Source organism: Sturnus vulgaris, chromosome 13, assembly GCF_052056855.1.
Source record: "Sturnus vulgaris isolate bStuVul1 chromosome 13, bStuVul1.hap1, whole genome shotgun sequence".
Taxonomy (NCBI): Eukaryota; Metazoa; Chordata; class Aves; order Passeriformes; family Sturnidae; genus Sturnus; species Sturnus vulgaris.
In genome coordinates, this window is record NC_142255.1 from 5155251 (window position 1) to 5387509 (window position 232259).

Sequence of the window (232259 nt, forward strand, 5' to 3'; positions counted from 1 at the left end):
TGTGGCTCTGAGAGTGCAGCTTCTGTGCTGGCTAAGCTGACAGACAAGATGTGGGAGCAGGGATGTGTTGGCCTGTTAACAGAGTTCTGTGGATATTGGTGTTGTATCTGCTGGTGGGGATCAGCTCCCAGCTGCTCCCAGGGGAAGGACAAACTTCTTTCTCTTTAGCCATGAGAAACAAATTTTACTTCTGTGAAGTTACTCCTTTCAGAAGAACACTGCTGCTCAGGGTAGGGGTTTTCCTCACTACTGCCATTTGCATGCTGGTTGTTTGCATTTAGAACTTGCAGTTTAGGAGTTTTTCAAGGTGGTGGGGGGTTTTGTTGAGATTTTTTTTCTCCTAATTTTTATGCTCACAAGCTGAAGGCATTTGATAGTCTTTCCCCTTTCAATCCCCTAGTAGTGTCTGTCACGGAATCATTTTTAATGGTAACTTTTTGATGCAAAGAAGAGCAAACTGCTGCATCTTTTTGGGTTGTGTAGTTAAAGGTGCTAACCTGGATCAATTTTTAAAACCATATCTATGCATTGAACTGCAAAAGAAAACATCAGGTTAACTAATTACTGTCAGAAAAGCAAAGACCACACGGCTTGTTCTATGACATGCAAATTCAGTTTTCACTGAGCTGTTCTGTGATTTGATGATTATTATCTAATAGCATATTTTTTGTGACCCTGTAGTCTGTTCTGCATTGTTGGAGTGGGAGCTGAGAGTATGTACCGAACAACATTCTCAGCTACCCAACACTTTGGGTTTTCCTTAATGCCAGAGATTTTTTTGCTAACTTACAGAAAAACTGCTTTTTCTTTATTTAACAAATTATCAAGTGAGAAATGTGTGACTGAGTTAGGAAAGAGTAAATGCAGATACACAAACTGGTGATGAGCTGTGGACACTACCAGATCCTGCCTGTGCAGGAATTTTTCAAATTCTCTCTTTGTTCAATAGCCATATCAAACATCAGTGCTATCATGCTTTTGCAGAAAACTTTGAACCCCTAGAAAGCATCATTTTATCTTGGGCAACAATGAAAGAGGAGGAGGGACATGTTTGGAGTGATGGTGTTTGTCTTCCCAAGTCACCTGTGACAGGACCCAGCTTTCCTGGGGATGGCTGAACCAGTGCCCAGCCAAGGGAAGCACTGAATTGATTCCTTGTCTTGCTTTGCCTGTGTGCATGGCTTTTGCTTTTCCTATTAAACTCTATCTCTTCCCATGAGTTTTCCAGCTTTTCCCCTCTGATTCTCTGCCCCATCCAGCTGGTGGGGGAGTGAGCAAGTGGCTGTGTGGGGCTGGGCTGCTGGTGGGGGTTAAACCTTGATACTGGCCAGTGAAATGTCTGGAGGACACTAGGTAATTCTGTCACTGATTCAACTAAAATGACCAAGTTACAGCATGGACAATAATAGAGTTAAGGGCTTGCTTCTAGACCAGAGTTTAACTAATGCTGCTTGTTCTGAACTGTCATCTAGAACTTCAGGTAGGATCCATCAATAATATTATTATATATTACATTTTTGCCAGGCATTTTTACCTGCAGGGATACAAAATAAGGTTTTTTTCAGTACAGAAAGCTTAAATGGGTACAACTCCTCCTGTCTCATCCCAAACAGGGCTGAATTTTAATCAAAAGACAGTTCTGCATGAAGCTGGATTGAAAAACGCAGTTAATAGATTAATGGCCTCAGCAGGAGAGTAGCTGCAGTCATCTCCCTGAGTTAGTTTGTGTTCTCTGGGTTGGCAGCATTCATTTGAATCCCTCCCTTTGTGCTGTGCTTACCTCCTCTGCTGGCTGCACTGTCCAGCTGCGGTTTCCTGTGGCAGGTCCTCTACTGGAGAGCACTGTCAGAAGCACTGCCAGAAAAAGGCCATTTGTTCTGTCCCCTCACACCTTTCCATAGCAATGCCATGTTCTTTTCCAGCACATCAATTAGAAGTCATTCTGGTCAGCACCCATGCTCACACTCGGCTCATTAGGTCTTAATAACACTGTGCAAACATTAACTAATTAATCTCTCCAGAAGAGATGGAAGGGTAGGTGGAAGTTTTCACTGTCAGCAAGGCAGTGTTTCTCAGGTGCTGCTCTCTGTCAGTGCCTCTTGACTTAGTCCCTGCTGTCTGGGTGGCTGATCAGGCACATTGGTTGCACGGAGCCTGGTTAATCACCTGGGGCAGCTGCCTGCTTTCCCTATCACCCTTTTGTTCCTCCAGTGAAATGGGATTATTCAAGTACTGTTTTAAAACCTATTGGGCTGTGAATTTCCAGTGCGGCAAGAATAACTGTCCAAAATTGCGAGGCTTTTGTTTGAAAGGCAGTGAGTTTGAATCTAGCCCTTCTTTCACATGCAGCACTGTCCTTAGAGGCCCTGGTCTCCCACCCTCAGGGAAGGGGTTCAGCCCAATTTGGGAGCACCAATACAAGTGCATGTACTGCTCATCCAGAGAGGGCCCCCTGCAAGAGCCCCGGGAAAGTTTTCCAGCTGTGGACACACATCAGTTAAACCTTGCTGCTCTGCAGCGCCTGCATTTTATTTTTATTCTGGAGGCAAAGCAGATTCTTGGGGGTTTTGTTGCTTCTTGTTTTTGTCCTACGTGTCATTGTGTTAATCAGAAAGCATCAGCTCCCAGGTAAGCACTGACAGGTTCTTGAAAGAGCTTTCAAAGTTCTGCTAGTGCTGTGAGTTTTTGCACTTGAGTGAGTAAGATTTTCCTCACCTTGTAAAAGGGAAGTAGCACATTCAGTGGTGAACTTTGCAAATAACAGAGCCAAATGCCGAGGGGCAGCTGCACCTTTAGGTACCTTTATCCTGGAGCAGACCTAGAGGAGAAAACAATGAAAGTCTCACTTATCTGTTTATCTAGCTTGCAGCAGTCTGATGCCTTCTGCCACCTTTACTGATAATGGTTCCTTTGAAGTTGAATTAAAGTGTGAATTTATGGTTTTGTAAAGCCTAGATTCCAGAACAGGTCGTAAATTACCTTGTTAGACAAAGGCTTCTGGGGAACAATATTGCCTTACAGTCCCTCCCTGTGTCATTATCCTGATGCATTTCTAGCATGGCAAATAATTGACCAGAATGATATGCTGACCAGTTCTCCAGCCTAGCTTTGAAAGTTGTTTGTGTAAACTCTTCTAGCAAGAATAGCAAATTAGATACCTATAGCAAATTCTCATCATTACTCTTAAAATGAGTCTCAGGTCCGGGTGACCGTCAATATTCTGAAGCCAAAGAAAATGAGAATCTTTATTTGCTTGAAGTAACATTTGTTTAATTTGCTGCTGTTTCTTCCTAAAAATAAAAGCATTTTGAAATGCCAAATGCCTTTTGCAGACCTTCTCAGGATATGAGAGTAAACAGTGGAAGAGGCAGGAGAAGTAGTGAATATATTTCAGATATGCACGAGTGGGCCTGCTTAGGGAGAGCAGAGACCTGATCTGCTCCTCAGTGAAGCTCCAAGGCAGGTAGCAAGGCATTCCACAGTCAAGAGGTCTGTTTGAAATTGATGGTTGTCCTTGATACTCTTCTGCTTTTCCTGAACTCAAGCAAGCAAAAAGGGAGTTTGCATTCAGAGTGTAAAGCAGGTGGGGTTTTTGTATTAAGGAGGAATGCTTAAAATAATTTATCCTCTATATTTTGATGTTACAGGGAAGTGTCTCTAACAAAACAAAAACACATAACTAACTAACAAACAAACAAAAACAAACAAAAAAACAACAACCACCAAACCCCCACAATTCCTTTCCTTAGAAAACAATGACTTCTGTGGTGGAGGGAGACAGAAAACTGTCATCATCATTATGACTGTGGGATTTTTACCATGGCTGTCTTATTCCTGCTCTGGTCTGTGAGCCAGCTTTCTCAGGAAGACCTTATTCCTTATGATTTATCACTTTTAAAAGTTGCCATTATATAGGCATTTTTTAAAGTCCCCTTTAGATATGTAATTATGATTTCACTACCTCAAAAAATAATTTGGCTCCTGTCTGCTTCACTAGAGAATTCCAGAGCTCAAAAACAGACACAGAGACCCGTGGCCTTTTGAGTACTTGCATTTCATTCTTCTATGATCTGAACTTCCCTGGGCACTTGTGGTTCTACATGAAATTGTTAAATATACTTGGATGCACTCATCTGTAGCATGGAACAGAGGGATTCTTTCAAGAGAAAATTAAACTGCAACATCTCCTGATCATAGTATTTTTATGTTAAATTTATTTAGCTTACATTTATATATATATCTATAATTATTTGTAAATATTTATAGTTAGCTATTAAAACAAATTGATTCAATTATGTTCCTGTCTTAGGCCAAACAGAATTTAGGATGACCTTGCAATTCAGATGGGATTTGGGGTTTTCTTTGTTTTCTGAAGTGCCCAATGCTCACTCTGCAAAGAGCCAGAGAGTGGGCACACTGGAATCCTCTGTTTAGGTAGTGTGCAAGGATTGTATAAAAATTCACAAGTGCCTTGTAACCAAAGTTTGCTCTCTTCCCTCTCTTCCTTGATTCTGCAGCACTGGCAGGATTCTCTTGTCATCTGCTGCTAAAAAGTGACCAAAAAAACTTGGTTGGAAATTATACTTAGTTCATCTGTGATAACATGTTTAATTTTTCTGGTCCATTTTTCCTTCTCTATTGACTTGGTCCCTGTAAATGGTGACTGCACTAAACTGAGGGCTACTACCCTCGTTTCTGGCTGGCATCTTGGTGAGCTGTTACTAAGCAAGAAATGGCTGAGACTTGTCTGGGCAGCTCTTCTTACTGAGGGTTGAAAAGGAACTGTGATGTGAAAGGAAAAGCAAATAGACAAATAATGGAGTAATTGCTAATACAGACCTACTAGGACGTGTGAAAACACTTTGTACAGATGTCCCCAAAAATTCCTATTATTCTCACTCACTGGCTAAATAGGTGGCTGTCCAGCATAAAAATCTTTTAAAGCCTTTCCCAGTCATTGCATTGGATTGCTCCTGTGCCAGCCCCTTTTATGTCCCAGAACAAGGTATGTTTTGATGTATGACACACAGTAAGAGATTTGGAAAAAAATAGATTGCATCAATTCCCTTTGACAGTCTGGTTTCTGTCCACTCCATATAGATTTTGACAGATAATTAGCAGGGCAGATACAGTACATTTGAGGAGCAAAGGCTCTTATAACCCGTGGACAGCTAGTTTGCCATAAAAGCCAGATTATGCTGTTAAAAGAAACTGCAAAAAGTTAGATTGCTAGAACTTTTACACTTCTGAAAAGAGATCATAGAAAAAGGTTGAATTGGCTTTAAGGCAGGACCTAATAAATGGCTATGCAGTTGTGCAGTGTGTGGGATGAAGTGGTAACCTTTTTATTTTATCTAAGAAAAGACTGACTATTCAGAAGCAGCGCAGGACATTGTTGACATTAGAACAATTAGGAGAGGGTGACACAATTGAAATGCAAAGCACTAGTAAACCTTGTATTGAAGTGTTTGTTTCCTTCAGCGAAGCTTAAAAGATTCTTACATTCTGGACCTGTGGAATCATTTGCTGTTAGCTTTTATCTTGAATGAATTTTCTTAATTTACTTTCTTTTTTGTCTGACACTAATATTGTGATCTGTGGTAGACAAAATACAGAGCACAAATACTGCAATTCACAATCCTGAGTCAACAAATTTCTGTCTTTAGAGACTGTCTTCAGTGAGAGACACAAGTATGGAACCTTTGCTGAATGCCAGTAACTGGAGCCCAGCTGCTGTGGTCACCTCAAGCAATCAGCAGAGTCACTTCGTCTCTGCAGGGCTTTCTTGTAATATCAGAGACAGTGTTTCAGGAGGGAGTGGTTTTATTTTTCATGTTTCTCCTGCATCCAGAGGAAAGCCTACATTCACAAAGCAGGTTGTCCTGTTACTCACATAAATGTAGTAGGTCTTAGTTTGTACCATGTTTGGGGGAAAAGTGGTGGCATATTTTCAGTGAAAGACTTCTGGAAATAACTTAAGTCCTCTAGGATGACATTAACAGTAAAATGCAATTGTGCCAAATTGAAACTCAGATTTTTCAAATGATTGTGATATGGAAGTGTGATTCCTAAAAATTTTGTATAGATTTTATTTTTATTTTGTGACTTAAAAGGCAAATATTTTAGAGTAGTTAAATATGGATTTTGTTAATTTAAATTTGATAAAGGATTTTTAAAATCTGATCTATTCTAGCAATTATTTAAAAGTTAAGAAAAATTGGTGATTGGTGCTTGCACTCTTTGTGCTGCAAGTCCAAAGAACTGTTGCACAAACACAGACTGAGCAGTTACAAGAAGAGAGGGAAAGACTAAAATTATTGAAACGGAATGTGCCAGGGAATGCAAGCGATTGTGCTCACTCCTTTAATTGGGGCACAGCATTGTTGATTAGTCAGAGCAGAGGAGAATCAGATCTCTGAGCTAATATTTTGCTCAATTAAGTTCAAGCTCCAGACAGGCCTATCTAGAAAATGCCCCAGTAACTGCAACCTACTTCAAGGTGGGGAGCCAGGATTAACTGAAGTTCAGCAAGCATTTTAAAGGGTCCATCAGGGAGCTGTACAGAAGCTGTGCTTCTGTGTTGTGTTCGTGTCAATGAGTAGTTAAAGTTTTTACCATAAAATTATTGTTCTTCAAATTTACTGTGTGCTAATGAGAGGCTTAATTTTTTTTCTGAGTGCTGCTGCATTGTTTGAGCTTGCAGATGACTGCAGGTATTAAGAAGGTAAAACTGAGGTCATGTCAAGTGTTATTGCTGTTTGACATCATTTTTGCTAGAGAGTTAGGGAACTTCTAATATGCCATCCCAATTTTTGTATGATGAATTGTCAGTAATAATGAGACTGAATGGCGGACCATGTAGCCTTGTCAATACATGCCAGACACATATAGTTTGTTTTATTACAGATATAGGCTTTGATCTTTCTTATGTTTGAAGACTTGATTAGGCCCATCTTGTTAAAGACATAGCACATGAAAGCTGGGAATTGGTTCCTTTAATAGCAAAGCTCTTGAGAAAGAGCTCCTCAAATTAAAGAGTAGAAAACACCTCCTAAGGGCTGTGTAAACCTTCCCACACTCAGCATGAAATGTATTTGCAGATGTTTCTGTGTCAGAAGAGTGTTTCTTCCCCAGTCTCTCAGTGGTGCTCAGAAATCTGGATTTGGCTGCTGAAGAGTTGTTTCCTGAGGCCACCTGCACACACCTGCCTGTGTCCTGAAGGACAAGGAGGTTCTGTGTGCTCTGGGTGCTGGTGCAGGGGGTGGGCACGGGCTGGCAAAACAGATTGGATCAGAGTCTTAATAGGTAATAGAAAAATATTGTTGTACATACTTTCCCCTTAAGTCTCTATTAGTGTGTATGACTTGAGTTCAAAACTTTTTGGCCAGTCACAGTCACTTGGTCACAGTTATCTCTGCTAGGAAACGAGTAATGAAGCTCATAGTGTTTCTCCTCTGTGAGTGTATTCCATCCTGGCAAAACATAGGCAAGATGTTACTGATGAGTACTGAACAGCAGGCCACATTAAGATATAGCCTGATACTGTTCCCAAATATTCCATTTATTTAATGTTAAATAAAATTTAACATTTCCTTTTTTGGTCCAGGCCCTTTCAGAATGAGACAGAAATATATTTACACATAGAATAAGAAATAATGATTAGCTTGAAAATACAATTTCTGTATTTTAAAAAAAGGCTTTATTATCACACTTTCATATTGTTACTTTTCCTGTTGCTTGGTTACCGGGTCATAGAGAAAACTACATTTTGAAGAGAATGTAAGTTAATTATCAGCTATTCCTAAATCAGCAATTAAAATCTCACCTCCAGATTTTCTATATATTTTACATTCTGTAAGTAGAAGCAGAAAGGAATAAAATATTTTATTCCTGCTCCCCACCCTGCCAGGAAAGTGGGCACAATGTAATGGTCACCCTTGCCTGAAGCAGTTCTTCCAGTACTCTTGGATAAACATTTTCTAGCAGCTGCTTGTGAAATAGTTTTAGAATGGCGTTCTGTGGAAGTAGTCAAAAGCTCCTGCCTCACTCATTCTCCAAGTCACGTTTGTGTGTTCTGTGGTGGTGACAATCATTTTAAAATCAGGTGAAGTCTGTGTCTCAGTCATGGTAACTCGTATCTTATCATTCAGCAACAATTTTGTGGTACTTCTGACCCTCTAGTTACTTGGTTCTAGCAAATGACCTTCAACTTGACTGAAGCACCCAGGTCTTGCTCTTTATTAAATCAATTTATGTGGAGCCCAAGTCTACACACCCGGCTGGTGGCTGGTGGCAGCTCTTGTGCAGGACGAGCAGCTCTTGGGGCAGGGGCCTCCCTCTCACCCAGGGGAGGGCTCATCCTGACCCAGCAGGATGAGAGAGCCTGGGCATTGCTCTGCATCCACCAGTGGGTCTGACACTGCTGCAGCTTCCATCACTGATGGCCGTACTTTGAATGAGAGGGAAACAATTACATCATGTTGTGTGTTTTGCTGTATAGGATGCTGTGTAGATTTATTTATTTTAATAGTGCAATCTGTGCTGTCCACTAGTTTAGATAGAGAGAAGTTTTAACTGGAAGACTTCGGATTTGATTACAAAGTTCAGGTTATATCTTTAATCCCATGTCTGTTAATCCTACTTCTTAAATTATTAGCCTTTCACACACAACTCCTATGGAAATTAGAGCAAGCATTTAATTATTTTCCTTGGACAAGAGGAAACACTTGGTTCCTCCACAGGAAGTACAAAGTGGTTGAAGCACCTGTGTGAAGAATAGATAGTCAAGGAAAAGAAATAAAGAAGCAAATCATCTTTTGATTTTAATCACTGAATCACTACCCAAAAAAAAAAACATTTTAAGTATCCACTGGAAAATCCTAAAGCATTTAAAACTTGCTGGGAGTCTTCATTGTTTTGAAAATGAAAGAAATCCTCTTGAAAATTTTGTGTTTATGAAAATTTAATTTAGACAGAGCAATTTGTCACTAGCTAAATACTCATTAAAACTTTAGTATACACCCACGTGTAAATTCAGTTAGTCTCCACTTGCCTTGGAGCTCTGGGCATTTCATTGCAACTTGTCTTCTTTTATAAGGCTGATGAGATTGGAGCAGTTCAGTTGCTTGCAGGACTCCTGACTGATGATGCCAGCTGTTTGGGAAAGTCTCTGATGCTGTAGTTATAAGGTTTTTAAGGGTCTCTTTTCCTCTGGCCTTGGGGGCAGGGGTTTAGCTTTCAGTGTGCATTGAGTGGAGAGTTGCAACATTTGAACCCTCATGTTAGACACGGACTGATTTGTAGAGAGCTTTTATTTGTAGTTTTGCATTGAGGACAATTTGCTTACCAAGGGCAGTGATTTATGGGAAATAACTGTATATTGTACTAGGTGGCATTTTGCTGTGGATGTTCTGTGGTTTGTGGGGAATTTCTGTTTTCCTATTAGAATCAGCAGTGAGGGATGTAGTAAAAGGGAAAGAAGCAGGCTTAGTGTAAACTGTGTGTTTGAATAAATGTTTGCCCACAGGAGCACAAATACTTCTTACTTTTCTGGTCTAATTTTTTTTATATATTAAAAACTCAGGGTCTTCCTGCATCATTAGTTTTATATCTATTTACAAATAATAAAAATCTCCATTTGAAAGAGGTTTGTGGTAATGAATTTTGAATACCATGTTATTCTTTTTAATAAACAGGAATATGAAAGCTCTTGAAGTAAGACACTGCAATCACTGCATAATTACAGTGGAGGAGCTGCCCTCCTACACACCCTCCAGCCTAGGTAGGACCCAGATTCCAGAACCTTGCTGACTATTCCTTTGGTAAAGGCATGCAAAGTATTAGGTATGTCACTTCATCAGTTTGGATTGCTAGCCTAGGGTTGTTTAAAAGCAGGTACTAAGAATAAGTGCATCAGTTAAATACTCTGTGATGAGGGTGATTTATGACGGGAGGCTTGAGCAAAAAAATGAAAATTATCTCAATTCAGATGAACAAAAGGTGGCTGTAATTAAGCATATATTAAACACAAGCACTACAGACTCTTAGCCACTGACTTGGTGTTTACTGTCTTCCACTGGCACTATTCTGCACTGGCTGCTTGTATTAAATCCACACAAAGGGGCACATTCTGTGTTCCTACCTGGTTTTTCATAATGATCAAGCTGGAATGACCTTTAAAAAGCCAGATAATATTTTATTTACCTTTTTTCTCCCATTTACTGCTAAATGTTAATGAAGGGAAGAGATTCAAATCCTTGCAAATAAAACATTTTAATTGACTTAAGTGTAACTATAAGAGTAAATTGGCTACTTTATATGGAAAAGCTTTTCGGTATTGTTGAAAGACTTGTACATCTGCCCATAGACTCAGAAATTAGAAGCAGACATTTCCTTTGTTTGCAATGACAGGGCCTTTGAGAATGTTTTGAGGATCGATTTCCCCAAGACTGGCTGCTGTAACTAGTGCTGGTCGAGAGTACCCCGAGATATCCCCACTTAGGCCCTTGTTGCTTACTTCCAGTATTAACCAGCTGCAGTCAGTCCTAACAATAGTTACAGTGGCCAAGATTTCTACTCCACCTTGTCAGGCTACCTGTTCATTTAGGTAAAGCTAAATATCTATCCTCTATTGTCTAGCAGTGCTGTCCAGCAATGTTGCTGAGTTTGGCCTGGTATTTCTAGTCTGAACTTACTTGCATCAGTACTTTAAGAAAAAAGGAGCATTTTATTGCTGTATTCCTGTTAAATGGAAGCAGATCAAAACTCTCATTCTCTTCCTAGGAAATTTCCTCCAAGCAACTGGGTGCTAAAGTTCCCATCCCTCCGTGTGGGCTGGGGGATTCTCCTCACAGCTGCAGTAACCCTTTTGCCCTGTGTGTTAAGAGGATGGGAGGAATTGGGTGGAGGAGTTAGGAGGTTTAATGTTGCCTTCTAAAGCAGAGCTGCCTGAATGCAGTGGTGCTGAGAGCATGCTCCACTCTGTGAGCAGCCTTGTCCAAATTTGCCTAAGAACCAAATGGAAAAGAACAGTGGTGAGACCCTGTCTTTATGGCAGTGCAGGAGCAGAGTTGCTGCCACAGTCACAGCAGCAGCCAGTCTTCCTTGACAGACCTTTCCAGGTGAACAAGCTCTGTGAGACTCACAACGTTTGCTCTTTGAGTCTTGGGGATCCTGGGGCTGTATCAGACTTTTCTGTCTTAGAAAGAATGAGCTGCTTGGAACAAACCTCTAGAGATACATATAGGAATATTTCTCATTCTTTTTCCGTGTTCAGACTTGGGAGCAGGAAGGCAGTTCAGAATTGGTGTTGCTGAGGTTACCCTGAACATGGGGCAGTCTCACAGTTAAACAGAGCCTGTGTGGATTGATACTTGACTGTGCAATTGCACACTTAGGTGTTCAAAGTAGCAATATGCTGACTCTGGAAATAGAAGACCAAATCAATTTTTAATTTTTGACCCTTTTTAGTTTTGCATTAACCAAAAGCAAAACCTCTACTGATAAAGGCATAACCAAGTCCTTGGAAGTACAGAATCATTTAGGTGGGAAAAGACCTCTGAGATCAAGTCCAAGCTTTAACGGAGCACTGACAACCCGCCATAAAATCATGTTCCTCAGTGCCACCCTACACATCTTTGCAGTGTCTCCAGGGATGGGGACTCCATCTGGGCACTCCAATCTACTCTGCTCCCTGGGCAGCCTTTTATAGTGCTTGACTGTGCTTTCCATTATGAAATTTTCCCTAAAATTCAACCTAAAGCTGCCCTTGCACAACTTGAGTTCATTTCCTTTCTTCCTGGTACTTGGGAGAAGAAGCCAACCCTCACCTGGCTCCACCCTCCTTTCAGGAGTTGCAGAGTGATAAGATCCCCCTCAAGCCTCCTTCTCCCCAGATGTAACACTCTCAGCTCCCTCAGCTCCTCCTCATCAGACTTGTGTTCCAGACCCTTCCCAGCTCCACTGCCTCCCTCTGGACATGCTCCAGCACCTCACTATCCTTCTTCTCATGAGTGGCCCAGAACTGGGCACAGAACTGGTGTGGCCTCAGCAGTGCCCAGTGTTGAGGGACAATCATTGATGCCAGCTGGCTCCTGCTTCCTTCCAACAGCACTTCCAGTTCCATGGGGCTCCCTGCCAGTCAAGTCAGCCAGGTGAATTGTCATTCCTCACATGGGGCACCATTCGTGGGGAATGAGGGACACAGACCATGATGTGCAAGCAAAGCCTGTTTATTGCACTAATCACTCATATGTAGAGTTCTCTAAGTTCTGTAGAGCATTTTCCACTCGGACCCCTTGGCCCCTGTTCCTGTAGTAATGCAATCTTTTTGGTTATCAAATCCTCGTTACATTCTCTTGTGTTAGCAATGTCCTTGTTACATCTTCTCTTGCCAGAGCAGTCCGAGTGACCAGACATGATGTCTTCACTTTTGTTCTTGCCTTGAGTTCATCTCCCCCACATCTTCCACTGTATCAGGGCCAAGAGGTCAGTGGCACTGCCCAGCTCAGCTTCTGTATCTGATCTTCCACATGCTGGTCTTGTCCCACCATTGCTGGTGCAGGCCAGGTGACATTGCCCTTCTTGGCACACACCCACCAAGGGCACACACATATCTTTAAATACTGAGCTCCAAGACTAGCAGTTGTGTAGCAAAGCAAGTCTTAGACACAGACTTCCAAAACAAGGCTTGAAATGTGTCATTTGACATGGACAGGTAAACACAGGAAAACTGTTTTTCTAATTTTGCACTGAGAACTGTTGTTAGACAAGTAAAACTGTTTGATCCCGATACTGACTGAGCTGAACATAGAGGGAGTTTATTCCTGAATTATTCTGGGCCTGCTGTAACCCAGAGCCACCTCTTCCAACAGCTTTGATTTATGGCTTGTTATTAGAGAAGAATTGGCATAAAGAGATAGGATCATCTTTTGTCTTTGTGTCACACAGCCCAAAGGTCCAGGAACCAGCAAAATTCAGACTGGGGTTTTGCACTCCTTACACAACTTCAGGTAGTGGAAGAATTTGCCCTTAGAAGAATTTGCTGCCAGCATGTGAGATGTTTCCACAGACTGTGTGTGGCTCAGAAGCAGAATCTGTGCTCAGCCTCATTTCCTTCATTCTTTCACTGCAACAGTGCTGTGTTTGCTACGCCGCACTGACTGCTCTGAATGGCATCAAAGCTTTGCTACACTTGTGGGTTGTGCCTTTTTCTCTTTCTTCCTTCTTCAAAATTGTCACAAAAAAGTAGCACAGCATATGGGAGGAGAGGAGGGGTTGACTTTACCAGTACATAAGGTGGATATTCTAATTTTAGTTTTCATAGAGAGCTTTTTTGAGTAGAGTGGGAGTTCTCTACAGGTTAGACAAATCTTTTTGTGGTTATTTTCCAGGAAATCTGATAGTTCATTTAAGATGAACATAAAATTCTGTTCCTGACTTAGTAGTTTGATTTTATTAATATTGATAGACTGTTGAATTATTTTTATTCTAATCATTGCACATTATTATTAAAATAAATAATCTTAGATTTATTAGAAATCAGATCTAACTTATTAATTCAAATTCAGTTACAAGCTGATTGTATAAGGAACTTAATTTCTACTGTCCTCAAAATTGTCACGTACCCGAGCATATTGCCAAAAGTAGAATTCCAAACTTCTCTTTATTGACTTGGTATATTTTAATTTTAGAAATCCAGCAACCTGGCTTGTTTAGGAAATGATTAGTGACACAATCCAAAACCTAATTATCCTTCTTTCTACTCAGGACTTCTCTGCCTTCTGGTGTAAGGACTTCTCTGTATTTCCTTGCTTTGTGTGTCCTGGGCTGAAGTCTGCAAGCTCTTTTGGGAAGCTGAGTCTTCTGAGTAGATCACATCTGGTTACATGTAGCTCAGAAATTCTAGTAACAACCTTCACTGACCTGAACCTAGGTAGCAATTCGGAAGAGGTTCCCTCAATAAAATGTTTTCCTGTTTATGAAAATTCTTCCAAAATATTCTAAATACAAATCCCTTCAAAGAAGAAGCCTTTATATATTAATAAAAATTATCCTTTTGAAAGCTCAGGGATATTCAAATTTATCTAGACCTGTCTGATACATATGAGTTACCACTTTTGTCACCACACTTTGCCCATGTCCTGCCAGGAGCAGCCTGGTGAACACAGAGCTCTCTGACATCTTGCAAAAAAAAAAACAAAAAACCAAACCATTTTGTGAGTTTGGGAATTGTATTCCGCAGAAAATAGCACTAATGATCCAGCAAGCAACATGTTTGGTCAAAGCTTTGTAGTCTCTGAGGAACCTTTGAATATGACAGCAGGCTGAACTATCATTGCAAGTGATTTAGAGAAGCTTGGGGGATTGGATGTTTTCTGTTTGCTGTGTGCAGCTATTACAAAAATAAAATCTGGCAAAAGACTGGATTTCTCAGGATTTGTTCTGTAAATCAAACCAAAATCAGATGGAATCCTTAGAACAAAGGCAGATGTATTTTGCATTTGAATATAAAACCTATCAAGTGGGTGGTGGGCAGAGAATGGGTAAATAAATACAAAACCTCTTAAGGGTTTCTTTCTGGGTTGGTTTCAAGAATGTCCCACAAAACAGGTTTTCGTGGTTGTATGGGGCAGTGTGATGCTATTCAACTTTCTTTCCTTTCTTTAGAAATTCTGAATAAACTGTTGAAAACAGCTTCTGGGCTTTTACTGAAATAGTTTCCAGAGATGAGGAAAATGAGAGAATACATATACAATCTTAGACAAATGATCTGCTCATATATTGAAGCCTGGATTGTAAAATGACTGCTGTGCCTTCCAGTGAATGAATATTCAGTGCTTCCCTGCTGGGTTGGCTTTTCCTATTTGAACCAGCTACAGCTCTGCACTGTGATTCACTTGTTACCAAATTAAACTCTTTACACACGTGGGAGATCCAACTTTATAAAGTCAAATTTTTGAAGTGGTTTCTGGTCAGCCACTGTGCGTGTCACAATCTTCATAACACACTGAATTAAGTTTAAAATATCATCCGTGTGTGTTGTTTTCTCCTGGCTGTTGAGCAGCCCTTCTGTACATCATGCATTTTTCTGTTGACACTACATATCACTTAGCAACCCAGTGAAAGGCCCTATATGCATTGATTGCACACAATTGTCTTTATGGGGTGGAAGCGTTAAGTGAATAAACCCCCACAGGTGACCAGACGGTCATTCCTCTCATGTTGATAATCTGTTTACATCAAAATATTGTTTACTCAGCTCTCTGATCTTCAAGAATCTACACAAAGCTGAAAGAATACAGTTAACTCCCCACACTCTGACACACAACTATGAGCTGTATTTACATTCTCAGAGATGGAAAGATTAAGAGGAGAAGGATTGTTTTGTCTTTAACTTAGCTCTCCCAAATAAACCATTATAATGCATTTGACAGTTAACCACAGATGATAATGCAATCTTTACGCTGGGTTCCCATCATGAGGGAGAAGTTACTAGGCTGTCACTACCCTATCAAGGGAGAATCTTTCCTGCAGTCTTGCTGCTGTCTTTCCTGCTTTCCTCTTTGTAAGCGCTGTTATCAAATTACCTTTGGAGAAGTGTGATTGTTTACACTCATTTTTCTATACAGGGGCAATAGCTGAGCTTTTAAAATGAGCTACAGTGTTCTCTCCAGACATTTGTCCTCGACATAAAGTAGTCCAAAAAAGACAAAAATAGTTTTCAAATCCCTAGTTTTTGTGTATTTTTTTCCTTCAGTTTTATTAGGCTTATTATATCTTTATTAATTACTGGGTGGGGGGATGGAGAGGAGAGTGTGCTGAATTGGAGAGAGACATTTCCATTGTTTTGTTTGTTTATTGACAAAGATGTAGCTTCTAATGTAAGCAGATTTTTTTTTTTTAATGAAGGCTTCGGGAATGCAACAGTTTATATCACAGAGAGAAAAGATCAGAAAAAATCAGCGCTTTTGAACCTTTTTTGCCAATTTAGGCAATTCTGAAAAATTTGAATGAGAAATCCTCCCTTTTGAGAAGATTTCAAAAATGCATGCCCTGAAGTAGTGAAGCAATAGGAAAATTGCAGTCTCCTACTGTAAATTTTTCCTTTTTTTTTTTTGTTGTTGTTGTTATTTGCAAAGGTCACACTGTAACATCTGTTAAAAATACAGTAAGTGTAATTGAATTAAGGGAGTTAGTTACATCTGTATTTTCTGTTGGGTTTTTTCCAAGTAGTTAAATTTTATAGTCACACTTCCCATAAACCTATTCTTTTAAAGACTCTGGAGAAACATGATAAGGACTTTAACAGGGCTCTGGAAATCCCTGTTATACCACATAGTAACTGCACTGGCAGCACAGTTTGATTTTTGAGCTTGTAAAATGACAGCTGGACCACACATAGGTATGTGTGTTACTGCAGTGTGTGTTTTTTGAAGTCAGTTTAAATCAATCTTTGCTGAGTCTGATGGATAAATGATCTGGATTTTCATTGTGTTGCCCATCTAGCTCCCATTGAAGTCCATGCAGTCCTGGTGTACTGAAAATTCCTATTGAATCAAATTGGTCTTTGGTGAAGCACATGGAGATATGGCAGTGATTAATTTGGCACATCAGCTTCAGTAGAATGTCTCAGGTGAGGAAGGCAGTGGGAATTTGTCCCAGTGATGAGATTTCCTTGCCTGCAGTGAGAGCCAGGCTGAGCTGGGCATGGCTCAGCCCTGTTCTGGGATGAGGCACAGGATCAGGTGTGTGACTGCTCTGGAATACACAGCACAGGGTGATGGGCAGTGGAGGTGCCTACAATCAATTTCTCTCTTAATGATATTTGGATAAAGCTAGTTTTCATAAGCTGGAAGATCAAGCTGATAAATTAATTTTTGGTAGAATCACCTAAAAACTCTATATTTCTGTACATTATCTAGAAAGGTGATTACTGATCCTTAGTTCTGCAGCTGAATGAGTGGCTGCTTCTATAAACATTTCACTGCTACAAGTAAGATTTTTCACAGTATTAACTTTAACAACATGGGTGTTTGCTATGGAATAAAACCTTAAATTGATGTTCTGCCATTTTGCCAGTTGAAACAAGGGAGAAAAAATGAAGCTAAGATTATGATAGCTTTTGTGGTAATATTGTCTTCTGATACAGGCAGTTTTTGATAATTAAATGTGAGCCAGAAGAAAATAACTACTATTTTTTCTTAGGATATCTTCCACCTTTACAGCATGGTGAGTTTTGTGTATTTCTTCATTAATTTTGTAATAAACCCAGTTACTTTTAAGTATCCTGTATTGCCTTCAGATATGTCTTGGGTTTTTTTCTGAAATCAAATTTACTACAAAATGTTGACCTCACATCTCAAAAACTGTTGATTTCATAGGTATGCACTTGAAAATGCTAGGAGCAACTTAGAAAAACCTAGGTTTTTTTCTGTCTTCAAGAAAACTAATTTGTATTTCTTTGTATTGAAAAGAAGCCAGACTTAGAGCCTTGTTTTCATGTGTTCAAAAGTTTGGTTGCTCAAGCCAAACGTTTCCAAGGCTTTTAAAATAAAAATATTAATTAGTAAACAGCATTTCTTCCTTAAAGAGGCAGTTTTTAGCTGTAGGTGATGTCGTTTGCCATTCCATTCTACTCTGTTCAGTCACTGTTCCTAAAATCTTTAAATGGGGGTGGGTTGGGGTGGAGGGAGGCTTGACAAAATTTAAAGACTAAACTGTTCATAATGCAGGTATGTGGTAAAAGAGCAGTAATGAAGTTGCTGAACCTCACTCTGGATTGTGCTTCTTGTGCTTTATCATAAACCCTCTCTCAACCTATATCTTAGTTTGTCTCCATATTTTTTCCATTCTGACAAAATTCCAGGCCTTCTAAGTCTAATGATGTTGACATATTCAAATGGTACAGAGAAGAATGTGAACTGAGCCCCTCCTTTTAGCTAAATGTTATCTGCTTAGACTAATATTGCAATTGCCACCCACTGACATAATTTGTTTCACAGTCACAGCCTGGCAGCATGAATCAAATGTTGACATTCTAATTTCATGCACACATGGGTGTTTGGCTGAGCAGGCCTCAGCCTCTGAGCCATTCACACCATACCTGTGTAAATCAGGGAGACAAGGTCTTTTCACAGCTGCCCATAGGGAAGTTCCTACCTTCCAGCAAAGTCTGGGGCTGAAATAATCTGCACAGCCCTGCCCTCTGCCCAGGAGCTCACATTGCTGTCACTGTACTAGGAGCTCGACAGGCGTGTTTACCAGAAAACTAGCAATTAGTTGTTTTGTTTTGGTTTTTTAAAATTCAGTGTGTTTAACAGATTTTTTCTCATAATTCCCATATTAAATAGATGGGTTTATTCTCAAAACTGTTTAACTATTTCTGTCTAACTGGCTTAAAGTTGAGAGATGTCACAATTTTACTTCTGGGGACTGATGTCCATTAATGACTGTTGCAAAGACGTTTCACCAAAGTCCTCACTCCAAGCAGCCACCGCTGGAGCTGAAATGAAATTAATCTTCTATATGTGCCTAACCTTTGAGCACACTGACCAGAGAGAAAACTACAGCCAGATTCAGACACTCACCTGCCAGACACTGGTCAGAGGCCATAAGGCTCAAATATTCTTCTCCTTCCCATCTCATAACTCTGTCCCTGGGAGTAGTGCAAGGCTGTCATCCTGAGGAGGGAGAGGGGATGTGGCGTGGCTGGGCTTGAGCTGCCTTTGCCATAGGAAGGGGGAGATGTGCAGCTGGCACAGGGTGCGAGGTGAGCAGTGGAGATGGCCAGGGAAGGGCTGCTCCTGACAGGGACTGCTGCCTCCCATGGCCTCAGTCCTCTGCCCCAGCAAAAACCCCCTGGCTTCTTGTGGCTCTTGCATGGCCAGAGTGGGGACAGCCCTGGCTGTGCCGTGGAATGGACAACTTTGCCAGTAGCTTTCTCTGAAGAGAATTGCTTCCCATTTCAGTTAGTGTCAAGTGCAATCCTGAGGCTTCTTGGGATAATCATGGCAAAGTCAACCTCAGAAATCTAGCTTTTCACTACAAATACAGTAAAATCTTGCAAGTGTGAACACTGGATTTTTCTGTCTCCATTTTGTAGTTTTGTTTCAGTTCCATGCAAAGTGCAGTTAATTGTGGTGAAAGAGCAGATTTATTTTGCTTTGAAGAAAGTCTTTTGTTTTTCTTGAAAGGCACACAAAAGTCACAGCAAAGCCAAAAGAATGGCTTTGAATAGTTATTCACAGATCTAGAGGCACTCTCCAATGGCACATGGCAGTAACATTCTCAGAGCTCCATAGTGGAATTGCTGAGAAGGATGCCAACGAGTTGCCGTGGGGCTTGGTGGCACCTGATCGTTGAACAGAACAAACTGTTGAACGTAAAAATACCTATCTGCTGCTTTCCTGCTGTTGTGTGAGTTTGGGAGCTCTGAAAGATCTGGATTTTTATCAAATACTGATGAGAATAATAGGTAGTCATGAGCCATGTGACATTCCACTGTTTCAATTCATTGTGGTCCAGAACTGACTGTGGCTGTGATCCAGTGCTTCAGCTTTGGCATCCCTGGATCTGACAGGAGTGCCATGGCTGAACTGTGTGGGGACAGTAACATGTACAGATCTCTGGAAGGATTCCAGACTCTGCATGCACAGCCCATTAATGGACTGTCTGCACTGAGCTGGAAGACAGGACCTAGCTGGCATGGGCAGTACTGCAGCAGTGGAAAGCAAAGAGATTTCAGCTAAGACACTTGGACGAGTCCTTGTGTCTGAGATGTGCCAGATCTTTAAAGTTCGTTCAGCATAAAAAGGAACTTGGGAGGTTTTTAGTCCAGAAGAATGACCCTCAGTAAACTATACAGAAGCAAATTTATTTCCCTCAGAAAGATGGGGGGCTGAGAAAACCCTACCAGTATCAGATGTGCATTTTCAGGGACGTGAACATTTCAGACTGGAAGCCTGCTGAAGCAATATTGAAACAATTATATTAAAGCTAGCAGAACCAATTATCGAGACTTGATGTTGCTCACCCACACGAGAAACGCTGGGCAAATCTTCACTCATCCTCAAAGAATAACCTTGAGGGGCATCCCCACATAAGGGAGGAATCTCCACATACTCTCCAAAATGGGATATGTTAGAAGACCCTGCCATTAAAATTGGGACTGGGCTTTGATAGTATGACGTGATCAATTGCAAGTCTGCAGGCTGGCTCTGTCAGCTCAGCACCTTTAGTTAAGTTGTCAGTAGTAATACTTGTAGGTTCCTTTTATCGGGAAATTTATTTTTTTTTTACCTCAGAATGTTTAATTTTGGGATTGATGAGTCAGGCTGACTTCTGCATTCTTCAACACCAAAAGCAGCATGACAGCCCCTGCTCCAATCACCACTGAGTGCTTTGCTAATCAGATGTTGTTTAAGTTATCTTACCTCACTCTCAGCAAAACATCCTGCTACAAGTTTGAAGATTCTACCAAGATTTGCTATTAGCAGTTAGAGGAAAATAATCATTTGCTAGAAAAAGGAAAATTGAATGTGGATGGTGCAATAGGTCTGCTTGATAAATTCTTATATTCTTTATCAGCTTTCTGTCATTGTATTTCAGACTGTGGGCATGTTGGATGCTTTTATGACACCTAGAATTTCCTGATGTCCTTGCATTCGCATGTATTTAATGTAAGACAAAAGACCCCACAGGTTAATATTGTTGATACTCTCCAAGACAATGTGTCAGCATTTGTATTTCTCCCAGGAGGCATTATGAGGTTTTTTGGACTCCCTGTGGTCTCCCCCGTGCTTTGCAAGAGCCCTCTGGCTTGCCCTCAGCTCTTCCTTTTCCCAAATAAAGAAACAAGATGTGGACACACTCTACATGCCAGCAGGCAGGACTGGAGCTGAGATTCATTACTGCCAAGCTGCTCTCTTCCTGCCCGTTCAGGACTGGCAGGTGTCTGTGCCTGGACCTGCTCACTTGACCTTGGCCTTGCAGGAGATTTTATCCACTGGCTACTAAGCAAAAAATAGTCAGGATTTATTTTGATTTGATTTTGTTTTTCTTTCTCAGTGTTTTATTTATTTGTTTGTTTGTTTTCAGACATCTGTTTAGTCCAGAAGGAGAGAGCTGGAGGGGAGAATTTTTTGGTTTGGATATTTTTATATAATGAGAACCTGGCAGTGGAGCTATATAAGCATCTCACAGAGAAGAAGCCTGATCAGCTGGCATTTGGCTGTGTAGCTCCTGATGCTGGCTGGTGTCTTACCAAATTGCAACCAAAATAATGATGAGGGAGTTTTAGATTGAACTTTAAAATTCCTTGAGAAAACCAAACTGTAACTTGGAGCTTTTCTGCCGGCTTATCTAAGGTAAACAGAGGGAAAAGAGGGTTAAATTCTGTGCTGTGTAGTGATATTGCTGTGCAGGCACAAGCAGAGCTCAGCAGGAACACTGGCTCTAGAGGAGCCTGTGGGGGCCTGGGGATGGCTCTGGCTGTCACTGTGTCCCTTGTGAGGAAGCCCAGGGCCAGAGAGATGCAGACACACACACCAAGAGTAGGGTTAGAGCAAATGAAGCCTCAGAGTTGATTAAAGCATTTCAAATCTCTGCAAAGGTTTCTTTATTCCATCAGGTCAAACATATAGTGTCTGGATTAGAGAACATTATCAGCTGGGCCAGCCTCCTAAATCAATTAGGACTTGAAGGGCTTAGTAGCACATTTAGAGGGGCTTAATGATAAATTCTGTCTTGTTATTTCACTGAAGTGGCAGTAGCTAATGTGAGAGTAACTAAGGTGGTGTCTGTGAGAAAAGGCAAAAGCACCAGAAAGCAGTGGAAAAGAAGGTAGAGAAAATTATAAAAACATAAAAATATGTCTGACAATAAAAACACACAGTGATACTATTTGCCCATCTCATTCATGAAAGCTTATGTCACTAGAAGCAATTTGAGTATCATCTATTTGCCTCAACTTCTTTAGAATTTGGATAAGAATATAATCACCTCCCTTCATGGAATGCTAGGTGGACTGTTTTATTGTGGGAGACAGTTTGTGCCATGACTGAAATGAAAAATCCTTGCTATTGCTATAGAAAGCTCCATGTGACTGTGCCTCACTTGTCAGGAGCAGAAGCCAGGCCTTGTTTGCAGGTCATGTTTGCTGAGTTGTGAGCTGCTAAGGGCAGGTTTACAGTGATGGGAAGTGATAAATGCCCTTGGAAGGCTCGTTGGCTCAGCCAGCATCCACACTGCAGCTCTATTTTTGGGCTTTAGCTGAGTCACAGAGAGCCAGCTCAAATGCATCTGGGCTGATCCCCCAAAACTTTGGGTGCCAAGGTTAGCACTGGCAGAACCATCTCCAGTGTCTATAGCCTAAGTCCAGCAAGCTGGTCATTTCCTAATGCTGATACATCTCTTACAGAAATAGAGACTGTCTCAGCCTGGCAAGGATGTACATAGGAACTATTACAAAAATTAAAATGTCACAAGGTTTTTAAAAAGTGTCTGGATCTCAGCATGAATCACATGGAGATTATAGTAGAGGAAAAGTGAGTGTATGACACAGGGCTATGTTTGGCACTGCCCTTTATGCCAGTGGGCTTGCATATTTTATTAACCATGCCCACCTTGAGGGTGGTTTATGCAAGGATTTGTGTTCTCAAGTGCCTGGGGGTGAACTTACTACATCCTTTCTAATCCTTTTTTCTTACATGTGTAAGACTCCTCAAGACCTTCTTGTGCACTAAAATAGGCTGGTGCTGATTCCTTTCCAAGTAGCATGAAGCCCAAACCCCCCAAATATCCACATGGAAATGTAGTTCTGGTGTAGTTAAGAGTATGAGTGCAAATATTTCTAAAAGGAGATTCCTGAGATTTGAGCAAGTTCACATGCCTTGGATAGTGGCAAAGCATGTCCTTGGAGAGCCAGATCACTGTGACTTGTGGCATTGTGTTTCTTAACTGAAACTTAATTCTTCTTATAAAGGTAACTCATAGCAATTTCACAGGTGCTTTTTAAGGAAGGAGTAACACGGCTTCTTCCCCCTCCTCCCAACTCTAGCCAAATAAATCTTTCAGTAAAAGTAACTCCATCTCTCCTTTTATGTAGTTTCCTGTTGGGAGAATATCTTTCATTTTCATGTGTGCTTTGAGTGTAGTACTTATATTTAAGATGGGAAACAAAAATTTCAAGCAAGGCATTAAAAACCCCCTCCTTCTGGATTCTATCCATTTGTCTTCCCTTTGTCCTTAATCTTGATTTGCCCTGTAGGTTAGTCTTATCATAAAGACAGTATGAATGACTGTCTCAGCGCCTTTCCTCATTAATGCTGCAGGAAATTGATGAGTAGATCTCTGGAACTGTGGATTTTTTTGGCAAGAATTATAGCCCCTATTTATTTTGGAGGGACCCATGTGGCTTTCTAAGTAAATATATGTTAAAATTTTCCCCCAAAATAAACAGTACTAGTAATTGCTTGATATATGAAATTGACATTTTGGCTTTGTGATTTGCTATGATTTGTAAAAATCTAATTTCCTCCTTGGAAAGATGCTATTGAAAAATTGTAAGTAAATTAAAATCAGTGGTTTATTCAGAAGGTGAGTAATAGACTCTGTTTTAATATATCAATATTTATTCTGCAGCTTCTCAGGTCTGCCCAGATATGTGCCATCTAATGTTAAATGTGTGCTGGCTGTGATATTACCTTTGTTGGTAATTGAAATGGATAAAGATTGATGTAAGTGTCTTGCATGCTCACTCCAGCCAAGATTTGTAAATAGCATTGCTTCAGATACTAAAAGAGCATTACAGGAGTTTCACTCTGAGCATCATATTCATATACTCTGTTTACTGACTTGCTGATAGGCACTTCAATAAGTGTACTTCAATTCTAAAAAATCAGAGGATGAAGTATAATTTTATAAGTTTAATGAAGCTGTGTCTGTTAAATCTCTGCCTTGAAAGAATCTGTTGGATAAGTACTATATTCATAGCTGCTTCTATTTGTGCATCCTTTTCTAATTAAAATTAAAAATAGAGTCCAAGAAAGAGAAGTAAATGGCTTCGTGCACTGCTTTTGACTTGCTGAGGTGCCCAGTGAATGGACACTGATAAAGCTTCAGAAATGTGCCACATTATTAAAAGTCATGGCACTGAGCTGGATGGCAGAGCTGTGGGGAGGAGAAGAGCATGGCCAGTTCTTTAAAAGAGCCTTATGCTCTTTAAAGGACACAAGGCACCTCAGAAAAACAAGCATTCCAACAAAAATAGGTCGAAAACAACTAAGTTAATGCAACTATTGTGATTTTTCAGGAATAAATCTGGCTGCAAAGCTAAAAACAATAAAAACCCTTTAATAATAAAATTAATAAAATCTGTCATAATTTTATGTCTTGCAGTTCATAATAGGGTTCAACAGCATAATTATATCTATGCCAATGAATCATAGAAAACCTTTTCCTCTGCTTTTGTTCTGTAGTTGATGATTTTCCCGACTGAAAGTAGTTAGTTGCTTCCCCAGAACCTGAATGTCTCACCAGTTGGCTTTGGATCATACTCTGAGTTTGGGGATTGCTCAGTAATATCCAATTCAAATGATCTTCTTTTACTGTATGGAAATACAAGAAAGTTGATTTAAATTTGTCTTTAGTTTTAATTGTATTTTATGAAATTGTAAAATCTGCAGTGTGAACCTCAGCTCTAGTGAAATTAATTTCTCTCTGTAATGCCGTGATCTCTGCATAATTTGATGGCTTGAGCAGGACTCCAGTTTAACAGCAGCAAATTAGACTCTTCTTTATAAAATTTGCTTGCTCACTGACCTCTTTTTTTTTTCCCAAGACCAATTTTCACAAATGTACTTCCAAGGAAGTACACTTGAAAATTTTCACATCTTGGAAAAATAAATATGGGATAATTATTCTACAATGCATTTGTATCTCTTGGTCACTACTTAGTCTTAGCAATGTGAGTTTTGTTAGGTGATGGTTATTGGTTTTAGAAGTTAGACTCTTCTGTGTTTTGGTTTCTTTTTTGTGTGGCAAAAATTCATGCAATTGAATTTATACAAGCATGTGCATTTGTGACTGAGAACTGTTTTCTTCCACCATTTTGTCCTAATTAAAATTTAGTTAGTCTGAGTTATCTGAATGTTGACAGAAAAGAGGATAAAAGCACAAATAATACATTAATTTGCAGTAATTCTCTAGCTGGCAGTTCTCTATTACTACATATTCCAGAAGACTTGAAAAAAACCTTTATATACACAGATTTCTGCAGATTATTTTGTCAGTGATTACGGGACCAAGCCTTAACTGAGAGATATTGGCAGAAGCTAAAGGATTCCCTTGTGAACAGAGTATTCTGATCCAAAGGAAAGTAGATTTCTGTTGACTCTAAGAGTTCATTTTAATCCACATAGATTCAATTTTCTTAAGAGCAAAATATAAGCTGTCTTTTGCCAGCACTTTCAGTAAGATTGAGACCTGGCCTGCCATACTGGTGTACAGGACAACTCTCATTAATTCTTCTTCTTACTGGGAGTGTGTGAGTGGGAGATACTTAAACCAAAGCTTGGATTGTTATTTAAGGCCATGGAGTGTGATTCCTAAAAAGAGCTAATCCTATGCACAAAGTTTGCATGTGGCTATTGATGCAAATAAATGAGAGGAAGCAAATAAGGATCATTTGGTGACACAAACTCCAAAATAAACATTTGATTTGTATCATACCTGCATTTTGGAGTGAAAAACCTGCTGCAGATAATTACTCAAGAAGTCAACTCCAAAAAAAAGGCATCTGGAGGTTATTGCATGATCTACTATACTAAATCTCCCACTTTTCTGTCCAGGAAAAAAGGTAACATGAGGACAGGATAGTGCACAAAGACCTAGATTCACTTCCAGCTGCAGAATTCCTGTGTTACCTCAGACTAATGCCTGTAGCCTTTGTGCTGTTCTGCAACAGGCAGCAAAAATCAAATGTAAGTTCAAAGAAAAGAAAACACATTCAGCATTAGGCCTAATCCAAACCCTATGTACTTCAAGGACTTTCTCCACTCAGGCTGCAAAAGATATGACCAAATCCAGCAGAGATTTTTCTTGAATGCTGGACATAGGAAGATGTCTTAGTGTGGGTAGAGACTAAGGGGAAATGTGAAAGCAAACAAGTCAAACATGTTGACAAGACAAAGGCAGTTGGGGGAAATAATCTACCTGTGTAACAGAACTTTCTGCATCTAAGTGAAATTTGTATTTCAGGCACATTAATTCAACTGGGCTTTGACAAGGGTGAACATTTCTTATGCTTTCCAGTTAGGGACAGATCACATCCAGCCCTTCTGCACCAGGCAAAAGAAGTAGCACACAGAGTGTTTTTCAGGCCTTTCCGTTTAAAATCTTGCAGAGCCCTGCTGCTTTACTTCTGCCTTCTGTCACCCCACAAAGTCTTTCCACTCCACCAACCGACCCCTGTGCCTTAAAGCTGAACTTGTGCTGTGAGTCAGTACAGATGTGGAGGTGGTTCCTGTGGTGCCCCTAGCCCACCTTAAGCCATGTAGCATACAGCTTGTCCTGAGCCAGCTTAACTGGCTGTTGGCTGAAAGAGGATCTGTAGCTGAAAAGGTCTTTGGTCAAGCTTGTGTCCTTGCTCTTACCAGAAGACTCTGTGGCCTTCTTTACCAGCACTAGACTATGTAATTCCTCTGCTGGAGTGACAAATGTGGCATCTGATCGTCTTGCCAGCCTCATATCTCTTCCCCCAAACACTGAGAGCCTGTTATCACAAATCTGCCTGACACCTCTGGCTTTGCTCATACAGAGCAGGACTCTGTGACAGGAGCTCATTGGAGCTCAGGACTTGAACTTCATGGCCCTGGGGCTTAGCAGGGATGTCACTCATGAATAGCATCTCCAGTACAGTAATTTATATGTAGGGGGGCAGATTCACTCTGCTGTGTGGAAGAGAGACTTCCAGAGGCTCAATGCTCAGTACACAGTAGCAAGGTTAGTGAAGTTTTCAGTTGCAATAGCAGCTCAAGGCACCACCTATGGATCCTCTTGTGGGCACCTCAGTGATGATGGCACATGGGGGCTCACTGAACTGAATCCTACTGAGAAGAGATCAGAACTGGGTGTGTGGTGGTGGTTTGGGGTTTTGGTCACGTTGTATTGTTGATTTAGTTTGCAGTGAGGCTGTGTCACTGACAGGGAGTCAGGAATTGGAATAAGTAGGTAGTGTAAAGGCAGTAGGTCAGGGTGCCATGGAAGCCACTGACTTTGGATTGTGAATTTATACTTTGAGAATTGATGTTTTGGAAACTTTTGCTACATTTTCTCCTTGGTGAAAATTTTCAGAGGAGCCTTCCTTCAAGTCATATCCTTGCAAACTACACATATGTGATAAGTATACTCTGTTCTGGTAGCTGATGGGAACTAGAGACATTTACTGGATTCCTTCCTTAAGAAAAAAACCTTTCATCCTACTGGGTAGGCAGCATTTTATGAAGAAAATTTAAGAAATTAATTAACCATAATAAAATTTCACCTCTTTAACCTTAGCTCTTGAGCAAACCTGAGCTAAATAAACATCTGACCATTCAATCTCTTCCACTTAAGGTTAACTTGAGTTTATTATTCAGACTACTGCCCTTGTGTATTAGGCAAAGCATAAATTATGCATACTAATTACCTTGGATGGGGCATGACTTTAATGAATTCTTTTAATTAAACTGCAACACAGTGGTTTTGTAGAGGATGGTCTATATTTCATCCTTAAACTATGTAACCTTCATCTTTGTCTGGAGAGATCACACATTTGAGTTGGTTTAATTCACTTAAGTAGTAAATACAAAGAACAACCTACCCTCACTATCACTGGGAAATTTGAAAAATGTTCATGTTCCATTGCAGCACTAAGAAATGAGATTCTTCAATGAAAAGCTCTGATTCTGTCGGGAAGGCAAGGGCCAACACACAGGGAAAGGATAGGCATTCTTGAAGGAATGAAGCTAAAGAGTGGTGTAGTATTGGTAATTTCCAAAACAAACACAAGTAAATCATTTCCTAGGACTTCTCATTTACTTGGCATTTTATATTAGTGGTAAAAGAGCAGAATTATCCGAGTCCCCTGTATGTTCTTTCTAAGTGGCTTTGTCTTCTCAAAAATTATCAGGGCACAATAATTCAGTTACACTGTTCCCTGCAAAGGATTTGTCCACAGTGACAGCACCAGTAGCTTACTGGCAGGAATAGCAGCAGAGACTAAATGATACATTTGATTCTGATTCTTAAAAGCAAAGCACATATGTGCCCTTTCTCTTTTGCCTTTTGCTGGAGTTTACTATTTTGTTCTTGTTTACCTGATCTTGGCAGTTTTGAGGTCTCTGTGGCTTCCGAGAATCCAAAGAAAGAAACTGTCCATTGGATGTGCTTCAGCTGCCAGACAAGTAACTGCTGGGTTAAAAAGAAGGGTTGTGGCTGACAGGAGTGTATTTAAGAAGGAAAATAGCAAAGGTTGCCTGTCTTGACATCTCTCCCATCTATCCAGGCCACCCTCCTTCACAGTCCATATAACAGCAAGGTGTGCTCCTGGCCAGTCAAGCTGGCACATTTGTGTCCTCCTCTTTCCCCATGGATCCAACGTGGTATCCTGCCCATTTCTTCACAGCTCCCTGTTTGGTTGTTTGCTGCTTGTGCACTGGTCAAAGTGCCCATCCACACAAGTAAATGGGAATTTTCTGTTTTAAATTCACTGTTTGTAGATTGTTCCATCCCTCTGATGCTGGTCCTTTGGTCCCACCCTTATTGTTTCTTTGGTGTTGGTTTCATTGTTGTTTTGTTTGAAAGGAATATCTGTCCCATACAGCTATTACTGTGGTTATCTCCTATCACAGAAACCACTTTCAGTGATACAGGAAAAGACTTGGTAAAGGCCCTTGCAACCCAAACCATACTATAATTCCATACTATAATTCCATAGCAATAGGAATAATTATGCTCCTATGTATCCAGTGCATCCAAACTATTTTATGTGTTGGCACACTATTTAATCTAAGGTATGATATGAAGAGAAATTAACAGCATATTGTATATGTGGCATCAGTCTAACTTTTAAGATTTGTTTAAATATTTGGTGCTTGACTCTGTTCTTAGTTTTTTTCTGAGGTCTTCTGTGGCAACACCTGAATTTCACGTTTTATAATAGAAAGCAAAGTCTTCAGTTACAGTGAAAATGAATTAAAAGGCTTGTGTTCATAGTGTGTGATTGTTTTATTCCGTGTAGAAAGAGCCAGATTTTAGAAAGTTGAAGACTTGCTGGCATGCAAATGTTGCATCTCTATCTCCTGTTTGGGGAATGAATTTTAATATGCACTTTGGAACAGATTTAATCTCATCTGCAGTACCTTGGGTGAATCTGCAGTTTAGGCTTTGCTCCTCATTGCAGCAATTCCTGTGTGATTTGAGTCGTTCCTTGATGCCATTGTTTGCCATGGGCTTGTCTTCCTCTAGGTGCCTGCAGGCTGTGCTCTTATATAGCATATGTTTTGACAAGCCATCTGCTTTCAATAGGTTTCCCAAGCGCCTGCCTTCTCACAGCCTGTCTTTTTGGCAGCCACCAGTGCCTACAAACCCTTTGCCTGTCATTCTCCATGGGTCAGAGATTCTTATTTTAATATGGAAGCATTAACACTTGGGATAAGTAAAGAAGCAGCTTACAGAACCGATGGGACTTTATTGGTGTAGGGAAGGGGACTGAAACCCAGAGGACTCAGCCCAGCTCCCGTGAATGCCCCTGTCTGACACTCAGAGGTGAATAAAATGGGTTTAGCTGCCTTCTGGCTGGGCACAGTGCCACACCAGAAGGTTCTCAGCACCAGCAACCAAGACCCCATGCACAGCATGTGTATCAAAGGTATTTGAAAATAGCTCAGAGGAGTGGATTCAACAGCTGTGTATCTTACACTTGCACATCTCATCATTAGAGAACTTGCTCACCACTCCTGCAGCTTTTAAAACCCCCACAAAAGAACAGAATTAGCAGAATCGAGAAAATAGCAACCCAACTGTTTACCATCCCTCTAATTGTCATGGGGAATCAGCTAAAAGGTTTTACTGCTAGGTGACAAAATGGGTACTGAGCAAATCCAAAGATCAGGATCTATAAGCAGAAATAAAAAGGCATTCTTAGATACAAAGTTATTTAGAGATAATAAAAGATTGACTTCAGCCATTTTTGCATATCTTCAGCAGTTTGTATGGGGAAATAGTACTGGGGGAATCTTCCTCTCCTTTCTCTATTACAACATGATAAAATTACATTAATTAGTGGTGTTTAAGTGAGTTGGAAGCATAGAAATGCTACTCACATCTGCCTGTTGTAACATATCCTAAAACAGTGCTGTAGTTTGGATCATCCCGTACCCTGAATATACACTTGGGCATATCCTCTGGATGAAAGAGACAATTTTGCATTCTTCTTGTTTAAATTTTTAAATTTCTAACCCTCTTCTGACCATAAATTAGTTAGGCTATTCTTTGACTTGCACTGATATAGTAAGAAGATTCATGTGAAGATGAGACCGGTTGTCATATCAGTTTCTACTTTGCCTGTAGTGAGAAATAAAACTAAATTTTAAAACGCCTTCTCCCCACCTCTCCCTTCTTGCCAGAGAGGGGAACCTCACTCCTGGTTTCACTAAGGATACTGAATATCTACACTAGATTATTTACAAGGAAGTCTACTTGAGATTAATTTGGGGTAAACAGAAACACTAGATGGTAATAACACCATCAATCACTTGCTGTTTCACAACCATTTTCAAGCAATACCATTAGATTTCTTTTTAAGACATAGAGCAAGTTTTCCAGAGCTCCTGGCTGCCAGACTAAGTAACTCCCCCAAGTGCATCTTTTCTTGACTGATCACTTGTATTGAAGAGCATCAGGAACAAATATGAGAGCTATGAATTAGCTTGGAAGGACTGAATTTTAAATGTTACATTTCAGTGATTATTGTTTGCTCATTACAACCAAAAATAGTTTATGGAAATGAAAAACTCTTTGGTATTTTATTACAGTCTAAAGAAAATTAAGATTTAAGGAAAATGCATGCTTGGCAGGCAGAAGGGCGTTTGCAATGGGTGATATGAACAGAGCCTGGAATACTCTGACATTGTATGCTTTGTTTAGGTTGTACCAGCATGCCAAATCTGTCTGCAGTTTTTCCAGCAGAAAGCAACATATAAAGCAAGTCTCATTTTAAAAAGTCAAGTGAAGATCCTGTGAATTACTTTCTGTGTTTAAATGCCTGTAGCAAGACAGAATTTAATTTCAAAAGGAATCTGCAAAAGCATAGGGATCATTTCATTTTGTAACACTTGAAGGTGCAGGGAGTAAGTACATAATGTTGACTATTATTTTATTCAGGTTCTAAGTTCTACACTAATTAATTTGCAAGACAAAGCTGTAAATAGAAACTAGATTTTCTTTTGATCCAAATACATAACCAAGAAAATTTTGAATTGCATTGGAACAGGTTAGCATTTCATGCAATTCATTGAAACTCTTCCATGTCTCCTCAAATTACCATTCTTCTGTAGGTATATGGCAATTCCAAGTCAGCTGTCACAATAAAGGCTGGTTTGTGAGTTACAATCATCTTAACTGTGTACTTCTACCCGGGGCAGCTACTCATGGAGTTTTATTGATTTCTTTCAGGCCTGCCCCACTGCAGGTAAAAGATTCTTTACAGCAAGGGGACTAAGAACCAGTGTGTGTGGCAGCAGTTTTACACCTAATTCTCTCATTTAGTCTGACTTATCTTCCTGAATCATCTGTTTCTTGTATATGACTGAAGAAAAACCTGCAGTACCCTTACAATCAAGCTCTATTAATTTTCATAAGGTAGAATCTCGTTCTGATATCATTAGTATGTGGTATGTGAACCTGTAGTGACATGATGGCAGTTCAAATGCTTTCACAAGCTGAGGCTGCAAAAGCCACTTTCTCACTGGTGCAATTGCAGACGCTGAATTTGGTGACCAGACTGAAGTGCTTCCCAACAGTTGTGTGTTCTTGTGTATTGAGCTCCTTGTTTTAAAGGGGCTGTGACCCTTTTAAAGATAATGTGTAATCCTGCTGGAAATTTCAATAAGACCAGTCAGGTGCTTAGAGTGAGACAAGCAATTCATTCAGTGTTTCACTGAACTAAGGAGCAAAATGTTTGAATAATGCTGCTGGGCCAAGATGTGACTTACACATACAGAGGTGCAGGCCTGGTGATGTGTTGCAGCAGACCCACTGATATACTTGGGAAAAACAGGGAAGTTTGAAGGTTATTAAGACTGGGTCTATAGTTTTCATAAATTAATTAGTCATAGAGATGTATATTGATTACTCTTTTGTTGTTGTTGTTGTTAGTCAAGGTTTTTTCCACACTGGACCATGAAAATTTAGCTTGCAGTGGATTTTGTTATTGTATTCTCTTTAAATCTCTATTCTTAGTTGAAGTAAATAAACCAACAAGGTAAAGAGAGCTGATAGCTACTCCATCTGTATTATGGCACACAATGATGGCTAGAAGCTAAAGGTTTGATATATAGATCTATTTTTTTATTGCCAGCCCCTGCCCCTGAAGAAAGTATTAAAATTTCCAGATGAGTAACCAAACAATAAATAGATGAGACAGTTGCTGTGAATATCTGATTTTTTGCATAATAATGAGATATTGCTGGATAATATGCTTTGCAGTCCACAGTTTGTCTACATTATCATTTTGATTGGACAAATGCATTAGAAAGATATACAAGTAAAGCTGTGCCAGGTCTTCTATTTTAAATTGATTCCATGTGAGAGTTCAGTTAAATTTCTAGGACATCTTAAAAATAAAACAAATCCTAGGAATATCCCTGCACATGCCCACAGAGACATTCCTTTGCACACATCCTCACATACAAAATATACAGCCAGCATCTGGCCTTACAATTTCTTGTGTGCAGCAGAAATATTGTGTGCAAACTGCAAGTTCTTTCTCAGGCCAGTTAGCTTAGAATTAGGAGCATTTTCAGTGAGCATCTTCTCTCCTGCCTGGCAAAAGGCTCATAGAAACCTAAGAGGGTCTGTATGAGGGGGTGTTTCAGCTCACTGCAGTACCTTGTTCCATCCCAGAACAGGCCAAAGCAAAGGAGGCTTTGGGCTCAGTCCCAAATGGTGGATAGATAAATTTCTCATTGGTTTCACTGTGGAAAGAAAGCTGAAGTTGAGACGTGATGATCTTCATGAAGGGCTCAACTGAGTGTGACATTTAGTACCATTTGGGTGCAATTTTGATGGGGGATACTGTGCCAGTTGAACTCCCTGACAAGTTTCTTATAGTTGCACATAAGGGCACTGCTGGCAGCACTAAAGCAGCATCTCAGTCACAGCTCTCATTGCTGGGAGATGCCCAGCAATACTGCCAATATCAGTGTCTTGGTCAAAGCTGGTTTTCACTTAGGAAGATGATTGACAATGTTCAACTAAGCCATTTTAAAAAGTTATTCCAGAATTTCTTTTAAAGTTTTATTGAGAAACATGGAATCTGAGTTTAGTTTTCACTATATAAACAAACAAAACAACCAACAAAATAAACAAAAAGGGTATATAGGTTTTTTTAACAGTTATCTATTTTCTGCACTTGACCTTGCCATTGGACAGGAAGATGTGTAAGCCCAAGCTTCAAGAAGAGTTTCTTCTGGTATGCAGAATTCCACCTCCTGTTGTTGGTCTGGTTTAAGTCTGAGCCCTCTAAATCCTGAAGGGTTATCACATTCTTCCTTTTTCCTATATTCTTCTTAGATCTTCCAGTCTTCTCCAAGTCTACCCACAAATGTTTGCTTTCTCCAGGTTTTGAGAGAGCAGGTCCTGTGTTCCTTGCACCTGGTGACTGCAGTAAGAGTCCTTGCTGTGCAAACAGTGACAAACGTGGCTGCCACAGGGTTTCAGACCAGTGAAACATTGGCAATTCAGCTGCAAACATCTGGTTCAACACAGGACTTGACTTGGCTCTGTCTTCCCTTTTTTTTTGCATCTGTTTGTGTCTGCATGTGTATACCAGATAAGAAATCTACACACTTAAAAAACAATGGTAAATAAATAAGCAAGCCCAGAAAATATGACTTAGATATGTCCTAAAAGCACTTATAGCATCACCTTTCCTCAGCAGTAGAGATGGAAACCACTGCTAAATTAAAGGAATTTACACAGCTACTGTACTGCAGCTCTGCTAGGACATGTATGATTCAGTTTACAGAAGGACATTTCTGATTTCTTGATGGTCCCCCAATACCAGATTTATGTAGCAGTAGTTTCTGACCCTGTTTCTTCACCAGAGCATACTCACTGTATTGAGAAATAATGCAGGATTTTCCAAGAGTTTAAAATATCTCTCAGCATTTCTGTCATTATGGATGCACAGCCATCAGTGTTGTACCCAGGAGCCATTCAACCACAAAAAAGTGGAGCCAGGTTTTGGCCTAGTTACTCATTTCTGCTGGTGACGTGTCCCACATCACGAGTGACACTTGGCATATGTCCTGGTTCACTTTCTCATGATCCCTCATACTGTAACCAACAAACAGGAATTCTGTGGCTTCTTTTTCCTCAGTCATGCAGGTCCAACCCATATTTCCAAAACACAGAGTCAAATTAAACCTGTAAAGAATAGGCTATTTTCATCTACACCATGACATTCCCTGTCCTGGCAGAATGCCAGCTTACTGCATTTGACCTCAGAAACAAGATGCATCGTGCTCCTACTATGCTGTTGGAATTATGCAACTGACCAATTAATTATATTTTAAATATTATAATATGGTTAATGGGCAGCAAACTTGGTGAAGTCATCAGGCTAAGTGTACTGCAGGTGCAACATCTTTTTTCACTGGAATTTGATTCATTCACAAAATTATTTTTCTATTCAAAGCAACAGTCATGCTTCCTTTGTCCATAGATAATTAAATGAGCTTTCCAATTTATTCATGTATTTTAATTTACATAGGATATAGACCAAAAAACCCTTTCTGCTTACCCAGAGAGAAGACATAAAATACGTAGATAAATCTAAGTGGCAGCCAGGGCACAATAAGAGCAATTCTGGCTGGTGAGGGCACTGTTGCTGTAGGTCAGAGCCTGGCCCTGGCTGGCTCAGCAGTGGGACTCAGGGCTGGAACAAACTGAGTGCTCCCAGAGGGCTTTCTGTCTTCTTTTCTGGGGTCACAAGAAAGTGCAGGTCTGAGATATACTGTGTTTTATACTGTCTTCACTTGCATCTTCTTTAACTGAGTTTTCTAGGGTACAGGCAGGTATTCAGAGTGAGTTTCTCCCCTTTATTTAACTTCTTCTAGGTGCTGATCTTTGTACAGGCCCTCTGTGATAAGAGGATTTCATCCAAAGCTCATCAGCTCTGTGCTGTGTTCTGAGCCTGAGGCTTCTTGCAGCTCAGGTTCACATTTTTCAGAGGTTACTTATGTTCAAAGTTTTAGATACTTCTGTGATTCCTCCTACCACAGGATTCAAATCATTCACAAACATTTGTGCACACAGTCGCACAGTATTATTTTGAGTTTGGCAAATGGCACTGGATTCTTTATGGAGAAGAGTCACAAAGGGGCCCAACAAAAAATATTTGCAGCAAAGAATATACAGGTCATGTGTCAGAAATACCAGCTACAAAGATATTTAGATACTGGAGCATTGTAGGGTGTTGTAAACCCTTTGCAAGTTTGGAGAAGAGAATATACAAGTACAAGGCAGTCTTTTTCAGGAAAACAATTGTATGGACAGGCTGGATCAGTGGGCTGAGGCCAACTGTGTGAGGTCCAGCAAGGCCCAGGGCTCACACCAAGCCCTGCAGTGCCACAGGCTGGGGTAGAGGGCTGGAAAGCTGCAAAGAGCCCTGGGGGTGCTGATCAACAGCAGCTGAACACGGGCCAGGTGTGCCCAGGTGGCCAAGAAGGCCAATGGCACCTGGCCTGGACCGGCCATGGTGTGTCCAGCAGGACCCACCATTGAGTGCTGTGTCCAGTTCTGGGCCTCTCATGAAAACAAGGACTCTGAGATGTTGGAGCATGTCCAGAGAAGGGTGGCACTCCCTAGAATCCAGGGGAAGGTCTGCATCACAAGTCCTGTGAGGAGTAGCTGAGGGAGTTGGGCAGTTTAGCCTGGAGAAAAGGAGGTTCAGGGGGTACCTTTTGTTCTCTACAAATCCCTGACAGGAGGTTGTAGCCAGCTGGGGATTGGCCTCATCTCCCAAGTAACAGGGGACAGGATGAAGGGAAATGGACTCAAGTTGTGCCAGGGGAGATTTAGCTTGGATATTAGGAAAAATTTCTTCATGGAGGGCATTGCCAAGCACCGGAATAGGCTCCTCAGGGGAAGTGGTGGAGTCAAAATTCCTGGAGACATTGAAAGATGTGTAGGTGTGGCACTGAGGGACATGGTTTAGAGGTGGGCTTACCTCTAATATCTCTAAGATCTTAGAGATATTTTCCAACCTAAATGATTCTGCAGTGTCCTGAAATTCTGTCTGCTCTCATACGTTTTTCCAAGCGAGAACCTATAGGCACTTTGGGAGTCCATGAATGAGTTGGAGTATTAACCTACTTTTCCTAAGTTCTGGGAAGGATATTTCTGTATTGATTGTCCTGTCTCTGAACCACAAAAGCCAGAGATGTGGTAGCTGTGAGCAGACACATTTTAGTCAACACAGCTGGGCCTTGGGCTCCCCAGCAGCCAGTCCTGCTCAGGCTCTGGGATCACACATGTTACAATACCCACTGTATCCACACCTGGGGCAATGCTCCAGTTGGTGACTTCAGGGACTGTGTGTGTGGACTGATTTATGATCCTCAAGTGTGTTGTCTAGTAGCTCTTTTTTTTTTCCCCAAACAAGGAAATTCAGCTTCAAACATATCTGTCTTATAAGTAGTTTAAACTTTACACTCGAGTTATTTTCTTCTCCTTCCCCAAGCTCATAATTTAAGGGGAAAACCATCAAAAATAAGTACATAACATAGCAGAATACAAACCCTTAAAAACTAGCAGAACCTTCAGTCTCTGCTTGTTTTCTTTTATGGTATTTTGTTTTATTAATAAGGCTGCTTCTGTATTCATGACAAAATAAGAAAGCTATTTCCAATGAAACAGATAAGTCTTTGTTAGACATCAAATATAACTAATATTTGATGTCATAAATATTCATGACTTTCATGTCTTCAGATACTTTAGAGTCAATTCCAAACATTTTTGTTTTGATTCACTCTTATTTATTTTTTCACACTGAACTGGTAGAAGGCATTTCCCCCTGTTTTTACATGGAAAATGTATCAAGTTCTGCAGCCTTCTTTTCTCTTTGAATTAAGATGTTGTTCAATGTATTTACATGGCTGTATCTGTACAGCCAGGCAGAATTAGCAGTTAGGGTCATGTAACAGAAATGCAGATATGATGGCCACAAGTCCAGCTGCCAGTTAGAGCAGATCCTGGGATTTCCTGGTAAAAGAGAAGGGATTGAAAGAGGCAGGCCTTTACCTGGAAACATTCAAGAAACCACATTTTCCGTGAGCATAGCACACAGCACAACCTGTTGTTTGACATCTGTTTTTTTTGCCAGTTCTCCTCAGGTACTGAACAATAACTGGGATCTCAGCAACAATAAATTAATATTTGTTCTTCCTTAAAAGTAGGAGATTCCTCTTTCTGAGTGGAATAGTTCTGTCTCGAATCACAAATGTACAGACTCAGGTTTAGGCCACAAATTCAAATTTTCATGTCCTATAAATAAATAAAAATAATGTTACCAGTTAAATGAGTGTGGATGCAGAGAGCAGAGTCTCCCAGAGATTAGATATGTGAACCTGACATACCTATAACAATTGGGGACCAAGTAAAAATATCCATCCACACGTGCAGGAGAGATGATTCTTTGCCTGTGGAGGGTTGGTCTATACTCAGACCAAAGGAAAAAAAAGATGCAAGCCTGTGATGGGAAATGTAGGAAAACAGTACATTTTAAAAAAAATTTAAATCATACCTTAAAAAAAGTCTGAATGCTTCTAGAGAATGAAGGAAATAAATCCCATGTTCTTTCCAAGCCTGTGGAACATCATAGCTGTTGTAAATAGGCCAGTCCCAAAGAGAGCACACATGTTCCAAATGGGAGATTATTTGCTGCACCATTTTAGCATGCTTGATTTATCAGTAATTAAGGGAAAGTTGACAGGGATTTTGAGCAAAATAATTCAGTGTTTCATAAGCCCAAGATTTGGCATAAAAAAATCTTTTACTTATGCTATATTCATATGGTGAGAACATAGCCAAGTTGTTAGCATTAATGAAATCCATCCTAATTCCTCTTTGTAAGATACAGCATTAATCTGTTGTTGTTGAACAAGGAGTTCAAAGCAGTTAAGACAAAGACTAGGACAAGGAGAAAATACATTTGAAAACTGCATCATTCAGAGCACAAACTAGAGGCTGCACAGAATTGCTTCAGTTTGGTGATGAGATTGATGTGCTCCTTGGGTTTTTTCAAATAGTTTTGAAGGTAGAGAATATTTCCTAGGCAATCCTAGTGACTACATAGGATTTGATGGTATTAATTAAATTTGGAAGTTTTGTCTTGGTTTGCTGAGGAAATGAGGCTTATGAGACCATATTTTAAGCCTGTTCTCTCAACTCAAGGAACGTTGATTGTTTCAGCCAGCTTCAGTCAAACTTGAGAGGAGTGGAACTCCTCTTTCTACTAATTGAGTTCCTTAGTTTTTTAAAGTGTTCTCTTAAATGATTTCTTAAAATGTTGGCTAGATAGAAAAGACAGGCTCAAATTAGTCCCTGAGGGAAAGCCAGTCTGAACTCAAGCACTGTTCATTGTGTATGGGAGCAACAAGCCAGCCATGAGTGTTGCCTCCTCTGACAAGTCAGCAGGCAGCTCTGTTCTCTCTTCTCTTGTTGGGTAGGATATCATGCAGAAATAAGAGAGGAGGGCTCTTTGGGTAGGTGTAGTTTAGGGAACAAAGGCCATTATCTGTAGGGTATCAGGTAAATTTATTCCAGTGCTTACACTACAGTGTGCTTTTCAGTACTGCTGCCTTTCAGCCATCCCCACTGAGATCAGTGGGAGTTGTATTGTGGACTGAGAGAATAACAGCATAAAGAATGGAAATGTGCAATCTTCAAAAGCCTCTGCTTCCAGAGAAAGATCCCCAAGTTCCAGTACTAACACCTTTGTACAAAATTTGAATGAAATCCTTGTACTGTTCCCAAAAGGTCATGGAGAGGGCTTGTAAGAACAAATTTAAGTTTTCATTGGTCTTGGTCTGGATGCTGCCACTAGTTGAGAAAACACTTAACAGCAATATTTTATCAGATCTTTTTGAAACTGTTGATTTTTCCAATGATTTTGTGTTAATTACACAATGCCAGAAAGTGAAACATTAAATGGAAACATCCAAGAATAATCTGAATCCTTTGGTTTACACAATTGTATATGCTACTGTGCATTGCTGGCTGCCTTGCAAAGAACAAATAAATAGATGTCACCTTATTGCCCGGAGTTTTGAGCTGTCCACAAGGATTGAGAAATGTGGTTTTATTTTGAAAACAAAATTGGTGGCATTTTCATGCCCATTTACTTGAGCCTAATGGGCTTGATGCTTTCTGTGCACATAGTGGGTACTTGCATACACACCTGGGCAGAACTTTGTGCATGAATTTGTGTTTGACAGTCTTGCTCTGCACAAGTGAAATGACAGCAGCTCTGCTAGGCTGAAATAAGGAGCACACAAAGCAGGCTTTGGTAGCTTGCTATAGAGATTAGTGCTTGTTCAGTCCATTTACTCTAGTTAAAGCAGTGTATTAGGAGGGTTTGCCTCCATACAGACAATATGAGTCAATCATAATTCCATCAGAGTAAAGAGAAGGTTTAGGCAGAATGAAAAAATATTTGTAACAAAGACGTTTTCTCTTTTCAAATTAATATTTACCATTTACTAATGCAAAGAAAGGTTAGAGTACATGATATAGCATACTTGGAAGAGTGGAACATTTTCTAAGGCCCAGTGAGAGGCTGTGATTTGGAGCTTTTGAGAGATTAATCAGCCTCTCTGAAGCCTCATGCTGCTACTGTTAGGTGAATTACCTGAGCTAACACAAAACAAATGACCAAACTCACTGCCTCAAGGTCTGCCGTGTAAGGGACAAGCTTTCCTCTCATCTGACACTGTGAAGAAATGGACAGGCATGATTTGCATCCCCGACTCCAGGGAGAAAGGCTTTTACCACTGCTGTTCTGAGAGATACAAGGAATTCCACCTTATGCCAGGATAGTCCAAGGATCCAGGCTTATGTAATGATGCTTGCTGTTTATCTGCCAGATCAGTTCCCAGCTTTCCTAAGAGGTATTTCCAGAGCTCAAGTGGATGAATACTGACAGCTTCTGCTTTGTATCCTCAAAAGGATGAAGGAAAAGACAATGCTGAAAATAGTACTTAACTCTCTGCTGTTGACCTCCTACCCAACTGTGCCACATCCACATTCACAGAACCATAACCTCCCTGACTTGCATTGAGAACTAAGTAATGCATTGTTACTGACCCAAATTCATCCCATTGAGTTGCTTTGCAGCAGCATTTGACCCCAAAACTGTCCTTTTAAGCAGTATATCTTTACTTGGAAAGAAAAAAAAAAGATCAGAGTTTGATCATGGAGAAACAGTTTGGGGTTTGGCTTGTTTTATATAGTTGTAGGAACTGACAAAGGAGAATGCTCAGGAAAATAGAATAATGTCGAGGGACTTTGGATATTCTGAACGAAAGAAAAAGCAGCACTTAGATATACGCAGTCCTTATTGCAAAGGGAGGGCTAATGAGGGATTGAGAGTGCTAGATGTCTCATGTGCTTTCTTCCTTTCTGATGTTCTGGGTGGCTGTGTGATCTGATGGCTGTCAGACACTCCGTGGTCTGACAAGGCTTTACTTCTCTTTAGAAATGTATTTTGTTTTATAATTTATGCCTGTGACCAGTTAGGAGGAAAATGCTGTTCTCCGAAATACAACTCGGACACATCAATGCAGATAGAGAAAGAGGAGCACTTTGATGGAATTTGAGTGCTACAGGCAGAACTGGGTTTATTTTCCAATGGAGAGCCTTCATTTGAACATGCAATAGGTGCCCCTGGTGATTCCTGTGCAATGACTTCAAAAGAGCCTGATCTTGAGCTTATGGAAAAATCTCAGAGTAATGCCAAGCTGATAAAAAGACATATCTTTGTATATCTTCTGACAGGGGAAAAGGAAAAAAAATAATAAACCCCTAACCCAAATTCCTCAAAAGCAAGGCTCTGCAAGATGAGCCTGTGCTTTCAAAAGACTTATCCCACACCATCTCACAGTAAAGGCATTTATAATATATAAGTATATATAGGCAGTAAGAGAAATTGTAGTATCTCTTTCAGACAATGGAATTTACTATTAATTGTCCCTCCTTTTGTTCACGGAAGAAGTGAGGAAGAGAAGTAGGTAATTTCAGAGCAGTCAACCTCTGGCTGATTCCAGCTGGTGGTGTCAGTTCTGCAGATTGTGCTGGGCAGTGCTGGCTATGTGGGGGCAGAGCAGGAGTTTCACCCCTCTTGTGCCCTTGCTGCTCCTCTCTGGCCCTGCTGTCTCCCCTGTGTGGACATAACCAGTCCTATGGCTCTGATTTAGCTAAACCCTCTCTGGATTCCTCACAGGAATTCCTCTACCAGCTCTTTTAGTCATGCTTTCAGAAGAAAATCCAGTATTAGTAGGACTTTATCAAAGGTTTTACAGTGCCTGATGCTTTGCTTAACAATCCTGGAGAACTTAAATGCTGGAGAATTTCCAGTGATCTATTTGTTGTTAGAAAAAGAGTAAGGAAATCCATTTGAGGTATTACTGATGAGAAGTGGATAATGTGGTTTTGATGCAAAAGGATTTGAAAAATTCCTCACAATTGAGAAGGTAGAGTCAAAAGACAGAAAAGATAATTTCTTAAACCTTTCTAGAATTTTATCAAAAATATTTAGGACTGTGATTTTATTAATGTTCAGATAGATTAGTCCACATATTGAAAAGTACCCTAGCATCCTGAAAATGGATGATGAGCTGTCCTTCCTTCCTCCAAGGATTAAAAAAAACAAACAACTCAAACTAACAAACCGACTTTAAGAACAAACAACAAAAAACCCCCACCCAAATCTTGTTATAGGCAGAGAAGAACATGGTTTGGTCTGGGTTTGTCCCTTCTTTGGCAAGTTCTTTTGCATGTGAAGCAAAAAAATAGTCTTCTGACTTATGGTCTGAAAGCACTGGACTATCAGGTGAAGAAAAAATGACAAAGAATGTAGACATTTTCCAAAGCTTTCAGAGTTGCTCATGACCGTGCAGCATTAGGGCACCTGTGTACAGCTGCGTGTGACCTTCCATATCCAATGACTGTGACCACAAACTGAGAGAAAGATAAATTACTTACCTAATCAGAAAATCATTTGAATGCTCTGAAAATCCTTGATAGCGAAACTCTTACTCTATTTAATTCACCAGGAATTTTCTGTGGATTTTTATGCAGTTTAATTTTTACCTGAACCCCACCCTTAGTGTATTAGACATTTGCAAGCATGAATTGGGTGAGCTTGTGCTGTAAGTACAGGACTCTGTGCCTGAGAGATGAGAGAGCTCAGCAGTGATAGGACAAGCAAGAAGGGACAAGCCTCCCCTCCTGGGGTCTTGTCTGTTGAAGGAACTTCCCTGTCTTCCTCTGCCATACACAGTACTTGCCATTTTTAGGGAGGAACTACTGGTGCCAGTCTTGCAAATCCTGAATGGCTGAATATAAAGTACTTTAAAAACACATCCTTTGGCTACTGAGGAGAGCAGCTCAGGTGGTCCAGCCTGTGCCCATCCCCATGTACATTCAGGAGTATGTCTGCTTCTCTGAACCTCTGGATACACCCGACTCTTCTAGGTCTAGCAAAGATGAGGAAGCTCTAGCTGAATAAAGAAGTGAATATGACTATTAACAACTTTCTGCAGGTGTAGAAATCGTTCAAATCTGATTTCATGCATGTTAAAATTCCTCTCTCTTTCTGTTAGAGCTCTCACAGATGCAAACAAAACAGCAATTTGTAGCCAAATTACGTGTAACAGGGATCAGTCCTCTCTTGATTCTCTTCCCTGTTCTCCAGAGAACCTCCTTAACCTGAAAATTATATGAGTTAATTATGAAATTATGTTCAACAAGGACTGAAGTGCATTCAGCACCAATTGAGGAGAAACACAAACTGTTTGTGGTCTCCTTCAGCAGGTCCGTGTGGGCCTATTCCCATCCTACTGTGTGTGTTGGGCTCATGACTGGTCTGAATAGCCCAGCCCTGTGAAAAGCTAAGGAAAGGCAGGAGCACAGGGAGAGAAGACACCAGCAGTGTTTCTGTGGGGGAACTGTTCAAGCCCCATTAGACTTCAGGGAGGGATGTCCCCAAGGCACAAAGCAAAAATGTTTTAAAGACCCTGGGATGCAGAAGGCACCTTTCAGCTTCTCAGTATTCCACTCCCAGCAGCACACATCATTAAGCTGAGGTGAAAATTTGGTAGTCAGAGCCACAGAGAGAATGGCCATGCAGGAGAGAAATACAGGAGGAGGTGGGAGAGAATCTGATGGTGATATTGCCCGAGATGGTAAAAAATTGCACTTAGGTGGTGTGGAAGAGGTGGACTTGCAACTGTGTGATGGCATGATTGCCATCTGTGGCTAGCAGTGGAGAATTGTCTTCTCTTCCCTGAAATGGATGCTTTGTCCATCTTGATATTCTGCAGCAGAGTTTCCTGTGTGACCTCACCTTTAAAGCAGCTCTTTTTAGCCAGAGTTGGATGTGTTTGTGTGCTTCCATGTTCAGGTATTCCAAAAGACAGGCTCTGGTAACTTTTTGCTTGTTTCATTTGAGTTTTTATTTGTTTCATGTTTAATTTGGAACACAGTGGCTTTGCAGATAATATGAATAAATTTGCCCCCTAATTAGTAGCTTAGACTGTTAAAATATGGAACTAACATGTGGGCCTGCTCAGAAGAACAGCCTTGGGAGCAAGAGTTCCCAGATGCTCTGGCAAGAAGGGAAGTTGTACTAGAGGTTTTTGAAGTCTGAGAAGGCGCCTTAAGCTGTCAAGGCCATGGCTGGTGAGCTCACCTAGGAGTAGAAGCATGTCGGGGTTTTGGACTCAATCCCTACTTATTTATATTCTATCTAGTAGCCATTAAAGCAAGCAAGGAAGATGGAAGCTGCAAAACGCAAAGTGTCTTGATGTCATCCCTGGGAAAAATGTCTACAGGTTAGTGCTTGCAAACAAGCCCAGTACATGCAGGTGATCTGTGCTGTCTGTGGAGTTGGGGGCAGTGGCAATGCTGAGCATTTTCCTGTGGTATAAGATTAGTTTTGGCTGTAATATCTCTCTAAGGAGCTGCTCTAATTAATGCAAAATACTCTACTTAGTACTTAATTAATACTGAGGCCCTACAAAATAGTGCAAAATCAAGAGTCTTTATTTGCTAGTGCCTACAGTTGTGGTGTGAGTTAACCTGTCAGACACGTTGGAGTGACCGTGTTAGGGATATGTAAGGGAGGAGGTGGCGAGGCCCTCCTTTGGATGCTCTGCCCTGCTCTGGGTGCCTCAGTGCTGAGTGTCCCAGCAGAGACGGATGGCAGATAAGGAACCTTCACATAGAAAAGCTGCAGAAGGAAGGGCAGGGTCTCCCAGTCCCGACACAGCAGTTGGCACGCTCTGGTGCAGCCCCTGTGAACAGAGCGGCCGCGTCTCTGCTGTCCATTGCCTGCTCCTGGTGGCACAGATGAACGTGGCTGTGCTGCCATGCCCTGTGATGTGCGGCACGGGCACCGTGCCCGGCCTCGCCCGCTGGCCAGGGCAAGGCCAGCACTGGATAAAGGGGAGATTCTCCCCGCGGAGCGCGGCGGCCTCGGTGTGTCCTGAGTGTGGCACTCCCGGTGTGTGCGGTGCCCTGAGCCCTCAGTCCCGGTGTGTGCGGTGCCCTGAGCCCGCAGTCCCGGTGTGTGCGGTGCCCTGAGTGTGACAGCCCCGGTGTGTGCGGTGCCCTGAGCCCTCAGTCCCGGTGTGTGCGGTGCCCTGAGCCCGCAGTCCCGGTGTGTGCGGTGCCCTGAGTGTGACAGCCCCGGTGTGTGCGGTGCCCTGAGCCCTCAGTCCCGGTGTGTGCGGTGCCCTGAGCCCGCAGTCCCGGTGTGTGCGGTGCCCTGAGCCCGCAGTCCCGGTGTGTGCGGTGCCCTGAGCCCTCAGTCCCGGTGTGTGCGGTGCCCTGAGCCCTCAGTCCCGGTGTGTGCGGTGCCCTGAGCCCGCAGTCCCGGTGTGTGCGGTGCTCTGAGCCCGCAGCCCCGGTGTGTGCGGTGCCCTGAGCCCTCAGCCCCGGTGTCCGTAGAGCCCCGAGCCCGCAGCCCCGGAGAGCAGCCGAGCAGGAACACTCTCAGGCGTTTCGAGAAGGGGCTGAAAGGGCTTCGATCCTTAGGGCAAAGGGCGGCTCTTCCCTCTCTTCTCTTTGCAAATATAAACGTCACTTTCCAAACTGTACTGTGACTCTGCTGGAAAAATCTGGAAACCTTTTTTTTTTCTTTTTTTTTCCTCCTTTTTTTTTTTCCCCCCGTTGTTGTTGTATTGTATTTTTTTTTCCAAGCAAGGGTGCCAGTGCAACTCACCCTGTAGTGCAAAGGGACCCAGAAAGAGAGAAGATAAAATGAATTTAAATTCCAAAGGGGTTTCAGTGCTGGTTTCCTAGTCCCCGAGTCAGCAATGTGTTTGTGAAAATTCAGCCTTTTTGTCTCTCAGAAAAAAAGGGCTAAATCTACATCGGTGGCCCAGTCTAGGTTTGCTATTCTTTGCATTTTCTATTCAAGTGAATGAGAGTGAATGAAGTGGCCTGGGACCCTTTATTTGATCTACTCAATTGCATAAAGTGACAGAATTCTAATATATTTGTTTAATGCTCTTCAATGGGGCTTTCACTTTCTAGCTTGCAAATGAAGCCTCGATCTGCAAAGTTTTGTCCTTTTTTTCTTTCTACCTTTTTTTTTTTCCTGGCAGAGAGACCATATTTCATAACTTGGGCTACGGTTTGAAGTGATTTCAAGAGGAGTTTTAGACTCGAAAAGTGGGAAATAAAGAAACAGATGTGAAGTTATTGTAAATTCTTATAGTGGGCTCTGGGGCTATTGTAAACCCACTGCAGGCGGTCCAAAGCCTCTCTTTTTCATGCTGTAATTGAAACATATTAATTAGATAATTTGTTGTTAGTTTAAAAGAAACAAATACAGCCCCTCCAAGGCTTCACAGCCTCGGTTTCTTTTTGTTAACAAAAACAAAACTAAAAAAAACCCAACCAGCCCACAAAGTGACATTTATATTAAGATTCCGAGATAATTCGACACTGAAGTTGATGCAGCTGATAAGTTTTTTCTCCCTTTCCCAAGGACTACTTTTGAAAAAAGTCTGGCTCGTAAAACTCCCTCTCAGGGGTCGCCGGGGAGTTCTTTTCTCCCTACCTGGCACAAACCGCCCTTCCCTGCAAGGCGCGGTTCGAGAGAAAATAAATATTCTGCTTGAGAAAGAGCTGGCTGTCCTCAATAGAGGATTCAGTCCTGTGGGGTGGTGTCTTGTCAAATGTCGAGGGGAGAGAAAACAAAACAAGACCACAACAACAACAACCAAAAAAAAAAAAAAAAAAAAAAAAAAAAAAAAAAAAACTAAACAAAACCAAAAAACTCCACCAAAACCAAAAAAAACAAAACAAAAAAACCAAAAACCCCGCCGCTGAGAAAGGATTCACATACCATGCGCTAACATGAAACAAACCCCCGAGTCGCCCAGCCTGGCCGGGTTCTCGGGCTTACCTTGCACAGCCAGGCTCCAACCCATCCTCCGGAAGAGCTTTTGCCTGAAATGAACACTGTCTTTGCGTTAAGTACGCCTAGCTTATAATGTCTCGCTGGCAAATAAAATATAAAAAAAAAGAAAGAATCCCCCCCGACCCCCCATGAAATATCTAAACATGACGGAGAGCTCGGCCGCGGCTGATTCCCTCGGCCCCCCCACCCGGCCCCTTCCCTCCGCGCTGTTGTCTATTGCTGCTCTATTTCAGATCTGTGTTTATTGACATTGGACTTGAGCCATTAGGGAGACTTAACAAGTCAAAGCAGTAAATTCAAGCGACGCGCTGAGCTGCGTATTTGTTTGAGATCAGCATCACAACATTTGGGGAAGCGGGTGGAGATGTGCGGAGGAGCGCGGCGGCTCCGAGGGCTGAGCGCTGGGGGCCGCAGCGAGGGAGAGGGCGCGGCGGCCAGGGGGGTCCCCGGGCTTGGGCAGCCTCTGGTAATCGCAGAGATAAAGAGGGAAATGGCACTTTAAATGTACGGTGGCGAGTCACACACTCGCATTATGCAGCGAGAAACCTATTGCACCTTTTGAAAGTATTTTGCTTTGGGGTATAATCTTTTCAGATCTTTATCTCCGCCGTTACTGTATAGTTAAAAAAAAAAAAAAAAAGCTCTGGAAGTGCAGCTTCATCTTGTTAGTTGGGCTAGGATTTCATCTTTGAGGATTTGTTCTGACTGCTAGATCTTTAAAGAAAAAAGGGAAGGAGAAAAACTTCCTCGTTGTCTAAAAATGTAGGTCATCGCTTGTTTAGGAAAAGTTTGTCGAGTTATGTGTCCATTGATCTGGTGATAAGTTTTGAATGCTTTCTTTAACTGATCGTGTTGATATAATCGTGGGTTGGACTTGATGAATGAGTTCAGTTGTCCCCCATCTGACAAGCTTTAGCAGCTTCATGCATTTTAATCAGCCCAGTGATTCATGTATTTTCCACCTTTTTTCTGTGTGTGGGATCCGTTCTTTAAAAAAAAAAAAAAAATGGTCACAACTGGATTAATTGCCCTCTACATTAATCTTAAAACTTTAGCAAGGACCTTGTGGTGTGTAGTAAGGAAATGGGAATGTCACTGTGTTTATGGTCCAGAAATTCGGAGAGATCAGTCGGAGACAAAACCTCTGTAACATCATTCCCGTAGAATTTGTGAATCCTGCCACTTCATTAGAATACAATGTCATTTTCTTGCTAGTTAGCACTTCAGTATGTGGTTGTCTTGTAACTGTGCTCGCAGAGTGCCTCGTCTCCAAGGCATTTATTTACTCATTTCACTAGATGGCTTCTCTAATTTTCAACAGTTGCAGAATCCTTGTAAAATCCCTAGCATATTTGGGGAATCCTGCTAGAAAGTGCCTGGAATCCAGTTTTCTTTGTAACTACCTTGCCCTTACTTTTTGAAAGGGACTGTATATTGAATTACAGAAAAACAGGTACAATTGTGTTACACTTTGCAAACTACCTGTTTGGGAAAGTGTTGATCAATAAGGATGGAGAAATTCTAGCAGTGGTTGGACTAACTTGTGCTTGAGCAGGTTTAAACACCAGGTAAAAGGCTACGATAGCTCACTTTTTCTCAAAAAAGATTTTGCAATGCCACTTTTAAGAAATAACACCACTGGAAAAAAAAATCAATGTTCTCAGTCTTTAAAAAGTAACTAATTATTTAAATATTGTTTATGTTTGCTCTGTATTGCAGAAGCTTACAAATTTTTATACTCTTTAGAGAAAATGTAACTGGGAATAAGTAGGTGATGAGTATACATACACACAGGCATGAATGTAATATGTGTTTATATTCGGTATAAGTGTATAGGGTACAGATGAAGATGTGTGTGTTTGCATAGATGTACAGATATATAGATATAAACCCCACAGAACATGTTCTTCCTTTGCTAAACCAGTGATAACGACGATTTTATCTAAGAAGTTGTGCTATATCAATAACTATATTCATACTAACCTTGTGTGAAAAGGCTGTTCAGATGGTCTAAATATTGGAATAACACCTTCATTCCTTCATCATGAGCTAGTGTTTTTACTTTTCTCATGTAAACTCCTTAAAAAGACAAATAAGAAACTAAATCTGCATTTACATATTTTAATGAGAAAATATTATTTGGACGACTAGGTTCATAATTTAATGTAGACACTTTTTAACCTTTGTCTTAAAACACACATGCTGGGAACAAGAACACCAATATTTAAAATGCCATGCTTATTCTGTACAGGAAAAAAAAGTTGAAAAGAAATGTCCTTATAGCTTCAATAGATACTAATGCTGTTTAGAGGGGGTGTTCTTTTTTTTTTCTCTTAACTTAAGCGGTTCACAACAGAACAACAGTTCAGTTTCCAGCAAACTACCTAAAACTAGAAAGGAGTATATCAAACAAAAGTGCATTTTACACATTTTATAATCATTCATATGCACAAACATTTACAGTTTCCCTAGCCCCCTCTCTCTTGTCTGCAAAGCTCCAGCAGAAATCAGGATGACCTCCACAGTTTGTACCTGCTATTGTATTACTTTTCCACATTTTATCAATGACTTCAACAGCTTTTCTTTAAGCTATGTCGGGTCGTGTGCTTGGTAACAGGTTTATTTTAATTATAATTATGGTTGTTGTTTGTTTTTAAGCTATGAAGTAAATAGCTACAAAAATTTTAAAATAACAACAACCGAAAAAAAAAAAAGAAAAACCAACAACAAAGAAAACCTCAGCTCCCCCAACCTTGAGGTTAACCAGAAGTTAACAGACAAGTCAACTCCTCTTTCACGTGAAAACTACAGTAAACATCCACGTTACAACAGGTACTGCAAAAGGGACCTCATCTGATTTACAGTACAGACGCAAGTTCAGTATTTACATTAAAACAGGCGCTTTGTAAACATGATAGGTGTGGCGTGAGTGGCCCGGCGCGGTTCCGTTGCGTGGGTCCCGCTCCGCGCCGCCCCCGCCGCTCCCTCACCTGCGGGCCGCGGCCGCCTCGCCCCGATCCCGCTCCCGATCCCGTTCCCGCTCCCGATCTTGTTCCCGCTCCCGATCCCTCTCCGGGCCGCCCCAGCCCTCGGGGCCGCAGCGCTGCCCCGCCGAAACCCTGCCCTTGGCGGCACAACGGGACACGCACCCGCACAAAGACACCGAGTGCTTCCCGGCGTTTCCAAGATCCAAGCTTTGGCTGCTTGGAGTCTGGAAACGTCGCTGCTCTCATGCAGTGACACAGCAGCCATTCTTGTTTATGGTACTAAAGATTGGTCCTGTATAAACCCCTGCTTTTCCCCAGACAAAAGAAGGGAAAGAGGCATCGCCGAGCCAGGCTTGCCTGGTCGCCGACAAATCGAAGATGCCTGAAGTACTTTTGGAAAACTAGCGATGCAAGTGGCAGCTCCTACCGGGCGGGAGGGGGCGGGCCGGGCCGGTTCCTTTCGCCTCAAAAGAACTGAAAACAAAGTTCAGAACCAGGGGAGAAGCCGAGTGGTGAGGGAGGGCTCGGCTGAAGGGGCGAAGCGGAAAGGGAGCTCACGCGAACGGCAAACCTCAGTTTCCCGCGGGGAGTTGTCTCTGCTTTCGAGGAAAAGAGTAGAGAGGAGAGGGGAAAGACGCGGAAGGAGGGAGAGAAGGGGAGGGAGGAGAGCTCCGAGGAAACTTTGGGAGAAAGGGGAACACAGCGTCCGTGCAGGCGGCCCGGGTCAGTGTACAGCCACGGAGTGCAGGGCGGGCGCCGGGCTGGTGAGAGTCTCGCTGGGGGTGGCCGGGCTGCTTTGGCTGGTGGCCGTCTGCGAGGACGTGGGGCTGAGAGAAGGCGGCGAGTTCGAGAGAATGGTGGGGATGGGCGCGGGCAGGGCGGGCAGGGCTGGCACCGCGGCAGGGGTAGGCTTGATGGGGACGGGGATGGCCGGCAAAGTCTGCCCCCCATGGCAGAGCGGTTTGATGGGCACGCCGTAGGCGCCGTACTCGCTGCTGGCCATGGAGATGGGGGTGGCGGTGTCGATCATGCCGGAGCTGTACATGTGGGGCCAGCCCGTGCCAATGGAGCTGCCCACCGTAGTCAATTGATTGGGGAGGGGGTAGGCGGCCGGCATGGGCTGCATCGTGGAAAAGGCGAGGCCTCCGGGCATCTTATACTCTCTGGCGATGATGTTCTCAATGGCGAAGGGGTGCTTGAAGCTGGAGGGCTGGGACACCCCGAGGTTGTACGTGGACATCTGGGGCAGGTGGGTGCCGGTGGCCGCAAGGGCGCTGAGCCGCAGCTTGGCTTGCTGCTGCAGGTACTGTGCCGCGTCCGCGGGCTTGCTGGGGGCCAGGTGGTCCGACTTGACCACCTTGAAGCGCTTGCGGCGGCGCAGGAAGCTGCCGTTCTCGAACATGTCCCCGCAGCTGGGGTGCAGCGCCCAGAAGCTGCCCTTGCCCGGCTGGTCGGGGCGGCGGGGGATCTTGATGAAGCAGTCGTTGAAGGAGAGGTTGTGGCGGAGGGAGTTCTGCCAGCGCTGTGTGTTCTCCCGGTAGTAGGGGAAGCGGTCCATGATGAACTTGTAGATCTCGCTCAGGGGCAGCATCTTCTCCGGGGAGCTCTGGATCGCCATGGCGGTCAGCGAGATGTAGGAGTAGGGAGGCTTCTGATCACTGTAAGTGTTTCTGCCCGGGCGAGGCATCTTCTCTTGGCGACCCGCGGAGATCTGCAGAAGGGCAGCGACAAGGGGAGGGGGCGGGAGGAGGGGGTAGAGGGGTGAGTCCGAGAGGATTTGCACGGACACCCAGTCGGGTCAGCCGGTGGCTCTAGGGCCGGGCTGGAGAAAGAAGGGCACAGGGAAGGGGAACAGTGGATCTCAGCCCTCGGAAGGGGGGACGGTGGGGGATGGGGTGGGGGGGGTGGGAGGGCGCGGATGAGGACAGGAGAAAACAGCCCGGAGCCCTGTGCCGCCGCAGGGGGAAAAGCGATGTGCTTCTCCCAGCTCCGGCCTCCCTCAGCCTGGCCTTTCCGCAGGAGCCCGCGTCCGTAAAGTTACTCTAGTAATAACTCTGTCTTCTGGTCTCGGTGAGGAGAAGGGGACCCCATCTCGACTCCCACCCAACTCCATGCCAGCCCCTGCATAAGCTCACCTTAAAGTTGCTGGAAGTTGACAGTCCGCATCCGGGACGCAGCTGGGAGTCCGGACTCTTTCCCACCCCTCTCCTCCGGCGTGTCTCTCGTTCCTTCCGCGGCCACGGTGCTCCGGTTTAGTCCTGAGGAGGCAGCGAGCTGGCTTGGTTTTGGGAATCCTCCTGTACACCCCTCCCTTCGCCTCCGCGGGCTGAATCAGCTTCTTTTACACCACCGGCAGCTGCACTGTAGCAGAGGCTTGTTTGCTTCTCTGCAGAGGCGATGAGCTAACTAGTTGCCTCCATGTCCTTCCTCTAGCCATCTGATAGTTTTATGTGGTGACATGAGCAGAAAAGACCCCTGTAGAGGCGCTTCATTAATGTGCCACTTCTTTGCTATCATATGACAATCGCCTTGGGAGCAGGGGGAGGGGAGCAGGGAGGAGGGGGCTGGAGAGAAAGGCATAATCTGGTTTCATTTACACCTATTTACATGGACACCTTGGGCCAATGGGAATCATTTCCATTTGAAGACAAGGCGAGGGGTGAAAAGGCTCCGCCAGCGGAATTGCAGTGCGATGGTACTCGGTGACTGGGGGTGGGGGGAAGGTATGTACTAACCTCTCTGTGGACTTTGCAGGAAGCTTAGTCTGCAATTCACACTTACAAATGGAGGTACTGAGCAGTGGGATGTTTGACATGGAAATTGCTTGGCTGTGGTATTCTGTTTGTTCTGCATTGTTATCTGATTTGTATTGTTGGCTAAGGCGAGCCCACTTAAGGCGAGGCTTTTCCCCTGTAACGAGAGACTTTCCCTTTGCCAAATCCGCTCTCCCCGAGCGAAGGTTCTTTCGAGGAGCGGTAAGATCGGGGCTCCTCGGCAGCCGCCCCGGGAAGTCAGTCCCCCCCTCCCACCCCGCCCCAACCCATGCAGGACCGCTGCTCTAGTTCCGTGGACCTGTTGGTGTAAAGACGCGGGAGTTGCTCTCAATACACCAGGGCGAACGGGCTCCTGACTGTGCTGTAGCCCCGGTGTGCTCGGTAAGGAGCTGCCTCCACGCCGCTGCTCCTGCTCGCGGCACCGGGCAGTATCCGCTTGTGCGCCCTCCGGCCTCGGGGCTGGGGGGTCCCGCAGAGCTGGTCTGGGCTAATGGGTCCGTGTCAGCGGTCACTGCTAAACATCCTCATCTTGACGCCTTCTGCGAGATTTGCGCGATACGTTCGCCTGCCTGTGTGCTCCTCGGTGCGCACTTGTGTGTGTGGCAGGCAGGACGTGTAACACCCGAGTTGCGGCTCTTTCTTTCACAGTATTCCCTCCTCCCCGGGAACCAAGGCCCGATCCTGGAACCGCAGCCTAGACGAGGAACTCACTGCCAGCCGTGTGTCCTGGGGGGAGGATCAGGCCCAGAAGGTCCCAGGCTTGCCCTGGCACAGCAGAGAAGTTTGCATGATGTGTATTCCCGAGGCTGCGGTGCATCCTGCCACCCTAGAGCCAGAATTGAAGATTGTCTCGGGAGCTTCGAGCCCGGGGAGGAAGAGCCTTTGTGGTGAATACACATCAACTCCATTAACAATATTTTCGGAGTCGGTCAATAACTCACCAAAACGTAACTTAAACACGATGAATTTAGGAGATTAAACAATTTCATTAATATTGAAATGGCTGCTGAGGCTGAGCGCGCGCGCTTGAAATGCAAGCACACGTTTTTCAATATTAACAGAAGTACTTGAAAAGAAGAATAATGTCACCTTCTTAATTCAGCAAAAATAGCCGGGTTGGGGGAGGGAGAGCAGCGGCGGCTCTGTGCAGCACGGCTGCTGAGACCTCTGTGAGAGCCTTGGAGTCTTCTCGGAGGGACAGTCTCCACCAAGCAGAGGTCCCTCAAACCTGGCAGGAGCCTCAAAACGCATTTCACATCGCGACCAGCGCAGACCTCGTGTGTGTTAAACCGTGCTCCCTTCGTCCCAACCCAGCTGCCCTCGGTCCCATCTAATCCCTCTCTCTTGGGGCAGGATGTCGTTTAGAGAATAATAAGTAAATAATTGTGTTTCCAGGAATCCGAGAAACCGACCGGTCCCTCACTGCCGAGCTAACGAGCCCTTTCGAGGGGGAAGACTTGCCACACGCAGGTCTCTACCCCTTGCAGAGAGGGGCCCGGGAGTGTTTGTGCTGTTCAGAGCCCGGGAGTTGCCTTGCTCGGTTAATCGGCTCTGAGATGCTTCATCCAGCCGGGCAGGGCAGGAAGGTAGCCTCCAAAATTAGTTTTTTGGGGGGAGGTGAGGTAAGAGATGATGAGATGATAGATATTTGTTGGAGGGTAGGAAAGACAATACTCTGAAATGAGGAGAGATTCCTCCTAGCATCCTCTAACACTGGCCAAAAGGCTTCTGGTTTTGTATTGAAAGCCTCCAAATATGTGGGTGTAAGGAACACTTCCCTGCCACACACACCACACACCCAGTTCCCCCATTCCCAACTTCTAACACCCCCCAGTCTGCGTTTTGTCTTTCGGCCCAAGTTCACTCCTGGGATGCCTATCTAAAACACAGGTCAGAAAATCCACAAACTGACAAATACTTTTCTTCCTCTTTTTGCTGGTACCCTTTCTTTTTGAAGAAAGAAAAAACCAAATCAACCGCTGACGCAAAAAGGAACCTGCAAGCTGTAAAGTTAAAGAAAAGTCGACGTCTGCTGGCATTTGCTACTCCGAGTGCAAACGAGGTATGGCTGTAAGGTGCCCGATGTTTTTTTCCTTTTTAACTTTTTTCTATTGCAAAGGAATGTGTGATTGGAGGGGTAGGGCAGGCGAAGTCATCCCAGTAATTGACACCCAAAGTTTTACCTCGTGCTAAGCACGCAACAGATGATAGCCTTGGGCAGTATAGGATTTAAATGTTGTAGCATTTCCCTTTTACTTTGAAAGGCAACATTAGGGAGGAGGAGAAGGTGAAGTGAATCCAAATCCATTGTGTGGAAAAGCAAAACAAATAGACGTTTTTCTGAGGTTTAATTCAAATAAGGAGCTCAGAGGAAGTGCTCGGAAAACTGTATAAAATACACATAAGTCAATTATATCAATGTGCAAACCCAATGGAAATCTATTTCATGCAAGACCCATTCAGCCCTTGCATGGAGCCCATCATGGACCACCTTTCTGCATGGAAGGTTTGCAATAGCCCCCTTTCCCACAAGCAAGACCACACACGTTTACAGATTTGGTAATAATTTATGCTAATTTTCCTCCATAAATCCACAATTCGCCTCAGTGGCAAGCAGGGCTGTTGAGAGAGGAAAAGAAGACAGAAAAGTGACAAATACAATATTGCTTTTGAATCCTTGTGGCTGCAAGCAGGTGTGTAGCTTTGCAGAGGGGAGGAGTGGGAGAGGGGCTGTAGGGGGAAGCCAAGAAGTTTGCAAGGATAAAAAAAATCCACTCTGTGTGAGAGAATACTCACAACCTTGTTAATATTTACAAACCAGTTGGGAGAAAAGAGAAAGGAGGGGGGAAGTACCAGCTTCTTAGGGTTTCCTAGGCTGCAAAATACAATGCCAGTCTCTGAGCAAGCTTCCCCCGTTTTGGAAAGTCAACTGCAGGCTGTTGGTTGTGGCTGCATTTCGGCTAAGCCTTGCCCTCTTTTTTTTTTGTAATGGCTCTGCTTCTTCTGCTTCTCGGGGCTGAGAAGGAAGCCAAGATACTTGGGGTCTCCTGCTTTCCTGTTGTGTTTGAATTGCCGGTGCGGTTTCCCGAAGAGCTCCGGCCGCTCTGGGACCGGCGGGGCTTTGTCCCACTCCACATTCTTTACCAAATCTGCCACTTTGGCGTGAAACTGCTTAGCGCCCTTTCAAAAGGATTTCGTTCCTTTCCCAATGAGCACTAAACAAACTCCCCCTGCCTGTTAAGGCTGGACTGAGAACTGTTCCCTAAACCTGTATTCCCGATAGCTTGGGACGTGCAGTGCGCTTTGTGCCCGGGGGGACCGGGCCAGGCTGCGCCGCTCGGGACCCGAGGCTCCCGGCGCTGGGCATCGCGCTCGGCCGCCCCTGCCCTGCCACTACCGCCCGCTCGCTCCTCGCTGCTGCCACCCTCCTGAGAGCCGCCTGCCCGTACGCGCTGTCTCGGCTGCCCCGTCGGGGATTGCAAGCGCCGCCAGCCCGAGCCGGCGCTTGGCCCCGCGGCGGCGGAGTGTCCCTTGTCCCCAGCTCACGGCAGTCGGGCCTGGGCCCGGGCAGCCGTTTCGCGCTTAACCAGCGCGCAGAGAGCCCGCGCTGGGACCACCTGAATTCCTTAACCCCGAGAGGAGGCTCTTGTTCCCGCTCATGGCTCTTGGGGCTGTCCCGGAGCACCTGGTTCCTGATCGGAGCCGGTTTCCCCGGAGAGCTCTCTCCCCTCTGCCGTTGGCAGTAAATCCAGGCGCCGGTAAACGCAGCACCTCAGCCTCCCCCCCCACCCCAAACATGCCCAAGACCTCCCTAGGACGGCTCCGAGGAGTGCCAGGATTACAGCGGGTGCGTGAGCCCGCGCTGGGCACGCAGCGCTGCCCCCGCCGTGCCGCTCTCCGCGCCCCTCGTTGGCAGCGCAGCCCCCGCCTGGGCTGTCCCCTCCGCGGGGCCGCGCAGGTGCGCGCCGGGGCCGCGGGCTCGGGCAGCGCATCAGCCGTCACTCCCCAGCGTTTTGTTAAGTACTGTGCTGCTAGCGCGGATGCCAGCTTGAATCTCGACGTTATTGCCCTGAGAGCCTGTCTTTGTGGTAAACTTCCCTCGCCTTCCCGGAGGTGCTGGAGTATTTATCTACACTCTTGGGATTTGTTGTTTATTTATTTATTTGGAGAAGTATCAGGGGAGGCCTCGCAAACTTTTCCTTTTTAATCTTCCCTTTTAAACAAATGTCGCATTTCAAGCTGCCCTCTCTTCTCCTTTTCACATTGTAGGAAATATTGAAAATGCCACCTTAGTATTGAAGGGATTAACTTGCTTTTCTCCCTGCCGCTAACTCTGGTGTAAAGGGAGCAGTAGATCAACTGTATAATGTGTGCACTGTTTGGTCATTTGTACAAGCAGAACAAAGGTTGAGCTAAGCCAAATTGCATTGCACTTGTGAACCGAGTCCCAATTTGAAGTATCTTTTACAGCAGGGGGAATGAGAACAATTTCGTGTATGTCTAAAAGGGAATAACAAAGCCACTTTCTAGAGCATCTCAAAGTGAAGTAGTGAGGCGTGACATTCCCAGGGTGAGGAGGGACAAAGGCAGGGTCAGGGGGATGAAAAAGAGAATCAAACAGCCACTTTCACATGTCTGCCCTCAACTGCTGCACCTCTCCATAATAGGAAACAACTGTTGTAAAAAGGGGGATTGCTCCCATTCATTCAAAATAGCAAATGATAGCTAAACAACATTGTCAAAACTGAATCAACTTCTGTGCAGTACCACCCAGAAAAAGGTATTGTGTTTTGGTTAATAGCTGGGTGGAGCAAACTTGATTTTCCTTTTTCTTTCTTTTCTTGCTTTCTTTCTTTTCTGTCTCTCTCTCTCTCTTTTTTTTTTTTTTTTAAGACTCTTCTTTCCAGATCCATTTCATAAACTAACTTTACTTTTTATCATGAGCCGTTTTTTACAAGACTTGCTCATCTCATTCATTCTTTCTCTTACAGTCTGCTCTTGTCTTGGTGTTCTGTGCAAAACCAGAAAGCAAGAAAAATTAGGCTGAGTCCCGTTCTTGCTGCAGTCAGAACGGCGGTTCAAAATCCGAAAGCAATGTAAATCTTGAATTGAATATGCGTGTCGCCCGGCAAAACTACCTTTAAATTACTAAATTATTACTTAGCCAAACATTGCGAAATAGTTTTTATAACAATTGACGATGATTTTAAATTGCATATCCACAAGAATAATGGAGCGCACGTTACGGTTGTTTCCTCTCTTTATAAGCAAAGGTAATAACCGATGGAGGAATTCAGGCTCGGGCAAACTTTTTCCTGCATTGTGTGAAGTCTTTAACGAGCCGGGCTTTAATTAGCGTCAGAACTTTGAATGCCCGTGTTTTTCTCTCTGTTGGCGGGGGGCATGTTTGCAAACAAACCCGTAAGTTGCCTCCGCGAAGGCGCAGCGCGGTGGGGGGGTGTGTGTGACTGTGTGGGCGCCGGGGCTCTGCGCTTTCCCTTCCTGCCGCAGCGCCCCCTCCCCGCACCGCCCCCCGCCCGGCCGCCACCCACCGAGCTGCCCAGGGACCGGGAACACAATTCCCGAGCGCGGGGCTCCCCGCCCCCAATCCTCGCTGGGACGGGCCGGTCCGGGCCGGCACCGCCCGCCAGAGCCTCCCCGGCGTTCGCACCTGCGTCCCACGGGAAGCGACAGCGCTGCCTCGGCCACGCCGTGTGTGTCCGCAAAAGCAGAGGGGCTGCTCGCCCCTCCCTGGGCTGTGGGCCGGGCTCAGCGCCCACCCCGCGGCCAGGGCGATGCGCAGGGCCGGCTCGGATGTGCAGCGCTCGGGGCCCGTGCAGCGGGCCGGGAGGGCAGCACGGGACGGTGACAGGGCAGCCTGGCGGCTACGAGCGAGGCGCTCATTGCATTTCCCGAGTCCAGCGGCTTCCATCGCTCTCTTACATCTGTTGACATCCTCTGCCCGCCTCGGCTCCCGACCGCTATACTCACGACTCGAGCAAAGCTCCCGTCACCCCATCAACCCTTAGCTCTGCAGCAAAAACCATATTAACCTTCTTTAATACTTCATTCCTGGAAAAAAATCTTTGGATCTAACTTTAGAAAATATTTTCCCGCAGCGATTACTTCCCATATATTTCCCCCCGTATTTATCATCGAGAGATATGGTAGTCATGCAGCATTCAACCAGCTAAAGAGGATAGAATTTGATAGAGGATTTTTTTCCCTTTTGGAGAGCAAAGATTTTACATGGGAATAAAAGGTATTGGGAATGGCAAAGCTTTTTGAGCTCTGAGAGCGAGATGTCTGCTCTGTCATTCAGACGAGAGCCCTTTCGTATTTCTTCTACTAGGAAGTATTTTCGTCTAAGTTTGCTGTCTCTCGAGCCGCGACCTGTAAAACCTTTGCTCTGTATTTTGGGTGACGGCAGTTTCAGTCGGCACGGCCGTTTTCTGCTCAAGGTAGAATCACACTTGCAAGAAACGCCCCCGGTGGCGGGAGGGACCCGGGGCCGCCGCCGAGCCCCGCGGACCTGTTGGCAGCCCCGCGTAGAGCTGCGCGGAGCCGGGTGGAGCTGCCTGGGTAAACTGCTTGTGTATTTCACATTATCATCCCGCTATCTGCAGGCAATGTAGATTTTCTAAAGATCTAATGAATAAACAACCAGCAAGTGCTGGCGGTGTAATTTACATTGTTAATGCCTACATGTGTATAATAAATATGCATTTGTATGTCTTCAAATAAACTCTTTTTAGTTTCTAACCTGTGGTGATTTTTTTAAAAGCTGTCTTTTCCAAGAAACCAATTTTCATTTTCGTTTCCTGAGCTGGTAGGGAAGGAAAAGACCTAGCAAAGCGCTTCACATCTGCTTTTCAGTGACAGCGGGGGATGCGCGGGCCCGGGCGCTGCCTGCCCGCCGCAGCGCTTTCCGGGGCGCGCCGGGCGCAGCCACCAACCGCTCCTCCGACTCGGGATGGAGGCCACGGCCAGGCAGCGCCAGGCACTCATTTCTCTGTGCAGCTTGCCACGCTTTTAACAGCAGAACAATTTAAATGTACAATATTAGCTCACAGTATTAGTCTGGAGGTGCAAAGAACAATCCATTCAGAGACTGAGCTTCAAAGGCACCGGATTCCCCTCAAGGAAAAGTTTACAAATGTGGCTGCTCCCTCCCTCCTTCCCTGCCTCCCCCTCCTCCCCTCCCTCGCCGGAGACAAACGTTTTCCCCGAACGTTTCTGTAGAGGGCATCCCTGACCAGATTTCTCCCACCTCGCCGTGCGCAGCCCGCTCCCCCCGCTCTGAGCCGCGGTTACTCCGTGCGCGGCTCCGCCGCCCGCCAGCGGGCTCCGCGCCGCCCTCGCGGGTCACGCACTGGCAGCGGTGGTTGAAGGCGAAGCTCTCGCTTTCAGATCTTCAGGCTGAAAAGCCTGGCGCTTCTAAGCCCCTGCTGACTTCACCTTGGGAGGGATAAAGATTTTCTCCTCATTTTTCGCTACAAACCAGGTGCCACTTTCTTACACCGCTTGATGGCAAATGTCTCGTCTTCAGCGAGCTGGATCTGGCATACATTATTTTAATTAAGTCTATGGCGATTTACTTTCCTCTGAGATCCATTCCACGGTGCAATTAGGAACGTATTGGTGCTACCACATATGAATATTCAGGAGAGTGTCAATTAATTAGCAGACAGAGGAATCTCATTATGGTGCTCAAAACCCTTTTAGTGCTAAGCAGAATTAAGGGGGCATTTGCCAATGTGCTGGATTAGTGAATATTTTACTGCGCGCTCATTTAACTTCATTATCATAGCACTTACGCTGCTCTCTGATTTTATTAATTAAATTGCTCATTAATTTATCCAGAAAGGGTGATAAAAAGTTTCATGACGCCACAGCGCTCGCGTAGACGCCCCAAAGAGCGAAGTGCCGCCCTGCCGCTCCGCAGGAAAGCGTTTCCCCGGGGCCGGCGGGAGGCCGGGCAGCGGTAGCGCACCCGCCCCACTCGCGGAGTCCCGCGCCCCTCAGCCAGGTGCATTTTTATCTCCTCTCACCCCAGAGATAAGTGTAATGCGGCAATTAGTGCTGCTGCAGCAAAGGGAAAAAGGGTATCGCTGGGAATTTGAAGCGTAGACTTCGAGTTTCATCTCTTTTTCTACTTAAATCTTTTCTCAGCATCTGGGGAGCGGTAAAGCCCACGATGCGATTTACCCCTTAATCTCTGCGCAGGAAAAAAAAAGACTGCAGAAAGAAGAGGCATAATCTCATCGTTCCTGGTATTATGGACAAAATCTAATGCGATCACTTTCCGACAGAGACAGAAGCGTAACCTGAACGCTTTGCTGGGGAGGAGCGCGAGTGTTTCCCGAGGCCAGGAGCAGCCCAAGCGCAGGGCGCGCTGGCAGCGGGCTCGCAGTTTCTCAGCGCAGTCAGGAGAACTGCGAACATCAGAAGCCAGCGATCAGGATTACACTAATTTTCTAATTAGGCAATACTTCCATTCTCATAATTTTTCCAAGGAGCATTGTATTAAGAGCAGCTATTTAAAAAAAATGTCCGTGGGATATTGTGCTTTGCAAAAAACAAACAAAAATTCCCTCAGAAATGTTTAATATTAAATATTAATCGAATTTAAATTCAATAGCCGTATCTTGCGACAGTTATAGATGTGCGGGAAGCTATAGATAATCAGCCCTTGTGCATCTTCACACAGGAGGGATCGACCCGGTGTCAGCAAAGGCTCCGCAGAGGAAAGGGAGACCGATGGAAATGTGTTTTAAAAGTCACCTCCATTTCAACACCGTGCGCGGAATTTGCCCAAAAAGGTTAGAAAGACAAATATTAAATCTGCCTTCACAAAGGGAGCCGCTAAATAGATCCGAAATTAATATGCATGTAAAATTAATTAGCTGCATTTCATGACATCAAAATAAGTACCTGGGAAACAAGAACACCTTCTGGGCATTTGGCACCATATGCTAGAATTACAGTTAATTGACTAATTACATAAATTAGGCATTAATTTTACAACACATCAAGTATAAAAGATATCTCAATTAATTGTGGAGGGAGAAGGAGGAGGTTAAAGGGGAGGCTGGCGGTCCGGCCGGGCCGGGCGCTGCGGGCGGGGAGCGGGGCCGGAGCCGCCGCCAACTCGGGGCGGTCGTTAGCGCGCGGAGCCAGCCAGCCGCGCTCATTAGAATCAATTACAGAGCGCAGATTGATTAGCGCGTGTCAGGGAGCGGCGGCCCCGCCGAGACCGGCCCGGAGCCGGGAGCTGCCCAGAGCACGGTACGGCCCGGGACCAGGATGCGCCTTCTCTGCACTGACCGCTCCGTTCCGTCGAGCATCCTGCCCTCCTGCGCACCTCTAGGTATTTTTATTCTGTGAAGAAAATCAGTTCTGTGATTTTTTAGGCGCTGGGTTGGGGTGTTTTCCAGTGCAGTTAGTCAGATTTTCCTACTGCTTTGATACAGTGGGATCGAGTTTCAAATAATATTGACAATTTCAGGTAGCCAGAGCCATGGCACGCAGTTTTGGAGCCTTGGAGGTTTGAGGAAATGTTCTCTAACATCCAGCGCCTTGGGGCCTCCTCACCTGTTAGAGAGGCTACCTGACAAGATTCTTTCGTCCCCCTCAGATTAAAAGGAGTGTCCAGTTTGTACCTGACTGTACCCAAAAAGGTGCCAGACTTCTGCATTTACTATGTAGCTTTCAGTTTAAGCATGAGGGAGGCTGTGTTAAAATGCAGGAAGGATTTTTAGCTGATGGGAATAATTATATCTTTTAAGTTAAAAATGGCAAAATTCAAACCAGTGTGAGAGCCCCAGGGACAGAAAATAGCCCTGGTCATGTAGCAGGTAGTAGAAAGATTATCACACTGAAAGTATTTGGGGAGGCACCAGTAAATGGTCTCCATTTACACTGGGATTTGCTGAACATCACAAAATAAGTGAGTCCTGCTCTGCTGCTTTTGGCAAGGTGACTGGCGAAGCTGGGACTGCACCTGCCCCAGCAGAACAGGAGGCACCAGGCAGGCTGGAGGGAGGGCTGGCTTCTGCCTTTGTGGGGAAGCGTGGGGATTCTCGTTTCTTTCGCCTTACTAATATGAATAAAATTTAGCTTCCTTCCCCCTCTGTAAATAAATATTCCATAGGAATAGACCACTGTCTATGGTTGCATCAGTGACAGTGCAGCCTGACTGTTGATGGGCTAGAAAACAGATGAAACCCTGCCACACATCTATCTTTTTATTGAGACAAAATGTTCATTTTGATGTAGCGGTTTTGTGCTGTTGCCAGATGCTGAAGGTACTTGAGGGAGATGTTGACAAGTGGATAATTGTCAACAGAACTAAAACAGACATTTTGTTTACAGTTGAGCATGATTAACTGAGAGTAAATAAAACAACAGCTCTGTTCATAAAGCCTCTCAGCATCTCAAGTTCACAAGCAGGCAGCATACTCGAGAAAGGAAGGCACTGAACCTGCTCATCTCATAGGCAGGAGTCAGTAACAGAGCTCCATAAAGAGAAGAGCCCTTGCAGCTTGGGCATCACCCTCTAGGTTTCAAGCCAAGTAGTTTCCTGCTTACTTTTTCTTTCTCTTGGTTTATTTTCTTTTTTTTTCCCCTTTAATTTTGGCTTACATGGCTGGATCCACAAAGGATTAAGGATCACATACTAATCCAAAAGAAAGAGTTGTGCATCTGAATGCTGGAAATAGTTGGCTCAGGTAAAATGATGGGACAAAAGTGATCTAGAATACTTAATCAACAGTAAAACAGGAAGTGATGCAGCAGTCTTTCTTCCCACATTGTAACTTAAAGGTTGTTATAGAATATACTTTAAACCAGTAGTGACGGGCACAAATTAGTGGTGATGGTCAGTAAAATCCAGGAATACTCTGCATTTTGGTGGGTTTTGGTTTTTTGTTTGTTTGTTTGTTTTTGTTTTGTTTTTGAATTAAGATACGTTTCTATTTGTATCTCATGTACCAGTGTATATTTACCCAGACTTGTACAGAAGGTGGCATAGTTAGTATCTAAGTGGTATTCATGCTGCTCAGATTACACAGATGCTGCAACTCAGTTGGAGGGTGGAGAGGAAATAGAGTTTACCAATCCACAGTTGCCCAAATGTGGTTTTTGTGCACATATTTTTCAAAATTGTAATTTTCTCTCTTCTTTGTGCTTTGATCCACTCTGAAGCCACTTGTTGTGAATTATTCTTTCTTTAATGGACAGGAGCCCTACTATGAGACTGGTGCAGCAGCTGGTTCAACCTCCCCTGTGTGCAGCATGCTTATAAGTAAAGTTATGAGCCTGTTAATCTATATTCAAACTTCCTGCCTTGGGTGACTGGAGGCTTGAGAACAGCCTGTCTCTGTGTGTGCCTGTTGTCAGTGGGCATTCCAACAGCTCTAAGAGCTCTGCAGCTGCTTGCAGGCTGTCAGTGAGATGTGCTTGTTCCATCAGTGCTGAAGGAGGGGCAAGTTCTCTTACTGGTGACTGTCGTGTGTTTATTCTCGAATCAGTTTATTGCAGCTTTGGTTTGGGGATGGTTTTGTCTTTTGTACTAACTCTGTCCTGCTGTCATTCACTTCAGCAGTGCCCGTTTCCAAGGCATGTGAGAAGATCCCTCATACAGTCTCATGCCCACAGTTCAAAGAAGCAATTCTTGGTGGCTGTGTTCCAAACAGTCCTTGAGAGTGATTGGGTGCTACTCATCTGTTACAGCTGTATCTGCTTAGAGAGGGGGGAAGATTGCCAGAAACTGGTAAGAGTTAGCATAGCAATACACATTTATCTGTCATTTCAACATAATGTAACCTTAGGTTATTGTTTTGCACTCTGAAGGGCAGTCATGCCACCAGCCTCCTATCCAGAGGTGTCACTAGCCCCGAGGGTGCTGCCAGGACAGTGTGTGCTGTGGCTCCACCACCCTCCCTCAAGAGATGGGATGTTCCTGGCATTTCACTGGCTGCTTGCTGGCTGCTGGGCTCCTGTCCATGTGGGACCGTGGGTCTTGGAGCCATGCCTAAGGATATTTATTCTGATTGTCAATAGCTTGTCAGTTGGATTATTGATTAGTTTATACTTAGTTTACACTATCACAGCCAAGATAATTGCAGTTTTCTGCTTTGAAGCCTCCTGTATCCTTAGTATTTCCCCAGTTCCTTTGAAAACCTTTATCCTTTACTTTATCTGTGATCAAAACTTTGCTCATCCCTCATCTAGAATGTGCCTCTTCCTCTGGAGCATATGCTTGTCTAAGCTGCAGCAGTTGTTGCTTGCCTGTGCAGCTCAGAAGCGCCCCAGGATGCTCCCCAAAGGCTGCTGCACTTCAAAGGAGAAGCTGCAGGCTCAGAGCAGCCACAAAACAGGCGCTTGCGGGCCTCAAAGCCCCAGAGGTGGCTGCTGGCATGGATGTAAGAGGAAAAGCTCCTTTCAAGGAGCAGCTTTGGAGTTTCCTTCTATAGGGGAGCACTGGGCACTTCAGAGACAAGGCAGCAAGCCAGGATTCTCTATGCAGATTGTGAAGATCTTCCCAGAAGCTAGAGCAGCTGTGTGGGGAACTCCTGTGTGAGTCAAAGCACCGAGGGGGAGTGTGATGGGGAGGAGAATTGTCTCCCTGGTGGAGAGGTGAGAGCATGGTCTGTTCAGCTGTGGGCAAGCTCTCAGTCTCCAAGTTATGGCTGTCTTGTACCAATCTGAAGTCCACTGTGTTACTTGTTTGGATGGTGGTAGGTGTCAGCTCTCCAAAACAGAAGACCCTATTTTATTTGCAAGACAGAAGGGAGAAAATGGTTTCCATACTTACGTCAACTTTGTGTTTTCATTTGAATTGCTGTCAGATGGTAAAGACTTCAGAGATAATATCCTTTTGAGCCTCACTTACCTAGCACCTTTAAAGGACAAGTTTTCCATTGGAGTTACATAGCTTTCAAAGTAGACCCAAAGACAGGAGGTTCTGCTACATTTGACATCAGTGGAATCACTGTATTTTTCAAATGGTAACGAACACATGAATTGTATGTGACTTCTGACTGAAAATATGTTCAGTTTCTTTATGATCCAGACACAAGAGTTATGATGCATGGACCTATAGGAATATCTGTCAAAAGTCACCATAAATATTATTGACTCTGTAGCATCGAGCAAATCCTGAGCATGCTTCTGTCTAACTTGCCAGGGAGATGTGCCTGGATTTCTTGCTGCCCCGCCCATATAATGCCCTGGGGCATTAAGGGCATAGGCTGCAGATGGATGTAACTTTTCTCATGGTCAAAAGTTACTAGTGGATCCTGAAGGAAGACCTGCTCTGGGCACAAACCTCAAGGCATCCAATCACTTGCTGCTTCATTATCTTGAAAGACCTTGAGTTGGAGTCAAAATTGAAATAATGAGCCAGACTGATGAAGGTGAATGCATTTGCAGCTGACAAGAGTGGACACATGCTGGTAACCATCTGCTGGGATCCCTTGTAGGTAGCTGTGGAAGTGCACTTTCGTGTTTAGGCTGTGAATGCCATGTGTGTGATTTATTTTATGTGCATATGCTGCCCAACTAAATAGTTGCATGGGTATTAAAGCTATTTAAAGTTATATTTGTCTTATTATGTACCCTTTGGGAAGAGACTGTCTGATTATCCCTTAGATATTTTCTTCTGAAAAAAACAGTCTCTTTTACTGTTGAGTAAAACAGCTGAGTGAATGTTTGTACACGAAAATCCTCAGCTGCACCGTTCTGTGCTGCGTATGTAAAGTTTGTATGCATTTGCAAAGTAGAACTTTGGTTGTCATTAATGGTCAGAGATGCCATGGCACTGGTACTTCAGAAGTCAATGAAACATAAAACATTGTAACAGGATTATTAAAGAGTACTGAATGCTGGAGAATAGATGTGATACAGGAAGGGGCACAAAATTGCTTTGTGCTTAGCGTGTATAATGCAGCTTGCTCAATTTGTTCCTGGCTATTCATAGGAGAGTACATTTTCTCTTTTTAATTGCACAAGATGACAAGACCTTTTAATTAAGGTGACATCTATAGTATTCATATACTGCAAAACCCACAAATGACTAAAACTTAATAGCATCGTAAAAACTATGGTTAAAGCTTTTACCAACACTGCCATCACAGCAAAGAGTCTTAAATCAACTACGTCAGCAGTGAACTTATGCCTACACTGAGCCTACTGACTCGGAGAGCAGGAACTGATTTCTTTTCATGCAGAAATAGTGTCTTTGTGGGGGTTTTATGGCTGTAGTAAACTGGTAGTAAATGGCCCTTTTGTCTCTTCATGTGTACCTGCCCTCCCATGTCTAATTTCTGCAACCTCTGAAATATTCTGTGTCCAGTCAGAAGATACTTTTGGGGAAAAAAGATGAAACTTATCTTCTTCACTCAGAGGTTTCCTGCAGGCTTCAGTGGGACAGAAGGGCAGGGAATGAGAATATTGCATATGGAGGATGTTGGGAATCAGGCAGAGAGCGCTGGATGCCACAAGAACAGAGCAGGGAAGCCTCAGTGCTGCTCAGCTTTGATACTCACTCGAGGTTCTCACTTGAAGAACCACATCCTCCAGCTCAGAGATCACAGGATTGCAGCATGGGATGTTAATCATTTATGAGCAAAGTCCTTTTCCTTATAATGACAGCCTTACATTTGTTGGGCTGATGTTTGTAGGGGGGAGGGTCCTTCTCCATAGGATGCTATCCTGTGGCATCCCAGGAACCTCTAGAAGTGCATCCTGCTCCAGAGGTGAGTGAGGTGTGTGGCAGCTGAACAGTGGCAGTTTTTGCCTTGGTAATACTGGTAAAAATGGGAATGGTTCTTCAGTCACCTTTGTAAGGGGTTAGGCTTTTTCTTTCTTTATCTGCAGAATGTAAAGGAATATTGTGCAGATGCTTAAGGTACGGTCTTATTTTTGGCAAGAGCTTGCTGCATTTCTCTTCAACTTTGTGTGTGTAACACTTACTGCTGTGGGCTTTTGTCGGCATTTCTTTTCTCACAGAACTAGAAATTTAACAATTTGGTTTTAATCATAATGTCCTGATGTTCAAAGTTCTTTGAGTACATCTTCTATCGACTAAGAAATAAACCACTTTGTATAATCCAACATTTCCCTTGGGATTGTTCAGAAAGCAACATGATTTTTACTTTATTGCTAAAAATACTGTGTTGTTTACTAGATGAGTATTTAAATAATTTAAGGGTGCTATTCTGAAGAGAGACCTTGTTAGAGTGAAAAGTGCTTTATCATGAGAACCTCTAGCAAAAGAGAGGAGGACAGAGTAAACAGGCAGAGAAGAAGGGATGTACTGACATATAGCAAGACTAAAATTAACTGTCTTAGTCATGTCTGGCCTGATATTAGGGAATTATGTTAATCAAGTGTATTTTCTCTATGGTCAGGTTTAGAGTGAGGATTATTAATTTGTGGGTGTGGAATCAGTCATCTGGGGATTGCTCTCTGCAAAGCTTTGTGACCACTGGGGTTTTCAGTGACCAGAATCCTTGATTCTCCAATTCTCTCAATATCCCCAGTTTTTCCCCAAGGGCCCTGAAGAGCAGGAGTCAATCACCTGAGTAGGCTGAAGAGTCCACAATCTTTCCAGTGCCATTTTGTAGACTGGCATGTTTGGTGTGGATTTTATGGCACATGAAAAGCTGTGTATCCTTCTCTTCCAGCCCTTCACCCCAACCATCCACCTTCTGTTCTGTGTCCTGTTACCTGGGAAGCTGCAAAGCCTTTCTTCAGCACATGGCTGGTTCATCCAGCAGAAGGGCTGGAGCTGAGACCATCAGCATATTCTGACAGAAGTTTATGTAACTCTAAAAAGTCGAGGGATCAAAAGTAATGTAAAGCTGCTAAAGCCTTTCTTACTTGAGTCCCAAGTCACTAAAAGAACTTCAACTGGGCTTATCCAGTTCATCTGTTCAATGACTGGCAAACTTAAATTTAATCCTGGAGATGAAAACATTTGGTAAATACTGTCCTAAAAGGAGATAAGTTTTAAAATGGTCTTTGTGCATTTTCACATTGCTTAGGAGCTTCCTTTTTCTGCAGTAAGAGAAAAACAATAAAAATACAGTCAGAAACAGAAGTTTGGCTGCAAATGTGAAGATCTGAGAATTGTGGTAGGACAAGATTTGTAGGTGGGGGTTGTAAGTTAATTGGAGTCTGTGGTATCAATTAAAAATGTAGCTAAGTTTTTAGTCCCACAATAATTCCCCTATAAATGATGTGTTCTTTTTATATTTCTGTACTCAGCATATTAGTGTGTCAACACCTGGAAAATAATATTGCTCACATTATAGGAGCTTTGGAAAGTTGTCATGTTGAGGAAGAGTTGGTTTCTCTAAACCAGTTCAGTGCCAAGTGATCCAAAGAGTTTGAAAACATGAGAAAATTATATTGTTTTCTAATATTCCAGCTGATCCTGTGTGCTTGAAGCAATGCAACTTGCCACCCTAATGTTGCTTTTAGGCTCATCAGTATTTGTGGGTGTAGTCAGATTTGGTGTATGCCTGGTCCCATTCAGGATTCAGCAATGCTCCCTGGGCCATGTGTGCCTGGGTTTGTGCCTGGGTTTGTTTGGAGGTTTTGCACTGTCAGGAGCAGGGTTTGGCTGTGTTCAATGCTCCCAAACACTGTGGTAGCAGAAAGCTCTGCTGACTGTCAGCCCTTCATTGGAAGGAGGCTGGGAACAAGGCAGTTGCAGTGAGGAAAAAGGTGCTTAGATCTGGGATGAATTCCCTGACTATTTATCTCATGGAGCTTGGAGCTCAGTTTCAGGGCACGTTTCAAGGGCAGTTTATGCTCCAGGCCAGGTCTGGCAGCACTGCTGTGTGCTGCACTTCTGACCTCACTGCAAGCCCCTTGCACAGAGCCACTCTCAAATGGCCTGGAAGTGTGGGAAGATAAGTTGAAAGGATAGCACAGAAGGGAATCTCTGCTGATGAATTACAGCTGTACTGATCACTGAGGAGGGCAAACATCTGTGCCTGCCCAATGAGTTTGGTGTTTTTATAAAAGAGTGGGATAGCTGGCCACCAGTTGCAGTTCGAGTTGGAGCTTGAGACTGAGAGTCTGCTGCAGTTTGGGATGGAGTCTGCTGCAGTTTGGGATGGAGTCTGCTGCAGTTTGGGATGGAGTCTGCTGGCTGTGCTGTGAGGGGGAAGGGACAGACAAGGTAAGAAGATGCTGTGTGAGGGACAGATGGGGTTAGCCAGTCATGCAGAGAGGAGAGGAGTCAGAGCTGTGTGGAGCTGTAAGAAAAGGAGTCAGTATTGTGTGAAGCTGCCTATGAGGGAATGAGTCAGAGTTGCATGAAAAGTTTCTAATAAAGGACTGATGGTGATGCCAGTCCATCTTGGCATAATTACTGCAGTGTGGAAGTTGTGGCACAGAGCTTGGCTCGAGGACCTGTGTGCATGTTCTGTGCTCTGGCTGTGTTTCAATGAATGTGCTGCTGATCTAGACCCTGATCCTGCTGTGCAGATTCCTTAGGGACACACGTGTTCTTGAATACAGCATGTTGAATGTTAATTTATGGGAATTTTGTAAGCCAACTTTATGGATGGAGCAGTTGTAATAAGCATATTTTACAAAAAAAATAAGAAAGCTTATTTAGAGGTTTGCTGATTTGTTCTGGGCTTTTTAAAAATGATTACTGCAGATGTTACTATTTTGAGACATTTGCTTAATAGAAAGAGAAGAAAGAATGAAATAAGAGTGTTCAGTAAAGTCAACACCCTCTGAAGCTGAAAGCAGTAGCAGTACACAAGTCCTTAGATGTCAACAGTGATTAAAGGAGGGAAAAAAGTTAAATTTGTGTATTTCCCTTTCCTAAAAAGCAAATATGGATCTAAATAGAAAAATAATTTCCAGATATTTCTTGTGGAGTTCTAATGAAGTAAAGAATGAGATCAAAGGAAAACTGGAAATACAGGCTACTTCTGATGCTTGGTCCATATCTCTAAATACCAATGATTGGACAGAACCTGTCAAAAACTCAGTTTTAATTACCTGCTTCTGATCACAGGCTGTGGAAACAAGGAACTGAAAGTGATGTGTGGTGCGACCCTGTCCATTGGTGTTTGAGTTCTTAATCTCTGTGACCATGGGTACTGCTCTTTTCTGTCCTGATGTGTGCTGTCCTGCCCCTCTCATTGCCTGTTAGAGACACCATTAGGGACACAAGGGAAGGGGCAGAATGAAAAACCAGCTCTGCACATGGCACAGGGAGGGAGCCAGGGTGTAGGGAAAATACCCACAGCAAATCTGATCTCAAGGTGAGACCTTGAGGTATCTGTAATTTCTGAGAGTGAGTGAAGTCATGGTGTGTGTTCAGCACTGGGGGAAGAGCCCAAAAGCTCCTGAGAGGCTGCTCTGCTCAGCCTGGAAACTGAGACTGTCACAGATGGGCCTTGGAGCTGCTTTGCTGTGGGGAAACTTTTTGCATTCCAAGACACAGGATCACTTCCCACCTGTGCCAGAATCCTGATGATGATGAAACTGGCAGCACTGAAAACTAGATCTTATATAACTCCTATGCAGCTACTTTGTTACAATTTGGGTTTTTAAGACTTTTATTTTTTTTTTTTTTAAGTTTTATTTTAAAGGAAGAGTCACCTTAAACTTGATGAACTTTCACAGCCTGAGCAAGCAGGGGGACCATGTGGAGAGCAATGTCTCTGGGGATGTACTTTTCAGTAAGTTCACTTGAGGCAGGAGTCTTAGGTAGATTTGATTGCATTTGCTAATACAAAATCTGTCAACAGTAAAGACACCTTCGCTGTTTAATCTTCCACTAGAGGGGAAAAAAAAGAAAATCAAAATACGTTTTTCTTTCCCAGAATAGCTATCTGGCAGAAAACTTGAAAAATGTGAATCCCCTTTCTTGATACCAAGTCACTTTGTTGATGAACATTGCTCCCAGCAAAAACTGGGAATGATACCAGACAAAGGATGCCCAGCATCATTATCTGCATTATATATCAATAGTTGTGCTTCCTTGCTTATGAAGTATATAACCTTGTGTGTCCTTAAAGTGTAAAAACAAAACACGCACCACCCTAAGGACACTTGGGACTGCACTTCTAAGAAGCCAAAAGAAAGAAAAATATTTTATTAAAATATTATGAATTATTGTTAACATATATTTACATAATTTAATTCATCTCAGGAAACATCTGAAAGAATGAAATGTTACACGCATATGGTCATGAAGCTGTCCTTTAATGTCATCATTTTACTCTGCAACCCATCAGTGCACTAGATCCATATTTGAGGGGATTTGCTTATGTCTTGGTTTGAAAGACTGGTGTCTGCTAAGGAGGGCAGGAGCTTCCCTTGGAATGGAAAATGTGAACCCCCCGCCCCGAGTTATTATAATTTTGAGATTAAGGGTCTCTCAGGCAAAGATATGAGAATAGGAATAGCAGTTGTTTACTAGTGTGTGTAACAAAGCAAACAAACAACAGCAGCTGCAGCCTTGACACCAAACAGAGCAGGAGCCCAGCGACCCTGCGGGCTTGGCCTGGGTGCAGTTCCGGGCACGGCCGGCGGGGGGCGCTGGTTCAGTGCCCGCTCTCACAGGCAGGGGCGGCCCGGCCCGAGGAGCCGCGCGGGGCCGGGCCGGGCTGGGCTGGGATGAGCCGGGCCGGGCCGGGATGGGCTCCGGCAGCCGCAGCCAATTCCCTTCCCCAGGCAGCCAATTCCATTCCCCAAGCAGCGGCTCCCACTCCCTAAGCCGAGAGAGAAGCAGAGGCAGAGCAGCTCCCCCAGCCCCGTCTCTTACCAGCCCCATTCTCTCGATATCTCTGCCCCTCGGAGGGACACTCACGGATAAGAGAAGTGTGACCAGATGCCCTCCTCCCCTGAGCTTGGCCAATTCTTCTGTTTTTCATAAGTACCCAGTCGTTAGTGTTTCCTAGCAACTTATGGGGGGAAAAAAAAAATCTATAAGTAAAAGGAAAGAAACCTATCCCCCAGCATCTTATTTTATCTAATAAGGAGACAATTTATGGGGCTGTTATCCCTTAAATGGGATATTTGCCTGGTTGTCTTTGCCTAATCCTGAACTGGAAAGACAGTGCCTCTCAAAGATCCTGGTTTTTGAGTGAACAGTTTAAAATGCTACAGCTTTTGGCCTAAGCAGACTGGGTCAATGGTCTTACTTGAAAATATTGTTGTTAGTAACTGACAAGGCTTTGATATTTCTGTTACAAGCTTCTTTTCTTGAGAGTGCTTAACTTGTAATTAATTTTATTAGGTTGAATGCCACTAGGAAAGAAAATTCAGTCATCTTTAGGCTTTTTGTGTATATAAATAATTTCTGTTAAAGGCCTTGTCTTTCAAATCTGTTTCTTTTTTAGTCTGAGACAGTTTTGTAGTATTTTTGAAATTAAGTAAGAACTGCTGGCATTCTTGGTCAATTGTTCACACAATCACAATTTTAAATAGAAAACTACTAAGAATCTGATTATACTGATGGAAGTGAAGAGGGAAACAAGGCTGAGGAAAGCAATGTATTGTTAATAGTGTCTTCTAGAAAAATCAACTTATTGTAGGACTCATTATTAGAAGTAAAATCTTAGTGAATGCTGGGGCATTCAGAGGCAGAGAAGACACCATTAGGGAAACCAGTCTGTGTGTGCTGTGTACAAGTGATGAGGCTTCTGGTAAAACGTCTGTATTTAATCACAGACTTGCAAAACAATGTGTAGAAACAAAATCTTCTGTTTCAGAGCAAAAATAGGGCTAATTGTGTGGCTGCCAAACAAATCTGCTTGACAGCATGTCCATTAAAAGGGCATTATGCTGGTGAGGAAATGCACTGAGGGATCCTGGAAACTGTTTGTCAGGAAGCTGAGCTCTGTCGGGGTGACCAGATGCCTGTCAACCACACGTGCATTGTTTCCATTTCTTGTAGTTTTAATTTCTGCGTTCTGAAATCCAGGAACTCCTGCATTTCCTGACCATATCTGCTGCTTTGCCATCTCTGTTTCCCCCTCTGTCAGCAGTTGGCTACCAGACAAGCTTTAGATGGATAGCATTCACCTTACTTCAGAGTTGTTTTATGATGCTGGTTAGATGAAATAGTTCCAGCAGATACTCTCAATAAGCAAAGGCCTGTACTCTCTGCAGTTCATTGAACCCATATGGATGAGAACAGCTGCAAAGATGGGTTTGCTACCTGAGGCCAATGTTTGTGTTGCCAACCGCGACTCCAGCTTGCTGACCCTTGTATAATTCATTGCAGTTGAGGAAATGTTGCTCACACTATTCCATTTTGTGATGAATGGCATTACTTAAAACTGATAGTCTTGTAAAGCAGTGGTGACTTCCCATGTCTGACAGATGTGAACAAAGAATACAGTCAATAAATATTGCCATGTTCTAAAGGAAGATTCACTGCTTACAGTTGAGGGGGAGGAATTTCAGTGCCAAGAGAAAACAGGTGGAAAAGAGGCTGGTATAAAATTACAATTTAGGGGTTATGCTTAAGGATGGATCTTTGTGGGGATTCATGCATTGCAGGTCTCTGAATCATCCAGGTGTGGTGTTGCAGGCACATATTTCAATCTAGCATCGTGGAACAGTTACTACTTCACTGACCCTCTTACAGGAGCCAGGCAAATCATTTCAATGACCTTGCTGAGCTTAGACTTCCATGGAATTTGCCCAGAAAGGGAAGGATGCCTCAGGAAGGCCGTTTTCTACTTAGTACTATTGCTTTGGGGAATGTTTTTCATCCAGATGTTTCCTGGTGCATTTTTATTGACTTTGTTTTTTTCAAAACGGAGGTTGAGTGTTTTCTTGTTCATGTGAAAGAACACTTGACCTCTTATCCCATGTCTCTGAACTCCGTGAGAAATCCTTGTAGGCTTTGCTGTTGGCCTCTGCAGGCAGCAGCCCCAGGTTGTCATGAAACAGAGGTTAGAGCCTGCTGATTGTGTCGGTGGTAAGAAGAACAAAAAGGCAGATTCTTTGAAAGATCAGGAATATCCCTGAGTAGCCACAAAGAAAAGGGAAAGAGGAACTGAGAAGAGAGACATAGGAGTGTTTTAGCAGGTTTCTGTGAGAGACCTGGGCAGAAGTTATTATGGTCTGCGAGATGAGGATGGAGCCTGCAGATCTGAGTGGTTTGGAGGCACTACAAGGGGAGCAGGACCTGGGTTTCCATGAGAAACAAATTGAGGTTGGTGGTGGAAACAGTGAGAAAGGAGCAGATTCCTTAATGTGAACTCTTCTTTCACAGAGCTGGTGTCCCTATGCTTGGAAGGTATATGAGCAAAAATAATATCATTGATCATATTTGGGTAAGAATATACAGGGCACAAAACACCTGGTATTTGCCCACATTCACTTTGTGATAGGCATGCAGCTGTTTCAGTCTTCTGCCTAATTTCTTGCCGCTTCATGGAGTATGAAGATAAATGAGGTAGTGTTTGTATAGAATGTCATGGACTGCCCCATTAAAAGTCCTTTTGAAGTTGAGGTATGGATTAATATTTATTTCCTGTTCTTTTGTGCGGTTAACAGTGTATCAGCTGCAATACTGTGGATATTTCCCTAGAAATGCTTCATATAATTAAACTGTAACTTTTATTAATGAGGGAAAATATTTTTTCTACAAGGCCCCATTCAAAAACTACAAAAATCTTTGCTAAAAGGCTGTTAAGAAGGTGTCTGAAGTTAAGTCCATGGAGTCAAATAAGAAGAAAAGTTTAAGTATCTGTACAGGCAGTGGCTGAAAGAAAATGAAACCCAGCTAATAATGTACAGTTTTTCATTGTTAGTCTCTATAGCTTGCTACAGTGCAGAAATCAAACCATAAAGTGTGTTCAATAATGTTAAAAATTAGTGATGCTCATCTTGCCTGCGATAGAAGGAAAGGCAAAGGCCTCTCACCCACGGGCTGGGTACCAGAGCAGTGTGACCCTCTGCACTCACTTCTGAGGCTGTGCTGTTCTTCAGCCTGGCTAGGCCAGCAGGGATGCTCCTGAAGCTGCAGGTCTAATTGAAGCAGCTCTGACAAAGTAGATCAGATGTTTGTGGCCACAGAAGGTGTGTTTGCAGTTAGGTTGAGAAAAGGATTTTTGCTTTGCTTTGTTGTCACTAATGCTGCATCTACTGAAATCAAAGCTTCAGCACTGAAATGCAGTCTCAGTGATTTCTGTAGTTCTCTCGTTTCTTTACATTGTGGTGTGTAGTCACAAGGGGCTGAATTAGAGATGTTGAGGCAGCTTTTCTGGGCTTAACTTTGCAATTAAGCTGCTTTAAAAGATTTCCCAATTAAAATGTAAGTAAATAAGCCACAATAAAAGATAAAATCATGTGAAACTAAATTGATACTCATTTGGACAGTAGCAATTCTTTTAAATTTATTGTATAGATCTGCACCCCTTGAGTTTTCAGACTAGCAAAACAATGGTTATCTTTTATATTCCATTTGAACTGGTCAACACAGTAGAAGGAGAAACTTTATTATTATTACTGTCTTGGAGTTTCACAGTTGTTTGTGGCAAAGGAACATGGAGCTGAGGACTTCTGATCTGACCTCAGGTACTGTGCAGAGGTGTTCTCCAAAGATGCCCAGCTAGCAGTGGTGTGCCTCTGGATCTTCTTGCCTGTGTCACCACTTTCTGTTTGACTTCCCCAAGGTGACCTTTTCATTTTTCTTTCCTTTCTGGAACTGGCACAATAAATCTCGAAGCAATCTGGAAATCCTGGTCATTTTCCAGCGAGTGCAGTGAGCATGGGGCTGAACAGAACTTCACCTGCCTTTGGTAAGTAATTGAGACACAGCAAACCCTTCCTCCTGCGGGCAGCTGAGCCCAGAGCAGGGAGAAAAGAGATTGCACAAGTGACAGAGGAGCGAGTGAAAGAGTGAGGCTGCCTGGGGAGATGAATTGTTGGGACCAGGAGTTTCTCTACTTATCTTCCTCCCTTGTCCCAAACAAGCTGAGGATCCTGCTGCCTTTATCTGTGGCCTCGGGTAAGGGAGTGGCAGATGCCACAAGTCCCTTTGTTGGGTAGGGAGTGGTGTTTTCTCCCTGCTTTGTGGTCAGGGGTACATTCGGTTGCACCATCCTTTGGTGGTGATGGGAAGCCCGTGCTGGGAGTGTCAGGAGTTCAAGCAAGCTGCCAAAGTGTCTTTGCAGAGCCAGCGAGAAACGGGAAACTGTGATGCTCCACTTTATCTCTGCCAGAATTGACTGGGATTTCATGAGACAAAGGAAGACTTGCAGGGCTGCTTATCAAAGGCCTTCTACACACATGGAGGTGTGAGAACTTTTGAAAAGTGAGGTTACAGATGTCCTCTAAAACTGAAAGTACTGAGCAATCTAGGTAGAAAAGTCATTTACCAGATTCTCTGGAAATATCATGATATGCTCTTGTGTGTATATGAATGTGTACATAGATGTGTACAAGTATCTCTGTATTTAAATATAATGTCCCCAGATCTATTGATGTAACATCAAAGGTCACAGCTCCTCACCATGCTTATCTAGACAGAAGCAACAGCAGAAATGGATGTGAAAACCAGACCAACATAATGCCTCTAAGATAACTGAAAATCTTGTGTTTATATCTTGCATTTTGCACTTCACTTCCTCTGTCTGTTTCATCTTTTGTCATTTTGTCATGTCTCTATTCAGATGCTGAAGTCCTTAGGGAAGGCTGCATTTTCTTGGCAGTGTGACACTGCACTTTTGAAATTTAATTACTATTATGAGAAATACATAACCAATGAAATGGCATTTTCATGACTGAAGCTTCTGATACCTATCACCAAACAGAAAGAAGTCCTAGAATTCTGGATGTGCTCACAAGCATTAGAAATGCACCCACAGAACCTGTGGGAAGGACCTTACTCTGTGAGGTAATCAGTCCCTTGGAAAATAAAAGGAGGGGACTCTTCAGGGACACACCTCTGTTTGTGTGTATACAGACCCGACACCTAAACTGAGTCCTTGGCCCTCACCAATATTTTACAAATGTCTCTGTATTTGACTTGATTCACGTATTGAAGTGCATTTAAAGTGAAATATTAATAATTTGAGAACTGTATTCAGTAACATGAGTTCTTGGTATGTGACACTGACACATAGGAGATCAAGTACAGACATTGATTTTACTACATAATAATAGATACAGACTAATTGATTTATATGTTACAAAGCAATGCAGTTGCACAGTTCTGTGGTACAAAACATGACCTGGGACAGTCTGGTAGCACTATATCTAACACCAAGTAAACACAAGGAATCTGTAGGTAGCCATAAGAAACCATTTTCATTTGGAAATATAAAATTATACCTGGCACATAGCAGAGGTGTCACTGTGGCTGGAGCTGAACAAAGGAATGTCCTTTAATATAAAGTAATAAAACTTGTGATTCATTTGAAGTGCAATCTTTTTGAGTAGACCAATAAAATGACTTATCATCTTGCTGTCAATGCTGATAGAATATCTGTGTAAATGGCCATGGCTCACTGAGTGTCATTTATAATCATTCTTGGATCACTATTCAGTGGCTTTTAGGGTTTATTTTTTGGTGAATCTTAAAAATAGCAGGAAGAGAAACAGTCCCTACAAACAATTGCTAGATCATCTGGTATTCCTGGGATGGAAACAGCTTTCAGTGTTACACACTGATAGTTTCTGGCCATGTTGATTATTTGTTGAATTGGTTGAAATGGCAATTTTTGTCATAACCTTTCTAATATTTTGGCTTTTTCCACATAAAAGAAAAAAATATTTTCATTTTTTTCCAGCAATGGGATTTCAGGTCTAAGGGTAATAAATACTGGCTTGTGATGGTGATGCTGTGACCCCAATACTCACAGTGCTTCATTGGATGTGACTTTCTCCCACAATGTGTAGCAGTTTCTCTTTTTTGTCTGGCTCATAACAGAGCTCTGAGAAATGGGGACCCCCAGTGAGTGGGGGGTGACTGACACCAGACCATAGCTCAGAAAGCAGCCTGGACCAGGAGATGGCTGAGTTGTAACTCCCATGAAATTCCAAGATCTGTTTGGTGTCAGATGGGAGGAAGGTCAAGGAAAAGACTGCAGAAGGGAGTTTGGAATACAAAGTGAACAAAGGAAAACCCCCTGACTTGTGTGAGAAGAAAAAAAAGAATGTAGAAAAGGGGTATTTTGATGTGAAGAGTGAAAAAGTGGATAAGCAATGTAAGTAAATTTCCAAAGCAGATTAATAAGGATGATGATGAAAAATGATAAGGAATAAGTACAGTGCATTGAAGTTAAAAAGAAAATGAAGAAGGAGTGAATGGAGGGACAAAACTGAAAAGTGTGACAATACAACATGTAGTAGAATTACAAAGAAGAAAGGATACACTCAGCTTGTGGGTTAGAGGATTTGTGGTTAGTTGGTCTTTTTTCCCACTGAAGCTTCTTCATAAATTTATGAAAAATTGATGGTGCACTAATGATGATGGACTGGACAAAAGTTGCTCTGACATACAGACTCCTTAAGAAGCCTGATATGCACTCTGTAGACAAATTGCTCCTGAGAAAACTGTCCCTTACTGTTTTTCCCAAGTGTTACAACAAAAACCTCATGCCAGCACAAACTTGGGTTACTGGAACTCATGGATGCTCTGAAGTTCAAGTTTATTATTCATCTGGATCCTCCATCAAGATGTAGGACATGGCCTGTACCTTGAAATCTGTTTGTATGTTTGATACTACCACTGTTTGAGATTGGCCTGCTGTGCACAGAAGAGCACCAAGAAACAAATGAGAGTTGACAATGACAATAGAAATCAGGACTAAAAGTGTGACACAACTTTGCTGGTATTTAGAGACATCATTAAGTAAATCATAACTTTTCAGGGGAGAAGTGGAACTGGTAATTGAAAAATGGCTCCCAGTGCAGATGTTTTCAAGAGTCAGTAATGTGGGCCTATCTCCCACATGTTCAGGTTTGCTTTGCTTCTCATCCCTCTCTGCCCTGCCTTCACCAAGAGATGAAATGCAGTTTTCTAAGAGCAGCTGTGTATATATCTGAAAGTACGAATTTGGGCAGTTCAATTCATACCAGAGTTGCAAGGGGAGATTTTGAATTTTACATGTTAATTTCCAGAGCCAGGTGCTGACTCTAGGTAGTTTCAGTGCTAATCTCAGTGTCTTCCTGGTTTTGACATCAAATCAGTGTTGTCAATTTTCTGTCTGATAGAAACTGAAGGGAATTGAGAAATAAGTAGCTTCAACTTATTTTAAAAATATCAGTGAAAATCTTCCTGAGAATTTAGAGTCTCTGAAGACATCAAAATGACACATCTCAAGAAAAATACAGTTAATCCCACAAGAGCAGAACTAGATTTGAAATACTCTGTATTTGGTTATTGGACATTTAAATGTCCAAAAGCCAAAATTTAAATTGGCTGAGCCTGTGTTAAGCTTACTCGGACATCCTTATTCTTCCCAGGCCGTGGGTTAGTCAACAGCATGATGTAATAATCTATTTACCAAAGCCACTATTTCCATTTCCTTGGTTTTCTGGGCTCGTCCTAGAAATGTGCAGCCATAATTCAGTGTTCACTTACTGTTTCCCAGGGTATAAATGGTTACTGTACCTTGGACAATCATTGGATTAGACATGGTGCCTGAGGTTTTTCACATTTCAGTAGGAAGCTCAAGCCTTTCAGCACATGTGTCTTGTAGTATTTGGGAAAAACAACAGTTGGTATCCCAAGGGTGTGCCCTAGTCCATGGTGCTCTGGGTTCCCACTGGGCAGCTGTTGATCTCTGCTTGTGTATCTGTGAGACTGACAGCTGTTTGAGATGTTCTCTTCTGGAATAGGGGAGTTGTGGTCCCAAAGAGCCATAGGAAACAGTTCCAGGAAACAGACAACTGGGACAGATGACAGCAACAGAGGAACTCAGAAATAAATGGCAAAATGAAGTGAGAACTGCCCTCACTTTCAGCAGCCCTTAACCTGGAGCTCAGTGTGTATCACTGCATAAATCAGTCTGGGGTTAGAGCTGGGATTGGGGTCAGGCTTTCCAGAAGGTGTAAACTGAGAAATGGGTAAGAATGACACTGAGAGGAGCTGCCAAAGTATACTGAGAACAGCTGCTGGGATATTGTCCTTGGCATTAGGTAATCCAGGCACGTGGCCACATTCCTGACCTAGGCTTCAAGTTAAGGACAAGATTAAGGTGGAAGCTCTGAGAATTAAATATCCTGACCATTAAATAATTCTTATAAGGAGCTACCAAAGAAAAGTGAGGGATGCTATCAGTGTTTTGCCCGTTAGTGTTATGCACTGCTTAGGGATGCCAGGGGCATCCTGTGGCATGAATCTCAGCCCAGGTTTACAATTCCAGGAGAGAGAATGGAGTGGGAGTGCAGTAAGCAGGGACAGGGCACCTGTTGGGAGGCATGGTCCTCTGGGAGTGGGATCCCCACCACCTAAAAATCAGAGTTGCCTCTGAAAACAAGAAACAAAAAAGTGCCTTGTTCCAACCTGTGTTCTGTTTTATGTGTGTACCCGATGTAGGGAAGAGGAGTTCCCAATCTGTGTCTATTTGTCATTAAAATGTGGAATGGCCATGTACGGGGTGTGTAAAGGATGGAACCATTGTGGTTTAAACAGCAGCCAATAGCTGAGAATAATCTAAGCAAGTGAGGTTAGGGGAAAGGTATTGATTTTGTGTCATACAAATGTAGGTAGAACATCTAAGCATTAAATAATGTTCCCAGGGCACTTTTCAGTGTGCCTGGCTGAAAGTGGAAATCACAACTTATTTAATGATCTGTAGAATGCAGCATCCTTGAGGTCAATCATGTGTACTTAACCTTTAGGTTTTCCATGTTGTCTGCTTGTCCAGTTGGTTTATGAAGTGTATGCTAACATGATTGGGGATTTAAGGCAGTGATAACTTGACCTCTCGAACATTCACTGCTGTTGCATGTAGATGTTGGACAAATCCATTGTGAATTCTGCTAAGCTTTCCCTGGCACTGCCTGCAGGGACTGCTGCTACTCACTCACAGCCTTGTGCTCTGAATGCAAGTCAATAGTGTTTATGATGTGATCACTAAGATTGTTATCTTAATCCAGTTTTACTTTGCCTCCAAAATTTAAAATGAAAATTACCTTTTCTAGCCTTCAGCTTCTATCAAAGGACTTGTGCTTATTTGGTGGCACAAATAATGATTAATTTATTTTAAAGAATAAATCTGATAAGAAATAAAGGCAGAACTTCAGTTGACAGCAAGCATACCTCAGTTAAGAAGAGACTAAAGATTTTTACAAAGTGATCCTTATTAGACACTAAAATCTAATGCCACAATGAGAGTAAATGCCACAATTCTGTGGAATTTTACTTTTCTGGGAAAGCTTTAGAACATTTTTACAGGAGAGCCACAGTTAAAATATTAAGCTGGCAGTCGATAGACTGCGAGTTCTGTTTCCAGCTCTGCAAGAAGGTTCTGTGTGTGTGTGGCAAAAACTGAGTCTGTGATTCAGCAGAGCACTGAAGGATGTGCCTTCACTTCAGCAGCTGACAGTCACCTCTGTTTGCACAGAATGCATTGTCTGGGAGAGGCCGGAGTTCTTGGCTGACTAAGGGCTCACCAGTGACGGGGAGCTACAAATTTCACATGTACGTTTGCTTCTGAAGTAAACTAAAGACGGTAATTTTGTTTTTCCAGCAGAATGTCTTATTTTCCCAGCTCCAAATGGTGAGGCAGAACAGGAAGTAATGACAATGTTATCGAATTTAATCCTGATATCTAAAATATTCTATACAAGCATTGTCCTCCCCCTAATTTTTTATCAGACCATTGTCTCCCTGCATTGCTTTCTGAAAGGTTTGGATAAAAGTAATTAACATTTTAAGGTTATTTCAGAACCTGGATCAAATTAGTATGATCTCATTTTCCTATTAGTTTACCTTTTTATTTTGTTTATATTTGTGAGTCATTTAATATTTATATTTATTAGTAAGTGATTATTAGATATTATTTCAAACAAAATCTGCAGTGTAATCTGAGTGTTTGATAACTTGCTGGAAATGAGGTTATGATCCTATGAAAACTTTTGCCTGAAGCAATGACTGTTTCCATATGAGTTGTTCTGTCAATTTATTCTTGTATAGAAACAAATGAAGGATAGATCTGCAAAGTTATATTCTATGTACATAATGCTGAGTCTTTCGGGGGGGTTTCTCTCACAGGAAGACAATACTTTGCCTCAGTGACCTTTCCCCATACAAGTAATCTGTCACTGTATAATTAAATGGGAAAGTAAATAATGTTTTTATTTCTGAGCATGGACTCAGGGCACACAGTAACAAATCGGATTCAAAGAATAGCTGATGAGGGGATTTGTGGAGATACTTGATGCAAAGTTTTAAGTGCAGTACAACCAGATACCTACTCTAAATTGGCTGCCACTGTAATTAAAAGTATAAATGTTTCAAGTTGAATACATCCTATTAGTAAGATTTTAGGAAACAAAAATTTAATTTATTCACATTCGATATGGTCTGTAAATGCCACCATTATATGCTTTCCTCTGGCCTTTGATTAGCTATGGATTAATAAAACTTTTATACCTTCTTTGTCAGCCTCATTTTGAACTCTGTTTTTGCATACTGTTACTATTAAATAAATGAATTAGTGTCCAGAAATGTGTCATGCATATTACCTAGCAGCAGGAAGCATAATACAGTGGTCAGCTCCCCAGGAGCATTATAAATCCTAACACGCTCAGTAACCTGCTCGTGTGGACCTATTAAAAGCTTGATGATTTAGTGAAGCAGTATTTGTGCTTAACAATGGAATTTTAGTTAATTCAAAACAAAGTAAATCATTTCCAATTACAGTATTTGAATATTCACAGTAGCTACATAAGGATGTGCAATGCTGCCAGGAAAAAAAAAAGGCATTATAAAGGTTGACTGGAGTTTAGCGTTTTGAGTGGTTGTGGTACCTCAGCATCAAATGAACACCACTGTTTGTAAAACATATTTATTTGGCACAGCTGCTTCACTGGAGAGATAGTTTAGAATGGGAAAAACTTCTTTTTGAGAGACTGTGAAGACTTCAGTGACCAGAAAGGCTCCTGAAGGCGAGGCAGCAGCAGGAACAGGAGAGCCACCCACCGAGGGAGTATTCCAATGGAGCAGGGTTGTCAGCAGAGATTTGGGATCAATTCAATGACACTTTTTTGTATCCACACACACCTCAGCAGCACTTGCAGGGATCTAAAGCCCTTGGAGGAAGTGGGTGAGAGCAGCTGCCAAATTATCCTGGGACTCTGTAGCAGGAAAATGAGGGATTGATGGGAAGGATCAAATTCCCTGAAATGTGTTGGCAGCTTCTGTTACATGTAGCCGATGTGCTGTGTGTACGTGTGTATACACAGATGCACACAATGTTATTTATAGCGTGTGGGAGATTAGTCTGTTCCTTTTGGAAACAGGTCAATGTTTTCCAAATCTGTGTTTTCAACCCAGATTTAGAGTTGTGGCTATGCCTTAAAGTGCTGATACGCTTCAAGAAAGGTCCTGGTTTATGTTTATGAAAATATAATTTCTTAAGGCAAGTAGAAAATAGCCAAATAAACATAATATGAAAGCACAGAACTGCATAAAGAAGACTTATTAACCCTTTCTCTGCTCAGCTGACTTGCACTGTTTGGTGCAGACAAAAGGTGGGAGAGTAAGTGAAGTGCCAACCTCCGGGCAGATTTTGTATCTTAATTTATTCTCATTACTTTAAAAAAAATTATTCTGACAACGTTTTCCTTTATGAGTGACATTTGACGTCTTCAGTTATATAAACCTGTTGCTGTTAATTGAGATTACATTATTCCTACAAGTGTTTCTCTGACTCTTGCAATTTGCAGGCCTCAATTCCATTAATAATCTTTAAAATATCAGTAGTTGTTCCTTGTGGCTTATTGGTCTCAGCATAATGACTTCTATTTTAAGATGATGGCACTCATGTGATATCACCTACTTATTAAAAAGTCCTGAGGGGAGAGGCTCGGTATAGATTCATCATTAAAACCAGTGTGTTCCTACTGAAGTTTGAAATCTAAAGTATCACCCAGTATCCTCAGAAGCTCGGTTCATTTTGGCTGTTACAGTACCGGATACAGCCACGTGCTGCAGGGCGAATTAACAATCCTAGGGCTGCAGAAATAGATCCGTGGAAGATGATCTATGATTTAGAGGAATAAATCAGGACAATAAGGCATGACTGTAGGGATGTTACAGATTATAAAAACTGATGATCACTCGTTTAATAAACTGCTTATATGCCATGGACAAGTTCTGTGTAGGTTCATGCTGTGTTTTTGGTGTCTCAAAGATAAGGACTGCCACCTGATACTCAGGGTGCTCAAGGTGCTGCTGATTGCATTGCAAGTATTTGTCAACATTCGTGAAAATTGCTATGGGGGTGTGACCTCACAGGCATTCGGAAGAGTAAGATGGTCCTAATCAGCATTCAAAACAAATTCCAGGAGGTTGATAAAAGTATTTTTCCTCTATTCTTATCACCCATTTTAGGGTTTTTTTGTGGGTTTTTTTTTTTTTCGGTGGGTGTTTTGTTTTTTTAGTTTTCTCTACCCTGAAGCCATCCGCTTAAGCAGCGCAGTGGCTCGGCACAGTCTCTGTTTAGAGATGGTGCTGAGGGCAGAGAAAGGAGAGATTACTGATGTGTAATCTCTTCTACGGGATCCACGTGGTGGGACATTATTGCCTGTGTTAGCCAGGGCTGCTCTGAGCAGCCTGGAGTCGAGCGCTGCCCGCAGGAGCTTGCCCTGGAGCCACACGGCCAGGGCGTGACACCGAGCTGCCTGCGGCTCGGGGGGAAGCGCCTAACGCCCAGAGGGAATGTTCGCATGGATACAGCCCTGGTGGCCAAGGAGACATCTCATGTGTGAGAGCTTCGAGGCCTTGGTGGGAGGCAGAGAGTGAGTAACTCCGTTTGGAAGCTCGGCTGTGTGCCTGGGCAGTCATTAGGCAATTGTCTGCGCCCGTGTTGTGCTCAAAGTCGCCTGGAATCTGCTGCCAGCAATTCTGAGAGCTCCTGCAATGCTTATGAAGTAATTGTCTTTTATTCCGTGATATAAGTGGCCTGTAATGCTGTGTGCTTTCTGCAGTGTGCTCTCATTTCCTCTGATTACAAGCCGCAGACCATAAGGAAAGGGAGGAAAAGGGTGACCAGTACTGGTGTGGTGAGGGGAAGTCTGGTTGTGACTCTAACAAGAATTGCTTACTCTGTGTAGCTCTATTTTTCCTTTTTAAGTGTTATATTTATGGACCAGTCTTAATAAGTTCTCAGCATTCATGATCAGTAACATAAGTTGATGTGAATGTTAAAATTCAAATAAATTTTAAAGCTTATGTCGAGGCTTGTTTGCTCCTTCAAAACAGGAAATTAACTGGCCTGAAACCTGCTGAAGAATATACAGGATGCTTTGCAGGAATAGGTATGATCCTTTTTCATTTTAATGAAACTTTACTAACATATGGCTGAAGGAAACAAACACAAATAGGCTCACCCTGGCCAAATGCATTAAATCAAATACAGCAAGTGTGCTCATTATCCATTCATTGTTGTTTCAGAGTTATTCTTGATTGCCTAAGAAATCTTACAAATTAGAAAATCCATCAGTTGGTGCAAAACATGAATAACACATATAAATAAGAATACAGAATGCATTTCAATCCCTTAATTTCTTCCTCTTTTGAGAGCAAAGCTAAAGGACTTGCCATACAAATAAAATAAAGTAAATAGCAGTTTAGTTAAAACATGGTTGTTGTGGTCAGGGTATATAGGATTTTGGAGCCCAAGTTCAGTGTTAAAGTTCAATGAGAAGGGCTCTTTGGGTTTCTAACTACTAAACCAGCAACTTTGTCTCTACATAGTACCTGTTATTAAGCCAATATTAAGTTTGTTCTACTGAACTGAATTTTTTAAGAATATTGATGACGGGGCTTTGCACTAGCAGTGTTTATTCTGGATTACATATCATGCATCCACACTCCTCCAGGCATATGCAGGATCTTCCCATACAAAGCATAAAACTAAGAGCAGGAATCTGGTCTGAACATCTTCTCATATGTTCTGGCAGCTTTGATAGAACTGTGGAGATGGAGATCCTCCCAAAATGCCAAGGCAGAGATCCAGCCCTGGTGATTGTGGAGATAGGAATCTATTTAGTTTCAGAGTCCTATCTTCTAGACTTCTAGAAGTGTTCTTTTTATAACCATGTAAAAGCTAAAATCTTTTTAAAAGTCTCATAATCTATATTAAGCTGTCCTGCTTGCAGGGTTCTTTGATGTCAGATCATTGTGCACTCTGAAGTTCTTGTCCAGTTCATTCATCAAACAGCTCTTTCCATATCTGAACCATCTGGGGACAAATTTTACTTCTCATAAACAGGAAACGTGCTGTATCTTCAGCAGGAATTGGCTTCAGAAACTCTGGAAATTTCCCAGTGTTCACAGACCTTTCAACAGGATGTGAAGGGACAAATTGAAGTTTATTTGTAAAATTAGTTAATGAGTTGTTTATATATATGTCAACAAAGCTAACAAACTTTAGTTCTGCTTTGCATTTGGTTAAACCCAGTGATGCACATTTCTACACCCACCTGTGAAATTTGAGTGGTTTTTTATCTCTGACTTGTGTTTAAGAAAATGGGAACTGTCCACACTTAGTGCTCTCCAAACTGAGTTTTTTTAAACCCACTTTTCACTGAATATGTAGATATAAATTTTTTTCTTCTTTGTACCTTATGTCTATCTAGGTACGTCTTTGTGCATGTGGATGAGCAATTTGTTCCCAGTAGTATAAGAAACATCTGTAAAAAGGACATATTTCACTGACAGTGGCAGCATGCCAGGAATATGCCCCAACTCCTGCTCTCAAGGACACAAGTTTGTGCCTCAGCTCAGACACAGTGTGCAGGGAAGGAAAATGTAACCCCAGTTTAATGCATATTTACAAGATCCCTGCTCTCTGCAGTGTGGTGTAATGAGTACCCAATGTGCAATTTGTACCACTGTTAAAGGAGCACTGGTGGAAACACCAAATGAAACGAACATGCTAAAATATTGTAATCTATCCCACAGGGTGCTGTTCTTCAAGGCCTTGGTGATTAGAGGTTTTGTTTTCATGCAGCAAATGTTTCTTACTCGCATAAAAGTCCTGCAGAGAGACTGAGGGACTTACACAGGCTGTGTTTGCTCAGGAGCTGGGGCTGGGGCAGGGTTGTGTCTTCCATGGAGAGACCCATCACTGAAGAGCATTGGGAACCTCTTCAGGTTTTGTACCATGTGCTTTTGATCATGTGCATAAAGAGGTGTTCTGCAGAGTGTTGACTCAATACAGTCAATTTGATTGATAATTAGAACTGACAAATATGAGATCAGTGCAAATCATGAAGATAAAAACATCTGGGACTTGGTTTATGTGAATCCAGAAACAAGCCTCAGTGGTAACCACACCACATATACAAACCAGAATTCACAGCTGGTTTCTTAGTTTAGACCTTGTGGGTTTTCAGTGTGTTTCCATGCTGGAATGTGGGCTGAGCAGTGATGCAGTGGGTGGGATGAAGTCTGGCACTGAGTTTAGGCACAGGGCTGGGTGCAATCCCTGCAGCTTTCTTGGCTGGCTTCTGCTCCTGTCCAGAACTGGATGAATGCTTTTCTAAAGTTTGAAGGGCTTCAATGAGATGCTCTTGGATTTGTTGTTGCTGGGTTTTTATTCCCCCAAGTGGCTAATCAAAGAAACAAAAAATTAAATACTTCAAAGAAAACATTTGATGTGAAGTTGCAGGCATTTTGTGAGAAATTCAAATCGTAATGAACAGAAACTTGTTTTCACTGTTGAATTATTTTCCTTAAACATATCTTTTGTCAGGTGTGTGACATTTCATAGATGAAGAGAACTGAAAAAATGGTCGTTGGGTGTTTTGTAGGTTTTCTTTTTCCTTCTCTTTCCTTTTTCTTCTTTGAAAGTGTAATGCCTCTGCAGTTAGGAGAATGGACTGCTGTCAGGAGATAATTTATCAGACAGTGAAGAAAATCCTGAGGTGTTTGAGGATAGTGGTTAAATTTCTTTAATTTTAAAATATTTTGAAGGCTTCATCTGGGAAAAGGGGATGGCAGAAATGGGAGGAAAAGAAGTTGTATACATACTTTGATGTTTAGGCATTAGATTGAGATGAGAGATGTAGTAAAGCTTGGTACAGAGAAAAAAAAGATGACAATCTTTAAATAAACTCAAATAGAATTGAGAATTAATTTAAAACAAATATAAATACTTTTTTTATAGGGAAAATAATTGAGAACTTGTTGATGTTTTGTCTATAGTCTGGTTTTTCAATGGAAGGAGTTTTATTTTCCCCTTTTTGGTAACAGATTGATGCAACCTCTTTTTGAGTTAGGAATGGACACTTTTTACACTTACTGTTAGAACTGAGATTCAGGAAATCTAAATGACTTGACAGTGATGTCAGAGGCAGCCCAGCAGAGCTAAGAACACATCTCTTACCTGGATTTGTGCTATTCCTGGCTTGTATTCCTTGGGAAGAAATCTTTCATGGCCATAGCTGGTAAATCCCAGTCGCTCCCATTCTCTGCATGGCCAGGGTGGAAGGCTGGGCTCTGTGTGACCGTGTTTGTCACCTGCCTGTCCTGAGCATCTTACCTTGGTTTAAGCAAAAGCTCTGCATCCTCTGGGGTGACCCTCAAGAGCTTAATGTGTATGTGGTGAATGTGGGTATCTGTCAGAAAATACACAGTGATTTTCAGAGGGATCAACTGTACTTTTTAGGATGGTCAGTATCAGCAAGTGATGGAGCTGTGCTGGAATGCCAAATCTTTGATTCCAGAGCTATTTCAAGTTTTGTTGAACTTCGAATTTCAAAGCATTATTTGTGTTTGGACGTTCCCTCTGCCTGGTACGTTGGCAGCTTGGCTTGCTTCTTTTACTCTTGTGTCTTCTTAAATGTTTGGAAATAATGTTTGTTTAGGAGTAACTGCAGCTCTTCTTATATATAAATTTTACTTTGATTTAGCTTATTAATAAATGCCTTTTATCACCTTTTGAAACCAAAAACAAAGTTAAAAAGGAAAATTTTCTCTCTTAACCTAGAGAAAGTAAAAACACTCTTCTAGCATCCATTGCTGGAGTGTAAAAATCATTAGTCAGGAATAAAATTCTGAGAGGCAATGTCCTCAGTTTTATCACTAATATAAAATCACATTATCTATTAAAAGTGTAAATTTGTGTCTTGCAGACTTAAGACTGCTGGATACTGCAACAAAAATCATGTGTGTGTTGGTTTTTATTATTAACTCTAGCTTTGAATTAGAATTCCCTATATTACAGCTTGGAGCTAAACTCTGTTTACAAAACAGTATTTACACTTGACTAATTTTGCAGATCAAACTAATTAAATCAATTAAACTGGTGATTAACCAAATGAAGGCTGATTGCAAAAATTAGTGGGTTTATTTTGGAGGACTGGAAGTAAGCTAATTACTGCAGTGATTACTTGAACCTGGAGTACTCTAAATGTGGTATAAATTGAAACCTCATAGTGAATTAGACTGGGAATTCATTACAGTTTAAAGCACTGTTAATACTATTCAGGCTGCTACTCCTGTGTGAAAATTTCACTCAATATTTTGTATACTGATAAACAATCATTTAGTCTGTGCCCTTTTAAATAACACCAAGCAATGTCACACAGTATTTTTTTCTTGGAGCAGAGTCACAAGTCTGTTTTTATAAAAATGAAGTTACTAAAACTGTCAATCATATTCCTGCACTGTGCATGATGGGAAATGTAGTCCAACCAAGTCTCCCTCCATCACCATGAAACCAAGTGTTCTCTTTTGGCTTTACCAACTACTATTCTGTGGTTGCCCCAGCATTTTTGGGGTTGATGTCTTACCCCATGTTTGCCATTTCCAGCTGTTGGCTTGGTTCTCTTGCCCTGCTCGTCTCTTAACTGTTGGCACAGCACAAAATGGTTTGTACTAATCCTTATTTGTTGCATTTCATGCTCATACTTGGAAATGTGGTGCTGTAGAAGGATTTTAGAAAATGAAACAGATCTGCAAGATTACTCGCTCATTTTGTTTGCTAATGCAAGCTATTCCCTGTAGGATACTTCCCAGGCTATTTCATTCCTCCTTGCTTCGCCAATTAACAATGGAATATAAATGTCTACTAAAAATGACCTATATTATAGAGTTCCTTCAAGCACATCTCCTTGCAAGGGGGTTAATGAAATTGCACAGAATTAAAATAGAAAGACCTCAAAGAGCTGGAATATTATGTAGTTTGTGGTTATTGCCTATTACACTTATGACTATTGTAAACATGCTTTGTTTTAAGCTTGTTTTGTAGGATCTTTCATTACATCCCTCATCCAGGGAGGAGTTCAGTTTCAATCCTCATTGCTCTAGTGAATCCAGACACTTGAGAGTTATGCTGTGTAAGAGGCTTTTATTCTGTGTGTTTTTGCAGGTTTGGATTATTTTCTCATGCACATGAACACAGGTCCCACTCGTTTAAAAACAAATTTCTGTAGACCAAAATGTGGATCTCACTCCTTCATTTTGTTGTCTTTTAAGCTATGTCCCACTCTAAGCAAAGTCATATTGTAGGCCTTTTGCTGCATTCCCTTCAGAAACTGTTTGCTGGGGATAAGGAAATAGCTAGTTAAAACAAAAAAAAAATTAAAAGTACAACCATTTTCCTTTGACTGTAGTTGCTTAAATGGGAATTGTTCATTTTACTGATGACATTGCTGGGTGCATTTTATCAAGGGGAACTTCAGACATTAAGAAAAGTATCTAAATCTAAAGTTATTAGAAAAAGTAGAAGGTGCCAATGAAGCCATTTTGCTGGGCAGGTAATCTGAACTGAGATTACTTAAGGGAATGGCTGAGGAAAAAGTGATGATCAGCCACAGGATGGGACAGGAAACTTGGTGGGCCATTGCAAAGGCTCAGCATGAGCCAGTGGTGATGGAAGGCAGCAGGGGGAAGGACTTTGGCTGTTTTTGAGTAGATCTGCAGTGTGAGAGCTGCAGGTGTTGCCCTCTGTGTGCACAGAGGAGGTTTCCCCGTGAAGGGCTGGCTCTGCAAGGAGTGCAGTGCTTGGCACTTGGCTATCAGACAGGGTGTGAAATGGGAGAGCAGTGAAGGGATGTGAACTGTCAGGGGGAGAGCTGTGACCTGCCTTGAAAGGGGTGAGGTGTGTGAACTCTGACAAAAGGCCACTGTTCTGTTGAAGGGGTTTGCTTCAACAGATCTCTGCAAGCAACCAGCACTCTCCAAGCCCAGAGCTTATTGAATTGCTGATGAACAGAGGCCAAGGATGGGTCTTTATAAGGAGCTCCAAGAGCAGTTTATTGTCTTGAAGAGGGTCCAGGGACAAAGATGAGGACTGGGTTGAGGGCACAGGGTTGAATATTGGAAAAAAGGGGCGGATCTGAGGGTGAAGGGCCAATGGGAATAGGTGAAAGTGGTGCAGAGGAGGGGCAGCCAGTTGAGAGAATCAATGGGATAACAGGGATGGAGCACTGCTGCAAACCAGGACCAATAGGGATCAGGAGAGGGGAGAACATTCCAGGGGGAATACAAATGAGGTGAATGGGGGTGGAACAACTGTATAAACCAATAGAACTCAAGGGATTAACATGTGCCTGCAAAGGCCTGTGGGAGGGAGGCACTTTTCACCATAACTGAAGAGGGGTGTTTACCTTTACCTGCTTCTGCCTCTCCAGGCTTGAGGTGTTATGGCTGTAGGGACAGGTTCCTGGGCCTCTGTGTTCTGTGAAGACTCAAACGGAGATGTGCTCACAAGTCCTTAGGAGCTCTTAGCACAGGGTAAGAGTAGTTTATGTTTAGTGCTGCACTTGAGCAGAGCTCATCAAACCAAAGCAAAGGGAATATTCAGGGATGCTCCCTCACCCCCAGCCAGGTGCCTGCTGGGCAGGGGGCACCTGTGGCCTCCCTGGTGCTCTTCTCAAGTATTGGAAAGCACCTGGTGGCAAAAGTGCTGGAAGGACACAGAGAGGTGGGCTTTTCACTATGATAAATCAGTTTTAGGGTTTTTATCTGGGTGTATCCAGCAAGCTTTCTAAGAAAAGATGTAGGAATACCAAGATGATCCATATAGACAGTTTAAAAAGAAAATTGCATTCTGTTGCAGGGTATTCAATTCTTGAGCAGAATTCTACTCCTGTAGAAATCACTTTCTCCAAAAACAGTCAGATATTCAAGTTTGTATGTGAAAGTCACATGAAAAATAAGCCTGATTTTTTTTTCTTTTATTTTTTAGCAAATGTATAATCTTCCATAATTGCCTTTTCAAGCTACAAATTTTCTTTCTTAGAAAGAGGAGTTTAGTTGATTTGTAATGGAATTAAAATATATAAATGCAGATTACTAGCTGAATGCTTTAAGGTAAGAAGCCATAAGTGTGAAGTACAAGGAGATGCCAATGCTTGATTGAACACTGTACCAAAATAAAGCACTTTCTCATAGTCTGTGCAGATTTAAAATTCCTTATAGAGCTCTCTAAAGCAAAGCAATCGAAATGATAGATTGTTTTTATAAACTAAGTTGATGTAACTTGTCATTATTTGAATAGATTCAAGTGACTATCAGCTTTTTTATTTTCTGATGCAGTTTTTTGGAAGTTAAATTCCACAGTATCAATCTGAAGCAAGTTTCTAGTCTTGGAGAGGTTAGACTACAATAAGTTTGCCCATTTTCAATGTCCATTTTCAACTATTCTCCATCATTCAATGCTAGAGCAGAAATAGAATCTCTTTCTGGCAGCTTCAAACGGTTCATTTATATTGTGTTACCACCTGGAGTGCTCATCTAGGCTGTATATATGTGGGATTTCCACAAGGGCTTAGGAGACAAGTGTGTGAAAAGAGAGGAAGCTGAAGGAAAGCATTCATTAACCAACACAACAAAGGTAGCTCCAGTAACCCTGTTTAGAGTAAAACTGGTTAAGAGGTGTGTGCACTCTTAGTAAATTTATCATGTAAAAAATGCATTTTTTTTTCTCAAGGAGATAGCAATATTATTCACAACATGCTAAAGTGGGCAGGATATCCCAGGAGTAATTGTGAATTATTAGGTCATAGGGACCTCATTGCAAACTATTTGCAAAACTTAATTGGTGTAATAAATAAAATATGCATGCAAATTAGACTACTTTCTGAATTAAAGGAATCTGTTATCCAGCATTGCAAAGATTCATCCTAATTTAATAGGTTTTATATACAGTTGGAGATAGCCATGTTTTATATTTGTCCTGAAAAAACTAGATGGTATTTAGCTAAGCCTGAGCCAGCCAACTAGTGGCATCTGATAAATGTCAGTGTGTAATCAGGGTATCACTGGTAGGGTGACATGGGACTCCAGTGGGAGTGTAACAGTATCTTATTTAATTTAGAACACTGAACAAAGTGGCTAAGCAAGGAGACAAAATTAACAATCCTATTTGCTTTATTCTGCCTAAAAAGACTCCTTCAGTACTGAGGCTAAAAATATTAGTAGCTTTGAAAGTTCTGTTTGAAGCTCTGTTATTTATTGATTTGTTTTCTATTAATCTTAGAATTCTAGTAGTGGAAAGAAGAGAACTAATGAGTGTAGCTGATTTCATTACACTAGATATAAAATAAGGGAGTCTGTAGTCATGTAATGACTTTGTATCCTAAAGCAAAATCTGAAAGAATCAAAGTGAAGAATCTCTTAGAATAAATATAAATAGATGGATATGAAGAAGCAGTTAACATTCTCTGTCTAATATCGTTGCTAGACTCAATAACACTGTCTCATCATCAACCCCAAATCAAGTATTGCATCTGCTTTTTTAAAGCAGTTGATTGAATGAATACAAATGTCTTGGTGTTGTCACTTGGGATAGCACTTCATATATCCCATTTTCTAGCCTCTAATTATTCCATTTGTAGACATGAATGCCATTTAGATGTAAGCTAATTCAGCATGGTAACTCAATTAGATTTGTACTGACTAGGATTTATGAAACATCAATGGATTCTTGGTGAGACCAATGGGACTACCAGTTATTTATCCCTAAGTCTTACTGATACTGCCTCTCAGGAGCTCAATTAAACACGGCAGTGATGAGAATATTTTGTAACCGTAGTCTTTCACAATTAGTCTAAGATTTTTGTAAAGCATATCACATATAAGGCAGGGCATCATGTATTATGCAATACAAAGTTCTCATCTGACTAGTTCATGATGTTGAAGGGTAAAAGAAATTCCCATCATTGTGTTGTTGGTGTAATTATAAAAACAAAATTCAAATTGAGTTAATAGAAAGTATGATGAAAATTCTGCTTTGCTGATTGAAAAAGTAAAACTCAAACTATATTTATAAAATAGTATCTTGCAGGCTACAAACGGGTTTTCTCTACTAATATAAGTCCCCTTGGAAACCATGAGTTCCTTGTGTGGATTTAGAGCTCTCATTGCACTTGATCCTGGAATCATTTTTTTGTTCCAGTTTTGAGAAATCAATTCAACGTTGGGAACGCTCACTGAAATTGTGGATCTTAAACAATGGGAAAACACTGCGTGAGTAAATCTTGCTGCCCAACTTACCTTAGAAATATTCTCCCACTTGACTCCCACCTAAGAGTAGAACAGTGCTAACTTCAAATCTGTGTTAAAGCCTCTGTGCCTGCATCGAATGCACTCAGCTTCTACTGAACAGTGCAGGAAAGCCAGCATGGGGATTTTTGCCTGAACATTTTCTTTCTAGTAGATAAATTGCATATTCTTCCTGCAGATTAGACATTCACTAATCAATGTGCATTTATATGGTCCAACTATCTCCAAAATCATCTGTGTGTCTTAAAGCACTAAACCACTGGGCAGCATGCTCAGTCTGGTGGGCTGTAGGCTTTTTGCAGGTGTAATGTCAAGGGTAATGAAGCAATATTTAGGCATTGCAGTATACATCACATGAGGAAGGCATAGGTCACTATAACTAACCTATTAGCTATGAAATCATACTGAATTCTGTGTGCTGAAATGCTGTCTCACTTCTTCAGACTATTTTGTCCATATGATAAATTTATGTCTGTATATTCCTAAAAAAGCTGTGCACAAATTTTCAAGTGTCATTGTTCCCTCACGTCCTCTTCTGCTTTTTATGGTACTACCAAAATTGAGAACTGTAGAAGATAAATGTATTAGGGGACACTCAGATTCAAGCTGATTTCCTGTGCCAGGCACTCTTAGGCTCCCTTGGAGCCCTTGCTCCCACATTGGTCAGAATGCTGTAGCTGTTGATGGCTTGGAAGGTGGCTGAGGCCACTTTCCCCTAGGAAATATTGACAGCTTGCAGGACTGAATGTTAATATGTCAGCTTATCTGATATGGTGGCTGCTGAAAAATGAACAAATAGAAAACTTCTTTTACATGGAATTACTTCATGGGAGAGTTGTGTTTGAAGGGGCTGATTGCTGAAGTGGCATTGTATGGATACTGATTTTCTGTACCATGTGCCATTTATTTAATGAGATGTACAATAACATGATTATCCTACTCTGTCACTCTGCAGTTCTTACTGTTAACACTCCAGCTGTGCTCCTCAGTGCTAGTAGAATTCTGTATTTTCTGCTTTTTCTGAAAGCTATGCAGATTTGTGCCTAAAACCAGCTGGTTAGAGACTGTCTTTCAATTTAAAAACCATACTGCTACTCAAATATTTTCAGCCTATCATTCTTATTGAATTGTAAAAGCAATATAATAAAATAATTATCTACTTGCCAAATAGTTTCCAGAGGATCCTATCTGCTGTCCTAATTCTTGTTGCTTTCACATAGGATCAGGCCAGTATCTTCTCACACTGGGAGAACTCATAGTGGCTCCACATCTAAGAACTAATTAATTACTAAATTAATAATAGATTTCAGTTACAGCAATTTTTGTGCAAAATGAAGTATTACTAATCTTAGTACAGAGTAGTAAAAATCTTCTGGTAAATGTTTGGTGTGTTGGAAGATATTTTTGTGAAAATGTTATTTTCCAAAAAGTGTGCTCTTTTTAATGGCGGTATGCTTGGGAGAAGAGAGCTCTAATTAAAAACTTAAAAAACAAACGCCAAACAAAACAAACCACGTCAAAATTGAGTATTTGCATATTCTTATTGTAATATACTTCCTTTCATGTAAATAGAATTAGCTGGGAAACAAAGAGTCAATTGAAACATTCTTTTTTTTACACTTTAAGCCAAACCTTGGGATATTTCAAAAATATCCCAAGAATATTTGAAAGCATATGTGTTTTGAGAAGAGGAGGGAAGTGCTGCTGAGCCCTCCACAGAATCACCTCGCTCGGGCTGGGAGCTGGGCTGTGGTGCCCAGAGCAGTTGTGGATTTCCAGGCGCTTCCCGTGCTGTGCAGTGATGCTGCTCCTCCCAGGGAGCACTGAGTCACTGCCGCCCACAGAGTGAAAGATGGAGCTGCTTGGAATTTTACTTCGTCTTCACCTCAAGAGGTTCACTTTCTGAGGTGAATAGTACAAAAAGAAGAGAGTAGGAACACAGACACCAAGCAGTCCTTGGCCCTCTCTGTATCATGCTCACAAGGAAGCTTTTGCTTCCTTCCTTCGAGTCCAGCTCATTTCTCAACCTTTTCACTTCCATGTCTAATAGGAGTGATCTACATTCAGCACCTATAATTTTATCTTCTTGGGGAGCTGAAGGCCGCATTTAAACACTGTAATTCCTCCGAATTCCTAAAACTGACCTCAAGTTTCTATTAGTAGTTATTTAGTCATACTGATGGATTTTTAGTTGTAGTGCACAGGCACAAACACAGCCACAGCTTTTGCATAAAACTGAACTCATTCTAGAATCAGGACTGAGATACCCAGAGAAGACATGAAGCTGGTCTTGTCTCCTAAGTCTGGATCAGGCCTACAGAAGTCATTCCTGACTGATTTTTGTCTACATTGCTTTTAAACCTAGATAATTAAGATGCACAACATATTCCAGTGCTAATGCTAATATTTAATTTTCCTGCTGAAGTACATGACTAGTTTTTCTTATTACCATCATCATGGATGTGGGGGAAAATAATTTGCTTAGTACCAGCCTTTAGTTCTCTCCTGTGAGAAACCTCTTATATGGGACAAACAGAACCCCAGTTGTTTCAGTTTTCCCCAGTGGGATTTGCTTTCTCTAATGTTATGTTATATCTGGTTGTCTTCCTTTGGGCTAATTTCCATTTAGTCTACATGTTTTTTATCTGGTAAGATTACTTTGAATTCTATTCCTTGAGAATATTCACAATCTGTCCCACCTTGCAGTAGATTTATAGGCGTGCTCTCTTGTCATCCAAGTCAGTAGTGAAACGATGGATTGATAGCAATGCAGGAGGGAAGCATGGAGAGCCCAACCCAGCAGTAGAGTTTGACACTGGAACACCAGGAATTGCTCTCAAGGGTGATTTAGAGTTCACTCTTGTCCTGGTTTTGGCTCATAGAGAGTGAATTTTCTTCTTAGTAGCTGGTAGAGCGCTGTGCTTTGGATTCAGTACAAGAATAATGTTGATAACACACTGATGTTTTAGTTGTTGCTGAGTAATGTCTGCACTAAATCGAGGACTTTGAAGTGCCTCATGCTCTGCCTGTGAGCAGCTACACAATATGTTGGGTGGGGGGCACAGCTGGGAGAGCTGACCTGAACTGGCCAAAGGGATGCTCCAAGGTGTGGAATGTCACACACAGACTGGGGATGGTCGACTGGGGAGTGCTGATTGCTGCTCAGAGACAGGCTGGGTGTCAGTCAGTGGGTGGTGAGCAGCTGTTCTGTACATCAGCTCTTTCTCTTGGGTTTTATTTCTCTCTAGCCTTCCTTTTTGTTATGATTGTTATAATCTATTATGTTTTAGTTAGTAAACCGTACTTATCTCAACCCATGAAGTTTGCCTTTCTTTTTTGATTCTTCCTCCCATGGGATGGTTATCCTGTTGCAGAAAGATGTTAGATTTGTGAATGCAAATCATGTTAAATTTTACACACAGCTTGTGTGTGTAAAACTGTAAAACTGCTGGTGATACTCAGAGAAGCACAGCTGCAGCTGGGATTTTCTGACTGCTACTATCAAATCCTTGGTCAGAATCCACAGAATTCCATTGAAATAGTTCAATATGAGCCCTGTATCTTAGGTCAAACCCCAGTTTGAGGACCAAAGGACTCTTCAGATGCCTTTTGCCCTGTGTACCAGATGCTGCACTCTCAGAAGCACAAGTGGCAATGAAATGGTGCTGCCTGTAGAGACAAGGAATGGGGAGAAAGAGCCAGTAGGAATTTTCCTCACCTGCTGCATAAAGTGACACCAAATTACCTGGAAAAGTTTCTTCAATTGCTATTTCCCCTTCAAGCTGGGCCCACCCTCAAATTGCAGCACTCCAGCAGTTTCAGGTGATTGTTGCTCCAATGAGGTGTTTCATGCCTGGAATTATTTCTTTGATGGAAGAAATAGATAGCAGGACTAGGAACAGATGGTTGATAATGACATCTTAATTCTAGAGAGAATGAAAGTGCTATTTCATTATGGAGTGGTATATTTAAATTGCCTTCAGGTGTTAGTTTAAGAGAGTCGAGGAAGAAAGAAAAGTTAAAAAGATTTTTAAGATTTAGTAAAAGAGATAGATTGGTACAAATCAGAGCTAGTAATAATGCCCTACAAACCTGTCAGATTGTAGTAATGTGACAAGTGCTTGCTAAAGGGAATCATTGCCCCATGTATGGTGATGGACTTGTTTCACTTTGATGAATCAACTGGTTTGAATTATTAGAAAAATGAAATGTTTGCCCTGGTTCAGAATTTCCAAATGCCCCTTCAGGATAAAAGGACATGCTTTATGTCTTTTTAATAATTTGAGAATCAATTTTATGCTATGCAAAATACTCTCTCTTTAAAGCACTAACATACACTTTAAAACAAATTCATAGTCCAACTGACTTTGGTGACTAATAAGTTTCATTTAAGGAATTTCTTTCCTCCCACTAAACTTTCCTACAAACTGGACTTCTTTTAGTAAACATGTAATCCTAAAAGTTTATTATGATGCTTTCAGTAAGCAGAGTCATAGTTGATAGAAATGTTGACATAAATTAGGACTAATAATTCTAATTCCTATGTGAATTTCTGCTATCTGTGTATGAGAGATTGGAAAGCTATCAATTCAAGACCTGTGTGATAGAAAAGCCACACATTTTTCTTTCTGTGGAAAATGTCATTGAAGGGCTGTTGTTCTGTTATGTGTGTCATCTAAACTGTGTGAAAGATGAATGGACATCCATACACAAACACTTTCGAACTGTTTGTATGCATTTGAGGAAAAGCTCATAGATTTCTTAAAAATACACAAATTAATATTGCTTACTTTTCAGCAGGGGTAAATTAGGGTCTTCGAGACCTTCTTGGAACAGTCTGGAGTTAAATAATATGCGTGTTTTTCATTTTGCTATGATAAATGCAAAGCTATTAAACAACCTTTTAAAGAGTTGGTGTAATTATCTGTAAACAGTAATGTTACAAAAAAAGGTCAAGTTGTCCTGCCATTAGAAGTTTATGGATATAAACTGGATTTATGCTGCCATAAAATGGGCACCGACTAACTAGATTAATTCTACACAACTAAACCAACTGTAGTAATATTTAGAAACAATAAAGTGATACCAATTAAACCAATTTTATTTTTTGTGTCATATTGATTAATGGTGCACTAAAATTAACCAAAGACCTTAAAATCAGAATGGTTGCAGGAGGCATCCACATCTCAGCATTATTACCAACAAGAAGGAGCAGTTAAGGGAGATGGCCCTGCAATAGTATGAATATTTAATTAATAATTAGTCATGTAATTTCTCCTCAGGAATTATTATCCCTCAAACTGGTTTGTGAATTTAATTATTAGCAGCCTTTTTGTTTCCATGTCCCCTCATTACTGTCAGGATTGATGTAACATAAACTTCATTAAAAATTAAAGCAAGAGTCTTAATTACAAGGCTACCCTGACTGAAGTCAGAATTAGCCAAGTCAGTGATGTGCAAATGAGTGCATTATTTAAGAAACATGCTGGAAGTAGTTATGCTAATGTGGAAGGTTCACAGTAGCAGACCTTTTCACTTGCAGTTGCATATTCATTAAATGCACTATGCAAATTTAATGTAGCAGCCTTAGTAATGCGTTGTTAATTTATTCAGATTTATTGAGTAGGACTTAAAAAAATGTACAAATTTAATTACTCTATCTGCTAGAATGATATTAGGAGAGATAGTGGAGGTTTAAAGTGTGTTGATCTGGATTACTGCAGTTTGATGGAGGATGTAGTATCAAAGGACACAATTTTGATAACTAGGCTTGAAAGAATATTTGATTTACTTATAGAATGATCTAAGAAATCACTAAAATTGCACATGCTACTTCCCAATAGGAAAGTAAAAAAAAGTCTCAGTTGTATTAACTTAAGAGCTAAAGCAATGCTGAGTCCACAGTCTAATGGATGTAATGATCCTACTGAGACCAGTAAAGGTTATGTATGGAGATCTATGGGAAGCAAAGTGTCTTTGTGGAAAGTTCACCAGTTGTTACGTGTTCCTCGATGATGCTGCTGCTCATCAGGTTTAACAACAGGAATCCTGTCACTTTGCAACATTACTGGCAGCACATGGTCATTTGTTAGCTCTGGCTGATATGAGGATTAAATTTCTGGTTTTCTTTTTACTTTACAGTCTGCAAAAAAACCCAACACAAAGACTGCAAATTTACCATTGTGGAATAATTCTCTCCTGGTACAATTTTTCTCTACAAAAGCAATACATATGGGAAAAAAACTTATATGATTGCATTGTAGTATTCACTTTGAAACCTAGCTAAAATTATTTGATGGAATCTTGTGGAAAAGAGACTCTTGTAGAAAGACTCATGCCAGCAAGTGTGTTCCTTTTCTCTTCCTTTTACCACTGAGGAACAGAAAAGCTGAGCTAGAACAACTTGTTTCCAAGTATCTTTGATTCTCCCTCATGTAACAGTTTCCATATTTTCATGTCCCACCTGATGTGGGGTTTCAGAAAAGTAATTGCTGCAAGTGTGTCTTGTGCTTTTTCATTAATCAACTTCATAGCTGGGTATCTGTGAAAGTTCAGACAATTTTCAGACACTTGTAAGGCTCAAGCCTGGGCTGCTTATCTGTCAGTAAGAGTATAAGGGACTCCCTCCTGCCGTGTGTGAGGTTGCCTGCTCTGCTCACTACTGGACTGTCAAGACAGCTAGGCTGTGTCAGGCCACTGGCTCCATACTATAAATGAGTGACTTCTGCTCCCTTGAAAGGTCTGATCCTGCCTCCCCTGTAAGGAAGCAGTGAACTCTCCACATGTCTATGTCCTTGTTAAAACTTAGAATTTTCCTGGCTGCAAGTACCTGAGTCTTCAGGTGAAGGTGCTAGTGCTGGGCACAGGCAGGTCTGCATTGTGAAGCCTTTGTGTAAAGCTCAGCTGAGAAGTTCTTTTTCCTCTGCTCTTGCCTCTTGTTCCTGATATGGTGAGGCTGTGTCTCCCTACAGCACTGCAGAAATTAACTTGACTGTTCACTTTTTAAATAATTAAAACTTAGCTGCCATTTGAAATAATGATAACAATAAAAATAATCTCATGTACATTCTTAAATCCGCATGGATTTGTTTTACAAAACCAGCCCAATCCCTAACACCTTCCTCATCTTTTCACTTTCCATGTCCTTACTGGTCTAGGCCAGTGATTTGTTTTCAGCCAGACCTGATCCAGCTGGGAAATGTTCTGTTGCTGGGATATGAGCTGGCACCACAGGTTTGACATTGAAATCACTGGATTAGGGAGACAAGGGACTGCTCTTCCTGTCACACTGCCACCCTCAGTGCATGCCATAGTGCAGCCTGAGAGGACAGTAACCACTGGCACAAGGGATGGAAACAAGGGGTTGGACACAAAGTCAGGAGGGTCCTTTTGTGCTGACTCTCCTGTCAAACATGGAATGTGCCTACAGCTTCTCTGGCTATGTCTTAGGCTCCTTTCACTGCTAAATATTGTAATTCAGACTCCCTGTCTATGTATTTTAATCCATTCTGGAATCCATCCTGGTTTTGCCAGCTGGCTTGAGGAATCTGGAGAAATCTGTCAATCTCTTTCCCTCTGCTCTCCTCATAAAGAATTGGACCTGTTAGGTTTGGGTAAAAAACTGCCCAATGTATCAATTTTGATTTTCCCTCCATACAGCAAACTCCTTTCAGATAAACTTTTGCTCCAGAAAGTAGCAATCTTATTGCTGCTACATAAAAAGGATCTATGGGAAAGTATTTCTCTCCTCTGCTGTCAGGCCTCTCCCCTGGGACACACAAGGCAGAGTCTGTAGCACTGTAGGTCGCTTCCTCACATTGCCTGGATGTGTGCATACACAGCCCAGGCTTTCTGGAAGAGTTCTGAGGAAAATTCATCCTCTTTGCCCAAAAAAGCATCTATGCCATATCCTACACGTTGCAGGGGTGTTGTTTGAAAGGCATTCAAGGTTGTAAAGCCTTTCATAGTGTGGCCTCTCTAAGTCAGAAGAATCAAGAGGTGTGGATGTGCTGCACCATAGAGAGACTCTCATTTCACACACACTGTACTGGAAATGACTCTCTCAGTAAATTCACATCCACTCTTCTTTTACATGTTTATCCAGTCATTGGAAATTTCTTTTTTGTGTTGAAAGCATAGACTGTCTTATTTGAAATAGTTCGATTGCAGTGAAGTCTTAGAGCTGTGCCTTCATTGTGTGGGTGGGAACATTAAATGATATGCAGTGTATGCTTGGAATAGTTGAATGATTATGGACTTACATCTGTTTAATTAAACAATGAGCTTCAACCTCTGTTTAATTAAGAGTTGGAGTGTGAAAAACAGAGGCCTCTCTGAGTTCCTCAGAGAGACAGCAGAATGCAAAAATCGAATTAAAACCTTTAGATAAATAAAGTATATTAAGCCACTCATACATGAAATAGAGATGGTAAGCTTAAGTTTTATGTAAGTAAAAATATGTTTTAAGTGCCTTAAAGAGCAAAAGCCTTAGAATCTGGTGTAAAAAACAAGCTTCAGTGAGAGCTCAAAAACATAGATCTAGACATAATAATATAGTAAGAATATTGCTTAGTTCAGATAGAACAAGATGGAATTATTTGCATGAATAGATAGGCTATATATGCAAGTTGTGCATGTAAACTTTGGTACTATAGAACTAGAATCTAATAGGTTTAGAAGAAATGTTTCAGATTCGTATTTTTAGCTCTTTGGGTAATTTGTAAATAAGAATCCATGCATTGGGGAGAGGCTCTCTCCCTCTCTCCTCACCACCATCATCATCATCACCCAGAAGAAGAGAGGAGCTGCTGCTGCAGCTTTGGCCCTTCTTGGGACCTTGCACCAGGGAGCTGCTTCTACTTCTAATCAGGACACCATGCTGAAAGCTTTTAGCATGGATTTTAACACCTGGGACTCTTGGTCTTTTGAGACTGATGTGCCTTTGCAATAAACAACTTCACAGCAACCAACAACTGCTCTTGCCTTTGAAGACTTAACCCATAACAATCTCGACAATTAAGGCCTGGCTCATGGTAGCATGCTGGGAGTTGTAACACTTCTGTAATTCAGATCCAAGGCTATAATAGAAATAGGCTGGTCTCCTTTCAATCCTTAACAGCCAGTGGTGCACAGCAAAAGGCAAAGAGATGATCTGCAGGTGAGTAATATAAGAATTTCAGTCTTGTCAGGGAAAAAGTGTTTAAGGTAAGAATTGGGTTAATGTGAAGAATGTGAAATCTTGTCTGTTGAGTGATGGGGGAAATGAAGACTAACAAATATCATCCACCAACAGAGTATGTTATGGTGTGGCTTTACTCCCTGGAAAGTCTTGTTTCCTTAACATTATTGCTTTAACTTAGTCTCCTAAGAACTTTGCCCACAAGGCTGAGTACCTCGTGTTCTTCAATGTAATCCTCTGAAAACAAAGTTCACTATGAAAAAACATGCAAATGTCTTGGTTTTTTTAAAAGAAAAAAATAGAATTTGAGACACAGAGGCTGGAGCCAAGATTTGAGAACCTTGCAGAATTCACAAAAGAATTTGGGACTGATCTGGTTTCCTGTGCTCTGGGATTGCCTGGCAGGCAGTGGACTTTCCTTTCTCTGTCTCATTTATGAATTTGAGACACAGACCTTGTTGTGTAGGGAAACTCAAACTGGTGTTAACCAACAGGGAAAGAAGCAGCAGCTGAACAGAGTGCTGTGTAATGTTCTTTCAGTACTGAGCTGGGAAAAGGAAAGAAGAAATTTGTACGGAAATATATATTCTTTGTGTAAGAAATGTAGGAAGTGTTCAAATCTGTTGAAAGGGATTCAGAAAAGCAATTTTTGTGATCAGACTTACAGGTCTAAGTATTCAGTTGGGAATTCCATCTTCCTTGTGACTTGTTACTTTGACTGTCCCTAAGGAAGAGGCACAAAGAGATGATGTTGCAGTGAGTCAACGTGACTGTTTGCACTTTAACTAGCTTGAGCCTACACTGGAATATTTGGGGAAACTGGATTAACTTTCAAACAAACATGGAATTTGCTCATCTTGTGCTTATCTTTCATGTGTCTGAAGTCCTGGTGAACCCAAAGCCTGATCATCTTCCCCAGGCACCTTATGAATATTGCCACAATTGCATCATGGTTAAGGTTTACTCTATTCTGTGACTGGTGAGAAGCGAGGAACCCCTAAAGGAGTAAAGCAAGTCTCAGCTTGGACACTCAGGTTTCACAGGGCTGCTGAGTTTCCAAGCTAAACTGCAAGGCAGAGAGATCTGTAAGTGCCTGCCTCCCAGCAGCTGCAGCACACCTTGTGCCATGCCAGTCCTTTCCCCATCTGGCAGAGCAGAGTCTTGTGGCAGTGCTTGGTACCTCTGCCTCCAGGAAAAGGCAGGATTTTGGTAGATGCCTTTTTACAAATGTGCAAGATTTAGGCTTACAGAACTTGAATTTTGAAATAAGCAGGTAGTTTGAAAGCAGGTAATTTTTCACTAAGATAAAATATTAATCTTTTTAAAAAGCATTATCATAATAAGTAATTTAATATGCATAGGTTTAATTTTGGTAAGTTGATCTGTGAATGTATGTATAATCAAAACAGTACATTTGGTTGAAAAATATCAATCATTCATCTCAAATGAGAGCTGTAAGGATTAAAAGCAGCAAGAATTTTGGCAGAGATGATCTCATGCTCTGATAGACGTGGTTACTGTAACTAACACAGTAGCTGAAGCACTGCTCTGAGTGGGTTTCTTCTGTACCTACCTGCAGTTTCTTCAGTCTCTCTGTTGATGTGTGATACCTGCTAACAGAGACAAGGTATAAGGTTATGTTGCCTTTTGCAGTGACACTGTGCATTTTGTTTGCTGCAGTTGTAGGAGCAGCAATTCAGGTGGTGCCCATGTGTAACCTGGCCCTCCTGTAGTGACAGCCTTTGCCAGACTGTCCCTGTTGCTTTACAAAGATTATACACAGAAAATTGCAGTTACTGGGTTGCAACAGCAACTGAACCTCTAAAGAAAAAGGGATGTGGCCTTTTTGTTCAACAATTCTGTGTTTCAGTTTCTTGCTGTAACTTTAAAAGGACTGGGTTAGTTGAGCAGGCAGAGCAGCTGAAGCCTCTGTACTCGGTGGGGATACTGTAGCCCAGTGAATAATGGCTCTTCTGCTGTGGGTCTTATTCTTCATTGCAGATTAAATTACTTTAATCAACCTCATGTGTTTGGGCAGCCTCTCATCTTCCTGCTTCTCTCTGCTCTCCATCTTCCACCTAGTACATTAATTGGAGGAAAAATTTATGATCTCATTAGTTTTGCATATTGGTTCACTTAGGAGCTTAAAAATGTCACTCAACTTCAACCTGTTATGAAAGCATTTAATCCGCTGAAGACTACTCAGGTGTTTCTGAGCCATCTGACAACTCTGACATCCTGTAAAGTTACATAAAAAATGGACTTTGTACAGGTACTTCTGATCACCAGGATCACTGCAGGTTCTAAGCTGGGCTTCTGGAGGGGAGCTCTTGGCTGTGCCAGGCCTCACTCTGAGTCTGTTTGGATGTGCTTCCCTGCAGATTCACAAATCCCACGAGAGCAGGCTGGCATGGGGATGGAGTGAGGCAGCTTCTCTGTTTGCTTAGGCCCTGCCTGTTCCAGTTCTTGTTGTTTTCTCTGTGTATTTTACAGCACTTTCTGCAAAGCACTGGCCATCCCTGCTTGAGTCTTACCCAGGTCATCCTCTGAACTCCTGCCACAGGGAGTTCTGGAAGGTGACTGGATCCTGGTACCCCTGGTGATCCTTCCTGCCCAACACACCTTTGCTTTCCATGGCACAGAGGGAGAGCTGTGGTTACCCTGCTCCCCAAGCTGCTTTGTACTGTGGCAATCAAAGGCCTAGGATTTCTATCATTTTAGGTGTTGCTGTTCATTAGCAGTTTTCAGAAAATTATAAATATCCTATCTCCTCCCTGAAAACCTCTTCTTAACCTGCTTTGAAAAGCTGGGGTTATTCAGGGTCTCTGCACACAGCTGGGCACTCCAGCACACAACTTGATAGCAAATGAAGAGGAATATTTCTTTTCTTTAAGCTGCCGCATCAAATTTCTGTCTTTTAAAAAAAATCAAACCTATACTTTGTTTGGAAAAATCTGTGTTTCTGAGAAATTTCAAGAGTTTGGTTAAATCTTAAGAGTCATCTTTTTATTATCTTGTACCAAATGTGTCCTGAAGGAGGACTCTGAGAGAGTCTTGCTGCAGGAATGAGGTATATCTTCCATTCCACTGTCAGCTTTTCCCTTCATGCCAACTTTGTATGTAAATTTTTAACTTGAGAGAAAGCCTTGTGTAGCTGGAGATTAATCTCCTGATGCAGTTCTTGACAGCACTAACAGGTTGAGATATTCTGGGATAATGCTGCACCTTACACTTCCCTCTGTTTGAAGCAATTATTTTTCATGTAAGATGTGTTGGTCCTATGCAGGGATTTTTACAGGTGTCTTTGTATCCCATGGCAAAGATTTGAGGCCTGGGGCTACTTTTTCTATGTCATTGTCATAATTCCAACACAGATAAGCTATTTTGGGGGCCCCTTTTCTGTCAAGTCTTTGGAATTTACAGTCTCTCTCCCTTGCCCTCTTTGTCAGACACTAAGGCTCTCTTGCCTTAACTGAAGATGACTTGCCATATGGCAAAGTGGGTTTGTTCTCTGTTTTATGTTTTTAATTGCAGTATGTTTACAAAGAGCTCTGTAAATACTTACATATCTGATGCAGCTAGAAATTAGTTTTATGCTGTGTTTTCCTGGGACTATTCCAAATGATGCTGTTCAGAGAAGTTAAATTGCATTTGCTGCCATTCAGTGCTTAATGACAGCATGCCCAGCATGGGGCTGGATGGCATCGTGCTTGCCATGCACCCATAAATAAGACCTTAAAAGGATTACTTCAAATGATAGAGGTGAGTAAGCTCCCAGGGAGGTCTGGTGGGGATGCCTACTCTGGTAGCACTAGTGAAATTACTTGTATGATTTGAAGCCAGAAACTCAGCCAATGTAATTAATTTTAAACTCTGTTGATTGCACTAGGATTTTACACTGTTTTTCTTTTAAATTGTCCCAGTATTACTTAAGCACATAAACAGAGTCTGTCAGAGCTTTTTCTAAAGGCTGCTTACTGCCCTCCATGAAAAGTTTAATTTGAGGGAGAAATTATTTTCTGCTCTTGGGAAGCCTTAAATCAAGCTTCAGACTTGCAGAAACATTGTTTCTGCAAAGATCTCAGTCACTGTAAGACTGATTTTCATGTAGAACTGGTGTGTAAAAGCCTACTAGGTATCTTCATATCTACAGGTAAGTTACAGACGTGAAGTGTGTATATACCAAGTCAGCACAAAGCACCCCATTCAAGAAACTGTGTTATGTGAAGTGCAAAGAATTCTCAGCTGGATGAAATCAAAGAATGGGCTAAATTTGTTGGAATGCACATTGGGTAATTGCACAGTTGTCAAAATATTTATTAATCATGTCTGAATCCTATGAAAATATTTTCTAAATGTTATTGAAGGAAAACCAAAAAATCTCAAATTATCCAGGGCAACTTAATCTCTGTAACAGGTAGAGAATATTCCACATAAATTCCTATGCAGCAGACTAAGTTCCACTTTGGCAGCCAAGTTGTTTTCATGTTGTTCAGCCCAGGTACAGGTATTTAGAATCATCTCTTTTAGAAGTATCATCTGCATGGATGGAAAACTTGTCCTCAGCAACCTCCTGACAATCATACCTGCATTTTTTTTGTCTTCACTGACCTGTTTTGAAATGCAAGTGAGACCAAATTCAAACTCTTGGGCACTGCTGTCCTTGGTTTTAGTTGGCCCTCAAGCTGTCCTAAACTTCTCCATGAATGGTCTTTAGAGACTGCAGACATGGGGAGCACCGTGGGCTGTTCTGTGTTTCCTGAGGCCTTTGGTGTATCTATGCCTGGCACCACCAAGGTGGGAAGGGCCATCAAAGTTCTGCTGGGAAAGGGTTCAGCCTGCAGCTACAAGTGTTGGAGTATTTTATTGGAAAGTGTGTGAAGAACTTCCACTGCTGCTTTTGGAATCATTTTGTGTTGCTTCTTTTACATAAGTAGAACTAAAGTGCACTGGACCCTCTGCAGACCGATAACAGGTCTTTATTTGCAAATAGAATGTGCTTTCCCTATCCTCTTATTCTTGGACTTAGAATGTATCATAACCAAATAGGTAGTATTAAATGTGATTAAATCTTTAATTTTTGTGTCTCTGTAGCTTGGAGATGTCAGAGCAATGGTGAATTATTTCAAAAAGTAGATTTAGGATTTCATAGCTGCCATTGGTACTGGGCATAAATGGCCTGGGTAAAGGAGCCAGGGGATGCAGGAGCACCCCTGGGGGGAGCACTGTGACACCAGGGCAGCACCTCACTGAGGAGATTCAGGAGGAAGAAGTTTGGAATTAAGAATATTCAGATCCAAATACTTTTCTGGTGTAAGTTACTTTAGCTGCCCTGGCAGCTTGTGCAGTGGAGGATGTGTGTGCTTGCACATTTGAGGATGTGCACTTGTATTACAAGAGAATTTTTTATCCCAGGATATCAGACTCTGAAATATTAGAGCTCTAAAGCACCTTGATTCTCCAGCATCCTTTAAGTTTTAAATGTCTGTCTTTTGGGTATGGTCTTAATAGACTAGGGCTTTAGGACCAGTTTCTCTGAGAAGCAGTTCTGTTCAAGAAGGGCCCTTGACACCATTCTGGCTTAATGCTAGACACATCTGCTGCTACTTGGGCAAAATTGACATTGTCTAGAGAGCAAAGCAATCACCTGCTGTAGCATTACAGAGCATTTACACTTGAGCCATGTTACCAGGCAGTAAATCTTGACCTTTAGGAGTTCATAGATTAGATTTCTTCGCTGCAAGCGCTCAAGATCTTGTTAGGCATTTGTTGCTATTCAAAGCAGATTTCAGGGGTTACCTATGGGTTTAAATCATAGCTTCAATCATATTTGGAAAGTTCTTTTAAAGCTGAGATAGCTTCAAATAAAAACTAGGATTATTTTTACATTTATTGTTAGTAGTTGTCAAGAAGCAAATGTGGGGGGAGGAAGGGGTTGTGGAAGTGAAGACATGGATCTAAGTTTCAGTGTTTATTTCAATGTGAACAGAAATTTTGCAGTGGAGAGAGATGGCTTCTTTTCAATGTGGACAAAGAGATGCACTTATTCCACTGGGATAATAAACTAAAAGTTGTGTTCAAAATAGGACTGAAGGCAGACATAGTTTAAAAGAAACTATTTTGAAAATTGGAGCCCCTCAGATAACCACTGACTTAAACAGACACAGCGTTAATCACTTGTTAATACTGAGGAATGCCTGAAAGCTTGTATTTTATACTGAGTACCAAGCACTGCAGAAGGGGAGTCAGGCAGATGCCAAAAGAGGTCAGTGAGCCCCCACTACTAACAGGAATCCTTCATCCTCATGGCAGAAAAGCACTGATGATCAGGCTTGTGTAGGTGCACACAGCAGTTTACTGGACTCTCATCTCCTTTGACAAGACAGAAGATCAAAACTCATAAGACATTTTCTCATTTCTTTCTCCCATTTCCCCAAACCATTGCAGTGGGTCTCAAGTCCTTATTTCTGTTTTTTATCCTGAGCTTATTTTTCCAAAATAAAAAGTTAGTCATGAAAGAAATCCAGTTTTAGTCCAAAGTTTTAAAAAATAATGCATTTGTGATATGTAAGTATAAACCCAGATATAAAATGGAAAGCTAGTGACTGAAGAGCAACACAATAAGAGTCTGTTGTAACTGATAGAACAAGGATCTTCTGCATGGCACTGGAGTTAAAATGTGGTGGTAATTCTGGAATGAATTCAGAAAAGAATCAGCCAGAAGAATAAGGGGTTTTGCCCTTTGCTCAGGCCAGAGTTCCAGAGCTGGATCACACTCTAACCCTCTGGGCATTGTATTAGAGAAGGATTGGAGATCACTTGGAGAGTACAGACAGGGAAACTTTTATTGAGGAAAGGAAGCATGATTAAAGTGATTAACTACCATGAAACAGTTCATTACAGAGTCTTTTAAAGTCCAAGTCTCCCAGCCCCCAGGGTTTCACTTTCTTGCTTTTTTTTTTAATCCTGTAAAGTAAAATAATGGTGATTTTTTTTTTTTTCCTGTAGAAAAAAAGGGAAAGCTTAACAAATGGGAGGAGCTCAGAAGGGGGCAGAACCTTTTGCCTTATTGCTCTTTGGAATCTATAATTGATATTGCAAAACTTTACAATGAAACACACTTTTCCAGGCCTTCAGAGACCAGAAACTCCAGAGTTCTTTTGCTAAGCCTCATAATTGTAAAGTGTAAGAATGTGTTTGAACTGGCTGGACAACCTTCAGCTGAGCAGTTCACTCCTCCTGAGCAGATGACAAACACCATCCTCACAAGTCCCAGGTCTTGTTCCTGTTCTGTGACAACTAGGCATTAAAAACAACAGATGGGACCATAACTGCTTAGCTAAAGTTGTCCAGGTCTGTTTGGACACAAGGTTTTAGTTTGGCCTTGCACAGCTGATCTTGCAGTCGTTGAAATCCTGACCAGTGGAAGCAGGTTTTGGCCTTGGGAGATAATGAAAAAGCTCTTGGTGAGTTCTGTCAGAGCATAAAGCCTCTCTGATGATGTTGGCTTAGGTAGCTTAAGGCAACTGAGCTGTCCCCAGTGCATCTCTGCTTCTGTTTTTCATGCTGGGGAAGATCTGAACTCCCCCAGTCTGTCTTTTGTGAGACAAACACATCCGTGTTTGTCATCTGTTGTGTGGTTCCACTGCTTTGAGAATCTAAGGATGTCACAGTCTACTGTATGTTTGCAATAAAGCAGTTAGGGCAGTGCCACTTCCATTTTCATGGATGGGAAATTGTGTTCTGTTTTCTGTAACTGGGTCCTCTGAGGAACTGGGACGAAACACAACTAAATGTCTTTTGAGTGTCTCAGTTTAAATGGGAATTACATGGGCATTCTGATACAGAGAGGAAAAGGAAAAAACAAACAACCCCAGGTTTCTCACATCTTCAGCTGCAGCCCAGCTTGCCTTGGCATTTTGAGGGAGATCAGAAGGATTGGAGTATGTAAAGTGCCATTGTATGTAAAAGCACCAAAGGGCTTTAGTACAATGCTGTGTGAAATGTTGACATAAAATGTTGTATTTCTAAATTCTAAAATGTTTGCTGCTTATTTGAAACAGTATCCTTCATATAGGATATGGTCTTTTGGTAGATAAAATACAGGAAAACATAATCTAGTTATGCCTGACTATGCCAAACCTCTGTAGAAGTTTTTGACTCGTTTCCCTCCCACTTCCTCCCCACAGAAGACTCCCTGTTGGTGCCAGCAAATGCATGATGTGCAGTGGTTGCTATGGTAATTATTTCTTGTAATGAGTTAGTGTTATAAATGGCTAGGATTTAATGAAGAGTTCCCTCAGGAATATCCTGATCAGTTTGGTTATGCATCCCTGTGAGACACACCAGGGTTCTGGGCATTCATCCACTGCAGCAGAACCAGGGGAGCTGTGCTGGTTCATCACTCTGAAATCTCCCATGCTCTCTGCAAGCAAATTCTGCAGGAAACACAAGTAAACGATGCAGAACTTACTAATAACTGGGGCTGGCAATCTGCACAGATCTGCTGCTCTGTACTGAGGGGGGCACTCAGAGAAGCTTTGTGCACAGTGCTGATTTACTGAAGGGGCAAGAAGATTTTCAGATTTACGAAGGCTGAAAGAATACTGCATTCTGTTTAAAATGGAATGATTCCATCTTTGTGTATGCAAGTATTTTTTACTGTTCTGAAGGGTCCATGCACTGTGCAAAACAAGTGATAGCTTAATGTGGCAATTTGCAAACCTCAAATCAGATGTAAAATGTAAGGTTTTCTTTAAAAATTGTGTTTCAGGTCTTTATAGAGACTCACCAGATTATGTTTTTAAAGCAAGTGTCTTTCCTAGTTTGAATCTTAATAAGTCTTAATTTCATTTTGAGACTGTGGAGAACTGGTTAACTTGGTTCAGCAATCAGTAATGTATTTGTTCCTGGAAATCCAGAGACTGAAATTAAGGCTGGCAAACAGTAATAAGGCTGCCACCAAATATGTTAGGAACCATGTACAGGTGGTTGTCATGTTCCATCACAAAGACAGAGGTTAAGGCACCAGTCATTTCATGAGGCCACATGTGGGTCTTCCTGCAGTTTTGCAAAACAGAAAATGACTTAGTCTACTTAGCAGAGGAGATTCAGTGTGGCGTTTATTTTTTTAAAATAGTGTATGGGAGAACTGAGATAAAAAAGTGGGGTTTAAAATGTCAAATACAAATATGGTTTGACTTAGATTTTCCTTGGGACAGTCTCTCTGAAGGTACTCTGTAAGCCAAGATCAGTCCATACCAAAAGAAAAGATCCAAGCAGCTCCTTCTCTCTGAGGGCACATTAATTATTAGGGGTCTAACCTGGACTGAATCAAAACCTCACTAACTGCTGGGGTTTGTGGCTGGGTTTTTCCTGATTATGAGTTGAGACCAAACACACAAATTGCAGGAGAAGTGGTGTGTTATGAGCTGGCATGAGAAATTAAACCCAATTTGTTGTATGTTAATTTATTTGAAAAGAAATTATGAGTAACATATTTTTGGTTATTCCACAAGCCAAATTTAATACTTGGGCTGGGTAATTAGGAAATTAGTGGTTTTTTTCTAGACTTAAAAGGCTTTTCAGACATGATACATTTTATAGTGAGATTGTTCAGAATTTACTTTGTCTGAGCAGACACATTTTCATCTCGAGTATTTCAAAATGTGGGACTTTGTTAGACCTGCTCAGATTCTTTGGCTGTGTCTCACTCAGATAATCTCTGCTGCTCCCCTTTTACCAGAGGGCCAAGCGTTGTTTTGTCAAGGGCTGTGTTTGTCAGAGTGTGTTAATGCATCTTTAATCATTCTTCTTCCTCTTTCTTATGCATTTGCTGCATAGTTCTAGGTGGAATTGCCTCTTCAGATTTTTTCTGTCTTGCAGTGGCACATTCAGGCTCAAATTGTTGTGCTCAGTAGTGCCATTGTCACATTATAACAAGGAAGATGCTTCATCATGTGTTGTAAAATGAGCTGAAATCTTCTCTTAGGAGCTGAGGGATCATGTTGTAGGAAAAACATTCATTTTTAAGCACCAAGTCATTACACTGGAAAAGGACACATTAAAGCTGTCAAAGTATTTTCACTCTGTAATGCCAGGGTATCACATTAACAAGTTGTAGGGCTGAGGTTTTCAGTATTCTCATTTACAAAGGTGTAGAACACAGATGTTTTTAAATGGGCAGTTTTCCTCTGGATTATGAGTTTGGCAGTTTGTATGGTTTGAATTATGAGTGGCTAACAGAAAACTTTGGTTTCAAAATATTAGCAAATTAGATAATACTATTTGTCAAGTCTAATTAGTGCAGTCAGTTCAATCACTGCCTCTTTTACTGTTGCTGCTATGTAATTATGATCTTAGATTTGTCTCCCTGTATAGTATTTCCATAGAAGGCAGCAAAGTAATATAGACTGTCTCACTATTAATCCAGTAGTTCTAGATTTTTGCTTATATGCTGGTGAAGAAAAGAAGAAAAGGTGTAAGTGAAAGATGGTGAGGGAAAGAGATCTATTCAAGGACAGAAAGACCGTACGTATTGCTGTATGAAAAGAAAAAAGGTACCCGAGTTCAGCAAGCTGAAAGTTTGAATTACAAAAGTGTGACAGTTCAAGTAAAATAATCCCCATTAAATTTGAAAGTAACTGCTTAAATCATCTTACTGTGATTGTTGGTACAAACAGTTTTGAAGTATTAACACCATCACAACATATCTGTGAGTCTATTTCAGAACTAGTAGGAGCAGGAACGTGGGACATGTGTTGTTCAAACCTGTCCTGTGGAACCAGGAGTGCGTGGTTATGACTTGGCTGGGTGAGCAAAGAAGTTGTAGCATTTGCTTGCAGTCCCGGTGTTCCAGGGCTGTCTTGGTCAGTGGATCTGATTAACACACTGAGCACACAGGAATAAGGTAATATCCAAAGGCAGACCAGGTTGAAGAATCTTGAGGATGCCAACCAAATCTTTCATAGTTGAAGAAGACAGAAGGGACAATTTCTGAGATGAGACACAGAGAAAATACAGGCATTCCACTGGGAGATTTGATCCCAGAAAATCCTTCCAGATGGCTAATAGAAATGGAAGGCAAGGAATGGAAAAGTATGGAAAGCATTGGAACTGGGAGCCTGTGATGTCTGTACGTGTGGGATCAGAAAAGAGAAAGCAAGTCTCATGCCAAGTAAGGAAGAAACAGGACTTTCCTTTGTGCAGCTCAAGGTACTTGTTCAGGGGCAGAGGAGCAGAAAGTGGACCAGAATAAGGATAATAATTAAGGGACAAGGGTCCCTAGGAATACTCTAGGCACTAGTTGGTGGGAGAGAATTTCATACAGAAAAGGGTCAGATACAGGTGGCAGTGGCCACAATTCACTCCAGTTTGACCAGCTAACAGATGAAGAAGGGTTAGAAGATCAGAACCATTACAGTAGATAACTGTGCTCTGTAATATGGGAAGAACAGCCAGAGTTCTTCAAATGGCAGTGAATCTATACTGTAGGCATTAAACAGGATAAATTCCTGTGATGTTGTCAGGATGTGGGCTGGAAGTATGGAGAGAGCAGAGTTCATTTTTTAGATCGTGTCCTGAAGAGGCACGTGTGGTATAATATTAATTGCCTAAATATAGTATAAAAAAATCCCACCCTTGTACATTTATCTTCCAGGCAAAACTAGATGCTGTAGAGAATGTGGCCCTGATACTAATGATGAGGGATTGTGCTGCTGATTGGTGACTCTCAAAGGATGGACTATTTGCTACGTTTTCCAATATTGTGTCCCTCCTGTGTCAAACGTGTCAGAAGATATCAATCGGTCAGCAAAGAATCCCACTCGTAGCAAACCAGACCATAAATAATGCCCTCTGCTAAAGCACAGACCATTCTCTAACTGATGAGAACAAAACAATACAGAGGTATTAATTGCCTCTTTAAGAGTATAAAACCACTCTGCTGCTTGGAGCAGTGCAGCTCTTTAGGATCTTTAGCTGCTAATGACCACTGGAATCTGAGGGGCTACAATTGTCTTCCCAATTATTTAAGAACCTGAAGCAGTCTCTGAGTGCTGAAAGAAAAAAGAAAAATCAAAGGAATGTGCTATATTGTGCACTAAAAGGATTGGTTTATATGGTACTGTATTTTTATACAATTTAACATTTAGAAAACTAAAGACAACTAAATAAATAATCTGTTTTTTTCCCTATTTTCAAATAAAAAATATTTTTATTATTATTTTGAAGGAATCCTTAAGGAGATTTCTCTCAAATTAGGAATATGCTGTTCCTTTATTTCTCTTTATGAGACATAAATTTTAAAAAGCTTGGCCTACTGTGGAGAAAAGCAGTGCTGAAGGACTTGTGCTGCTGTTTGTTCAGACACATGAATGGAAATTCAAGCTGAGCAGAGCCAGGATTGCTGGTGCTTTCCTTTGCTGAGTGGTAGCTGTGTTCTGACCAATCCCAGCTGCTTGGTAAGAGGTTTCCCTGCCCGGCCCTGGCTATTCCTGCCCGCTCCCTCTTGCCCACAGCAGTCCCACTCTGGAATAAGGCTTGTGACCTTCGACCAACTGGCTTATTTATACCCATGCCTTGCAAAAAGGCAGGTGCCCCTCCAGTGATACCAGTTCCTCCCATAAATACAAAAAAACACATAATAATTCAAATTGAGAGGAATCTTTGGAAGCAAGGCTGATATTAGAGCTGGGTAGGGTTGCTCATGTCTGTGTCAAGGCCAGTTTTGAACATCTGTAGTCTTGGAGTCTTTACAGCCCTGAACTGATGTGAATTAGAAATTACTAGCTGAGAGGAATGAGCAGTCCCCATGCAAAAGCACAGCTGGGTATTTTCACCCTGGCTGAAGGCTGAGAAGCATTTGCTTGATATTTGTCTGGGCAGATGGAGATAAAATACTTACTGAAGGCATAGTAGAGGAGAAGCAGTCTTGAGCTCTCCAGCAGACCAAGAAAACAGCTCAGGTTGGGTTTAGCACCAAGACGGGCCTGGAAAGGATATTTTTGTCTGCAATAGTTTTGAAGTTACAAAGAAAGAGCACTGTCTTGGCATCTTTGTGATTATAAAACTGAACTTCTCCCATTTTGTGCCTTGCAGAGCTACATGAAAATCCCTAATTCTGGGACTGTTTGCTTTCTGTTCATCACGAGTGTTTGTGATCTGCAATCACTATTGATTTCAGAAAAACAAAGTCAAATTAAAACACGTTTGTTAGAGGTCTAGTTCTAATTTATAGAGCCTAAAGGGTGGTTTAGAAATGCACTACCAGATAAACACACTTCTCTATAAAGATATCGAACACTGAGCTGCTGCTGTGTGTAATAAGGTTGAATGAATTCAGTGATACTTGACTGTAAAATGAATTGCTCAAGATTTGGGTCTAACCAGTTGGCCAGGCTGTTTCACTACAGTCATTTTAAATAGCATGGGAGTTCATCTTCCTGTAAGAACAGAAATGGGGAAACAGCAACTCTCCTGCTTTGTGAAGCATCAGCCAGAATAAAAGTGGCTGCTGCTGTACTTGAAGGAGTGTTAATGTGGGGTAATTGCCCCACATCCAAATGAGCAATTAGCTAAAATAATTACCAGTCTTAAGATGAATCCACACATTTTTTTTGCCTGTGACAGTATCAAGGATAACAGGTGTTGAGAGTGCCTTGAAGGGACAAAGATTAAAGATTATTTCATTATCTGGCTTCCTTTAGGCAGAGAAGTCTTGCGTTTTATCCTGTCATGCACAGAAAGGTCTAATCAGCACTTTATTCTCCTCATGCTTTGGCAGTTTTGAAGCTGAGCTTCTGACAGAGAGAGAATGTTGTTTAATCTGGGAGAATTGTCTGTCCTTGAGAATTCAGTAAATTATCTCCGTGTCTCTGCACAGTCTGCTTCCTACTTAGAGACCCAAAGAAAGCTGCAAGCAAGGATGCCAAAGAGGCACTGAGCAACAGTCTTCCTATGACTGAGTTTTAGATTAATTAGGAAAGTAAGTATTTGAAGGGTTCCTTTACTTGGTAACTTACTGATGAGACTGTGTGTGTGTTTCCAACTCATGGTTTCCATTTCCCAGCAGTGACTTGCAGGAATAATGTCTCTCAAAACCGTCACTAGAATATAAAATATTCTTGCAGTGTACACCAGCATTACATCCATGACAGATCTGTGCAAGTCAGTATTTGGATCCCAGGATGATGTGATGGAACCATGGCAGAGAGATGGGATGGGTGGAACTGATGGAAACTGGCTGTTGGAATAATTTATCTGCATAAACATTTTTCCATTAAAAACTTTACTTTGTCCCTTATTTTCTCCTCTAATTCCATTATAATTTGAAGGAGGTTTTTGTATAGCTAGTACGTGTTTGATTTATGATCTTTTTTTAATCTGCTGTCATTTGATTCTTCACCAGGTCAGCATTAGGTGTTACACATAACGCTTAGGTGTTATTCCTTTTTCTGATTCGTTATCCTCTACTTTTGTTTTTCACTAATCTCTTTGTTCCTGCTTTTTGGTTTTTTGTTTCTATTCTATATTTCTCAACTACAATCCATGATTCCCCAAGGTTGAAGCAAGTTACAAAAAGCTGTGTCTTCAGTTGCAGCTGGCATTCAGTTATTTGTATTGGCTGTGGTTCCAAGGCCCATAAGTAGTTCTTGGTGTTCTATGGCTTTGTCTGTTCATGGAGCAAGGTCCATCCTGGTGGTGCTGTGTGCAATTTATCTGCTTTTCAGAAGAAGAGACTTGGTGCTGCTGCTAGAGCTGGGCAGCACTACAACACTGGCTCTTCCTTACTGCCCTCTCTGAAGTTAGTCAGTTTTCGTTTAGGAGTATTCTGGAATCAACTATGGAAAGACCTTGTTTTCAACAGTGGAGTTATTCCAGCTGACTGCAGCTGATGATTCCTGGTTCAGAACTTTGTACCAATTTGTACTGCACTTGCCTCAGTACGTTGGTTCTGTACAGGGTCCATCTTCCTGCTGTATTGTGGGCCAGCATTTCCACAGGAAGAAATTATTCTCCTTTTTGCTGGATTTCAGTTTTGAGGGCTGTCTGTGCTTTTTCTCTGCCAAGTTATGCAAAACCCCTGCATGGCTGAGCACACCTTTTCAAGTTACCAGATAGCTGCTCTCTAATTGACATTGACCTGCAACTCCCTTTGTCTTTGAGAAAGGTCATGAATGTGTCCTCTAGCAGCAAAAAAAGCAAGCTACACAGGCCCAGTTACAGATACAAAACTGGACTAAAGATTGCATTGAGATGTTTTCCAGTTAGAGAAGGGTTTCTCCTTTCTGCCAAGGTGGCAGCAGCAGCCAGTGAAGCTGAGGCAGATGCTTGTGAGCAGGTGAAGTCTGAAGGAAGTGCAGCCTGGCTCCTCTTTTCCATTGAGAGCAGTTTCCTCACATCTAATTGTGCCTCTCTCTGCATTTCATGTAGTACTGCTGCCATAGTTTTGAATATGCTTTTAATTTTTTTTTCTTTTTTCACCCTCTCCCTATGGTTACTTAGGAAAACTTATGGATGATTAATTCACCTCATAAATATTCATCTTTAATTTTATATTTTCAGTATGGATATCTAGTACACTTGCTGAGAAGAGCTACCTACAATAAATAAGTAAGGCTGAGGATAAATTGAGCATTCAGAACTCCTGGAATTTGCCAGGGACTGACTTAAGTGCAAGTGGATGGTTTGAAATTCTAGTACCCACAGGTCTTTGTAAGCTGAAGTTCTCAGGCTCAGTGTTCAATGAATGAGGCAGTAATGAAAATACTTTGATATTCAGGAAAAAAATTAAAGCTTCACAACACTTCAGCTGAAAAGATCAAAGTCGTCTTTGAATAAATGTGATGCATTTTGCCTTTCAGGGACTGAACTGATCAGTCTTCCCTGAGATGATTCCTCTACTTCTCATGGGACTCTCCCTTCATGTTTGTGGGCTGTGCTTCTAGAACATGATTTTTGTTTACTCTAGTGCTGTAGTCTGATGGCTATTAAATGGCTTGCTGAAGAAAGGACAACTTGTGCATCCTTTTATTTGCAAATGCTATGAATAATTCCAATGACTTGCAATTAGTTGCCTTTTCAAGAGTCTGACAGTTTTAACTGGTGTTGATAATCCTGGAATTAAGCTGTCTTGAGCTAGGTCAATATGACAGAAGAAACCTAAACCTTTATAGCACACATTTCCTGAATAACTGGGGAAACTCTACCACTGATTGAGAAAAACAGGGAAATACACAATATTTGAATTAAGTTTTTGTAAGATCTCATGCTGCTTATTTACAGAGGCTCCTGTGGGAAAATGGAGATACTTAACATGTATGGAGGATGAACCTGGACAATCCAGAGCATCTGTAACATAGCTTGTAGGTCAAATGGTATCATGCTGCTGGAGAAGTTAGAGATACTTTCCAGAAGATAGAGAAGGCAGATGTTTAACCTGTCCCAGGCTTCCCAGAGGAGCTGAATATTTGAGGGCAATCACCACAGTGCAGTTTTCATGTTTACATGCCCTGGGGGAAAGTGGAAATATTTTTCCACTCTGTCTATAGAAGGTAGTTATGTGTAATTCGTAGAGTTCCCACCCCTCTTAGTGACCCCTCCAAATACTTTCCTAAAGTATTTATACTCTCCTAAAAAAATGAGGAGTGGCTTACTGAGGTCCAGAGGCAGATGGTCAGTGGGAAGCATTTATGGCACCTATCTTAAATCCTTCTGTTTGTGTTGAGCACTGGTGCAGAGTCATCCAGGACAGCCCTGCAGGTTTCAGTATGGACCCCACTGCTGTGCCTGCCCAGCGTTCCCAGCAGGCAGGACATTTCCAGGAAGGCTCACTTGCTGCTGCTCTCTGCTTTGGACTGCTTTTCCAAGCAAACACCTGCTTGGAAACCCATTTCAAAAGCACACAATGCAGATATCTTTTAGGAAGGAAATTGAGCATGCAAAGAACTAAGGTAGTGCATTGATGAGACTGAAGCTATTTTGAATAAGAACAAACACCCTTAGGCTTTTGGGATTTTAGTACAGAATTTTGAAAAAACATCAAAGGGGGAAAAGTAAATACTGGTTTTGCAGCTATTGACACTTCAAATTTTATTTAACAACAGCAATATCAATTGCATGTTTCACACAGTGTGATTTCCTTAGTAAGATGAGCAAGATTTGCTTTAGAATGTAGAATCAGACTTTTTGCATTGAATTGCAGGTTGGCCTTGTTTTAGCAGTAACTATAGTTTGAATGTTTGCCTCTTCTGTACCTGATCTTAAACCTTCAGTTACACAAGAGATGTATGACCTGGAAAAGCAAGTTATTGCAATTAATAGCTAGTAAACTGATTTAGACTTAGAGAGTGCCAAATGTCTTGAAATGCAAATGAAGTGTTTGTACTTCATTGCATGTCTGTGTAAGTGCAATATAGCAAATGAAATTTTAGCCACTTATGATTCATGTGTTCATACCTTTTAAAAATACACAGGATTTTTTAACGGTAAATATTATCAGCTACTTTTCATCCTGATTACTAATGAAGGATGTTGTGTCCACTAACAGAGTTTGACAAGGTTACTCATTTTGCCTCCCTTTATCACTCCAGTCATTTTCCATACATAAGTCACAATTTCTCTAGCATCTGGAAACCGGCACCCTGAAAAACAGTGACACTGGTGGGCAATTCCATTCATGTCAGAGGCTGTTACTACTTTAACTCTTGTCTCTGATGTGGTTTGGAGAAGCAAATAACCAAAGATTTCCAAAACTTTCTGGTGCAGTTTAAGCAATCAATGACACCAAACAAGTGTCTGTGACACCAAAGTTGCTCTGTGAACCTGCTGTTGGTTGGTTTTGTACCTTGTGTTTGTCAAATTCAGCCTGGTCCTCGCTGCTCCCTCAGTTCTGTTCATAAATATGTGTCTCTCTGTAGCTCATCCTTGCTCCCCCAGCTCTCTGCATGCCTGTGCAAGCCGGTGTCAGCTGTGGAGCTGGGCTCTGGTCCTGCCCAAACACTGGCCAGTGGGGTGTGGATGTATGTGAGCATTTGCTCCTGAGATGCCCAGAGATGAGGGAGGTACTTCTGAATTTATAAGGTCACTTTTTATAAGGAATTAATTGTAGGATTATTGTCTCCTTAACTCTTGGTTCAGACTTAAAGGATGGCAGCTTTTTAGTCGGGCTCAGGATCTTGGGAGGCCCATCACAGTAATTATCCTGCAGGAATATCCAGACCTGGTCAGTGCTTGCTTGGTCTGGTTTTTATATACCATGTAAGCATTGTCATAGAGTACTGGTATTTTATGATGAAGTACCCCGTTTATTACTGAAATGGCCTATGGAAAAGCTAAACGTAGTTGGGATAAATACTTTTAAATAAAATCAAATCTAGGGAATAGTTAAGTTATGCAAAGCTCGGACGTTTTAAAGAGAGGTATGAGTCATTTGATGAATAGGAAATGTGTTAGGAAATTCTAATTAATTATTAATCTGTTGAAAAAGGAGCTAGGAAAATTAATATTTTATATCACAGATATATTTATATAGAATAATTCTGTAGTTGATTAGTTAACTGGTTAGAGTACAGCTTCAAACAATCTATAGAAACAAGTGAATCCTCCTTTATCTCAAATATAATTAGCCATTTAAATGTCTTGGGTCAATTTATTAACACTTTATTCATCGGGGTGTAACTTTTATTAGGCTTTATTGCTATCAGAAATTATATCCTACACAAATACAATAGAGATTTAAATGTTCTGTAGAATGAGCCAATGCTTCCTGACTTTATTGCACAGTATTGTAATGAACCTTGACCAGCTGTAGATTTGATAAGTGTAAAATATTGCTGCTTGCTGCTAATTTTGTTCCTTTTTAATGACTGATAATCCATGTCAATTTAGTGTGATAGTCACAATCCAATACTGTTTTCCTGCTATAAAGTGATTGTAACAGGAGCTATTAAGTGTGTCTACGTAATAAAATTAGTCAGGGAAGCTCTGTATATTGTTTCCAGGTCTTTGGATTTTCATTATGGTAGTGGAACTTGTTAGACTGTGAAGCTTGATGGTTGCCAGCTCAGACAAGCTCTTTTCTACTTCTGTGCCAAGCAAAGGGTAATGATGCTGCACTAAGAAGTCTGTTCTCACTGTTCTGGAAAATTCATCATATATAAACATAGGGGATCATTTTGGGGAGAGCAGGAAAGGTGTCATGGGGAAAGAAAGAGAGGAAACTCATCTGGGCAACTACAACCACACAAGAGTTGGATAAAGGGACAAACCTGGCAGCTGAATGTCTGTGTTGGGAAAGGTAGTTGTGACATCTCTTAGCTATCAGGCAACACTGATAAATCAAATTTTCATGTTTGTCAGGATGCCAAACTGTATCTTTAGTGAGGAAGCATCAGCAGAAGACTCTCTTTTCCTTTATGGCTCTGTCCAGCAGCACATGCCACTTCTAGATAATGAACTGTTGCATCCGAGTCAGTCTGAGAAACACACACTTCCTCATACACTTGGCTTTTGGTCTCATTTGAGCTTGTCTAACCTGAAGTTAGTTGTATTTCAGTTCTTGGGCCTCTAGATTTGGAGTGGAGATATTTTTTACAAGAGTAGTTGAAATCCCAACTGTGAGAATAATCAAAAAGCGGTTTCTATAGCTTAATTTTTTTTTTTTTTTAAAGTGAGTAGTTACGTGATATCCACTGACATCTTGGCAGAATAGGAACTAAAAGCTGTACCCATATCTTGGGTAGTATCCCAAAAGAATTTATTCTGTGCTAAAGCAGGTATCTATCACCTGAATTTCTCTTACTTCATAACTAGGTAATGGGGAATTCTGCCACAGATGTCAGTGTAGGCATGGTTTTGCCCACAATAGTTCTGTCTGGAGAAGCCAGAGCTTTGCTAAGCTCTCTATCTGCTTACGTGGACTGAGCTGTACTGACTGCTGGGATAGGACAAGAACTACTTGCACACATCCACTGATGATGTTGGCTCAATAAAGGCTTCTGTCAGCAGCTCATAAGGAGCAGTTTACAACTTTTCACTGACTAAATAACAGTTCACCCCTTTCAATACAAGGCAGGAATAAAACTAAAGATTCATAACCTTCTACATTATTTATTTGCAGCATTTCTTCCAACACTTGAAAAAGCTCCCCAAGAAAAAAAATGCAGAAAGCTGATAAGTACATGCAGACAGAACTGTATTAGCCTAAGGTTTACTGGAGCATGTTTGCATTTTGGTGGCTGTGTGGTAGAAGCTGTGAGGCCCTTCTAACCTTTGAGTTTATGCTTACAGGGATGTTTAAATGTCATTGCTCACTTTGTGCATTATCCAGAGCTGCTGTACTGGGGACCATTCAGATGTTCATTCCATATGCCTGCAGTTTCTGTGAAGGCTCTCAAAGCAGAGTTGTAGCACAATAAAGCAGTGGTGTAAAATACATCTAGCATGAGCTTTTCTGCAGAGATCTCCAGGCTGCCTTTATGGCTGACATGTACTCCTTTGCAGAGGAATTATGCAACTATTTCTAGGATTCAAAGGGATTTCTGCTTTGCTGGCCCAACCTGCTATGCAGCAGTACTTGCATCAGGCTCTGTGCAGCAGTTTTGGGGGATGGTGGCTGGTCAGGGCTGCTTCCTGCCTGAGGACAAAATGCTGAGGCTGGTCAGCAGGTAACAGCAGCTGAAATCCTGCCAACATCATTCAGAGGTTAAGGGGGTAGTCAGAGCACCTGCAAATTAGTGCATCCATCCACAATCGGTGCCATTTCACCAGTATTCCTAGAGGAATCAGTATTCTCTGTGGGAGAAGGCCAGTAACTGCCTCCTTTATGCCTCTAGAGCAAAATTAATTTTGGGCAGGGAGAAGACATTTCCTGTGCTCAGACATAAAGAAAAGGGAACTTACTTCACCAATTTATAATTCAAGTTATTGGAATAAGTTCCTAGTGTCCCATTCATTTTTTTGCCAGATGAAGATGTCCCTTTTGCTCTAGCTCAGCAAGTACACTAATACAAAGGGTATTCCTTGCAAATAAACACTGGTCACATACAAAGAAACACTGAGCAAAACCTAAGCCATGCAATGAGCTTCAGAAAGATCAGATCCACAGATGTGCTGACTGAAGTTTAAGAGGCAACTTAACAGATGTACAAAGCTGTAGATCAGAGGGGATATAAAACAGTTAAACTTGCTTAAAGGCACAATGTGTCACAATCTAACGATTCCATGCATCCTCAGCCCGACAGAAGAGGGAACATACGCTCAGCTCGGTGCTCTGGCTGTAGGCATGCCAAGAAGATTATAAAAATGCCATGCTGTGATATGTTGCCCTCCTGCCTGAAAGGCTACCATTAAGCTGCTTATTTACTGCACCTATTCAGGCAGCAGTGCTGTTCAGAGTGCTACCTGTCTTCTTGTTGGATAAATTGGTTGTGGATATCACAGGATTGTTGCTGCCTATTGTTCAGTCTGGTGAAGGTGGGAAGAGATGAAAGGCATGGATCTGACCTTGTAATATTTTGTATAAAATAAGAGATGCTTTTTCTTCATAGTGAATGTCATAGTTGATCTTGGTACAACTGACTGTGTTAGCAAGTTTGAAGTCAAATTTAAAAGACTAACATATTAATGAAGGCAGTATATTCTTCCTCAATCACAGATGTATATATATAAATATATATAAAATATAAATCTGTATATGGGGGGAGATATGGAGGTGTGGAGGAAACTGCATGTCATTAGAGCTTTGTGATCTCTATAAATTAGCCCTGTTAGAAATGAAATCATCAAGATAAGACACAGGAAAACTTAGACACCTGCTCAATGCATAACATTTTGTTGTTGGGGTTTTTTTAATATATATAAATTGTTGAGTCGTCACATTTTTATGATATATGGAGCTGTGAACTTTAAATTAGTGATAATAGAAATTTACAAGTACAGCATTAAAAACTAAACCATGCAGCCCTACAGGCTTAATTATGAAGTGAGCAGGAAGATAGACACAGAAAATCCTGTTTCAAAATTTTACCTCACATAATATAAATAAAAGATTATGTCTTCCACTGGTAGCCTAAGATCAAAAGGATAATATAAAATGACTAGTCTGTATTTATTTTGCCTTTATTATGTGTATAGATAAACTATACATTTCTCATTTCCTTGTGTCTTTTAGCTATACACAGTTAGAGACACTTAGATATAGATTTAATTATGGATAAATAGCTATAAATTAATATATGTAATTATTTTTAATTTTTCATTTAGTCATTAGAAAGATGTGTTTTCATTGTCAAAACTTAAAAATAGAACATTTTTGAATAGTGTTCTAACTGACAGTATGACAAGTTGAATATAAATTAGGCAAATAAAAAATATTGATTGGAATTTATTTTAGAAAATGTGATTCTGAAGATGAGCATGTTTTAGATAATCACTAACAAACAGAGACAAGTTATGACAGTATTTATTCTATAGATGTATATATGTCATAATGTAAACAGGTATCATCACCACTTAGCTATCATGTGTGCTGAACTGGCAATTTTCATTGCTGTTCTAAAAAACCCCCTACTTGTTAAGTTTGAATAAGGCACTGGAGAAGGTTTTCTTCTTCCTGATGAGCCATTGCTAACTCAAAACATTTTACATCACTGGTATAGCAGGGTAGTGGCCAAAAAAACCTAAAACCAAACAGAACAAAAAAACCAAGAAAAAAAAAAAACAAGGAGGAGGAAAGAATTTCAAAGAAGCAGGTGCAATGTTCTCCTTCCTTCCTTGGGTTACTTATTTGATAATTTTTGGATGCCAGTATAAAAACTGCCTGAATAGCAGTCAATGTGCAGCCAGTAAGGTTTTGTAACATTCAGGGCGGATGTGCTGTGACACAAAATCAGGCTCAAAGGAAGAGCAAAGAAATACTTGTTAGAACACCTTGTTCTAAGGGCACATCAGCAGTATTTTTCTTGTCCTAGAGTACACAGGCCCTCGATGATGGGACTGTCAGGAGTGTCAGACCTAATACCCAGGCTTGTTCTAACAAATAACTCCCTGTTTCTGTATTTGTTAGCCCGTGATTTAGAACCATTTCATACAAAGCCTTAATTTGTGAAAGTAGCCCTGCTAACAGATGGTGGCTGAAGCTGAGGTTTTCTGATGCTGCCTTAGAGCACTGAGTTTTCTTGGAGTGGGATTTTAACTGGAAATTACTGTATTTGATTATGATCAATCAGGATGAAAATTGATTTGACTCCTAAAAGCCTAAATCTCTTTTTATCGTTATTAACCTGGCATTTTCTTCCTTGTGTCTCCACCTCATTGAGCCTCCTCCACACGCATTTGCTGAATAAAGATGGCCCTTTGCAGAAATTAAAGGAAAATGTCATATTATGAACAGTTCTAGATTAAATTTAATATAGAAGATATGGAATTGAAAAAAAAATACTGTTTTAACTTGTCATTTTTCAGTATGTTTGGAGTTGGCAGTATTTCAAAAACTTTTATAAAGAACAAGACATTTGCAGTTATGCTAACTCTCATGGAAGGACCTAAATCACTGCAGTTGCAATTACTGGCAATAACTGGCAAATCTGTCTTAAATGTCTAATTAATCCTAAGCATGTAAGTAGTGTGACTGTTGTAAATGGAACTGCTCAGACACTCATGTACTGACATGCACAAAATTAGTCAGGCACTTGGCTCCTCCAGTAGGTCCGGGTGGAAATGCAAAACTCTTGTGCTAAATCACCGTGGGCTCAAGAGAATGGTGCAGTTTAATTATCTCCAGCCAGGGTTAAAGAGGGATGGAAGTATCCTTTTGTGCCAGAGAAAATCACCCAGATGTCATTTGTGAGGGCAGCAAGGACCAGCTCCAGGGAGCCAGCACAGGAGAGCTTTTGCTGTGTGGCTGTTACTTGTGAAGGGAAACTACTTCAGGATATTAATGCAAACCCAGTAATCAGCCTGGCATGAGCTTGAGATGGTTCATTCAAATTTAGAGATTTCTTTCTGTTTGAAAGTGTTGACAGGAAAATTATCTAGGTCATGTAAATGAGAGTTGGGATCACTTGGGGAGACTTCAAGTACTGCAGTACTAATAGGCAATATTGAAGCAGACTTTTCATTTTTCATGTGTACCAATCACCTGAAGTATCAACTAGCTGCACATTCCTAAAACAAAAGAATGGTGGAAGGAGGAAAGGTGGGAAGAATCCTAGAGTTGTATTATCCTAGAATAAATTTAGACCTGTGAAAAATTCAGGATAATTGGTGAAGAGAAGGATGAGTTTTGCAGCACTGAGTATCAAGGTTGTTTTATCCCACACCTGCTAAAACTGCAAGGTCCCAGACAGAGGCCAACACTCTTCAGTCACTGTAACTGACAAAAAGGCTTCCAGGAAGAAGAATATAATCATTAGGATCTTGAGGGGTGGGATTAGGGTGGAATATTCATCAGAATTAAAAATTATTAAGAAAATTGGAATTTGATGTGGATTTGGTCCTACAGAAATTTGTCCCCAGTTCTAACAGCACTTACATAGCTAAGTAATTAAATTTGTTTGGTCACTGTATTGGACAGTTAAGCCTTGAGAATATTTTTGTGTTAATTATAAACTCTAATAGTCTTGATTTTTCTATAAAAATCTATATAATTTATGATGTACAAATATAAGTGCCTGTCAATCTTCAGTTAAATCAGTGGTTACTGCTTCAAAAATTATCTAATTCTGGTTGAACAGTCAGTAGTTTTGGCAAAGGACTGAACTACTGTGATGTGATGTACACTTGCAAAATAAACAAAAATTGCTGTGATAATGAGCTGAAGATTATTTACAGATTTAGTTTTCTTTGAAGAGAAACTCCATGAGGCTTGCTGTACAGAACACCCTTCTCCAAAACACAGTGATTCAGTGATTTAATGTATATACAGCATTTTTTACTCAATTTCTTTCATATGCGTATTTTCAGATGATGAGTTCGTGCAACATCCACAAAAGACATTCAGGATATTTAGATTTTATAGACTCCTGAAGTTAATTGCAGATGTTTTGGATAGTTTTATTTTGTCCTGCTTTCTGTTAACCGTGATTTGGTATTTAGTCTTGGGCCATAAGGATTTTTTGATTGTTCGGAACTTTGAGAAAGGAAATACTTTTGTTTCAGAAATTTTGCAAAGCTTGCCAGGTTTTAGGGTTTTTTTATCCAGTCAGTGCAGGTCTGGTGTTCTGAGATGCTCTGAGAGCTTTGCCTTTCTGACAGGATAGCTCTGGCCTGGCTGTAGCACAAGGTTTATGTGCCCAGACAGAAAATGGAGATGTGGGCTCCAGCCTGGTGATGCTTTGTCAATATTGGATTGGCAATCCCGTTATTGTAAGAAACAAGGACATCATGTTGCTGTTAGGAACTAGAAAATAGATTGTTTACTATGTTCCATGCCATCAATTAGTTTTGTGAGAAAACTTGAGCTCTGGCAACTGGCACAATTTCCTTTAAAATCCCCAAGTGTCTCTGTTGCTTAATATTTATTGAGATTCAATTAACAGCAAATTAAACTATTCAATCTTTTATGGAAAAGAATTTAGAATATCAAAACAGTTTTGTAAATCAAATTATTTTAATTCTAATCACAGTAATTAAATGGACATGATACTTTAAAACGACTGCATAGGTGGTGTAGGAAAGCCACACCAATCAATATGTATAGATTTGCTCATTTACTTCAAACAGGAGATTAATAATATAATTTGAGATTACTTCTTTAGTATGGTATTTGTCAGTAAAATAATGCAAAAGGCCAAATTTAAGTGATAAACGTTAGTTTCCTTGAAATATTCCTCTTTGGTATGCAGTGTATCTGCAGACAAAATGTATTTTGTGTTTATGTCACTCAGCATTAGACCAAGTCTTCTACATTGTTAATGTTTGTTTCACTATGCAAATTCGAAGTTTGGAAAGCTGATGCCTTCCAAGTCCTCTGTATATAATTATATATATAAACATATATATAAGAGGGATATCAGCAGTCCCACTTTCCCATCTGGTCATCTGCATAGCATAAATTGAAGTTGAAATGCTTAAATTTCATCCTAGAAAGAAAATCCCTTAGGACCTACAAAATGCCATTTAAAACCTCACTGTGTAGAATGACCTTAGTAGTTAAGTGACATCCTCCATTTCAGCAACAGAATAATTGCATCATGTATCGAATGTTTGCATTGAAAACTAGAATATTTTAAGATAAGGATCAGCTTGACACATGCCAGTAGGAAGGAAAATGAGATGTACTTCACACTAGACAGGGACAAGTGTGAAGCTGGTCCTTCCTTCCTGCCAACCTCATGCAATCACTCATGTTACTGTTTTGGAGCCTTAGAGGTTTAATACTGGCCATGGTCTGATTCAAGCTTTCAAACTCTAGTGAAGTTTATCAAGTGCCTCACCTGGAAAATGAAATTAACAAAAAAGGGGTGAAAAAAAGCTGAAAACTGGTCAGATTTAGAAGAAAATGTGTAATGGATCATTAAGTGAGAACACAACTAGAAGCTGAATACTTTGCCCTCAATGAAGTAAGGGTATTTTATCTGTAAGTTGCTCAGTTCTCTGCACTTTCACATTCCTGTCCTTCCAAACTGATACAAGCACAGGTGCCTGAGGCAGTCTCCAAATATTAAGGATGACCTTCTCTTTCCGAGATAAGAACATTGTGTAACTTCACGGTGCCATTTGGTGTCCTGTGTGCTGGATGGTGACATTGCACATGCCTGTTAGGCAAGCAAACCTCTCCAAGTTAGTGCTGCAGAGTGCACTCTTCCTCCTAATGTTAATTCTCATGTGGCAAGTCATGACCTCTTCTTCAAAGTCTACCCAGCCTAATCCCTTGCTGGGATCTGACAGCATGCAGGCATGCAAGTATTTTTTCAGGTGGGTGCATAGGCACAACTGCCTGCTGTTATTTCAGTGTCGTTCAGAAGTGTTCTTCAAACTACTTGACCTGGAAATGGATATGAAAACTACCTTCTCAGGGGAGAGTCAAATGTTCCCATGGTCTAAAGCTGTCCACACTTCTCTAAACACATCCCTAATTGGTATTCAACCTTAAAAAATGTCTTTCATTAAAAATATAATTTGACGAAGTAATTGACTTGCATTTGATTAAGTCAGAATCTATTGGGTTAACGTGATTAATAGATAAAATTATAATCAAACAGAGCAGTACAAAAGGTGAATTAAGTCATGGGACATAATAAAATACTAAATTTAAGAAAGATTGATATGGCAGGAATATTCATTTCACAGTAGTTACCACGCTGTTCCCTTACAGACAGTGATGTAATTCAGATGGAGTTTGGTAGTCAGAATCAGGGCTGCCTTAAAGGCCTTTGAAGTTGGTGAGAGTTATGGCAGAGATCTGTTTACAGTATCTAACACCCACAGTGTAAATATTCACTACTCCCATATTGATAGCAAAATGTGGGGTTACTATTAGAAGAATTAGTTCTGAACTGCAGAGGAGAAAAGAGCAGCTTAATGGTCTTAGAATCAAAAAACCACTTAGCCAAATAAGAGCTGCTGTCTTGTAAGACTTCCTGTTCCACAGCACTGGAATACAGTGTAGTATTTCATTGTACCTAGCTATTAGGAAGATAATTTGAAATTTGCAATGAATTTTGACCCACCAGTACATAGGACACTGCATTGACTGAAAAAAGCTTATTCAGAATAAAAATTCTAGTGTTAAAATATAGTTTTTATTTTAAGTGAACAAGTAACAACATAGCAACAGATAGCAACCACATCTTAAGATAACTGTAAAGCTGCAGGTAAACCATTAAAGCTGCATGGCCCCCACCTGGATGAACTGTCAGCATTAATGTGTGTATCTGGCTGGTACTTTATTTTGAAAAAGCAAAATAAATTCATTAATTTTTGTCTAGCAAATAGAGTACTCCTTTTCTGAAGCTAAACGTTTTTCTTCTGTGCCCACTATGGCATGTAATTTTAGTAGACTCCTTTTAGGAGTGCCAAGCTAACAGGATGATCTGTGTGTGGTGCATAAAAATAATCATGGCTTGAAATCCATGAAATGCCACTGGATGGGGTGGGCAGCTAGCTGCACTCTGATATTGGAATTATCTAAAGTTAATGTTTTCTATCAACCTCTGTTTTATTTCAAAAGGATAGAACCAGTAGAAATAACTAAATTTAGTTACCTAACCTTCCTAGACTGACAGTTTGTCAGTAATTAGATCAGATTAGTTACTAATTAGATCAGCACTTGGCCTGCTACTGAAGTTAGTGTGTGCGTGGGATTGCTAAATTCTTTGAAACAAAAAATTGATGACTAAATTAAAGATAAAGACTGGTAAAACATAAGCAGGAAATTCCCACTATGGGATGTCAGACTACCAACCATTTCAAATTTAATTTGCAATAGGCATATTCATGGAGGTATCCATGATAAGGAGAAATAGGTGAATTACAAACTTTATTACAAGCATCTGAGTTCAGGGAGCTATAAAATCTTTAAGGTATCTTCAGCATTCTCTCAAGATTCACTAAAACATACTCTAAGTCCAGTAAATATATTGAGCATCTCAACAAGTTCAAAGTACCCAGGGAGTTGTGGGATCTAGTTGCCTATGGAACCCATCCAGGGAGTCACTTTGTGTTTAAAACCATTATTATTTTAGACTAGTCAAGTGGGGGATGATGATGCCAAAGCAATGTGGAAAAGCTGTCATTGCAAGTAACTTTCCACTGGTTGGCTCACAGTATCCCAGCTACAGAGACAAATGAGAATGTGTGTTGCCTAAAGAAGAATTTCTTGTAGTCTAAGTCCACAGGCTCTAATAAAAGGGAGTGCAAAAAGATTGCCAGATATTTTCCTGACTGTTCCAGCAGGTGCCAAATGATTTAGTAGTGAAACATAATTGTATTTAACATCCTCTAAATTGTTCCACAAGGTAAAAAAGTGCTATTGCACCAGTGACACCACACACGAGAAAACCTGCAGTAGGTTGAAAGTTCCCATTATACCTCCCCAGAGAGTCCCTGCTCAGATGGCACAGGTCCCCCTGCAATTGTGCCTTTTTTTTTGCCTTTCTTTCTTTTTTTTCTAGTTAGAGTCAACTCAAGTGCTGTTCTGAGAAGAAATGGCCTTGCTTATTTTTCTTAACTGAGGATTATAGAATTGCAGCCATTTAGTGGCTGCTGCCCCTGATAGACTGGATTTCTAAAATCAGGAAATTAGAATTACAGAAATGGCACAAAGAATGCTCCATTTCTCCCCAACAGCTTCTGCTGCCACAAGAGCCTACTTCCAGCATACTGAAATTTAGACTTTAAAAGAGCCACCAAAAGTAGAATACTTACTGTTGTTTGGTCATTTTTGTTCAGCATTAGACAACATGGCTCAGCTATATGTTTATTTGCCTATTAAAGACAAAAAATAAATATCATTTCACTTACAAGTTTACTTGAAGTCTCTTGAACAATTGGCACAGGATACTGATGTTTTAGTGCCAAAGGTAATAAATTTTGTGGTCCTTATGACATGTTTGAGAATAGCTTTAGCATTGGAAATGGAAGGGCTAAGCTGGACTCTTGACTCTACTAGGATGGTCAGTTAACAAAAATTAAGAAATCGGTAGAATTTAGTAGATATATTTTTCAGTAATTTCACTCGTGTTTTCTGGATACCCTGAATTTCAGAATGTGTTACCTCTGACCTCACTCGTTAAGCATAGTACTTGCCAAAGTAAACTCTAAATTAAAATAAAAATTAAGTTTAAAATTAAATTAAAAGCTACATTTTTGTACAATGCAAAATGGAAGAAAACAAAAGAAAAAGGAAGACTATGCTGTTTCCAATGTCATTAAACTTAGGCAGGACACTTTACATAACTTTAAACTGTTGTTTTGAAACCACTTGATTTGTTTACTGCACAAACAGTATTTTGTTATGGGTGAACTTAGCAATGACCGACTAGGGATCCCTGTATATTGATTTTTTTGTTTCATTTAAGAATAAATTTAGATGGATGGATGAATTTGGACCACTGTTGCTTCATCTTTATCCCTAATTGAGATACTACCATGGATTGTAAGGCTCTGGAGTATAATGATTTGTCAGCAGAGGACACAGAGTGGACCAATTTAATAGTTGCTAGAGGGGTTAGGATTCCTACCGCCTTTGATGAAATCTTTTTTAGGTCAGTAACATTTAGAGATAGAGAAAAAAAAAAAGAAGTAATTGGAGAGAAACCAGATGGTTTGTGGCTAATTTGGAAAAGTACAGATTATTGTTGTGCAGCATCTTATTCATTAAATGAAAAGGCCTTAAGATTTTATAAGGGATAGATTAATATTGATATCATGCTATGATTCACACTGTTTAGTGTCCAAACATCAGTCATCTCTTATTTTTTCTGCCCATGCTCAGTGCTATCATTGAAGCCACTGTATGAGCAATTGCCATGGTGAGTCAATAGATGACAGTCTTACATGTACATTTTTCATTTATGTTTTCCTTCTAAAAAACATTTGCAGGCTGTAAAACACGAATTCAAGTATTACAGAAGCAGCCAAATGTGTGCTTATCATGGAAGTACCATGGGTGAGGGAAGTATCACAAACATAAGCTGATCTCTGCATTCCCTGACATTTTTTTAGAGCATCTTGCTTTGGCATTTGCACAGCCTCCTCTTCGTTGCAATTGCATCGTTAAATATATGTTAATTTTTAAGTTTCTTTACTGTTCCATTCTGAAATAATACAGACACACCAGGTAGGAACTGAGATGTGTTTATTTTAGGATGATAAAGGTAAAATGTTTACCCATCTCAGATTTATTACAATAATGCCCAGGGACTCTGAATGAAATTGCTGAGCAGTTCACAGGTACTGCAAGGTGCAATTTTTGCCTCACATAGTTGGTAGCAAAAATAAGCAAGATAGACAAAAGATGAGAGTGCACCTACAACCTTAGAGAGGCTTTCTAAGAGAGAGGTGGAATCCTTAGGAACAGTGTCTGCTAACTGAGCTGTCATACACACGAAGGGCCACGTGTCCCCACAGATATGCAAGTGAAGTGTTTTTAATTGAGGAGCATATGTCATATAATATATATTTAATACATTAATATATTTTATATTTGTGTATTGATATATATCTGTGTCTAATTTTGTTGTATTTCAAGATGTCATTACAAATTATTCACAGTGTATTGCAACTGGTATAGGAGATTTTTTGGCTCCCATTACCTTACTTAGTATTTGTAAGGCCTTAACATTCTGTTGTGGGATGAAGAGATTTAAACTTCACAGCCTCTTGCTGTCACTTGCTGGCATAATTGAGAATATTGTCTGAGATTTTTGGAGAATCCTTTCCATTTGGCAGAGATGTTTGGACACGCTTGTTAGGAACTGAACACTACAAAATAGATGGTCAGCTCTGGAGGGGATTCTTCAACAAGGGAATAGCTGTAAGAAAACAGTGCCAAACAAGCAGCATTTTGCTGAGAGGTTTTCAGAATAACATTCTTGACTTAGAGCCCATTATCTAACAGATGTGTATTGATTTAATAAGCTTCCCTACTGTTTCACTGTAAGCACTTAGTTCTCTCATCTTCAGTGGAGAACGTGAAACAGGAATCTATTAATAAAAAGTCTCTTATTCCAGCAAAACATGTTGGTGCCCATATTTGTCAAGGACAGTTAAGTATTTCAAAGCTAATTAAAACTTCATTTTTTTGATTGGGACACTGTGGGCAAGTCCCTCAGCTGGATATAGTACCCGATATAGATACACTGATGTCTTTTTGCTTGACCAAAGAATAATACTGCAAATTATTTAATCTACTCTATTTTTTTCCTGGTATACCACAAAATGATCTTACAAAATAATATGATTTTCTGTATCTACAGAAGAAAAGACTTGAAAACTTGCCACTGTCAAGCTATTAATTCATTCTCATTTCTTTTTCTAGATGATGTTTTACTGAGCAAGAGCAAAGAAACAAGAAAGATTAAAATAGTTGTGATTTGGCACTAAATCTGTTGAAAGAATTCATAAGTGTGGGAGGGAAGAGGGAGGGCCAGCTCTACTGGAGAGTTCTGTAGTCAGGTTTAGCAACAGATTTGATTTCTGTGGCAAGGCTTTGATAGTGGGAGAAGGCGCCAGAAACTTCCCTCACGTCTGAAGAGCCAATGCCAGCCAGCTCTAGGATGGATCTGCTGCTGGCCAGGGCTGAGCCCATCAGCAACAGTGGATGGGATATAATTTATTCCAGAAGCAGGGGAAAACCTGCACAACAGCCAGAGCAGCTGGGGAGATGAGTGAGAATATGTGAAACTCTGCCGACACCAAGCTCAGTGGAGAAGGGGAGGGAGGAGGTGCTCCAGCCACCAGAGCAGATTTTCCTGCAGCCCATGGAAGTGCATGGTGGAGCAGAGATCCACCGGCAGCCCCTGGAGGGAGACCAGGTCAGAGCAGGATGCCTCAGGGAGGTCATGCCTCTGTGGGAAGTCATGACCAGCTTGTCAGGACCCATGGAGAGGAGCTCATGCTGGAGCAGGTTTGGTGGCAGAACTTGGGACCCTGTGGGGACCCACACTGGAGTGCAGGATGTGAAGAGCTGCAGCCTTGGGATTGGACTCACATTGGAGAAGTTTGTGCAGGACTGTGTTCTAGGGGAGGGACCCTGTGCTGGAGCAGGGGGGAAGAGTGTGAGGAGTGGTCCCCCTGAAGAGAAGAAGCAGCAGAGACAGATGTGTCTGTCTCCTCAGCCTCTTGAGAAGTACTCTTACTGTTTCCCCATGCATATCCTGAAGTAATAAGTCACTTTTGAAAATCTTGTCCTTCAAATGTTATATCCTTTCTTATAGATGCCTCAGCTAAAAACACTGAATTTGCATTCTTGTATTTCACATTTCTGTCACGCATACAATGTAAAGTACTCCAAGTCCAACACAGGAAGGATTCTATACCACATAGCTTTTTGGAGGTAATGAAATTTTGTGAGTAGTTTGGCAGGTGTTTTGAACACAGGATCTCTTATTTCATAATCTATTACTACTCTCAGAAAAGTTTCAAGTAATTTGTTTATTGAATCAGCTATAAAGCTTTTAACTGTAAAGCTGATCTCCTGATAAAGTACCTATATTCTAATCCTGTAATTACCTGAGGCCTAATCTTCCAGCCCGTGACAGACTAAGTAATCTTAACTCATCTGTCTAATCTTTGTGATTGAATACAGGGAGAGTCAAGTGATTCCAGAATATCTACAAGGTCTCTACTCAACTTTCCTAAATCACATCTTGTTTTTACATAGATAAGTGATCTAAGTGAAGGGTTAACAGTGTTCTGTCTCTCTTAATTTGAGATTTGGAAGACAATTATAATTCAAAATGTTTCTTCTAGTTGAGGCTCCTTAGGAAAGAAACATACATACCCTAGAGCTAGAAGTCCAACTTTGCTTTTAAATGCAAATATTTTAACAAGTATTATGTATTATAACATACATAAGCATGAACTATCAATTATTACTACTAGGCATATGTAAAACATCTTGTTTATCACAAAGAGACCAAATTAGGCTAAAAATAAAATAGAAATTTGTAATTGAAATGTTGCCTGTTCCTCTTTAAAACTGCCCATTGTTTTTATCAGAAGTAGCCTTCAGGTTGTCTTGATGCATCTAAATAGATCTTTCAATAAGAAAAGATGGGAACTGCCAGTGTTGGCAGACTGTTTGTCATGCAATGAGACTTCCTGGGAACGGTGTTAGAACAGTGCATTATTTACAGCACCAGCCTGTCAGATAAGAATAAAGACTTTGTTTCCACTTACTTTCATTCTCTAGAGGTCTTACTGCTACATACAGAATGACAGGAGGAAGTTTCAAGTCAGGGAGAGGGAATTTCCCAGCTGACCTCCCAACACAGGAATGTAGACAAAAGTCCATGGAAATTTTGAAAGTGTTAACTTCAGCAGATATTTTGAATACAAATTTAACAGCATTTGACCGAAGATGAAACAAGTGAAAATTTCAACAAATGTTGGATTTATTTTTCAGTATAGTACTGTCTCAGCCTCAGTCAAGTCAAATTCTACTATCTCCATCCCCTAGAAGACTTTGTTTTGAGATAGTAATACCTTGGGGATTTGGCTAGTTTGTTTGTTTGTTTGTTTGTTTTTCTAGGCTACTACTACTTATGCCTAGAGCTATGGCTGGATGGAGTCTTCAAGATGATCTAGCTTTGTAGATCTAGCTTCTAGATGATCACTTTGTAGACGTGACAGTCGTTTTACCAATACTTTCCCTTTCTCAAGGGTAGTTGGTAGGTTTTGACCAGAAGATAATTGTCTTAATCATCCTCAGTGCACGTTCAGGATGTCCCCTTGCACAGCCACCCTCAGTCCCATGGCAGCTAGCCGTGTGCATGGCACAGTCCTGGGAGTCGTGTGCTCAGGGAACGGGGATTGATGAGTTAACCCTGGAAGCGTTCTGGGAAGTCAATGCTGCATTGCAGCAGCCTGTTACTTCCCCTGTCCCCATGTCTGCAGAGCTCCTCTGGGACTGCAACTCTCTAATCCCTCTTGGCTATTGGACTGCCTTGTTTTGTCCTCTGGGTTTTGGTACAAATTTTTGTACGTTGGCTTTACTGGTATGGAGTAAATTCAGAGCTCCCTGTCGTTAATTACTGTATATCAGGTTCTGTATATCAGGCCCCCTGATTTGCTTGAGGTATTTATAGAGGTTATTTCTATTATATCAGGTACAGATTCACCTTGGAATTTACAGTGGTCATAATTGAATCTATTCAACGTTGACAAGATTGATATTGTTGTTTAATACCTATTTTACAAAACAATATGTCTAAGTACTATAATTTAAAGATGTATTGTCTGCATGTTTCACAGCCTCCTCTCTCTTACTGATGACTTCTATGCTTTTACAGTTTCTAAGGGTTTAGGTGTCAGAACACAAACTTTTTTTCCACTTTATACTTGTTGGAATAAAAGGAAGCATACCTCTAAACAAGGCTGTCTCAAAAAGTTAAAATATTGTTTTTATTGTTTTATTATTGTTATTGTTCTAATTTCTTTAAGAGCATACAGTTAAGGGGATTTGGCTCAGCTGCAGAAACTTTCACTTCAACTCATTAAGTGGATAGCAGCCCAAATAATATTTACCTCTGTCAAAATAATAGGTCCTCTATTAGGTGGTGTTATATATTTCTGGTGATTTTATAGATATACACAGATATTTCTGTATTTATCAGACACTGTGTATATGTATATACAGCAAATTTGCATTTTAGTAAAAATTTTAGTAAAAATTAGTAAAAAATTTAGTAAAAAAAAATTTACTAAAAATTTTGCATTTTAGTAAAGTCCAACAGTAGAAGTCAGACCATACCCTTTGTGTCATTCTGACTTCAGAAGGACATAAAATAGCCCTCACATCTCCATATCACCACCCAAAGTCTCTTCTTTTTTGTTTGGTTTCTTGCACCAGAGAGCAAGGAGTGTACCTGAGGCAGTCAGTTGTTTCTTGTGTCTGTTGTTTGATGTGTTATGAGCTTGGTTATCAAATCTCAGTGTGCAACTAAATATGGCTTCACTTGCTACAAAAAGTGCTTATGTACAAGGAAACAAATATGCCCTCTACTGACTTCATCTGTGGCTAGAGTTTAAAAGCTGCTGTCAGAGAGTACACAATGGAACTGTTTGCAAGTAAAGCAAATTAAAATAAACCTCTTTTATCATAAGAAAACAATTAGTGTTGATTCGCAGCTTCACTTGGTTTTTCTTTCCTGACCTTGACTACATTGTGATGGTTTTGTGCTTCCTCGGACAGTTTCTACTTGCATCTGCATCGATTAAACCTTGATCTCATTTATTATCTCAGGAAATGGTCTCAAGGTCACAGGGCTGGAAATTTAATTATGGTGGCAGTATATTAAGTGGCACATTTAAAGATGCTGAATCGTAGTAATTAATTTTTTGGATGGTGGTCTCTAGGGAACAGGTTTTCTCTACACTGGGTGTTTAGACATCCATCATGGCCATTCAGCTTGGCAGCTGTCTTTTAGCTTTAAACTGCATCATTATTCATCTTTTATGACTGACTTAAAAAACACTAGACAACTATATCCTTTTTTATTGTAATATATGTCAGATGCTTGTATTAAGCTATACTTCACCTTTGCTATAAAACATTAACAGAGGTTGCTAGCAGCTACCTAGGCTGGCCTCTAAATTGAGACAACAATTACCCTTCGCTGACATCTAGTGTCAAGACATGAGATATAGCTGGAGTGCTGAATCCATTGGCCTGGAAATCCTGCACTTCCCCACTGATTCAGGCTCACCCAAGAAGCTGCAGCACTGGACATAATTAGTGGACACGAGGGATTAACTTGGCACACAATGTTGACTTTGTAGCAGTACTAGGTTATTGGATGAAATGTAGCACTGTCAAGGTCTTAAAAAGCTTGTAATGTTTAATGAAGGAATGGTCATTAAACTTGCTGGATCAAATATTAGGCAAGATGGAACTGGGAGGTATTTAATAAAGAGGCCTGAAAATATGAACTAAATCACATATATTCATTTAAAGTGCTGGCTAAAGCCCAGCATATTTCAAAATAGTTCACTGCTGGTTTAAGCTAGATGGTATGAACTGAGAAGGAGAAGAGTAAGCAGGTTTTAGCCTTCTGTGTAACTTTACAGATTTTTTTCGTACTGTAGATATATTTTGCTTAAATACTTTAAAGTTCACGCCTTCTGTTGGGACTGCAAAAAAAAAGTTCTCTCGGAGTGTGAGGGTGTTAGAGTTTTAAAAGTGAACAAGATTTTCAAGTGAGGTCTTTCATACCCTTTGTCAAGCTGAATCTTCCAGGATCGATACCAAAATATTAAACAGGATTTAAAAAATATTGCTATAAGAGTTGGTCGTCATACCAGTATATCAATAACACTATATTTTACAGGCTGAGGTGAAGATCATCTCTTAAAGCAACTGGGACAGTCAGAGAAGGGAATTAAATTCTAGGTACAGAATATTGGGTGTAACATTCCTCCTGACTTTGTCACCTCCTGAATCTCACTAGACATAGTTCTTCAGGGGGAAAAGCCTTTGTGCTTTTGTGAACCCATCTAGTTCTTTGGGCCATTTGGCCTTTCTGAAACAGTAATGTATCTTCCTCTAGACAGATGAGTTAGATCTCCTTTTTGTGCTGTGTTTTGTGATTAGAATTATGTGATTGTGGTTGACATGTCTAAATGCAGTGGAGCTGAGAAAGACTCATCTTCCCAGGTGTGTGTCATCTGAGTGCACCTTACTTCCCTGGGTTCACTCCAGCAGTTCCATATGCTCAGCTCGGGGCTCCTGTTAATTCAGAGGGTTTGTAGGAAGCATTTGTAAATGCTGGGCATGTCATTCCTCCACCTGTGGTCTGTATTCCCACAGTTTGAGAAGAAAACAGCAGGTAGAACAGCAGGAGTACAGGGAGAGAAGTTAATGATGCATCTCTGAAGTGAGATACATGAAAGCACACAGCATTTCTCAGCTTCACTTGGGTTTGATTGCAGAGTGACTGCAAAGGACATCTCCCAGCAGTGTCACACAACGTACACGGTCTCAAAGCCAGAGAGTGAGCACGGCAGATAATTTGGATCAGGTCAGTCGAGCCGCTGACAAGCCTCCTTAGAAATGGAAATGAGTGACACCACAGTGGCTTCTTACAGACCTGCAGATGGAGCTTTGGAGCTCTCTACATCTCATCGAATTGAAGAGGCACAGAGAGGTGGGGAGATGGCCGGTATCTAGTCAAGAGTCAATGTAAACAGGAAATGTTTGCAACTATAATGTTCAGGCTGGTTTCCATCTACACGTGGTTGAAAACTCCTTGGTAATTCCCTTATAAAAACAGATTATAAGCTTGTAAATTAGTTCTCTCCTACTTTTAAATATTGCAACAGAACACAGAAATGGGAAAGGTATCCTGATCGCTCCCATGGATCATCATGGTTATGTTCCAAGTGCCCTAGTCTGTTCTATTAATTATTAAAATTATTAATTATTAAAATTGGATAAATTGCATGCATGTGTGGTTGCACATCTAGCCAGGCAAAGCAGAGCAAATCAGGGCTAACTACAGCTCCAAAAACAGGGTAGTTAAAATAGCTTTTTTTCCCCCCATGCGTTTCTGAAGAAGCCCCTTTGTTCAGAATCCACTGGATTTTGTGAAGAAACAAACAAATCACAATAAAAGAATTATGGTAGAATCACAGTATTTGATGGCTATTGGTGGGTACTAATATCTGGAGCATAGTAAGTACCAAAAAAATTCAAGAGGATATCTTGATACTCTTTTTCTCAAGTTTTCTGGCTTCTTGTAACCCATTTTAACACAAAAAAACATGTACATATTAGGGTTGTAGCACTCTATTCTATTGACCATTCACAAATGGTTTGAATATATCTGCATGTAAATATTGCCATCCATATGTACATATGTGAGTATTCACAATGGAGTGGGGACCAGCTCTTTAGAAAGTTTGAATTTTGGAGCATCTAAAAGAGATAAAATTAGCGTAACTGAGGTAGGAATGTTGGAAGAGTGAGAGGTGTATAATAAATAATCCATAGGTTAAGATAAATTAATGCAAGCGAATAGATGAGTAGCTTTGCACAAAAAACTGGAAAAACAAGAAAAAAACATTAATGCCAACTTCAGAAGAGGCTCATGATAGCAAACCACATATTCACCATGAACTGCTTCTTCTGCTGCAGTTGTGACATACATTCTATTCAGATTACCTTACTGCTGGATTAAGTCACCAGCATCTTGATCATTGAAATCAAGATAGCAAATGTTCCCATAATTCATTTGTAATTTATGAATAGCAAAATTAGTCTGTTTTGTGGGTTTTCATGTCAAGCTCAATAAAACCACTTATTTCTCCTGTCTGGAGACCTTTTAATCTAAAATGCTACAGCAGAAGGGCAGCAGTGATAGAATATTGTTGCACTTTAGCACCTTTTGCAACAGACTTGCATATGTTTAGTAAATGAGAACTTCTACTGCTTAAAGGTTGGATTTATAACCAGTCATGGGAGGTTTAGATCCAAGCTGTTGTACATCATCAGAACTTTCAAATGACATATCAGGGTTTTTCCTTTGCTTTTAAAGCCTCTCTTACATTAAAACACCATGTCATTCTTGTATTGACTTCTTGCAAATGTCTTGTTGGAGTAAGGATTTTTAAAAAAACCATTTAAAGCCATTACTAAGTATATTTGCTTTACCTTTATGGTAGTTCTGAATGCCACAGTTTTAGCCCTTATCAGAGAAAGTTCCTTTCAGATGAGGTAGGCAATAATTGGATTTCTATGTATATGAACTATCTTTCAAAACTGTTTCGGTGCATACTCACATGACTGATATCCTCATAACCATCCACCCTGAACTATATTCAACTTTCCTAAATGAGATTTTATTGGAACTGATTATGATTAGATAAATGGCTGACTTCACTAATGTATAATACACTTTTCAATTATAGGGTATGTATGAGAATTTACATTTCTTGTTTGATAGTATAATATTTATGTGACATATTCTGGATGAGATCTGCTGCTGTTTATATAATTGCCTTACTTTTCTTTTAAATCAAATCTGCTTTCAACTTCTTCCAATATATTTAATTTTTTAGGATAAACAAAGACATTACAAATCCACCTTAATTTACCCTTCAGTGGAATGAAATCTCTGGGTGGATAAATTCTGGTCCCCACATTTGTTGCCTGAGGAGATAAATTCTATCATCAGATGAACAGATGAACATAATGTGGCTTGGAATAGCAAGTTCCCCAGTTAAGTGACTGCAGAATCAAGCAGCCATTATCAAACTGACAGCTGAGAGACTCTTAGAGAAAAATGGAATTTGATGAAGAAACAGGGTTTCTTCTTTCTTGCAATAAATCTGAGTTATGCCTCCTGGATTAACAGTTTACTTTACATGTAGAGGTTTTGTAGGATGCATTGCTAACTTTGAGGTAGGTGAGAATTAGAGCATCTTTCCTGGCAAAGAACCAAGCAAGGGAAATTTCAAAAGTATTAATGTACTTATTTTTTTTCCTGCTAATAGCCTTTACAAGTTTTTATCTGGTGTCAACACACAAAGAAATGGCATTCAGTCAGAAAAGAGAAATTGTCTATAGATATACCAATGAATTGTATTACTAAATAGTTTTTAAACTTTATGTTTAAAAAAAAAGAAAAAAGTTAAAGTTGTGGTTCATATCTGTAATAAATACAGAATTTTGAAAACTATCATACCACCACATTTAATTTTAAAGTGGTCAACATACAAGAGGAATAGATTTTTCTAATTTAATATAATCTCTCTGAATGCTTTCAGTTCACTGATGACACAATGGTGGAGGGACAGCTGATCCCCCAGAGAGCTGTGTAGCCTGGGGAGGGATCTGGACGGGCTGGAGAGATGGGCAGGGTGGCTGAAGTTCAGCAAGGGCAAGCACAGGGTCCTGCACCTGAGGAGGAACAACCCCAGGCACCTGCACAGGCTGGGGCCGACCTGCAGGGAGGCAGCTCTGTAGAGAAGGACCTGGGGCTCCTGGTGGAGAATGAGCCAGCAGTGCCCTGGGGGCCAAGGAGGCCAATGGCATCCTGGGCTGCATCAGGGAGAGCAGTGCCAGCAGGACAGGAGGTGATCCTGCCCTGTTCTCAGCCCTGGGGAGGCCTCTCTGGGGTGCTGTGCCCAGTTCTGGGCTCCTCAGGACACAGAGACCATAGAGCTCCTGGAGGGGTCCAGTGGAGGGCACAAAGATGATGAAGGGACTGATGCACAGGAAGTTTCACCTGAACATGAGGAAGAATTTCTTCACTGGGCAAGTGACTGAGCACTGGAACAGGCTGCCCAGAGAGGGAGTGGAGCCTTTATCATCATGGGAGATATTCCAGAACCTTCTAGTCACAATCCTGTGCTATGTGCTCTGGCATGATCCAGCTTGAACAGGGAAGTTGGACCAGATAACCCACTGTGGTCCCTTCCAACATTTAAATATTCTGTGATTCTATGATCAACAAGATTTCTTGAAAGAATATCACTCAGGATGTAATAGAAGTATAAGAAAGTTCAGGATAGAAGCTGATGTGTCAGAAATCCATGAATGCCCCACAGTAGCCTTCCCAAAATGAGAAAACCCAAAGAAACAGATAAGCTGTGCAGCTGTAGTGAGGTGATCTCTTTGTGTTCCATTGCTCAGTACTGGTTTCTTTTGGAAGTGGTTGTTTTTCCAGTCAGGCACTATGGCCAGTTGCTTACATGGAACCATACTGATAGTGATAATCTCTGTGTGTATTTGTGTGTGTGAGTGCATATTTATATATCTATATATAGCAGATATATATATAATGTACGTATATTTACACACATACACAGTATCCTAAAAACTGTTTTTAGGAATTCTAAATTCCTAAAACTGAATTTCTATGAATTCCAGCATCTCTATAACATGTATAAGTAATTTGTTTAGTCAGTATGGAATTGACATGATACCAATACTTGGCTTCTAATTCCTTAAAGGATTTTAAAAAGACCCAAACCTGATGCTTTTGCACAAGTTCTGTGAAGAACTGAGAATTCACAGATGTGTCTTGATGAAACTTTAAAGACTGTAACGATGTTTTTTTTCCCCTCACTTCATGGCAACCAACAGATGCAATTGGTAATAGACCTATTTCACATTGCAAATTTTCAATTGTTTTGATTATCCTTCTGCTTTAATCATTCCTGGCAGAATGGACTTAGATAAGGAACAAGGCCAGCTCTGGGGTCAGCTCAACAGTAGCATTTGAGTATGAACACTGAAATTTCTAAGGTTAAGAGTTTGTTAATAAAACATCATTGTGTGTGCTTTTTGCTTCCATAAAATGTTTTATAACTTTATTCCAGTTAATAGCCTTGTTGTGAAATTGCGGCCATGAGTCTGTAACTTGTAAAAATATGTGAGTTAATGAGCAACTTTCACGGCTTTTGCCAGGTTATTGAATTATATTAATAGCTGATTGCAGCCTACTGTTTTATTAGGACAGTATTTTCTTTGCTACTGAGGGATATATTAATGACAGCGATGAACAAACTAGCAGTTTTAGATTGAACTTAGGAATTATTTTTGTAGTGGAAATTATTTTTCCTCAGTTTAAAGTTTAGTAAGCATAATGGTTTTAAACTAAGAGGGTTGATTCAGACCTGATATGTGGAAGAAATGACGAGAGTGGTGAAGAACCAGAGCACATTCACCAGAGAGGTGGTAGATGCCCCATCCCTGGAAATATTCAAGGTCAAGTTGGATGGAGCTCTGAGCAACCTGCTCTGGTAGAAGATGACCCAGTTCACTTGGAGGGGTGTTGGGCTAGATCTATGAATGTCCTTTCTAACCCAAACTCTTCTATGACTTTAACTCACCATAAGTAATTTCAATGAAGATATCCATATCAAGCTTTTTGTGAAAGATGGAGGAGTAAGATAAATACTTCAGGATTTCTATTCATTTAACTCACATAGTTCTTTGAGGAGGGGCATCCTCTTCCATCTGTTTCTTAAAGTTCCCAGAAGTGTGAGGACAAAGCACAGCCAAAGAAGTGTCCTTGTTTTAAAACTGATGAAGCACACCAGCTATGTAGTTGGAAATCCCTGAAACGTTTCATTATGTAGGATTAGGAAGCAGGAGCTACAAAATATTAAGCTAGAGGGCAAGCTATGCTATAAAATGCTGGTTTGGAGGCAGTCTGCATCTGAGTTAGGGTGACTGTTGTGTCTGCAAGTAGGGTGACTATTATGTCTGCAAGTCCTTCACTTGAAGGTCAAAATATGATCTTGTAGGAGTCGATGACTCCAAGTTCCTCTGGTGTGAGGTGGGGATGCTGCCCTCCTGAGAAGAAACAGGAGGTTAACAATCTGGATGGTTTGAGAAGCCCTAAAGAAAGCTTACAGAGAAGGCTGAATCCCATCTCTGTTCTCTCACTGTAAGACAAATCAAATTGCAGAAATGATTTAATTTTGGACTTCAGTGAGTAAGCACGTTTGGGCTGGAAAAGATAGAGTTTCATGCATGATGCAATTTGTCCAGTTAGGAATGGTAGTTCAGAGAAGGGAAGGCAGACCAGGTTGCTCAGAGTCCCATCCAACCTGGCCTTGAACACTTCCAGGGACGGGGCATCCACAGCTTCTCTGCACAACCTGTGCCAGTGCCTCACCACCCTCACAGGGAGAATTTCTTCCTAATATCTACTCTAACACTGCCCACTTTCAGTTTGAACCATTTCCCTTTTTCCTCTCTCTATATGTCTAAAGTCCTTCTCAGTTCTCTGGCAGCCCTTTTGCGACCTGAATCTGGCTCCTCTCTCTAAATCGCTTCTCTGCCTTTCAGTAGCAAACTACTGAAAATGCAGGTAATTTGATTAGGGAAAAAGCAACCCTTGTGTACAAGTAGGCTATACACTTAAACCTGTATGAGGCAAAGCAGCTGAGTCAAAACATGAACATCATTCTTCTCCTCTTTTAACAGGACACCACCTGCTATTTAAGTCACTAACTATTCTGATTATTTTAGACAAATTTCAGCGTACATTTTCTTGTGTCTTAGTAACAAGGAATGTGTTTGCTCCAAAATCATCCTACTACAGCTAAATGTGAGAGCATATGTATTTGATTCATATTGGGCTTGGATTTTCGTTACTGAAATAAAACAGGAATACTCCCAGGAAATAAATACTTAAATGAACAATAATGGTGCTGCAAACGAGGGGAATGCTGAGTCCACAGAATGCATTATTAACAGAGTATTAGTACTCACATTGGCTGAGATGAGTAGATAGTTGTGCATGCTGTAAATAATTCTCTGGCTGTCAGAATAGTAGTGCACAAGATAATTGAACCCACTGCAGGCAAAATAGCATGAGCCACTTTATTTTCTTTTAAAATCATGACTCCTTCATGAATTGGTGGACAGCTCTTAGATTTTAACGGTTTGTTAAAGCAGTTTTCACTGGAAGATTACTGATGACCACTGTTCTGTCATCCTCACCTGAACTGAGGAGTGTGTATATACATATATGAGGCCTTTAGCATACCTTTACATTTCCTTTTAGAGATTTCAAAGTGTAGTTGCTTTGCCCCACTGACTTTAATATTGTTCTTGTGGTTCTCCACAAAAATAACTTTTCTAGCCTATTTTGGACACAATAAGAACTTCCCAAGGAGGAACTGGAAATAAATTTGCTTCAAATTAAAATTTTTGAATTCAGGTATGCAAACAACAGGCAGAATTTATTTAACCTTCAGCCAGCTGCTTAACCAAGCTGAAATTATTGATAGCCCATCAGCAATGATCAAGATGGAGAACCTAAATGAAGAGGTGCCTTTTCTTTTTCTTTTCCAGCCTTCCCTGCATCATACCCCTCCCCTTCTCCCCACTGGCCCCTTGTTTTTCTAAATAAGAGAACCATTGAGCTGGTAACAAGACTTGAAATGCCGTGTCAGCTCAGGCAGCGTGGTCAAGGAGCTCAGCTGTAAAAGGGAAATAAAACTGTTAAGTTATGACTGCCCTCCTATCAGTCACAGGGGTAATGATGTTCGGCTTTAGTCAGGTTATATGTCAGTAAATATACATCTCTCAGACAGCCTTTAAGACAGCCTTAAGATCATGCTTATTGTTTTATATAGATAGGGGTCGGATGCTGATATATGGTGGTCATAAGCCACTGAAATAAATTTCACAGCATTCAGCAGGTAAAGTTAATCTCAATAGAACAGAATGTGACTGCACTTTTGATAGAATATTCATTCAACAGTGATGGGGCATTTTTTTCTCTGTTAGGTTTTATGCAAATCACTCAAATACAATTTTTTTTTCTCCCTGCTTTGATTCTAAATTTGGTGCTACCTGAAGTGACCGTTTCCATTTGGTCTTTAGTGTAGAGAGAGCTGTGGCAAGATCAAAAATTCCAGTCTATAAACAACACTGTGTTCACTCTGTTCACTGTATTCTGTTCACCCTGCTCACATAAAAAACACTTTCAAAGGTAAGGGAATCTCAAAGTTCTAAGTTCTGCCAATAAAATTTCAGTCATGTGTGGGTGATAACAAGAACTTTTGTCTCAGGAGCAAAGGACTGAGACAAGACCTTGCCAGGAGAGACATTCTAGACTTACAGCTCTGTGAACTAAAATTTTACTATAGACTTAGACAAATACTTTTTAACATATTATTTCTGATAATGATATTTAAGTTTTCACTTAAGCTTACTGCTAAGGACTTCATATCAAATGCAAATATTGGATTGCGCCTTTCATTACTTTAGCTTGACATGAGACATTAAATTCACTAAGTCTCTCTATAGCATTTTTAAAACATAAATGTTATAACAACCCATGTCATAAAAAGTAGAAGGTTCTCATTACACCAGATTCTGCTCTCTAAATATTATTCAGCATTACCATTGCACAGAGTAAGAAAATAAAAATACAGCCTATATGCATGTAACACCAGTGCAATTAGACCAGAATTTGATAAAGCCATGTGTAGTACTTACACCCTAAGTAAAATGTGCTTTGGGTTTTAGAGTATAATGCAGGGTTCATTTTTAAACTCAACAAAATGATGGCTGTAGACCTAAGGTTAAACTGAAGCATGAAGCTGCCCTTTGGTGTCAGAGCCTTTAATCCAGATCTAGAATAACAAAACTAGTTTAGTTGAATTTAGTAGGATTTATCAGAGCTTAATCCTAAAGTTTTATTTTGTGTTTAAATTGTCAAATATCAATTAAATTAATGGAAAGTTGGTCTGGGTAAAGACAAAAGTGGAAAAACAACAGGAAATGTCTGTAACTGAAGGCAGATATTGTGGACAAGTTAATTGTGTATTAGGCTTTCGATGTTAACCTTCGTTGATGTTGTTTCACTAGGTTTTTTTGAAGTTATTGCAGTCAATTAATAAGTTAAACTCAGAAACTGTGATATTCATAGTATAGCTGTTTATAATTGCTAAATGCTGATCCAGGTCTTACGAGAAAATTATTATAATGTCAGTATAAACATACCAGATTTTACCTTTCAAATCTGCCAGGAGAATACTCTGAAATATTAAAAAGCTTTATCCTCCTCTTAGATGGTATTAACTAGTCTATAATCACAAATTTTAAAATTTTGTTCCTAATATCTGATTTTCTTTTAAAGAAGATGCTCTAATATTCTGGGCTTGTACAGCCCTTTTTAGACAGGTACTGCAGACATCACTGAATGGTTCTTCAGAAGCTTCTTGATACAATATCATCAGCTGAAAAATTCCCACTATTACCAGGAATCCCATAGTTCAATGAAATCCTTTACACGTGAAAACTGAGTAAGAAATGAGAGTTCATGTTGTGTGAACTATAACTCGGCATGAAATTATTCAGACTTTCCACGTGATCATCCCATGTTAACTTTCACCTGGGAAGGCCTTTTCAGGGAAGTGCTTAGGCAGGTATTTCAAGCTATCAGCTACTGTAAGCTGTGATTAAGAGCTTTCCTCAAGAGTGACCCTAATTATCATTCTCATGTCTTAAATAAGGTAGGATATGTCTGCAGAGCGACTTTATTTGAGGAACATAGTCTCAGCTTTTCAAATTAACATATTAAAGCTTTGTATTTTCTTCATTTAACATTTTAAGTTCCTTCAGAGAAAGATAAACATTTTAAACTATTTTTTAACTCGTCTTCCTTTCCTAGTCAAGTTTAAAAAACATGAAGTTCCAGGTCTCTGAATATTCTGTTATAGATTTTAGTGGCAAATTCTGACTGCTCTTCTGCTTAATATTTCATCAGTGTCTGGAAAGGCACTGAAGGGTACATATGATCAGGAATGGAGTTTGAAACTTCCAGTCTTGCTAAGAGTTGGCTTTCTTGTAGCAATGCTTGAAAGGCTATGAAATCGCTTCTGTGTTTTGCAGTAGTGTACCTTATATTCACTTTCAAAAGCTTAACTCTCTATGTGGCATGGTTAACGTCAGTGTTTTATTACTTACTTTTATTTACCTTTTTTACATGTATACTATCACCCAGTACCATAACCAGTTCTCCTAAAAGCTCATTTTTCAGATTTGATTTTTTCCTTGTTTTTCTGTCAATTTTTAAAAAGCACATTAAAATAATTCAGATATTAAAAGCAGATCTTATTTAGGATGTCTCTAACTTTAAAAAAAAATTAAAAGCTTCAGCATCTTTATAATGATTTAATGAAAAGTAAAAAGTTTCCTTGATGTGGACGGGGATCAGTATGAATTCTTTTTTTGCACTGGTAAATTCTCATGAAGGAAACACAAATCCTTCAAAGTCTTTAAAAGCACCTTTTAAATCCCTGTACTTTCATGGATGCCAAAATCATGAGATCAGAAAACAAGTCACAGCCTTTTGCTGAACTACCTTGGTGTGACTGGTCAGTATTGATTATTACTTCTTTTCTTGTACAGATTCTTCATTGCAGCCTAGTGATCTGTAGAGAACCATGGAAATAAATATTTGCTTTGTTTCTCAAAAATTATTTTTCAAGAACAGAACAAAAACTTTTTCAGCTGCTTTTTCAAAGTCTAGTATTTTCCAACACAAAGACACTCTCATAATTCTTTAACTACTAATCTAATTGTTAAACCTCCTAATGTAATTGTTTAACAGTTCATCATAGGCTACCCAAGAACTACACTGATGCCTCGAAAATTGAAAGCAAGTGGTCACATAGTAAATTACTAAGTTTACATAAATGGTCTGGTAGTAGAAGTTCAAATCTATGCAAAACTGATTAATGCAGCATTTTAGTGAGGCTGATAAATGAGATTTTAGCAATATCTCTGTATGGGATTCTGGATTAAGCCTTTTCTACTTATATCTTTACTGTACAGATTTTCAACCCTTGTACATAAAGTATATTTTTCTTATTTTTCTTACCAGGGCTTAAACTACAGCTTATTCCTATATGGGGCATGGGAGGGAAGGAAAAGTATTTTATTACTGCACTGCATACCCAGTGTTCAGACACCCTTTAAAATGTTGATGTGATTTTTTTCATGCAACTAAGGCAGATTTTGTGTCAAGACTAGAAGGTAGTCTGGGAGTAACTTTTCATGGTCTCTACTTCCAAACAGCAGCAGATAGCAATTTGTTAGCTAGTTAACAGACAAGTTAATCAAATCACAGCTGGCTAGAGCCAAGCCAGCTATGCCAATGCTCTTTTGCCATGCTGTCCATTGCAATTGCAGTGACTGATGTATGGATTTATCTCACACCTCTGGAGATCATCAGCTGCAGCATTAAAAGGAGGCATTTCCATGGGTTACTTCACAAGTTCACTGTGACTGGTTTTAATACATTCACTGCTCTGAATGCTTCTGCAGTCACTGCTGGAGAATAAATTATGGAGGTTGGTTGATGATTCTCAGCAATCGCTTCCTAGGCTATCTTTGCAATGAGAGTCAACTGTACAAGACACAATTTCTGATTTTTGCTTTTAATGTCTAGTCGTCCGTGGCAATTGGAATAGACTTGGCTTTGAAAAAACACTACTAACATTCCAAATGGAGCACTGAAAAATACAAGTAGATGTAAACTGCAGTCTTCAATCACATGGCCGTCACTGTGCACACAAATAATCTGTAGGAATTTAGTGGTTTTCTAGAACTGACCTCTATTTTTCTTGTACTTGGTTGCTGAAACATAGAAGGTATTTCTCTTAATTAAGACAAATTATTCTGATATTTTCCATAGGCACAGTTTCTGAAGGCAATATAGCCTTAGTTTTTTGAGATATTTGTCTTGTCTTATAGAAGGTGTTTCATCATTCTCAGAGAAGCTCCCTGTGTAGTTCCCAATGAAGCTTCACAAACATTTAAATCCCCTACTAGAGGGGAGGTGGATTTAACTGTGAGTTCATATACTTTTTAAACCTCACTATGAAAAAGAACACCAAAAAAAACAAACAGAAAACCCCTACCCACAACTATTTTAATCAATTCTGCTCCCGAGTATGATTAACAGGAAGATTTCTCTTACAGCATTACAAGGAATAATTAAGCTGTAAATGTGGTCTCTGTTTGCCAAGTAGGAAACAATATTTTTACCACAGGCTTCCCTCACCTCAACTTTATCCATCTAGATAAACATAATTAAGTAGTGGATGATGGTTTGTTAGCATTTTATTACATGTGTTTGCAAGGGCATTAAGAATATCATAAAATGCACAACAAATGTTATAGGTATTGAGGTTTTCAGCAGTACAAAACGTGACTTTTAAAAATCTGGACTGGAAACATGTACTCCTACAAATTAACTATTCCTCTGTACAGAACAGGCATTGAGATGCTGCTGTTTTAGCTGATTTACATACACTAATTGCTAGTTCCTATTAAGCACTGAGTGGTCACCTGCTCAATACTATAAATAGATTCATATTTTCAGATAGCAGTTTTTCACAAGTAGTAAGAAACATTAAATTCGCTTCAGATTTTAGCAATGAAATTGAATTTTCCTTTTGTTTAGGATCCTGTTTGGTGCTTTGCTATTCAAACAAAATGACCTAGTGAAGCAGTCAAAATTTGCAATATTTTGTATGTGTGTATTATGTAAATGTATGTGTATGTACATAGTTATATAATGGTGAAAGTTTCAAATAGACAAGGATGGAAATATTTCTTTTTCCTGCACTTTGGCCAAATCATATGATCAAAATGTCTCTACCTGAGTAATTTATCTGGCTGAACCTTGAAAGTGGATTGAATTTTCCACAGATAGAACCTGCAGGAACAATTCATATTTATGGCTCCATCAGCTCAAAGGAAAATCTAACCTGGCATGTGTAAAATTCCTCACAGCTGAACTTCCCCCACAATCCGTTTAACAGCTTAGGTCAGTGGCTCGTCTGTACCTCGATCAATGCACAGCTGACAAACCAGAAGACACGAGGTTGGCAGGGGGACCTTGCTGAAAATGCTCATCCATAGAACAAATGCCATTACCTGTCAGCCCTTCCCAACAGCACCACGGCAAATGCACAGCACTGCCTTGGCCTTCACAGCCAGGCAGTGCAAGCACGGCTGGGCCCTTCTGCATCTCCCTGGGCTCCTCCAGTAAATGTTACACTGAGCTGAGACCTTTCTGTGGGAGGACTTTGGGCCCTACTCGCCCAAGAGATGTCCCCAGTTACTTGCAGGCAACAGTGCTGAAACCCCCTCAGTTTTCCAGCACTTTGTGAAGCACCTGGCTCTTTTACTCTCTCCTACGTTTGGTAAAAACATTTCAAGTCCAGGGCACAGAACCCTTGGAGATCTGAGTGCAGCTTGTGGGTCATGCTGAGAAAACATACAGGAATTTAATATGCTGCTTTAATGATAGAGGGACTGTTCTGGGAAAAACAAGTGTCTCAGGTTTGGAGATTCAGTTCTGTTACCTGATTTCTGAAGATACCTTTTTTTTGGTTGGTTGTTCTGTTCTAACAACACTTGCCATTTAAAAATTTCCTAGTTTTTCAAAAGTAAAATACCACAACCATCACAGTGCCTTTCCTTACTTTTACAGAATTCTTGATTCTCTACATAGGTAGTTTAATTTTCTAGAAATGAAAAAAAAAAACTAGCAAGAGAAAGAGGTTTTTTTACCTCTGATTCTTTGTGTTTTGAGGAGTATGTTCAGAGACAAAAGAACCTTGGTGCTCTTGCTGAAGATATGCGCATGTAATACATGATGGGAAGCTGCTCTGTGTCTTTGTAACAGTTACTTTTCCTACTTATCTATTACTGTGATACTTCTAACGTTAATTACTACTAATAATTATTATATAATATATATAATTATCATATAATTATTGAACAGCACTTCAGCCCAAAAAGGTGTGTAAAAGTGCATCAATGTCCTTTTGAAATGCTCATGTGGTAAAGGCTATAAATCATTCCTGTGAGCCAAAATATCATTTGCTACTGTCAGAAGGCAAGTTAACAATATTACAACTTCGTTGAAATTTGAAAGCATTCCACGTTCAATTTTTTTCAATAAGAACTGTAAATAACAGGCCATTTTGAAGTATAATAAATGATCCTTTCCAAAGTCTAATGATAGCTTACTTTAGTTATAGCCATTCTTCTATAGCAATAGACAGCTTTACAAAATCATTCTTGCTGCATACACATAATTTTAAGAAGCTGGCATAGAGTTTTGGAGCTAGTCCATTCATTTAATTTACACAGGTGTGGCAAGTACTAGGAGTATCTGATGACCTAAATTTCATCTGACACAGAAAGCTGCCTTATCCTCTGTGCAAAAGCACATAGTATTTTCTTTCTAGGTATTTTATTTCCTTGAGATTTCCTTTCTACTTAAGGTATTGCTTATCCTCATTGATCAAACTCATCAATCAGAGGCTAAAGATTTAGTGTGCCTCTGATTTGGTATGTTCAAAAAAATAAGATTAGAAAATTAAGGAAGTATCTATTTAAAACTTTCCTTTGAATTTGCAGTCTCTGAAGAATATATTTTCCAGATATTAACTGGAATCCTAAAGAGTAATGATTAATTTTTTTAAAATTAGGTAAAGCAACAATTCCTACTTAATCACTCAGACTTGGAAGTTGCAAATTTAAAAACACAGCAAGATTTAGTATGTCATTAAGAGGTCAAAATAATGCAGCACATTATTAGCATTAACTACAGCATTATAGTATTCTTTACCAACATAATAGCAGATAGCTATTTCCAGGTGACCTAAGCTTCAAGTGTTCTGGAAAAAAAATAGAGTAGAAAAAAACAAGTCCTCTTCAAAGAAATCCATGTATTTGGTCTGGTAAGCTGTGATTTTGTTGTTTGAAAGCAAAAAGATAAAAAATACTATAGGTATTAATGCATCATGGAAAGAAATGATAATATAAACTTCAGTTTGAAACCACAAATATCTGGTGTGGAAGAAGAACACAAATGGTTTTTTACTATAACGTTTTTACTGCTTGTTGGTCCTGCTCTTACTACAGTTATAACAATGCCTCATCACCACAGTATGTGAGCACATTGTATGGAGCCTATAGCCATGGAAAACTCTTCAATTGGAGTTGTGACCAAGAGGAAAAAAAGAATGAAAATTATTTGTTCTGAGCAGGTTTTTTTTTCCTTCAAATTTTGCTGGTGGTCACATTTATTCTTGAAGAGAAAAATGTGAAATTTTGCTTCCTACCTTTGTTCTACAGGTCAATTATCAGCTGGCATAGCTTTTATTGTCCTTTTTGCACCACTTTATTTTTTTTAAAAGTATAAATTTCCTGGCAGTTGAAAAGATAAAAAGCTTTTTCTGGAATAAACAGCAACACAAACCAGCCAATTCTGCACAGCATAATGGGATTTTAATGTATTCTTCTTGTTGGCATAGTGTATTTCAGTGATAATTTTATGTGACAGCATAATTAAACTGGAAAACAATTCCCATTTCCTATGTATTTTATCTATTTATCATCATTTATTTCTTTACTTTCTTGCTCTGCTATAAATATTATTGTAAGGAGAGTTAAATAAGTTAAACCAATGCAATTACTTTTACAGATTGAAATTAACTTCATATATCAATTTATACTGGTTTGTATACAGCACCTACTATTTGCCCTGTACAAATAAATGCATTTGTTGCAGTATATTTATAGTGTCACTATGGTTTCCATGTTTGCACTCCTTTTGACTAATGTTCTATATATTAAAACTTGACATTTTAACAGTATTTTCAAACAATTTCATTCATTATCAAATAACCATTTATTACATTGTGGCAATTTCAAACCATTTACTGGACCCTCTAGACATTGCTAAACAATGATTTATCAAGGAGTGTGCAAATTTTACTGCTTATCACAGCAAATACCAAAAGTAACATTAAATACTGACTTGACAACAGCCCCGACTAAATTATTTTCTTTTTTTAATCTTGATGAGTCATAGTTAGTAATAGCAGTTTGTAAATCCACTGGAAATTGAGGCCAATATTCTAGATTGCTCCAATATATGAGGTTCTTTCTGGTTTGCTCAATTCTTTTGTGTGCCTGAGGGATAAATTGAAGATTGTGGGACACAACAGATGCATCTCTTACTGTCTTTTTATTTTCTTATGGTGCTTATGATGCCTCAATATTGTCCTGTGTGACAGTGCTTTTCACATTTCACTTGACCATGAATCGAACAGAATTCACCTCTAGCTAAATCTGTATTGATTTTTGCTTACCTAGAGTGAATAGCAGTGAGGCAAAGGATTTTCAGTTCTGTTTTCAGGAAAAATCTCCTCCTTCCAAATATTCTGGCCAATAAGTAAAAGTGATTGAATTTTCTATGTGGTCACTTGGCTGCAAAATGCTGCACTTTTAACAGCATTCCTTATGTCTCCTATTTCTATAGAATTTGAGATCCACTCTGTGTCTGTGAGGAAACTGACTGATACTCACAAATGACACTTAGGTCTCTGCAAGCACATAGGTGTAAACTTTACAAGAAACAGTATTTGAGGGAGACATCCCCATTCTCAGAGACCTCATTAATTGCTAATCTCACACATTCAGTTCAACACAAAGTAAACGGAAAGGCTTAAATATTCCAGAGGATATTCACAGGAGGAGTTTCAAGGACTTGGGAGTATTCTTCATTTGTGGGGTTCATGCACAGAGTAAAGCTGAATAAATATTATTAACACTGAATTTAAATGATCCCTATGATCCCAAAATCAATAGTTTGGCATTGTTCTTTGATGCTACAGTAACATTAAATAGCTCCAGAGAAAGCTAAGGCTTCAATGTGCAAAACTAACACCTTAACATCATGCTAGACAGAAGAATTTACAGTCTACAATGTTTGTTTGTGAATTGAGGTAATAAGGAGCCACAGAGCAGATTGTGATCTTCCTTGGCCAAGGTCACGAAAAGAGCAAAACTGAAAACTACACACAGCTTTTCTACCTGTCAGTCTTGATTTCAAAGGCACCCAGAAGGTTTGGATTCATTATGTCCAATTCAGGACCGATTATTAGGAGCCCTTGTTCTGTTACTGCTTCCACACTAGAACCAGCAAAGACAGCTTTTACCCATTAATAATGACCTAATAATGTAGTAATTTAATTTAAATTGTACAGCTTTGAGCTGGTTCTGATAAGTCTGGCTGTAAACTGTGGTAGAGGAGAAGCAGCCAAATTTCTGCTCTGCACCCTGTGCCATAGGAGGGCAACCTGAGCCAGAAAGGTGCAGCTGGGCTGGGGCAGTTTGACAGCCAGTGCTGCAATAGCCAAGGTGCAGCACCAACGGGGGCCTTTATAGCTGTGGAAAGGTAAAATCTTGTTTGCTTGCTGGTGGTCTTACAGCCCCCAGCATAAGTGCTTCAGTTCTTTTACCCACTTATATCTGGTATGTTTAGCCCTTGCACCTCAAAGATTGGGTGTTTTCCTGTGATGTCAGTAAGTAATGTTTGGGGTTTGGGGGGGTGGACTGCTTTATTGAGGTTTCATGTTTGGTTGGTTTTGGTCACCAGCTCTACTAACGTTCTCTGAGAATTCTGCTAGACTAGTAGGGCATGACCAAACCCAAAGTATGTTTACAGAATACACAAGGAATCCAAAAGCAGTAAAAAATTACAATTAATGTTACCCCACCAGAACTGCTTACTTATTTTCAAGTTTAACAGATAATTTCTAAAAATAGTTCATCTATTCCTGAATCTCAGTAATTTTAAACATGCTACTACTTTAAACAAAATTTCCACTGAATTCAGAGAGGCCAGATCTGGCACAAAAATAAGTTTTTATTTTAACCAATCATTTAAGTGATGCCATATGATACCAGAATAAATAAACCATTACATCAATGTCCAAAAAAGTTTGTCTTAGAAAATGAAAGTGTCTGAGGACTCTGAGCATTTAATCATTGGAGAAACTGAAGCTGAGTTCAATCCCAGGACAGAGCAGAGGAGCTGCTCGGTGCCAGGTACCTCAAACTGTAGCACTTTGGGTACAGATGTATCTATGGCCCCACTCCAGTGACCCTGATGTAAGTACAAGTGTATTTACTTTATTTTGGTCAGTTTAAATGACAAACTCCTAGGATTTTCAGGTACTTTCAGATCCAACTCTTGCTGATCCAGGAATTGATCCTAAGATGACTGGTCTTGTTAATCCATCTCCAGCCTCCTTTTCTCCACTAGTTTGCTGACTGGAGATTACTATCCCTTGGTTTCCACTGGTCAGATTGATCATTTGACTTCTTTTTCCCCTATCCCAATGAAATCAAGCTTGAGGGGGGGGGGGTTGAGTGTGTTTTGTTTTTTGGTTTTGTTATATTTTGTGGTAGACTTCATATGTTACAATGCACGGAGCTGCAGCAACCATCAGATATCAAGTGCCAGAGATAAGGTCTGATTATAGCACAAATGGCTTTTGATATAATCAGGGTTAACAGCACTCCCTCTTAGAATGCAGGAATGGAAAAAGAGTTATTCTCTGTGGCCAGCAGCCTGGGCATGAGGAAGGAAGTCATCAAGGCAAGCTCTTTCCTCACTTAAGGAGATATTATACAAAACATTAAACCCAATGAGGGTATCTGTCAAAATCTAAGAGACTTCATCTCTGCTGTTATCTACCTTCCATTACGGATTAATTTGACACTAATTGCAAAAATGATTTAATTTAGCTAATCTTCAAAAAATACTGTTAGAAAATTAAAATTAATGGCCAGGATAAAATCCAAGTAATTCTACCTGAATAAAAGCTTGGACACGAAGGTTCTGATGCAGAAATCTTAGACAGAAATTACTTCAAAAAGTTGCATTTAATATATGAAGCAACAGAGAACTAAAAATTAATTTAAAGAAGAACATGATAGGTATCAGTGGAGGAAAAGTCAAAGTTATATATCAGTGAAAAAGGAAGGCAAAAAACAAATTTGGAGCATTTTAGCTCCAAAAAGAACTTTGCTACTATATTTTTTTTTAGATCTAAAAAAACTCAGGAAATTACACATTTTTAATTACACACACTTAGTTATCCAAATAGCAGAACCTAGTAAATGAAGTACTTATCAATTATCTCTGGAAAAACCAGAGAATGTAATTTTTAGAAGCAGTTTCATAGTTCAAAAGTCAAATTTGTACCAGCAAACTAATCACAGCTTTGTGATGTTCTTCCAAATTCCCATTTCTGATAAAGGCGCTGTGTAACATGATAGATTCTGATCTGTACCAGATGGCACAAGTCCCTGAAGAATCATGTGCCAGCTGTTCACAGGCAGAACACAACATACTCCAAGCACACTTGCTCTTTCCTCTCACTGTGCACCCAGCACAGCAAGGCTGTGCTGGCACTGGGGCTGGGGAGCACTGAGCAGCAGAACCTGTGTGCCAGACTCCCTGTGTAACACACAGGTGACAGGTGACAGCTCCGTACTTTGTGCTCCTACTACGAGTTTGTTCCCTTGCATTGCTTTCCCTTTAAGTTTGGCCAAGACAGTTTCCTGTGTCTGCTGAGCCTGCCTTGTCCAGGAGGTGGGAAAGGTAATGTTCTCCAGCATACAGTGGCATTTCTTTCCCCCCATTTGCATTAAACAAAAGGGTGCCATTCCAGCATCTTCCCAGTGCCCCCAGACTTGCCTTGCTCTACAGTACAGTGGGAAACTCAACTGCCTCAGCCTGCTTGCCTTGTGCTCCTGTGTGCCTACTTAATGTGATTAGCAATGTGTACAGCTTGCGAGGGAGAATAAGGTTGATTCTAGCACATTGTTAATTAAGACATTACAGTTCGCTATTTGCTAGGCAGGCTCAGGGAAGTAGTAATAGGATCTGGAGTCTTTCACCTTAAGTTCAGCCATTCTTACCCCCAAATTCCCAGGTAGTGATCAGTAATTTCTCATTAACCCTGACACAAGCTGAATCCGACTCCACTCAGGCATGTGGATGAGTTCTGAGCACATGTCTGTCAACAAGGAGTGTCAGTATCTCTGATAATTAAATTTCAAAGTGAAGAACCCCACTGCTGTGAGTGAGCAGCAGAAGTTGATGTTTCCCTGTGGCGTTATTTTAACTCCTCTTTGTTGTTGTTGTTGCCTCCAAACTCAACAACTATCATAAGCTGTCATAATATCAGCAGATACAGATTTAGGTTTTGAAGGCTACAAATGGACTATTGTTCTTAGGTTCCCCAGCAAGACAAACAATTAATAGTAATACCATATAAAAGTTGGGAAAACGTAGTTTAAAAAATACCCAAACTCCTCCATTATAATGAATTTCCAAGAGGCTCCTAATTTCATGATTCTACCTGCACTGCCAAGAATGTAAAGAATCATTGGCTCTTGACATCGTTCTCTTGCCAAAGGGCAATTACCTATTCTGTATGCGTTGCCTTAATCATGTCAAGTTGTGTCCCATAAATTTGCATGTCTCCCAAGGAAGCACAGTGCATTGCCAGCAGCCTGATAGGCCAGATCAAAACAATTTCCTGGTGTGTGTTTACATCAGCTTTTGGCTTCTGAACTGCTTTAGCTGTAGTTGCTCTGCAAAACAGCACAAATTCCCTCTCTCTGAACTGAGCTGTATCAGGGAGAGAAGGGGGAGTAAGCACAATCTGGATGGATGCATCATCCTTACCAGAACTGAGCAATGCTTTCTAGATTAATGAACTGCAAATCAGCTACACAAATGAAACCACATGCTAGAGATAAACGCAGTCCTCTGAGATGGGCTTGTTGTCACAGTCAGAGAGGGAGAAGGAGAGAGAGCACACACACGTGTAACTAGGGGCGTAATGAATGCCAGCTTCTCTCCCGCCTCTCTGGGATATGTGAGGATGACAAACTCTCTGAGGAACAATTCCTTTGACTGGTTCGTTGAGGAAAGGAAACTTGTCATGCTGCCAAGAATAAAACTGCTCCTGGGCTTAGTTTTGAATTTTATAAAGTGAATAAGTGAAAGATGTATACACATTCACTTCAGACCCAAGTCATGAATAATTAAAAGAATATATAATTGTACCCAGTTTTCCCCTCAAGCTCAACCAGCAAAGATATCTTCTGTCCGTGTAACAGGGTACTTCGTGTGTTTTGTGTTTTTTTCCAGGAGCTGCTGGAAGTGAGCTGAACTGAATGTGTCCTGCATGCAGGTAGGAATAACAGCCTGACCATCAGAACACACAGAAACGCAAATTGAGAACTCAACTGTTTCATAACAAGAAATCTGCAGATTTTTTGATTATGCATAAATATTTTCTTGGTGTGATTCATCCACAATTGATACAGGATTTAGACCACAATTGACAAAAATTATAATATTAACCCAGCATTACTGCAGACATGAATACTGCAAATGGCAAAGACATTTTTTATAAGGCACAGGAAGGTAAGAATGTTTACCATGTCAAAAATAAATATGCAGAAAATAACCTCAGAAAACAGAAGTTATCTGTATCTATTTCCCAGTACAAATTTAGGAATGTTAACAGTATACAACCATACATTTGTCTGCAGTTCTATTGCTGCACTGGAATTATCTAGTGCTACCTACCTGGAAGGAGCTGCAAGAAATCTATTGCTTTTATTTTTATGCATTATTCCAATAATTAATAGATCTCTCAGTTTTCAGCCAAAATGAAATTCAGGATTAATACTCACTTTTCTTGAGGGCATAGAAGCCAGCAAATATGGTATGAATAGTCGTGTATTTAGTACCTTTCACTTACAATACAAAAATCTTATTTAAAGACTAATGAAAAACATGAAGATGTTCTGTAAACAAAATAATCATTATACATCCAAATCATTATCCCTTCCAAACACAGGCAGGAAGTTTCTCATGGACAGCAAGCTGGCTCTTGCTTCCTCTCATACCAGTATGGCTGTTTGTAGCCAATACACTGTGATGCTCTCGGAAAATATATAAAACCCCCTGCAAATCATACACAGAGAGGATCAATAGATTGTATGTAGGTAATAGCTACGTCCTTGAAATAGCAAACGTGCAGCTTTGTTTGAGTCTTCGAAGGATGCACATTGTCTCTGCTTCTGTACTTCTGCAGCTGAATTCCAAACACAAGTTGTTCATGAGGACCTGACTTAGAACTTGGCTTCATTTCAACAACCGATCATTTGTTCAGAGACGGAAAAAGACAAAACACCAGAGGGGTGTGTTGGGGGAAGTGAAGTGACAGTCTGCTTAAAAACGAATCCACGACAGCATCGTGAGCTGTACCTGAAGCAGCTCAGGCAGCTTGGGAACAGAACACAGAGACATAGACTGGGTGAGGGTCACTTTCAGATCAATACTTTACCCCATGATATGCAAAGACTGTGAAACTCAGCTACTATTGCAGTGGGACAACTGAGTGCATCAGAATGGCTTTAAGGAGGAGGTGACAGAAATATCAGAAGTGAAGCAGAATATTATACACTACCTACCTCCTATCCATGTATCTGAAAGCTGCTATTCTGTAACATGTTGATCTTGTCATTTTATATCACTTTTGTCTAAGGCAGGAGACAAATTATTTTTATTGACTACAAAAGCAAGATAAACTATAACCCAAAAACCTTACCATCAAAAAAGGGCAAAATAAAGTTGCAAAAAACCACACAAAAGTAGCTGGATTTCCTGTATAGGGAAAATGGCAAGGAGGAATTCCGTACAAATGCAGTATCCACCCCCACTGAGAAAGGCTTTCAAATTAATGTTTTCAAGTTCCAACATTTCTGAGCTGTTGCTTAAACCACTTGAAAGGGAGGCACTTCCCATCCAGTTGATGGGGTTTTTTTAGATTACTAGAAAATATTTTTCTAATATGTAAAATGTGAAGGGACTATAAAAAAGGGGAATGTTTTGTATTCTGCTACTTTTGATGACTAATTTCTATTTAAAGGTTAATTGTCAATTATGTCAGACCCTGAAATTGTGTAACAGTTGATTTTCCCCGTGCACAGGACAAAATGCATACAACCGAGCTTTATTCCTTCAAGCCTGTTCTCCTTGGTAATGCTTTTGTGTCAGAAACTGCTTATATTTGCAATTGTCTGATGTTTAAAAATAGAATTATTCAACATTCTCTCGTAGTTGGCTCTGACCTCTTGTTTGCTTGTTTCTCAGTTCAGTTTGAACACTTGATGGATTTCCAGCTATCTTGTGCCACCCCGTGTAAGAGATGGGAAATTACACAACTTTCTGACCACTGTGATCCGAGTTTGGCCTCGGTGTCTTGCAGATATTTGTGCATTTTGAATATACTTTTCAGTTTATCAGCAACTGAAGCACATTTTTAGAAGTATTAAATATGACAATTTTTCTTAAAACGTGATTTCTTTATACTTTAGCTAACTCTTCCTTTACATTTATAACTGCTATATGATAATGTATGTATACTGCCCTTAGGCCATCTGCTGTGCATAATACTAATTCTTTATGAATATATTTTCAATATTCTGATTAATATACCTTCATAATGGTGCTTTCCCCCCTGTTATTTATAATCTTTTTTTATTTGCTGGTTGGTGGTTCTTGCTTTTTCTTTAGTAGTATTTTTTTCTCTCATGTATTCCTCTATGCATTTTTTGCATGCTTAAATCCCTTTTTAATTCCTTCCACACTCTGCATGTCAGTACATTCATTCCAAATTCATTTAGTAGTCTACAATAAAACAAACTTTGCTGCTATTGTTGTGTCTTTTGGGCAATTGATCAGCTGTGATCAAGTCAGTAGCTGTCTGTATATTATGTGTTAGTGGCAAGTTCTAAACCTTAGCCAAAACTTTACTTCTAAACCTGGTGCCATTACCATTCGGCACGTGAAAGAGACAAAAGAAATTAGATTTATCTACCTTCCCATGATCTTACTGTGATGAAGGTCTGTATTTTGGATGCTGTTATTTATACAGGTGAAATTGTACCTGCAAACGATGCGGCTATTCTGAGGTTTTCCTCGGTACCTGTGCTACCGCTGTGTTAGTGCTGACATTACCTGTGCTCTTTTCCCTCATGCAGGAGGTTCCCCTCGTGCTTTTGACACTCATCTTACACCTTGTTGGGCTCCTGAAGCATCAGGCACTCCAGCTCTGCACATCTGGATTTGATGTTTTCCGTCCCGTGTCCCACGGGGGGCGACCCAGGACTCGACCGTGCTGCGACAAGCGGCACGGGCAGTGGGGCAGGGCGGTACCGAGTGCAGGGACAGCAGCTAATTAGCGTTAATCACCTCCAGCAGAGGCCTGCCCGGAGCAGGGCCCGTCCCTGTCCCTCAGCCACAGCAGGGCCGGCCGAGGGCCCTTGGCCGGTTCAGCCTGGGGGAGACTGACGGGCGAACTCCCTGCGGGCTGCAGGGACAGGCACTCATCTCTGCCCTGTGGCCAAGTCAGGCCCGAGGGAACGGCTGGAGCTGTCAGGGCAGGGCTGGGTACAAGGAAAAGGCTTTTAACCCACAGGGTGCTAGTGCACTGAACAGGCTCCCCAGGGCACTGGTCACAGCACTGAATGAGTACCAGGAGCATTTGGACAAAGCTGTCGTGCACGCAGTGTCACTCTTACGGTGCCCGTGCGCAGCCGGGAGCCGCTTTCGGTGGTCCCTATGGTTCCGCCCTCACAGCCGCTGTTCTGTTCTGTTCTGTTCTGTTCCGCGGCACTGTGTCCCCTCACTCCCTCCCTCACGGCGGCGCCGGCCCCGCCCCGCGCTGCTCACGCATGCGCACGAGTGTCCGAGCCGCGCGCGGCCGGGACTGTCACGTGACGCGGGCGGCGGATGCAGTTCCGGGTGAGCGCGGGCGCGCGGCGCGGCCCAGCCCCGCTCCCGTCAGGTACGGCCGTGGAGGGGCGGCAGCGCCGGGCCGGGAGCCGCGGGGCGGGCACGGGGCGAGGCGGGGCCGCGGCCCGGGGCGAGGCGGGGCCGCGGCCCGGCCGCCGGTGCGCAGGGGGCGGTGGGCTCAGCGCTGTGGCCCGGCCGGGGCGGCGGTGGCCGCGAGCAGCTCCTCGGCCGCGCCCGCGGCTCCCCCGCCGTGCCGCTGCCGCCGCGGAGGGGAGAGCTGTGGACACGCAGATCTTCGAGGGGAGCATCCCTTGCCCTGCCCCGCTGTATTTCGCACAGAGCGGCTGTTCCGCTGCAGGCGTAGCAGAGCCGTGTCGCGGAAGTCAGAGTTGCCTTCTGGTGCCTTTCGTCTTAGTTCTTCCTGATTTCCTGCTACTAATGCAATACACTAAATAGTGGTTGATTATTTCTGGTTGACTTGTATGCGTATTTAAGTCTTACAAAGGAATATCTGGGCAGGGTATAAATGTTTTGGGATTGTTTTGAGAAGTTAGTGTTTACCTTTAATTAATTTGAGTGGCGCAGAAATACAGACCCTTCCGTTCTCTGGATGTGGAGTTTAAAGTAGTATCCTCGGGAGGAAAGCAGGAATTTTCAGAAGTTTTCTCTTTTAGCTGTGTGATTTTTCTGTGCTTTGATGCTAAAAGAAGGGAGTAAAAGGAGGCAATTTTTCTGTTATTAACTATATGTCCTTGCTTTGTCCCATTTTGCAAATTTGCAAAGTGGTTAAGTTCCTAGGTCCATCTTCAGGTTTAGAAAACTTGTCTTGGATTTATGGCTAATGTGGCCACGTTCTAAAAACCATTGGAATTACAGAAACATTTAGAAATTGCAGTGAGCAACATCCTGTGGGTTTGTGTACCAGAAGATGTGTCTGTTCCTTGATTAGGCTTGCTATGTGAAAATTACTCTTAAAAGCACCTTTTTAATGCCTGGAACCTGGAATTAACTTGACAGTCATTTAATGTTTCTGTTGACACAGTGAAGGTGAAACGTGGGGGGAAAACGTAGGCTAGCCTTGTTTTGAAGTTGATTTTGACTTCTTGAGATGGAAACAGCTTTGTGTTCTTTGACTCTCAGGTATATTGTTCAGTAAAAATGCTTGACATTGCAATTGTCTTGCAAAATTAAACTTTGTATTTATTCTGTTTTAGATGCTGGGCTGCTCCTGATCAAGGACTGAATGTAGGTCTTTGTGCTGGATAGGCAGATGTGGCCATGGAAATGTCTGGCTTGTAATTGTGTGTTTGCCTGAGAACTCAGAGGTGAAAACCTAAATAATAATTTTTGCAAGCAGCCTTTAAGTTCATGAATAAACTGATCTCATGATTTCTGTTGTCCTTTGGTCCTACCCCTGCTGCCCCACTATTTTTTAGGTATTTGGGACAGACCTGAGTCTCTGTTTAGCTGTACTGTAAATTTTTATAAATGGCAGTTTTTAACAGGCTTCTTAACACTGTTGTAGTTGATATTCCAGAACCTACCAGCTCAGGCAGCTTGTTATTAATGAGAAACTGAAAATTACCTATTCTTCTAGGAAAAAGGAATCAAAACACTGATGTTTGATCTGTGGTACAATGATATTCTTCAAATGCAAATTTAAGTAGGTTTAACCTGCTATTCTGGAATGGAAATTTTTTCATTAGCTGTAGTGAAAGAGCAGTGGGTTTGAGCAATGTGTTGCCTTTTTGTAATATCATAACTTGCCTGTTGAGATACTCTAAAATATAAAAGGTGCTGTAGAGTACTAAAGTCCAGTGGCTCCACTAAGAGAGCAGAACCTCCTGGCAACCCTGCATCCAGATATTCTTTAGTGTGTTGAAGATTTTGATCTTTTGATAACTCTCCATCTTTTATTTCTCTATGCAAAATAGAAAGTAATGAGCAATGGAAGATATGATCAGTTTTAGAAACCAAAAGTTTTTGAGCTGGCCGTAAAGAGTGCTAGGATCAAGTAGAAATTATTTGCTTTTATTTTTCTATGTGACTGATAAATACTTGCCTTATTAAAATATAATACATTTTCCAAGTTATGTTTTTAGATTCACAGCTGAATTTAACAGGCTCTGTTAAAAGCATGTCAGCAGTGCTGCAGGAGGGATAAGACTATTCTAAATTCAACTTTTGTTTGTATAAGCAGATTTTTTTTGCCTGCTTGTAAGCATTTATATTAGTTGATATAAAATAACTCTGAAGTCATGATTTTTCTTTCTTGAAGAGATTACCCTTCCTTCTTTATTTCTCATTCTTCTAGTTGACAAATGAAAGCGCTTTTATAGGTGAGACTTGAAGCCAAAACATCCAAAACAGCTGCTTAGTCTGCATGTTAAATAGGATGCTGGAAACGGAAATTTGGTTATATCTGAAGTAGAGCTCCAGCCTTGCTTTGGAAATTGCTTTCTGTTGTCCTATGTGGTACCTAGCAAATTATTGCTTTATTATCTACCTTAATGAGAAGCTGCTGATGAGAATTCTCCAAGTAATGTGAGGAGTGGTCAATAAAAGCTTAGATAACAGCACGAGTAGCTTTTAAACTCTTGTCTTAGTACAACAAGGTTTATGTCAGTGTGATGAAGTAAGTGCAGGTGGAAATTTTGTGCACTGAAAGGCTGTCCATTTGAAATTAGTAGGTGTTACTTGGTGTTTGGTATTCTTTGAAAGTGTGGGAAGAAAACTGTTCAAGTCTTGGAGCAAACCCCTGCTTTAAACTGTCTGAGAAGCTGTATAGGGAGTGCAGTGCCATGAGCTCAGGAGGAGCATCTTACAGCCACCAGCACAGTGACAGGCTTTGGGGGTGGGATGGTGTTTGGGTGTTTTCACTGCCAGTTTTTTGTCCTTTAAGAGTAAAGTCATGAGTTAAGGTTTTCTTTCAGGTTTATAATCACCTGCATATCGGCATCAGCTGGTTTGTTCCATGCTGCTGGTAACCACTGCATGCTCCTGACTGCTGAGTGCCCTGGGGAAACTCCTTGGGCTTCATCTCAGTGTCCTGAAACAAATACATAGAGAGCTCTGCATACAGTCACTGTTACTGCTGATCCAAATCTGAGCGAATATTTAAAACCCACGGTTAGAGCCAGCAGGTTGGTGCCCAGGAGTACCCACACCTTGTATGCTGGGAACATCATCAGTTTGGTGAGAGGCAGGACTTGTGTCCCAGCAGTGATTTAGTCAGGACAGACAGGGAGAGCTGGGAGGGCACTCGCTGGGGCAACTTCTTCACACTGCTGATGAACAACAGCTGAGAGGTGTGCAGGTGCTGAATGTCTCAATAAAGGACAATCTGGCCCTTAAGAGGAACTAGGTTGCTACCTTCTAGAAATTTTATTTAAATTTTCTGGGTGAGCAAAGCAGGGAAATGTCAGTAAAATAGGCTGAAATTTAGATCATTAGTGTTTAATTTGTAGTACTGGAGTAAAAAAAAAATCACTTAATTTTTCTTTATTAATCAACTTGCATAGCGTAGCTTGAAGCATTGCAGGACATTTTAAAATCAGGTCAGGAGAAGAAAAATTTGGGTTTGTCGTGAAAGGAAAGCTGATCCTACAGAACAGTAAGTGTAATTTGGTTTTCAGCCATGTAAAAAAAATACATCTATATGGATTAATAAGCAGTATTGGTTGCATTCAAATTTCGTACTTGCTGGTGTTCTGTGTTGATTGCTTCTTTGCAAAATACCATAGTTTGTTGTTTTGATGAATGTTGGTTATCTCAATATCTTAATTGATATGTTCACCTGCTTCTGCCAATCTTTAGAGCCAGCACAGCCAAGAGCTTCAACTGGTTTGGACTTCTATGTCAGCAGAATGGTTTACCATGTTCCATTATTGGGGATTCCTTGTTGCTGGTGATGGGTGAGCCTGAAAAAACACAGCTTTACTTGCACATCATAGGGTGAGTTCTCCAAAACACTGTCTTAAATAGTTTTCTTTAAAGTGTTTGGGGTTTTTTTCTTTCTAAATGGGTTGTAGTTTAGATCTGACCATCTGTACTTTTTCTCAAAATATACACTTATTAATTCTATAGAATCTAGAGACACATCAGATTTCTTACATTTTGGACTGAACTGGTGTAATCAGAAATGATAGGTTGCTCAAGGCCTTAATTTTAACTGAGGGGTTGATCCTCCTTGACTGCATGAAATCCCTTCCAACCTGAATTATTGTATGATAAACCATTCCACAAGCAGCTTTGTCTGGAAAAAAAAATAAATGGAAGAAAACACAAAACTTTTCCCTGTGTTTTTGGTTTTTATTCTGCACAATACCTCAATTTGAAGATAAGTTAAAGGATGTGTTTGCAACTATGAGAATTACCACAGTATTGAACTAACACTTTCTGTTATGTTCCTGCAGCTCCTCTTTAGCCCATTGTGCTGAAGACCAGAGGTTTTGCCTGATCAGGAGTCTCTGTTAGCAATTCAAGTTAGCTGGAGAATGGAAGGGGTTGAGTTTAAGGAAGAGTGGCAAGATGAAGATTTTCCAAGGTTTTGAATTCTTTTTTAAAGTAATTTGGATCAAACACATAACATCAGCAGTAGGCTACCTCTTGGTCTTCCTGGTGAACTAATACTCAGTAATAATCTTGAAGTGATTTCCATTAATATAGCAATTTTGAAAATGTTTTGTGGCATATTTCTTCAGGCTTGCACCTGTTGAAGTTTCCAGTGTATCTGAAATGAAGATTTTAAGCTTGGCTTAGTTTATTTCCTGTGATAATATTTTGCAACTACATTGTTTGCATATTACTCCCAGTGCCTCATGGCTCAAATATTTCATTAAGTAAATTTATGAGGAATGTCTTTAAAAGTTAATGCTGCTACTGATGCTTGGGCCTACAAAAAAACTAAATCAGCTTTAGCCACATTCTGTGATAACATGACTAAACTACTTGAGTAATTCACTTCAAGTCAAATTTTGTCAAGCAAGAATGTGACAAGTTTTCTTAAAGATGACACACTGGTAGTAGTCAGTGTTTTGGTATTTGTCACAGGAAGGGATGGTCACTTGAATGCTGTAAAGGAATTTTCTGCTGCCTTGGTGTTTGTTAACTGAAAGCTTGAACTTAGCCTATAAGTAAAGTTAATTCAGTACTATCCCACAATTGGTTTATGTAGTAGTGTGTAAGTCTAAATATACAGCATTAAAAAAAAAGTAAAACCAGGTGTGTAACATTAATTTCTACCTTGTATCCCAGGCCCCTGCCAGAGGATGATCCTGTTGAGTCTGATGCATTGGCTGCAGCTGGAACAGAAAGTGAAGCAGGTAAGAATATTCCAGTCCAGCTGACTGCTTCCTACTTAAATAGCTGCTTTAAAGCTCCTTGGTGTGGGAGGATTTTTTTGCTTGATTTTGTTTTGGGGTTTTGGGGTTGTTTTTTTTTGTTTGTTTCATTGGTTGGGGTTTTGGAGGTTTTTAATTTTAAATTTTTAAAATTTTGTCTGTGTGCTTTACTTGGGGCATTTCCAGTGCTGGATTTATTCCTTGCTTTCAACTCTTGTCTAAATCATGCCAATATTTGCCTTGTATCTCAAAGCATTCTGTGTATTCACAGAACAGATTCTTTAATTCTCTGTTCTCACTGTTGTCTGTCAGTCTTTTTTTTTTTTCAGCTTATATATTATTTTCTATTTTATCAAAGATGGTTATGATGTCACTGAACCCTAACAAAAGCAAATACTAGAGACATGAATCTTGTATTATTTACAAGATTTATTCAGTGTAATATCTGGAGCAGCTCCAGGGAACTTGGATGCAGCAGGAAGGGGTAGTAGTGTCTGAGGTGGTGGCAGCTCATCAGGTTTTTTTCCTGTAGGGAGTATGGTTGGTGTCTGCCACCCTGCTCAGACTGTGTGTGTGCAGTGGGTAAATTGAGAAGTTTTACCTGCTGTTCTTTCCATTTCCTACTAAAGTTTTATTCCAAAGATACCTTGTTTAAATTATGGACATTAATTTATAATGCATTATGAGAAAGGACTATGCTCTTCTGTCTTGGTAATATGCTTATCTAAACTTGCTTTAGCTTTGAAAATAAATAATTTGCTTTCTTCAGATACAGAGGGTAATGGAACCAAATTGAGGAAGAAACTAATAGCTCCAGATATTAGCTTAACTTTGGATCCCAATGAGGAATCTGTTTTGTCTGATGACTTGGATGAGAGTGGGGAGATTGATTTGGATGATTTAGATACTCCTTCAGAAAATAGCAATGAATTTGAATGGGAAGGTAAGTATTTTGGTCCTTTTGTCTGATGCTCTGAAATATTTTCTTATGTACAGGTCGACTGTTTCTCTAGTAAGAAATAGCTATGACTCAATAGTACAAGAGGAGAAATACAAAGGGAGTGATTAGATTAGGAATTAGAAATAGCTGTAGTGACTCTTAAAAGAGCAAATCAGATCTCATCTGATTAGTAAACAGGCAAACATTTAATAGCTGTAGCTGCACATAAACTTAGGTGAAGATCATTTATATCTGCATCTATAAGACTTGAAGTTTTGGAAAATCCTCTACTGCAGTAAGTTTTTAAGAGCTACCCAACAGGAAAAAGTCCCCAAAGTGTTTTACATGTGTTAGAAATGAGTTTTAAATGGAGGGAGCCAAACAAAGGAATATAGATTAGCTACTCAGAAATTGATGAATTGCAATTTAAGGAGGACTGAATAGTATTTTTAAAAATACTAAGTAACACCTGATCTTAAATCTTTTTGTGGTGAGAATGGGAAAAGCTCAGTAGCCTTAGAGTAAGCATATTTCCAGATTGACCAGAGGCAGTAGAAGAGCCTCTATTTTATGTCAAGGAATTGTGAAAGCACTTCATAGGAAGTTAAAGTAGCTGTAGCCACACTAGTAATGATTGGAGTTTTAAGACATTAATAGGTGTTATATCTTGTAGGCAAAACCTGGAGATTCTAACAAGTTTTATTTGAGATAAATGTTTTGTGTAGGAGTTAAAGCACAAATTTTAAACTTGGAGTTTAATGATGTTTTAAGGCCCCCTTATGGAAGCCAAGAACGGTTGTGTTGGGCAAATTGTTGGAGTCTTTAACATCTGTAAACGTCATGGTTTAGGAATATCTCTAATAAATAAACATGTAAACTCAATTATTTCCTCATCCTGAAAAGAAAATAATTTTAATTCCTGTATAAACAGGAAGTTTTCTTTTCACTGTTAGCGTTTGAAACACTATCTGTGGAGAAACAAACACCCTTTGGAATAAGGGGGTGGTTTTGGTTTTTAAATAGCTAAAGGCATATTGCAGGGGAGGTTTACTTGACAGAGACTGTGTGTTTAACTTTGTAAAAGGATTTTCATTGTTTTAATGAAGAAGAATTGGTGTTTAGGGTTAATTTTGCAGTGATGCCAAGGAAATGTTCCGGATGTTTGTGTCTTATTTTTAAAAGTGGCTGAAAAGGGTTTCTGTCTTTTCTTCCTTTAATGCTGCTGCCTTCATTTTCCTGGAAGGATAGTTTGAATTAACAGCTTTGTTTCGGGAACAGACAACTAACTTGCAGTAGGTTTTTCTCGCTTTGGGTAAGGTCCGTGCAACAAAGTCAAGAATCATAATTTCATCAGAGCAAATCGTCTTACAGAATGCTGTCAGCACAAATTTCATATCTTTTGATTGCACATGTGACTTAGATTTAATTTTCAATAGATTTTCCTGCATGTCTGCTTGCAAGGTACCTCAATGTTTTAAATCATACTTCATGTAAATCTGTGATCAACCTTTGTAATTCTCATTGGAGTTAACCACTTTGTCTATTTTGGTGAAATTCATTGTGTTCTAAACGCCTACAATTAATTAGTTTTATTCCATGAATGGAAATTTTTCACATACTTGTAATAGAGACAATTGCAGTCAACAGTTAATTGCCAACATGAGAATGTTAATAAAATATCCATGACATCAGCTAGTGTGTCTGGCTGGTTGAAGAATACCAAAATAGATTAGATAGCAAAGTGGTTAACTTCTGTTGTAGGAGTTGTAACTATGCATGGTATTAATAAGGGGTCTTCAACATGTTCTCATTTTGGCAGATGATCTTCCAAAGCCAAAAACTACTGATGTTGTTAGGAAAGGCTCCCTGGCTGAGTACACTGTGGCAGAGGAGAAGGATGATGGCCGACGCTGGCGAATGTTTAGGATCGGAGAGCAGGACCACAGGGTGGACATGAAGGCAATTGAACCGTACAAAAAAGTTATCAGTCATGGTGGTAAGGATGGTGGTGTGCTCAGGGGAACTGTTGGGCAGCTACTTCTTTAAGCTGACTTGGGGAGGCAGAGGAAGACCTTTGGGCTTAAAGACTTGTGGTAATTCATTTGCTGCAGTGTCAAGACATGGTTGATCTAATAATTCTTTATTAAACTAAAGTTCCAAAATGTACCCTTGGTCACATGTACTAAAATGCACCTATGTAACAAGATAGATGTACTCTATCCTACTGTGTCACTGCTACCTAATTTTCTGGCTTCTAGGCCATTGAAAACATTAGCTGTCGATCTACTAAAGCAGAAATCAATTCAAGACTCTTTCCTGTGAAGAGTCAGACTCGGTGAAGTCTAGGTTGGAAGAAAAGTTGACTAAACTTTAAGAACATAAGATATTACTAAACACAAGGAGCTTCTACACTGAAACGTTTGTTATAGGTACAGTGTTTGATTGACATCAGCTTTAGCTGTTGCTTTATAAGTAGACAAAGAAGAAACTTTGATGTTTTCTGTAATTGTATGAATGTGCCCTTAGGGATGTTTGTACATCTCTTTAAGGTAAATAATGAAAAAGCTTACTAAATGTGCTTGACTTTGTGTAAATGTAATCAGTGTATTGTCACCTTTGTCACTACTGCTGCTTATTTCTTTGTTTTTAGGTTATTATGGTGATGGGTTAAATGCCATTGTTGTGTTTGCTGTTTGCTTCATGCCTGAGAGCAGCCAGCCTAACTACAGATACCTAATGGACAATCTATTTAAGTAAGTAATCATCTTCCTTTCTGGGGTTTTGTTATTTTTAATATATTTGAGCACTACTAGGAATTACTTTCAGATGAAAATTGTGGATATTAAAGTTTTATTTGCTTGTCTCTCCAGGTATGTAATTGGCACTTTAGAGCTGTTAGTAGCAGAGAACTATATGATAGTTTACCTGAATGGTGCAACAACACGGAGAAAAATGCCAAGTTTAGGCTGGCTTAGGAAATGTTACCAGCAAATTGATAGAAGGTAAGAAGCTCTGCAATTTTTTCTTAAAATACTCACATGCTCAGAGATAGACATATTTAGGAAAAACTGCTGTTTAATGTGGAGTCTGGTCCTTTCTGGTTAAAATCTGATGAAGGAAATTGGTGTATTGAAAACCTCTTCCTAAGCTATGCAGTGTGGGGTGGTGATGCTAAAAACATGCCTGGGTAGTGTTGTGTGGCAGATTTTTTTGGTTGGTTGGGGGTTTTGTGTATGCTTTTTGTTGCTGTTGTTCTCAGGGTGGTTTTTTTAGTGAAAATAGCATTCTTAGAATACTGAAAATTGTTATATTGTAGAATATCCTTACAACTTAATGTATTAACACAAGGTTAATAAGGAGTGTCCTTTGTGGACCACTTCATCATTAGTTGTGTAAAAAGATTCAAAGAAGCTTCTCCTTGGAATGTTACTTGATACTGAATCTTTAGTTTTTATTTTACAGTAGTGTAGCATTTTTTCTTCTGATGGAGGTTGACTTCTAATAATGGGATGTTAGAATATTGTGTTTATGTGACAGTTGTGCTTCTAAAACCATACTTCTTATATATTCCAAAACCCCTGGTCATGCTGCCTTTTTTGTTCTAGTAATTATCCATTGTTTAAATCCTTCAGGTTAAGGAAAAATCTGAAATCGTTGATCATAGTTCATCCTTCCTGGTTCATCAGAACGCTCCTGGCCATCACAAAACCTTTTATTAGGTAATACTCTGGAAACTCTTTCATAAATAATTCTGACAATTGTTTGCTTTGAACTTAAAAGACTGTTTTAATATTGACCTAATGAAAAATGTTTAGAGTTGTAACTGTACCCTGCATTTGTTCTTTCACAGCTCAAAATTCAGCCAAAAAATTAGGTATGTCTTTACCCTGGCAGAGCTAGCTGAACTGATCCCCATGGAATACGTTGGCATCCCAGAATGCATAAAACAGTATGTTTTATTATTCCAACATCTTCTACATTGATCATGGGTTAGGACTGGTACATGTTGTAAGTTTGGTTTGAATGTTACACTTGGCACATAATGACTTAACTGAGATCGTTGCTGTCTTTAGGAGGAGTGTCTGTGTCTGACCTCATTGCTAAAGGCAGTTTAGTATGGAGTAGCATGGATAGCCAAAATGTTCGTGTATAGTCATTTTCACAGTGGAGCTTTGTGCAATTACTAAGTTGTGGTGTGTGAATTAAGTCTAGAGAAGGTCTCTAGAAGGCTTAATTAAATTCCAGTTGTTCTGTACCTTAGTGTGTATATTAAACTGGCTTTTGAGTGAGAAACTGTGGGCATGTTAATACTGAAGTTATTTATAATGTCCTCTAAAGTGTTTTAATTAAAATGTGGAACAAGCAAGTGCTGAAATATCACTTGCATTGGATTTTCATTTAAAAGAAAAGCAGCAATGGGAAAATGCTGAAACTCTACCCACTACAATTCTAAACTGCTTTGGTAAAGAAATAAAGACAGCTTCAATGTAATGGTTTTCCTTCCTGTCCAGATACAAATACCCATTTTAACATCAGCACAATGGTGCTCTCAAATAAGATGATGAATCTTTTGTCAAGAGCATTTGTGAATGCAGTAATAGAGTAGAAACCATAAACTTGGGTCTTAAGAAAACCAGGTGAAAACATGTAACTATGCTGATGACAGCCCATTAGAGAGTATAACACATAAAACCTGTGTTGTCTGCATCATAATAGGTGAGCACAAACTGGGGGAAGGTGGCCCAGTGTCACTGAGCACTCACACAAGGGCACATCCATGCTGGACAAAGTCTCGTGTCCCCTGCAGGTGGATGTTGTTTCAGCAGACATCCAGCTGCTGTCAGTTCCACAATTTAACTCTGTAAGACAGAAAAGCAATTTTCATGGGGTGGGAGTGAAACACATGACAAAGCTGAGGCAGTCTTGTGCTGTCTTTGGAATGTTTTTGACTGGGGTTTTATGGGTGTGTTATGAATATTCAGACTGTCGTTCTGAGTTTTAAAAGACTGCCCTCCATATAGATGAGCCATTTGCTCTGCAAAGTCTGGATTTGGTTAAATAATTCTCAGATTTCTATGGAGGATTATATCTGGGTTTAAACTGTTATGGATACAGATTTTAATGCTAACACTGTGCAAGAGGTAGTATTTAATTCATTTGTTATGTCATAGTAATTAAATCTTAATGGTTTTTGTTTAATGCAAGTAAATGTTGGAGGTACGGTGTATTTTTTTTCTTAATTATATCAGTTTCAAAATTTGATAAGTTTCTGCAAATTCTGTTGACACTAATACTGGTTTGCAGCTTCTGTTGATTTTGGCCTTCATATGTTTTATTTACTGAAATTAAACTTTTCCTCACCAAGGTATGAAGAAGAAAAGTTTAGAAAGAAACAGAAAAGGTATATTCATATTTTGATTAGGGTTGCATCTAGATAAGACAATTTGCACTGCAACTAACTCCTAGTTGATTGGCTTGCCTAAAGGAATAAGCATTTGTAAATATAAACATGCACTAGTGCCCAAGTTTTTATGCATGACAGCAACTATACTGTACTTGCAGGCAGTATAGAATCTATAAGAACTCACCCTGGGTGTTCAGCTATTTGCAAATAGTTTCTATTATACTTTTATATGAGATGTCCACTTTTAAGGGGATACCTGGGTTCTCAACTTCAAGAGGCAAAAGTGGTGCTTCTGTATGAACCCATTAAATCAAATGTCAGTGTTTCTAACAGGAATTGATCTCTGGAGATGAGCTGGATTTAGGTGCTAAGTGGTAGCTATGCATTAGCAGAGATGCAACTCTATAAGAAGTTCTAATATTGAATCTTGTATTTTTTGGTATTCACTACCTTTTTAGTTATTAACTTGCATAGGTGCAATCTAAATTAGTCTTTTAGTGCTGTTTGTATTTGCAGTGCCTACATTCCTTCCTAATAAATACTGGATTTCCACTTTGTTAATTTCCAGTCTCCTGCTAACTATTCAGGCTATTCCACAGCTGATTAATTTTCTTTTGAATTTATATGTTATTTTTTCACTCACTAACAGACTGAAAGATTTTGCTGCTAACTTTGTTTTTATTTTATTTTTCCTTTATGTGCCTATTAAGGAAGGCTTATTGTCTAAATTGGGTAGAGGAACACTGAGATTGAAATAAAAGGAATTAAAATTATTTCTGGAAGCTCACATGTAAATCTAGTGATGAACATTCTTTAAGAATTACTCTAATTAAGCAATAATTTAAAACATCTCCAGTAGAACAAGCATTTTCTAGTGTCCCTGTTGATAACTTTACCTATACTACCATTACTTTTGTTAAAAGCAGTATGTTCTTCAGTGAAAATTAGATACAGAGATCACAGGCAGAATTAGATACTGAGCCTTTAATCAGGTAGAAAGCAGCTCCTTTTTATGGGTTCATGGCCCAAAGGAGCTGTCACTGTTTCTGTCATTTTGAAAAACTGGCTGGTTATGGTTTGACAGCTGGACTAGCTATGCTAGGCACATTGCTTAGGACAGACTTGGTCTTAGTCTCTCGCTTTAGAACTGCTGTTGGTTTTAAAATGAATTTACCTCCATGCACAACTTATTTGCCAGATGATGTTATCAAAACTGTAGCTTTGTACTGTCAAAAGGAAAAGTACATTTTGTGCAGGGCTTTCAATCATCCCCTGGTTTCTGCAAAGCAGCATTTTGTTTGCTGGTCCCAAGGCAGATATTAAAAAATAAATACAAAGTCAAACCCATCAGCATGATGGTGAATTTTCCAGGGTAATTGCAAGAGTCTTAGAAGGTAATAGAAAAAGTATTGCAGTTGAGGAGCCTCTGCACTTGTGTTGATTCAACCTTCTTGGCTTAATTACTATAACATTAAAGGTAATTCAGTGTTTATGAATTCATCAGAGTGGTATTGCTTGCCATTGTTGTCATGTTACCTGTATTGTATTCCTGCTTGCATTTGTTACTATGAGCACAGCCTGTGTTTTTTTATTCTATAGTCAAACTTCACTTTTTAAATGCTTCCTCTCAAGTCCTGTAGTTACTTAAATGGTTTCCTAAAAATTTTAATTTAATTTCTAGGGGGTGGTAGGAAAATGGATATTGAAAAGATCCCAAACATGATGACTACATTAAATAAAAACCTTAATTTAATATTTATTTACTAAAACTTTTCCCATGTAAAAGCTTTGTGTTTTCCTGTTAAGGTTAATAGTTTTTCTTAATAATACGAGCTATCAGACTGTGTTAACATAGTTTAATTTTACTACTTTCTTTGCTAAGCAGAGTTGACCAAGAGCTGAATGGAAAACAAGAGCAGAAAAGTGAACAGTAAGTTTGGAGTCCAGACAAGACTGAAGAATCCGCAGATGGAACAATGCTGTTTGTGCTCCATTACAGTGCATTCTCTGTGTGTATGTATTTTATAATCTGTTGCAAAAGGTGCTTTGGACTAGCACACAATGAACTGCTTACTGCTGTATTGGTTTGTCTTGACTTTAATTGCTGTTTATGTAATCGTTTTATACTGCTAAATGGCAAAGAACTCTGTGTTTTCAAAGGATGTTCTTGCAATTGTTTATCTAAATGATGCATGTTCTTCAGTAAAATATTTATATACCTAAATGTTAAAGGAAAGAGATAATATATATATTTTTATGACGGAGCAATATATTGTGTGTACCTGCTGAAGGAATTCATTTGCAGGTAGACAAGGCCATAAGTTACTTGTTGTTATTGTATAAATCTGTTTTGCTGTAAATGGTCAAGTGCATTTCTTTGTTGTCATGAAAACTTGTTTGGATATTAATGATCATTAACTTGACTTTCACAAATACAGAGATCCTTATTTTTGTTCAGTTAGCTTATAAAGCTCACTCCTTTACCTCAGTGGAGTGAGTTTCAACTTTGGTGTCTTTCAGTCCCTTGTTCAGGATGCAGAACTGCAGTTCTGTGGGTGGCAGTTTGTTGGCCACGAGGTTTAAGTCTAAGCCACAAAAGCTGAACTGTCTGACTGGTAAGATACCAGACCTTTTTCAGATGAAGTTGTGAATTTAGGTTCTGCTTCGGTATGTCAAGACTGTCTCAGCTAGCAGTAGGAAATTAGTTCATTGCAGTTCTTTGTGGATGAATCTTGATTGTTACTGGTAGGAACTCTGGTCGTGCTCCATAGAGCATGGGAGCTACACAGGTACTCTAGCCACAATACCATTTTTTGGGCAGAAATATGAGAAGTCTTATACTACCTGTGTCATTCTTGTAGATGAAACATCAATTTCTAAAGCTGTTAGGCACATGATACCAGCACTAATTTAACTTTTAAGAAGTGTTTTAAAGGTTGGGGTGTTTTGACTCCCCACAGTGGTGGTAAATCTGGGTCTGTAAGAGTTGTTCTTGGGCATATAACTAATGTGCATAGGTTTACTGGGACAACAGTAATGCACTGATTGATACATTGTAAAAGTTTGTAACATCTTTTGATAAACGTTGCATTTTCCGTGTAAGGGCAGGTGTATGCAAATAAATTCATTCAGGAGTTGAGCAATATAATGTCGCAGCAAGTATATTAAATCTTTGCTTTTGGTGTTTATTGTGCTCACAATTTTGTCTTAATGCCAAAAAATATCACTTTTTAACTGTATTTAATGTTACTCAGTTACCTTATTAAAAAAAAGTTATATTCAACCAGATTACTACCTGACATTGATAAATAGCAGTTGTGAGATATTCCATGGTCAAGGCTTACCAAGTAACAATTAATCCACTGTCTCCAGTGATACCTGAATAAACTCTGAGAGCATATGGATGTCAGGTGAGGGAAAACAGCTCATGTCTCTGGAAGTTTATTTAAGTCTGCAGTTCAGATACTTTCATCTCAAGATCTAAGTCCTTCTGTTGCAGTAGTTTCTGTATCAGTTTCAAGGAGATTGATAGGCAGGATGTATTCACACAACAGGCAATACCAGTGCCAAGTTGCCTTGCATCCATTCCATCAGGTTTAGCTCTTGCTCTGAAAGCAGAACACAAATACACTTTCTTTGGGGCTGTCTTATCTCCTGCTTCAATTTTGATGTTGACTGAGATTAATGTAAAGTTCAAGTCAGTACATGGAGCACTTGCAGCCTGTTTACTTCTGAAACTTTCCTGGTGTGGTCTGTACAACCATGCAAATCTGATTTTTTACTGGGTTTGCATGTGTCCTGAGCTAAACAGGAAGCATTCTGATTATCTCATTTCCATTTTTTCCTAGTTGATAAAAGGATTAGTCTCAGTAAAATTATATTCTTCATGGAGGGATTGTAGTTCTCTATGTCCTGTGTGTATAGTGCAGTACAGAGTAGCCATCTGTATGTGCCACATTTACCAAATGATGAGATTGTTAATGTGTTTCCTTTTGGCCCGGGATTCTACAGTTTCATGCTGCAGTAGTATGATTTCTTTTGGAAATGTGTATGTGCTTATAAATGGTTTATTTCTCTAGTATAAGTTGTTGTGAATGAGTATACAGCACAACAGTTGTTCTGTCTCTAAAGATACGCAGTTTGAGAAAGAAGTGTACTAAAGAATTATTCCCGTCTGACTTCTTGCAGCTCATCATTTAGTGGTGAGATGGACGTTTACAAAAAGCAAAGTGGTCCCAAAGCTATGGATAATGTTTTGTCAAACTTAATTTTTTTGAAATCTATAATATAATGTAATATATTTTAATATTTAAAAAACTGAAAAGTTTGAATGTCATACTTAAATAAAAATTATTTCAAAACTTTGTGATAAGGAATTCACCTTTCAATGGCACTTCCTTCTAAAAGTAAGTAATTTTCTTAGAATTTGGTGAGCCCTGTCAAGAAAAAAATTAATGAGGCACTGATTGACCTCTGATTTGGAGGTCTCATCAGTTTTTCTATATTGATATATATAGAAGGAAAAGGTGTTGGTGCCTGGTCATGTCAACTTCACTGATGCTGTCTGCTGAAATGTCTGTAGCTGACTGAAAAATATTGAACTACATTGTGAATAGGCACTTTATTAACTAAATCTCTCACAAGGTAGAAAGTTTCTTGGTTAAAAGTGTATTTTGTTTAGTGTCACATTTTTGTCAGTGTATCCTACAGATTTATACGCTATTTAGTATCTAGAAAGATGGTTTAAATTCATGTCTTCTCAAAAGTTGTTGTCTTTGGAAATGACTTGAATTCTCAAATCATCCCAATCTCCCTCATATGAGGAATGGAGAGGAGACGGATAACAGCTTGCATGCTTTTGTAACCACAGAAGCCTTACAAGTCTTGCAGTCAGAATTCTTACTCAGTCCTTGTGAATGCAGGTCATTGTCTACAGGATTTGTTTCACTGACTGCTTGTCGGAGACACTTGAAACAATTGCTTTAATTTTACTTTTTAAGGACACCTTTAGTTTTAGTCAGAGTAACACTGAAATGTAAGGAATATTTAAATACTCATCTTCTGAAAGACATATCTTGCAGCTTTTCTACCTTCAAAATTCTAAGTTGAACTACGCTATTTCTTTTATCACATCTCATTACCCACATTAAACTAACGAAAAAAGGGCATTTGTGAAGAGGGTGCAGTCATGTTAGTTTTTCATCATTCTCAGCATGACTGAGATCAGTGAAATCAAAGCCATTCCTTGCTCAACTAGAATTTTTTTTCAGTTTTGCAAATTGAACTTCCCAGATTACTCTGATGTACGTGACTTTTTTTTTTTTAGTATTGCAAATTGTCTGAAGAGAAACTATCAGAGTGTTTTCCAAAACATGGTAAAATAAGTCCTTCCTTACTCTAGCTTGCTCAACTGCTAAGTTAATCCTGATAACATGGAATTCCAGGTTAATAAGTACAAATAAATATTCATGGAGGACAGATGCTTAGTTTACCAGTGGCTCTGCAGTTCTGCGATGTTTCTTAGTAATCCAACAAAACCTTTTTATTAACAAGAAAGACCTGAGCAGTAAGGTGCCGTAATGGTTGAATGGTAGATTGAAGGATTAAGATAAAATTATTATGCTGTCAATTAGTGTCTGTAAACTTTGTTGTGTGTGATAATGGGAAATACGCAGTGTTTCACAAAATGAAGCTGTAGTAATCATGCAAAAGCACAGGTTGTGAGTCATGGATAATAAAGTGGCTTAATTGGGCTAGTAACACTCTTCACAGATGGGACTGTTTTCCTTTGTCCCTTTAATAGAAAATATGCAAGTAGAAGACCCTTCACCTCTCTCTTAAGAATATTACGATCGTTTCTTTTTAAATGAGCTTGTTTTGTGCGTTCTAGGACGTCACGGGGTCATGCGATAAACACGTGTGCGAATGTGCTAGCGGTCATTACTTAGGGGGCATTTTTTAATGAGGAAAAGCCGCCGCTGAATCCAATAAAGGCCTTTGTACGAGGTGTGGGGCGTGATTGCGGCGTACGAGGTGCGGGTGTGTGGCCGTGTCTGGGGGCGGTGCTGTGGCCGGGGCCGTGTCTGGGGGCGGTGCCGGGGCCGGGGGCGGTGCTGTGGCCGGGGCCGTGTCTGGGGGCGGTTCCGGTCCGGCCCCGCCGCTGTTCCGTTTCCGGGCCGCGGCCGGCCGGGAGGGGCCGCGCTTCCGGCGGCGCGCGGTGAGGGGCGATGGCGGCGCGGGGCCGGGGGAGGGCCGGGGCCGCTGCCCGGGGGCGGCGGTAGGGCCGGAGCCGGGTGGGCTTTGGCGGAGCTGCGCAGTGCCCGGCTCCCGCCCCGATAACTCCGGCCGGGATGGGATGGCGCCCGGAGCCGGGCCGGGCTGTCGGTTGTGCGGCCCTGGCCCCGCGGCGGTGCGGGAGCGCTGCCGAGTGTCGGACGGAGTTGCGGGGCGGCTTCTAGAGCGCCTCGAGCCCTGCCGTGCGTGTGCCCGCCGGGCTCGGCTGTGGGGCGTGGAGGGTTTTATTGTTACCTTTGTTTGTTTTCAATGAGAGCGAGGACAACGCAGGCGCGCAGCCGCGGATGATCAGGACGTGAGCAGCCCTCGCAGTAAACCATGGCGTATCAGCTGTATAGGAACACCACGCTGGGGAACAGCCTGCAGGAGAGTCTGGATGAGCTCATACAGGTTGGGGGCTTGCGCTGTGGGCGAGTAGCTTAATAAAGACAGAAGTTATTATCGAAATGCCTTTGTCGTTCCTGTATCGGGGTACTTAGGGCCAAGGTTTGGGAAACTTACTGATTGAAATCATAAGGGTTTAGTACTCCACTTACTTGTGATGGTTTCTTCTTTACGTTCTGGGTAAAGGAAAGTGTTTTATGTAAGTGGCGTAATCTCATGTGGCTCAGTAAATGAACAGCCAGATTAAGCTGAAACATTGCAGTCGATTTGCTGTTCTTCTGGTTATTCCCAGTAAGTATTTATTATAAAAGATCTTTGTGTAGTACAGAATTGAAATACAAACATAGAAATAAATACAGGAACAGATTGTTCTAGGGATCTGCTTCATTGAAGTGAACTTTTTTGTAATGTTTTTAACTTATACTGCACGTTTGAGCTTACTTTGAAACAATTCAAAACTTCTTTTTTTTTTTTTTTCTTCCAAATACTTTAGTCACAGCAAATCACACCTCAGTTGGCCCTTCAGGTGCTACTTCAGTTTGATAAAGCTATAAATGCAGCACTGGCACAGCGAGTCAGGAACAGAGTCAATTTCAGGGTAAGGAGATGATATCTTAAAGTTTTACGTGAGATACAGCAACTAAGTGTTGATGCAGAATGTCATTAAAAGCTGCATGCTCTAAGCAAGAACTTAAGAGGGTTCATTTTGGTTCTGATAATGACTGTTTTCATGTATATTCTGTAGGCAGCTGTAAGGCTCGTTACCTTGTTCTGCCAGGGATCTTTTGAATGAATGGAAAAATCAAATGATGAAAACAGGGAAGAGGGAAATGCTTTTTTGATGGATAACATTTCCATCCTCAGTGTCTTGCAGATGAGGAGGGAGACTTTTGCTTCTTGCAGCTGTCCCTAGCAAAAGTGAGATGAGGCCAGATTTTCAACCACATGAGTAATGTGAAGAGAGACTGGAGAGTTTTAGATCCACACTTTCACTGGATCATTTTGTAGCTATTTTCTGTAGGTATCATAGAAAAATAAGTTGGGGGAGTGTTCCCAGTCAGCCACCCTAATTGATATTAGATAGCCAGCAAGTTGTTAAATGTCAACTTGAATGTAGTGTTAAGAAAAAAATACCACAAAACCCAGCTTCCTGTGAACTTTTGTCATCATACTTCTCTACAGTCTATGTAGAACACATTAATGATGTGGGTTCCTAAGAGACTAGATTTTTAAACAACATAGAGATGTTAAAAATAGCATAATATCTCTAGCACACTTAAATTGTTTTGTGTATGTAACATGGTATAAAAAGCAGTGTAGCATCTGTTTAGTGGATAAATTTTTTAAATGTCATTTGGAGCTTAAGTTCTACATTCAAAAATGCCAATTTAAAATATGTATAAGTGAAGGTCAGAAGTTTTCCATATTGACATCCTCAGTAGTACATCATATAGGAGGGATACTCCTTTATGTCACATGTCAGTTTTGTCATGATTTTTTATCTACTACTTTGTTTAAGCAGTTGCAGAATTCACATCTTGCTATGATCACTGCTGTATTTGATTTTTCTTATGGCCCAATATTTTAAGAAATGTTTTCTCCTACTGATCCTTTGTACACATTAGAAAAATTGTAAAACTTCTTTGCCTACCTGAGGAGCCTCCCCTTGGATATCCTGTAAGGTCACTCCATGGTCTTGAGAATTTCCACCACTGGAGGGCATTTAAACTCCAGTTTTCCTCAGAATTGCTTGCTTGCTGGTTTGTATGCATTCAGGTCCACTGTTGGCTTTGTAGAAAATCTGTTCTAGAAGGGACATAGTTCAGTAGATAGTCATCATATTTTCTGTTGCTTTTGAGATGTGGCCTATAGAAAATATCTCTTGTTTTTTTATAGGGGTCTCTGAACACATACAGATTCTGTGACAATGTGTGGACATTTGTACTGAATGACGTGGAATTTAGGGAGGTCACCGAACTTGTGAAAGTGGATAAAGTGAAAATTGTAGCGTGTGATGGAAAAAGTAAGTATGAAAAATTATATAAATAGGCTGAGACACAAGACTTTATTGTTTTTAGAAAGCTTTGACCAAATGTCTTGCTAAAGCCAGATTGTCTGTATGACTTAGACAGAAGTAGGGCTCTGCATTCCCTTTTGCATCTGATGAGAGATGAAACAAAAGCCAGCTAAATGCTTTCCTGGCTCATAAGCTCTGAGGTGTTAGGGACTGCTGTGTGCCTGTTGTTGGAAAATACATAATATTAGAGCAATGAGAACAGCACAAGTCATCCTTACTTTTTGTGTGGTGAGTTTTGTAGAACTAACCTATTTGTTAGGGTAGCACCATGTTTTACTGAATCTGAAGAGTGCTTCAACTGTCTCAGCAAGGAATTGTCTGGGAAAAGTGTCTAAGCAGTCATTCTCTGGATTTGATAGCTGGGGACACAAACCCATGAAAAGCTTTTGCATGCATTTGCAAGTCATAAGACTTACTTGTTACCTAACAGACCCTCTCTATGTACACTGCTTGTGGGAGTTTGCAATCCATATCTGCTTGACTGGATTACTTTTTTCCATGTCCCTTGAGATTCTTTACTGGAAAAAGTAATTCAGTGAATTTTGTGGCAAGCTGCTTTATAACTTTTAAGACCATCAGTATGGCAGCCAGCCACAGCTAAAGCTGTGTGAAATGGTGCCCTTTGTTTCAACCTTCAAGAGTGATGCTAAAAGCAGGAACTGAGCATGGAAAAGGCTTTATTTAAGTACACCATAGACCTCTGAAACAGGTTCTTCATGGCTTCCTGACCCTGGCAAGCTTAAAATAGTCACTTCAAGTTGTAGTTCTAAAGAGTTGACAGAATTTATTGTTTTCTCAACTTCTGTTATTAGCCAAGCATATAATTTACTGCTTGGTTTTTGTGTACTTATTATAGCTAGTGGAGGAAACCTGACTTTCCAAGTATTAATCACTCTCATTCTTGAAAAATTGTGCTTATAGATAAGATTTAAACAACTGACTGACTTGAAGTTGCTCTTAACATTACAACCTTGTTTTTTTCCCACGAGAAGCTGACTTATTTAGGGAACAGTACTAAACACTGACTTTTTCTCCATATTTGAGTTACATACTTTTTCCACAGCTCTAAAAACAAGAAAGCAGTAATGGTAGTGTATCAAAAACTGCACTGGTGTTAATTGGTGATTCTGACAAAAGGTCAGAACAGAGAACTGGTCTCAGTTGCTTTATGAAGATCATTCTCATTCTTGCATCTCTTTCAAAAGGCATAAGCTATAGCCCATACTCTGTCAGAGCTTGTGCTGCTGGATGTTCAAAAACCTTTGTCCTTAGCAGATGATAGCCAGATGTGCTTGTGGCTGACTGCAGTAAAGGGTTTGTGTGTCATTACATGTTAGAGCAAAGCTTTTAGTATTTTTAATGCATCTGTGTGCACAACTCTGGAGTTGTGCTGGCTCTTCTCAGTGTTGCTAAGTGAAGTGAAACAGCACAAGCAGTTCATGCATGGCATTGAGAGCAGTAGAGGGAATTGGGTAGGTACTGAACATGTTCTGAAATGCTTGGGGAACGCTTTAGAACTTGGGGAAGGTGTTAGAGAACACTCTTGGTTCTCTGTTTTCAGTGGGGGTGTATTAGTCTCACTTTCTCTTTTCTTTCCTAGACACTGGTTCCAATACTGCAGAATGAATAGACCTGTGGTTTGTCTGCAATATTTTCTGTTAATATGCAGCACTTTCTGGAGAGAAGTATGGAAAGAGACTGATCATACTCAATTCTTGTGATGCAGATGTGAGTTAATCCATACGAGAAAGCATCACAGAATGACAGCAGAAGAAATACCTGTAGCATTTCTTCATTTCACCTTATAGGGCATGAATACAATGTTACCATTTTTTTAATTACAAGAGATACTGTTGTCTTTTTTTGGTTCAAAATAATTTCTGTAATAAACTTTTATTTAAAAACTTTTGAAAGAGTGATCATTGGAAAACTTTATTTAGAAACTAGCATTAACATATCATATTTTCCCAAAATTTTCTAAGTGTGTCTAGGGAAATGTTGCAAATGAAAAAGTCTTTCAGTTACAGGGTTCCAAGTGTGGTTGCACTGTTAAGTATTGCAAGAAATGGCTGTTACAGAATGATGGAGGAGGACATCAGCGAAAGCTTAGCAGCTCTTGCTGGGCAGCACGTTTGTGTGTTTGTGACTGCATCTTTCTGTCTATAAATAGCTCTGCTACGTGCCCTTTGCTGCACACTGCAGATTGGTAAGTAACCATTTTTGAAATCACAAGAACAGACAAGTTGCTTTTATTTTAATTGCACAATAAGTCTCTGTTTTTATCTTAAGGGATGCAAATGTGTATCTGTATCATGGTTTTCTCTTGTTCTGCATCAGACTCAACAATCTTTTAGGTTTAAACTTTTTTTGTTCTCTAATAGTCATGTGGTAAACTGAATTTCAACCCATATCTCTTCCTGCCTCCAGCTAACTGTAATCTCTTCCTGTCTCTAGAGAGACTTCTCAATTTCCAGTTCTCTGTAGCCTTTTTACTTTCCTAATGCAAATAATTATATCATTTATTTTGTTCCAATTAAGTGTGCATTAGAGTCATAGAATGGCCAGGGTTGGAAAGGACCTTAAAGATGATCTCCTTCCAGCCCCTTGCCATGGGCAGGGACACTTTCCAGCCATCTCAGGTTGCTCCAAGCCTCATCCAACCTGGCCTTTGAGCACTTCCAGGGATGAGGCAGCCACAGTTTCCCTGGGCAACCTGTTGTAGTGTCTCATCATCCTCACAGGGAAGAATTGCTTCCTATTATCTAAACCTCAGTTTGAAGTCATTCCCTCTTGTCCTTTTGCTCCAGGCTTTAACCATATATCTGGGATGGTGTTTGTCCAGGTCCTGGATCTGCCCCTTCTGTGGAGGTTGTTTCAGTTCACTGAAGGAGCAGGGAGCAAAGGGAAGTTAAGGTGGTCTGGTGTTCTTTCTGGTTTTTGTTGCTTTGCTCTCCGTAACTTTCTTGCCACTTGCTATTTTTTGTGTGTGAATTTCAGCTACTCCTGCCCATTTCATGTGATTAATGGACTTTGTGGAAGATTGAATTTACAGCTAAAAGCATCAACTGCACTTCTGCTATACTAAGCTATTGTAATATCCAGTGGAAGACACATAATTTCATTTGTTAGAACATCAGTACTCTTGCTGCTGCCTTTTTTTTTCTTTTTTTTTTTTTCTTTTCCTGTTAGTGTTCCAGACTTTTATTTCATTGTTGATTTTCTTTAGAAAGATCACAATTGCTTCCACTTCTCAGCAGCAGAGAGAATAATACACCTTTGCGCCTTGACATTGAACTGTAATGGATTTTTCTATTTAGAAAGTAAATTAACTTTAAGAAAGTGAAAGGAAAGAATAAACACCAGTGCAGAATTGGCTGTGGATGACTGCCTCTTTAAACATGGTTTCCAAGAAAAAGGATTTTGTCAATTCCATAGGTGTGCAAACCAGGATGTTATCTGAATTAAACTGTTTGCTCAGTCAGGGATGTCAATACCTGACTTCAAATGTTGTCACAGAGGCATAAATCAAAGTGCAGAGCAGGAAGAATTTACGATGAATTTCCAGAAGACAAGTTTAATCAGGATCGTTATGTACCCTTGCACGATGACTAGGCACAGTGAGGTAGAGGAGAGTTACTCAAAGCACATTTACTTGTGTTTAAGGGTCTTGGTAGTTTAGGGGATAGGATTTCAGTCAAGGTCCTGTTGACCTGGGTTTGCTTTTATGTAATGTAAAACTTCAGGGTGGGGAGGCAAGTAGGAGCATATTGCAAGCACTTTAGTAAGACTGTACTGGGAGATGTGAACGTTTTCTTCACTGTAACTTAAAGGGTGGTCTTTGTTAGGATTAGCCATTATGGACTAGGAGGCAGTAATTTAATAATAAAAAAACAGATATATTAATACTTTGGTTTGTGTCTTGTACTAAAAGAACCTGCATCCTTCAGGGAAGTGGAAAATTATTCACTACGAATCTAGTTAACATTTTATCGTCACTGCTGTTGCAGTCAGAAGAAAAAGAACACCCTAACCCTGCTCCCTGAGTCAATTTTACGCATGACTGCAAATACTTTATTGGCATTGTGTTCATATCGCTCACGCTTACTTTTCGTCTCTTTAGAATTTATTACCTGTTTTCCTCAAAATTCACTTTCATTGACTCATCTCTTTATTACAGGGCATCTCAGAGATGATCATATAAAGTATCAAATGTGAAGCAAGAAGGAAATAGACTCTCCTAACTAAAGCTAAAAAGAGCTCTTATGGACCTGTTGTGTAAGTATGTAATAAGCCACATTGTTCTTGTAAAAATAAAGTGAAAACCACTTGGAAATAAAATGTAATTTAAAGCCGGGTTTAAACCAGAAAAATAAATCAGTTATTAAATTTCAGAATTATAGTTTCATCTTCCTCCCGTGCACTTCTTGAAAGGCAAATCTGCAGCATATTTCCTCATTAAACTACTGGTGGCTTATTTAGAGTTCAAGTTGTTAGTTAATGATTGTAGACAGAAGTGTCAGAAGTAGATTTTTTTACTACACAAAGCTAGTATTTCTGATACTATTTCCAATTGGACAGCCCATTATTTTACTGCTGAATTGCATATGGAGTTTAACCTATTTTTGGAGGTGGTCCTGTAATCTGATGTGATTCTGACACTTTGGGCTAAAGCTGGTCCTACTCTATTCCAAAGTTCATTCTTTTTTCTGTTCTGCAACTAACTGGCAAATGACATGATTTCTCTGTGCTCTCTTGCCAGCTTTCTAAGATGCCAGCTATTTGATTTCTCAGATCCTTTGAGATCTCTGGAAGGCAAAGTTCTGTATTAAGGGTTGAGTGGTGATTTTTACTGCCATTTTTAATGGCAGAGACATCACTGCTTTGATGTATGACTGCACTCATAAATGTGACATTTCTAACGTCTTTGAAAGAGGATATGCTAAGACCATTCCTTTGTAAGGATCTTTTTGTCTTAGTTCACCTTAATCATTTGGGAGTAGGCTCGTTCTTTCAAAAGAAATTACGTCAGTACTAAAAGAAGTGATTTGAAATAAATTTGCACAAGACAGCCTTTGTTTTTGCAGCTAAATCATTTGAGAGGAATTCTGGGTAGTAACACCATCAGAAATGGGAAATTTCCTTTGGATCAAGAAAATCGGATATTGAGGTTTGCAAGTTGTTTACCTCTGGAGGTAATAACACCAGAACGGTCATTTTCACCCAAAGCAATGATCTCTGTGAACAGGAGGGCTGCCTAGGGCTGCTCTCCCTCCTACTGAGTCGCCAAGCTGGTTTTCCAGTATGCTGACTTCACTTGAAGCCTTCATGTTGTATGGGCAAGCTCTTTCAAATCTGGATAAATGCTTAAATTCTCTGTCTTCAGGTCTAACCAGAAAGGGCAAAGATTGCAGTGAGTAACATTGAAAGAAAAAATATTTTGACTTTGCTAAAAGGCTTACCACAGAACAGATTTGAAATAGCACTTTCTACTCCCAATCTGAATCTTTGTCTCTATCTGTAATATTTTTGTGTCTGACAATAACAGATGAAACATTGTTATTACAGTGTGTACAAACAATACTTCGTATTTCTGAGAGAAGAAACAGCTGAAGAGGTTAAACATATTTACAAAGTAAAGGGGATAAAAATTATTGTTGACAAGTCTATAAGTAACTTGTAAATACGTATTTTTCTCTATGGGTATATTTGCAAAATAGAGAGGCCCCTCATTCAATCCCTTGGGATTCCTTCCAGCCCCCCAAATACCTTTGTTCTTTGAGAAATAAATTTAGTTTTTACAGACATTCATTTCATGGGTGGATTTGGTTTTGATGCTATTTCTGACAGCTGTTAAGTTTGGGGATTTTTTGTCTCCATGAATTAAGCACATTTTTCCTCCATTTTCCAAGGGGAAAAGACCACACTTTGCCACAGTTAGAAATACAGTGACCCTTTTCTGCCTGTTTCAGTCCAGAAACTTGAACATATCCCAGCCCTCTAGTGAACCTCTTGGCACTAGTTTGCTATTTTGAAATAATATGTATTAATTTAAAGTAAGCAAAAGAGTTCTAACAAGCAAAATCAGGCAGCAGTGGTTTGATGCAGTCTTCTGTGGTGGGACACTTGAGCTCTTACCCTGAGTCATCAGAGAAGTTTTGTTTGTTCTAAAAGAATGTACTAGACATGGAGATAATTTCTGTTTAATGTTGAATTTGCTGCTGAAGTTGTTTTTAAAAGTTGTATGCTATCAGGTTAGCATAAAGCTTTAATCTCTTTAGAGAATGTCTTCTTACCTAAGTTGGAAACAGCTTCCTCCATGATCAGTAATCCTATTTATTTGCTCTTTTTACATAAACAAATGCCCAATGATACATTGGATATTTATGTCTGAGAGCTTTTCTTGCCAGTATTTGGAGTTGGTGTTTGTGAAATCACCATGGTATTTTAAAAATCTCTGTTTTACCACCAAGTTGACTTTAAAATGTCTAACAAAATTGGAATGACACACCTTTTCAAGTCAGTTACTTCATCTTCTCATCCTATTTAAAGCAATGTTTTAAAGATCCGTGTGACTGCAGTCATAACTTCACCTAAACTTAGCCTGGTGTTATGGAATTGCTTCAGATGTTCTTTGTGTAATGCTAATTCTCCACAGTAGACCTTAAATTTGTAAAGGTGAGTGTTTACTTACAAGAAAGTTACTTGAATAAGTTTTTTTTTTTTTTTTTTAATAAAGACAACGGCATTAATCTTTCAGCATTACAGGTAGGGAAAAGCTGTTTGATCCATGGAAAGTGGCTAGCTGTTAATATGAGAAGGTGAGAAAACACGTGGGTGAAAGAAGTTCGCAAATCTTCCTTTCAGCTTCTAGGAACTGAAAAAACAATGTGTTGGGTGATTGGGTTGTTCATTGTCCATTACTGGCTATGGTAATTACAGTATTGGATATCACCAAAATATTTTTTGGGGTGGGAGGGATGTTGATGGGAAGAGAGAAAATAGAGGTTTGCACACCCTTTGCCTGTGTTTCAGATGGAGAAGTGGGTGCACAAAGGGTTAACTGGTTTAATGCTTTGCTCAGGAATGCAGGTTCTCCTCAAAAAACATAGATGACCGAAGCACTATGTAATTTAGTATTTTGGAATTTTATTGAAGGCTTTTGATAGAGTTGAAGTTTCAGGTGAGGCAAAAGCAGCAGCAGATGTTGAGCTGAGCTGCGCTGCGGGTGCCATAAACGGGCGGGCGGCTGCCAGGTGCTCTGTGGAAAAGCAAATTAATCATGGTTTCAGCTCTGCCCCTAGCCGGACGTGGCGGCACCGTGACTCGGGCTTGCCCGTCTACGGCCTTGGGGTTATCTTTGCCAAAAGACTCCGGAAGGCACTGTAAACCAAACGCCGCAGCCGCTCCGGGGGCAGGACAGGGGCCGGGCAGGACGGGGCTGAGCCTCCCGCCCTTCCACACCGAGCCTTCCCTCCGCTGGGCCGCCCCGTCCGTCTGTCCATCTGTCCGAGCCTCGGCGGGGCCGCAGCCCCGCGCCCGCCCGTGGGGCTTCTCCTCGGGGCCGCGCCGAGGCGTGGGCCCCTCAGGGGCCCAGGGCATCCTCTCCCGCTGCCGTCGAGGCGCCGTCCTAGACTCGCCCACGCCAGGCAGCAGGTGCTGGCCAGAGTCTCCGCGGCTCCCCCTCAGAGCCCCCGCGGCTGTCCCTCAGAGCCCCCGGCCGTACAGGGCCTTGTGGCGCAGGTACTCCTCGAGACACTGGATGGCCGCATCGTCCATCTCGGGGTCGAACTTGTTGGCCAAGAGATGGTGCTGCTGCAGCATCCAGGGCACGTCGCCCACCCCATAGATGCAGATGGCGCGCTGGTGGCGGCCGGTGCAGGGCGGGTAGGGAGCGCCCTTGCTGATGTCCCCCTCCATGTACTCCCACTTGACCAGACGGGGGACGGCGTTCATGTCCGAGAGCTGGAACTTGTCGTTCGGGGGCGTGCTCCCCGGCACGCCCGGCATGCGGTTCAGAGTGGCCCAGACGTGCTCATCAGGGCTGTAGCTGTCCTTGGACCACTCGAGGAACTTTCGTGCCGTGGGGTTCTTGAAGATATACTGCACGAAGTCCCGTGTGAGGGCGTGGTACGCGCTGCCCGTGAACATGGGGTAGCCGTGGGGTGGCGGCAGTTTCTTCTGGGCAGTGCGAGAGATGCTCTCCCCCACCTCGTGGTGGTACTGCCAGCGCTGCTGCTTGGCGGCTGAGGGCCTCTCCGACTCCACGTTGTTGTGGCCCTGCAGCAGCTGCAGCGTCCGGACTATCTCGGCGTTGGTCTTGATGGGGAAGTCGGTGCCGCAGGTGTTGATGAGGTAGCGCCATGGCACCGGGCTCTGCAGCAGGTCTTGCATGCAGTTGAGGTCGGCCTGCAGCCGGGACCAGGCGGCATAGACCACGCTTTCCAGGCGGCTGGCCACGAAGACGTTGGGGAAGCAGGCAGCAATGGCCCGCACGGCTTTCTGGAAGGCGGCCGGGGATTTGCTGTCCACGTGGACACAGTAGACATTCTGGGGGGCGTAGACGGACCGCAGGAGCCGCTCAAACATGTCGATTTTGTGGTGGATGACCATGGAGTAGGCGATGGGGAACTCCTCCTCCTCCTGGCTGAGCGGGAACTCGATGTAGCGCCGGGTCTCTTTGAAGGCTCTGCAGTCCCTCGTAACGTTCAGGTAGTCGCCGGGCGTCGGTGAAGCCTTTCTGTTCGCTACTTCCAGGTTGTTGAGCTGCGCCTCCCGGATGGCTGTCTCGTCCCCGCGGACGACCCCCGAGCAGTTGATGCTGCGGCTGGGGGAGAGCTCCAGCGCTCGGTAGAGGCGGGAGCGGTCGGCGGGGTCGGGGCGGGCGGTGCCGCGCAGAGCCAGGGTGGCGACGAGCAGCGCCAGCGGCCCGAGCAGCAGCATCACCCAGCGCCGCCGTGCCGCCGGGCCCCGCTCCCACCACTGCATCCCCGCCGGGGCTCTGCCCTCGCCTCCTGACTGCGCTGCCCTGGGCGAGCCCGAGCCGCTGCCGCACGGAGCAGCTCGCCAGCTGGGCACCTGCTGCCTCTGGGAGGTGGGGAAGCAGTGCCTGGGCGATCCCGGTGTGACCGCAGGTGAACAAGAGTCCCCTCCCTCCCCGTGGCGTGGCTCTGTTTAGTTTTATCAACACTGGGGGTGGTTCTATATCTTTCGTGTCTGTTTAAAAGAGGATATTTCATCTTACCCCTGTCCAGCATGTAAAGCAAGGAAAAGTCCTCTAGAATTCAACCCTATGTAATGCACTTTTTGGGAAGACTTTACTAGATTACTTTGGCATCTAACCTGCTTTTCCAGTTCTGATTGGTAGGGAAGATGTGTGCTAATGTCTTTACGAAAAATTCGATGGCTGAAGGTGTGGGTGTTAACCTTAATATCTCTACTAACTTCAAGCAGCAGGTTTGTTACAGAGCCCAGCCGGTTTGACTCCTGAAACAGACAAGGGTCTGCACAAGCCTGAACTTCTGAACTTTGGGGTAAAATGAAAAGCTCAAGGGGGATATGTGGTAGACGGTTCGGGAAGGCTGTACCTTCCCGGTACCTCACCCAACGGGGAAAGGAGGAGGACAACACGTGGCCGGGAGTTTAGGCTAAAAGGAGCCTGCATCCTCTAAAAACTCGAGAGAGAAACCCCGCGGGCGTATGCTCCAGTGCACTCTTTCCCTTTATTTGAATAAAGTTGCAGGACTCCTCTGTCTCCATTGTGTTCACTGACTTTACATAGCGTGATTTTCCATACATGATCATTCCAATTCATAGGTTAAGGAGTGGTAGCAACAGCGCTGTAGTCTAGGCAGTCAGTTTCAACAAGTTTCTTGCTGTCTTTGAGTACTTTGAGCTTTGGTGAAGGATTACTGCAAAAGGTATCTGGGCAAAGTCTGTACGGGAAGCAGAGGGTGAAGGTAGCGGCTGTAATTTATAAATGATCTGCCACGAAGTGTCTGCTTTAAAGGAGGAAGTGAGAGAATATTTGCACCCACACGCTGGCCGAGGCAATATCACATAAAAGAAAGAGATCAGCAACTGCAAGTGATAAAACACTCCTTGTGCTGTGATGAACAAAATAAACTCCCTAAGCTTTGCAGTCATCCCGAACTGCTTGGTGGTTTGAACCGAACGTAGTATGTGGTACTGTGTTTATAAAAAAGAACCAGTTTCAACTGTTTCAATGATGTGTCAAAATTTCTAAGATGGGTTTTTTTTGAGATGGAAGGCGTATTTTTTTTTCTTTCTCCAGATGGATAAAGAATCTGCACAGAATCACAGGATCTGCAGCTGGACTGAGGATAGTTGTAAGAGCAGTTCTGCACAGGTTCTAGAAAAAAACAGCAGTTACTTCTCCAATTTCAAAACTGAGATTATTTGTTAAATTAGTAAATTTAACCAACTCAGTAAATAATTGTCTTAGACATCAGTGGCCCAGAAATTTTAATGGGCATTATGAAAAGCAGTTGTGTGATATACATAGTATTTCCTACATGCACAATGCCAGTTTGCCTGTGCTGAATACCAAAGTAGATATACTTGGGAGAAATATGGGGAAAAAAGGCTTGGGCAGTGTAATTAAATAGCCTTAAATTATTTTGGATTAATTTGTCAACATTCTGTTGATTTTGTTGCAGATTCATCAATATGAACTTGGTCAGTACAGAAAACTTGACATTTTTGAAGGTTCCTAAGTTAGTAGCTTCATCATTTGCTTTGTGGTACACAACTCTTTAGTTATAGGCTCTTACCTGAAGTAAAAAAAAAAAAAAAAAGTAGCAAACTCAAGCAACCTGAGGTGTTTATGCCTCTACTTTCAGGGTAAAACTTTAAAACTTTCTCATCTGGAAAGTATGAAATGTATATAACCAGGCAAACACTTAGCTGAAAATCTGGGGGAAAAAATGAATTAAATAGAACATAATTTTTGCAAAGCTGCTTTTTTTTTCTCATGAAAGAAATGTTAGCTTATGGAAAATAATGTTTTGTTTGTAAAGTCCAAGACTTGAGGAATTTTTTTCATACTAAATAAAGCTTAAATCCTGTTAACATTTATATTCTTATGTGTAATTGTAACTTCCAACAACTTAAAATTAAGCTCTGGGCTCAAATCTTCGGCATTCCCTTAAATGATGATTTGTGTAACTGAATACAACATTGACTGTACTCACAAGTGAGTGTTGTAAATCAACTGTCCTACAGTCAGTATATGACACACAACCCAAGCACTGCCTACAGGGTAACCAGCAGCCACACCATTGCTAGCAGAGATAAATAGCCTGGAGATATGACAGCAAATGACAATATAAGAGAAGAATGGTTAATCATATTTAGATAATAATCTTGCAGAAGACTATCTGTGAAGGGTTACACAACGTGTAAGATTCTTGTGATTATGCTTTTTGCAGAAACATGCGACAGGCTGTGAAAAGTTGTTTTGTATTTGAAAGGCAAATAAATGGCAGATGGAGGAGTTCAAGTGTTTTGCAGACGAATGATCACTGTACTGTCATAAGACAAACTGGTGTTGCAATTAATTTCCAGAATTCCCCTGTTGATCTCCAAGTCTGAAGAGTTTTCATCAGTATGAAACTTTCAGTTAAATAGTTTTGGTAAGTCTAGGTGCCATGTCTCTCTGGTGCCTTTTTGTACCCGCTTCCATTTCAGTAACCCATATCAAGTCAGGACTTCCTGCTGTTTTAGCTTTCCTGTTAAGGGATAAAAAGAAACTTCACAAGTTAACCTGCTATCTACTTTCCCAATTGCACAATTTCTAGGTTATAGTTCAGATAAATTATTTAGATTCAGGTTAAGGTTCAGATAAATACATTTTATCTGAAAATAAAATGGGGAGCAGAGAAGAAACATATATTCTGCTTGCTTCTCCAAGGGAAAAAAACCATATTGTGATTGCTTGCTGATGTTGTCAGACCTGGTGGAAATTTACACAGATGGCAAGGGCCATAATCTCACCAGGTTCACCTGTACACAGTTAGCTTGTAAAAGGAATAGGGTTCTCTCAGTGAAAGCAACTTTTTAAAAGAGGAACAAATAGAAATCATGTGCCGGGATCAGCCTATAGTGATCACTAAAATCTGTAAGGAATAGATTTTTGTATATGTAGATACACTGTCAGCTTTTTTAACATGACTTATAAGAAATATGTGGAAGTAATAAATTTTGTGAACTTAGTCAAGGAGACATCTGAGACCAGGCTTGTATATGCTACAAAAAAATTCAATGTGTTATACTCAACTGATTGGGGGGGTGGGGGGTAAGAATTTTGGTTTTAGCTTCTTGTTTAAAAATTGTTTGAGTGTCAAGTGTTTTGGTGGGGGGGGGGGGGGTTGTTGGGGTGTTTTTGTTTGTTTTGGTTGGTTTGTTTGTGGGCTTCCTTCCTTCCCTTCCTTCCTCCCTTACAGCTCATCTTTTAGGGGTTTTGAAGGGTTCCACTTGGAAGCTATAATACCACTTGTAAGCTATCAGGTCGTTGTTGTCTGTATCATTCTGCTGCTTTTCTGTATTTCTCAGTTTTCAGAAGAGAGCCCTGTTTCCTGCTCATTCATTCAGAGCCATGGTATGCATTGTGATGTGTTGGTTTAACTGGTTTGCAGGCATTACTAGCTCACAGCTAAGTTCTGTGGAATGTTTGTGTCTACAGGAGGAATTTTGTATTAACAGCACAATGACTGTTATTTGACCATTGTGTCTCATAGCTGTTTGGTTTTTGTGTGTCATCTAGATAGTGAAGCCTTAACTTGGCAGAAGTATGTGCATGAGGCATAATTCTAATCAGAAAGCAGTGCACTTGCCTTCGTGAACTCTTCCAGGGCGGCTCCTGTCTTAGGTTACACGATATACAGGGTAGCCTCCAGGATATCTGTTCCACAGTGGCTCCTCGTGGCAGATTCCCTTTAGGAACACCAGCTACCCCACCCTTCCACCCTCCTGCACTGACCTTAGTCTGCAAGATTGGCTCAGCTTTTTATGTCTGACATGGCTTCAGGTCTCTTACCCCAGAGGCCCCTCTGTCTCCTTACAAAATTATTGCCATGTTAACCCAGTGTAAGAACCTCTTAGACTAATGGCAGGGAGAGAGTGAGGTGGGTGATAAGGTTGTGATAGCAATAAGGAAATAGTTGAACAGGACTTCTTTCTTGCTTTTATCTTTCCCTTATTCACACTCTCCCACCCTCATTTGGCTACATATTTGCATAGAAAGGCTAATGGCTCTAGTCTTCCCTGTGTCCACTAGTATGTTTTACAGCTGTAAGATCATGGAATTATAGAACAGGCTATAGGGATCTCACACGATCATCTGGCCCAAAGGCTCATGGAAAAGGGAGCACAAATAAAATTATAAACACCTTGTCCAATTGCACCTTGAAAGCCTCCAGTGATTCCTCCCATATTTGAAAGCATGCAATGGTACTGCAAGTTGTGTAATGTTTATAGACACTACATGGAATGAGACAGAATTTGAAATTTGAATACAGAACTGACCTATTTTGCCAAGGAAAGTGTGTAGAATCAGAATACACTGGGTTGAAAGAGACCTGTCAAGATCATCGAGTTCAACTCCTGGCCCTGCACAGGGCACCCCCAGAGTCACACCGTGAGAGCATTGTCCGAACATTTCTGGAGCTCTGTCAGGCTGGTGCTGTGACCACCGCCCTGGGGAGCCTCTTCCAGTGCCCAAACACCCTTTGCATGGAAAACGTGGGGGTTTGGTTCATTCTGATGGAATGACTACTGCTGAAAGTGAGGAATCTGGATTGCCACCTGAGGAGCCCTTGTCACTGACTGTTTTGTGATATAGCTAATGTGTCAGAGACATGTTGATGAATGTGCAGGTTTATAGGTAAACCTAAACCCGTGGTGAAGCAGCTTGCTGCCTCTCTCCAGAGTTATTTGGATTAGTTATGTGAGAAATACCCAGCCCTGCATGAGGCCTGTAAGATTATTTTGTAGGCTCAAACCTAAAAATACTTAGGGCTGGTTCTGATCTTCCTTTAATTTTTTGGTTATGTAATAAAGTATTATTAAGCAAAAATTAGTGATACTCTCACTGACTGCTATTTAAGCAAAATTATTCATAGGTATACTTTGTACATAATTTGCTGACAAGTACACATCTTGCAGTATGATACAGTATCCTGTTGTGAACCACTGTATTCCACTTTTTTCATTTGTGTTCACCAGGGAAGTTCATAAGGAATGTTCTTGTTTGTGTCAAGTAGTATTAGCTCCTTTCTAAAGAACTTCTTTTTAAAATCAACATTTATTTTGTGCTATGACAGAAATTGAGAATAAATTACATTTCCATCTTGGCTGTTTAGATACTTTTATTTTTTTACTGTCTCTGCTGGTATTGTGATACTTATCTAAAAAACATAGGATTGTATTTGGCTTGTAGTTTTGAGATTTATAGTTTTAAAATTACTGACAAACATTTGGAAAACTTCACAATAGCTTTCTCATTATGTGTCTTCAGAGACCATAAGTTCAGTGTTCTTTTTATATGGAGTATTTAGCACATACTCCAGAGTGGGAAAGTGAACAAAGCAAAGATGGGAAGTGAACAAGGAAGTATTGAGGCTTCAAAATAAATAAACCTTATGCAAACATAAGTATATTATATATGTACACTTTATCTGTAAAACTTGAACATGATGAACATGGTCTTGTGCAGGTTCTGCTTTTTGAAATTGAAAACTGTCTGATTTTAGACTTTAGCTTCTGTTTGCTTCCATTTAATTTCGACTGAATTATGTGTCACAGTCCTGTACTGTCTAACAGTTCAAGCTGTATCTTTACAAACTGCTGAGATTGCATCCCCACTGGCAGAGTCTTGGGTCAGTTTGATGACAAGTTAGAGGTCGAGTTCATCTTTGAAGAAACTGTTGGATGTTAATTTTCCTTTCAGAGCTCTACTTCATTGCTGGTTTGTGACAAATGGTTAGAAAGCACTATATGCAGTACCTCTGAACCTGATTCAGAAAGGACATGAAAAGGCAACAGTAAAAATCAGTAAGTAAAATATCAAACCACGATTTTTGTAGCATGCATACCAGTTCCTATTACTTAACTGAGCACAGCCTGGTGCTATTCACCTTACAGTTGCAACTCATTGCTCTGCTCTTTCTGGACCTCTGGTGCACTTTTACTGAAGTCAGAGGATTTCTGCTTTTGTCCAAAGCAAAACTGCCAGGCTGAAGAGCATAAGTGAGTATGACTTATAAGAAAGCCAAAGCAGACAATCCTAATAGACATAGAGTCTATAGGATAGTATTGGTTACTTGAAATTTTACACAACAGCTGAACACTGCTCATAAGGTATGAGTTTCCTCAATTACATTTTGAATAAAAAAGCAAAATAGGGGGATAAGGCATTACTCACCTTATATAGGTTGCTGAAGAGACAGACAAATAAATAGGATGATGCTGGTAAGGATGGTTAAAACAATTTCCTTTAAACCACTCTTAAAACTGGCACTGCTTCTGATTGTGGTGCCCAACATTGTAAATTGGACTGTGTCCTGGGGGAAGAAAACTTGTTTTTTTCTTGAAGGATGTAATACAAAGAAAACACAGTGATACTGGAGATCATAAATACATTAGCTCATGCTGCATTGTTTCTACAAAAAGATTGCTTTATACATCATGGGAAATATAAACAAAACAGAAAACAAAACTCTTTTAGATAGATGATAGTGGAGTTCAGGGCTGTAGGAATAAAAAAAAAACAAAAAGAAGGGATTTAATTTTATATGTTTCCTACAATGAAAACCCCATTACAACTATCCTATTGAAGAGATTATTTCTTAAGAGATAAAAGACTTCCTGAAATAGACACAAATGTTACTGAGAAAGGTTTTCATCTTTTAACCTTAAAAGCATGTTAGTTTTATTTCTTGCCTTTTTTTCAGATGTCTAAATAGTATTCTAAACTTCAGGTGTTTCTGTTCTGTGGTAGAACTTTTATAAATTTATCAGTGTTCTGTGCAGATCGATTTGGTCACAAGTGGGGTCTGCCACGATGCACGGAGTGAGGGCTGACACAGATCATGGCCAAAGCCTCTGGCTGATGGAGGTTGTTGCTTTCCTGTCTCTGTGGCTGCCCAGAAACATCTGAATGTGTTTAGCCCTACAGCTGCTCTGGTTGCCCTTGAATGTCCCACAGCTGGCTAAGAATACTTTGGGCTGGGCTTTATCCAGTTGCTGAATAGGTGTTGCTGAGTTCAGTAAATTTTCCTTCAGTGCTTGAAGGATTCACACGGAGTGCTCCTTACCTTCACACTCATGGAGTGCATTGTAAGGGAAGCACACAAGGACCCAATGGGGGAAAGGGGATTGTCACTCTAGAGTGCTGTGGGCTGTTCAGTTCTGTCTGAGGTTCCTGCAGTGTGCTGCCCGTGTTCTGGCTGCAATTCTGCAAAGAAACCCTAGTACTTCAGTGAAAGTTAATATGAAATTATTTTGTAGGGGGAAATGCAGTTGTAGGGAGTGTAGTACCTTTTTTTCCTTATTTCAGGTGATCTATTTGCTTCATATTTTTCACCCTTTAAAATTCTCTTATACACTTGACACTTCTACTTCTTTATACAAAGCTGGAACAAACATTAGCTGCACTTAGGTCAGAGAAAATCCTTAAGGTTTTAACTGCTTATTGTTTTGTTCTTTCCATGCTTATAACACGTCTTCACAGCTTGTCTGTCTGTGGATGTTTTCACACTGCTGTAAACTACCCCCTCAGAAAAAGTTAGCAATAGCAAAAATAGCAAAAGAGAAGCTTTCTGTACAGCAGGTAAACTGAGGTCTAGAACCACTGAGGTATTTCATCATCCCACCTAGAATTAATAAGTGCCTCAGAATGTGGCCCTGTATTCTGGAACAGTTCTGTGCAAGCAGTGCTGATGCAGCAGACAGCAATTGTATCTTTCTTTTGGCACCTGTTATGTGCTGGTGTGTCCTGCCCCTGCAGAGGGGGTCAAAGAAGGAGCTGGTTTTTGAGGAGTGTTTACTGTCCAAAGACTGAAATATTGATTTGGTTGACTAAAGGTCATGCTCCTCACTGTGTGCAAATGAACGTGGCTGAGCTTATCTTTGTGAACAAAGCTGGTTATGGTAGTGCTAGATATCAGTAATTCAAAGATTGGCACATGCATTTCTACTTACTATTCTTACTAAAAAAATACAACACAAAAAATGCCCAAAACAAACCAGAAAACCCAATAACTTCTAACCTTCTGGCATGCATTTTCTGCCTATAAAATAATGTCATTCTCCATGGTTTTGGTACTTGTTTTAGGCCAATAGTGTGCTTTGCAGAAGTGCCAAAATGTTGGCCTATGGTAAAATTACAAATTCAACAGTGGGAAGCAAAATAGTAATTTATTCTTAAAAAGACATGGCACTGACATGCCCCTCTCTTCATGTTATTTTCGGTTCTAGATATGAATTTTTTTTCTACTTCTGTGTTCAGCAGTGAGAGTGTTAGAAGTCCAACAGCGGCAATAAATCTGAGTGGAGATATGTGAATTGAAGCACTCTTTCTTACTGAAATCAGATAGAGGAGAAGAAGAGAAATGAGTTCGTGTTTCACTTCAAACAGGGATAATTTCATAGTTTTTACCTGAACCTCTGAGCTCAACTTTGCTCTGACATTAGCTAAAAACCTGCAGTGCCCTAACTTCTCTTGTTGGAATAGTCCATACACCTGAACGAGAGAGTTTCAGTGATTTGCTGGTCTTTAGATTACTTCAATATTGTCTAATGCATCAATGAATGGCTGTTCTCAGGATATTTCACCCATCTTTTGAAAGCAATTTTTCTGTTGTCACAGGTAGCTATTAATTACTTCATCTCGGGACTGTTGGCAATTGACAGTCATAGAGCCAATATCTTTGTGGTTATGAAATAAAAATAACTATTTGAACATTTGCATCTCTAGTTTTTAGGCAGCTTGCAGAAGAGTGATATGGTACTATAAAATATATTTGCAGTTAAAAAATTATTCAGACAATTTTTCTTAGTCACAACCAAAATGAAAATTTGCAGGTTATTTCAGAGAAAAAACACTGGAATTGTCACTAAAACCATACCAGACTCCTGAGGCGTATATGTAAAAAAGGTTAGGCTAGAAAGATTTTGCCACGTGCTAGCACATAAAAAAATTAGAATGTTTGCAAAATGTGTATTTGACTAACTGTGGAACAGCTCTTGGACAATAAAGGCTGGGTTTAACCCAGCTGGTAGGTTGGAATTGTTCTTCCCTCCCCTCTTCCCCAGGTAGACTTAGAAAAAACAAAGCTAAAAAAGAACGCAAACAAAACTACCACCCTTTGCAAGGATCTATTTCAGCAAACAATAGATTACATACTGAAACAAGGTGTTCTTTAAAAGCACTAATGTTCCTTTATTTCAGGAAGGTTATGGTTCATGATCTCCTGGAAACTACTTGGGAATAATACAGCAAAAAGGGCTAGAGTGTTCCACATTTAAAATGGTGAGATCCTAGCACCGATGTGTAAATCCTGACTGACACTGTGGCAGGCTGCCCTGTGCTGTGCCAGTGGGGGACAGAGTTCCTCGAATACACATGGCATTGTCCACCTGCTGCTGACACAAGGTGTTAGCCACCATTGCTAAAGCTAATGGACAGGAGGAAATGCACAGTATTGGTAATCAGTAGCTTGCTGGTTTGTTGTTTCCTTTTTAAAAATACATATTTTTTCTTATAAGAGTGTTAGTGTAACTGGAACCATAAATCTGACTGGCAATGTGGCCGTGTCTTTTTACTGCTGAGGCTTGATGGCCACATACATATTCACTAGTGTGAATATTTAACATGTAGCAAAAAATTGGGTCAGAAAATGTGGTGTTTGTGCTTGTGTTCATTGGAATAAGAAATACTTATCACAGACTAAACTCTCTTTGCCAAAACAAGAAGGAAAACCTTCACACACAGGAGGATTTGAGCTACAGTCTTTTTATCTGGGTAGTTTTGCCATTATTTTGTCTTCTGTGTACAGTATGTTGAAATTATGGTTGGCTCTAACAGGAGCCAAAGTGACACAGATTTTACCAGGCAGTGAGACCTGACTCTTCTGCTTTTGTAGCACCAGAAGTGACCAAATGTAATGGTGAAGGAAATGCTTTCCAATAAGAGATAAAAATGTAAAAACCCCATATGCTGAGTTCAGAAAAGGTTTTATGTGCCTGAATGAAAAGGTTTTATCATGGTGCATCCCTCGAGGCCTTAAGGAATCATTTGCTTTTGATATGTGCGTTCTCACCTCAGATTGGCAGAGAACAACAGGTGATGTTGATGCTCATTCTCACTCATGATTACCATATTGGTATTGTTTTTAAAGTTATGAATACTGGGTGGCTGTGAGGGAAGATGGCTGGGCTGTGTGCACAGTTTCACACATGAGCATGTTAGGAAATGTTTTGTTTCTGTAGCTTTGAATTTGTCACCTGCTAATGACACTTGATAACCTCGTGTACTTTCATAGAGGAGATAGTGGTTGATCTCTAGGTGAGCAGCAATCAGGAAAATTTGCAGCTGTGACTGCAGACAAATCCCAAAAGAGTCTGAGCAATATGAAACAATCAACTGAGTTTCTGAGAAGGGAATATACTGAAAGAGCTTTTACCACTGGAATTGATAATGGAGTTTTCATTCAGCAAACAGCTGAATGAGTACTGTAAGAAAAAAGATCAGAAAGGTTCCATGTTCTCTTCTTTAACTTTATTCTATCAATGAATAGCCTGAGGCATGAGGCTTTTCATTGGATATTAGTGACTCTGGTCTTTTGAAGGAACAGGCAAATATATCAAGAATGCAGCATTGGAATTCAGGGATTAGAGCTAAATTAGAGGAGAGGCATTAATTAGAGAAGAGACATGAGAGGAAGGCAATAGTGCTGCATGTGGAGGGCTGGGCAGGTATTAGTTGTCTAGTTCCAACTCCCCATGGTGGGGGGTTTAGAACTGGATGATCTTTAAGGGCCCTTTAAACCCAAAGTATTCCACGGTTCTATTACCTCCATAACAGGTGTGGTGAGCTGAAAACTGGGTTAGAAAAATTCTTGGTTGAAACAAGATAGTAAAAACCCAGAACAAATGCTAAATACTTGGTAGTCTATAGAGTTTTCTAAGTAAGACTGAACAAAGATTCTCTTTTCTAGGATCATGGTAGAAGTCCATTTTGCTTTCCTTCCTCCATAAGAGGATTGGTGTGAATTGCTTGTCCAACATTTTTGTTTCCAGCTGTGTTTGGAGCTTCCATTAATGATTAATTTGGTATTATCTGCAGGCCATCAGTTTTGTTCACTACTATTACTTTGTGCATGCTTAAAACTGCCTGTGTGGTCAAAAGCCTTCTAGATGGAGTGCCAAGTTACAACTGCAGGTGTAAATAACACCTGCAAAGTGCACTGCCCCACTTTGCAACTCTGGCATTTTTAGTGCAAGGTGAATAAAGCTGAAGGGAGGATATGAGTCTTCAGGAAAAGAAAAAAAACCAACTAAAAAATAACCAAACCCAGGCAACTCTTTGTTTTTCAAATCATCTCAAAAGGAACACTTGAAGCATGTCATACTTGTAAAAAACAATTTCTCTGTATTTCAGAGTCATCTCAGCATTGTTTGCTTTTCTTTTCAACTTCAGAATCCATGAAAAATTGGCAGAGTGCAGTGCTGGACTGTGCAACCCTCAACACCAACTGAATGGCCTAATAGTGGGACTAAATTAGACAAACACTTGAAGTAGATACAGCCTTGCCAAATTAGTGGCTGTATCAGCAACCCTTCTGTCTGCCAGCTGACAGAGAGGATCATGCAAATTCAGTATATTGCTGGATCTGCCTCTAATACTGTTCCACTGTCAACTTGTGTTTCTAACTAAACCGAAGTTAATTTACAGCTCAGGGAACTGGCTACATTCCATTGAATATCCCTGTTGTTCAACTGTGGGTGAAGAGGTCAACTCTAGTTCAAACTCTTCTATTGTTTCTAGCAGATGATTCAAATAATGAGTGTGAGACATTCTGCCAGTTACTAATTCTGAACTTCATGTAAATTATTTTTATACTGCATACATATAAAGATAATATACCTCTTCTGAGCAGTGTCACATGTGATAGTTGATAGAATTGCACTCTTTTATGGTGAAAAAGCTACGTGTGTCTTAGTTAAGTGTGAACTAGTTACTCCCAACATTTCTTTGTGGCTTCTTGGTGGTTTCCAGCGAGGAGCTGAGCAGTATCAACACAAAGGCATTGTGAGGGAGAACTTTCATCCATTGTAACAAATCGTGTTCTGTCTCACAGTGAATGTTTGAATTAGACCCTGCCTCTGACACTGCAGGTATGTACAGCACATTGCTCTTACCTTTTGCATATCCTTGAGGGGTGTCCCTCAGCTAGAAAGGATTGTTTCCCATATACACATACTCCCATCTGTCCAAATCTCTACCCCACCGAGACACAGAGTGTGGGTTTTCATCGGAATTTATAGATTAGTGCTACTGGAAGCAAAAGGAAAAGGAAGTTGTTTTTCTCAAGGGGCAAACCAAATAAAATGTGACTAAAATAATCACCAAGACCAGTACTGCTGTTTAGAAAGGAAGAATAATTTCGTGTTAAAACTCTCCTCAAACATTACAGGTTCTGTGTGGTTTTATTTGGTTTGTGCAGCACTCTTCTTGAATCAAATTACAAAGTAATCTAACTTTATCTTTTAAAGTTAAAAACTATTGTTTGCTGTAAACATGTTGTTCAAGCAACACCGGCTGTCTTTTCTCTTGCAGATTTCTAATTCATTTTATGAAATGAGCAAAGTTAATTAGTTTTTGTCACCTTGCAGAATCATAAATTACTACAGAATGAGTTTTATGTTTTTAAAATATGTGAACACAATATTCTTGGGCAAGAGCCTGCTTAGTAACGCAAGAAGAACTCCATGTCTCCTTCCTGAAGAACAGCAGGGCTTTTAGCTTAGCACCTCTCCGGATGCAATGCACCCACTCACCTGGAGGTTAAAGGAGGGATGGCTCTGCTTGCTCCCAGTGCCCTGTCACTGCTGGCAGGGTGACTGTAGTGAGAGCAGCCACGTCAGAAAAGAGTCGAGATTTCAACTTACTCACTTCTCTCTATCAGATCATTTCAGTGACCTAGAAGTCAGAGTCACATAAGCTTTTTTAAAAGCTGTGAGACAGGGACAACAGGCTGTCTTTTCTTGTAGCCGTGGAAAGGGGTTTTAACCCTTTAAGTGCGGTGGAAATAAGATGCACACCTACATGGTCATCTTTCATGATAGAGAGACAAGTTTATTCAGAAACTACTGAATTTATAGCATGACTGCAACTCCAAGAGTAGAGAAAAGGTGATTGGTTCAGAGAGAAGACACCCCATTTCCAGGGCCAGGTCACACACCCCAACAGGTGTTCTATCTTGTTATTAATTCCTTTTTATTTTGACCAAATTATCACCCTGGGAGAAATTCCCCCTAGCCTTGAGCTGGACCAGCTCATCGGCTGGGAACAGAGCTGAGAAGCTCCAGCCTGGAATATTTTTCAGGCTGTAATTTTCTTACTTTTTCAATATGTGTCCCACATTTTCTCTGCAGTCTTCATGCTTTCTTTCACAAGAATTTAACTAAACCCCAGAAGAGAATACATTAGAAATTCTTTTAATGGGAGCTCATCAGTTTATGCCTATACTTGGAAAATAATTCTTTTAAAGTTACTAGAATAACTAAAATGAAGTCATTTTCCCGACAAATAATGCATTCTTTCAGTTCTTTCCATGTCTTTATTTAATACATTGTGGTGTTTTTTATTAGAAAACAGAAATCTTTTGGATTAAAAGGAAAAAATGTGTTTGTGAGAGAGAGAGAGAGAGAGAGAGAGAGAGATAAGGGAAGACTTTCAGTTGCCTCTTCTGATGTCTATTTAGATAACAGTTACAAGTCCATATTGGTGACCAGTAAAACACAAGTGTGTTTGTATGTAGCTGAAATCTGAACTTTTAGACAATCTAAAAGTTGTATATTTTTCAGTTAAAAGGGAAAATGCTTTTCAGATTTTTTTTTTAGCCGTGTTGTCTGACCTTGTTTTATCCTAGTTAATGACATAAATTTTGGCCATGCTATCTTTCATTTAGCCCACACATTTCACAGAACTTAATTCTTTGAGAAAAGGCACAGTTTGGATAGAATCTATGCATATATTTCAGTATTCTTCCAGAACTATTACTCTGTCTAATAATAAATAAATAAGGTAAGCAAAAAGAAAAGAAACTCTTCTGCCTCAGAGAAGACAAGGAGGTTCAGAATGCTAGCCTGGGAATAAGATTAATTTTCCTTTTTAGACTTTGTTTTGGTGAAAAACAGTGTAATGTAATTTTTTGATCTTCGTTTTTGTACTCCTTTTGTGGAACTGATCTTCCGTGTCTCACAGGGCTTTTCCTAAAATAAATATTTTCTCTATGTAATCTCTTTTACAGTATGAAGTGTCATATGAGTACCGAGCCTTAATCATAAAGATAATCTTCCTCATTTATCTTGGCATTTTGGCTCATGAGTATTCTAGGGCACCCAGAGGGATCAAGTGTGCAAATATGTAAGATCTACTGAAAAATGTGTGGTTAGTATCTTCCCTAAGACCTCTGAACTTAACCAGAGCACTGGATATACAATACATGCTTTGGGAATCTCTGCCTCCTGCAGAACCCTGTAGGGGTCTTGCAGAACCCTGTTTGTATTGTGGAATCCTAGAATTGTTTAGCTTGGAAAAGACCTCTGAGACCACTAGGTCCAGCTGTCAGCCCAGCACTGCTCAGTCCACCACTAAACCATGTCCTAAAGTCCACATCTATGCTTTTACTGTGTACGTGTAGTCTTTTATCTCCAGGGCTGGTCACTCAGCCATTTTCCTGGGACGTCTGTTCTTGTGCTTGACAAGACTTTTGGTTGTCACAGCCTGAACGTCCCCTGATGCAGCCTGGGGCTGTTTCCTCTTCTTGTATGGCTCCTCACTGTTCTTTTCAGCTTTATGCAAAGCACATACTGGCATGGAAATTGTGCCTTGTCTGGTGTTTCCTTGTTTGCTTATGTGACAGCTGTATATTAGCCAGCAGATTTCTCAAGGACAGCTTATCTGATAGATTTTTTTTTTTCCTGCTGTCTTGTGTTTGTTCTGAGGATGGGAGGATCCAGGAAAAGCACAGGTGACACAGCCTGGCCTCTATTTGCTTCAATGTGCTGTATGTAATTATTTTTGGGTTGACCTGGAGCGTGTCATGGAATGCTTTCTGAAACAGCTTCTCTTAGACTGCAAGGCTGGGTCACACCTGTATCCCTGCTGCTGTCCAGAATGGCCACAAGCATCATCCTGTGGTGGAGAAATTAAGCTAAAATTCTGTCACTTGGAGGCTGATAATGAAATTAATAGCCTGGCCTCTAAAAAGAGCTGCCAGCAGTCATGCTCACAGGGCAGCCAAGGTGACTTTGCCACAGCAGGTTTTGGGGCTAGCTGATGCTGGGATTCAGAGTGGGCTGGAGGCCCCTGTTCCTTACTCTGTGTATTGGCCCTGTCCACAGCAGCATTAGAACGAAGAGGATGGAGGCCAAATTTGCAACCAAGTGGAAGAGCTTTGTTAGGAAAGGAAAAGGGAGTGAATAAAACAGAATTCTCATCCGGTTTGGATGTGAGGAATATCTATCTCCTTACAAAGGATGGGTCTTGCTGACCTGGCTCCATCCCCCAGCTCGGAGCAGGTGAAGTGTGCTGAGCTAAGGAGGTGCCCTAAGGAGTACCCTGGGATGAAGATACTGAAGGTGACACTTCAATAACCATAGTGGGTAGTGGGGATTTAAGTTTAGACTTGGCCTGGCAAAGTACCTGTCTTAGCAAACCCTCCAGTGTAAACATAATTTTTCCAGCACGGAAATATGTGGTTAGGTGAGCTCTCCCTGTGGGAGCTGACCTCTCACCACTTACAGGGGTGACATAATAGTTCATTTCAGGGTGAAGTGCTCCCAGTACAGGCTGCAGCTCTGCTGGTGTGGTGATACAGGCTCTTCACAGTGCCACAGACACGGGCTGTGCTGGGAAAGGCCTTGTAGTGCACATGTGCCCTCAGTATTGGTTTGTGGTTTCTGCCCATCCTCAAGTAAAAAGATTTTCTTCTACTTCCCATGGGAATAGTATCAACCAAAAGAGGCTACATCACTGTTGAAGCTACTTAGTAACTATATAGCTGCCTTATTCCATTGTATAAAGAATTTATACGGTATATGAGAAAAATTTGACTGTAAGTGGATTATTGATTTTTATTTTCTTCCATGAATAATCAAACTATTACTGGATTATTGCAGGACTTCCACTCTATCTCTTAACAGCTGTGTTTATGTTTGTTTTTGCATTGTTGATATATTTATTACACAATTCTGTTCAGTGCAGTGCAAGGACACACTTGGTATCCCTTTTGGGCATTTTGGTTCCTGGTAATCCTGTCAGACCTTTCTGAGACTGTCAGTTCAGTTTGTCTTTGCCAATCTGGCAAAGAGTTACAGACTTGATGACTGATTTTGTGGGGTTTTGTTTAGAATAGTAAAAGGCTTGACAGCTAAATGTATAATATATATCCATGAAATGTTCTTACCTATAATGAAAGCCACAAGTCCTGCCATCTCCTGGGGGATTTCTATCCCATTTGTGTATTCAGAGTGAGAAGAATCTTCTCAGTCACCTTGATTTTCAGGTCTTAGTTGTTAATGTATTAGTCAGAATCTCCCTGTAGGTGTGTGTTACTCAGCAGGTTTTTCTTTATTTGCTTTTGTTTTTTTAGGTTCACGTGGTGGGTAGCTATAGCTGGGTGGAGGTTTCTTTCCTGTGCAATGAAGGCGTGTGCTTTCCATGTGTTATCTCACATACCCAAATAATTAAATAGTCTCTTTGACGTCTACTGCCTGATATAAAATTTACCTTGTCTACATGACTTTCTCCTAATGTTACCTACCCAACACTTACCTTATTCTTATAGGATTCAATGCATATTATGCAAAACTTTGGTTATAATCTCATTACTGATGATCATTAAAAATATCTCTTGGAATGACATACACTTTAAGCTTCTAGTTCTGCTGGCCGTGAGCAAAGTAAACTCAGGTCTTCCTATGCTGTGCATCTAGAACTGGAGAAGACATATTGCTTTATACTTTAATTTCGTTTGTAATGAATGATTCCTGGTACTCTTGTTAAATGTTTAACCAAAATTACTACAATAAAAATCCAGTCATACTTCACCACCAGTATAGGCATCATACATATACTAAAACACTTCACTGTTTTGGAACATGGCATCATTTTAAAATATATTTTTCCTCTCAGCATCCCTCTGAGGTTGGAAGTGCTAACAAACACTCCATTAACTTGTTTCCAGATGAGAACTGAGGTGCAATGAGGTTGAGACTTGTTTTTTGGGTTTGCTGAGTTAGTCTGTCCAGCAGAGGAGGGAGCTGAATTTGCCTTTTCTCAACATCAAGAACGGCATTCTGTCCACCCTGATCTGCAGTGGTCAGTCACTTCCCTCCTTCTGGAGCTCCCAGGTCCCAGAGCCTTAGGGAGGTCACAGCCATTTCATTACCAGTTTTTCCTCAGATGACCAAATATTTCCTCTTCTTTGAAAGAAATACCAAAGAAGGGAGTGAGTTATTGCCTCCAGGGCCAAAGTCAGCAGTTTTGCTAAATAGGAATCACAGAACTGTTTGCTTGGCAGTGCTGAGTTGTCCCCTGCTGTTGCTGGGACAGGGAAGAGCCAGGGGACTAGCCGTGGATTTATGAATTATTTAAACTCTTGCACCATCTAGTGGTATCTTTTTTAAAAAGACTCTCAACCATCTATGATAAAAGCAGATCTATTTAACTTTCTATTTTAAGTTCCATCTGCAAGTATAATTAAAAGCATGTAGCTGTGTAAAAGCGAATATAAAGCATTGTCTTTCCCCTTAGAAGCCTGATGTTATATTAAGATCCTCCTTAACATGTGTTTATGTATTTCTTGCAGATAACATAACTCTTGGGTTTGTCTTCTTATGCAAAATGCTGTTAGTTGCAGGAGAGTTAGCTTTCAGAGAAGAGAAACGAAGAATAGTTTATGCACAAAATAATATTTCTTCTTAGTTCAAAAGGTGAAATGTTCTCTTTAAAAGTATGATTTTTAAGAGAACCTGTGAAGAGTAAGAATACCCACTGCATAGAAAGAGCAGTGACAGTGGCATTGCATCTTTTTTCCATGTAAAACTGCTGATGTGCCTTACATCTGCTCTGGAAAGATTCTGGGGAACAGGCAGCCATGAGGAATCAATGCATTATCTAGCTCCTGCCACTCAGGGAATCAGCTTAGACATCAGGAGCTTTTCTTAAGAACGAAAAAAACCCACCATGAATTTCTAGTATCCTTTCTAGTTTTTTAGCCTGTAGGCTGCACTCATTTCACACTTTCAAGCTTTTCTCAGGATGCAGGGGAGTGGAAATCGTTTCTTTTAAAATTAATGCTGAGTCTCAGATGTGATTCCAGTAGCAGAGACTCTAAGCAAAGCACTAAAAATAGTGAGAGTCATGATAAAATTGCAAGAGCAGGAAGTGTTGCCTCTGAGAGGAGTGGGGAGGAATCTCAATTTGCATGCATTCATTAGCTTGGCGTCTGAAGTTAAGCTGCTTTTTCTAGGGAGCTGCTTCTTTCTGTGCTGTAAGAATTATAAAAACTTCACAAATCAGCTCCTGGCTGAATGCTTTAAGGTAGTTTATATCCATTACAATAACATGCTATTTACAGTACATTATCACAGATCTAGCACATAAATCAAATTACTTTTAATTTCCTGGACGGCTTTGTTTTTTGCAGGTAGACTGAAGCTGTGTCCATGCTTAAATTTTTTTTTATATAAAATGTCCTGGGTGTTAATCTCTAGTTAGTGGTAATAATCTGGAGCATCTTGGAAAGATATCTGCATGCTGAGCATGATGATCTCACTGAAACTGATGTTTGTGCTGCTTGATCTCCATTGTAATACCTGTGGCTTCAAAAGATGCTCTATTAATACTTTGGCATAGAGATAAATCTGTGTCTGGCAAGAAGGTTCTATTTACATGCAGCTATTTCTGCTCACACTCTTTTAATTATAATTTAAATTTTAAAGCTTTGTAATTGCTGCCAGGTGTAATGCAAATAAAATGCATTACATCTCACTTTGAAGGAAGGAGGTCACAGGGCAGCTCATAATTCTACAAAACAGCATGAAAGGAGGTATGAAAACAAACATGATGGGCAACTTAGTTTGGGATTTGTTCTACCTAGGGTCCTTACACTAAGGACTGAGCCAGGTCCTTTTTACCCATGAACTGGAATGGTTTGTTATGATACTTTCTATCTCAGGTGGTATGAATCCAACAATTGTACTTAGAAAGGAAATACCCTGTACGTGGGAATGGCTGTTGCCAAGCTTGTGATACTTGCTGCTGAAAGAAAAATGTCTCACCTTTGCCATTAGCACTGCATGTTTAGTAAGTGCAGAAAGAAAATTTTCTGGTTTTAATGAACAGAAACTTCTGCTCCTGAACACACCCAGAATTTAAGCTTTTGAATAGTGATTTGTGTGGTATCTGTAGAAAGGTAGGTAAATTTTTTCACTATATATATTTGTTATAACAAGGAAAGCGTATTTACCTCTGTCCAGTGTAATACATGACCTTTCACATTCTGATTTTACTGTATCACACTTTTTTGATGGTCTTTCTTAAATTCAGTTTAATTTGTTTCGGTTTTCTTTTGTACCTTCATTTTGCTCATAATTCCATACTACTGTTGACTTGTTTGTGGTTGTATGTTAAATGCTATAAATTGTCTTACATTTTGATTCTGACATTGAAATATGAAGATGCCATTGTGTCAGTTATGGAATCTTCCTGTTTGCTGTATTTTATTCTTTCCTAGACAGTAGTGCAGTGCTATGTTGATGGTAATGTTTTCAAGGGAGCATAAGGCTTCTCCTGCAGGTCCATCCTTGTGTTCAACTGAGAAATTCTGAAGTAAATAATAATCACGGTCCTTTCTACATATCAGAAGTAGTTTGTGGAAATGTTCTTTGATATATTGCTGATCTGATTGGTTATACCTGTTATTTTATTATGTGTATTTGAATGAAATACAAACAAGGTCAAAATGGAATCGAACAACCAACCACTTTCCAAATCTCAAAGTAATCCACAAGTATAGTATCAACATTATCTTCAGCGTTCTTGAGCAATGATTGACTTACATAAGCACCTGATGAAATTGTCCATGCTTCCCTTTTCATTCCTCCTGGTACAAACTTGAGATTCAAATGTTTAAATATTTTGAATGTTTAAATTTTTAAATTTAATGTTATTTGAGTGTTTAAACAGATGAAAATCCCATTATAGTCTGGAAAAATGTCTAGCTGTTGTAGTTTAAAAGCAATTCTTGAAAATAAAACAGTGCCACTCTCCCAGCGTGATGTCCAGTTTTAATAAAGTTCAGCTCCTTACATAAATAATGTCAGGTATAATAGATGTATAAACACACCTTCTATTTGCATTTCTTTGGATGAACTGGAATACTCTGTCCATTTCTTTATTTTGAGAGCTTTTAAAAAATCTCTGTTCCACGGTTTAAGTGACATTGAGTAAATCCATTAGCTGGCCAGTGGCATCCTTGTTCCTGAAATAGTATGACAATCTATTCTCAATAGACTCCCAGCTGCCTGAATGATTTGAGGAAGTAACCAAAATTGTATGTTCACTTCCCCAGGGATTTCAGGGGAGGAAGAAATGGAGCTAGAGATGCAAATGCCTCTGGTATTATTTGAGGATTAATATTATTAACATTACAAATTCTTATTTAGTCCTTAGGAATCAAGTGATCCTAACAGTAAGACTGTGTTATTGAGTGCAGGAATGAAGCAAACAAAGATTTAGTATAACCATGGTTCTGCTTCCAGAAATGCCCAGCATTGCATATCATTTTCTTGTCCTTTGTATCTGCCATTTTCAGAGTTAAATATGTGCTTTTTCTTGTGATGGCAACCCCATAGCAACACCATCTGTTTATTCAAATTGATGTTTCCTTACTAGTGAAACGTGGTAGTTAAATATAGCTTGACAATTACCTGACATTTTCAGAGTTTGGTTGTTTTTCATTGCAGCATAGTAAAAAAGCAAAACTGGAATGAATTTGGTTATCAGACACTAAATGTATTGTAAATAACATTTTACAAAACCAAATAGACCAATTTTCTGTGAAGAAATGTTCTTATCCCTCACATTCACCCATTCACCCATGACTTGCTTACTGTGGGTGGCTGTATGATCTAGATAATTGAGTAAGGGCTGAGAGTGGGAAGTATAAATTTATAAATGTCAAAGTGCCTAGACCAGCTTTGGTTAGCTTTGGAAAACACATACCATACTCTAGTATGTCATGGACTCAGTTTTACCCTCTCACGTTTATTTGGATGAATGAGAACTGTGTTCATGTTACAGTTGTAGCTTTGCCCATTTGTAGGTGTAAGTTCACAAATGTCAAAGAATATCAGTCAGCATGAGAGTAAATTTTTAGATCCCACCACCTCTTAAATTATAGCTGTGCGTGGGAGTTGGTTTAGCAATACTAGTCCTCAAAGATGTACCATAATTTCTAGGAACTTTAGTGTTTACTTTTTTGTTTGAGTTTTTTTTTCCTCTTTAAGAATACAGTGTATTTCAGAGGCCTGCTTTCACACCAGAGTTCATATCCCTGTGTTTAGGTATCCAATCCCAATCAAAATCAGAAGCAGATGCAGATGCTTAATAGAAATGTGTAATAGAAATATCTGTCCAAGCAGTCTTCCAGTCTCTGCCAAAACACATGGCAAGATACACTTGTATAACCTTTAAAAGATTTATGTAAAAACAATCTGGTATGGTCACCTCGAATAAATGACACAACAGCCTTAATCATAGCCACAAGTGCAGTTACTCTGTTTGAGCAGGAAAGTAAAAGTATCACAAATATCAAGCACTTCAGTCTTAGATTTGAATGTCTATTTTCGTTCTGTTTAGTGCACAACTTAGAATGGAAATGTGGCCATTCTTCTCATTTCTGCAGACTTCAGCATTGTAGGGAAGGAAGCAAGAGGAAAGAGAAAACAGGATAATTCCTTCTTAAATCCTACTACTCTGTGGCAAGCAGAGTGGCATTACTGAGAGTTGTTCCTGTCTCTGTTCCTTTTGTTGAAGCTTTGGAGATGCTATAAATTGTTAAAGCCTGCTATCATTACAGCACAAACGCTGCCAGTGACAGCCAGTGGGGGCTTTTCCACTTAGTCTTAGGTGTATGGGAAGAGGCAGGGGAGAAGGCTGCAAGGAAACTGGAAAACTTCAGTTCATCAACATGAAAGGAAAGGAGATTAAAATTGAATAAGAGGCATGAGTCATCAAATTGACATGCACCACTGGATTGAGCCGTCAATATCGGGAGGGTTTCTGCAGAAAAACCTGTGGTATTTTTGGCTGTTTCTGTCAATAGCTGCCAGAAGAGTTGGACTGAGCAAACTGAGATAAGAAAGAAGACTGTGATACAGAAGGGAAGTTTTAAAAAGCAACATATCTGCTTAATTAATTGCAGCCTACTTATATATTAATTAACTGCTATTATGAGTCAATCTTTCTTTGCTTCTGATTTCCATTCTGAAGGTAGAAGCTGCAGAGCAAAGCAGCTGTTCTCCAGCCACTTCCCAATACTGTTTTACATTTTGTGTCACATTTTTATACCTCTCATTTAAATAATAAAGTACAAATTTCAGAAAAAGTTCCTAAGGGAGAAACAGGACTGGTGTTACAAGAAGACTGTGCTATAGTTGAGATTCATGCAGTCATAATCTGAGAATGATTTTAAATAAGCAACTATCTATTTATTAGCAACATTGTTAGAACTAGAATTGAGTGTGGGGGGGAAATAAGATTGGCAAACCCATAAACTTTTGAGAAATGTACTTATTCCTCCTCCCTTCCCCAGTGTTGAAATAGTTGACTCTAAATCTTATGCTTTTTTGGTTTGGTTTCTTTGCTACTTAAAGCTACTTTAAAAAAAGGAAAATTGCTTTTTAAATGTAGATATTCTATCATGGATTGCCTCAGATCGAATTAAAGTTCATGTAACACTTTAGCCTGACTTAGAAGTTGTAACACAGGCTTTTCACATGAAAAAAGGAAAATACCATTTTAATAACTTGGTCTGTATAAAGTTCTCTCTTCCATCTTCTTTTTTTCAAATACAGTTTTTCTTGCCAGGTTATTCTCTTGCAAAATATGCTTAAGCAGCTAGCATAGTATCCCAGAAAGGTCTATATAATAGTCACAAGCCACTTGCCTTTTAAAATATTTTTCTTCAACACCAGTGGCTCGTTTACTTTGTGTTTGCTGCTGTGAGGTTCCCTCACAGTGTTTTCAGCTGAGCCATGCTCAGAGATGACACAGGACTTTTCCTGGCTTGTTACAGAGCAGCATGTGCCTGCAGCAATCCAAACTGACAGAACACCTTTCTCCTTTCTTCTTTCCTTCTTTCCTTCTTTTCTTCTTTCCTTCTTCTTTCCTTCTTTCTCTTCATGGAAGTCCTTAATCCTGGCAGAGAGCTGTAGTTCTGATAACGTTCTCAAAGCCCCAGTACCTGTCCTTGGAGAACACAAAATGTCCTGGCTGGTGCTGCTTCAGAGGGCTGAATCTTAGCCCACATAATGCTGAGAGAAAGCACACGATGATAAATGGAAGAGTCTGTTCTTTTTTGGTGTTTTGCAGAAGCAAGTAGAAGTCTTCTCTTTATGGGCCAGTATAGTTTCGTGTCATTGCACAGCCCTATAAAACAGCCTCTGTTCCCTTCAGAAGTGCACATTTGTTATGATTGTGGTCCTGGTCAAGGCAGTTGTTACAGTGAGACCCTCCCCAGTTAGAGCTTTGCCTCAGGTCACTTCAGTGAAGTCCTGAATTACTTTTTACTAAGCACAGGCAGGGCTGGTGGCAGTCAGCACAAAGCCAGCCCTGCAGCCCGTGGGACACGAAGCATTTGCCTGTTGGGGTTGCCACTGGGAAATAACTTTGACACACTTTGGGCTGAAATACTCCATTTCTGCATTCTCCATTCACTGCCTCACAGTGCACCCCTAGAACATTTTAGGAAAAGGAATTTGAAGATTGTTACTTCAAAAATATTGACTAGAGACCTTAAGGGTGGCCTGCAAAGTCAGGATTACTTGATCACAGAATTGAAGATTTAACTAATTTTGTAATTGTTCCATAGGTGACAGTAAATCTCTGAAATACTAGATTGAGACTGTGCTCAGACTGTAGGTCTAGTAAGGTTGTGCTGGATTTTTAATGGTGAAGAGCCAGGGAAAGAGCTTGACAGTGCCAAATTCAAATCATTGCAAAGACCCAACCAACAAAGAGACCTGGGTGGCCTCCATCCAGGGGCAAGAAGAGCAACATAAACAGCAGAAAACTTTATCTCCTAGGAAGAGTAGAGAGCCTGCTATTGCTGATGAGGTAAGTGGAAATAAAGGCAATTTACTGTCTGGAAATTTCCCGTTTGTTTGTATTAATATCTCAGTAAAGAGGCTGAGGAGACCATTAAGTGCTACTTGTCCAAAGCAGAGCTGTCACTATACATCTGAAGGCTACATTTTCTTTTTATTATTATTTTAATTTGCACCTCATAAATAAAAACAGAAAAGGGATGGGGAGGAAGTGTGATGCATGTAAGATGAGTTCCAGGCAGTTCAATTCCTTTGGCTTCAGCTGAACTTGCCTCTTTTCTAGAATGTTTACAAGGGGTTTTGTGTTATTGTATATATCTTTCCTCTTGATGATGCTTATAACAAAATTTACCTTGAAGCAGTTGTTTTGAAATCTCATCCAAATTGCCTGGTATTAGCAGAGTTTTATCTCTCTAATGGTTATATACATGAGTCTAATTATCTGCTTTTCAAACATTTCTTCTATTTTTCTTTAGTTTAAACACCAAGAGGTGGCCACTCTTGCTGATAACAAGGAATAGGATAATGTGTTATACTGAATTTTTAAGACCACTGAGTCACATGGATATAAGTTGAAATTGTTCTTTTTGTACCTGGACTTTGGCTTTGATACAGTACTTGCAAAATGAGTGCCTTTGGTTTAACAGTAGGTTTATTGTGTGTTGTATATACATATATATATACATACACAGATAGATGAATGAGGTTTCTTTTCTATTTCTACCTTTACCACAGTAAAAAGAAGGAAATTGAAGGTTTTTAAAGCCTAATGCTCACCTCAGTATGATCTGTAGGGGTTTTTTGCACACAGTGCAAGTGTAGGTCTGCTGAAGTAACTGTTTGTATTTCCACAATTTGAATATCTCACTAGCAAGTTGTGTCTAAAAATATAAAAATATCATAAATGGCTGGAATTAATTCATTATTAGGATCTATTTCAGATTGGAATAGTGATGAAAGGAAGTATTATCTAAATTTTACTCCTTCATGATTTACTGCAGAGAGCAAACTCCCTGCAGGGATATTGCACAGCTTCTGGTTCATGGGCATAAGATACACAGCAAAGAGAAGTGGCCCACAGGAAGCTCACAGGGGATCTGCTAGAGATAATTAGTGCATCTGTTTTCCCAAATTGTACTAAAATAAATGTACTAAACTAGCTGATGATTCTGTTTTGCTTAATAATTCTGAGGAAGGTTATTTGGCTAATGAAAAGTTCAATCTTCTTCATTCAGACAGGTAAATTCGTGTTACATTGAGAAATGTAACGTGGATAGAAGAAAACAGATTGCTGTTTGTGTTTCCTTCTATCCACATTAGAAATACTGTTTCTTCCTAATGCTTTATTCTGAATGAAGGCTTATAATATGTGTGAGTTGGAGTGATGACCCTTGTGAGTGCAGAGGGAGGTTTTTGACAAACAGTGAAGCTGCCATACCTGGGAGGCTCTTTTTTTTTTTTTGAGATGATGAGCAGTAATAGGTGAGTACTGTTTCACTGACTCAAAAAGTTTCATTTAATGAGTCAGAATTAATTCCATGCAAATCTGATTTCTCCCTTGTTCTTTTTCTAACTGTCAGAGAGGAGGAGGAGGAAGAAAATTTTATAAAACACTTTTTGCTTTAAGAGTAGAATTTCAGATGTGTTACATAATGTCCATGAAGACTGGGAGTGAAATGTGCTGTTTTGACCTTCAGAGTCATCTGGTAAGTCTTTTACAGTCATTTCAATTTTGTCTTCTTAGTATCACTAAATTCTAGAGAACTAAGTCTACTCAATTAAGATTTACCCACTACTTTAACTAAGTTTAAAATGTGCTTTTGAAAACGCTTTTTATGTTTCAATACTGAATGTATTTTCAGAACAGAGAAAGCTCCTAGCTCTGTTTCCCATTCCAAAAAATATATTCTTGAAGCCTCTCTTTCTTAAGAGTAGAGCCCCAACAGGCAAATGGCCTCAGCTGCTCCTCCTATGGCCTCTTCAGAGCTTTCACCATCTTTGAACTTCCTTTGGACACTCTTGAATAGTCTTAGACTCTTAATAGACACTTTTAATGTCTTCCTTATACTCTGGTACCCAACACTGCTCACAGGACTCGAGGAGAGGCCACACAGGTCAGGACAGATAGCTATCATTGGGGAATATTTCACATTGGGAAGGAAGGGAGTAGTATTTTAGCCTTTTTCCCACACCTGAAGTTACCTTATAAACTTCATAGGAATTACTACCAATGAAAATTTCTGATTTCATGATTTTGTACAAGAAATAAAAAGCCTGGGTGTAAGCACATGCTTTAGTTGCCTGGCAATTTTACTATAAAATGACAACGTGTTATGGTAATTTTAACATTAGATTTTGATCAGCAAGCTGGATCAGCTACCTTCCTTCCAACCTAGATTTTTCTATCACTTCTAGAAGATTATCTGTGAGCTGACATGAGTAAAAGGGACTAAGAATGACTGAAGCAGTTATTTATATTTATGTCCAGTTAGATTTTAATTTTAGTGTGATTTTTTTGAATTTTTTTTAGAGGCAGGAGAATGGAGAATCAATACAAGTCAATTCTAGGGAGTGTTTGAATAAGGAGGGTTAAGGAGAATAATTTTAACAGAGATGCTTCACCTAAGCCAAATAACTTTCTCTTATTTAGGGGAATAGCCATTCTAAGTCTACAAAATGTATATTCATGGTGTTTTCATTGCTACTTCTATAAACATCAAAATATAGACAAAATTGATCAAAATAATTTTTTTAATATTCTGGTGTTCTTAACCTTACTAACCTTAAGAGATTTCTGTTATAATGATAAGTAATTTGCACTTAATTGACAGCATCAAAACAAATACAGAATTCCTGTCCAGTGCATCAGCTGCATGGAACAGATTGCTCATGCTTTCTGTAGAAGATGATATTCACATTTCTTTTTCCCTTCTGAGGTTCAGCAGAGCAAGGCAGCCTTTATGACACTTGCTGGATAGGTTTAATTAGGCCATTTGAGGCACTTGGGATCAAAGTAAGAGAAGAACCTGTAACTGCAGGTCACATTTCTCCATCCCAAAGGCCACTGGAACATTTTCTGTAGACAATTGTGAAGATTAGAGCATATTATAATTTTAAAGGCTATTTTTTTCCTTACAAGCAAGGCTTAATCTTTTTGCTGAGTGCAGGGAAAGAAAGAAGGCTGGTTCAGGAACAGAACTCTTGTTGAAGGAAATGATGTGTTTCACGGGCTCATTTTAGTCTTCCTGCAGGGTTCCCACTTGGTCTGTAAGATACATTGTGGTTAAAAACTAGTTATAAGCCGCAGTGTGCTACGTTTCTTTGTTTAAAAGCAAGGTGAGAGTGCCTCTGACCCATCTACTGGAGTAATGTGTGAAGTGTGTTTGGCTCTTTATCCCGTGCCATGTGCTTCCTGCTCCTCAGGCTGTGAGCAATGTGCTGGTAAATCTCAGAGGAGTAACAGTAGCAGTCCCAGAAACAGAAAAGCCAAAATTATGAAAGGCAAACTCTACAGCAAGCTGATTTCATTCTATTCTGTTGTATGTTAGCTGTAGCAGAATAATGATCTCTGGAAATAAATTGTGTCCCTGTGGACAGCTCCAACCTAGATCTCCAGACCTGCGTGCACCACAGTGATATTTGCACTGTATATGCAGGGGCAAACCAGCCCCAAAACCATGTGTACTGTGAAATGTTTAATGTTTATTCATAGCAATTCTCTATTCGAAATCGGTGAAAGTTAGTCTGATCATATTTTATTGCAGCCTACAGAAAATAATGGAGTGAGCAACAAAAATGATTTTGGTTCATTTCCAGCATGGTCTGGAGGTGATGCAAACAATCACTGCATGAAATAGAGCACGGTGGACTGTCCCCCACAGATATTAACAGAGCAAACTGGTTAAGTCTCGTTTTATTTTGGCTTACAGAATTTAGTATGGAGGGAAAAAAAAAAGAAAACAAAAACCAAACCAAACAAACAAAAAACCAAACAAAAGAAACCAACCCCCCCAAAAAAAACCCAAAAAAACCCCAAAAAACTTGTTCTACCCAAGATAATTTTGAAGATATTTAACTGCAGAATCCAGGCTCATGGAGAACAGCTGTGCCTTGCTGTATATAGGTGTCAGAAAGTAACATCCTTGCATGACAGCAGAGGATGAAAAAACACCAAAGAAACCACACACAACAGACATAGCTGTCACTCTGCTATTTCTGTTCTACCTGTGTGTATACATATTTTGGTTTAATTATAAAATTTTCAGGCTTGCCAGTGCAAGTTTTGGTTGCAGTTATGTGAAAAAATTCTAGTTCATGGCAAAAATATATTGCAAAGTGTGCTTTTCTGTAATGAGTAAAGATCCCTGAATTTTATATGTACAAGAATCCTATTCATTTGAGAACTTGACCTTGTGTTGTACGAGGCTTTTGCTGTTGATTTCCCCACAGTCAGTGTCAGCCCTATCCATGTGCCTCTCGCACTTAGTCACACACACAATTGCCACGTGTCCCAAAGGTCCTGCCTTCAGTCTGGGGGCAATTCGTCTTTTAGAAAATTCGTTTTTCATGATGTCTCTTTTTATTTGTTTTCTCCCCGTGTGTTGCTTGCTTTTCTTCTCTCCCATCAGCAGAGAGATGGGTTTTGGTTTTGGCACAGGGATGTTTTTAGTGGCTGCTGTGGGAAGATCAGATGCAGTCTTTCAGCTTAAGCTGATGTGCAGCAGGAGAGAAACTTGGCTATGTAACTGTCCTTCTGCCTTTTCCTTTCTTTCTGATCTCAAACACCCTGAACACACCCTGAGTTTCCCCCAGAAATGTGAACAGTGAAATGTGAAAGCTTGGTACTCTTGTCCAGATTTTCATTCTGCTTGAGCACCCTGATTGGAGCTGGAGCCTGGGCTGTGGCTCGTTTGGGAGTACCAAATGTGCACGGGCAAGTGAAGCCTTGGCGTTGAGAGCAGCGTCTCCAGGAAGCATCCAGCCTCCTGCACATTGCAAACCCTGAACCTGCTGCATGTGAGCTTCTCCTGTCATTAAACCCTGGAGTGATGTGTGGCATCTGCCCAGGGATTGCTTGTTCCCTCAGCAGTGTCACAGAATTACTGTGGTGAGCCATAGCTGAGTGTCCTGAGGGAAACTCCAGCCATACACTGTGTGCTCTGTGCTCCCTTCAAATTGAAAAACCCACAAGTCAAAATAAGCACAAATGGGGTAACTATTGAAAACTCACTTTTTCAGAGGCTTCAGAGGATAAAATCTTATCTCAGATTCACAAGCCCTCTCTTAGTGAAGAAGGTCTGCATTATGTGTAAGAGCAAACTGCATGAGTTCTATGGTGTTATTATTAAGCATCCTGTTTATCAGCAAACCTCTGATGGGACCTAACTCAGCTCTTTTCCTGGAGAGAAGGGAAAAAACACCAACTATTTAATTAGGTCTTCTGTACTCTCAGCCAAAGCTGATTTTTTTCCTGAGATTTTTTTTTCCTAAGTAACACTTCCAGTAAGTTCTAGTAAGTTGGTAGAAGTTGCCCACTTTCCATAGTCTATACATGTGGGCTAAGTTTACTGGATTTGGTGGCATTGGACAGTGTGGAAAACTGGCCTGACATAGGGCTGTAGAATGCTGTAGAATCTTTGGCTCAAATATATTCTCTGATTGTTTTTAGTTAGCATGTGGCTTGCTCCTGCTTGAGGAGAAGGGAATAAGAACTAAGAATTGCAGGAGCAGCAATAAAGACTCAGGGTTTTCCCTCTTACTGTCCAGTTTCTGAACTTTACCAAAGAACTGGATAAATAAGTCATTTTCAGCCTGGAGTAAACTCCACAGTAATGACTGGCCTTAGAAAACATCCTTCCCTTCTGTGTTTTGAGATGCACATCAGGGTTTTTTTAAGAAACGTGTTTGTCTCCTTTGATATAAAGTGTTGTAACACTTGAAATTCAGTTTCTTCAAGCAGGGAAGCCAATTCTTTATTGACAAAGTTCATATTTATAGGAAATATCAGAAGGCACTGTGTTAAACCTAATTGGTCAGCAATATATAGTGAAATTCAGTACACTGGTCAGTAAGGGCTATTGTATATGTCTATCAAATTTTCTCTCTCTAGATATGTTAACCTATTTTCTTCACTGATTCTCATAGATTCATTGTTTATGCAAGTGCAAACTTATTTTTCTCTCCAAGAATAGGTTGTTTTGTTAATTTTTATAATTTTTCCTTATGGGAACTTAGAATCTACTTCTAGCTTAGCTAGAGTAGCAGGTCCTATGCCACATTTTATAAGGCCTTTCTTTTATAATATCCCTACCTGTCTGAAACAATAAAGAACTTCCTGCTTGCTGTTTCTGTCTGTAAAACCTTCCTTTCCTCTCGAGGGGCGAGTAATAGCCCTGTGCTGAGCCAAAGGGTAAACACAGACTTGTAATCAAGGAGGTGTTAGCAACTAAGTACTGGTCTATTTACTGCCTGTTAGTACTAAGTCATTCGTTTGCAATTTTTTATTTATAAGGTTTTCCTAATTCATCCTTTCCAACAATTTTTTAATTTTCTTTTTTTTTAAATGTCCGGGTGGAACAGAGGAGTGATGATTTTTATTTTCTGTTCTATGTTGGGGAAAGAACTGAGCAGGAACATAAAGGCTGATTTAGGGACTGGTTATCACTGAAGAGTGGTTTTATAACATCTCTTATCTGAATAATACTCTTTTCTGTCGTTTTGAGTTTTGCAGGATAAAGCCAGAAACATTCCTTTATGAGCTGGTCTTGAAATGTGTAGCACTCTGCCACAGTCCTGGACCATGAGCTAACAGTTGCAAAACCAGCTCTATGTACACCTAATTTTGCACTTCTTAGGCTAACTGATGGGAAAAAGAGCAAACCTGCTATTGCAGTAGATGAATTTCTGATTGGGATGGTTGGTAATAAACTTGTTTGTTTCTCTGAGGGCGAATTTTCCACTGTATTTAAAATACTGGGCTTTTTTTCTATCATCTTGTTTTTATAGTTCCTGTAAAAACCACAACCGTTCATGTGACATGGGACTGATATATTTCATTGCTGTTGAGTGCACATACATTAGTAATTGGCAGTCAGTAGTATTGTCAGAAACCTGCATAGGACAGGTTTCTGTGCTGATCCTCAGCTGTTCCTTAGAAGGATCTTTCAGAAATCCCATTCTCCTCCATGCTCCACTGACCTACATGCATCACACGGAGTGTGCTCGGCTCCTCCTGCTCTGCCACGGCACTGCAGTGCTTCCCAACAGTCACATTCTGGTCCTCATGTGCACATGGATGTGGGTATGTGGCAGATGCTCCACGAAGGGATAAAGCATTTCCATGTCTTCTGGAAATTCACACTTCTTAATCTCATGACCTTGTTTTAAGTCTTTGCTGCAGAATCTGGTGATGAGACATCCCTGCAGGTAATGTTTCCAGGGAGCTGTTCTTTCATTTTCAGTTGTATTCATCAGGAAGGGTGAGCCTGGGAAGCCTTGGCACAGGTATACACTGTGCTGTTGTGCCATTACTCAAATGTAGGTGTTCTGTGGTTTTTCATTTGGTACTTCCTCCTGCAGAGTTAAAAAAACACTGTATTTTGCTGCTAGTGGAAATGTAATCATTTATACTTAAGTGTTTGCAGCAGCAGTCTGGCCTTCCTTAATACTCAACAGAGAGTGGTAGGGTTAGTTTTGGGAGTCCTCTAAAGGCTCTGTGACTGTTTATTGAGTGCAGGCTTCTAATTTGGACACCTGCATTAGATGGCACCTGTATTAGATGGCACTAATGGTCTCTGAAGAGATGAAGTTGTGCATGCAGTTAACCGTGTATCCATCCATGCCAGAAACCTGAATGAAGTCCATATAGCCTCATTCCCAGACCTGTCCATGCTATGAAGAAGAGGATTCCTAGGGAATGGTATTGCTCCCTGTAGCTCCTTGTTTCCAAAGGCAGGCTTTCAATTCTCTTCTGTGCCATGCCTTCATTTAATAGCAGTGTGTTCTATCACGTTCTTCAATGAATCGGTGTTGAAAGTTTCTATTCCATCCATCTAGGATGAGAAATCAGATAATCTTTTTGCAGCAATGTTCACATAATGGGCCAGCTTTCCTCTCGATGTGTTTGGTAACCCCATTACTGTAGTAGGAGCTACATGCACATAGAGGGAATAATGGTCTCCAAAATCCATATGACAACTGCTAATTCAGTGTGACCAAAGTATAATGTCTGCTCCAAGTCTGAAGCAGTCTCTAGACCACTAAGTTAGTATTACAGCTGTGTGAAGATGGTTTGTAAGAATAGTGCAGGAGGCAATTTTCCTCAGTGAATTAATTACAGCTGTACTGATTGCTGAGGAGTGGAGACAGCCTTGCCTGCCCAGTGAGGATGGGGGTTATGAAAGAGTGGGTTAGCTGGTCAAGAGTTAGAGCTTGAGAACCAGGGTAGCTGCAGTTTGGGATGGAGCCTGCTGGCTGTGCTGTGAGGAGGAAGGGGCATGCAAGGGACAGACAAGGTAAGAAGATGCTGAGTGAGGGACAGATGGGGTAAGGTAGCCAGGTAAAGGACAGGTTTGGGCTTAGCCAGTCATGCAGAAAGAAGAAGGAAACTTGCAGAGAGAAGTCAGAGCTGTGTGGAGCTGCCTGAGAAAAGGCACGAAAAGTTTTTAATAAAAGACTGGGGATGGTGCCAGTTGTGTCCATCTCGACAACTGCAACATACAGCCATGCTTAGAATGGCTTTTTTTGCAAATTAGGCACTTTGGTGTGCTGGTGCAATGGGAGTAGGAATAACCATAAGTAGTACTTCAATAGTTCATAGTGTTTTTCTTTCATGGGGAAGTAAAATAACCTCTTATGAGCCAATAGATGAAAATTTTCCTTAGTAATGTTCTGCCTATGTATATTTTGGTGAGAATTGGGTACCTAATGTCATTATGGAATGAGAATTCCAGAGTTGTCTGCATGTTAGGGCTTTGTTTTAATCTCTTGGTCTCAGATGTGTTGAGAACTTGAGTTCAAGGGGCAGTATTGTAATTTCAGTCACTGGGGTTCATTTTAATAACATGTTCCTTTGATTTTCCCCACTGAGGATAATAGAAGCCCACCACTGTTGTCCTATTAACTATATAGCTTGTAGTGTCTTCTTTCTTTACATCTTTCTGAGTCTCTTCAGCTTTCTGCTCATAGATAGCATTTTCAGGCTGAACACAGTAATCCAGAAGAAAATTTACCTTTCAGTAGTAAAATATTTGACATTGCTACTACCTTTGAAAGACAGTGTTTTCTTTGCTCTTTCCAAGGCTCCTGCAAGCTGAGCAGAATGTATCTCCCATTTTTAATTCTTAGGACTTTGTAAAAGCATTTAGTTATTAAAATTTGTAGTTTGTTTCTTTTCAAACCAATTGTCACAAATCTGCTAATTGATTCTAGGATTTTTGGAACAGTATTGCTGTGTCTTTGCATAGATGTGAAAAATATTTTAGGAGCTTGTAATTCAGCAGGAATGCACAGGGATGTTCTTTCACTACTGTTGGTTTATCTGGTAAATGAACAAGTCCTGTTTCAGAGGTAATGGTGATATGGTAATGCAAGAGTAATGCTCTATTAAAGAAAGCTGAGATGATCTTCATTACTGGATTATTGTCATATCCAGAATTAACTGTTCCAAGTGCTCTGTTTTAGCACATAGGCAGATATCTACTTCTACAGGTTCTAAATTTTGTACTGAAAGACCTCTGTTCATGGAGATCCAGTGGATTAGGGAGTTTACTCAGCTTCTGAGATATCAGCCAAAAGGGTGGTCACTCTCACAAAGCAAAACTTTCCCATATTGTTTATAAATCAGGAATGCTTACTGTGTTCCTTATGCATGTAGTGCTGACCTTCTACCCACTCAACTTGATTTAGAAAAAATAAATAAAAACCTTAAATTGGAATATCTTGTCACCTTTGTCTATGACAAACAACTTCCAGATCTACTTTTCTCTACAGTAAACTGCAGAGGCATTGCAGATTTGCTGCAAGTTTCAGTGGAGGAGTGTCATGGCATGGTGATTCTGTTCTGTACCAGGTTTCACTGCAGAATTAACTCCAAAACATCTGTAGAACAAATCTTCTTGCATGTTGAGTAAAAAAATGCATTGCTAATTGCACAGGTGGCATTTGTCAGTCTGCTTGTGAGTGTCAGGAGCCATATTGTATTATTTTTAAAGTCTTCTAAGGTTGATAACAATCTGTCTTTAACTGTAAAATAGTAATCTGATGTAATGACGGGAGAAATAAACTTCCCAGCTGACGTGACAGAAAAATGTGTTCTTGTTGAGTAGATATTTACAGTCAACAAGTCATAAAAGCAATTGGCTGGCAAGAAATGCTGCTGATTTCAGTGACACTTAATAAGAGCTTTAAAAAATCAAATTAATTAGGAAATAACATCATCTTGGTGCCAGTCTCAGAGGTCAGGAGGAAGAAGAGGTAACCAGTCTGATTTCTTGCCCTGCCGCGTATGTGCTTTAAACAGGATTGAGCAGCAAAAATTCTGATGATTTGATTTCTATAAACGCAAGGAGGAGAAGCAGCAACTCACAGGAACCCTAATTTTATGCACTATTAGCTACAACTACTCAAGGCCAGTTAAACATAGTTATACCCCTCCTTTCTAGTTCAAGTTAAATATTTGGAAGTATTCATAACGTGAGTATGTCCTCCTTGCCTTTTTAACTGGCCTCCTTGTGTGTGTGTGGTTTTATTGATTTCAAGGTTTAATTTATATCTACAGTTTAAGAAGATTTTTCCTAAGCCTTCAAGGAAATACTTTTCTGTGGATATTGCATGTTAAAATGGAATAATACTTCTTATGAAGAGGTATTTCACTAGGAACTCTTCCAGGTGCTACAGACCTACCATCAAAGTATCACTAAGAGCTATTGCTCATGTAGCAACCATAAAAGACGACTAGAGGAATTTCTCTTCTCGGGCATAGTTGACTCTTTCTTCACTTTATTAGACAAAGTTAGAGTTTCTGAAAAACTTTGTTGGATTCTAAGCACAAATCTCGCTTTATCTTAGTATGCAAGATGGAACTGTTTGTGCATTTGCACCTAGTCTGTAATGATCGTGCAGATGGGTATTAGCAGAAATAAGAGCACTGCATGTTGTTTCAGCAAAACTCTGCTAAACTGTTCTTTTTTACAAGCAGAACTCTCACTGGCTGGGAATCATCTGTAGGACAATCTGTACAGACAGGCACATTAAGGAAAAGAAAAAAGTATGTCTTTCTGTAACTATGGTTCTTCTTTGAGTGTGTTATCAATACATTTCACAATTTATTTTTCTTTGCCGCGTTTAAAAAATGCTGGACTTTGCACTGCTGAAGAAACTAAGGAACTGTTCTGCTTGTGGGTTTTTGGGTTTGGGGTGAATTAATCTTCAACCATGAGCATAAAGAATTTCTATAAGGAGAATAGAGAATGTGAGGGGCAAACAATGAGATTTCATTTTATGCAGGCCCAAAACAGTATTGGACAAAACTCTTTTGGTGTTTGCCAAAACCTAATAGCTCAGTGCATTTACAGCAAAAGACTATATGTACAACTGTTGGAACTTTTTCACATGTTTTTTCGCTGTCCTTCACGTTAGCTGCAAGAAAACATTTTTCAAATGTAAGATGAGATTCTTTTGGGGGTTTCAACAATATTCTAAACTGATGTTGGGATTCTATCAGAGAATTAGATCTGGTTTTCTTGCCTA

At 40.5% G+C, this 232259-nt stretch overlaps 5 protein-coding genes and 2 long non-coding RNA genes across 25 annotated transcripts; 4 read left to right on the forward strand and 3 right to left on the reverse strand.

Annotated features, from left to right (window-relative positions):
* Window positions 1–32915: 32915 nt before the first annotated feature.
* Window positions 32916–47123, reverse strand: LOC148222217 (uncharacterized). Its single transcript, XR_015806466.1, has 3 exons — window positions 46955–47123; window positions 37899–38011; window positions 32916–37806 (listed from the first exon to the last, which is right to left on the reverse strand). It is a non-coding gene; the product is annotated as an uncharacterized LOC148222217 (long non-coding RNA).
* A 2920-nt stretch (window positions 47124–50043) lies between these two features.
* On the reverse strand, window positions 50044–52945 carry FOXB1 (forkhead box B1). Its single transcript, XM_014879116.2, has 2 exons — window positions 52092–52945; window positions 50044–51667 (listed from the first exon to the last, which is right to left on the reverse strand). The coding sequence occupies exon 2, from the start codon at window positions 51641–51643 to the stop codon at window positions 50681–50683; it is 963 nt and encodes a 320-aa protein (XP_014734602.1). The 5' UTR covers window positions 51644–51667; window positions 52092–52945; the 3' UTR covers window positions 50044–50680.
* LOC148222218 (uncharacterized) lies at window positions 50459–165350 on the forward strand. Of its 9 annotated transcripts, XM_088172414.1 has the most exons (6): window positions 51908–52679; window positions 53379–53617; window positions 54126–54316; window positions 54688–54792; window positions 61441–61552; window positions 64333–64497. In XM_088172414.1, the coding sequence occupies exons 2-6, from the start codon at window positions 53518–53520 to the stop codon at window positions 64431–64433; spliced, it is 609 nt and encodes a 202-aa protein (XP_088028540.1). In that variant the 5' UTR covers window positions 51908–52679; window positions 53379–53517; the 3' UTR covers window positions 64434–64497. The 9 variants fall into 9 exon arrangements, 2 of the variants coding, with proteins under 2 accessions (XP_088028540.1, XP_088028541.1); XR_015806473.1 differs by lacking the exons at window positions 53379–53617; window positions 54126–54316; window positions 64333–64497 and adding exons at window positions 162772–162814; window positions 163727–165350; XR_015806470.1 differs by lacking the exons at window positions 51908–52679; window positions 53379–53617; window positions 54126–54316; window positions 61441–61552; window positions 64333–64497 and adding exons at window positions 50459–50720; window positions 162772–162814; window positions 163727–165350.
* Window positions 165351–166382: 1032 nt separating this feature from the next.
* Window positions 166383–181400, forward strand: BNIP2 (BCL2 interacting protein 2). Of its 10 annotated transcripts, none has more exons than XM_088172418.1 (13): window positions 166416–166483; window positions 167646–167756; window positions 170248–170385; window positions 170847–170977; window positions 171688–171755; window positions 172543–172716; window positions 174533–174709; window positions 175364–175466; window positions 175584–175715; window positions 176346–176432; window positions 176564–176662; window positions 178079–178114; window positions 180003–181400. In XM_088172418.1, the coding sequence occupies exons 4-13, from the start codon at window positions 170928–170930 to the stop codon at window positions 180049–180051; spliced, it is 975 nt and encodes a 324-aa protein (XP_088028544.1). In that variant the 5' UTR covers window positions 166416–166483; window positions 167646–167756; window positions 170248–170385; window positions 170847–170927; the 3' UTR covers window positions 180052–181400. The 10 variants fall into 10 exon arrangements, with proteins under 10 accessions (XP_088028543.1, XP_088028548.1, XP_088028552.1 ...); XM_088172421.1 differs by having other exon boundaries at window positions 166438–166483; window positions 167646–167676; XM_088172417.1 differs by lacking the exon at window positions 167646–167756 and having other exon boundaries at window positions 166383–166483.
* Window positions 181401–184281: 2881 nt separating this feature from the next.
* GTF2A2 (general transcription factor IIA subunit 2) lies at window positions 184282–188785 on the forward strand. The gene is made up of 5 exons (XM_088172428.1): window positions 184282–184334; window positions 184666–184801; window positions 185289–185393; window positions 186692–186818; window positions 188473–188785. Exons 2-5 carry the CDS (start codon window positions 184730–184732, stop codon window positions 188496–188498), a joined length of 330 nt encoding a protein of 109 aa, XP_088028554.1. The 5' UTR covers window positions 184282–184334; window positions 184666–184729; the 3' UTR covers window positions 188499–188785.
* Window positions 188786–188940: 155 nt separating this feature from the next.
* LOC148222219 (uncharacterized) lies at window positions 188941–191263 on the forward strand. Of its 2 annotated transcripts, XR_015806477.1 has the most exons (3): window positions 188941–189078; window positions 189680–189785; window positions 191050–191263. It is a non-coding gene; the product is annotated as an uncharacterized LOC148222219 (long non-coding RNA). The 2 variants fall into 2 exon arrangements; XR_015806476.1 differs by lacking the exon at window positions 188941–189078 and having other exon boundaries at window positions 189647–189785.
* A 3241-nt stretch (window positions 191264–194504) lies between these two features.
* Window positions 194505–195857, reverse strand: GCNT3 (glucosaminyl (N-acetyl) transferase 3, mucin type). The gene has a single exon (XM_014874005.2). It carries the CDS (start codon window positions 195855–195857, stop codon window positions 194577–194579), a length of 1281 nt encoding a protein of 426 aa, XP_014729491.2. The 3' UTR covers window positions 194505–194576.
* Window positions 195858–232259: the final 36402 nt, after the last annotated feature.

What these genes read in the sequence shown, in the direction of transcription:
- LOC148222218 (XM_088172414.1), top strand. Translation starts at nt 53,518, where the DNA reads ATGATGTGTATTCCCGAGGCTGCGGTGCATCCTGCCACCCTAGAGCCA. An exon ending in GGGGAGGAAGAGCCTTTGTG is followed by an intron (nt 53,618 to 54,125) that starts GTGAATACACAT and finishes TTGTGTTTCCAG; the next exon opens with GAATCCGAGAAACCGACCGG. An exon ending in CGCGGAATTTGCCCAAAAAG is followed by an intron (nt 61,553 to 64,332) that starts GTTAGAAAGACA and finishes CATTCACTTCAG; the next exon opens with CAGTGCCCGTTTCCAAGGCA.
- GTF2A2 (XM_088172428.1), top strand. Translation starts at nt 184,730, where the DNA reads ATGGCGTATCAGCTGTATAGGAACACCACGCTGGGGAACAGCCTGCAG. An exon ending in GGAACAGAGTCAATTTCAGG is followed by an intron (nt 185,394 to 186,691) that starts GTAAGGAGATGA and finishes GTTTTTTTATAG; the next exon opens with GGGTCTCTGAACACATACAG. An exon ending in TGTAGCGTGTGATGGAAAAA is followed by an intron (nt 186,819 to 188,472) that starts GTAAGTATGAAA and finishes TTTCTTTCCTAG; the next exon opens with ACACTGGTTCCAATACTGCA.
- BNIP2 (XM_088172417.1), top strand. Translation starts at nt 170,928, where the DNA reads ATGGAAGGGGTTGAGTTTAAGGAAGAGTGGCAAGATGAAGATTTTCCA. An exon ending in ATCACAAAACCTTTTATTAG is followed by an intron (nt 176,433 to 176,563) that starts GTAATACTCTGG and finishes GTTCTTTCACAG; the next exon opens with CTCAAAATTCAGCCAAAAAA. An exon ending in TTTAGAAAGAAACAGAAAAG is followed by an intron (nt 178,115 to 180,002) that starts GTATATTCATAT and finishes TTTGCTAAGCAG; the next exon opens with AGTTGACCAAGAGCTGAATG.
- FOXB1 (XM_014879116.2), bottom strand. Translation starts at nt 51,643, where the DNA reads ATGCCTCGCCCGGGCAGAAACACTTACAGTGATCAGAAGCCTCCCTAC.
- GCNT3 (XM_014874005.2), bottom strand. Translation starts at nt 195,857, where the DNA reads ATGCAGTGGTGGGAGCGGGGCCCGGCGGCACGGCGGCGCTGGGTGATG.